General features: G+C 36.5%; 2 protein-coding genes across 5 annotated transcripts; one reads left to right on the top strand and one right to left on the bottom strand.

The window, feature by feature from the left end:
* Positions 1–22,925: 22,925 nt before the first annotated feature.
* Positions 22,926–153,488, top strand: LOC132702102 (aminopeptidase N-like). 4 transcript variants are annotated; one of them, XM_060670531.1, is made up of 15 exons: positions 67,050–67,163; positions 71,335–71,559; positions 71,611–71,947; positions 74,872–75,183; positions 83,483–83,654; positions 94,301–94,427; positions 94,481–94,562; positions 96,743–96,923; positions 104,950–105,139; positions 105,199–105,482; positions 111,198–111,385; positions 129,250–129,420; positions 132,072–132,221; positions 153,074–153,146; positions 153,224–153,488. In XM_060670531.1, the coding sequence occupies exons 1-15, from the start codon at positions 67,136–67,138 to the stop codon at positions 153,377–153,379; spliced, it is 2,676 nt and encodes an 891-aa protein (XP_060526514.1). In that variant the 5' UTR covers positions 67,050–67,135; the 3' UTR covers positions 153,380–153,488. The 4 variants fall into 4 exon arrangements, with proteins under 4 accessions (XP_060526513.1, XP_060526514.1, XP_060526512.1 ...); XM_060670530.1 differs by lacking the exon at positions 67,050–67,163 and adding an exon at positions 22,926–22,956 and having other exon boundaries at positions 71,335–71,947; XM_060670529.1 differs by having other exon boundaries at positions 71,335–71,947.
* A 66,768-nt stretch (positions 153,489–220,256) lies between these two features.
* Positions 220,257–221,622, bottom strand: LOC132702443 (uncharacterized). Its single transcript, XM_060671052.1, has 2 exons — positions 220,860–221,622; positions 220,257–220,799 (listed from the first exon to the last, which is right to left on the bottom strand). The coding sequence occupies exons 1-2, from the start codon at positions 220,897–220,899 to the stop codon at positions 220,429–220,431; spliced, it is 411 nt and encodes a 136-aa protein (XP_060527035.1). The 5' UTR covers positions 220,900–221,622; the 3' UTR covers positions 220,257–220,428.
* Positions 221,623–240,240: the final 18,618 nt, after the last annotated feature.

Below are 240,240 nucleotides of genomic sequence, written 5' to 3'. Positions count from 1 at the left end.
AATCCAATTTTTAACATTCCCTTTACAGAAAGAATATTGAATATTTATAAAAATCAAATAATTGTAACCGAAGGAGATATTAATCGAATCCAATGCCAATTTTCAAATATTTTCAATAACACTAGAATTTGAACTTGAGCCTATCCCACATATAATTAAATTCTTAAAGGAATTTATAGACTGCAAAAATCTTTACGCACTTTATTTTAGAACCGAAAAATTAGCTCAAACCTTTACTGTAACAGTACAAAAAATATTTCTAAATTCTTCCTACAGGTTTGTTCAATGTTCAAAATTCTTAGAGGATATTGAATCCCAGGACGAACAACAGGAAAAATTAAAAATTTACCACACCACAAAAACTTGCCATAGGGGCATCTCTGAAATGAAAATAGCCATAGACGATATCGAGCGGTTTGTAAATATTTGTGATACTTGCCAGAAAAACAAATACGACAGAAATCCCCCTGTCATTAAATTTAGTCTAACACCTATGACATCTAAACCATTCGAACAAATTCATATTGACTCTTTTAAAATCGACAACCAAATATTTTTAACCATTCTTGACGCCTTTTCTAGATACCGTCAAGCGTATTCTCTTAAAAGTCTGACAGGAACAGCTGTCATTGATTGCCTCCTAACTTTTGTATCACACCTTTAAAAATCACGTCAAACCGTGGAACGGAGTTTAAAAATAAATACATAGAGGACTGTTGCAAATTGAGTTGCGTTATACCACTTCAAAGAACAGTAACTCTAACTCCCCCGTGGAACGTTTTCATTCTTCTATAATTGAAGCATATCGATGTCTTAAAGAGGGACATAAACAATACAACCCGGAACAAATCGTAAAACGCGCTTTATTAGGATATAATAACTCCATACACAGTGTCACGAAATTTACGCCTTTTGAAATAATCAAAGGTCATATAAATGACACAAATCCTTTTGACATTAGTGACCACGTGATAATTTCGGACTATGTTCAAAAACACAAAGAGAGTTCGGAAAAGGTTTACCAATTAATTTCGGAAAATAATCAAAAAACAAAAGAACAAATAATTGATAAAAGAAACAAAGAACGCGAGGACCCCCTGAATTTCGATATTGACGAACCGGTCTACATTCGTACTAAGTTACGTAATAAAGCTTTACCTAAATTTAAGAAAACTACTCTAAACAATCAAACAACTTATAAAATTAAAACCAATTCGGGAACGTATCATAAAAATTCTGCCAAACGACCAAAATCTAAACAAAAATTAAATTCGCAGGAAAATGAACCTCCCGAGGATCCTAGTGGCATCAGCGTTCGACGAGTAAATAGTGAAGATATCAAACTAATTCCCTTGAAAACTTTCAACTCTCAAATATCTTTATCGAAACGGCTGATTGATAATTATAACTTAACGATTTCGACTCTACTCCGTAATCAAAACCAACTAGAGAAAGCAATGTATATATTAAAAGGATCTGTTGATAACACGATCAATAATCTTCAGTTATATGTAACCTTTCAAAGTGTTTTATCCCAAATTATACTTGACTGTCAAAACCTGATAAATTTCCTGTATAATTTAGAGAACGCAATTGTGTTTGCACACACTAATGCTTTACACAATTCAATAGTTTCTGTTTTGGAAATTCAGAAAATGATCGATTGTTTCAAATCAATTTATGATGTAAACGAATGACCAAAATTTAATAACACATTATCTTATTACCAATTTTTAGGGTCTCAAGTAACATTTACAGATAGTAAAATAATTTTTGCCATTCACTTCCCTATTTTAAGGCTTAAATATTTTTCTTTCCATCACCTGTTTCCTGTTATCCAAAATAACACGATAATTATTCCAAAATACCCCTCAGTCGCACGAGAAAAAGAAGATATGCATTTCAAAGAGTCCTGCTGTCCCGAAATCGAGCATACTTTCTACTGCCATGAAAACTACAACTCGAAGGATGAATGCACGATTCAATTGCTTGAAAATCAGCCTATAAGCAACTGTCGAAAACACCATATCGAATTATTACAACCTCTTGCAGAGCAAGTAACCCAAGAAAAAGTGCTTGTCTTACCTGTTAAAAATAAATTGGAATTTGCTAAGTGTAAAATTGATCGATAGCTTAATATCGATATTCCAACACTTATAGAAATTCCAGCTGCTTGCCGAATTACCTTGGGCAAGAAAAATTATTACAACAAAGTCAAAATTATGAAAAGAAAGCCTTTGCTTTTACCTGAAGTCTATATAGAGGAATTGAAACCAATTATGTCACACAGATTAGGGAAAATCAGTCAAATTAATTTGCAAGACAGATAACAAATCATTTACAACCGATTGAAGAAATTGGCCAGCCTATGTCTACAAGTTTAATAACTAATATTATTGTTATTATATTTTTTCTAGCGGTCATTGCAGCCCTAATGATCGTTTTTAGAAAGAAACTTTTACCGAAATGTCAACATAATCAATCCGAACCCAATAAATCCAATCAGCCGGTGCAAACTCATTCCATTATGTTTGCTTCTTGAGGAGGGAGGAGTTATGTACAATGATTTCTACGTAATAAGGATAGGACACCGTGAGATCTACGATGTCAGCATTTGGCCACGATGGTACTATGAAGAGACCGTGAGATTCACATTGTCAGCTTTTCGGATACGAACCTAGAAAGTCTTAGTTTTAACTAATATGATTATTCTTGTTGTAACTGGTGCTGCGGAAACTTTTAATTATCGATTGTATTTTGAAAATAAAGTTTTTAAAAAGTCACCTCGTCTTCGCTTGAACATAATTCGTTTATTCGACACGAACGGAGCGCAGCGGAGCGAGTGTTTAATAAACAAGTGACTTAAAAAGTTTACCGAACGTGTTGCATACTATAGTTTTTCTACGACCATTAATTTTTTGGCATATTTTTGCAGATGGACACGGATACTGATATGACCGTCTGAATTGGCAAACTTCAAAATTCAAAGCTTAGGAAATATCTCCGAAAATATCCGATTGCTCCCAAATGCCTGCGGTAAAATCCCGGAAATGTCCGAAGTGACTCGCATCCGTGGGAAACGAAACCGACGTGGTAAAGTGACACTTCCTACACGCTAGATCCGTGTGTAATTAGGTATTTTACAGACGGAAGTAGAAAAAATACTATTCCAGAGCTTCTAGGCGAATCTAAAACGATGGCATTAAAATATTTTTTTGCGATTGAGGAACGTCTAGAGAAAAATCCAATTTTAATAAAAAAAAATTAATAAAAAAAAAGATATCTATTGGTGTGTGTTCGTTTTCTATAGACAGTGTGTTCCAAGTGTCCACCTTCAGGCCTTGTGATGTGCACATCTAGAAAGGGCAGATTTTTAACATTTTCAAGTTCTATTGTGAAATGAATCCTTGGATGAATGGAATTCAGATGGTCCTCCTTACCAAAAGACCATACAACAAATACGTCATCAACGTATCTTGTTTATAGTTTTGGCTTCAGATTTGCCGCCTCTATTGCTTTCTTTTCGAAGAAAATCATGATGAGGTTGGCCATCACAGGTGAGAGATATGCTGCTCCATCTGTTTATCGATATATTTGCCCGTTGTACATAAAATACGCATTTTTCAGGCAATGTATTTGACAAATCCATTATATACAGCAGAAGATCTTCGTTTTCTTCTATAAGCAGGGTGCTTTCTCTACTGGATTGCTCAGGTATAGGGACATTGAAGCTTGTCCATCTTGGGAGAAACTAAAAACTGTGTCACAAATATATTGCAGTTTATTACAAAAAATTCCTATTGTGTCAAAAGGTTAAAAGGTTATAGCCATTCTCCTACGATAAGATATTTGTACGAACGTACTCCACTTAAAGGATACATTCGTACAGAGTAATTAAGTCATTATTACTTTATAAATTGTTACAAACATACTTATTTATCAAAGAATTACGTTAGTAATATTTTACTCGACTCATAGTCGATAAATCTTTGTTAAAAAAAATAACAAAAGATAAAATCTTTCATCCATCGTTCACTTATTGATAATTCTACACTTTATAACCAGTCTAATTGAGATATTTTGTATGAGATTGTTCTACAGTCTTTGACAATTTAAACTTAAAGTAAGTAATTATAGTAAATTTGGTTCCTGCATTCGAACTTATTGCTCATTATAATTATTTAAGTTTATTATCAGGGAAAAAGAATGTTCTTGATAATTCCGGTTTCTTCCGAAATTTTCAGCTCTGTAGCTGAATAATGACTAAGAACTTTTCCGACGTAATAAATAACAGAAGTCTTTTTTTCAAACTTTGCCAAAATAAAACAATTATCTTTGATTTTCTCTAGTGTCACATATAAATTATTATCAATACTAAGATCATCAATCTCCTCGTACATTTCTAAATCAACTGGAGACGTTGAAAACTTTCTGAAGGTTAATTGCAACCCTTCAGATTCATCTGAATCTTTATCACTTTCTATCTCCTTAGTTTTCTTTTTCTTTTTTCTTGAATAAAGTTCCTTTAAACTACGTTTTATTGCTTTGGCTCTGACTTTCCTTTCCTGTTCTATTTCTTTTGATGTACAAAACTTATTTCCCAGTATTCCACCTATGGATGTGATAGATTTAGTAGATTTTACCCTCACTCGGAAACAGGTTGACCCATTGGTGAAACAAGATTTATTAGATTGGTTAATAGTATCTTTAGAGCAAAATTATTTTGAATTTAGGGGACAGATTTACATCTCCAAGGAAGATTTTATTATGGGAAACCCACTCAGTCCTTTGTTAGACGTGATTTCTATGGATAATTTGGAAAATATCATATTAGAACCTCCTTTAAGTAAAAGTTTTCTATGGTGGTACAGATACGTGGATGATGTTTTTGCTATCAAGATTGAATAGGATAACTCTATTAATTTTTTAGACTTAACTATTACGAAAACGTAAAATAAATTAGATTTTTCCATTTACCATAAACCTTCACACATGGACACAATCATACATAACAGCTCAAATCACCCTTATACACAAAATGGTACACAGACTTCTTAATACGCCACTCTCAAAAGAAAATTACATAAAAAAAACTTAATATCATTAAACAAATTGTACTATACAACGGCTACAATCCGTCCATTATCGATAAAATTATAAATAAAAAATAAATCCAGACAACAGTAAACTAAATGGCTTTCAGAACTAACACAACAGGAAAATTTTTAAGACACAATAAAACGAAATGTCCAAAATCACAAAAATCAGGTGTCTACAGGTTGAAATACGGATCTTGTCCTAAAATTTATATTAGACAAATAGGTAGATCATTCAAGAAACGCATTAGCTAATATAAAAGAGCCTTTAAAAACAATAGTCTAGATTCTAATTAGGTTACACACTTAAACATGGAAAAACACATTTTTGACGATAATTTTGATATTTTACATAAAGTGACAAGAAGCAGAAAATTAAATTTATTGGAAGCCATGGAGATTAACAAAATGAGACATTTAAATACCTCTCCTTTATTAAACTTAAATTCTCACAACAACATTAGTGAAGATTTTAATTTTATTTTTCGGTATATATAGTCGCAGGTAGTTTGTAAATATTACATTTGATAAAGACGCGGTGTTGTCCAAACAATTGTCATGTGAAAATATATAATTTTTTGAATATCTAAACTTTTATTTCATATTTAAATAATATTACAGTAGTCTCTAGAAGTTTCTATGAAAAATTACGATGATACATGTTTTTGTTTTCCAGAAATTCTTTCCACTAATATGCAGAAGAGGATATTAGCAAAGTTCAATCTTTCAAAAATCTTCTAAGTGTATTGCCAGCATGTTTGTTTCAGTTAAATTTGAAATTTGTTACTTTCAAGTCGTTATTTTCATTGATACTACCGAAGTCATTAAAATAATTGGATCGTCTGAAACTGAAAACTTTTACAAAAAAATTTTTGTTTATAGAAATCATGACCTGCACTTACATCACAACCCCATTTATAAATAACGTTGGCTATTCTTTAATAACATATTTTTAAACTATGATTAGTCAAAAGAAGTGTGATTTAAAAGGCTTTTTAGCCTTCTGCCATTGTATTAAATATAATTAAATAATAGGGAGGAAATAAGTCAGCATTATGCTCGCGAGCATTATTTCTAAAAATGCAAATTGTTTTTTAGTCAATTAGAATTAGAATTTACTCCACTGTGTACATACCCATGATGCAGGCTTTACTCGCCTATAAGTAACATTTAAAGACAGCATGATATGACTTAAAATAAAAATTGAAAGAAATTAAAGGTTTACGTTTTACACTAATTTTCCTATAGTTTTAATTCAATTCAGGTTCAAAATTATGTTATGTTGGTACAAATATTATGCAGACTAGCCCAGTTCCTTAAACCGTATCCTAATAATTTGGATGCATTTGCCAAACACAATACCCACATCTCTGAACGTCAGAGTTCACAGTACACGGATATTATTGGGCGTATAGTTGAAAAGTGTGGTACTATTACATATTTGTAATAGTACTATTGAATTATGCTGTAAGGCAACTTTGTACTTTGTATACCTTTTTTTGAATCCCATAAAATAGTATAAAATTATAAAAAATGCTCTCGCACTGTGCAGCCAGCAGCTTGTGTATTTTTCCTCAGTGATAATTGAACTTTTGACAATAAATAAGGTTATTTCGCTAGCAGTCTGGAACTGTGTGCGGCCTTGATGTTAGCAGAACTTATGTGTTTTGTTTCCGACAACTTCAAGCCGATAAAAATCCATAGCATTTTTGCTTGGTCCGATTCCAAAGTAGCTCTTGCCTGGATAAAATCGTGTCCTTCCAAGAGAAAGATATTCGTAGCCAATCGTGTTACAACTATTCAAGAAAAAATACCACCAGATTGTTGGTACCACATTAATGGTTTTGAAAATCCTGCCGATTGTTTGTCCAGAAGTTTTCTTCCCAACCAATTCATTGATCATCCCTTGTGGTTTAAAGGTACACCCTGGTTATCCTCTCCCTCAGAGCCGTGGCCCGTTTTTAACAACTTGCCTCCAGACGAAATCGATACCCCTACAGAAGAGAACCGATTAGCGTTTGTCACCAACCTACCGCCTTTAAACGACGTACAAGTCTTACTCAACAGGTTTCCTTTGTTAGTCAAGATCCAGAGAATCATCGCCTACTGCCTAAGGTTTTATCGTAGAAAGCGCGACCCTGCCTTTTCATATTTTTCCAAATCCCCCTGTTTCGAAGAGTTATATTTTTCTCTTTGTATCATCGTTAGAGTTGTGCAACAAGAGGTTTTTTCTGAAGAATTGAGGAGGATTCTGAAGAACGAACCTTGTTCCAAACGTCTTCGTAAACTGGGCCCAGTCGTAGACACTCTGGGCGTTCTCAGAGTGGGGGGAAGGTTGCGTCACACAGACCTTGAATACGAAGTCAAGCATCCTATATTGTTACCCCGAGATCATAGAATCACCACATTAATAACAGAGAAATTCCCTAAAACCCACGGACACCCAGGTCCTCGCCTACTAGAACTTTTGCTAGGATATTTTCCGTTAAGCGTGCCATTCGCAGTTTAATAGCACATTGCGTCATTTGTTCCAGAACCAACCCCAAACCTTACAGTCCATACATGGGCGATCTGCCCAAGGCCAGGCTCTCGCAGCTCAAACCTTTTTCCCACGTCAGTGTGGACTTCATGGGACCTTTTCAAATTACCTTGGCGAAGCGCAGAGGCACTAAAAGCCAGAAAGCATACGCATGTATCTTCGTTTGTTTCCCCACCAAGGCGATCCACTTAGAAGCCGTATCTGACCTATCTGTCGAAGCTTTTCTAGCGGCCCTTCGTAGATTCATAGGTCGAAGAGGTCGGTGCTCTGCCATCTACAGCGACCAGGGAACAAATTTGACCGGTGCTAACAACCTTCTCTCTTCCTACTGCCGCCAGGCAGCGGAACAACTCGCCATCAAATGGTATTTCAACCCCCCAGCTGAGCCACACTTTGGCGGTCTCCATGAATCTGGGGTGAAGTCCACCAAAACCCACCTCCGTAGGATAGTCGGAACCCAAACCATGACCTTCGAGGAGCTGGCGACACTCTTAATCCAAATCGAGGCGATTCTTAACTCGCCACCTTTGTGTTGTGTCAGCCCAGACCCTAACGAACTTCTACCTCTAACGCCAGGCCATTTCCTTACTCTTGAACCCTTGACAGCCCCACCCGACCAAAGCCTCACAGACCAAAATATTAACTGCCTCAAGTCCTGATAAAATACCGCGAATAGTCCAAGTCAAAACCGCAAAGGGCCTGCTCGACAGACCACTGGTCAAAGTGTGCCCTTTACCAGCCAACTAGCCAACTAGATACTTGTATTCAAAAGAGACAATTGATTGCATTGAACCAATTGCCACTTGTTCCGCTCCGCTAGAGATACAGGAGTGTTTGCTGCGAAACCGTGCAAAGAGAATTTCGTTTAGTTTCTTCTTATTTGTTACATTTAGTTTTTTTTTATAAAACATTTTGTATAAAAATTAGTATTTTTATAGTGGGGGGAATGTTCAGAATCCATTGTTTCTATTTTCAAAAGTCGGGTTAGAGACCTTTTGGGATTGCTAATTTAAATTATTTGCGCGTTCGCCCAGTTTCTCAAACCCGGGTAACCCATGTGACGGCTTGTGCGCAACCGCACAGGAAAAGGAGGAAGATTTTGGACATTTGAGATTCGAAAAGATACTTCCGCAAGGTCCGGCGCAAGAAACAGAGCCCATTCCGCAAGTCCGCGAGTTTCAAGCGTTGTGTTGTGTTGTTAGTTCTGAAAGCTATTTTTAAACCACATTTTGATAAATGTTTTGAAACTTTTCTACAGGGTTCTCTTATGTATGTAATTGTTTTAAATTGTTCGTGTTCTGTATTAGGTTTCGGAAAAATAGAGTTTACTGTTATGTATGACTGTGTCCGAGTGTGAAGGTTTATGGTAAATGGAAAAATCTAATTTGTTTTGCATTTTCGTAATAGTTAAGTCTAAAAAATTAGTAAAGTGTTCAATATCGATAGTGAATTTTATACGATTATTTAATGAGTTAATGTAATTTAAAAAAGAATTCTCGGACTTATTTATATATATATATATATATATATATATATATATATATATATATATATATATATATATATATATATATATATTTATATTGGACAAACAGGTAGATCCTTCAAGAAATGCATTAACGATCATAAAAGAGCGTTTAAAACTATAGTCTAAATTCTAATTATGCTTCACACTTCAACACAGAAAACACATTTTTGACGACAATTTTGATATCTTGCACACAGCCACAAAAAGTAGAAACTTAAATTTATTGGAACCCATGGAGATTAACAAAATGAGGCAATCAATAATTTCGTGAAAATCTGAACTTTCATTTCTTATTTATTTTGTTAAATGGATTTTCATCAAGTAAAAGCCACCTCAGTTCAATTTTTGAAAGAAGTTGAAATTGGTTTCTTGGCTCTTTGGTATTTCAAATTGCTTCTACGTTGAATATGTTCCCAAAACATTTGTCTACAAAATAAGGTTTTTCCCAAATTTCTTAAATTAAAAACCAACAACAGAAGTCCCGCTGCAAGAAAAGCCCAGATCCAAAGCCAGACGAAATGGATGAAGGAAGAACGAAGATACGAGTGTAGAAAACGGGATGCAACTAACACTTATATAAAGGTAATACATTCTGAATTGTCTCTAGACTTAATCCCCTAGAATTTGACATGCTTGACTATAGAGTTTGAACATCTTCATTCATATAAAGTTTCTTAGACAGAAACTAAAATTAGACAAATTAGTTTCTAATACAAAAATATTTAACATCAAGCCAGTCATTACAAGTATACCGACCACCAATTTTACAATTTGAATTTTTGGAAAAGATTTCAAGTTTAACTTACAGCACTCGAACATTAACAGAAAATTAGATTCTTTAGGGATCGACTGTGAATTAGCAATTAAGGACATTAACAATTCTAATTTAAACAAACATGTATTAGTGGATGTAATAAACTCTCAATTAATAGATAACTACAAACACCACGAAATTTCTGAAATGTCACTATTAGAACTATCAAAAACAAAGCTTCTGAAAATAACATAATATTTAAACGTGCAGATAAAGGGAAGACAGTCATAGCTATCGATCTCAAAGAATATATTTCAAAAACCAACAATTTTCTTAAACCAGAACTTTTCGAATGTATCAAACACGATTCTACCGAGTTATATCAAAGACAAGTTAAGGAAGTAATTACTAACTCCACACTATTTAGTGACAAAGACAAGTATTTTCTAACAATTATGAATCCACAACCGCCGAAATTATATTCTTTAGTTAAATTACAATAACAAGATATGCCTATTAGACCACTCGTGTCTTATGTAACAGCTCCAGCAGTCCAACAAAATTAGTAAATATTTTAAAGTTCCAAATTCTTTTGAATTAATCAACAAAATTAAAGATATCAAAATCACTTCTAACGCAACAATATTTTTTTTTTATGTACAAAAGTTATTTCCCAGTATTGCACCTAGGGATGTGATAAATTTAGTAGATTTTACCCTCACTCGGAAACAGGTTAACCCATTGGTGAAACAAGATTTATTAGATTGCTTAATAGTATCTTTAGACCAAAATTATTTTGAATTTAGTGGACAGATTTACATCTCTAAGGAAGGTTTGATTATGGGAAACCCACTTAGTCCTTTGTTAGACGAGATTTTTATGGATAATTTGGAAAATATACGTGGATGATGTCTTTGCTATCGAGATTGAATAGAATAACTCTATTAATTTTTTAGAATGAACTATTACGAAAACGCAAAATAAATTAGATTTTTCCATTTACCAAAAACCTTCACACATGGACACAGTCATACATAACAGCTCAAATCACCCATACACACACACACACACACACATATATATATATATATATATATATATATATATATATATATATATATATATATATATATATATATATATATATATATATATATATATATATACACAGTGTTCGAAATGTTTTCGGAGCGCGATGCCAAGTGAGATTTTGGCGAAACGTCTGCAGGATTCCAGTCGGAGTTCAACGAGCGAACGGATGATATGATATAGTGTCATCATTATATATATATATATATATATATATATATATATATATATATATATATATATATATATATATATATATATATATATATATATATATATATATATATATATATATATATTTTATTTTAGAAATTTTTAGAAATCAAATAGTCACAAACCTTTTTTAATATTTTTTGAGTATTATTTTGGTTTATTTAAATTTTTATTATCTAAAACTAAATAAAAAGGATGAGTATAATTAAAAACTCTCTTTTTTAATGGTCGAGATATTAGTTACACACAGGAATAAACGCTTGCCCTGAAAACTCATTTTTATTTTATCGTTTACCTCGGTGTAACATGAAAACTATTTGGAATCTGTTACTTTTTCAAAAACCCCAATCGGATGGACCGTTTTTTTTTAATAATCAGAATGTAAAGCTATGTCGTCAATATCAAGGCCACCAGCGAAGCAGCTAGAAAGGGTCAGATTTGCGAGGACGGTCAGGCAATAAACGACTTAGCGGTTCCGGAGAGCGCTTAGGATCGTTTTTGCTTGTAGACCCTCTTTCGTAGCGAATATGACACACGTATTTTTCTCATAGTTGAATTTTTTGATTGATTACTTGTTGCATGGGGATGGTACCGTTTTATTATATTTGACATTAGTAATTATTTGTATTATATTTTATTGGCAACCCTTCATATTAAACTAATAATACATAAGTGTACATAGAAGCTAGAATAAAAACTAAAATTATATCTATGACAACACCTAAAATTAAGTAGAAGTAAAAAGTTAATCTTAAAAAAAATCTTTCTACCCATTCCAATCCAATATTAGCGTATATCTTCGGCAAAAATAATAGGTTTTTGATTTATAAAGAAAATTGTCATTACGTTTTTTACTCTTCATTCAGTCTGAATTTGTTTCAGTGTCCGATAAATTAGAGATATTTAGTGTTAGTCAGGGATCATTTTTGTCTCGCTTATTGCTACATATTGATTTCACACATTTACAGGAACCAATGCATTTCATTAATTTTCTTTTACAGGAACATAATGGTTCGTTACGCCTGAAATGTTTTGCCTAAATTAAAAAATCTTATTTAACAGAAAATTGAATGTCTCTGCCTTTTTTTACATCGACAGGTGTTTAGAACTGAGGTATTCTCTTGTAGTATTGGTTCGGTTATCAGTACATGTGAAATTTTCCAACTCATTAAGGATCGTCAATTGTCTAGAGACAGTTACGTAATCGCTTTCTAAATAAATTTGAATTTCTTCTTGAGCGACGCTTATCCGTATAAGATATTGAGTGACCACAAACGTGCATGGTTTCAACAAGCGTTTTATATATATAAATATTTTTTTCCATTTGAACTAGCAAAGATAATCGCTTGACAAATATTAAGTATTTCCGTTTCTTTGCTGGCATTACATGTTTCGCTGGAGACAAGAAGACTAGTTAAAAAATATAAATTATTTGCTTTTTGTAGTCCTTAATTTTTAAATTCTGCATTCTGTATGCCAATTATTTCCATTTTAATATTTTGGCAAATCTTCGTCATTCCTGGCGGACCAAAGGATAAATAGTTGGACGTTTCCGTTTTAGTGTGATGCACTATTGCTTCAATGGCTTGCTCCTTTATGTTAAGTTCCAGGGTTTATTAAATAAAGCAAACAACTCAGACTCTTTTAATCAATTCCACTAAACATTTTGCAAACTCTGTCCACAATCTTGAAAAACTTCATAAAGCATCAAATTCAGTCACATGTAGAAAAAAGTCTGTGGGCTTTCAGTAAATTGCTGTGAGTGTTTAAAGCAAACTAACTTTAACAGAGTTCAGCGATTACAGAACTATTGCCCAACACTAATATAAGGTATCCGAACATCTTACACGATATTTGCACTCTGCGACCTTATTTTTCATAATTATAAAAAACCATATTCCAAAGTATTTGCAGCAAAGACTGCATTTTAGCATAGATGTATATACGTCAAACCGTCGTTTTCGGGCTATATTATAACACTATTTTGAACTATTCAAAAATAGTTTATAAATTTCCGGCTAAAATACTACAATCAAAAAATGAATTTATTTTAAAAAAAAATATTTAATTAAATAAAAAAGCAGTAATATATTTAAACTCTAGTATAAATTAAGAACTGAAAATGAACCAATACCAATAACCTTTATCAGCATTTAATTATTTCATTTCAGGCTTCTTACTTTTTATTTTGTTTTCCTTTAAGTTAATGTGCCTAAGCAGCTTTTGTGTATAAATAAACTTGTCAAGGCGAACAAGCGGAAGAAAATTTTTCAAAAGTATATTTGTTTATTTTGTATAATAAAATTCCTTTATTATTATTAAAGACAGAAAAATAATTAAACTGCCAATATTCAAAATGTGATTATCATATCTTCGTCATAACTTTTTGAACATTTTCTCGTTTTTATCCAAAACCAGAGAAGGCATTAATTTAGTACTGCATTCATTTTTAAGGGAAGTCACAAAATTTCGTTCGTTGCCCGCAAATACGGTCGAAACGAATCCTTTTCAGTATATTGTGCGCCTAAAATAACGGCCTTGAAATACGCAAAAAATGCTACCTTGCCATTTTACTACCTCGTAGGAAGCCATAAAGTACTACAACTAAACATACTGTGAAGTCCTAAGGTATGGTTTACCGCGAAGATTCAAAGGGAAGTCAATACATGCGACAGACATACCAAGATTACATTGCGAATTACGATGCGAGCGCCAACGATCTACGCCTGCACTAAAATTGATAATGTAAGGATAAATGGTCGACCTTGGGACTTCATTAGAAAATTTTGCAGGAACGTTGCTAAGGCCCTTAAGGTCATACTGGCAATTTTTACATAGGAAAGTTTGTGACTTCCAAATCGGAAGTCTCCACGTTGTAGATGAAGTCACATCGTTAATTGAGTGTGTATTTTGGAAGTTGTTGAGTACGTTTATCAATATATATATATATATATATATATATATATATATATATATATATATATATATATATATATATATATATATATATATATATATATATATATATATATATATATATATATGATGACACGATATTCCGGGATATCATCCGTTCGCTCGTTGAACTCCGACTGGAATCCTGCATCCGACTGGAATCCTGCAAATCTTGCATCCGACTGGAATCCTGCAGACATTTCGCCAAAATCTCACTTGGCATCTTCAATGCTCGCGCTCCGAAAACACTTCGAACACTCGACCATTTATCCTTACATTATCAATTTTAGTGCAGGCGTAGATCGTTGGCGCTCGCATCGTAATTCGCAATGTCATCTTGGTATGTCTGTCGCATGTATTGACTTCCCTTTGAATCTTCGCGGTAAACCATACCTTAGGACTTCACAGTATGTTTAGTTGTAGTACTTTATGGCTTCCTACGAGGTAGTAAAATGGCAATGTAGCATTTTTTGCGTATTTCAAGGCCGTTATTTTAGGCGCACAATATACTGAAAAGGATTCGTTTCGACCGTATTTGCGGGCAACGAACGAAATTTTGTGACTTCCCTTAAAAATGAATGCAGTACTAAATTAATGCCTTCTCTGGTTTTGGATAAAAACAAGAAAATGTTCAAAAAGTTATGACGAAGATATGATAATCACAATTTGAATATTGGCAGTTTAATTATTTTTCTGTCTGTAATAATAATAAAGGACTTTTATTATACAAAATAAACAAATATAATTTAGAAAAATTTTCTTCCACTTGTTCGCCTTGACAAGTTTATTTATACACAAAAGCTGCTTAGGCACATTAACGTCAAGGAAATAAATGAATTAATAGGAAAACATAAAATAAAGAGTAAGAAGCCTGAAATATCGTAGATTTCGCGAGATCAATTAAATAATTAAATGCTGATAAAGGTTATTTTCAGACATTGTTTATTTGTATTGGTTCATTTTCAGTTCTTAATTTATACTAGAGTTTAAATATATTACTGCTCTTTATATTTAATTAAATATTTTTTTTTTAAATAAATTCATTTTTTGATTGTAGTATTTTAGCCGGAAATTTATGAACTATTTTTGAATAGTTCAAAATAGTGTTATAATATAGCCCGAAAACGACGGTTTAACGTATATACATCTATGCTAAAATGCAGTCTTTGCTGGAAATACTTTGGAATATGGTTTTTTATAATTTTGAAAAATAAGGTCGCAGACTGTAAATATCGTGTAAGATGTTGAGATACCTTATGTTAGTCTTAGTCAATAGTTCTGCAGTTCTGGATTTTCGTTTGCACTTTCTTGCTAAAATGTAATATCACTTTTTATCATTTCTTGTACACTAAGAATGCATCATCAATTGGTCGTATAAAAATCGTGCGGTGCAGGGGGAGGTGAGGGTGAATTTTCTAAAAATGGTCAAGAAGTTATTATTTTTTTGTTATCTACTGGTGTACAATTTAGCTCTTAAATTGACAAAACCGCTTTTCAATATTTTTATTAGAAATACTTTATTTATTCATTTTAAAAACACCCCATAATGCTTTTATATGGGAGTTTCTAATGAATAAAAGCTTGCTCTGAAAACTCATTTTTATGTTATCGTTTACCTCGCTGTAACTTGAAAAATATTTGATTTATCAAAAAAGTGTTTCCTATAATAGATATGCATTGAAGGTCAACGAATTCGTTATTTTTTTGAAACCCCCAATCTGATGGACAGTTTTTTTTTCATTAGCAAAATGGGAAACCATGTCGCGAATATCACTACCGCCAGCGAAGCAGCGAGGAAGGGTCAGATTTGCGAGGACGGCCAGGCAATAAACGACTTTGCGGTTCCGACTTGCGATTGCAATACTTCTGCGTCACACAATTTCGCTCTTAAATTGATCCAAACCAACATTATCCAAACACTTCATTTAATACTCTTTTCAAGAATTAATGCTTGGATTTTGCAATACTTCTGCAATCATATTCAATTCCCGGATTTTCTCTTCCTCATTTAAGTCGTTTTGATTTTGCCTTGCCTCCTTGTCTGGTTGTTGCTGCCCTGGATATTTATCGAAATAATGTTCATTAACTGCCCCTGCGTTCAGTTTTTCCATTAAAATTATGTGACACAAAATTCAATAGAGCATAAAATTTATGCCCTTTACTGACAGCGACACAATACACTAATACATAAAAAGAATGCCTTATATTTCAGGACTATGATTGGCATATAAAATAAGGAAGTTCAATTCATTAATGACAAAACGAAGATCTGTAAAAAAAATCTGAGTACGCTACTGCATTTGCCTTAAAATGCCGTAATAATGTTTTTATCTGAATCCAAAATTTTCATAAATAAAAATGCTATGGGCAATTTTCTAAAAGGCCGAAAATTTAAAAACGCTCTATAACTCGGTAGTGAAGATGTCGCCTTGCGGATTTAACAATTAAATTTTCTCAAGAATGGAACCCTTGACATGCAAGTTGGGTTGTGAAAAGTCGAGATGTAAAAATGTCCCGACTTCGTTTAAACTTTTGTAGTAGTAGAAATGCCTTTTTCCTTAGTAGATTTAATAAGTTCGCAAAATTCTATTAAACTGGATTTTCGTTTGTACGTTCTTGCTAAAATGTAATAATCACTTTTTATCATTTCTTGTACACTTAGAATGCATCATCAATTGGTCGTATAAAAATCGTGCGGTGTAGGGTGTGGTGGGGGTGAATTTCCTAAAAATTGTTAAGAGATTATTACTTTTTTGTTGTCTACACCATACTGCTCTTAAATTGACAAAACCGCTTTTCAATATTTTTATTAGTAATACTTTATTTTTTCATTTTAAAAACACCGTATAATGCTTTTATATGGGAGTATCTTATGAGTAAAAGCTTGCTCTGAAATATCATTTTTATGTTATCGTTTACCTCGCTGTAACTTGAAAACTATTTGGTTTATCTAAAAAGTGTTTCCAATAAACGATGCATTGAAGGTCAACGAATCCGTTATTTTTTTAAAAAGCCCAATCTGATGGATAGTTTTTGTTTTTAATTAGCAAAATGTGAAACCATGTCGTGAATATCACGGAAGACAGCGAAGCAGCGAGGAAGGGTCAGATTTGCGAGGACGGTCAGGCAATAGACTTTGCGGTTCCGACGTGCGCTTGGACAACCAATTTCTCAGCGAGGATGATTTTATTTGTTTTTTATGTCTACGTTTTAAGTGTGAGGGAGTGAAGTAGTTTTTAATGTGACTAAAATATATTTAATTTTGTGTGAGAATGATAAATAATAACGCATTAGTTATAATTTTCATCCAAATGGATATTAAAATCAGTACATGTTCTAATTGCGAACTTGATTCAACAATCAAATTAAAGCATTTAACGAAAAAAGCTGCTAACACTAAAGGAAAAGTTTTTAACTTCCAATTATGTGTACCTTGTCAATAAGGCGGAAAGCTCATAACGTCAAAACAAATATCCAAACAAAAATTAATTGAATGTGCAAAAATGAACATCTGTTAAGGCAAGGATCCTGATGCTCTACATATTTTTTTGAATTTTAATGACATAAGGGAACAAGTTTACAATGAAATAAAAACTGTTACAATACCTATACGAGTTTTAAATTGCGTATTTTGCCAGAGACGTTTAAAAAATCAAAAGCTCTGACAAGTCATGACTAATATGGAAAAACAAAATTAAATCTCGAAGAAATACGAAACTAAATGCTTCATGCTATTTGACAGAATCACGTAAAACAATAAATAAACTCGCACATTGGGATTTTTGGTTAAAAAAGTTAAAGGCAACTTTGTGGATCGAATTAGTGAATTCTCCAAGAAGAAATCTATACCTGGAAGAACCTAGAAACTATTTATCCTTTGCTTCGTCAGCACTGACGAAGATTTGCCAAAATATTAAAATGGAAATAAATGGCATAATTTAAATTTAAAAATTTGAAAATCAAGGATTACAAAACGCATATTCCAAATAATTTATATTTTTTAACAAGTCTTCTTGGCTCCAGCGAAACATGTAATGCCAGGAAAGAAACGGAAATACTTAATATTTGTCAAGATGATGAGTTTAAATGAATAAAGAATATACCCGTAAACTTATTGTTTTGGGACTCTTAACCTATTAGGAGACCAAGTCATAAAAAATGGTTGAAACCAGCCACGCTTGTTGTCACACAGTATCTTACACACAAATTTCAATAAATGAAACTATACCTGGAAACTTTAAACTTTTGTCATATAATGTAAAATTCAATGAAAAATTTCACATGTACTGATAGCCGAAGCAATATAATATAAAAAAAGGTATAGAGACATTCAATTTTCTGTGAAATAAGATTTTTTAATATAGACACAACATTTTAGGGGTAACGGGCCATTGTGTTCCTGTAAAAGAAAATTTATGAAATCTATTGGTTCCTGTAAATATGTAAAATCAATATGTAGCAATAAGCGAGACAAAAACGATCCCTGACCAACACGAAGGGTTTTTTTTAGATTAACTTTTTACTTCTACTTAATTTTTATGGATATAATTTTAATGTTGATTCTAGCTTCTATGTACACTTATGTACTATTGGTTTAATATGCAATGTTGCAATGTCAAAAATAACAAAACAGTATCATCCCTATCAAAAAATTCGACTATGAGAGCAAATACGTATCACATTCGCTACGAAAGAGGGTATACAAACAAAAACGATTTTAAGCGGCCGCCGCAACCGCAAGTCTTTTATTACCTGACCGTCTTTGCAAATTTGACCCTTTCTCTCTGCTTCGCGGGCGGCCGTGATGTTCACGACAGGGCTTCATATTTTGCTAATTAAAAATAAACGATCCATCCGATTATAGATTTGAAAAAGTAGCTAATTCGTTGATGCATATGATTTATAAAAAGCATTTTTTTGATTAACCAAATAGTTTTCAAGTTACAGCGAGGTAAACGTTAAAGATATAAAAGCATTATGCGGTGTGTTTTTAAAATGAAAAAAAAAAAAGATTTCTAATAAAAATATTGAAAAGCGGTTTTGTCAGTTTAATGACTGTATGTTGTAGATAACAACATAATAATATTTTTTTGTCATTTTTATTATAAAATTCACTCCCACCACCCCCTGCACCATACGATTTTTGTACGATCAGTTGGTTTTGCATTCTTAGGGACAGTGTAAAATTGCTACACATTTATGTTTTTAAAATAGGAAAATAATCACTCAGACCAGCCTGTAGAACTCCACAGTTTTTGATTAAAGTTACATCAAAAACACAAATGTAATCTAGCCATTTTAATGAGGTTTTTGTAGTTCTAGTAATTTTTGTAAGGTTTTTAATAATATACAGAGGGTTCAAATGAATTTTTTAGGGGTGAAACTATTATAAAATAATTTTTTAAAAATGTGTCCATATTGTTAGGCCTTTAAAATTTCTTAAACAGCAAATACCCCTTAGCCTACGAATTCATTATAAGACTCAAAAATACATATAAAAACAATTTCAGTGTAAATGTTTGTTTGCGTTCTGTTTACGTTGACGCAATCAAATGAATATCAATATTTTTGAACGCATTATTTAAAAGGAAGTTTGAATTAAGATTCTAAAATTTGTAAAATTTCTTTCTAAAATTTTTATCTCGACATCAGTTTACAGAAGTTTATGTATGTTTAAGTAATTTGATGATACTCAAACTTTGTATTTAGCTTACTAGCGGCTGCTATTTAATATAAGTAAGTTCTTTTTAGTTATGAAAAAATTAAATAAATCCGAAACAATACCATATGTTATAAAAGATTTGTTACTTTTTGGGTGCAACACATTCAGTGCACTTCAGTGCAGTAATAATTATTACTGTTATGTAGTGTTTTCATGAAGCATAAGTTTACATTTTTTTAAAAATATGCAGATCATCAAAAAGTGAGCCCTTGCGACGATGCGGCCACCAGAAAATTACGTTTAAACGCACCCGGAGCCATTCATGACATGCATAGGATTTAATTTTTTATGAACATGTTTCATATATTCAGCGAAATTTATATATACCAGAAACTCTTTGGTCATCGTGACTTCTCGATTATATAATCTAACTATAAAGCACACCTTGTCACTTAACTATTTTTCTGTCCTTAATAATAATAAAGGACTTTTATTATAGAAAATAAACAAATATAAGATGCTTAGGCACATTAACGTCGAGGAAATAAATGAATGAAACGGAAAACATAAAATAAAGAGTAAGAAGCCTGAAATATCTGAGAATTCGCGAGATCAATTAAATAGGTAAATGCTGAAAAAGGTTATTTTCAGGCATTGTTCATTTGTATTGGTTCATTTTCAAAAGCTCTGACAAGTCATGACTAATATGGAAAAACAAAATTAAAACTCGAAGAAATACGAAATTAAATGCTTCATGCTAATTGATAGAGTCACGTAAAACAATAAATAAACTCACACATGGGGATTTTTGGTTAAAAAAGTTAAAGGCAAGTTTGTGGATCGAATTAGTGAATTCTCCAAGAAGAAATCTATACCTAGAAGAACCTAGAAATTTTTTGAAACGGTTTTCCAAGGAGCAAGTCATTGAAGCAGTAGTGCATCACACTAAGACGGAAACGTCCAACTATTTATCCTTTGCTTCGTCAGCAATGACGAAGATTTGCCAAAATAATAAAATGGAAATAAATGGCATAATTTAAATTTAAAAATTTGAAAATCAAGGATTACAAAAAGCATATTCCAAATAATTTATTTTTTTTAACAAGTCTTCTTGTCTCCAGCGAAACATGTAATGCCAGGAAAGAAACGGAAATACTTAATATTTGTCAAGATGATGAGTTTAAATGAAACAAAATATATCCCTAAACTTATTGGTTTGGGACTGTTAGCCTATCAGGAGACTAAGTCAAAAAAACTGGTTGAAAGCAGCCACGCTTCTTGTCACACAGTATCTTACACGGATATTCTGAGCGTCGCTCAAGAAGAAATTCAACTTGATTTAGAAAGCGATTACGTAACTCTCTCTTGACAAATGGTATCCGATAGATTTGTACAGTTTGCTGCAGATAATATAGATATATTTTAGAAACTTTGGACAAAGTACCCACATTTCACGAAATACAAATTTCAATAAATGAAACTATACCTGGAAACTTTAAACTTTTACCATATAATGTAAAATTGACGATCCCTAATGTGTTCCGTTCAAATAAAAAAATTCAAATTCAATGAAAAATTTCACATGTACTGATAACCGAAGCAATATTACAAGAGCATACATCAGTTCTAAGCACCTGTCAATATAAAAAAAGGTATAGAGACATTCAATTTTCTGTCAAATAAGATTTTTTAATTTAGACACAACATTTTAGGCGTAACGGGCCATTGTGTTCCTGTAAAAGAAAATTTATGAAATGTTCCTGTGAATGTGTAAAATCAATATGTAGCAATAAGCGAGACAAAAATGATTCCTGACCAACACGAAGGATTTTTTTTTAGATTAACTTTTTACTTGTACTTAATTTTAGGTGTTATTGTAGATATAATTTTAATTTTTATTCTAGGTTCAATGCACACTTATGTATTATTGGTTTAATATGAAATGTTGCCAATAAAATTTAATACAAATAATTAGTAATGTCAAAAATAATAAAAGAGTATCATCCCTATCAAAAAATTCCACTATGAGGGCAAATACGTATCACATTCGCTATGAAAGAGGGTATACAAACAAAAATGATCTTAAGAGGCCGCCGCAACCGCCAAGTCTTTTATTACCTGACCTTTTTTGCAAATCTGACCCTTTCTCCCTGCTGCGCTGGCGGCCGGGATGTTCACGACATGGCTTCATATTTTGCTAATGAAAAATAAACGATCCATCCGATTATAGTTTTTAAAAAAGTAGCGAATTCGTTGATCTTCAATGCATATGATTTTTAAAAGGATTTTTTTATTTTTTTGATAAACCAAATAGTTTTCAAGTTACAGCGAGGTAAACGATACTCAACCCCAAATACAATCTAACATTCACGATAAATTCACATTTTTCAGTGAAGTTGGTGAAGGCATTAGACTATAATAGCGGCGAGTGGTGATAATCGACAACCCATACCTGTTCCTGATATTTATTCATAAATTTGAGCGTTACTAGAAAAACATTGTTCCAGAATTCCTAATTTATAATTTTCTTAATAATTTTCTAAAAATGTTCCATTATTATATGGTCAATTATGGCATACTCCGGTATACACTTTAAATTGGTCATAATTACAGAATTTTAGTGTTCGTTAGGAATTAGCACTTACCTAAGTGGTGGTAGTAATTTATGAAAATGCCATTAAAGAATCTTATCCAAGGATGGAATTTTGGCTGTGTTAGATAGTGTAGTTTTTGCTATGGTTGCCATACTTTATACTTTATTTGGCTAAGAAAATTTATTAAAATTCATTTGTGGATATATCAATATGCTAATTATTTATTTTAAACGTGGGACGCATAATTTTGAGCTTCTAAGGCTGGGAGGCGTAACTACATATGCGAAGCAGACTTGACGCATTCGAGTATACATAAGTAGTTTAAAATTAAAACTAATGCACTTTTATGCCTTCCATTAAAAGTTTATGTCTATGGCGTATAGGAATTGTAGTTTTATTTCATTGTTTATATCATTTTTTATGAATTTCAATTTAAAAAATAATAGCGTTTCGCATTAAATGTTATTTTATATACATTTTGGCATTGTAGTTTGCTTAGTTTCTAGTTGTTGTGACATGAAACCAGGTTAGTATATTTTATGCTTAATGTGCTCTTGACACTTTCCTTTAGCCATATAAAACCTTTATTCATAGTTCATTTTTGAAAAAAAAACTTTTATTGTACAGGTCTCACAATAACTCCAACCCATATTTTGCATGAAGTATTTTTTCCTATTTCATAAAGGTGTAGAGAAACAACGTGGGAAACTCCGTCAAATTTCGCTCTATTTTAGTGTCGGCCAAAGGCTATCGTGGATTAATCGGAACCAAACGTGATGCATTCGTTTTCCTATCACTGATAGTTTTTGAGTATTTATTTTTGCAAAACACCACGAATACATTTACATCCGATGGCTGTCAAACCCGTGCCGTAAACTGACTGATTTTTTTCTACTCCCTCCCTCTAAAATCCTCAATTATACACCGAACTGGTGTGCGAAAATTATCATTTTACCTCGTCAGTTTCCTTTCGGGCAATTTCGTCCATTTCCGGAATATTACCGACTTGAATTTGGACGTTTGTCAATTCTGACGGTCATCCCAGTGAATGTATCCGTGTTGTTTTGCAAAAATGTACCCAATAACAAAGGTCTTAGAAAAAGTGCAGTATGCAACACGTTTGGTAAACTTTTCAAGTCATTCAAATGCCGTTTACCACACTTGTTGGAAAGAATGTGATATTATTCGTTACCAGGAAATCAAAGTACGATGGTCTCAGTGTTGGAAAACTTTGTTGAAACATACACGGCGAACAGTTAAGCGCACCTGCACTACTACTACGACAAAAGAAAAAAAAATTATATTATTAAAAGGAAAAACTATCTAGCATTTTTCAATGTCCCTCTTCGAGTGGCCATTTAAAGCATACTAGTAACAAGTCTCATGGACAGGTATGAGTGTGAAATAGTCCGGAACAGGCATCGGTTGATTCTTGATGCGTGTTTCCGTAGAGGGTAATGTGTTACTTTCAGTGACTGACCGATTTTGTAATATTTTTGGTTGAAGGAAAAGATGAAATTACGTTTCAAAGGAAGGTGTTTTCCTTTTTTTCATCAAGTAAATAAAATATGCTTGTAGATTTGTAAAAATAGAGAACTTAATAATGAACTCTCTGTTTTGATTTGTGTTTTGTATGAAATACATAATGAATAAAAACTATACATTAATAAAGAAAAGTATACCCACATAACAAAAAAAAATTAATGCACACATTTTTAACGAAAATAATGAATTATCTTGTCTGAATTGGGAAAAATTTGAATATACATTCGAAAAAAGAGGTTGTTGCACTTTTTGTGCAGATATTCGTGTCTTTAAAAAGTTTCTTGCATGGTATCGACGTTCCTATTATACAACATTTGTGTTGAAAGTTTGGGAACCTGTAGGCCCTTTCCGTTACCAGTCGAAAGGATTCTCTTTCAAGAACATCATCTTCCATGTTCCTCCGAAGTTACATCAGGGTTCTTAAGTGGACATTTTTTGTTTTATCCCACGAAGACCGTATTGAAAGTTTTGTTTCTGGTTCTGGTGATGTTTGGATTTGGATTTTGTTCCTGTGGTTCGTCATTAGTTCGTATTGGAGACTCGTTAAGTATAGATGTCAACACATCAACAACGGTTTTCGTAGTTCTTTCCACCGCATCCGGGTTTTTCAAAGGATGAAAATGAAATATTCGCCAGTTATTACATGCCACTATTTTCAAATATTTTGATGGTGCCATTCTTGGCGTGTTAAAACTGTCAAGTCCACATCCACGATTCGATGATTCAACCTCGACAAACTATTCCAGCATGTCATAAGTTGAGTTCCATCTTGTAATGGCGTCGTGGATAATTTTGTTGGATTTTTAATTAAAACGTTTTTTTTTGAGTTACTGTAATTTAATTTTTGGCTTTTGTGCTACGTGTGAAGTGAATTACGAAGAAAAGTTCCGTGCCACTGTATTTCTCTTAATAAAAATTGTCTCCATACCTAATTTACCCGGTTGGTGTTTCTCATCACTTATGCTGTTAATAATGAACAATTGTTTGTTTTAATTTTGTTTAAATAATATGTACAGAAGTAAGTCGTATTTGAAGCAGGTTTTGCAACTGTATAATTAAAATTATAATTAAATTTTAGTGGCGCGGGTAGTACTTCTTGTGTTGTTTGTATGGTATTTCTTTTGATAATTGAGTAACTAAACAAGCAAACTCCAATTAATTACACACATTCATTTTAATGCTAACTAAAGACACTCTCTGAATGATGCATGGACCAAAAACAGGTGATATTTCTATTAACCCAATTCTGATAAACCACTTTTTGAATGTGATTAGAAATAAAACCGGATTAGTTTCTAAACACTTCTAAATCGAGTTTAAGTATTAAGTTTACAAATAATGATTTTACTCAAACGTGTTGGTTTGCTAAATAATATCGGGATGCTCTTTCTGATTTACATATTACGAGTTGAAGATGTAGTCTCAAAGTATTTATCGAAATCACCTACCTATGTGACGGCAGTAAAACACCTGACTAATTGGTATTAGAGGAAGCCGTCCAATACATTCTCCTCTGCTGATCCATTTCTGTGGGTAGCGATTATTTAAGAATTCTTGCACTTCTCGCTTGCAATGTGGAGAAGCTCCATTTTGCTGAAAGCAGATTGGTTGGATCTCAAAGTTTAACTGTTAAATAATGACGCATGTAATGACGATTAACTGCTCCGATATTGCGAAAAGTAGCTTCACCGGGAAATATTATTTTAGACCAAAAATTCGGATTAACGTTCTTGGTGTACTAAGGGAGATTGGGATGTATCAAATTATGACAATATCTGTTGATTATCTTGAATTTGAAGTAGCTTATTTCAGGACAGGTTTTTTTAAATTAAGAAATGATATAATTTTTTTTGTAAATCACATTAAGGTATACAAGTTTGCCAGATAACAGGTCTGTATAAGCAGTGACTGTCATCCTGGAACCTCGGCTAATACTGGCGATGCGGACTGCCCAACTGCATGGAGTAATTCAATTGAATTGAAAATGTCTTTATTAGTACTGGAATATACAATAATTAAATACACTTAGTGACAGGATCCAACTTTGCTGCTCATCTAACCACATTTAAGAAAACATTATAATTTAAGAATCATACAATATTAAAAAAAGAAACTCGATTGATTATTTATATACTTAATGAAGGACATTTCCTATACATTAACATTACATCCTTGAACTTATTTATAAATGGATTTAGTGGATAAACGGACATAATTATGAACTTTAATAGCGTATAAGTGAAGGATCTCTGAAACATGGCAGTATTGTGTTTGGCAATGTGGTGGTACAACCCGTGTAACAAGGTTTTAACAATTTGTTAAATAAATAAAAGGGCTCTGCAGTTTTTTCAATTTTATGTACTAGAGTGGCAAGGTGCAAGTAATACCTTTCAGAAAGATTCAATCACATAGACTTTTGGTTTTTACATGTAAATTCCCATAACGAAATTTAAAGTTCATATTAGCGAAATTTGGTCCCGCTCAAGACAATTCGATCCACCACAACTCTTAGCAACAACCGACCTACCCCCAACCCTCACCAACGCAAAGTCAAAAATAAAATAGTAGAATATCGAACCATCAAATCTTAGCTGTACAGAGCGGATAGAGTATGACGTAAAAACAGATTTTGCACATATATCGAATTTCATAAAAACACATGACATAATTAGGTAAAAAATACGCAACAAAACTATTGACCGCACAAACAAATATATTTTGCGCCTCAAAATCAAAGGCGATCCATCCGAAAACTAGGGTATCGCCGCACCGTAGTCTCTTATCTGCGGTTGAACATAATAAAAAATTGAGTCCAATAGCAATTTAATCTTTAACTAAATCCCTTTTAGATTGATAAACTCTTTTTCAAAATAGCCATGGAGTAATAATTTGTAAATCGGTCGTCGGTTCGCTGTTAATGGTAGACACGTACACAAAGGTATATGTATGGGTTACTTGCAAAAATTAAAAAACAAATTAGCACGAGTCAAACTATTTATTAATACATTAAACATCCTTTATTGGCAAGGGAAAAATATAAAAGAAGTAAAAATATTAAAGACTTCTGGTTATTTTTATTCTAAATATGCCCAAAATATAATGAAAAAGATCAAAATATTTTAAGTATTTTTAAAATAAAAAATTAACGAGGCTACCAGACGTGAACTGAGACCTTAATTTCAACACAAAACCAATAAAACACATTTACAATCAAGCGGAGACAGTTTCTGCTTCCATTATTGAATAGTGGCCACACGGCAAACTTTCTACTGATGACTGATATGCGACATTTATCATCGCAGGAACTTAATACCATCCTCTTTTGGGATACTGTGTGCAAATCCCGTTTGGTCTTTCTTATTAAATTGTTCGATATGTTTTTTTCAGGGAAATTTTGCAAACAATCAACGAAATCTCCAAAAGTTATCTTAGTTTTGGTGACGGATTTTTTAAATTCTTTGATCCTCTTCCTTACACCCAAGGTTTTAAATTTGCGTTCAAATACTTCATGATCTGTTTCAGCGGCCATCAATCCTTGCTTTGAGGTCTTTTCTTCCGCGGGTGTTTTATATAACTTTGTGGGGTATATCTTAGCTCTAAGACCGATAAAATAAGACATAATTCGTCCATTATTCTCATCCTTCATCAGACACAAAACCTTTTTATTGACTCTGGGTATTTCGTACTGATTATTCTCGGCATAGTCAAAAGTATCAAAATACCGGAAACAATCCTTTCTTGAAATATCTTACGGGTCTATGCATAAATTCTCGTATAAACGAGAATCCGTGTAGGCATATAAAACTCGGGCATTGGAAAATCTTTTTTGAATGTAGTTGTAGTGGGTCATAAATTGTTGTCTTGGCTATCTCCATAATTGACATCCAACGTAGATAGGCTTGTTAAAATATATTAAAAATTTTTATAATTCGATAAGAACGAGATTTTTATTAATTATACTTGCACCTCTAAATGGGAGTCGGGCAATCAGAGCTTCCGCACCGTGGCGACCTTCCCAGTTGGTCACTAGCTTAGCGTTGGAATGGTTGCGAATGTTTTCGATTGTTTTCCACATTGTTCATCAATTTAAACAATTTCTTTTCTAACTCGTTGGTTGAACGGGATGGCTCGATGTACCTTTCTTAACTTGGTTCCCAGTTGTAGTGCCTGTTTTAGGTGGTCATTAATTTTTAATTTTCGGATCTTGGAGTATAGTGATGTTCGGGACATTGGGGTAAATCCGCAAATTTCTCGTGCATTTACTCCGGTATTAATAAATCGACCACCAAGTTGTCGCCAACTTCCGATACGTTGGATATATTTAAAATGTCAAGATTTTCGATTTGTTGTTCATCCAATCAATTTAAACCTTCGTATATTAGATATTGAGACATTGTCCACCCGTATTGGTTATTGACGTCGAAATACATGAAACATTTATCATCTTTGGAGGGATCGTAGGTATGCATATATTTGTTGTTGGCTTCCACATATCGTTTGGCGCGCTGACTAAGGCCTCCTCGCATACATTTTTCGATAAACAAAATGATGTCGACGTCGGTGAGTAGAACGAGATTTTGCTTTAATTTTAGGTGCCACGTAAAGAAAATATACTTTTCCTTGTTTACGGGCAGCAAGTCGATCAATGCATCACATTCGGCTAGGGCTTTTATTATGTTTCCGTTATACGAGCAAAGGTTATGAAATACTATAGGAACGGTGTGGCTGTTCTTAAGTTGAAGATTACAATTTTCGTGTGCGGGTCCCCTGTATTTCCCAGTCAAGTGATTTCGAATTTTTGGACGTTTTTTTCAAACGGCTTCTTGCATATGTGTCATACTAAAGACTTGTAAAATTCCATTTTCTTTCCAGCTGTTAGTTCATCCATTGGTGCATCACACAAGAATACCGTCTCAATGTCCTCATCCATCCATCTCCTTGCAGAACCGTTCCGCACAATCCTCGCACGTCTACGAACGATAATATGAAAGGGAGTCGTCATATGAACATTTAAAATAATAGCCCAGAGAGTACGAAATATGGAGCTGATATTTCTGGGTGTTGGATGGTGATTTAGCACACTCGAGAACCAAAAAACATTCCGTGTCGGAATAAAGTTCTTGAATTTCACGAAATTCTTGCCTTCATCAGGAACCCTGGGAATTTCCCACTTTTTGTTTCTCTTCTCGCAATCCTGGGCGTGCTTTGCTAACTTGTAATCGGAATGAAAATAATGGAAGCAGAGCTCACAAAAATATTTTCTACCATCATGTTTCGACATTTGAGATCCAAGAAGCCGAGACATTCTTTTGATCCATACATAATGGTACGCAACGGGCGTAAAGTCGATTAGGTTTTTTCGGTTAAATACTGACTTTGTACCTGTAGTAGATTAACATGTTTGACTTTTTTATCGTTGGTCAGATAAGCAGGATCATTTAAGATTTAAAACAGACTGGAGAAGGGGCTAAGACGAAATCCTTTTAGCGAATTCTGATGGAACAGGAAACAGAGAAGAGGCCACGGCCCAGGCAAAGCACATTTCATTAGAATTTTGCAGATTAATACATGCGTGCTTTCTGGATATCGACTCCGATAACTTCAGGTAACTTTCGGCGGAAGCTCTGACTTTAATTAATAAAAATCTCGTTTTTATCGAATTAAAAAAATTTGAAATATAATTTAACAAACCTATCTACGTTGGGATTTCAATTATGGAGATAGCCCAGACATCAATTTATGACTCTCAATACAACTACATTCGAGAAAGATTTTCCAATGCCAGGGTTTTATATACCGGCACGGATTCTCTTGAATACGAGATTTTAAAAAACGATTGTTTCCGGTATTTTGATACTTCGGACTAGACGGAGGATAATCCGTACGATGTACCCAGAATCAATAAAAAGGTTTTGGGTCTGATGAAGGATGAGAATAATGGACGAATTAGGTCTTATTTTATCGGATTTAGAGCTCAGATGTACGCCACAAAGTTATATAATACATCCTAGGAAGAAAAGACCGGAAAGCAAAAATTGATGGCCGCAGAAACAGATGGCGAAGCATTTGAACGCGAATTTAAAAACTTTGGTGTATTATATTAAGAGGATCAAAGGAGTTAAAAAATCCGTCATCAAAACTAAAATATCTTTTGAAGATTTCGAACATTGTTTGCAAAATTTCTCAGAAAAAAACATATCGCGGAATTTCATAAGAGCGGCCAAACTGGATTTGCACACAGTATCCCAAAAGAAGATCGGATTAAGTCCATGCGATGATAAACGTCGCATACCAAAAGTAGAAAAGTTGCCGAGGGGACACTATTCAATTATGTAAGAAGAAACTCTCTCCGTGTGATTGTAAATGTGTTTTATTGGTTTTTCTTTGAAACTTCGTTTTTCCACAAAATCAAATGAGGGCTCAGTTCATGTCTGGCAGCCTCGTTAAGTTTTCATTTAAAAAATGCATAAAATATTTTGATCTTTTTCATTATATTTTGGGCATATTTTGAATAAAAATGACTGAAAGTCCTCAACAATTTTCGCTTATTACTTACTTACTTATTAAATAAGTACTAAACGTTCGGATTTTCACGAAATTATATATTTTTACAATACAATTGTTTCAACGTGTCTTTATCAAATGTAATATTTACAAACTACCTGCTACTATATATACCGAAAAATGACCATAAAACCTTAATTAATATTGTTGTGAGAATTTAAGTTCAATAGAGAGGTATTTAAATCTAACAATAAATTTAATTTTCTACCTTTTTGGACGTATGTAAAATATCAAATTGTCATCAAAAATGTGTTTTTCTGTGTTTAAGTGTGTAGCATAATTAGAATCTAGACTATTGTTTTTAAACGCTCTTTTATGTTCGTTAATGCGTTTCTTGAAGGATCCACCGGTTTATCCAAAATACATTTTAGGACAAGATCCGCATTTCAACCTGTAGACACCTGATTTTTGAGATTTTGGACATTTCGTTTTATTGTTTTTTAAAAATTTCCCTATTGTGTTGTTAGCTCCTCACTAACAATACCATGGTCATTTCTCGGTATACATAGTAGCAGGTAGTTTGTAAATATTACATTTGATAAAGACACGGTGTTATCGAAACAATTGTCGTGTAAAAATATATAATTTCGTTAAAATCAGAACTCTTAGTTCTTATTTATTTTTATAAACGGATTTTCATCAAGTAAAAGCTGCCTCAGTTCAATATTCGCTTATTAACTCCAACTACTCTTAATGTGTTTTTCCACTTGCTATTGAAGGGTGTTTAATGTATTTCGTGAAAATCTGAACTTTTAGTTCTTATTTATTTTGATAAACGGATTTTCATCAAGTAAAAGCCACCTCAGTTCAATATTCGCTTATTACATTACATACTATTGAAGAATGTTTAATGTATTAATAAATAGTTTGACTCCTGTTAATTTGGTTTTTAATTTTTGCAACTAACCGGTACCTATAGCTTTGTGTACGTGTCTACCGTTGACAGCGAACTGACAACCGATTGAAAAATTATTACTCCATGTCTATTTTCAAAAAGAGTTTATCAATTTAAAATGGATTTATTTAAAGATTAAATTTGCTATTGGACTCAAATTTTTTATCATATTCAACCGCAGATAAGAGACTACGGTGCGGCGATCGCGGATGGATCGCCTTTGATTTTAAGGCGCAAAATATATTTGCATGTGCGATCAATAATTTTGTTGCGTATTTTTTACCTTGTGTTTTTATGAAATTCGATATATGTCCGAAATATGTTTTGACGTCATACTCTATCCGCTCTGTACAGCTAAGATTTGATGCTTCGTATCTATCGAACATGGCGATCGAAGCAGCAGCACTTGTAAATCGTCTCGCGCGTTTGAATAAAAATGACTTATTATAGACATATTAGTTTATCCCAAATTACCAGAAAATCTTAGTGACTGTGACAACTTACAGCATATCAAACAAAGCTTGTGTGAAAAGTGCAAAGAATTGGACGAGGAAAAATTTCAGGACGCAAGTGAGGTTATATTAGTTTGTACATCTTCGGAATGTAAAGAACAAAAATGTGAGTTCAACTTTATTAAGAGAGAATTGGGAACAAGGAATAAATTAATAGGTCATCTAGAGGGAAGAATTTCCGACCAGTCTGATCTTATTAATTTATATAAGGCTACAAAAGAGATTAACAAAAATGTAAATTTCGCTAATGCAGTGAAGGGGCCGCCATCTAGTAACCCGAAGTCGCAGCAAGTGGAAAAATCTAAAAGTAATTCACAACCTTAGGGCAGTTTGCTGCACGCAAGTAGTATTACGGTAAATAGACAAACTTCCGGAGTGATTAATACGAGGGAGCGTGAAAATGTAGACCAGCGGTCACGCCCATGTAATACAATAAAGACAACCGATGGTGTTAAATCTATTGCTGAAGTTCAGCCAGAAATGAAACTAAATGAGATTGACGAGATAAGCGATAAAAATTTTATGGAAGTTGTACACAAAAAACGACGTTCTCAAATAAATGTTGTAGTTGGGAGCAATAGTGCAACTACTTGCTCTTTGAAAACATCAGATTCTCTAGCTTTTCTTCATGTATATAAGCTACACCAAGAGACAACTAAAATGCGAAAAACTAAATTCGCGGTACCCCAACTATTATTCGTCATTCAAAGTCACTATAGATAACCTTTTTTGTGACCGATGGGAACTTATGTAAATCGTTTTTTTCACAGAAGGAAGACTCAAACGTGACTCAGATAAGCCCGCATATAGATCTTGACAGGTGGGATGACGTAAATTCCCAGACGTTACAACATTTTTTAACGCAGAGGACAATTGATGTAAATGACTTTAATAACAGCTTTAGTGTGTTTCATATTAATATTCAAGGTGTGTCTGAAAAAATTGATCAGCAGTATATTACCTCTTATAGTGTTTTTATCTTTGTCTCTTTGTTCTTTTTTTATTTATATTTAAAATGTATTGTTATTTATATTTGTTGTTATATTGTAACGTAGTGTTTATATTTTGTTGTTTTACTTTTTATACTTAAACTGTATTTTTAATATTATATAATCTTATTACTCTGACTTGCTCTAATGTACGTTGTACAAAAATAGTTAACAATAAATCTATCTATCTATCGTTATATTACTATTTTATTTTTGACTTTGCGTCCCCCAAATGCAGATTCGCACCCTCCACAAATTAATTTGTGTAACCTTTAAACCAAGAATATTTCATTATAGTCCTTCATATCTAACACATCGTTACCTATTTCTTTCAATATGCTCGTTACCTCTCCGTTAAACTCGGTGTTCAGCACGGTCGTTGTTGCTAAGAGTTGTGGTGGATCAAATAGCCTTGAGCGGCACCAAATTCCGCTAATATGAAACTTAAATTTTCTTATGGGAATTTACATGTAAAAACGAGAAAATTTATTATTTATAACGCACATAGCCTATGTACTGGCCAATAAACAATGACTCCATACCCCATATTCGATAGTATTACACCAGCACACAGTTTTAGTCGAATGTTCGTCGCCAGAATGTTCTATGTACTGGATTTTCATTTTAAAAAATGATGTTCTAATAATGTTGCCACATGGTTTTCATTCTTAAATTAACATCCATCAGAATTCCTAAGCTTCTACACGTGCACAGGTACTAACTTAACACTATTTAATATTATTAATTATATTAAAATTATAATTATAGCAGACACTCTATTACCTATTAAGGCCAAAAGTTTAGTTTAGTCTTACATCTATTAAGAAGCAGACCGTTAGCCGAAGACAACCGCGATACTGTATTTAAATCTGCATTCATATAATGCCTTGCATCATCTACGATACCTTTATGCAATGGATAATAAATCTGCATGTCATCAGCATATTGATGAGACATGCAATATTTGAAGTGATTCGAAAAGTCTGCGGTATAGACTCTCTTCTTAGTAGTAACAAAACTAGAAACATTACCACTCAGCACTCTGGCATCGGCCCTCCAAACAACACTTCAAGAAATGTACAGCTGTGTATCGAACGCCTTGCTGAGATACAAAAGTACCAAACACATTTTTTTGTCAATGTCCTGTGCCTCAGCAAGATATCCGACACAAGTGAAACAGCAGTAATGGTGCTATGGCATGAACGAAAACCTATTTGATTGTGGGGATAATACCATTTATTAGCAAGTACTCAGTTGTTCACATATGCTGACCCTCTTTATTACTTTCGACAAAAAACACAATATGCTAATTGACCGAAAGTCAGAGAAAGTATTTGGACAGGGAAACTTGGATACTAGCACAACGTAAAACATTTTCCATAAGGAAGGAAAGTTTGATAAAAGAATACATTTATTAATAAGAAAATTTATATAAGGTGTCAGGAAGAACGAGAGAAACAAGTTTACTGTCATATATGTCAACCCCTTTGCATTAGTTTTTAAATGACTAACGACCTTCCCTACTATCTGATCAGTCACTTCAGAATAATAAAATTCATTTTTAAATTGTTTAAGTTATCTGTTGTCATAGCATTCATTGATAATATTGTTGTCTCCATGGAGCGCTTCAGAATCACTGTCTATGAAAAAATAATAGATGATTCAGCTGTACAGAAACCATCTGCTGCAGAACTGGGCTTAGAATTGACCTTAAGGTATTTTAGCGTTTGCCAGAAACCTTTTCAATGCTGTTTAAATTTGTGGTTTAAATAAGATCCCTTTTTATTACCTAAAGACTGGTTCACGAAGTCTTTAAGGGAATGTGTGTATTGAAAATTGTATACAGATTAGTATTAAGAAAATTTAGCATATCATCTACATCGGCCCAATCGTAGATTAAATACCAATTCACATTATAAAGGTCAATTAAAAAGTTCTGACAGTTGAAAGAACTATAACCACTGCAAGCATGAAATTTTGTTTTATTAGAGAGTTTATCCACTTGTCAACCACATGACACAACACCATGATCTGATACCCATGGTTAGCGTGATTGTTAAAATAAGATCAATCAGTTTGTTACTACTAAGCCTTGTTTCAGACACATATATTTGCATTTTAACATTATCCATATCTGCTCAACACCACTTTAAGACTGTGGTGTATCCAACAAACTGTGGCTTAAAAATCTCTTTAACATAAAATGCGACGCCATCACAATGAGAATCACGATTATTTCTAAATAAAATGTACCCAGGTATATGTATGACACGATTTGGAATATCTGTATGTAGCAATCTCTCAGAGAGTCCTACATTATCCAGTTGGTCCTCGGACACAAAATCTGCAAATGTAGTAAATGAGGGCAATAATGAACGTATACTGAAATGAGAAAAACTGGGCCCATTGGTGCCATCCACCATATCCGACACGATCACAACACGCTCCTAGCGAAAACAAAATATCTAACATCGACATTCTGATTAAAAAATTAACGAAAAGACGGTACACCCTATTTTATTACTCCCAATAAATATTTACCCAGATTCACAAAAAATAAGATTATCCTTGTGCGTAGAAAAAAAAACACAAAACATAAAGTGGCAAAAAAAAAGATTCACAATAAAGTTTCGGTGTGGTCCTATCCGACAATGTAGTCGCGACCATTACCTATTTAAATCTTGCTCCCATATGGCTGTTTCTTGCTTCCCAGTGTTATCGATAACATAAATTTTATCTCCAAGCTGCCAGGCCTTCGTTTTTGCGAAACTTCCTCGCCTTGGTAAATAACTCATATCTTATCGCAGTAAGATCGTCACATATTACTAACTATTGCCTTTCATCTGGTTTCTGGCAGCACACACTAAATTTCTGATGATTTGAAACTAAGTTAATCAAAACTGTACGAGGCTTCGCCTGATCACTCTTGCCAACCCCAAATTCGACGCGAATATCTGCTCCGGAACATGGAATTTTAATACGTTGACAATAAGGTCAGAAAGAGTTTCGAGCAGATTTTCATCCCTATCTTCTTTTAAACCACACAACCGTAAGTAAGAGGATGTCGAAATGAAACTGAAGCTAGTAGATATGTAACACCGGTTAAAGACCAAAAAACCGCACATAACCTCAATTTCCTCAAAATAAATAAGAACTAAAAGATCAGATTTTCAGGAAATTATATATTTTCACATGACAATTGTTTCGACAACACCGTGTCTTTATCACATTTGATAAAGACACGGTGTTGTCGAAACAATGTGTCACGTGAAAATATATAATTTCGTAAAAATATGAACTTTTAGTTCTTATCTATTTTGTTAAATAGATTTTCATCACCTCAGTTAATCAATCTCCTCAAATTCTCGCAGATGGCCCCCGGCGCGTTGCGCTCCGCTCTACCGGCGGCCACGTCACAGTGCGCCCCACTCTGTCGACCACCCTGCGGGATGCGGCAACATGATGTGCAACTTGTCAATTTTTTCTACACCAAATAAAACGTACAGACGCATACGAACATTCACATTTCTATTCCCTGCCGTTGAAAAGATATTAAAAAACACTATATACTTTAATTTAATTCTATTATTGTGTAAAGTAAAAAATGTGGATTAGGAAAACCACGATTTTTTCTAGAACAAACAAGAAACAAAATACGTATATGCTGCGTTGAATATAAAACACATTTTTTAAACAAAACTTTCAGTAAGTGACGTAAGTAAATTAATGTAATATTAAAAAAACGTTATATACTTCAATTTAGTTAGGTTATTAAAAATGTGGATTATTGTCAAAAGGACAAACCGCGACGTTTTCTTGAACAAACAAGAACCAAAAATGTATATCTTGCGTTTCCTATAAAACACATTTTTTAACCAAAATTTTTAGTAAGTGTCAACGTGGGTTCATCGAATAATTTTAAAAATCATCTTTTATTTGTTAAAAGTAACACACGCATACCAACATTTACATTTCTTCTTCATGACATTTAACAGATGTTAAAAACACAATATACTTCAATTTAATTTGATTATTTTGTAATGTAAAAAAGTGGATTGTGATATTATAAACACAGGTAGGAACTGACCGATAGGGTGATAATTGTATTCTGTGATTCACAGGTCACTGAGAAAATTAACCAAACCTGAAACCAACAAAAAAAAAAGAATCGCACTGTATAAAGCTAATTAAAATCATAAAACTTACCAGTTGTAGGGTCGAAGGGAACTCGACATCGCACTTCTGTATTCATTGCACTGAATATAGTGGACAATACACATAGAACGTATGTTCCATGGTTAAATTAAAAATAAAAAGTGACTTAAAAATCGAAAGGTCTTCTACCCACAAGCACCAACGCCGCAACGTATGTTGTCGCCAGAGAACCATGCAGGTGGGAATCTCAAGGTTGACGTACCTTCAGACGGGAGTTTAACGATGTTAAGGTGTCTTTGGAAATGAATAAATTCGATGAACGTATGTTGCCACCAGAGATCAAGGCCAACTTGCTTGCTCAGACGGAAACTTTGGATGTATCGTGTTCGATGTGGAATTTTAAAATGCGTCGAGTCCAAATGTCAATTTGTTTTGCTTGTTGAGAATAATAATTAATTAAATAATAATTAATTTTTGAAATAAAGAATTTGGATGTACAATTTATCTTCAAAAACAAGCACATAAATTTCCATGTCCAGGATTTTGGGATTTTTTGTACTCCATAGAGGACGGGGAAAATCATGTTCTGGAACGACATAAAGGTCTACATAGGGAACAGTATCGAGGTGAGCTATTCGAATGAAGAAGAGGGCTGCGAGTTGACATTGAGAAAGGAACATGGCGACGAAATTATCCTCGAACGCGATAAAGTAGGAAATTTCATGGACCAGAAACACCGCTTGTAAGACGCTTTACGTTGTCTACATTTGAACTAATAAGTATTTCTTATTGTATATAGTTTTCTTTAAATAAATATGGACACACCGTGTATATCTGATTATTGAGACACTCTGTATAAGTCACTCGACTTGCTTACTGTCGACCTTATCCTCCAATTAATTCATAAAGATTAATAACGTTTTAACGGAATTGTCATATCTGAAAGTAAACGCCACATTTTGCGGCCAATTTATTAAAGCTAAAAATGATGTCCAAAACGAAGTTAAAGTTAAATATCTAAGTACCGGAGGTGCTGTGGTTCAATTAGGAAATGAATCGAAATTTTGGTTTGCTGAAAATGTGCAAGATAAAATTTTAAATGACATTCCCTGTCATTTAAAAGATATAAAAACACTATATACTTCAATTTAATTTGATTATTATGCAACGTAAACTAGTGGATTATTATATTATAAAAACAGGTAGGAACTGACCAAAAAGGAGATAATTGTTTTCTGCAGCTTGCAGTAAATGTGCGTCATAATTTTAAAAATCGTTCATTTCTTTTAAAGTTTAAACGCATACCAAAATTCGCATTTATATTCCCTGCAATTTAAAAGATATTAAAACAGTACATACTTTAATTTAATTTGATTATTATGCAACTTGAAAATGTGGATTAGGACAAACCGCTAGCTTTGTAGAACAAACAAGAAACAAAATATGTATATATTTCGCGTTTCCTATAAAACACGTTTTTTAAACAAAACTGTAACTGTAAGTGACGGCGTGGGATCATTAAATAATTTTAAAAAATCATTTATTTTTAAAAAGTTACATAAGCATACCATAATTCTTTCAATTTAATTCAATGCAAATTAAAAATGTGGATCATTTTCAAACGGACAAACCGCGATTTTTTCTAGAACAAAACTTTCGCTAAGTGACGAAAGATAATAAAAACATTGTATACATCAATTTAAATCGATTATTATGCAAATAAAAATATTGTCAAACGGACAAACCGCGATTTTTTCTAGAACCCACAAAGAAAATATGTATATATTTCGCATTTCCTATAAAACAGGTTTTTTAAACAAAACTTTCAGTAAGCGACGGTGTGACGCATACCAAAATTCACATTTATGTTTCCTGTCATTTAAAATGTATTAAGAACATTATATACTTCAATTTAATTTGATTATTATTCAACGTAAAAATAGTGGATTATTACATAACACGAACAGGTAGAAACTGATCAAAAAGGTGATAATTGTTTTCTGATGTTCACAGATCACAGAGAAAATTAACTTAAAAAAAAAAACTTGCAGCATGCTAAAATTCACATTTATATTCTTTTATTTATTAAATGTTATGCATACCAAAATTCAGATTCAGAAGTGATGTAAGTAATTTCAAATTTTTTTCCCTGTAATTTAAAAGATATCAACAACACTATAAACTTCCAAACGCCTAGCGGCAACGATGTTTTGGCTAACAAAAAATATGTCGATGAGACAAGTAATTTGTTACAAATTGTATTGAGAAAGATTATTGGATAGATACTCAAACCATACACGAAAAGATTATAAATCGAAGGCAACTAAATTCACACGTCTAGAGGAACAACGGAAAATGGGTGGGCACGATACTCGAAGATGAATTTAGACAGATTCGCGACGTTTTCCAAAAGCTAAGCGAAAAGAGGGCAAAGGAAAATTTCGAAAGGCGCATGACAAAAGTTACCGTTTTGTCACAATTTCATGATAGCGCTACCAAAATGGATCGACTTAATAGAAACTTCAAATTCGTGCTGCTCATGATCGATTGTTTATCGAAATATGTATGCTGTCGTCCGTTGAAAACCAGAATCGGGGTCGAAATCACGAAGACGTTTGCCAAAATTCTCAGAGACGGATGGCAGCCTCAAAACTTGCAAACGCATCTCGCTAAATAATTTTACAACGACAAGTTTTTGAACCTTGTGGATAAGCACAAAATTAACCACTCTAGTACGTATAGCATAAAAAAGCCTCTATAGTCAAACCATCAAAGAGAAATGGTTTCAACATTTTTTCTTTATGCGGGACATACAAATGTGGTTGCCTCTATCGTTGAAGATTACAATAACACAAAACACAGAACGATCGATGTAAGTAAGAGAAAGTAAGAGAAACGAAAAGAGTCTTTTTAAAACCGCGTAATATTCATTCCCATACATCGTTAGAATCAGCAAGTGAAATACGTGTTTAACAAAGACTAACTGGACCACAGAATTGTTTAAAATTGATAAAGTGCGGGTTACTAACCCAGTAACTTATTTGCTTCAAGATATGCAAAGTAAACCCATATTGGTCGGAAGAAGATTTGCAGAAAACAGTTAACTTTGACATATCTCGTTGAAAAGATGTTGCACAAACGAGGCAATATGGTTCTTGTGCGCTGGTTGAAAATGGATAAGTAGCACGATTCGTGGTTAGAAAACGTAGACGTCTTAAAACAATTTTAGTATCGATTTAGAATTTCTGAGGTAAATACCAGAGTAAATTGTGAAATCCAACAAATTGCAACTTTCATCAATCCGAAGTACCCCGTCCAGCTTCGTTCCTGTAGAACAACAGCAACAAAAAATTAAAAAAGCTGCGACAAAACGAAAAACAAACTGCAAGTGGGAGTGAAACTGTTGAAAAAAATTTTCAGTCACCGACCGTATCTCTAAACATGGGCGAAGTGGAAAACTATCGAAAAAAATATTCAACGGGAACATGTCACCGACCGTATCTCTAAAGATGGGTGAAATGGAAAACTATTGAAAAAAATTGTTCAACGTGAACATGTCATCGACCGTATCTTTAAACATGGGCGAAGTGGAATAGTACTGAAAAAGCAAATGCTCGACATAAAATGTACATTTACGTTTAAAAACCGGGGAAGACGATCACGAAAAAGAGCACCACAACATTGCAGTTATCTTGATACAATTGCAACGGCAAGGGGATATTATTTTATGAAAATATCGATAAATTGTCGATAACCTGTCGATTCATCATTTTAACATGTGTCTAGCACCCACGGAAATAAAAATTGCTAAACCTCACTTTTATATACAATTTTGGCGATCTTATGGATCTTTTTGGAAACGGTGGGGGGTCTTCAGTCTACTTAACAAAATATAAACCCCTCCCTCGAAAATATTTAACAAATTTAAAATATTCTCAAAAATATCATTTTGATAGAACCTCCATCCAGGTTTTAGAGTTTTTCCGACAGTCAATTTTCTATGACAAAACATATGGTAAATCAAATTGCAACGTAATAAGTGGCCAGGAAGGTAAAAGGAATCGCGAAAGTCGCAATCGAAGCGATGCCAAGAAGTCTAGGTTTATGAAGATTTTGAAACAGCGACGGTTTTCTTCAGTGATAGCAGCTCGGTACTCATCGGTCCCCTGCAAACGAAGAAATTTAAAATGCACAAGAAACGCATACAATCGTCTTCGAACGACGATTCCCTTCAAAGCGAGACAGAAAGTAACATAGTATCGTTAGTTTTCACGGCAAGGGTGACTGAAGCAAGAAATAAGTACTACCCCTAATATTTTCGCAAACTGTTATAATACAAAGTATAGTGCGAGTTGTTTGTCCATAATCTGTAACAAGAGTTTTGCATGTATTCGTGAAAAGGGCTCAAGGCAACTTTTGTTTGTTCGATCGAGAATGTATGAACGAAAGGTTCGTTGAGTTGGGTGCTTTTCCCTCAATTTTTTTAGACATTCCACGTAGTCATCAAATGAAATTTTATTTTTTTACTATATTAAACTGAACCCTCATTCACTTTTGAACTAACTATCGGATCCGTTAAAAGTTTGAAAGTGTATATTTTTTTACCTAAATCCATCATAATGACTAATTATGATACCATTAGTCTCATTATCCTGCATCAACACCAGAACCTTTTTGTTGATTTGCGGTATATCTGCAAATCTGCCTTAATAACGTATTGAACGCATGTATTGAATTTTATATTTTTCAGGTCCCAAATTTGGGAGCATGTAATTATAATGAAACGTGTACATGGCCATTTTCAACAAAACAGCGACCATCGCACGTTTTCACAATTTTAACAATGCAATTCTTGCGGATGCGAATTTAGTGGAATTTTGGTATACGTTGGTAGGTACGCAGGGACTAATAAAACATATGCTCAACTACGATTCATCCAAAGTTGATTCCTAAATCAAGTGCTTTCACGTCAATAACCCTATGGGGAGGCTGGATGTATAACCAAGAGATTCATTCATTTATTATCATGAGTATTTCCAGATGGATATTCCCAAGGATATATCCTAGAGGTAGACTTGGAATACCCACCAGAAATTACATGATATACATAGAGATTTTCCATTTTATGCCGATCTTCGTGTACCTCCCAATTCAAAGTTATCAAAACTAAGGACTACTTTGTATAATACAGAAAATTACGCCATACACTATCGCAATTTAGAACAGGCTCTAAAAAATGGGCTCGTATTAAAGAAAATTATCAAAAATATTAAAATTTAACCATCTCGTTGGTTGAAATATATGGATATATGGATCATAATAAGAAATGAAGCACTCAAGCTAAGGCAAAATTTCGTACAAATTTGTATAAGTTGTTTACTAATGCCGTTTACTGTAAAACAATGGAAAAAATTCGGAAGTATCGTATTATTAAATTTGTGAAAACGTGGGATGATCGCTTCGCGAAAAATTTAAATCCTAGTCCTAGGTTTTACAGTAGAACAATATTTTATAAGAATTTGTTGCTTACAGAATTAAAAAAAAATTGATTTATATATTTTTTTAAATTTTTGTTATTTTATCTGGATAATTTAGTATCCAGTATGGATAAAAAATAAGCTACATATTTTATTCTTTTTGGTTGAAATATTATATCGATCAAAATAATAAATTAAGAACCCATGCTACAAAATTTGGTAGTGAAATACCGTGCCGGATCCAAAACATGTGTTGTCATACAAGTTTTTTAAAATTTTCAAATATTTTCTTAAGAATAACGTCGGTGTTTTAAACACAAATCTGAATACTCACCGAAATTTTCAAACCATTGCCAAACACTTTGCACGTGGAAACATTTTTCTGCACTAATATTGCTTTCACTTAATATATTATAGAATTCTTCAATCGGCTGTAAAGTTATTTCGTTTAATTTTCATGAATGATCTATATAATCCAAAATAAACCTTATTGGGGTAATAAATTTAATTTTGATTCGTTGAGATCAGAAAATTCTTTTCTTAAAATATGTAGCTCATTTTTTATCCATACTGGAAACAAAATTATCCACAGAAACTCTTAGAAAATCTAAATAAATCTATAAATCTAACTTTTATGCTCTAATCGAATTCTAAGACACAAAAATTAATGGAAATATCATTGTGGCTTTTCAAATTTTGAATATTTTATTGATTTCCATAGGTGTTCGTAAATTTTCGGTTTTCAAAATAGGTTTGTATTAGGGATGTCAGAAAAGAGTCCACATATAACCGATCAATAAAAACAGACACGTCCTTTTGATCGCAATTTCTTGAGGCAACTTCACGAAGATTGAAGCGTTACCAATTTCAAATTTATTACTGTTAATTACTAAATAAATAATGTTAATTAAATAAATTAATTATGACATCTGTCTGAATTCTTCCCTGGAAACATGCTACCGACCCCATACAACCATTTGATTTATATTTGTCTCCCTCTGCTGTTTTGTAATCCCAAACCAAAATCCTTATCATGGTAATTATGAATAATTTTTTATTAGCTTTAAGGCGTTGAATTGTTGTTTGTAATATTCTTTTTAATCCAATAAACCAAAATTTTTATTTAGTCTCCTAAGGCACAACTGAGTGAACTAGTCGGAAATACGTTTTTTTAATTTAGTAATGTTAAAATTAAAATTTACAATCTATGAATGATCTGCTTTACGCTCATCGTGGTTTACTATATATCTAACAGTAAATAAGACTTACCCTGTATAATACACAGATGAATTATTTTAAATTTTTGTAAAGGATTGGTATTTCCAATATGTTTGGCTCCCTCGCAGACCAGTAGTCTTGGACGGAGAGCTTCTATCAAGCGATTAGGAAGTAATACTACGGAATTTTCTAATTGCAGCAAAATGGAATGGAATCGAATTGTCAAATTTTGTCTTAATAATTTTGGTGCTCGTAATTTTGAACGGATATACATACATACATACATACATATAACCGGTCAATTAAAGCCGGCTTCACAAGATCTGACAGTTTTGTCTGTTCAAACTGAACAATCCGCCTAAAGACCAGTCGTTTGAACGTGTATATGTTCCGGTCTGTTAAGACTGTTCAGGCGGTTGCTCTTTTTTTTCCAAAACCAATTTATCTTTATACCATACAGTACTTTTTTTAAATAAATAAATACCTACTATACATGAGGTGAAGACCCACTAAGCCGAAAGCGGTGGACCCAGGTACTGCGCAGGTGATACAAGTATTGATTTTTGGCGAATTTTAAATATATTTGACCACGGCTGCCGTTTTGAAATCTTAAAATATAATATTATTAGTATCGAAAAATAATAGCGGCAGACCATTAGCATACGGTTAACATTATGGCAGACAGTTTTGGAAATGCTCAAAAAAATAGAATTATGAAAGTATTTCACCAGATCTGCCATTGAGATATATTATTCGTTTAGTCTTAAAAGCTTATATTAATAACGGCAGACGTTTTTATTGAGTAGACTCCTCAGTAGATAACAAACTATTACCCGGTCAGATGTATATGTATTACGATCGCTGTTTTACATAAATTTAACTCATTTAAAATTAATTTTATCACTATATGTATAGAAATTAATACTTTTTATGTACTTTATATACTAAACTTTATAAGATTGACGATAAATGAAGATATATTACGAAATAATCTAAAATCTTGTGGTATAATGCAAGTAACAAAAAATAATTCAAATCTGTATTTCATTTTTTTTTTAATCTATTTAAGATAAAATTTGAAAGGTGTCGGAGTCATGTTTGTCGTAGGTTAACTCTTCTTCATCTTCCATTCAATCGGACTCTGTAAAAATAAACCGTAAATTGTAAAATATAGATAATTAGTAAATTGATCCGAATATATTTGATAAAGAATTAATTTTTATCAACTTCCCAGGGTAATTAAGTCGATAACAAAAGATGGAAGTTGATATCTCCATCGAACCATTTAAACAGAAATGTGTTGCCCTGCTTAAGCCAACCATACTCCAATGAGTCCAAGGTTGAAGATTGCTTTTTGTAGGCGTTTTTCCAAATACTTGAAATGTAATGGGCCCTCAGAAGTTGTTGGTAGAGTTCACTCTTACATGTTGTATTTTTTTACTAAAATTTTCATTCACATCCGAAGCTTTGTAACAACTAACGGTACTACAGCCGGTCCATCCTCCAACGACGGATCTAAGTCAGCCCCAATATCTTTTTCTACTACTTCATCTGTCTCAGAAACGTTTACGTCTTTTATAAGATTATCAAGTACTATTGTAATATCAGTTATTGAGCTATCAGCTAATGTTGATGATTGCTCAGTTGCAGACGATGACGTAGTGGGTTTGTTATACAGCTTCTTTGTTGAGATCGGTTGCATTTTTTTTTTAAACCCGTAAATGCTTTGTAACAACTACTGTGATATACAGAATCAAAAATTTCGACCAGTAGAATTATTTCATTGTTTTTTTATTTATAATGTTTTCTTAACCTCAAAATTTGTCGACATTTTTCCATCTCTTTTGAAAATATCAATAATTTCTCAGTCTTTGCCGTGGCACAAAAAACACACTTCACTAGTTTAATTAAAGAAAAATAACATAAAGCAACACTCTGTATTTTATTTAATTCACTAAACACGAGGCATCTGTATAGCGATACTGAAAACATCTGACAAAAACCGTTAGGTTGGGATTATAACAGAGACATCTCAGGTATAAACCCTAAATTATTTAATTGGTAGCAGCTATCAAATAAAATAATATAAGCTGGAATGAGTAGAATAGTAATACACAGGAGAAAGAAAAAAGATAGCTATATGCAGTGCATGCATACATCTGTCCGGGTAGTAGTAAAGATTCTGTTATCTACTGAGTAGTGTACTCAATAAAAACGTCTGCCGTTATTAACATAAGTTTTTGAGACTATAAAAAATAATATATCTCAATAGCAGATCTGATCAAACACTTTCCAAATTTGAATTTTTTGAACTAAGCAAACTAACTAACAAGCTAAACTAACTAAACAAACTAACCAAAACTGTCTGCTATAATGTTAACCGCATGCTAATGGTCTGCCATTATTATTTTTCGATAATAATAAAAATATATTTTGAGATTTCAAAACGGCAGCCGTGGTCAAATATATTTAAAATTTGCCGAAAATCAATACCTGTCTCACCTGCGCATTACCTGGGTCCACCGCTTTGAGCTTAGTGGGTCCCCACATCAAGTATAGTAGGTATGTACAATGTACAAAAACCCAGGTCTGCTCAAATACATGCAGGTAGCCGCTCAGTGGCTGTTAGACTATCAAATTTATTCATATACAGAGATAACCTAAAATCGTTAAATTCGACACCCTTTAAAAATGTATGCACTTTTGTATTGTTGGCCTTCGCGTACCTACCAACACACACCGAAATTCCAGCTATAATTTGATCAATGTGGCGCAAAAGTTCTAAATGGCAATTTGGGAACCTAAGCATGCAATCCCATGTATACCTGGACATACTAAAATACCATTCCGAATCCAAAACATGCGCTGCCATATAAGTTTTTTGAAAATTTTAAAATATATCTGCTAGAATAATAACGTTGGTTTTTAAATACAAATCTGAATAGTCACCTAAATTTTTTAATTAAAACGACTGTTATGTGAGGACCCACACTTACAGCAAGTTTTGTTTAAAAAGGTAATTGAATAACAGAAAACAATTATCACCTTTCTCGCCAGTTCCTACCTGTTTTTATATTATAATAATCCACTATTTTACATTGCAAAATAATCAAATTAAATTAATGTAGTGCTTAAATGACGGGGGAATATAAATTCGAATTTTGCTATGCGTGTATAACTTGTAAAAATATAAAAGATTTTTAAAATTATTTAATGACCCACACTGCAAGTTTTGTATTATGTGAATTTCGTTATGCGCGACTTTTCTAACAGGAAACCGAAAGTCGCTTTTAAAAAAACTTTATTTTTCAAAACCACAAAATTAATAGTTTACCGCAAGAGCGTATTCAACTGACTAACAAATAAGCGCAACAACAGTTTTATATGATTAAAAGCTGACGCGGCAAAATCTGGCTGAGCATCTTCCTATGGATGTAGGAATGGGTCGTGACATAATTCGTGAATAACATTTAATAAATGAAAGATGATTTTTAAAATTATTCGATGTCCCGACTTACTGAAAGTTTTGTTTAAAACATGTGTTTTATAAGAAACACGACATAAACATAATTTGTGTCTTGTTTGTTCTAGAAAATAGCGGTTTGGTCTAATCAACATTTTTACGTTGCGTTATTATCAAATTAGATCGAACTATATAGTGTTTTAATATCTTTTAAATGGCAGGAATATAAATGCGAATTTTGGAATGTGTGTATAACAATAAACAAGTTTTAAAATTATTTATTTGATGACCCACACTTACTGCAAGTTATGTTTAAAAAGTTAATTTTCTTTGTGATCTCTGAAGATCAGAAAACAATTATCACCTTTTTGGTCAGTTTCTACCTGTCTTTATAATATAGCAACCCACTATTTTACGTTGCATAATAATGAAATTAAATTGAAGTATATAGTGTTTTTAGTAGCTTTTAAATGACGGGGAATAGAAATGTGAATTTTGGTGTGCATGTATAACACTTAGCATTTTTTAAACAAAACTTTCAGTAAGTTGGGACATCGAATAATTTGAAAAATCATGTTTTGTTTGTTAAACGCGACATATACATACTCTGTTTCTTGTTCTAGAAAAATAGCGGTTTGTCCTAATCCACCCTTTTACATTGCATAATAATGAAATTAAATTGAAGTATATAGTGTGTTAATATCTTTTAAATGCCAGGGAATATAAATGCAAATTTTGGTATGCGTGTATAAGTTTAAAAAAAAATAAACGATTTTTTTAAATTATTTAATGACCCATACTCACTGCAAGTTATTTTTAAAAAGTAAATTTTCTCCGTCATCTGTGAAGAACAGAAAATAATTATTACGTTTTTGGTTAGTTCCTGTCTGTAATAATCCACTATTTTACGTTGCATAATAATCAAATTAAATTGAAGTATATAGTGTTTTAATATCTTTTAAATGACAGGGAATGGAAATGTGAAATTTGAAATACGTATAGAACATTTAACAACAAACAACAAAACATAACAACAAAAAACAAAAGACACTTACTAAAAGCTTTTTTTAAAAAATATGTTTTATAAGAAATGCGACATATACATAATTTGTTTCTGGTTTGTTCTACAAAAATAGCGGTTTGTCTTAAGCCACATTTTTACGTTGCATAATATTCAAATTAAATTGAAGTATATAGTGTTTTAATTTCTTTTTAATATGTGTATAACTTTTTTTTTAAATTCTTTGGTGACTCACACTTATAGCAAGGTTTGTTTAAAAAGTTAATTTTCTCTGTGATCTGTCGATGGAAGTTCCTGGAACTGTGCCAGTGGGGGGGGGGGGGGGGGGGTTAAAACGGTAGCGCTGGAAACGGACGGGTAGTATGGGGTTACGTGGTTAGGAGGCCAGTTCATCGTCTATGTATCCGGACCCGGCAGGCCGCCTCAAAGAGTATTATTTTGTTTTGTTTGTCGTGGGACAGTATTGGGTTCCCAATACTGCTCCTCTCAAGTGTATAATTGGTTTTCGCAAATATACGCTGTTTATTACTCCAGAATTCCACGAGATTTTATTATGTGTTTTCACGTAACCGCAGAACAGTATGTGAAGACCGCAACAACAATTTTCAGCTTTTGGTCAGTTCCTACCCGTTTTTATATTATAATAATCCACTATTTTATGTTGCATAATATTCAAATTAAATTGAAGGATATAGTGTTTTTTAATATATTTTAAATGACAGGAGATAGAAATGTGAAATTTGGTATGCGTCTATAACTTTTAACAAATAAAAGATTTTTTAAAAGCACGGTGGATTCCACTCGAAAATAGTGCAGTTAGTAGTTTTTAAAAGTTAATAAACAAAGACACCTCTACATCTTTGAACCCGACACGGATTAAAATCATATGCGATATGCACAGAGTGGATGCGCCGCAACCAAATTTTTCGTTAATCCCACAGAATACATATAACTGGTAAGTAATTCTTATTCTCAACAAGCAAAAAACTTGACATTTAGACTCGTCTCGTTTTAAAATTCCACATCCCACGCGGATATTGGAAAAATTTAAATAAAAATGAAAGCAAGTTGGCTTTGATCTCTGGCGGTAACATACGTTCATCGCGTTTATTCAAATCGGCGTTGGTGCCGTTCGATTTTTAAGTCACTTTTTATTTTTAATTTAACCATGGAACATACGTTGCATGTGTATGGTCGAATATATTCAGTGCAATGAATACAGAAGTGCGATGTCCATTTTAATATCTTTTAAATGACAGGGAATAGAAATGTGACTGTTGGTATGTGTGTTAACAAATATAAGATAATTTTTAAAATTATTCGATGATCCCAAGTTGTCACTTACTAAAAATTTTGTTTAAAATATATATATATATATATATATATATATATATATATATATATATATATATATATATATATATATATATATATATATATATATATATATATATATAACACTTCGAAGTGTTTTCGGAGCGCGAGCATTGAAGATGCCAAGTGAGATTTTGGCGAAACGTCTGCAGGATTCCAGTCGGATGCAAGATTTGCAGGATTCCAGTCGGATGCAGGATTCCAGTCGGAGTTCAACGAGCGAACGGATGATATCCCGGAATATAGTGTCATCATATATATATATATATATATATATATATATATATATATATATATATATATATATATATATATATATATTCTCACGTATTGATTCACGGATGGAAAAATGTGATGACACTATATTCCGGGATATCATCCGTTCGCTCGTTGAACTCCGACTGGAATCCTGCATCCGACTGGAATCCTGCAAATCTTGCATCCGACTGGAATCCTGCAGACGTTTCGCCAAAATCTCACTTGGCATCTTCAATGCTCGCGCTCCGAAAACACTTCGAACACCCGTCGGAGTTCAACGAGCGAACGGATGATATCCCGGAATATAGTGTCATCATATATATATATATATATATATATATATATATATATATATATATATATATATATATATATATATATATATATATATATATATATATATATATATATATATATATTATATTGATACTTGTTAAGTTGTTTTGTTTAATATATATATATATATATATATATATATATATATATATATATATATATATATATATATATATATATATATATATATATATATATATATATATATATATATATATATATATATATATATATATTGATACTTGTTAAGTTGGGACTTCCGCTACGTGAAGCGGGCGGTCTAACATCCACTATTTTCGGGACGTATATTATAAAACTTTCGATGTATATATGATGAGGGGGGCTTAAATTTATGGTTTCGCATAAAAGGGGTAATTATTTTTCTTTTCAAAATTATTGGACATCAGATACTCTTTCTCACCTCTGCCATATACGACTCCGCGATGATGCTATATGATGCGATGATGATATATATATATATATATATATATATATATATATATATATATATATATATATATATATATATATATATATTCTCACGTATTGATTCACGGATGGAAAAATGTGATGACAATATATTCCGGGATATCATCCGTTCGCTCGTTGAACTCCGACTGGAATCCTGCAGACGTTTCGCCAAAATCTCACTTGGCATCTTCAATGCTCGCGCTCCGAAAACACTTATATATATATATATATATATATATATATATATATATATATATATATATATATATATATATATATATATATATATATATATATATATATATATATATATATATATATATATATATATATATATATATATATATATATATATATATATATATATATATATATATATATATATATATATATATTGATAAACGTACTCTACAACTTCCAAAATACATACTCAGTTAACGATGTGACTTCATCTACAACGTGGAGACTTCCGATTTCGGAAGTCACAACGTTTCCTATGTAAAACTTTGCCAGTATGACTTTGAGGGCCTTAGGAACGTTCCTGCAAAATTTTCTAATGAAGTCCCAAGGTCGACCATTTATCCGTACATTATCAATTTTAGTTCAGGCGTAGATCGTTGGCGCTCGTATCGCAATTCGCAGTGTAATCTTGGTATGTCTGTCGCATGTATTGACTTCCCTTCGAATCTCCGCGGTAAACCATACGTTAGGACTTCACAGTATGTTTAGTTGTAGTACTTTATGGCTTCCTACGAGGTAGTAAAATGGCAACGTAGCATTTTTTGCGTATTTCAAGGCCGTTATTTTAGGCGCACAATATACTGAAAAGGATTCATTTCGAAGGTATTTGCGGCGTATTTGCCCTTAAAAATGAATGAAGTACTAAATTAATGCCTTCTCTGGTTTTAGATAAAAACAAGAAAATGTTCAAAAAGATATGATGAAGATGTGATAAACACAATTTGAATATTGGCAGTTTAATTATTTTTCTGTCTTTAATAATAATAAAGGACTTTTATTATACAAAATAAATAAATATAATTTTGAAAAATTTTCTTCCGCTTGTTCGCCTTGACAAGTTTATTTATACACAAAAGCTGCTTAGGCACATTAACTTCAATAAAATAAATGAATTAAAAAGAAAACAAAATAAAAAGTAAGAAGCCTGAAATATCGTAGGTTTCGCGAGATCAATTAAATAGGTAAATGCTGATAAAGGTTATTTTCAGACATTGTTTATTTGTATTGGTTCATTTTCAGTTCTCAATTTATACTAGAGTTTAAATATATTACTGCTCTTTTTATTTAATTAAATATATTTTTTTAAAAATAAATTCATTTTTTGATTGTAGTATTTTAGCCGGAAATTTATGAATTATTTTTGAATAGTTCAAAATGGTGTTATAATATAGCCCGAAAACGACGGTTTGCCGTATATACATCTATGCTAAAATGCAGTCTTTGCTGGAAATACTTTGGAATATGTTTTTTTATAATAATGAAAAATAAGGTCGCAGACTGTAAATATCGTGTAAGATGTTGGGATACCTTATGTTAGTCTTAGTCAATAGTTCTGCAGTTCTGGATTTTCATTTGCACTTTCTTGCTATAATGTAATAATCACTTTTTATCATTTCTTGTACACTAAGAATACATCATCAATTGGTCGTATAAAAATCGTTGTTATCTTCGCCATACTGCTCTTAAATTGACAAAACCGCTTTTCAATATTTTTATTAGAAATACTTGATTTTTTCATTTTAAAAACACCGCATAATGCTTTTATGTGAGAGTATCTAATGAATAAAAGCTTGCCCTGAAATCTCATTTTTATGTTATCGTTTAACTCGCTGTAACTTGAAAACTATTTGGTTTATCAAAAAAGTGTTTCCTATAAACGATATGCATTGAAGGTCAACGAATTCGTTTTTTTTTTAAAACCCCAATCTGATGGATAGTTTTTGTTTTTAATTAGCAAAATATGAAACCATGTCGTGAATATCACGGAAGTCAGCGAAGCAGCGAGGAAGGGTCAGATTTGCGAGGACGGTCAGGCAATAGACTTTGCGGTTCCGACGTGCGCTTGTACAACCACTTTCGCAGCGAGGATGATTTTATTTATTTTTTATGTCTACGTTTTAAGTGTCAGAATAGTTTTCTTTGAGGGAGTGAAGTAGTTTTTAATGTGACTAAAATATATTTATTTTTGTGTGAGAATGATATCCAAATGGATATTAAAATCAGTACATGTTCTAGTTGCGAACTTGATTCAATAATCAAATTAAAGCATTTAACGAAAAGCTGCTAACACTAAAGGAAAAGTTTTTAACTTCCAATTATGTGTACCTTGTCAATAAGGCGGAAAGCTCATAACGTCAAAACAAATATCCAAACAAAAATTAATTGAATGTGCAAAAATCCGCATGAACATCTGTTAAGGCAAGGATCCTAATGCTCTACATATTTTTTTGAATTTTAATGACATAAGGGAACAAGTTTACAATGAAATAAAAACTGTTACAAAACCTATACTCGCACATTGGGATTTTTGGTTAAAAAAGTTAAAGGCAACTTTGTGGATCGAATTAGTGAATTCTCCAAGAAGAAATCTATACCTAGAAGAACTTAGAAATTTTTTGAAACGGTTTTCTAAGGAGCAAGTCTTTGAAGTAGTAGTGCATCACACTAAGACGGAAACATCCAACTATTTATCCTTTGCTTCGTCAGCACTGACGAAGATTTGCCAAAATATTAAAACGGAAATAAATGGCATAATTTAAATTTAAAAATTTGAAAATTAAGGATTACCAAACGCATATTCCAAATAATTTATATTTTTTAAGTCTTCTGGGCTCCAGCGAAACATGTAATGCCAGGAAAGAAACGGAAATACTTAATATTTGTCAAGATGATGAGTTTAAATGAAAAAAGAATATACCCCTAAACTTATTGGTTTGGGACTCAACCTATTAGGAGACCAAGTCATAAAAAATGGTTGAAACCAGCCACGCTTGTTGTCACTTTTACCATATAATGTAAAATTCAATGAAAAATTTCACATGTACTGATAACCGAAGCAATATTACAAGAGTATGCATCTGTTATAAATACCTATCAATATAAAAAAAGGTATAGAGACATTCAATTTTCTGTGAAATAAGATTTTTTAATTTAGGCACAACATTTTAGGGGTAACGGGCCATTGTGTTCCTGTAAAAGAAAATTTATGAAATGTATTGGTTCCTGTAAATATGTAAAATCAATATGTAGCAATAAGCGAGACAAAAATGATCCCTGACCAACACGAAGGGTTTTTTTTTAGATTAACTTTTTACTTCTACTTAATTTTTATGGATTTAATTTTAATTTTGATTCTAGCTTCTATGTACACTTATGTACTATTGGTTTAATATGCAATGTTGCAATGTCAAAAATAACTAAACAGTATCATCCCTATCAAAAAATTCGACTATGAGGGCAAATACGTATCACATTCGCTACGAAAGAGGGTATACAAACAAAAACGATTTTAAGCCGCCGCCGCAACCGCAAGTCTTTTATTACCTGACCGTCTTTGCAAATTTGACCCTTTCTCTCTGCTTCGCGGGCGGCCGGGATGTTCACGACATGGCTTCATATTTTGCTAATGAAAAATAAACGATCCATCCGATTATAGATTTGAAAAAGTAGCTGATTCGTTGATCTTCAATGCATATGATTTATAAAAAGCATTTTTTTGATAAACCAAATAGTTTTCAATTTACAGCGAGGTAAACGTTAAAGATATAAAAGCATTATGCGGTGTGTTTTTAAAATGAAAAAAAAAAGATTTCTAATAAAAATATTGAAAAGTTTTGTCAGTTTAATGGCTGTATGTTGTAGATAACAACAACATAATATTTTTTTGTCATTTTTATTATAAAATTCACTCCCACCACCCCCTGCACCATACGATTTTTGTACGACCAGTTGGTTTTGCATTCTTAGGGACAGTGTAAAATTGCTACACATTTATGTTTTTAAAATAGGAAAATAATCACTCAGACCAGCCTGTAGAACTCCAGAGTTTTTGATTTAAGTTACATCAAAAACGCAAATGTAATCTAGCCATTTTAATGAAGTTTTTGTAATTCTCGTAATTTTTGTAAGGTTTTTAATAATATACAGAGGGTTCAAATGAATTTTTTAGGGGTGGAACTATTATAAAATAATTTTTTAAAAATGTGTCCGGATTGTTAGGCCTTTAAAATTTCTTAATCAGCAAATACCCCTTAGCCTACGAATTCATTATAAGACTCAAAAATACATATAAAAACAATTTCAGTGTAAATGTTTGTTTGCGTTCTGTTTACGTTGACGCAATCAAATGAATATCAATATTTTTGAACGCATTATTTAAAAGGAAGTTTGAATTAAGATTCTAAAATTTGCAAAATTTCTTTCTAAAATTTTTATCTTGACATCAATTTACAGAAGTTTATGCCTCTTTCCAAAAAAAGTAATTTGATGATAGTCAAACTTTGTATTTAGCTTACTAGCGGCTACTATTTAATATAAGTAAGTTCTTTTTAGTTATGAAAAAATTAAATATATCCGAAACAATACCATATGTTATAAAAGATTTGTTACTTTTTGGCCACAACACACTCAGTGCACTTCAGTGCAGTAATAATTATTACTGTTATGTATTTTTTTCATGAAGCAAAAGTTTACATATTTTTAAAAAATATGCGGATCATCAAAAAGTGAGCCCTTTGCAAGTGACGATGCGGCTACAAGAAAATTACGTTTAAACGCACCCGAAACCATTCATGACATGCAACGGATTTAATTTTTTATGAACATGTTTCATATATTCAGCGAAATTTATATATACCAGAAGCACTTTGGTCATCGTGACTTCCCGAATATATAATCTCACTATAAGGCACACCTTGTCACTTAATTATTTTTCTGTCTTTAATAATAATAAAGGACTTCTATTATAGAAAATAATCAAATATAATTTTCCAAATTTTCTTCCGCTTGTTCGCCTTGACAAGTTTATTTATACACAAAATGTGCTTAGGCACATTAACGTCAAGGAAATAAATGAATTAAAAGGAAAACATAAAATAAAGAGTAAGAAGCCTGAAATATCGTAGAATTCGCGAGATCAATTAAATAGGTAAACGCTGATAAAGGTTATTTTCAGGCATTGTTTATTTGTATTGGTTCATTTTCAGTTCTTAATTTATACTAGAGTTTAATTAAATATATTACTGCTCTTTTATTAAAGAATGAAATAATTTTGTTTAAAGGTAAATTAATTTTTTCATTGTATTATTTTAGCCGGAAATTGATGAACTATGTTTACAATTATATAAGAGGAGGATCTTTTGAATAGTTCAAAATAGTGATATGATATAGCCCGAAAACGACGGTTTGACGTATATATATATCTATGCTAAAATGCAGTCTTTGCTGCAAATACTTTTTAATATGGTTTTTTATAACTATGAAAAATAATGTCGCAGAGTGCAAATATCGTGTAAGATGTTCGGATACCTTATGTTAGTCTTGGGCAATAGTTCTGTAATCGCTGAACTCTGTAAAAGTTAGTTTGCTTTAAACACTCACAGCAATTTACTTGTCACAGGACGACTGAAAGTCCACAAGACTTTTTTCTACATGTGCATGAATTTGATGCTTTATGAAGTTTTTCAAGATTGTCGACAGAGTTTGCAAAATGTTTAGTGGAGTTGATTAAAAGAGTCTGAGTTGTTTGCTTTATTTAATAAACCCTGGAACTTAACATAAAGGAGCAAGCCATTGAAGCAGTAGTGCATCACACTAAAACGGAAACGTCCAACTATTTATCCTTTGGTCCGCCAGGAATGACGAAGATTTGCCAAAATATTAAAATGGAAATAATTGGCATACAGAATGCAGAATTTAAAAATTAAGGATTACAAAAAGCAAATAATTTATATTTTTTAACTAGTCTTCTTGTCTCCAGCGAAACATGTAATGGCAGCAAAGAAACGGAAATACTTAATATTTGTCAAGCGATCATCTTTGCGAGTTCAAATGGAAAATTTTTTTTATATATATAAAAAACTTGTTGAAACCATGCACGTTTGTGGTCACTCAATATCTTACACGGATACGCGTCGCTCAAGAAGAAATTCAAATTTATTTAGAAAGCGATCACGTAACTGTCTCTAGACAATTGATGACGAGTTGGAAAATTTCACATGTACTGATAACCGAAGCAATATTACAAGAGGATACCTCAGTTCTAAACACCTGTCGATGTAAAAAAAGGCAGGGACATTCAATTTTCTGTTAAATAAGATTTTTTAATTTAGGCAAAACGTTTCAGGTGTAACGAACCATTATGTTCCTGTAAAAGAAAATTTATGAAATGTATTGGTTCCTGTAAATGTGTGAAATCAATATGTAGCAATAAGCGAGACAAAAATGATCCCTGACTAACAGTAAATATCTCTAATTTATCGGACATTGAAACAAATTCAGACTGAATGAAGAGTAAAAAACGTAATGACAATTTTCTTTATAAATCAAAAACCTATTATTTTTGCCGCAGATATACGCTAATATTGGATTGGAATTGGAAGAAGGATTTTTTTTAAGATTAACTTTTTACGTTTACTTAATTTTAGGTGTTATTATAGATATAATTTTAGTTTTTATTCTAGCTTCTATGTACACTTATGTATTATTAGTTTAATATGAAGTGTTGCCAATAAAATATAATACAAATAATTAATAATGTCAAATATAATAAAACGGTACCATCCCTATGTATCAAAAAATTCAACTATGAGAAAAATACGTGTATCTTATTCGCTACGTAAGAGGGTCTACAAGCAAAAACGATCCTAAGCGCTCTCCGGAACCGCTAAGTTGTTTATTGTCTGACCGTCCTCGCAAATCTGACCCTTTCTAGCTGCTTCGCTGGTGGCCTTGATATTGACGACATAGCTTACATTCTGATAATTAAAAAAAAAACGGTCCATCCGATTGGGGTTTTTGAAAAAGTAACAGATTCCAAATAGTTTTCATGTTACACCGAGGTAAACGATAAAATAAAAATGAGTTTTCAGGGCAAGCGTTTATTCGTGTGTGTAACTAATACCTCGACCAATAAAAAAGAGAGTTTTTAATTATACTCATCCTTTTTATTTAGTATTAGATAATAAAAATTTAAATAAACCAAAATAATATTCAAAAAATATTAAAAAAGTTTGTGACTATTTGATTTCTAAAATTCATTGCAAACTCAGTCAGTATTACTGTTTTGCCGTATTCTCATTAAATCTTAGCAAAAGTTGACATCTTTTTAAAAAATATGTAGCTAATCCAAAACTAAATCCGCGGAACGTCACAAAGCGACCGCCAGCAAATTAAATTTAAACGCACCCGGAGCCATTCGTGACGTGCAGACGTGCAACGGATTCAGTTTTTGTTTGAACCACGTTTGCAATATCGAGCGAATTCTATATACAGCTGAACCTCTTTACTCATTGTGACTTCCTTAATATACAGTCTAACAGTAAAACATACCTTGTCACTTCTTGTATATATGAGAAACTTGGCATCATCGCGGAGTCGTATATGGCAGAGGTGAGAGTGTCTGATGTCCAATAATTTTGAAAAGAAAAATAATTACCCCTCTTATGCGAAACCATAAATTTAAGCCCCCCTCATCATATATACATCGAAAGTTTTATAATATACGTCCCGAAAATAGTGGATGTTAGGCCGCCCGCTTCACGTAGCGGAAGTCCCAACTTAACAAGTATCAATATATATATATATATATATATATATATATATATATATATATATATATATATATATATATATATATATATATATATATTAAACAAAATTTTTAGTAAGCGACAACTTGGGATCATCGAATAATTTTAAAAATTATCTTATATTTGTTAACACACATACCAACAGTCACATTTCTATTCCCTGTCATTTAAAAGATATTAAAATGGACATCGCACTTCTGTATTCATTGCACTGAATATATTCGACCATACACACGCAACGTATGCTCCATGGTTAAATTAAAAATAAAAAGTGACTTAAAAATCGAACGGCACCAACGCCGATTTGAATAAACGCGATGAACGTATGTTACCGCCAGAGATCAAAGCCAACTTGCTTTCATTTTTATTTAAATTTTTCCAATATCCGCGTGGGATGTGGAATTTTAAAACGAGACGAGTCTAAATGTCAAGTTTTTTGCTTGTTGAGAATAAGAATTACTTACCAGTTATACGTATTCTGTGGGATTAACGAAAAATTTGGTTGCGGCGCATGCACTCTGTGCATATCGCATATGATTTTAATCCGTGTCGAGTTCAAAGATGTAGAGGTGTCTTTGTTTATTAACTTTTAAAAACTACTAACTGCACTATTTTCGAGTGGAATCCACCGTGCTTTTAAAAAATCTTTTATTTGTTAAAAGTTATAGACGCATACCAAATTTCACATTTCTATCTCCTGTCATTTAAAATATATTAAAAAACACTATATCCTTCAATTTAATTTGAATATTATGCAACATAAAATAGTGGATTATTATAATATAAAAACGGGTAGGAACTGACCAAAAGCTGAAAATTGTTGTTGCGGTCTTCACATACTGTTCTGCGGTTACGTGAAAACACATAATAAAATCTCGTGGAATTCTGGAGTAATAAACAGCGTATATTTGCGAAAACGAAGGATACACTTGAGAGGAGCAGTATTGGGAACCCAATACTGTCCCACGACAAACAAAACAAAATAATACTCTTTGAGGCGGCCTGCCGGGTCCGGATACATAGACGATGAACTGGCCTCCTAACCACGTAACCCCATACTACCCGTCCGTTTCCAGCGCTACCGTTTTAACCCCCCCCCCCCCGCCACTGGCACAGTTCCAGGAACTTCCATCGACAGATCACAGAGAAAATTAACTTTTTAAACAAACCTTGCTATAAGTGTGAGTCACCAAAGAATTTTAAAAAAAAGTTATACACATATTAAAAAGAAATTAAAACACTATATACTTCAATTTAATTTGAATATTATGCAACGTAAAAATGTGGCTTAAGACAAACCGCTATTTTTGTAGAACAAACAAGAAACAAATTATGTATATGTCGCATTTCTTATAAAACATATTTTTTAAAAAAAGCTTTTAGTAAGTGTCTTTTGTTTTTTGTTGTTATGTTTTGTTGTTTGTTGTTAAATGTTCTATACGTATTTCAAATTTCACATTTCCATTCCCTGTCATTTAAAAGATATTAAAACACTATATACTTCAATTTAATTTGATTATTATGCAACGTAAAATAGTGGATTATTACAGACAGGAACTAACCAAAAACGTAATAATTATTTTCTGTTCTTCACAGATGACGGAGAAAATTTACTTTTTAAAAATAACTTGCAGTAAGTATGGGTCATTAAATAATTAAAAAAAATCGTTTATTTTTTTTTAAACTTATACACGCATACCAAAATTTGCATTTATATTCCCTGGCATTTAAAAGATATTAACACACTATATACTTCAATTTAATTTCATTATTATGCAATGTAAAAGGGTGGATTAGGACAAACCGCTATTTTTCTAGAACAAGAAACAGAGTATGTATATGTCGCGTTTAACAAACAAAACATGATTTTTCAAATTATTCGATGTCCCAACTTACTGAAAGTTTTGTTTAAAAAATGCTAAGTGTTATACATGCACACCTAAATTCACATTTCTATTCCCCGTCATTTAAAAGCTACTAAAAACACTATATACTTCAATTTAATTTCATTATTATGCAACGTAAAATAGTGGGTTGCTATATTATAAAGACAGGTAGAAACTGATCAAAAAGGTGATAATTGTTTTCTGATCTTCAGAGATCACAAAGAAAATTAACTTTTTAAACATAACTTGCAGTAAGTGTGGGTCATCAAATAAATAATTTTAAAACTTGTTTATTGTTATACACACATTCCAAAATTCGCATTTATATTCCTGTCATTTAAAAGATATTAAAACACTATATAGTTCGATCTAATTTGATAATAACGCAACGTAAAAATGTTGATTAGACCAAACCGCTATTTTCTAGAACAAACAAGACACAAATTATGTTTATGTCGTGTTTCTTATAAAGCACATGTTTTAAACAAAACTTTCAGTAAGTCGGGACATCGAATAATTTTAAAAATCATCTTTCATTTATTAAATGTTATTCACGAATTATGTCACGACCCATTCCTACATCCATAGGAAGATGCTCAGCCAGATTTTGCCGCGTCAGCTTTTAATCATATAAAACTGTTGTTGCGCTTATTTGTTAGTCAGTTGAATACGCTCTTGCGGTAAACTATTAATTTTGTGGTTTTGAAAAATAAAGTTTTTTTAAATGCGACTTTCGGTTTCCTGTTAGAAAAGTCGCGCATAACGAAATTCACATAATACAAAACTTGCAGTGTGGGTCATTAAATAATTTTAAAAATCTTTTATATTTTTACAAGTTATACACGCATAGCAAAATTCGAATTTATATTCCCCTGTCATTTAAGCACTACATTAATTTAATTTGATTATTTTGCAATGTAAAATAGTGGATTATTATAATATAAAAACAGGTAGGAACTGGCGAGAAAGGTGATAATTGTTTTCTGTTATTCAATTACCTTTTTAAACAAAACTTGCTGTAAGTGTGGGTCCTCACATAACAGTCGTTTTAATTAAAAAATTTAGGTATAGTATTTAAAAACTTAGTATTTAAAACCAACGTTATTATTCTAGCAGATATATTTTAAAATTTTCAAAAAACTTATATGGCAACGCATGTTTTGGATTCGGAATGGTATTTTAGTATGTCCGGGTATACATGGGATTGCATGCTTAGCTTCCCAAATTGCCATTTAGAACTTTTGCGCCACATTGATCAAATTATATTTATGGAGCGGGCTATACGAGCTGGAATTTCGGTGTGTGTTGGTAGGTACGCCAACAATACAAAAGTGTATACATTTTTAAAGGGTGTCGAATTTAACGATATATATATATATATATATATATATATATATATATATATATCCGAAAACACTATATATATATATATATATATATATATATATATATATATATATATATATATATATATATATATATATATATATATATATATATATATATATATATATATATATATATATATATATATATATATATATATATATATATCCGAAAACACTATATATATATATATATATATATATATATATATATATATATATATATATATATATATATATATATATATCCGAAAACACTATATATATATATATATATATATATATATATATATATATATATATATATATATATATATATATATATATATATATATATATATATATATATATATATATATATATATATATATATATATATATATAGTAGATAACAAACTATTACCCGGTCAGATGTATATGTATTACGATCGCTGTTTTACATAAATTTAACTCATTTAAAATTAATTTTATCACTATATGTATAGAAATTAATACTTTTTATGTACTTTATATACTAAACTTTATAAGATTGACGATAAATGAAGATATATTACGAAATAATCTAAAATCTTGTGGTATAATGCAAGTAACAAAAAATAATTCAAATCTGTATTTCATTTTTTTTTTAATCTATTTAAGATAAAATTTGAAAGGTGTCGGAGTCATGTTTGTCGTAGGTTAACTCTTCTTCATCTCCATTCAATCGGACTCTGTAAAAATAAACCGTAAATTGTAAAATATAGATAATTAGTAAATTGATCCGAATATATTTGATAAAGAATTAATTTTTATCAACTTACCAGGGTAATTAAGTCGATAACAAAAGATGGAAGTTGATATCTCCATCGAACCATTTAAACAGAAATGTGTTGCCCTGCTTAAGCCAACCATACTCCAATGAGTCCAAGGTTGAAGATTGCTTTTTATAGGCGTTTTTCCAAATACTTGAAATGTAATGGGCCCTCAGAAGTTGTTGGTAGAGTTCACTCTTACATGTTGTATTTTTTTACTAAAATTTTCATTCACATCCGAATCTTTGTAACAACTAACGGTACTACAGCCGGTCCATCCTCCAACGACGGATCTAATTCAGCCCCAATATCTTTTTCTACTACTTCATCTGTCTCAGAAACGTTTACGTCTTTTATAAGATTATCAAGTACTATTGTAATATCAGTTATTGAGCTATCAGCTAATGTTGATGATTGCTCAGTTGCAGACGATGACGTAGTGGGTTTGTTATACAGCTTCTTTGTTGAGATCGGTTGCATTTTTTTTTTAAACCCGTAAATGCTTTGTAACAACTACTGTGATATACAGAATCAAAAATTTCGACCAGTAGAATTATTTCATTGTTTTTTTATTTATAATGTTTTCTTAACCTCAAAATTTGTCGACATTTTTCCATCTCTTTTGAAAATATCAATAATTTCTCAGTCTTTGCCGTGGCACAAAAAACACACTTCACTAGTTTAATTAAAGAAAAATAACATAAAGCAACACTCTGTATTTTATTTAATTCACTAAACACGAGGCATCTGTATAGCGATACTGAAAACATCTGACAAAAACCGTTAGGTTGGGATTATAACAGAGACATCTCAGGTATAAACCCTAAATTATTTAAGTGGTAGCAGCTATCAAATAAAATAATATAAGCTGGAATGAGTAGAATAGTAATACACAGGAGAAAGAAAAAAGATAGCTATATGCAGTGCATGCATACATCTGTCCGGGTAGTAGTAAAGATTCTGTTATCTACTGAGTAGTGTACTCAATAAAAACGTCTGCCGTTATTAACATAAGTTTTTGAGACTATAAAAAATAATATATCTCAATAGCAGATCTGATCAAACACTTTCCAAATTTGAATTTTTTGAACTAAGCAAACTAACTAACAAGCTAAACTAACTAAACGAACTAACCAAAACTGTCTGCTATAATGTTAACCGCATGCTAATGGTCTGCCATTATTATTTTTCGATAATAATAAAAATATATTTTGAGATTTCAAAACGGCAGCCGTGGTCAAATATATTTAAAATTTGCCGAAAATCAATACCTGTCTCACTTGCGCATTACCTGGGTCCACCGCTTTGAGCTTAGTGGGTCCCCACATCAAGTATAGTAGGTATGTACAATGTACAAAAACCCAGGTCTGCTCAAATACATGCAGGTAGCCGCTCAGTGGCTGTTAGACTATCAAATTTATTCATATACAGAGATAACCTAAAATCGTTAAATTCGACACCCTTTAAAAATGTATGCACTTTTGTATTGTTGGCCTTCGCGTACCTACCAACACACACCGAAATTCCAGCTCGTATAGCCCGCTCCATAAATATAATTTGATCAATGTGGCGCAAAAGTTCTAAATGGCAATTTGGGAACCTAAGCATGCAATCCCATGTATACCCGGACATACTAAAATACCATTCCGAATCCAAAACATGCGCTGCCATATAAGTTTTTTGAAAATTTTAAAATATATCTGCTAGAATAATAACGTTGGTTTTTAAATACAAATCTGAATAGTCACCTAAATTTTTTAATTAAAACGACTGTTATGTGAGGACCCACACTTACAGCAAGTTTTGTTTAAAAAGGTAATTGAATAACAGAAAACAATTATCACCTTTCTCGCCAGTTCCTACCTGTTTTTATATTATAATAATCCACTATTTTACATTGCAAAATAATCAAATTAAATTAATGTAGTGCTTAAATGACAGGGGAATATAAATTCGAATTTTGCTATGCGTGTATAACTTGTAAAAATATAAAAGATTTTTAAAATTATTTAATGACCCACACTGCAAGTTTTGTATTATGTGAATTTCGTTATGCGCGACTTTTCTAACAGGAAACCGAAAGTCGCTTTTAAAAAAACTTTATTTTTCAAAACCACAAAATTAATAGTTTACCGCAAGAGCGTATTCAACTGACTAACAAATAAGCGCAACAACAGTTTTATATGATTCAAAGCTGACGCGGCAAAATCTGGCTGAGCATCTTCCTATGGATGTAGGAATGGGTCGTGACATAATTCGTGAATAACATTTAATAAATGAAAGATGATTTTTAAAATTATTCGATGTCCCGACTTACTGAAAGTTTTGTTTAAAACATGTGTTTTATAAGAAACACGACATAAACATAATTTGTGTCTTGTTTGTTCTAGAAAATAGCGGTTTGGTCTAATCAACATTTTTACGTTGCGTTATTATCAAATTAGATCGAACTATATAGTGTTTTAATATCTTTTAAATGACAGGAATATAAATGCGAATTTTGGAATGTGTGTATAACAATAAACAAGTTTTAAAATTATTTATTTGATGACCCACACTTACTGCAAGTTATGTTTAAAAAGTTAATTTTCTTTGTGATCTCTGAAGATCAGAAAACAATTATCACCTTTTTGATCAGTTTCTACCTGTCTTTATAATATAGCAACCCACTATTTTACGTTGCATAATAATGAAATTAAATTGAAGTATATAGTGTTTTTAGTAGCTTTTAAATGACGGGGAATAGAAATGTGAATTTAGGTGTGCATGTATAACACTTAGCATTTTTTAAACAAAACTTTCAGTAAGTTGGGACATAGAATAATTTGAAAAATCATGTTTTGTTTGTTAAACGCGACATATACATACTCTGTTTCTTGTTCTAGAAAAATAGCGGTTTGTCCTAATCCACCCTTTTACATTGCATAATAATGAAATTAAATTGAAGTATATAGTGTGTTAATATCTTTTAAATGCCAGGGAATATAAATGCAAATTTTGGTATGCGTGTATAAGTTTAAAAAAAAATAAACGATTTTTTAAAATTATTTAATGACCCATACTTACTGCAAGTTGTTTTTAAAAAGTAAATTTTCTCCGTCATCTGTGAAGAACAGAAAATAATTATTACGTTTTTGGTTAGTTCCTGTCTGTAATAATCCACTATTTTACGTTGCATAATAATCAAATTAAATTGAAGTATATAGTGTTTTAATATCTTTTAAATGACAGGGAATGGAAATGTGAAATTTGAAATACGTATAGAACATTTAACAACAAACAACAAAACATAACAACAAAAAACAAAAGACACTTACTAAAAGCTTTTTTTAAAAAATATGTTTTATAAGAAATGCGACATATACATAATTTGTTTCTTGTTTGTTCTACAAAAATAGCGGTTTGTCTTAAGCCACATTTTTACGTTGCATAATATTCAAATTAAATTGAAGTATATAGTGTTTTAATTTCTTTTTAATATGTGTATAACTTTTTTTTTAAATTCTTTGGTGACTCACACTTATAGCAAGGTTTGTTTAAAAAGTTAATTTTCTCTGTGATCTGTCGATGGAAGTTCCTGGAACTGTGCCAGTGGCGGGGGGGGGGGGGGTTTAAAACGGTAGCGCTGGAAACGGACGGGTAGTATGGGGTTACGTGGTTAGGAGGCCAGTTCATCGTCTATGTATCCGGACCCGGCAGGCCGCCTCAAAGAGTATTATTTTGTTTTGTTTGTCGTGGGACAGTATTGGGTTCCCAATACTGCTCCTCTCAAGTGTATCCTTCGTTTTCGCAAATATACGCTGTTTATTACTCCAGAATTCCACGAGATTTTATTATGTGTTTTCACGTAACCGCAGAACAGTATGTGAAGACCGCAACAACAATTTTCAGCTTTTGGTCAGTTCCTACCCGTTTTTATATTATAATAATCCACTATTTTATGTTGCATAATATTCAAATTAAATTGAAGGATATAGTGTTTTTTAATATATTTTAAATGACAGGAGATATAAATGTGAAATTTGGTATGCGTCTATAACTTTTAACAAATAAAAGATTTTTTAAAAGCACGGTGGATTCCACTCGAAAATAGTGCAGTTAGTAGTTTTTAAAAGTTAATAAACAAAGACACCTCTACATCTTTGAACTCGACACGGATTAAAATCATATGCGATATGCACAGAGTGCATGCGCCGCAACCAAATTTTTCGTTAATCCCACAGAATACATATAACTGGTAAGTAATTCTTATTCTCAACAAGCAAAAACCTTGACATTTAGACTCGTCTCGTTTTAAAATTCCACATCCCACGCGGATATTGGAAAAATTTAAATAAAAATGAAAGCAAGTTGGCTTTGATCTCTGGCGGTAACATACGTTCATCGCGTTTATCGCATTTATCGCGTTGGTGCCGTTCGATTTTTAAGTCACTTTTTATTTTTAATTTAACCATGGAACATACGTTGCGTGTGTATGGTCGAATATATTCAGTGCAATGAATACAGAAGTGCGATGTCCATTTTAATATCTTTTAAATGACAGGGAATAGAATTGTGACTGTTGGTATGTGTGTTAACAAATATAAGATAATTTTTAAAATTATTCGATGATCCCAAGTTGTCACTTACTAAAAATTTTGTTTAAAATATATATATATATATATATATATATATATATATATATATATATATATATATATATATATATATATAACACTTCGAAGTGTTTTCGGAGCGCGAGCATTGAAGATGCCAAGTGAGATTTTGGCGAAATATATATATATATATATATATATATATATATATATATATATATATATATATATATATATATATATATATATATATATATATATATATACATATATATATTGATACTTGTTAAGTTGGGACTTCCGCTACGTGAAGCGGACGGCCTAACATCCACTATTTTCGGGACGTATATTATAAAACTTTCGATGTATATATGATGAGGGGGCGGAGCCACCTCCCCCCACGCACAAGCAGCACCGTTACCATCTCCGGCGCAGAGTATAAATACCGCACGCACCGCCGATAACCTCCCAGGTTTCGAAGTGTTTTCGGAGCGCGAGCATTGAAGGCAGTGTTCGAAGTGTTTTCGGAGCGCGAGCATTGAAGATGCCAAGTGAGATTTTGGCGAAACGTCTGCAGGATTCCAGTCGGATGCAAGATTTGCAGGATTCCAGTCGGATGCAGGATTCCAGTCGGAGTTCAACGAGCGAACGGATGATATCCCGGAATATAGTGTCATCACATTTTTGCATCCGTGAATCAATACGTGAGAATATATATATATATATATATATATATATATATATATATATATATATATATATATATATATATATATATATATATATATATATATATATATATATATATATATATATATATATATATATATATATATATATGATGACACTATATTCAGGGCCTTGCTAGCTTTGTCCAGGATAGCTTGTGTCTTTCTGGTGCGTGTATGATAAGACAACCTTGTAAATGTTGGCAGCAAGTTCTGGTTGCGGCAGTTTTTAAGAAAATTCAAGTTGCACAGCGAAATAACCCTCCTTTGTCTTAGTTTTTCATAACACTTGGTGGCTGTAAAGGTCTCCTTCCCGTAAAGGTGTATGATATTCTCACGGATGGAAAAATGTGATGACACTATATTCCGGGATATCATCCGTTCGCTCGTTGAACTCCGACTGGAATCCTGCATCCGACTGGAATCCTGCAGACGTTTCGCCGAAATCTCACTTGGCATCTTCAATGCTCGCTCTCTGAAAACCCTTCGAACACTGGGAGGTTATCGGCGGTGCGTGCGGTATTTATACTCTGCACCGGAGATGGTAACGGTGCTGCTTGTGCGTGGGGGGAGGTGGCTCCGCCCCCTGAATTGTCGCGTTGTTAATTTCGCCCGATCGTAGTTGCGATGTCCCCGTTGGCTGCTGCGCATCGCTCTGCTGTTTGATTATCGTTCTCCACGTGTTGGATAAATGCAGAGCGTCGTCTCTCGTATTGAGGTGTCCGGACTTTTCTATTTCGATGGCCTCTCGTATAATCCTAGTCCTAAAATCAGGAATATTAGCTATTTGTTTGCAAGTGCCGAAATCAATTTTATGGCCTGTCTGATGTTGGTGCTGAAACAAAGCAGATATTGTTTGTTTGTTTCTTATGGCTAAACGATGTTCCTCGAGCCTGGCTGAAATCCTTCTGTTGGTCTGTCCCACATACGTCAGGCTGCACGATCCGCATGCTACACTGTATACTCCTTGGTTTTCCAGAGTAATTTTTTGTTTTGGGTTTCTTAGTATTGCTCCGATGGTATGGTCAGGTTTGTATGCCGTTGATATGTCGTGTTTCCGTAATATTCGGCCGATTTTGTCAGTAACCCCCTTGATGTATGGCAGGACAGCGATCGATCTTCGTTGGGTCTCGTCCTGCACTCTCTGCTGCGGCTGTTGTTGTTTACTGATTGCCTTGCTGATGGTGCGCCTATGTATTTGCCACTGCCTGTATCTGTGATGGGTGGTGATGAGATTTAGCGTTCAGATATCTATTAGTGTGGGTTGGTTTTCTATAGACAGTGTGTTCCAAGTGTCCATCTTCGGTCCTTGTGATGTGCACATCTAAAAAGGGCAGACTGTTATCCTCTTCAAGTTCTATTGTAAATTGAATCCTTGGGTGAATGGAATTCAGATGATCTAGGAATTTCAAAAGCTCCTCCTTGCCAAAAGGCCATACAACAAATACGTCATCAACGTATCTTGTCCATAGTTTTGGCTTCAGATTTGCCTTCTCTATTGCTTTCTTTTCGAAGTAAATCATGAAGAGGTTGGCAATCACAGGTGAGAGAGATGATCCCATTGCTGCTCCATCTATTTGTCGGTAAATTTTCCCGTTGTGCATAAAGTAAGCGATTTTCAGGCAATGTCTTGACAGATCCATTATGTATGGCGGAAGATCTTCGTTTTCTTTTATAAGCAAGAGTGCCTCTTCTACTGGAATACTCGGGTAGAGGGATTTGACATCGAAACTTGCCATAATGTCGTCCTTGTCCATCCTGAGAGAACCTAAAATCTGAGTGAAATGTTCTGAGTTTTTAACATAGGAATCTGCCTTTTCCACTATAGGCTGAAGTGCACTGGCTAGATGTTTTTCCAGCTTATATATATATATATATATATATATATATATATATATATATATATATATATATATATATATATATATATATATTACTGAAAGTTTTGTTTAAAAAATGTGTTTTATAGGCAACGCAACATTGGTATTGGTATTAAAGGGGGGCGCCCTCGCGGGCATCCAAGAACTTAGGCCACCAGATGGGCCCGTTGTTCCTCCAGACCTCTCTAGAGGGCGTCCAGAATGCCACCCCTCCTATAGAGGGTTACCAACTCCTTTAGCCCAATACCGTGCACTGAGTCCGGATCGATCAGGGCCGTTCCGAAGGCTCCCAATCTGCATTCTGGGTCGTCTTCAATGCCTAGTAAGCAAAGATGCCTCCTAAGCCTGCAATGTCCTGTGTGGCCCCTGTTAGTGCTCTACACTCCGTTCTGGTCAGTCTAAGCAGCTCCATGGTCCGAGGGAGGGCGGGCCATCCATGATAAGCCTCTCCTGCCTCATTCCCGGAGCAACTCTCCGGTCCATCGCGGCCCGGTCTCTCGCTCAGGCTTTGATGGCTCGCCACCTCACACACGGGGCGATCCCCAAGCGGGGCTCTGGTCCCATAGGCCTATGCAAGGAGCCTTCCTTGGCTAAGGCGTCCGCTGCCTCTTTGCTCTGGATACCGGTGTGACCCGGAACCCAGACCAACGTCACCTTCTTCTCCTCAGTACCCCTTTGCACTCCTTTATCAATAAGGAGCGCGAACGCACTGACTTCAGCACCATAAGTGCAGCCCAACTTTTGTAATGAGATATAATATAATTACATTAATATTAAATATCGCAACACTAAATATATACAAATTGCACCTAATTATCTAAATAGGTACATTTTTATTCAAAAATTAACATTATTAGTTATATTTTTAATTAAATATATTACACTCGTACTTAAGTAGGAGTAACATTTCCTGCTCTCACATTTAATTTTACTTAGTGCTGAAATATTCTATCAAGTTGAATATACAATTATATAGAGGAAGACAGAAAACGGTATGTGCTCGAATATAGAGGTCACATATATCATTTAAATATATTTTTTTATATAACAAATAAATATAACACTCAAAAATCACTGGATTTAAAATAAATTTTATTTTGTAGCAAACATTCTTGAATTTCGATTTTTATACTTAACGAATTTGGTGCTTTTTATTCCCGATGGATATAATCGATTAGAATGACACTGTTATCGGGAATGTTTGTTAGTTTGCATGTTCGATGCTGGATTCTTCAAGATTCTTTGCAGACAACTACAAGTGCTTTGGAATTAATCGCTGTTCTGATTCGGCAGAAATTAATTGAACGTGTTTTTGTCTGGCAGGTTTTGCCGAAATCAATCCTTTGAATACTTCATTGAGTGTATCAAAGGTTCTATCTTTTGCTCAGTAGGGTGTGAAGGTATGAATGCCGTAATTACTTTTTAGGAGTGTTCCGTCAAAAGCCAAAACACTATCATTTGATTTAGTTTAAGGGTGTCGATAATTATATAATTATATAATTAATTTAATTAAATATTGCTTATTGTTTCAGATTCGGGCATTATGGACTTTTACTCGTACGTTGTTTTCCTAGCGCTCTTTTCGAAAAACTCCCTTTCAGATGACAACGTCCGAGCCCGGAATTACGATATTTGTATGACCATCGGAAAGGATGCGTTCGAGCCGCTGATGGGCAATAAATCTCCGTTTACTGGTAGCGTCGGGGTAATTTTCACAGTTGTTGAGGACGCTTCTTCGGTGGAACTAAGATCCGATGGTGAGCTAGTCACAATAAAAAATATCACACTCGACGGGGTATTACTTGAAGAGTCTCAGTACACGGTGGACGTGTCTGAAGAGAGTGTGACTATTCGACACGAATTCCTTAAAAATACCGATTATAACATTTCAATAATCTACAATAGTGTGATACCCGAACGGGATACCAGCTTCATTCTCCCCATCGCCATCCAACAAAATTCAGTTCGAGGCGAGGCCAATGGCACCACATATTTCGTTCAGGCAATTTTTATCGGTGCGCAGAAAATGTTGCCACATTTTCACAAGTTCGAAGCAAGGTCCATTTTTAATATGACCGTTGTTCATCCCCAAGGATACACAGCAATTGGTACCACGGCTGTGATATCCGAGACACCACTAGAGGGGCAAGTATATATTTTAGTATATTAAGGAATCCTGGGGCATTGGGTTGGGTTTCAGAAAAAAATGAAATTCTTACATTTATTGTCTTTTTCGGGACTCTAAAAAAACAGATCGCATATACGAGGTGGGTTCAAAAAGTAAGTAAAAGTAAAGTAAAGGGGCGAGTTACGTACATTCCATCATCAATATATTTCTTTGTTATGTCGGTACACATGTCCCTAACTTATGTTCACAGTTTCAGCCAGTTTGCACGTTTACTTTTTAATTGTTTAATTAAACGAAGGGAATTAAGTACGAAACTATCTAGATTTTTGAAAATAGTATTACAGTAGGCTGTAGAAGTTTCTTTCAAAAAGTTTCTTGATCGTTGAAATGTTTCCAAGTGATACAGCATGCGAAAATATCTACCGTTCTACAACAAATCGACCTTTTTCTTTCCACCACACGGTCAATCTTCTTTTCAACCTACCCGATCCTAAATTTCATGCTGAATCTCGCTCAGTCGCTCTCCGAAAGTTGCTGTCATTGGCACCTTTGCCCAGAACATAATCACTATTTTCCGGTCATGCAACACTACATTTGGACATATGTCTATTACATGAGCAGACTACCGATTTTGGTCACAGCTTTTACATTCCACACCAGTGCGTCACAAAACATGAGAGCTATTCTATTAGTGTTTCGAAACCTACTTACCGCGTGTTAGTGGTGAACAACTTTCGACTTACAAAGAATTTTCTAAAGGTATGGTACAAATAGAAGCCATTTTAAATTCCAGACCTTTGTGTGAATGCAGTTCCGATCAGCGCGCGATCTCTCCGGCCACTTTTTCACCGTAGAATCCACAACCTCTGTGTCTTCGACGACAAATCTTAAACTACATCATGATTTTTGGCGTCGCTTTCACACTGATTACTTACATAGCTGGTGATATCGTCGAAAGTGTAATCGAACTACTGAGCAAATTCGTTACGTTTGAAAGTTTCCCCGGATTTCACAAGGAGTTTTGCAGCGCAGTTAGACTCTGTCCACTACCCGATTGTAATCATTAAAAACCTTCGGACTTTTAAGATGGGCGGAATTGGTCCATTCCGCTTATTTTTATTTTCGTTTATTTTTTTTTGTAGCAATTAATTTGGCCGCGGAGTGTATTACGGTCGCGAATAGCCACAATAGGTTTTCACCATTCGACCAGTGTGTAGTCTGTCTCAATCTTTATCGTGTTGGTTTTTGCCCGTTCTTAAAGAAGTTACCCGGTAATAAAACTAGAGTGTAAGTATTAAAGGGCAGAACATTAGGGACGGATTCTCAAAGCTTTTGCCAAAAATATATATTTTTCTTGTTTAGTGAGTTGGGTATAAACTTATTAAATTACATTAAGGAAAAACAATGACATTAAATATATATAATAAGTTCATAGCTAGGAATATCCAAACATAATTGAATTTTTATTATAAATGTCTAAGTCTAATTCTGTTACACTTTCAGAGTCGTCATTGAGACCCTTATAATAGGATTTATGTTGTTTTTTACAAAAGTGTAAGCGCAATGTTATGGAAGAAGTAAAATAGTTTGACCAGCCTGTTCAGTCAAACTTTCAAAAGTTGCATTTCTTTGTAACTGAATTCAAAATAAATATCATTTTCTAACAAATATTCCTGGATTTCAGTTTTTGAACTTGATGAGGCGGGTGCTTTGCGTAGCAGACAGCTGTGGTAGCTTTCGTTATTGAGAATATTTCTTAAGAAATTGGTTTGAAAATAATTTTAAAAAAGTTCGGCACTTGCACAACAACTTCGCTTTGATGACAATATATTTTCCTTCTTATTCGATCCTGATCACTATTAATAAGATCCCTTAAAAACAATATTCGCGTTTTTGTAAGTAGACAGGTATCTTTTAAAACTTCTTGTTGAATAACTCCTCCACTGATTAAAGTTTCATACACATTTTTCACAACCCGCTTAGCATCAAGCGACAAATGATTTCGACGCGAGATTTTTATATTCTCGAAACACACAGTAAAAACGATTATTCAACCCAGTCACAAATTGTCAACACTCAAGAAATATATCAGAAAGAGAGAAATATACCTGGCTCACCCCGGCCTTGCCACTCTAGTAAGAATATTTTTTTAATGGCTTTACCCTGTAACAATAGGTAATAACATCGTTAAAGTTTTATTTCGTAGGGTTCGTTGAAACCCAACACGATTAAGATTGAGACAGATTTTACCATAAAATCCAAAGGCAATTCGAAATCTTTTATTTCTTTGTAAAAACATATAGCAGGTCATATGCCCCGAACAGCAGACGAAGCGCAAAGCTAAGCGAAGGTAACACCCCGCGGAAATCTCATCAAGAGCCTTATATATTCGATTGTCACATTGTAAAAATGCTCTCAATAATTCCAGCCTTTGTATCGGCTACTCCAAATAAAACTTTATTTCGCTTTTTGCGTAATAAATATTTTTAAAAACGCTCTCCCGAATTTTGAATAGCTAAGTATAAAATTTTTATATAACGTTAGACCACGAAGTGCGTGGCAATAATTTTTATTTTTTGGTAATTTTAACCTTCGATATTTTGCATTGAGAGCTACGAGATTCAGTAGATTATGTTAACAGACATTTTTTACATATTTGTTCTTCTATTTAAGTAATTTGCAAAGTTATTTTTTCTACATAAAATTAAACATTAATCAAAATCAAATTCACGAGAAGCTTCTCGAATATGTACCACTAGGGGATTCCAACTCCAAAGGTGTTTTAGTCCTAGTTTTGGTAAAAAACTTCCGCGATAATCAGAATACCAAGAAAGTTAGGTGAGTAACTGCAATTAATGATAATAATTAATTCCATTCATTTTTATTTCGCCGTCTCTCTTGCATTTAACATTAAATTTATTAAAAATCACTTTTGTTGCAGCAACATGGTGGAGAGCAAGTTTGCGCCGACGCCTCTCGTAAAACTTTCTTCGATATCTTTCATAATTTCCGACATTTTGGATTGTGAAGACGCACAACCTGTAAACGGGGTCCATATCAGAGTGTGCTCGAGCAAGAGGGTAGCGAACAATCGAGCCTGGGCAATAAAGTACACACCGACTATTGTTTCGTTGCTCGACCAATTTATGAACTATAGTGTTGGGATGCATACCAACCTCCACAAATTGGACGTAATCGCTGTACCCGGTCAATTCAACTTTGCTCTGAGCTTTTGGGGAGTGTTGACGTTCAGGTAATGTGGTTTTTCCTTTTTGGAATACTGAAATCCTGTGTCCGTTTAACACGTTGACTGCCACAGTAATTTTCAGATTTCTGGCCAAAAATGAAATTTTGATTTTATTACATTATATTATTAAAAAGTCTAAATCTAGGGCATAGTTATAAAATAAAAGAGTAAAAACGTATTTTCCTAAAAAAAAATGTTGAACGAATTATCTCATAGTTGGCGTCGGAAACAGTAATCTCTTCTCGGAAGCCAATTACGAGTTTATTCGTAGGCACACCTACACTGACTTGTCGCTTCGCTAATGCTGAATCATCCATTGCGTCATCATCGTCCGCGTCAGTTATATCTCATACATTGTTGAGTGCATTACTTACGTCTTTCTTGTGTGTTCTTTTTATAATTATTGAATTACTAAGAACCCAATATGGATAGAAAAAGACCATTGACTCAAAGTGAAATTGAGTACTACTTAAATCTAAGTGATTCAGAATTTGATGAGCTTTCTGGCGTGAATAATAACGACAGTAGCGATTATGAAGTGATAGTGAAGATGAAGTCGTCTCAAAATCTGAAGATGATCCGGAACCTGAAGATAACGCCGATGATTCTCAAGCAACAACATCAAATGCGAATGATAATTTGTGGACAGAAACTCAAACTCAGAGTCCTGAATTATTTATTTTCAAAGAAAAGGTTGGTGTGAAATTGGATACGACAAATTTTACAGTACAAACGCTAGTGAACTTATTTTTTTCGGACGATTTTCTTGCATTACTGGTGGAACAAAGTAATTTATATGCTGCGCAAGAAATTGAAAAACGCACAACAATAAAGAAAACCAACAGGTTATCAAATTGGCAAAACGCTAGTGTTGCTGAGATGAAATTTTTTATTGGACTTCTGCTGCAAATGGGACCTTGCTCTTTTCCATCAATTGAACATTACTGGAGCACAAACGAGCTATATAATGTTCACTTTTGGTGCTCACATATGAGTCGAAATCGATTCCAGTTGTTACTTCGTTATTTTCATTTGGTTGATAACTCAATACCATCTAAAGACAGATTATACAAGGTAAGACCAATTTTAAATCATTTCAACAATATTATGCGGGAAAACTATGTACCAGATAAAAATATTTGTATTGATGAGTCTATAATGCTGTGGCGGGGAAGATTGATTTTCCGCCAATACATAAAAAATAAGAAACACAAATATGGGATCAAACTGTATGAACTTTGTGAGTCCGATGGTCTCGTTATGAAAATAAAGATTTATAGTGGAAAATTTGAGAAAACTGACAATAACGTAGTCCACACTACTGATGTTGTTTTACATTTACTTGAGGACTATCTCGATAAAGGATACACGGTTTTCATGGATAATTTTTATAATTCTGTTACACTTACAAAACTGCTAAATACATGAAAAACGTATGTGTGTGGAACCCTACGAAATAACAGAAAAGGGAACCCTAGAGATTTGGTAAATCATAAATTGAAAAAAGGGGAGTGTATTTGGCAGCGAAATGGTCTTGTTACTGTTTGCAAATGGAAAGACAAGCAAGATGTCCTTTGCATTTCAAACATGCATGTTGTTGAAATGATAGAAGTGCCCAATCGCAATGGAAAAATTTCTATGAAACCGAATATAATTCGAGATTACAACAATGGAATGTCTGGCATTGACCGATCAGATCAAATGCTTTCGTATTATTCATCTCTAAGAAAGACTATTAGATGGCCCAAAAAGGTTGCATTGCACATTATAGAGATTTACATCCACAATGCTCACAAATTTTTAAAAAAAGTTACATCTTCTAACATAAAACTGATAAAGTTCAGAGAGGAATTCGTGCTCGCATTGATTGGACAAGAAATTCAACACGTTACGAAAAAGAGTAAATTGCAAAGTATCCATTATTTAGAGAGTTTACCGCCTACCGAAAAAAAAACAGCTTCCAACGAAACCATGTCGCATATGTAACCAAGGAAAAAAACGCCGAGAAACGCGTTATTACTGTCCAGTATGTAGTGAAAAGCCAGCTCTGTGTGTGGAAGATTGTTTTAAAAAGTTTCACAAACAGTAAATATTATTATACTTCTGTAATTTGACTTAATTCTTACACTTACATTTTTTATGTTCGTTTTCAAATAAATTGTCTTTTCATGCAATCCAACATTGATTTTTTGTTCTTTCCGAAGAAGCCATCTATCGATATTAGCACTGATATATTACGAGTTTAATCGTAGCAACACAAGAATGGCAAGTGAATACAGTACGAGATAACTCGTAGTTGACGTCCTTGACAAGATCGCTACCTACGAGTTATCTCGTAGCGTTTTTAGTTTTGAAAACAAAAGCAAACGGATACCCCGGAATATTTTTTCAACATTTTTCCATCCGTGAATCAATACATGAAGATATATATATATAACACAACACAGCGCGGGGTTCTCGCGAACCGGTCACAGAAGAGAGCTTGTTTTTTCGTGGATCGCACTACGGACGCTCACGTAAGTCTGTCTTTTCGCGCGGCTTAACCAAGGTTGGGTATGGTGGGGGAGTTGTATACACAGCGCGAAAATCAAAGGTCAACACAAAAATTATGAAGTTACCGAAAATGTTATTCAACCTTTAACATTCCGGCCTCCCAAAAATACCCAATTTTTCCCATGAACTTATCCGATATACTATATACACGGTTGCCCCTTGAACAGGTTAACAGTTAGGGATAAAAGATAATTTGACCAAAGGGCGATCGAAAGTGCCTTTGGCCGTGTGCACTTGCACAACGCGAATTTCCTTGTCGGAACTGGGGTACAAGCTCGTGATGCGGCCCAGAAGCCACTTTAACGGGGGAGGTTCTCGTCTTTAATTAAAACCAACTGACCGACTTTTGAGGGGCTAGTCGTGGTTTTCCACTTGCGTTGTTGCTGCAGCTAGTGGAGGTATTCCCGATGCCATCTTTCCCAGAAGTGCTGATGCAACTGCTGCACGAGCTGCCAACGAGTGAGTCTGTTAGTGTTCAGATTAGTTAAAGTGTCGTCGGGAGGTGCAGAGAGGGGCTCCAGGGTAAGAAAATGCCCAAGAGTAAGGCTATGCAAGCAAACTACATAAGGGACGGGAATTTAGTATCGATTCCACCTGAGTTAACACTGTCGACATTGTCAAGTAAAATTCTTTAACCCGTGGTATCGGGTGTAGAACTTTACCAAACGGAGTGCCTTTGGGCTGCTCAGATTGATAGCGGGAAGGGCGGGGTTCAGGTTATCTGTTTCCTTCTTTTTTTCTTTCTATTATTTTGTCGGGCGCCAGTCCTTTTTTATACAGCGGAACAAAATTGGAAGTTAGGAAAAGGACAAATCTAGCTTCCTACTGTTAAAAAAAAAATTTGGAGGCAAACAAGGTCTCAGAATCAGAAGATAATATAAAACAGTTAAAATTTTATTCTGCATGGATTCTACAACTTAATTAATTCCCACCTTTTTACAAGTACCCTGTTACTTGTCTGAGGTTTGACTGCTGATGCTTGACTGGCTGCAGATGTCACAGGACGGGGCAACTGGTTCCGTCAACCTGGTCGCTCGACTGGTTGGGTAACAAAATTCTAGGTTATGTCGGAGTAGAACGGCAGTTCCCCGAGATCCTGACACCAATGTTCCCAGCGTCCTTCGAACTATCGGTTCGGGATGATTTAACCTCAAATAAGACAAGGCAACAGCAGTAACTTGTAACAGAGGAATTTAAGAGTACAAAACCATCAGTTTTCTAAATTTAAAGTAGACTGAAGGTCTAACGGCTAATGATTAAAAATAATTAACAACAATGATGATGGTGCTCAGGCACAATGAAATGAAAATTACAACAGAACCTTAAAATTAATAAAATTTTCACAAAAATTGCCTTTTTTTTATCCCAAATACAAAAATTAAAACACTATTCGACGAAGCGTGTTAAGAATAGAATTTATGAAATTAATACAAAAAATAATTAAACAAATGACTGAAATGGATAATTCAAAATGAAGTTGTCTTTGGAGGGGCGGTATTTATAATGGTGTTATTCAAAATATAATTTCTTGTATTTTAGGTATCAAAACCAAAAACTGCAAAAATAATCAGTAAAAGAACATGAAGCTCATCGATCATTAAAACAGTACTGAAAATATAAATTTTAAGTGTTACCGAAAGGAGGTATCGAACACTATTCAAACGAAGGAGTCTCAAACCACAGATATCGAGAGTACGTGCAGGTGTTTAAGCAGTGGTAACTTATGATTTCTTACAACAGTAAAGTTAAAAAAACAACCACTCACCCGCAGGTATCCTCTCTGAAAATATTGGCAGAAACCTCCTCCTTTGTTTGGTGTCTCTTCGACTGGATTTTAAATGGAAATAAATCCGGAATTCCTTCGAGAAAATTGCAACCTGACACAATGTTCTTTCTACACTAAAAGAAACCGGCAGTATCAGCGTTCAATTTACCACAAGCAAAGGAGAGAAAGAGAGGCCCCCAATCTAGATACCAAGAAAAAAAACACGTGTTGCAGCATGAAGGCGATACAACACACAAGATACGTATCACAATTGGTAGGTAAGCAAAAATATATCGGGCACAATAAAGGGAGAAAGAGGCCTCCAACCTCGACACTAGAAAGATACCGCGTGTTGCAGCAGGAATGCAATACAACACACACAAGATATGTATCGCGATTGGTGGGTAAACAAAATAAAATATATCGTGCACCAGAAACTTCCTCAATATATAAATTCAAAATTTATACTTTTAACTGTCGATGGCTAACACATTTGAAAATAAAAAGAGATTATTATTTCACAAATAATCCAAAAATGACAATCAAAGAAAATGTGCCTTATGGCATAACCCGTAAAATAAAAGAAATTACTTGTCGCAAACTGAAAAATTGAACGTTTAAAGGAATTTTAACATTACCAAACCAAATTAAAAATATAAAATCACATACATCACCATTACAAAATACCAAGACCACGATGTGCCCTCTTCCATTCGCCAAAAATCTCTCCCGTCTCAATTTGAACCCGTTTCAAAAAGAAAAGAGAGCCCGGTTCGACCGCGCATCCGTTTTATATCCGTACCGTCAAAATAGGTTCAGTTCCGAGAGAACAATGTATCTCAGAATAGAGGTTGACCTACTTACTGTGTGTACGTCACAAGCGGTACGGAAACCGATAAATCTTGATGTCTAATTGAAATTATATTGTAACGAAATTTATTTCGGTACAACATTTCCTCGAAAGTCAGGATCTGAGAGCCTATCACACGAAACAAATGGGTCTTTACCGACTTGACGCCGGCCTCCCAAAGACCTCCAAAGTGAGGACTGGAGGGTGGGTTGAAGTGCCAGCGCACTTCACACTGGTTGGCGGACTGCTGGCAATACTGTACCAACAACCAGTTGGCACCGACAAAATTTCGCCCGCTGCGAGCGACAAAGCGCCGAAAAGCGGCCAAGAATGCGTCTGAACTGAGTTTAGAAGCCAAATCCAAATGTATGGCTTTGGTAGCCATGCAAACGAATAGGCAAATGTAAGCGTTCGGGGTCTTAGCGCCGCGCCTTCGCGCAAGGGTAATGGAAATTGGACCGGCGAAATCGACACCGGTATGCGAGAATGGCTTGCCCTGCGATACACGAACGGGGAGTAAATCAGCCATGAATGGCTGTACACAAGAAGGTTGGACACGGAAGCATCGGTAACGCTGCGATAGGGTGTGACGAATTGCTCTGCGGGCGGACAAAATCCAGAATTGTTGTGAAATCTGGTATAACAACGATTGGGGGATCGGGTGGCAATTTTCCTTATGGAACTTTTCGATCACGAGTTCGGTAAAGCGATGGGCTCGAGGTAGTAGAAGAGGATGTTTTGCGTCGAAAGACACCGCAGAACCTCGGAGTCTGCCACCGACTCGAATGAGACCGTGCTCGTCGATAAAGGGCGCTAGGGAGCGTAAAGGTTTGGGGCACAGTTTACCGTTTCGAAGACACTTCAGCAAACCGGCGAACACCTCACGTTGGACGTATCCTGTGAGCAACGTGCGACCGTGGTACGTGTCCGCAAAAGACAAATTATCAAGCGCTCGCTTGGGAACGGGGGTGCGACAGTTATTTAGAAACCTACAACAATAAGCAAGGATCCTCTCAATTTTTCGTAACGACGAGAAACGGTTTAACAATTCTCCAAACGAGTCGACTAAAAGGGTGGACACACAAGTTAACACTGGTTTACGTTCCAGTTCCAGATCGTCTCCAGGAGTGAAGTCGGAGGTGGGTCACTCTTCTACCGGAAGACGCAACCAAGGGAGACCACAGAACCACGCTACCCCACTGCAATCCCAACACCTTTAAGCTAGGATTGTCGTCTCCACAGAGGGAAACGGGTTGATGATGTGAAGCGGGGATTGAACTCAATAATTCGGGGGAGTTGCTCGCCCATTTGCGCAACTCGAAACCACCCAACTTTAGCAGCGATACTAATTGATCCCTCAACTCATGGGCTTCGTCCAACGAGTCTGCTCCTCCGATAATGTCGTCGATCTAGGTTTGGGAATCTAAGAGACGGGCTACGTCGTCCCGAGCAAGCTGACGCAACCTGCGAATAGCCAGGTATGGGCTACAACTACTCTCGCACTGCTTCGCGGGGATCAAAACGCCAAAGAATCCGCTGCAAGAGGTGGTCGACGTCACTCACTAGGATTTGACGGTATATCTTACGAATATCGGTGGTGAAAACCACACAGTACAGTCGAAAGATGAGCAAAATGGCTCCAATGTCAGGTTGGAGCTTCAGACCCGTAAATAAATGGGTATTTGGTCACATATTAGAGTATTTTTAACATTTGGTTAAATGTGTTTTTGCATTCCAAATTGAATACAAAGGGTGTGTCTTCTTGGAGAAGTCTAGTTAAAGGTTTTGAGATCATAGCGAATTTGGGGATAAAACGTTGGCAGTAACCGGTTAATCCCAGAAAAGATTTAACGTCTTTCGCCGATTTCTTTTCTGAAATTTTGTCTGGATTGAGTTTAACTCCGTTTTTCTTTCGAAGAAATTCACACTTGTCAGGTTGGAGTTTGAGGTTAGCACTACGAAGACGTTTGAAGGCACCTTTGTATATGTTCGTGTATCGTAGCGGAATAAACGATATCATCCATGTAAACGAGACAACGTTCGTTTTGAAGATCTAGGAGAATATTGTCCATGACGCGTTGGAAAGTGGATGGAGATTTTTTTTGTCGGAAGGGTAAACAAAGAAATTCAAAATAACCAGGCTAAATCCAGAGTTGTGAAATACTGACATCTGCCTAACTGGCCCAGCAGATCGGATATATTGGGGAGGGGTTATTTATCGTCGACAGAGACTTTGTTTATTTTGCGCTAGTCGATGACTACGCGCCATTTTTGTTTAACCATCCAATTTTTTTGCGACGACCCAAACAGGAGAAGACTATGGAGAAGTGGATGGTCGAATGATTCCTTGTTCGTGCTCTTTGTTGATTTGTGACTTTACCTTTGGTTTGTGGACATGTGGGTTATATTATTTTGTAAAAATCGGTCTGGTTAGTTTTGGTTAGTATGTTAAATTTCGTTAGTAAAATTTAAATAATCTCCTTCTAAATAGAATATATCAGAAAAACATAAACTAAAATATTTCTTATTGCGTTTATAAGGTAGTACGTAACTGCAGAGTAATCCTTAGATTCTAAGACACATGCTTTTATATCTTTTAAGTAATGCACGGTTATATTTAATATACCTTACCATAGAGTTGCATATTTAATACAAATTCAACTTCTTTCTGCCACCACCATATGTTTTCGTCATTTGAACTATATGCTGAGTGCAGCAAATATGCATTGTGCAGATGTTGCTAATTTTTTCTACCATTAAAATAAGTTATCAATTTTTCGACAATGTCATTATACTAATTCGGAAAATTTTTCTGTTAGACGCCATCGTTGGTTAACTATGAGTTAGCAGCAAAATTGATGGATTAAGTTGAGAGTACAAAATTCCCCTTATAACATGAAACAAACTTTTTTATTAATGTATTAAATAGTCCCCCTAAGTTGTTATATTTAGATTAAACTTGCAATTAATAGTGCACTAGTAGCAGAAGCTAAGTCAAGTTAAACTTATGGCAGGGTGGATGGTTCAAAAACAGTAACTGTTCGCATAAAAACTGAAAAATTTTCAGTGGAGATGGTCATGGATATCCTCGTCACAATGATATCAGTGGCACCTATTAAATTAATTTAATTTTACAGCGAGGACATGTTGCTGAATGATATAAAATACGGAACAAATAGACAATACAGTACCAGTACGATTACTCATGAAGCCTGTCTCCAATGGTTCGGAGAATTGGTGACCATAAGTTGGGCAGTCCGGGAAAGTTTTTGCAAATTCATGCAGTTCTATATTCCTTCGCAGATAAAGGTAAGTGCATGTAAGTTCCCTTTTTATGATATATTGAGTGTGTTCTGTTTCACATTACACTGTTGGATGATTTTTTTTGTTTGCTTTACACATAATCAATCACCCGCTTTTATAGGCTCTCGTTTATTAAGCTCGTTTCGTTGTGCACCGCTAGCGCCAAATGATGCGGTTTATCTCACTTGTTGCATAATATGAGGTGTGTTCGAAAAGTAAGGCGGCTTTTAATTTTTTCTTTTCTTCGCATTGCATCTCGCAAACGGCCCATAATTGCAAGGTAATACTCTTTATTTACAGTACGATGATTGTGATAAGAACTCTTGATGTACTGCGCCACGATGATCAACGAAAACAGTTAGCAAAACTTTGAAATATGCTCGAACTTGAAGTGCTTTTTTAGATCTTGGAGATTCTGGGTTCTTCTTGTCGTGGTTAAATTTTTTTAGAACAGAACGCTTCTGTTTCACAACAAAACAATAAACCTGCAGACATAATAAAAAAAACATATCGAAGATCGAAAAAGAGTTACAAAAGTCACCTTATTTTTTGAACACTTCTCCTATACTATTAATTTCAACTAGTGATATTTTTCGGACGTTAAACAACCTTTATATATTATCGAGCTATTAATTTTATTATTCTACAAATCTACCAGATCATTAAAGGTAGCCCATTAAATAATCAGTGAGTTGTAAAACCTAATTCGTCGGTCCATATCGTTTTTAATAAAAAGTCATCATCAGATTAAAGCTGATTTGGGGGAAAATCACAAAATTCTAGCCGTCTTATCATCAGCTCTAAGTGTGCCACGTGAATTACCATACAAATTAATGCTAAACTCTCCTCTTGTTGGAACTACAAAATTTCATCAAATTTCTTTCCAATTTTGCTAACAAATTTCGATGCCTCTGCACTCGCTGAGGATATTTACGCACCGTTCACTGGGTGTTGTGGTACATAATGCGTTTTCGCACTTTTCTCACTACAAAGTCAATAAATGCATGCAGCAGTGAAAAATAACTGGCTAAGTAAATGTTTTGCTTCATAACCACCTTATTTTTTGCACGTCTGCATTTTAAAAAATGGTGTTGATGATGAGCACATAAAACCATAACGTCATACTTAAGACTTAATGATGCCAACACGCAGGGGAGAAAAAGTTGCATTGAGAAAATATCTCTGAAACTAGTCATAATTTTCCCGAGTTCGAAAAGGTTTTAAATTAAGCAAAATTCGAAGTCGGCTTTTGTTTACCCAGCTTTGTATCTCTTACTGTTTCCACATGACTTCAAGTGCGTTTAAATGTAATTTCCTCTTCGCCGCATAGTAACATGCAAGGGACTTAGTTCTGGATGGGCTATATATTTTTTTAAAAAGGTATAAACTTTTATAGAAACAGTAATAATTATTACTTTACTGAACTCCACTGAATTTCAGAAATCACGAGGTTCCCTTATTATTAATTTGTATGTTAAGCAAGTTTAAAGGCTTAACAACCTAGCCGAATATTTTTTATTTTTTATTATTTTATAAAATCTCGATCTTATATCTCGGGAAGAACGCGTTTCTACGACTACAAGAAGGCGAAAATATTAACGAAGTATGGAGAAATTTAAAACATCCTAACTTTTCAAAACCCAACAAAATTTCATTGCTAAAAAAGATTAAAACTATGCTTTGTGAGTGAGTTGTCTTGTCACAGGTAAATTACTGTGGCGCAATGTTTAAATGAAACTTATTCTAACAGTTCAGCGACTGCAGAACTCTTGTCCGTGAGGAACATATGATGTCCGAAGGTTACATCTCTCACTTTATATTAACAAGAAATTTACACTCTGCCACCTTGCTTTTCAAATGCTTTGCCTTATTTAAAAGAAATAACTGATCAAATTGGAAGTATCCTAAAACAACACAAGTTTAGAACAAAGTACAAGGCACACAAAACACTGGGTCAACTAATACGAAACAACAAACAAAATCGACAATCTACCAGCATTATCTACAGTGGCGACACCGAATGGATTTGGTAGAGAGCAAGGTGATCGCAAATTTAACAAGATTAGAACGGACGACAGACAACAAGGAAGCAGTACAAATGCTAACACATCAATACATAAACTACCGAGATATTCCATACTCCATACAGCAATAGGAAAATAACACAATTTCCTCACTTCGAAAATAAGGAGGCAACGCTAGCAAGACTAACCGACAACGAATTAGCACCGGACACGTCCACCTCAGTTTAAGTGCGGACACGTATACTGACATGGACGCGCACCCTCTGAAGATGCCAGATTTAATTTTGGCGAAACGGATAAATATCCGGATCGATACCCTTACACATATAGCCAAAGGCCAACATTACTTACAATTTTTTGTAGAATCCGAGTTCATTTGAAATTATTGCCATGGTTTTTGAAAAACTATGGCCATAGCTGCCATAGGCCATAGGAGCGCTCAATCACCCTGAATACCCGATCTCTTTCAAAGTTGACTAAGATGAAAATGAAGCAGCAATATAAGTTATCCTGTGATTTATCCCATGCTCCTGCATTATATGAATTACTGGTATTGGTATTTAGAGGAGACAACCCCGCGGGCGTCCAAGCACTTAGGCCACCAGACGGGCCCGTTGTGCCCCCAGACCGCGCTAAAGGGCGCCCAGAATGCCGCCCCCGCTATAGAAGGTCAGCATCTTCTTTAGCCTAATACCGTGTACTAAGTCCGGATCGATCAGGGCCGTTCCTAAGACTTCAAATCTTGCCCATGGCAAAGCAGGGCACTCGATCAGCAGAAGATAAGGGGTCTGCTCCCCTTCCATGCACCACTTGCACTCCGGGTCGTCTACAATGCCTAGCAAACAAAGATGCCTCCTAAGCCTGCAATGTCCTGTGTAGGCCCCTGTTAGTGCTCTACACTCCCTTCTGGTCAGCAGCTCCTTGGTTCTAGGGAGGGTGAGCTGATTCATCATAAGCCTCGTCTGCCTCATTCCGGAGCAACCCTCCAGCCCACCACCGACTGTTCTCCCAACCAGGCTTCGAGAGCTTCCCGCCTCACGCACGGGGCGATCCCCAAGCGGGGCTCTGTGAGATGTGCTCGTGCAAGGAGCCTTCCCTGGCTAAGGCGTCTGCTGCATTATTGCCCCGAATCCCGGTGTGATCCAGGACCCAGAACAATGTGTCACTCCTCGCCTCGGTTACATTCCTTAGCAGCATTCCTTTGCACTCCTTTATTAACAAGAAACGCGTGCGCACTTACTTTAGTGCCATAGGTGCAGCCCTACTATCAGTGCAGAAAAATACTCTCCTGCTTCCGTGATTGAGCCGAATCACTTCTCTGGGCGCCATCAATATAGCGAAAATTTCCTCCTGAAACACGGTGCAGTACTGTACACTGGTGAGGCAAACGGGCCGGTATGACTTCGAGTTCGTGTAGTCGTTCTTCACTACCACCTCCACTACCCTGCTCTGTCTCCACAACTCGGGCACGTATCTCCTCGCAATGGAGACTTCGAACAGATCCATCAGCGGGCTGGTCAGGAGACCTCCGCTTTGCAGCAGAGCCGGAAATATTCAATCCCCGCTTGCTAACTTGAAAGGGCTGTGAATAGTCAACTTCAGCCTACTATGGGTAGCCACCCTCCTTGCCGTAGCGTAGTCGCATTTAGGACGACCCCCGGCTTCAGCATTCGCCCTGGTTCGATAGACCCTAGGAAGTACGTGGTCAGCAACTACTGTAGTGTGTCCTCTGGTACCACTGTGTAGCCACCGCCGGTTCTGCGGACCATTCCCAGTCTTCCCGCCTGGTCAGTTTTGAGTACAATAATGAACCTAGCCGCATCCGGGGTGTTAATTATGTCGTCGCAGTATCCCCACCAGGCCTTTCTCTGTAATGCATGTAGTTCTTTTTTGTACTGTCTACGGACATCCCTATAGAGATTCTAGTCAGCACCTAGGTCGCTGCTTTTCACTGTATTGAACAGCCTCCGCACTCTCTTCCTGAGACGCTCCATGGATAAGCTCCACCAAGGAGTCCTCCCCCCCCCAACCCTTACCGCCAAGCGAGGTCCACCATATATAGTTCTCAGTTTGTTGCCCGGGGGTTCCTAAATCTAGCGGGTTCTCGCATACCCATTTCCAACCCAAAGGTGATACATCTATGATCCGACATAGAGTCCTCCCCCAGACACACCGCCCAGTTATTTCCGGGAGCAGAGCGCTGGTACAAAGTGTCTATAACCGAGCTCCGACCCGTCGTGAAAACCGTGGATTCTGCCCCTCTGTTGGCTACGTGCAGCCATGCCGAGGTCATCAACTCCACTAGATCTCCCTCCCCTTCAATTGCTGCCCCGCAGAACGTGGTGAGCATTGCTATAGCAGCCAATCAAAAGAGGAAGATTCGCCTCCTCATAGTAGGAGACAAGTCACTGATTTCCCTCGGAGAACAGCTGCGGTCGAAGAGGCGACTACTAAATCCCTCACGCAGTCCCGAGTGGGGGATCTGATCAGACCCCAGGTTCCTGGACGCCTTATCCCTTGGGAAAAAGGACTCCAGCCCCATGGTTAGTATGTAGGCCCAGGGAACACCCCCTGAGGAGTCTACACTATGCAGCGTCGACCCTCCCAGAGATAAGCCCCTAACCTTTGATTTTACAACCAGGACTTTTGAATCCGTACAATGGATTTACCGTCCTCCGAAATTTTCCTGCATAAGTGAGCCGTTGCGGCCATGCTGTGTTGCAGGTTCCGCCTTTCTTTGACTGGTGGACCCACGAGCCCTCTTCGTGTGAGCCCCCCGCGGCTACCTCATCCCCCTGCGGTCTCGGCGGCGCCAGATTCACTTCAACCTGGGTCCTCAGGCAGAAGAGAAGTGAGCCCTTAGCCATGATGGCGCTTGCCGATTTCTCGTTCACGCCCACCACCCACCTTGTACCCCTTGCGTCCTCCGTCCTCTGGCAGACCCTCCAGGCACGGCAATCTAGACCATTCTGAGCTGATTAGTGCTAAGCCTTAATCCTTCTGGATTGACTTCCACCAGTCTCGCGAGCCCCCAGGGCCTGACATCGATCAGCTCCCCACGAACCCACCCTATGAACTGCAGTAGGTCTTCAGAATACAGGTGTGCCCCCTATGGAGCCCTCCGTTGACGGCGGGCGGGATTCCCGGGCGCTGGAAGAGAGCTCGTCCGCGGTTCCGGAACTGTCACCGCGAGTCTCTATCTGCCACCGCATTATATGAATACCAAGTTAAATCAGAGTTAAACAAAACAGAGTTAAACGGAGTATTTAATAAACGAGCAGCTAAATAAGTTTATCAGTTTTATTGTATTGAATTGCGCTGTATTCTGTTCCTTATTAACCACCATTAGTTTTTTGGAATATTTTTGCAAAAGGGAACAAACATATTTACCGATTGATGTGTGACGGGACCATCGGAACAGACAAACTAAGTCAACTTTCTTTTTCGATTCATTTCTTGTTACATCATATTAGGCCCACTATTATTTCTATTACAGAATAAAGCATGAAACATTGAAACCTCTATACGCGGATACAGAAAAGTAGTGCCTGAAAATGATTTTGTGTTATTGCAAGATGTTAATAATACATTAATCTAGTGAAAGGGTAATTTGTTACATTTTGATGTCAAAAAGTGTAATTTAGATATCAGTAGTTTTCGTCCCATTTCATTACTTTGCAATTTTTCTAAGATTTTTGAAAGATTAATCCGGCAAATATCACTCAAGTTATATGTTGGGTATACCGATTTTTCGAAGGCGTTTCACAAACTTAATCATGGAATACTTATTTCTAAGTTAAATGATTACGGCTTACCATTATCTCTAATCAATTTGTTTTCATCTTATCTAAAAGATCGGCGCCAGTTTGTTATATTTGGTGGACGCAACAGCCTGTGTTTTTCAAGGCAGCAATTTAGGCCCCCTTCTATTTAATATTTTTATTAATGACATTGTCAAAAGGGCTGATGTTAATTGCTTGTTATACGCTGACGATATAAAGTTGTTCTGCAAAATTGATATATAAAAGTGGTGTGTCCATAATAACATGACGCATTCACTTAAGAGTAATATTATCTGACATGATTACCAAATCAATGACATCGTACTTCAGCGTATAGCTACTTTTGTTGATCTAGGTGTCACTTTTGACTCTAAACTTTCTTTCATTCCATATATTGACTCCGCTGTGTCTGCCGCGAATAAAATGTACAGGTTTATAGCACGGAACTCTAGAGACTTAGCAGATTTAGACACTTTAGACTCTGTACTACGCATTTGTTACACCTCACCTGGTGTTCTGGCGGTCGAAGTAGTGTCGGGGTGGTGTCCTTGCCTATAGATCACCGACCGACTAAAACCTTTCCCCCTCATTCTCGCACCCTGTCTTTCATCCATCTCCTCCCGCAAGTTCGACACTCTTCGTGCTCATGATATCAATATTGCATTTGTTTATTGCTCCCCATTTCTCCGCCTTGTGAAGCAGGCCTTCCACTACGCTCGCCGGTGTCAGGGTTTCTGGCGCTCTCCCGAGGGTTTTGCATATCCGCAGCCTCTGCGTGGTCCAGCGTGCGCAGCTGATCAGCGTGTGCTCCGCACTGTCCTCTCTATCGCAGACATTTAGTGTAGATTTTGCATAGTCTATTTGTGTAGACTTTGAAGTCGCCATGCCCAGTCAGTACTTCTTTAAAGTGTTTGTCCGTTCCTTCGCCCTTTGTTTTGCACCTGGACCTCTGCCTTCTTGGGCAGCGTATCTCCTCTGCTCCACTATTAAATCCACGGGGGGAAACCCGTTATAACCTGGACTGCTGCGCTGGAGACCGTTCTGTAGCCGCACGCCACCCTCAACAGTGCTTTCCTTTGTACGTTTTCCAATATTTTACGGTAGGTCTTTATCCTCATTAAAGGACTTCATATAGGTGTGACATACATAATTGTGGACTGCACAACTCCAAACAGCACTCCCATCTTTTCCGTATTTGGACCTGTGTAATTTGCATTAGTCTTGCGACTGACGCTAACTTCTTGGTTGCCTTTTGCGAGACCACTCTGACATGCTCCCCGAAAGAGATCACCAATCAGTACACCCAAATATTTTATGGCCTTAGCTGGCTTGACTATTTGGTCCTTTACGTTAATCTGGATGTCCTGTCGGTTCCTGCATCCACTCAGAACGACCGCCTCCATCTTCTCCACGGCTAGTTCCAGGTTATTTGCATGCAGCCACTTTACAACCTCCTGGAGCGCATGGTTTGCATTTAGAGTCAGGTCTTGTTTGTTTCGACCTGATGCTACTATGGCTACATCGTCAGCATAGCCTACGACGCTGGCCCCTGGGCCAAACTCCAGTCTTAATATATCGTCATAGTATACATTCCATAGTAACGGGCCCAGATCCTTGGGGTATTTCTGCGGATATTCTTTTCTTCTGTTTTCCAAACAGTATGACTCTATCGTCTAAATAGTCTCTAACCAAGTTGATTAGGTATTGTGGGTTGCCACAATAGCTAATCAATTTATCAATCAATATTCTTAGTTTTTTAAGGAGTTTCGCCCACGATGCCGAATTAAAAGCGTTTTTCACGTCAATAGTATTAGCATACACTATCTTTCATCTTTGCCTTGGAAGTTTACTGCCTCTGCCAGCATCATCACATCGTTTATTGTGTCTAGGGTGGACACGCCTTTTTTAAATCCATACTGTTTTGCCGATATTCCCAAGTTTCCAGCCAGTTCTTCTTCCAGTCTATCTTTTATTATGTGTTCGTACAGTTTAGCGATCGAGTTTACCAGGCACAAGGGTCTATACGAATTTGCGGTCTCAAAAGGTTTACCGCTTTTGTGGATCAATACTACCTTTGTTAGTTTCCACGCAGTGGGGAGTTCCTGTCTCGTCATTAAGTTATTATAAAGATCCCGTAGTATTGTGGGCTCGTTTTTTGCAAGGATCTTGATTGTCTCCGGTGTACCGGAATACCGCCTGGGCCCGGTGCTTTCCTCACTTTCAATCTGTCTGCTGCTGTGGCTATTTCTTGCGTGCTATAGAGCGGTATCTCGCTTGTGTATATGGGGGCCAGCAGATTCTGCTGCAAAATTTCGTGTGGAAAAGGTAACATCTATATAAGATTTCTGCTGCCTTCTTTTGAATGTTGGTGTGCCTCCCTTATTGTGAGCTACTAGTCCAACTATGGCGCACGCTTGCGACAGTCCCCTCCTGTCCATAATCGGGGATCCCCATTCCGGAGACTTCGCGTTGTCCCACATTTATAGCAAAGTTCCCTCCTATCAGGTCTCGTACACTCATACGAGCGATGCTCGTATGACCAACACTTGAAACATCTCTCTATGTTTAAACGTCGTTCTAGTCTGCACCTTACTAGCCCTATTCGCAGTTCCTTATAGTTGCTGAGTAGCTCCTCCGCCTCTTTATCCTGTATCATAAGCGTGACCGCCTGTGTATCTCCAGCCCCTGGTCTCAGTTTAGATAGTCGGAGATCGCTTGTTTTAAGATTCCCGACTTTAGACTCGATGGCTTTAACAATCTTTTCCTCCGTTACAGTGGCGTCCAGTCCTCTTATGTGTAACGCTGTAAGTGATGATCTCTCCATTGCAATAATATTTGTCTTTATGCTCGTTGATAACTCTTGTATCTGCTTTTGAGCTTCTGACAACGCCACCTCGTCCTTTCCCATTACTATTAGCAGTTTGCCATCTTTTGTCTTAATTATATATTTTATTTTTTCACTAGCCTGTGTATTTATTAATTTCGCCTAGATTTCTCTCTACGTTTCTTTATAGACGTTGGCCGTTCTTTTTGATTATTTGTAGGCTTGTTTTCCTGAGTTTCTGCTACTCTGCCTTTGGTTTGGAATATTTTCGTGATGTATATTACTACGTTAGTTGACGTCCTCCTGTATACCACTTCGGTCATCTTCCTCATTTTGTCCAGGTGTAGATTATTTAGATGGTGAAGGGCAACCCATTCGTCGTGCTCTGTCCCTTTCCGTAGCTTCATCAGTACGTCCCAGAATTTTTCTTCTCCTGCCTCTATTTGGATCTTGATGACCTTTTGCCCAGCAGTTGGCTCCTCCCTATCCGATTTAATACTGGTTGTCTATTCCATCACTACAAATTCGCCTTTAACGTTTGCTAATTCTTGGTAGCGACTTTTGTATTGCGACTGTATACTTCTCTCCAACTTAGGGTCCGAAGGTTCGACGAAGACTACTTTGACCGTTGACGCTTTAGTAACGGATTTCCGACCTTTATTTCGGTGTGTTCAAAAACTTGTTTTTGGCCAGTTGTGCCCTTCGATTTCCTTGTATTCATTATAATTACTTAGCGAGTCGAGTTTTGAGGCCGTTATGTATTCAGGCTCTCGCCCTGTCTAGGTCCCTATGGTTCGGGTGTGTGGATTGACTCCTTCTCTTCGAACACTTGTCCTATCTAGGATTTTCCTCAGAGTTTCGGCGTCAGTTTGCAGCTCTTGCTCTCTTGACTCACACTGTACGGTTTGTATGTCGGCATCAAAAGTCATTTATATTATTTATTACTTATATATTTATATATATTTATTATTTATATTTATATTATTTATATTTTCTATCTTGGATCCATTCCCACAGGGTCTTTCTGCTGAGGATATCCCTCTGCTCTCCAAATTTTGACGTAGCCTTTTTTATTTCTTTTTTTGTGTGCGGGTTCTGCTCCACCGCTTTGGTCAGATTTCTAACCAAGCGGTCTACCTCTTTCAGGGCTGCTGTCAGTTCGAGTAGAGTGAAACTCTATATCTGGATCCAGAAAGAGCCCAGCTAGGGTGCCTCGAGGTTGCCACACCCGTACTCACAGTGTGAGGCCCTAAGGGTATTTGTTAGATCTAAATTAGAATACAAATCGATGCTTGACAGCTGGTGGTGAATTATTTTGAGTAGATAGATGCTTACGCTCCTCACTAAACTCTAGATCCCGGTAATGGTTAGTCCTAGGAGACCGCTATTCGTACAGAGCGAATCGGGGTCAAAAAAAAATTTTTTTTTGTCTGTTCTCGGATCTCTGTACACCGAACACATTTATGGCCATAACTTTCGAATGGATTAAGGTAGTAAGGTAGTAAGATATACCTTCCACAATCCGCACAATATACTTAAAAATATCCGCGATCGAACCTTTTGTGAGTAAATTATTGGGGATAAATAAAAAACTGCTAAAGATGCGATAAATTGATTTAAACAGTATCGTAAACTGTGTCGACAGAGACTTTTAGGTTTCGTCAATTATACAGGGCGCGCGAAATCTTTGAAAAAATATCATTACCATTACAAATTTACATATTCACCAAAGCCTGTCGTAACTTTGAAGTTCGGCGAGACGTGAAAGACACTTTATACAGGGTGCATACACAATTAAATTAGATCGATTTTGTGAAAGTTCCACAGTGGTCCGCAGGAGCACGATAGAAAAACAATGCTTCCCTCTAGTACAAGAAACCGCGAAGCGGCTTCTCTTTCAAATAAAAAGCTACTTCACGCTACGTACCACGAACATTCAAAGCAATCGTGTTACTAAAGCGGCGTCTATCAGACTTTTCATACTTCTTTATCGATAATGTTCATAAGATTTATCTACCACAGGACCTTTCTGACTGGAAGTACATCAGTTACATGATCCCTATCATACACGAGGCTTTAAATGAAGAGTCTGACAAAAATACTGAAGCTGTACTAGACACTTCAAGTTTAACAGCCACGTTTCAAAAAGGTAATCAGCATTATTAGCTAATGACGATATTTTAAAAAGTTTTTAACTAATAGGTGGTGCAATATTTCGCATGATACAGCACGTAATGGGACATGACAATTTTATCAAGTCAATCCAGGAATTCGTGATGAAATTGTAAGTATCCATCACTGCGACTGTGTCTCCCTCCATAGTTTCACATTAGTAACATAAATGAAAGTTTAAATCATTTTAACATTAAACATTTAACTGTTTGACATTGCTCCTGAATTATTAGAAACCCTAGAAAAAAACAATACCAATAAAATACACCATATGACATGAGTCATTTTGCTCGACAAATTAAAAATAAATATAGCAGTGGAGTAGACGAGATTCCAACTAGTGTAATTTCTGTTTCATATGTTAGTCAAGTGATGTGTCTATTGATTAATGACTCTTTTAAGGATGGCATTTTCCGAGACCAACTTAGAATAGCTTCAATAAAACTGCTCTATAAAAAGGGAGACCCAGAAATAATTGCCAATTACAGACCGAATAATATTGTGTTGGGATTTTCTCAAATATTTGAGTTAGCTATTTGCGATAGATTAGTAGACTTTTTTAATAAGTATAAACTGTTCGACAATGATTAGCATGGGTATATACCAAATAAATCTACAGAAACCGCTATATTTCAATTTTAAAACACTTGGAGGGAGGAAGAATAACTTTAGTCACGTGCCTAGGTCGTTCCGAAGCACCCGTCATATAGAAAATGATTTATTGCTTAAAAAATTAGATTTATACGTTGTAAAAGGTAATGCGCTAAAATTGTTTGAATTATACTTATTGAGAAGGAAACAACAAGTAGAAATAACCCAAAATGATAGTAGTTACCTTTCGGTTATTAAGAAAAATAATATGGGCATATTCTTGGTCCAATTTTATTCATTATTTTTGTAAATGACTTCTATTTTGTAACAAAGTCAGAAGAACAGAGCATAATATGCTATGCGGATGATACCAACATGCTTGTAAGTAGAAACAATCCTACCGAGGTTAGTGATAAAAGTAACGATATTTTTGCAAGGGCTAATGACTGGTTTCTTTTAAAAATAAATTGATATTAAACAAAGAAAAAAACAAATTTAATCATTTTTTTAAACTACATTCAGTATAATGAAGTATAATGAAATATTAATATTGTGAAGAGCACTAACTCCTTAACTTCTTGATTGGTCTGAAGGTTTTTATTATTTGCTAAATAAATTAAATTCACTTTGTTATGAAATTAGAGTTGTTGCAACCTATATGAAAATGGAAACTTTAAAAATGATGTATTTTGGAAACTTTCAATCACGCATGAGGTATGTAATTACTTTTTTCGGAAGGTCAACTGCAGAAAATTTTCGCGGTTCAAAAGAGAACCTTTCCTGGGGACACAATCCTTATACTAATACACTGCAAGGCTAAGAGTAATGCTTTAATGGATTATTAATAACATTTTGGAAATTTACAACAAGTATGTTACTTTCATTATAATTGGGCCACAGATTTCATTTGTCAAATTGGCACGTTACACCTTTTATTGGAAACTACTTTAGAAATATAAAGCAATACCGAAAGGAGTTGGATTCATGAAGGCTGGTACCAAAAATATAAGCAAACGTTTTATGAAATACATGTGCCACAAGCAAGATATTTAACAAGATAATACGGTATTCAAAATGAAAGACCTTACGCAAGTGTTTGATCAAAGGAGAAAATGTGCATCCTTCCTCCAGTTAATTATAACTTCGTTCTTAAATTTTGGGGAAGAATACCGGCCTTGGAATTGGGCTCATTTTAAAACGGTAAAGTATTCTTGAAAATTCTACGGTGAAATGAACGTTCTCAAGAATTCAGTTCTTTCCGTCTCATCCAAGAAAAAACGAGTGGCCCCTAAGATTCAAAGCTCGAAAATTGATGCAAAAATAACGAAAAATGTTCTGCCTCAGTAAGATCGTTTTGCTCTTTCCGTCCATAAATTATGCTTCAATCAAAATTGCTCACTCATTACATTACTGTTCAAACAGTAACACTAACAAAAAAGATTGTGTTTTTTAAAATAAGTGTAATTGCAACGACAAGTAAAATAAATGCGTTTAATTTGTAATAGGTATTTAAATTCGATAGACGTATTTTATAATTTCATTTATATGTTGTCAAAGAGTGAAAAGTATACGTTTCAAATAACTATTTAATTTCATCTCGTAAAAAATTTTCAATTTTGAAAACTGGTTCGTACTATCAATGAGCTTAATCGCCCCCGACATATAATCTACTAAAATTAAACTAAATTAAAATCGTTGCAGTGCTTTTGGTTCGCCCAAAATCAGTGACCTGTGGATGATATTGCAAGAGAATGTGGATAACGCAATATCGAAAGTTCCAGATGGCGTCGACTTTGCGTCCATAGTTTCGTCTTGGTTCGAGCAGCCTGGATATCCTGTGGTAAAAGCGACTCGCGTCGGCAACGATTTGGTGATCTCACAAGTAAGTGTGCTCCTTAATTCTTAAAAAATACAATACCAGATGAAATGCGTTTGAGAACAGGTCATTTTTCATTCACAACTAATTGAATTAGAAACAAAGTATCGTCGGTAATATATACCAAATTTTTACTAATCGTAATCATCAGAATTTTTCATCGGTATTGAACCGCGCAAGAATCCATTGGACCTTCCATTTGCTGACAGTGTTTTTGGACTCTCTACTCTTTTAAGCTTGCAGTGTTCTCTATGATAATAATGTTTGTCTGTAGTCCTCTACTCAAAGAAATGTGTAAGTAGTATCTTTCCCCAACTTCTCCATCCCCCGCCACCCAGGGAGAAATTTGAGACTGCAAGTTTAGAGATTCCCAACCAAACAAAAAAAAAATAGTTTAATGAGTGTACGAGAGATGTCGTGCATTAGTAGCTCAGGTTTTGTCACCCTTAATAGGGGTAGGTGGTAGTTTTTGTGTTTGTGCTTTTTTGCATTTTTTTTTGCTCCATATACTTAACGTCGCGAGCCCTGCCGACAGAAATGTGTATATAAATAAATTTTTTGTTAATAAATACAATTATTATTAAAATCCTTAGTATATAGAACAGTGTCCTAAAGAAGCCGTAGTATATTAGAAAGAGGAGATCTAAGGACGCCCGCCGAAACAAAACACAATACCAACGAATAGAGATTTAATGACGCCTATTAACTTCTGGGTAGACAAATATGAGCGAAATAAATACAGCAGAAATGTATACATAAATAAATGATTTCTTTATAAATACAATTATTATAAAAATTCTTAACCTACGCAGTGCTCTAAAGGAGTCGTACTATATTAGCTTGCTAAAAGAGATATTTAATGACCCTCGCCGAAATAAAACACAATACCAACGAATAGAGATTTAATGATGCTTATTAACAAAAAAAAATGCCCTTCTGGGTACCAGCGGAATAAAAACCCAAATAAATAATTTGTTTAAGGGTTTATAAATACAGTTATTATAAACATTCTCAATCTAAACAACAATGCCCTAAGGAAGTCGTATTATATTAGCTTGCCGAAAGAAGAGATTTAATGACGCTTATTAACTCCCGAAAAAATGCCCTTCTGGGTAGACAAATATCAGTGTAATAAATAATGGAGAAATTTATATTCAATAAATGATTTTGTTCGAGCGTAAAGCGAAGTTACGTGTGTGATTTGCTTTATTGACAAAAGGTTCCGTGTATGGACGCGCAGCTGAAGCAGATGGGGTAGGGATGCGTGTTACACCACACACCGACAAAAAGATGCGACTGAGACGCGTAAGGACGCATGTGTCCAAAATTATCACGCTGCCGCCAGGCACATTGTAACGATTTGTTCAAAAATAAGTAAAGTTTTTAAGTTTGGCAATTCCACGACTTTCATTCACGACCGAGTCCACTGCTTTCCTGAGCAAAAACAGGGTGGTCCTTCGACGCTCTAACAGATTTGTTTAAATGAAATACTCGTAAAACACAAATGAATGACGCTTGTTAACCCAAAAAAAGGCCATCTGGATAGACAAATATCAGAGTAATAAATACAGCAGAAACTTACACATAAATAAATTATTTGTTTAAAAGTTTAATTTTTTAACATGAACATAAAAGAATTGCACGGAATAATATAAGTATATAAATAAATACATAAATAAATAAATACAATTATAATAAAAATTCTTAATTTGTGTAATTTTGGTATAATACAACTAATTAAAGTGAAAATCGTGCACAAATGTTTTTGAAGTTTCTAAAATTCTAAAACCGGCCTACAATAATTTTTTTTACTTTCAATGAACTCACCAATTTTTCTCATTTTGATGAACATTTTTTCACTTAACTCGCTGATTTGAGACATGGTAACAAAATGCTTGCACAAATAACGATAATTTTTTTAGTAGAATTGTTTGTAGAATCAAACAACACACGTAAGTAGTTACTCGTTAAATTTGTTGTTTTGCAGATATTACCATTATGAATTTGAGCATACTTTGTTCACTTTTATCTCCATGACAGTGACCTTAAGGTCACACATGTATCACGGAGATACAGACGCAGCGCAAACATTTTGCCGTTAGCCAGAAACAAATGATGGATCGGTATGTTAAGGAAATTATCGAAAAAATATATAAAATATTTAGTCTGAACAAAGACCTTTTGGCATCTACAAATAGAAGTACAGATTATTAATGAAATTATTTATTCATTAAATATTGACATTTAACAACTTCTAGTCACAAAGCTCTTCTCGATGTCGAAAATCGAAATATAGAAAATCCTGAAATTCTTCCCAGTCGAAGTCGATTTAAGGGTTTTGGAATATATGCGAACAATTTATACGAATTCATTCTTACATGCGAAGATAAGCAGAGCACTGACTTTTTGCAACTTGTATAGGCACTTTGTTAATAAAAAGAAACAATTACCGGTCACTACATACAATACCTTTTGGAGGTATGTCCCAAAATTATACTTCTTGTCGTTGAGGCTATTATAATTATTAGGCTATTATAATTTTTGAAAGCAATCGATTGCCATTTGCATATGTAGATTATAGTGAATAAAGCAATGTAATTGAGTCTGCAGGTTCAATTTATTTTCTGTTTATTGGATAACTTAAGCTACATTGGCAGCAATTTTCACATATTTGATAAGGTATTTCACGGGAAGCTCATCGGTGTTGCTTGTCGGGCGATTCATCACTTAAGAAATGAGAATTAATTTTGATTTGCTGGTATTGCTGCGTTATTATGTTAGATTTCAAATGTTGAAAGCATACCTTTTTATTTTTATTTTTATATGAGAATAACCAATATAATAATAATTCAGAGATTCGTAATCTGCGTAATCTACAATTCTTATTAAAGGTGCACTGAGGTTGATCCAGTTCAAATTTGAGCTGTATCAATTGAATATTAACGACCAAAAGTCGGAGTAGCTATAGCTGTTGGATCATCGATATGAAAAAATTTGTTTTCACTTGCCGTCTCTATAGATAGTACTATATTCTATTTAGTGGCTTATCAACATGCGTCAACGTTAGAAACTCTCCCGGTGGCTTCATTATCTATTTGATTTCTACCTTGAATTGCAATTTCTTTAGCGACGAAACCTTCACTGTTCTTTATATATCTATGTAACGCCACTGCCAAAATGTACTGCATCGCCCAAAATTTAGTTTTTTTTTTAAATAATATTGCTGATTAAATTTGTCGAAAACATTTATTGGGAAATGCAATAAGCTATTTTTAAATTTTGCTTATCGTATTGTGGTGAAATTTATGCCAACTTGTTAGTTCGCGATACGAAATAAATATTCCTATTTACCGGCCCGTATCTGTTTTGGACCTGAGGTAACCTGTTCCGTAGCTTAAAATAAATACGAACTAAAAGTACGGATTTTCATGACATTTTATATTTTTGCATGACCTGCTATACTATACATACCGAAAAATGACAATAAAACTTTAATTAATGTTGTTGTGAGAATTTAAGTTCAATAAAGGAGAGGTATTTAAATCTATCATGGCTTCCAATAAATTTAATTTTCTACTTTCTGTGGCTGTATGGGTTTTTCTGTGTTTTTGTATTGCTTAATGTTCAATTAGACTCAAATACCTCTCCTTTATTGAACTTAAATTCTCATAGCAACATTAATTAAGGTTTTATTGTCATTTTCCGGTATATATAGTAGCAGGTAGTTTGTAAATATTACATACGGTGTTGTCGAAACAATTGTCACGTAAAAATATATAATTTCGTGAAAATCTGAACTTATAGTTCTTATTTATTTCGATAAATGGATTTTTATCAAGTAAAAGTCACCTCAGTTCAATGTTTAGTAGCTGTTTTGGACATGTTTAAACCTGTTACAAAGCTGTTCAGCAGCTATTTTGTTTCTGTTTAAATCTGATCTAGATCTGTTCGTTCGAGAGCTGTTCCGTAGCTGTTTGGGGCCTGTTTAACTCTGATCTTGATCTAGACCTATTTGAGAGCTGTTCCGGAGCTATTTTAAACCTAATTTAGATCTCACCAAAAGCGTTATCGCTAACATTAAATTACTTAAATTAAATTACTGGAAATATTTTGTTGCGATTTTATTTTTATATCGCATTACAGTTACTGAATATTTTTTTTCAATTTTATACAATATGTCCCGGAGTGAAATTATGAAAATATCCGTCCTTCTTTGAGGATTTGGGTAGACGCATTGGTAACTTCAACGCCGGTTTTAGTTCATAGTTCTGCGACGTGCGTGATTTCTGCATGCCGGATTGTGCAGCTTTGGGACGAGTTGCACTTTCTCACTGCTCATTGTTTTGTCGTTTGCCCGTCAATTTAAGTAAAGCACCATTTTAAATCATTACTTATTTGTTGTCGCTGACTGATTTATTTGGTCCAAACTCGTATTATATTTGTTGATCCGTTGTGTATATCACTTTTGTAGTGGCAAAAGTTTATTTATTAAGTTGGGAACTGATATCTGCCTGATAGCTCTAAAATTTCTTCTCAAAATCTTCTATTTTGGATAAATGTTTTTCCAACTCCTTCATTGAATTATCGCATTTCTCGTTAAGGTGGTGATTAATGTGTTGACCAAATTTATTAACGCTGATGACAGTGATTGTTGCTCAAATGATTTTCTAAGGAGGTATCAAAAAATCAGCGCAATTTGGAATGTAAGATTGGGGTCTTTCTGGTTCTTTTCTCCTTTATTTTGGTAGGCGTCGATGTTAGATCTTATTAATTTTAGAAACCAAACGTTAACAGTGAGGTTGCATTTAAAAAGCAATAATGGTTGCAGTACAATCACGAAAAAAGTACAAAAAGAGAAATATCGTTCGCAAATCCAGTGCCATTAGAAACGGCAAACATTTAACACGTGCAAACCGCACCTTTTTGAAATCATTGTTATTCCAAGTGCTCTTAAAAGACAATTTTAGATATTAACGAAAACTCTATATCGACAACTCCATCTTAAGTTCAGAGTTTCATATGTATCAACCATTCGTGTATTCAGGAACTAGATTCCTTCACTTTACCCTGTGAAGGTGTCCTCCTAAGGTGACAATTACAACGGAAAATCGAGGTTTCTTATAAATGGAATCGCTTTTTTCTTTAGGGAGATCCGTTACGAACCTAATGGCGTCACCTTGGACGCAGTGAGGAACGTTGGTTTGGTGTCAACACTAAAATCTTATCTTTCTTATAACACCAACGAAAGCTTAAAACTGGAGATGCAGGAATGTTTCGAAGATTATCATAAAATTGTATTAAATATAAAGCAAGTGTTGGTTTTAATACCAGCCAGCAACAATGTAGACGAGGTGGTATTTATGGAGGACAATGGACCAACAACCACAACTCCCGAAACATCTAAAGTTTCGCTTAAGAAGAAATATTAGGAAATCACAAAAAAATGATAAATATTGCCGAAGAACTTGCTCTAACTAAAACCATGGAGTCGAATAAAGAAATAACAATTGGTTTCAGATCTTGGGAAATTATTGAATATTAGTCTCTGCCAGAAACCACAACTCACACGTGGCCCGTAATTACAACAAATAAACTAGAGACTTCGCGTCATATCATTATCGCCTTTCACAAAAACAGGAAAGGTCAAGTAGAAAAGGATATGAGTCAATTTGATGATGTCAATTTAACTAATATAAAAGTAACTTTAAATTCTGAACAATATCCGTAACACGATTTAAACCTAAATTTGAAAGAAAAGAAGTATTCGACTCTGTAAGATATGTTTGTCAATTTTAGGCACTCTTATCACGGAACCTCGAACGAGGCACTTTTCACACCGCAGCATTTCAAAGAAAAGTGTCGCATTACAGACATCGATTGTTCTCATCAAAGAGAGTCTTTACAAACTGAATCCGTAGTAATGCGAATTGAATTTGAAACTAATGCTAATATCAAAAAAGATACGTCGGTGTACCGTATCATTTTACATGACAAAGTATTTAGTTATAATCTGCTCACTAATATACTAAAACAATTGTAACGGTTTTTAAAAACCAGATTTGCAAATAATATGTTCAAAAACTTTGCCATAAATATCGTTGGGAACAGTACATTTTTGGCAGTTGCCATCATGATTATCGTGGCGTTAGATATACAATGGTTTAATCTATAGGACCGTGAAGGTTTCATTGCTAAAGAAATTGCAATTTACGACGGAAATGCCCCAATATATAATGATGCTGATAAGGCAAGCGTACGATGGCTTGAGCATTTTCACCACGGATTAAAATATAATATATACCTTTGATTGTTAATAATGAAAAATTCGACGGCAGCTGATACTGCTCAAATTTCAATTGGATCGACCTCAGTGCACCTTTCATATGAATCGTAGATTAGGTATGTAGGTATGCGAATGGCAAAAGATTGCTTTCAATAGCAGCTACCGCAGCAATGTGGAAGAAAATTTTGGGACTGACCTCCAAAAGATATTGATTCTACTGTTTTAGTGACCGTTACATGCTTCCTTTTATTATGAAAGTGCTTATTCAAGTTGAGAAAAAAAAATTGTTCGCATATATTTCAAAACTCTTAAATCGACTGTAAGTCGAAAAGTGTACTTAACGCAGCAAAAAAATAAAATAAAATGTCCACTCTTTTTTGAAATATCAACACTGGCGTTCGTTTCACAAACAGGGACGAACATATGGATTTGCAACTAGAGGAATTCTTGGATTTTCTAAATTTCCTAAACGAAGAAGTAGGAGAACATCTAAAGTGGAACGACATTTTAGTACATATTGGTGACGACATCGAGGTGATGTATTGGAACGAAGAAGAGCTTTGTGATTTGTGATTAAAAAATGGACGGTCGCAAATTTTTCTCGAAAGAGAAGGTATTGAAAAAATTTTGTCAAAAAGGCGCCGACTTTTTAACGCTGTGAACATATATAATTAATAAATAATTTTATTAATAACCCGTATTTGGTTTATGTCTTTGATGTGGCTGTATATTTTATTATTTATTATTTTTAATTTATTTAATTACGCGCAATCTCGGCGACCCAATGGTCTCGCTCCGCAAAAAAAAAACAAACCGCGAGTCATTGCCATCGCAAAAAAATAACAGCGTCTGGGTGTATTATTTACATAGATTGTTCGCGACCTCGGTGACTTAATCATCTCGCTCCGCGATATAAATGTAACGCTGTCGGCCCGGCTCGCCTCCCGCGACGTACGGGAGCACAAAAAAAATGTCAAAAAAGCACAAACGCAAAAACTACCCCATACCTCCATTCAGTGTTACATCTGGCGATCAAAACCTCAGCTATTAATGTGCGACATCTCTCGTAGACGGGTCAAACTATTTTCTTTTAGTTTGGTTGGGAATCTGTAAATTTACAATCTCAACATCTCCCTCTTGGGACGGGGGATGCAGAAGTTAGCTATGAATGCTACCCGGGTTAACATCAGTAGACATGAAGTGAGTATACATAAACATGCACAACGCCCTAAAACTTAAAAATGTTTATCCCACGCGGTGGTCACTTTAGTTATCTCCATTATAAAATTATTTCTTACGGCCGTTCTAACAATTACAAAACAATATCCGGCCATTTCTATTTTGGTTGGTTTTAGTTTTATTTTTTTTACTCCAAGTCTTTACAAGGATTACAAGGAGATAGGGCCGACCGCGTTCTTATTTGGCCTCCATGTACACTAGTGTCATAAATCCGTTGACAGCTCAAAATTAATCTGACGATAAAGTTCAGACGCTTTGACCAATTGATGGCGACTAACTGAGAACCGTCAATATTTGTCAGAGGTTAGTGAATATTGACCTTAAACATAAATTATCGTTTATTATCTACGGATAATATGACAAAACGTACGATCTTATATAACACGGAATAAATTTGTTCAGCGAAAATAACCTTGGCGGGCTGCAACCAAAATCTCAGCTTCTATCTATTAGGAGCCTAAATTAATGTTTTGGTGTTGTAAACAAAAATAATTTAATCTGAAATGGTAGGAAAGGTTCGTCAGATACTCCGAGGATACTACTACAAAGTGGTATATACCCATATCCTACACAACATCGTCAAATCCTCAAAACTTTGAAAAAACCGAACCTATGCTTTGGTTATCGCCGTCCGAAGAAAGTGCAGTTGTACCTCTCGACAGTTCTGACTCGTGGGTAATTTTAAATAACCAGCAAACAGGTAACGGTATAACTTTTGGTACGATGGTGAAGCGATAATACGGTTCAGTGAACTCGCAGGGTTCTACAGGGTAATGTACGATGACATTTTGCTGGATAATATCTCGAAAGCGTTACTTCAGCCGAATTTCGATGGGATCACGGAGATCAACCGCGCGCAAATTGTCGATGATCTGTTCGCTTTTGCGGACAACAAAAAAACAAAATATGCCATGATTTTTGACGTACTTGACTATCTTAAATATGAAGTGGATTTTCTTCCCTGGACGACCGCACTCACCGACTTCACCGGCATACTTGATAGCTTTTCGAGGCACGAAACCAAGCTGAGACACAGAATCAGAGTAAGTTTTTTAAAATAAATAAAAGCATTTATTTGAAAAACGAACATACAATAAACAGGATGGTTCATAAAGAAAGGGAAATACCATACACCAAAGTTTTATAATTGAGCTCAACATGCCTCATACAAATGTTGCCGGTTTCATACAGGACATTCAATTTCAAATTTTTATTCTAAATCTTCAAATTACACGAAAAAGAATTGAATTTTAGCTTTCTGTAAAAAAAGATTTTTTTCCGAAAAATCAATATTTCAAGTTTAAGAGTGCGATTACTCATCCTGGCGGCCATTTCAAAGATTCAAAATTCTACGACAATTACCTTTCCAGATCCGAGTGCCTTTATTCATTGGCCACCCGGTACATATCTTTACCAGATTGCTAAGAGTTTTGCATGTATTAAACGTAAACAGAAGAAGAGTTCAAAAGATGTGTCTTAGAGACACTCAGAAAAATATTTGAAAAGCGGCCCAGCAACTCTTAAACTTAAAGATTTATGAGAAATTGGTGTCAGCTTCGTTCAATTAATTGATAATAACGTTTATATGATATGTCAAAATATGCTATAATGTAATTTTTATATTATATCATGACCAGTTGCAGAAGGTTTAATTTCAAACACAATTTATCAAAGGAGCATATATAGTTTTAGTTTCAACGCAAGGTAATACGAACTAAATAATTGGTAAACAGTTAACCTCCCTTTTTCTATTACGAATGCACCGACCCAGCGCCATATGTGTATAATTATTTTGCTGTGGTATAGCCAGGTTCTAATTCGGAGGTCCTCGAAGACTCATGATATGCAGCAGACGGCAACAGGACAAATAGGCTATGGATAACATCTTGGTGCTTCAGGTTGGTGGATGACGCAATTCATTTAGTAGTAGCAGCAGCCTGTTACTTAAAAAAAAAATCAATATAGATCAAGGAATCGAAAGTCAGCGTCGTAATATTGATCGCCTCAGTTTAAGACGAGGTTTGGGTGTAAAAAGAACGACGTGAGTTGGAGCATGGAATGTAAATAGTTTTAATAATTAAATTTCAGAATTCACATCTAAACTAACAGAACAAAATTTGATTTTCATAGTACCATCCGAGCCGATTGAACTGAGGTGGCTTTTATTTGATGAAAATCCATTTATGAAAATAAATAAAAACTAAAAGTTCAGATTTTCACGAAATTATAAGTTCTTTGACATGACAATTGTTTCGACAACATCGTATCTTTATCAAATGTAATATTTACAAATACACGGTGTTGTCGAAACAATTGTCATGTCAAAAAATATATAATTTAGTGAAAATCTGAACTGTATTTACAAATATTATATTTTATGAAGATACGGTGTTGTCGAAACATTGTCATGTCAAAAAATATATAATTTCGTGAAAATCTGAACTTTTAGTTCTTATTTATTTTGTAAAGGGGGTCAGCTACTGGATAATTTTCTCGATGTTCAGTCGGGGGTAGATAAATCGCAGAGAGCGCGAGATGGAATGTCTAATCTTATTAAATATCAAATGCTAAAACATGTTGAAGACAATAACCCAGAACGAATAATAACCCCCACCCTAAGGTTGTATGGTAAAGAAGCAGTCAATGAGGGTGTGTACGTTCAAAATAACGTCTCGATGGTGACTGTGAAAGACGCGTTCTATTCTCAGCTCTCTGACCTCCTAACGACAATCGAAACCAGCTCATGGCTCGCGATCTAAATGCAAGAGTGGGTAGTCAAGGTATCGGGAAGGTTTTGAAAGCAAAAGTGTAGTGGAATGGGAATCAGAATACAGAATACAGGCAGTTAACCCTGATGCGAACTTTCAGATTCTGATAAATGATGAGGTGGCTGTTAAACATGTGGCGAACTCCAAATATCTGAAGCTGCTTTTAGAAAACTACTTATAGAACAAGTTAGAAAAGAAATATAGAATGGCAAAGCAATTATAAGGCGTCTTAATAATCTTCGGCGGGCCAAACAAATATCCAATAAAACAGAAAACCGCTTGGACAAGCCCTTGTTGAATCGACCCGCTTCTATGGCTCTGAGCTATGGACAATCATTGCCAATATGTAACGTAGAGTCTTGTTGAATGTTGAGATGGATTATCTGCAGCCGAACGCTTGGATGGTTTAGTTTAGTATAGTTTATGAAACAACGCAAGATAGACTTGTTTTAGGACGTCCCTATAAACCTTCATAGTATGTTTTTCAACTCTCTAAGCACAAAAGCATAGATGCTAATTTGTTACATAAAACGTCAATATCAACAAAACATCAATATGAGCACTCCGATCAAGATTATTGTCTAAGGTCACCCTTAGTAAGAGACACATTGGTTGAAATTAAAAGTGTGTGTGTTTTATGCTTATGTATAAATAAATTGTTACACGAAATCCAAGATTGGGCGTTCAGCTCAACTCCATACGTTAGTTCTTCTAACTTTCAGCACATTTGATGGGATTAATGCAAGAAGGGAAATGGTTTATGAAAATAATGAAAAACAGTGGTCGTAGGACAGACAGATCCCTGTGGGACTTGATGTTTTAGATTTAAACTTGATGAATTGTTTCCGTTTGGGCTAACGTATTGTGTTCGATTTTTAAAATACGATTTAAAAAATAATGGTGTAGATTGAGACAAGCCAATAGTTGATACTTTCCGCATCAAAATTTAATAACTGACGCATTTACGATCTCACTCTCACTGTCCTCTATCTTTAGAATTGCTTGTATATTTTCCAGGCGCGAATCAACGCTGTTCCTCTCGAAAAAAAGGGTATAGTTAATAAATAATCTAATAATACAGAAATAGTCTAAATCCAACCTTCTACCTTTTTGAGCAGTGGACTCACTATTGCGTATTTAAACTGATCTGGAAATGTGGCAGTTGTTAAACAAACGTTGAATAAATATGACAATAAAAGCATTAAAGTGTGGTTTGAACCTTTTATTATCCTACTATTAATATTAAAAACTTCTTGACTTGTTGAATTTTTTAAACAGTGGAGTGTATTCATTACAATATCATCTGTAATAAATGAGAATTAAAAAAAGTTTCCTGATTATATCGTATCGTTAATTTCAAAGGAGTTGAAGGTAGATCAAGAATTTGATCAATATTATTTACATCTACCCTAGTAAAATGGAACGGCTCACATTCAATGAGAAGATTTCCAAACCTGCTCAGAAGTCTGCTAGGCAGGACCTATAACCTGCAACTAAAATAGTATTCAACTTTGCAATTGTCGTCGCATACAAATTCAAATTCAAATGCAAAACTGAGAGAGGGCCACAGGTTTCATTCAGGTGGACGTGAATAAAAACAGCTGAGAATATATCTATGAATGCTTACCAACTTCACAGTATTATAATCAAGCCAAAGTAAAAGAGACCCATATGGGAAACATTTCACGCCACTAACCAAAGTTAATTTGCATGTACAGCAACGCAAATGCGGATGCACACTTTGCACGTTAACATCAATCGACGTCATATTGATCACACTATATCGAGACTGGAAACAATATCGAACAACGAAATCAGACAAATTATGAGGGCAGACGAGACACAGTGATAGGCAGAATTGATTAGCGTGGTTTAAAGTGGTTTGGGCATGTGTTAAGAATCACGGACGAGCGATGACTAAGAAAAGTATTTCAGTGGACTTCTCCCGGCTAAAGAAAAAGACCCTTGAATGGCACCATAAGGGGGGAGCAATGGCAGCTCGTCATTTGGAAGAGTAGAATATTTTCGACATAGAGGTCTGATGACGGAAAACTGGAAGGCAAGCATATTGTAAAACTATTGAAAATTACTATTATTATAATTTATGCCTTTAATATATATGCAGGGTGTTGCAAAACGAATGGGCCATAGAATAATAGCATATTTTTTGTATCAAAATGTTTCGATTTGTGAAATAAATTTATATCCCAAACTCAAAACTTACGGAGATGCAGGGTGACAAAAGTAATTCGCACGTTTTGCAATTACATATAGATGGCCCACACACATGCTTTTTGATAAGCCGGGGTAATTTTCTGGTATTTTCTAAGTAAAAAAGTTGTTATTGTTTAATTGTTTAAATTGTATTTTAAGCCGCAATAGTCGACTATCAATTCTTTATTATAAATATCACTTCTAAATGTAATATTTGATTTGACTCATTAACAGTTCCTGAATTTTATGCCAAAGTTCTTCTCGACTTTTTATTGGGTCTTTGTAAATCACTGATTTAATGTAGCCCCAAAAATAAAAACCTATTTGATTAAAATGCGGACTACCTGCTATTCAACTACTAGACTTCTCCCGTTCATTGTGAAAGCTTAAATTGAGATAATCTATTACAATTAGTGTAAAATGCGATGGTGCTCCGTCATTTCTTATAGCCAAATGTAAGTCATCCATCAAATCCATGAAGGTGTGTTGTAAAAAATTTAATACACGGGAAAACACGAGAAAACATGAGATAAAACATATCAAGAACAAATAAGGTTACGGGTTGTTCTTTTGAGTTAAACCATTTTTTTTTAAGTAACGAAAATAACGGTTCAGATATTTTATCCCTTAGAGTAAAATAACTACTTATGGATCAACTTCGGGTAGTCAAAAACTGGGTAGTTCACGTTCAGAAGAGAAATATTTATTGAGCGACATGAAGAATGTCGCTGAGAAGATTTTCACGAATCTCTTAGAAAAAATTGTCAATATTGGAAGAGTATCGGATTTTTGAGTTTTTAAAGCTCAAGGTACTACCGGTTGCTACCACATTCAAAAATTCAGGTTTCAAAGGGGTCAGAAACTACTCTGCCACTCCTGACGAAACTCGAGAGGAGGTATATGACGCAGATTTTTTTAAGGGATTTATCCAAATTGAGGTCGGCTAATAGAGAGGGTTCTCTTTCCATTCAAAAATATATTTGACTGTAGGGTACTGTCCCTGTCGAAAGGTTGCAGTTTCCTTATGCGCGAATCCAGTAAACTTCCTTTTAAAAAATATTTATTTACGGAAAATGGGCACAAAACAACTTAAAAACTATTGAACAATTAACAAGAACAGCCTATGCCTTTAACACCTGGTTAATGTTAGCGATTACAATAGATTAGCGGTTTTTATAAATTACAAATAGCACGAGTAAGCGTTATTGCTATTGGGTCAGTCCGGACTGGTTTACAAATATTACTCGCGGCCCGGTTTTGATCAAAATTGGGGTTAGATTGTTATGTCTTGATAACGTGCTCTAGCTTGTACGACAGGCTACTACTCAAAGCAGGTGACGCTTTCCAAAACAAATATTCTGTATTGTTTTTATTTGAATATTTGAGAAGATAGAAAGAGGTCAATTTATGTATATCGGAAATTACAGTGCCGGTCAGCTTGCTTCATTCTTAATTTTTAAATTTTTAAGGCAAAGGAACGGCGGGCCTACCTCGCGATTTCGGAAAGCTCACAATAATATAAACACTTACCAGATGCGATATTTTATATACCTTGGAGCGGGGATTATGTATTTCCCGTTCCAAAGTTCTTGTTCCGAATTAATACTAAATAATAAAAGGACACTTGTATCAATACAAATATCATATAAACATGGTGCTATTAAACCGTGATGAAATGTCGGTTATCACTTACTGTTTCTGACGTATCTTGATTTTTAAATAAGAACATTTGGTACGGGAACATTTCATCTGCCAATTCCAATCGTCTGCTTGTAGTTACATTTAATATGCCTGCTTGAGAAGGTATACGCTACGACACCGTTAACTAATGAGCCAGTTAAAGACGACAACGAATATATCGCCAGAAATCAAGCCACGATAGTCAAATGGGCTTGCGAACTGGGTTACCCAGCTTGCATAGAGGATGCTCGCCTAATATTCGAACTTTGGAAAAATAAAATGAGGTGAGTTGTTAATATTGTAGATCGAAAAATCATCAATAAATAACGTGGCGTCTTAGTTGGCGAAATTGTGCGATAATATCTTTCCTTATTAGATTAAGTTCATTTACGCACCATCGGCGTGTCAGAAGAGTATTCAATATTCTACCAAATCAAACTTTCTCAATCCTTATACTCTAAATTTAGGACCCTTATTTATGATTTTTAAAATGACTGATGACTCTATAGAAGAAAAGGCCAATGTTTTGAGATGTACTTAGGAGATATAGGTAAGTGAGGCATAATTAGTCTTACTGCATCTCTAATAATCGAAGGATAACAGAAGAGGCTTTATTAATGATTTTCATTTGAAAACCCGTTTTCGTGGAATATTTTTAGTGATTTTTATTTGAATTGATTGAATTGATACAAATGATTTTAAACAAATATTTAATATTTCTGTTAAACTGTAGTATGATAATTTTTTCCAAAAATCATTAAGCGTGACGTAGTGATAATAGAGTTTAACATGAGGTTGTTACTGCTCGAAAAGTCAATTAGAATATGCAAATCACAATGTTAGCCTCAGCGCAGTCATCAGCACCAATGCAACAACACAATTGCATGCCATCGGTAAACGCTTCTACCTTACAGTACAGAACAGTGTTCAGAAAGTCAGACTTATAAACTAAAAGGAATACTGGCCCCAAAGCGGAATCCCGTGGTATTCCAAAGAGTAAAGTTACTAAAGGAGTAGCGTAGAGCAAGCGCATCTATCATAACCTAATATCGATAGAAATTATATGGAAAAATTATACGCTGACCACGTTTTTGTAACATGCGCTAATATCACCCATGACATTTGTTAGTGCCGCTGAAGTTCTAAAACGTTTTCAAAGCCCGTAGTAGGAATGATATTAATATTGACAATGTTATCGTTTATCTGAGTATAAAAAATTGAAAGATAGAAATCTTTCAATTTTCAACGTTGATTACGAATTAAGATTCGAGATTAATAAAAATATTATATAAAAAACATTAACTGTAATAGTTTACGTTCAAAGTGGGCAATATATATCATGACGCCCTGGATCTGCAGAATGTAACTTTATTCGAAAACACAGAGCAAAACCTAATACATATTTTTAAATTTACGTGACGATTGAGAATGAGAGAACGATAATAATAGAGAGCTAGTTCTTTACATGTCTTTCTTTGTTACACTTGATATCGGTTTGTCCGGACTTCCAGCTGTGAGCTGCACACTAGCGCCACCTATTTGCCTTACCATTAAACATAATTAAAAACAATTGCGCTACATGCAGCCAACCTTGAAAAACACAATTTCAGCATAAATTAACATAATCACGGCAGCACCATGCAATTTTCAATTCAATTTTTTGCACTTTTGTTATTAGCAAAGTTCACAGAAAACCACTCTGACGATGCAGTCGCCGCCGGGAAACAACTCCGAAACTCGTCCTAGTTTTCTCTAGCATGAAACTCCCAATTTGAATTTTATGCGCGCCTTCTTCCCTCGATTTTTGGCAACACTATAGTTCGGGCACGTATTGCTTGTGCCAGCGCTTCCAAAAGTTTTGAACAAGCTGCTGCAACGGCCGGTATTTAGTTAGACGATTTTCCTTGACATCGGTCAGGTCCAGTTCAGGCAATGACATTGTGCCTGTCCCAATCAGAAAATGACCTGGTGTTAACGGTGGCAGATCTTCTGCACTGACAGGCCTCGAGTTCAATATCGATGCAATTTAATTTAACACTGTAGTAAAATCTTCGTGGTCTAGATTCGTATTTCCGATAATGCGTTTCAAATGGTATTTAAAAGTCTTGGCGCTTGCCTCCCAACTTCCTCCAAAATGTGGCGCTCTTGGCGGGATAAAATGCCAGTTTTACTCCTTCACTCATGTTCATGTTTTATTTTTAACTTAGAATTTGTCACTGTAAAAGTTTTACTGTTGTCTGAAAAATTATTTAAAGCTCGCCCTCGTCTAGCGAGGAATCGTTTTAAGACAGTAAAAAATGCAAATAATTAGTTTAAATCCACGACCTTTTTTGTCCTTTGTTAAGAAATATCCTACATAATCGGAACCGGCGTTTGTAAAAGGACTGCATTGACTTAACTTTGGTAGCTACCGCAACAAATTCGGTGTTAAATATATTTAACAGCAATTGTTATCTGCTTAAAATACATATAGAAATTACATTGTGTCCACCGAGCTTTAGATACTAGTACTAATTCACACAATAATTTAGCTATATTTTATTGCAATCTGGGTTCAAATGTAAATTGTAAAATGTAACTAAAAAATACTTTTCCAGAAATGCTTTTTTGCAAATGCACAGCCCGAACTGGTTTTGTAGACAAGATTGTGATTTATGCCATAAATATGATTTACCTTTAATTATAATAGCATTTTATGTAGTATTTTATTAACTCGTTTTGAAGTTCACAAAAGATATAGGCACCTTAGACAACGAACACAATGTAAAAATGTAAATGAATAAACATATAAATTATTTAATAAGGCCTTTATTGTAAAGAATAAAATACATCAGACGTCCGACATAAGAAGCTTCAGTGTTACTTTTTTCAAGAACTTTTATATTAGTTGATTTGAGAGGATCGTCACCTTTAAAAATTGCAAAAAACATTATGAAAGCAATAAAAAAAAATGTTCATTTATAATACATTAAACTATTGTTAATTATCAGTAGAATAATTAAAGCAAAAAATCCATTAATTGTAAATTCGAAACAAAATTTAAATCAGAAGCACTTTACCTGTTGACAATATATTACTCTTAACAATATGTTCTTTTAAAAACTGATGACCGCTGGTTGTTCTATGCCAGAATCCTCTATAACTTGTAATGTTGTTTTGACTACCACTGAAGATTAAAGATCTGCTGGTGTCTGCTCTAGTTTTACCTAGGAAAGAAATTATTATTTTGAATTGTTGGAAATGAAGTCCCAAAACACCCCCCTGTCAACAAAAATTTCTCTTATTTTCAAGATGGAAAATTTTCAGTCACAAATTCACAAATCAATATTTCATACCGAAAAAAGTTGGGAATAAGTTTAAAAAAATGTTAAAAAAAAGGTACCATTCGGCACTCTAAATATGGGCTGTTAAGTACCATCGATAAATAGAATGACAAGAAAACAAGTAACTGATCGCAATATCTACCTAAAATACACTGCATTGCCTACTTTATCAAGACTTTACCACCTCGTCTATAGCTTAAAGCAGCGATGTGATCGCCATATATGGGTGCTCTTCTATAGTTATCACCCTTCCTGGCAGTCCCATTTTGGACAAGTAATGTTATCCATTGTTTCCTTACAATTTTATCTTTTGGTAAACTAAAAAATAAAAGGTAAATTGAATGACACTACCTGGATAAGTGATTATTATACCAAAACAAGGAAACAGACATATATGAAAGCTCACAAAAAAATTGCTTAAAGAACATGGATCAGTCCCATAACTTGCCCAAAAACTTGTAATAAATGTTATTCACACAAGGCAGGTAGGTGATACTAACAAGTCAAGAACATAGCTTATTCTCGAGTCAAGCAAGCGTTGGGAAAATGGTCGGATACTAATCAGGATCTCTCCTTCACAAGTTGTGCATATAATATTTTTCCTACTTAAGCAGTTTTACAAAATCAGTCTTTATTGATGGGACTGTTTCTATTTGATCAGCGTCATATTGTGTGTATACGTTCTGCAGTAATCACTTACCTTTCTAAGAAGTTAGGTGACCTACAAATGAAGTTGAACAGTTGCCTAGAATTCCTGGTAATTCTCAAAAATTTCCTGTAATGCCTTCCAAAACTTCCCAAAAATATCCTGCAGATTTATAGTTTAAATTTTTCCTGTTGCAGCTGAACTGATTCTGGTAATTGCCCACTTTCTGCGGTAATAATTTCTGTAATTTTTAACCAATTCGTTTTTACTAAGATCGATGACAAACGAAATCATTCCCACATTGAGTGTTACAAGGATTTGTAATTGTCAAAGGGTAGTTCTTGTGGTTGTTCTGGTGAAACTTGCAGCTTAATTGTTTTCTTAAAGTTTCTAAAATTCTTGTACACTAAAACATATTACCCAAACATCTTTCCTATGTGGCTGTTTAAGTGTACCACCAGTTTGTTAAACCACTTGCACATAACGCAACACTTACCCGTATATAGGCACATTCTATTCCTTACAGTTTTGACCACAAACACAACAAGCTTTTCACAAAAACACGAAAAAGGTAAGGAGAGAATCACACAATGGAACAGACTGTTGGTATTCTCTTCAAATAGCAATTCCTAGCTCGGCGTTACCTCGGATTTCGGAGATTGATTTTGCGTTCTTATGAAAACACCTTCCCTATGAAAATATCATAGCCACTTGCGGCGGATCACTCTTTACCGTATTTACCGTAGTAGGGCCACTATATTATCTTATAGCTATATGGAGATTTTACATGATGATGCTCCACGCTTCTTTTCTCTTGAATTAGACCTGCTCCATTTGTTACGAATTTTTTCCACCTATCACTATCGATCCAACATAATCTAAATAATAATACTTATCAATTTCTACCTTTATTGACGCCTTAACTTTCTCCATCAATCTACATGCTAAAACGGCCGCAGTTAATTCTAATCTAGGTAAAGTTAAAGGACATGTGGGTGCTACTTTACTTGTGGCAGTGATTAAATTGCATGAATATTCACTTTCGTTTAATTTATCATGGATATAATCGCATCGGCAAACGAGTAAATTTTAATGAACACTGAATTTTTGGCAAAAACATGCTTAGGAATTTTTAATTCATTTAATATGCGCAAATCTTAACAAAATTAAATCCAATCTTCCCGCAAGTTACCTACAACCTCTTGACCACAATAAAGATTTTGTTTCCAAATTGTTTGCAGTAATATTTTTGAGCCTATGATTATATTATCTACTAATTCTAAAATATTAAAAATCTGACTTTTTATGGAAAGTATTGATCGTTCTCTCACGACATAAAAATTATTGAATTTTCTAATACGGTAATGTCTCGTTTTACTTTTTGCATTCCAATAAATAGCTAAAGTTTTGCTATACTCATTTTCCCCGAATTCTAAAATAGTCGTGCTGAGTGACTGGTTAATGATAAGTTTGTCAAATAATTCAAGTTTACGTGATAAATATTTACGAAGTTCGATCCTGTTAATAAATCATCAACATAAAAATTATTCTCAATAACTTGACCAGCTGGTGTGTATTTTATTCGATTATATATTGCAATTGCAATAAACACTTGGTTATAATCTATCCCCATTTTTCATGATCTGATATGATCTATCGGATTTATCAACAATAACTTGCCTGTTCATTTACGAAATGTCAGCGTTCAAAACATAAGTGCGTGTTTTGTACCGTTGGCCGAAATATTGGACATCGTTATGCGAGAGTCCACAGTCGGTTGGCATAAATCCGTTAAATACAACTATTAATTTAGTTTTAACAATTTCTGTTTTTATACCAGCAGGATGACTTAAATAATATGCTTTGGAAACGAAAAGTTCACTAACATCTTCGCTTAATGCGGTTATGTGTCCCAAACGCTCATATTTGGCCAAGAAATCAGAATATTTTCTTACCATCTTTTGATCAACTTTTATTAACACTCTGTCTTTTGAATTGCCTAGATCGTTTAAATTGTCTTTAAATGGAATTTTATCAATAAAACGCCCCGCGTCCTGACGCTTCGAGTGTTTATTAAAATGTGACTCACAAAAAACATTGACTTGGGTGCTGACACACCCAAGGTCAATGATTTACCTCGATCTCCTAAAATTTCACTAATTTATAATTAATTTCCGAGTTTATTTCATCACCAATCGACAAACAAGAGCTAACTGGAATATTAGAATCTATGGTAGTAATTATGTCTTACATCTGGTGAATGATGACCAATTTTTTTTCGCTACCGACTATCGAATCCGGGATCCGTCCGGTGTTGAGCGCCGCCTTAAACGCCGAGCTAACAGTCATATTAAAATCAATGAGTAATGGGTGGTAATGGGTAATTATGACTCACCTTTTTTTTTCGTTACCGAGGATCGAACCCGGGACCCGTCCGATGGTGAACGCCGACTTTAACGCCAAGCTAACGGCCTTATTAAAAGCGATGGGTAATTGTGTGTTAGATATTCAGAATAATGACGTCACCGCGCTGATATTGATGACTCACCTTTTTTTTGCTACCGAGGATCGAATCCGGGACCCGTCCAGTGGTAAGCGCCGACTTTAACGCCTAACGGGCATATTAAAATTAATGGGTAATTGTGTGTTAGGTATTCAGAATGATTACTCATCTTTTTTTTCGCTACCGAGGATTGGAACCTGGGACCCGTCCAATCTTAGCCGTACACAGCGAATAACAGATCTCACAGACACTCCGAATTTCATAAAACACATGACATAATTAGGTAAAAAATACACAACCAAAATTACTGATCGCACACGCAAATATATTTTGCGCATTAAAATCAAAGGCGATCCATCCGCGCACTAGGATATCGCTACACCGTAGTCTCATCTGCGGTTACGATGCATTGACATCGCAAATTAGTTCGAGATAAAGTTGAATATATACAAAATTGAATCCAATAGCACATTTAATCTATAAATCAATCCCTTTTAGATTGATAAACACTTTTCAAAATAGGCATTTGTAGATCGATCGTCGGTTTGCTATTAACGGTAGACACGCACACAAAGCTATAGGTACTGGTAAGTTGCAAAATTGAAAACCAAATTAACAGGAGTCCAACTATTTATTAATACATTAAACATCCTTTATTGACAGTGGAAAATATAATAAAAGTAGTTGGAGGTAATAAGCGAAAAATATTAAGGACTTCCGGTCATTTTTATTCTAAAATATGCCCAAAATATAATGAAAAAGATCAAAACATTTCATGCATTTTTAAAATAAAAACTTAACGAGGCTGCCAGACGTAAACTGAGCCCTTAAGCGCACCTCATTAGATTTTTAGGAAAAACAAAATTTCAAAGCAAAACCAATAAAACACATTTACACATTTATTTTTTAACTCCTTTGATCCTCTTCGTTACACCTAAGTTTTTAAATTCGCGCTCAAATGTTTCGCGATTTGTCTCTGCGGCCATCAATTCTTGCTTTGCGGCCTCTTCTTCCTTGGGTGTTTTATATAACTTCGTGGCGTACATTTTAGCTCTAAGTCCGATAAAATGAGACATAATTCGCCCATTATGCTCATCCTTCATCAGACCCAAAACCTTTTTATTGACTCTGGGTATATCGTACGGATTATCCTCCGCATAGTCAGAAGTATCAAAATACCGGAAACAATCCTTTTTTAAAATCTCGTACGGGTCTATGGACAATATCTCGTATACAAGAGAATCCGTGTCGGTATATAAAACTCGAGCATTGGAAAATCTTTCTTGAATGTAGTTGTAATGGAAGTCATAAATTGTTGTCTTGGCAATCTCCATAATTGACATCCCAACATAGATAGGCTTGTTAAAATATATTTCAGATTTATTTTTAATTCGATAAGAACGAGATTTTTATTAATTATAGTTGCACTTTTAAATTCGGGTCGGGCAATCAGAGCTTCCGCACCGTAGCGACCATCCCGGTTGGTCACTAGCTTAACGTTGGAATGGTTCCGTATGTTTTCCATTGTTTTCCCAAGCACAGCATTGATAATCAATTTAAACAAGTTCTTTTCAAACTCGTTTTTAGCAGCCTGGCGAAGTGCAATGTTTAGGTCGATATAGGCTTGTAACCAAGGCGATTGGTTAAACGAGATGGCTCGATGTACTTTTCTTAACTTGGCTCCCAGTTGTAGCCCCTGTTTTAGGTTACGATAATGAATGACATAATCCTGCTTATCATATAAGGTGGTCATTAATTTTTGATTTTCGGATCCTGGAGGGCAGCGATGTTCGGGACATGGAGGTAAATCCGCAAATATTTATCATCTTTGGAGGTATCGTAGGTATGCATATATTTGTTGTTGGCTTCTGCGTATCGTTTGGAGCACTGACTAAGGCCTCCTCGCATAACTTTTTCGATAAACAAAATCATGTCGACGTCGGTGAGTAGATCGAGTTTTTTCTTCAATTTATACAACATGCAGATCCACGCGTATCCCGGCAGTGTGTATGCATGTGCAGGATCAAGTCCGTAGGTCTTATGTGAAGTTTCTCGAAACCTCTCAAAAACGTCTGCCAAGAGCAGAATGTCCGTCTTCATATAAAGTTCCGAATAATCCTGCAAATTTCGACACCCAGGCTTCTCCCAAACTTCCTAAACAAGTTTGTAATCTTTTGTGGTCAACGGTTTATCCTCCAATATGTTATAGAATGCAGAAATAGGGGGTAAAGCAGTTTCTTCCACAATATTCCATCCATTCATATAATCGTAGGGGAAGACACCTTTTCGTTTCAACATATTTGCTTGCTCCTCCGACAATTCACTAAATTCGCGTTCCAGTATCGCATATTCCGTCAAATTGGTAGCCAACTTATCCAGGCCGCTGGCCATAAATCGAAAGCTGTCAATGAATCGGAATTTCACCAGGTTCTCATTAAGGTGCCACGTAAAGGAAACATACTTTTCCTTGTTTACGGGCAGCAAGTCGATCGATCAATCACATTCGGCTAGAGCTTTTATAATTATGTTTCCGTCATACGAGGAAAGGTTATGAAACACTACAGGAACGGTGTGGTTGTTCCTAAGTTGAAGATTACAATATTCGTGTGCGGGTCCTCTGTATTTCCCAATTAAGTGACAATGATCTCGACCTTTTTTGTCGTCTTTTTCAAAGGGCTTCTCGCATATGTGACACAGGGAAGACTTGTAAAATTCCATTTTCTGTCCAGCTGTTAGTTCATCAATTGGTAAATCACACAAGGATACCGTCTCAATGTTCTCAGCTAATTGCTCCATCTCCTAACAGAACCATTCCGCACAATCCTTGCCCGTGTACGAACGATAGTATGAAAGGGAGTCGTTATATGAACATTTAAAATAATAGCTCAGAGAGTACGGAACATGGCGCTGATATTTCGTGGTGTTGGACGTTGAATTATCACACTCGGGAACGAAAAAACATTCCGTGCCGGCATAAATAATAAAGGGAACCTTCTCTTTATAATTAAAGTCCTTGAATTGCACAAAATTCTTCCCTTCTTCAGGAACCTTGGGAATTTCCAAATTTTTGTTTCTCTTCTCGCAATCCTTGGCGTGCTTCGCTAACTTGTCCTCGGAATCAAAATAATGCAAGCAACGCTCACAAAAATATTTTCTATAATGAACTTTTGAAAGTTGGGATGACAAAAGTTGAGACATACTTTTGATCCATACATACGTAACGGGCGTAAAATCGACGTGGTCCTTTTCCGTAAAATACTGACTTTGTACCTGTAGTGGGTTCACGTGTTTGACTTTTTTATCTTTGGTCAGATAAGCAGAAACAACTTGGAACCTATTTGATGATTTTTTCCGCAGCGTGTGGACATTCACCCACGCATTATTTTGACCTTCGAATCTGGCAATTTGCCGCAATGTCATTGGAAACTGGACGCCTTTGAGATTTAAAACAGACTGAGGACGTGGATAAGACGAAGTCTTTCCACAGTTCGATCCGACAGGAAACAGAGCAGAAACCACGGCCCAGGCAAAGCAAATTTCATCAGAATTTGGCATATTAATGCAGGCGTACTTTCTTGCTATCGAATCCGGTAACTTCAGATAACTTCCGGCGCGAAATGGATTAAACGTGTTGATATTAACTATTAAATTTAGGATTTTCTTCAAAGCCAATCCGGAATCTTTTTCTTGGAACTCCTCCAATTGGGTTTTAATTGGCAATACAACATTTTCATCAAACCATCGTTGTAAATTAGTATCTTGGTAGATTGCTGCGTTCGAAGTTGTAAAATATTTAATTTCCGTCTGTATTTGATCGGCCTTATGAATTTGGAATACTCCCCCAAAGACAGCGTTTATCTTAACGGCCTGGTTTGTTTTCAGCGCGTTATTGACACGTTGTCAAAATAGAGCGAAACAGTCTTGCAGAAAACTCTGCAGGTCCTTGTGGTGAAGGTTAGTCATGGCGCCAGTCCTGATGCGCGATTCAAATGTTGAATTAACGTCATCCCAGTGAACGCGATCTCTCGCAGTCACTGGTCAACTTCCGGAACCTCTCTTCGACATTCCTTTAAATTGACTCCGAAATGATTTAACTTGGGCCATCTGGGCTATCAGATGTTGTTTTTCTCCCACCGTTTTAGTAGCCCGCATTTCCTTTTGGATTCTTGTTATCGCTCGGGTACATTCTTTCATACCCTCAGCGACATTATCATCTTTGGGGGCAGCCAGTACAACAGCCATCAAGGCTCTAATGGTTCCAATAAACGCTTCGACCAAAGACATTTTTTTCATCTTGCCACGCACGTCCTATAACTCCTCTAAAAGCTAGAGCACATCTGAAGATTCCGATTTATGTCACCTATAAGGTAAACTTCGGACGGACGTAGCACTGAACGGTATTATGTTGTCGAGTCAAGTGACACGAAGCTAAAGGCGGATTCCTTAAAGTAAATCAGCCCAAAGACAGTTGCACAATATTCATTTACGGTTATTTAAATTAGCACAAACTTTAGCTTTGACAAACAAAATAAAACGTTGAGACTACACGTTAATCTACTAGCAGCCGGGTCCAAAATATGCGCCACCAAACAATTTTTTCGATAATTTTCAGATATGTCGGCCAAAAGAATAACGTCCGCTTTCAAATATAAATCCGAATATTCGCTCAAGTTTTTAATTTCAAACGCCGACCAGACTTTTTGCGCATGAGCATACTTTTCTTCACTAATGTCGGTTTCAGTTAATTGATTGTAAAAAGTTCGTTTAATTTGTCGTAGTCGTCTATGTGATCGTAACAAAACACGCCCTATTGCGACAATAAATTTAATTTTAATTCATCTTGAAGGTGAGAAAATTACTTTTCCAATATGTAAAGTTCATTTTTGTCTACGCTGTTTACCAAATTGTCTAGAGAGACCCCCAAAAATCTAAACGAATCTATAAATCGAAACTTTAGCTTATATACGGGCTCATAATAGGCAAAAAATTTTTCCTTGTTGACCGGAACCAAACTTAAAGACCCTTTATTGTCCAAGGCGCTAAGGATAAAATGAGAGATTCTGGAATACTACAGGCACTATGAACAATTTTCTAAAATTTAAATTACAAGCCTGATGGGCGAAATTTCTGAATTTCCCGGTAAAATTTTTTGCAAGTCAAATCCCGAATCGCGTTCTTGAAATTCACATAATTTATTTAAAATTTGACTTTTAACTTTTTCAACGAACCATTCGTTCAAATCCGTTCCCGAGTCGATAACGGCATTTTTGGTAGAAACATATTTTACTTCGGTCACGTCTTGGCCGTGTGTGCGGCAGCGGCGTTAAAAATGAAATTACCAACGCGATGAGTAACGCGTTTCCATGGGCTCGTTTAAACAAAGCGTTGGGAAGCGCGGTCGAATAACAAAATCACGCCGTGTTTTGCTTTGCTTGCTTGCTCTGACTTATCGAATTTTGTCCAATCAAAATTTATTGATATCGTACCGATGGAAGGGCAAATTACTTTCTCTCAAGTTTCGACGCATTGTCATATTTGCGAAGAGCGAAGAGACATCATTGTCCGCGATCACGACCATTTTACCGGGAAATTCAGAAATTTCGCCCATCAGGCTTGTAATTTAAATTTTAGAAAATTGTTCATAGTGCCTGTAGTATTCCAGAATCTCTCATTTTATCCTTAGGGCCTTGGACAATAAAGGGTCTTTATGTTTGGTTCCGGTCAACAAGGAAAAATTTTTTGCCTATTACGAGCCCGTATATAAGCTAAAGTTTCGATTTATAGATTCGTTTAGATTTTTGGGGGTCTCTCTAGACAATTTGATAAACAGCCTAGACAAAAATGAACTTTACATATTGGAAAAGTAATTTTCTCACCTTCAAGACGAATCAAAATTAAATTTATTGTCGCAATAGAGCGTGTTTTGTTACGATTACATAGACGACTACGACAAATTAAACGAACTTTTTACAATCAATTAAATGAAACCGACATTAGTGAAGAAAAGTATGCTCATGCGCAAAAAGTCTGGTTGGCGTTTGAACTTAAAAACTTGAGCGAATATTCGGATTTATATTTGAAAGCGGACGTTATTCTTTTGGCCGACAAAAATTGTTTGGTGACGCATATTTTGGACCCGGCTGCTAGTATATTAACGTGTAGTCTCAACGTTTTATTTTGTTTGTCAAAGCTAAAGTTTGTGCTAATTTAAATAACCGTAAATGAATATTGTGCAACTGTCTTTGGGCTGATTTACTTTAAGGAATCCGCTTTTAGCTTCGTGTCACTTGACTCGACAACACAATACCGTTCAGTGCTACGTCCGTCCGAAGTTTACCTTATAGGTGACATAAATCGGAATCTTCAGATGTGTGATTCATAAGGCCGATCAAATACAGACGGAAATTAAATATTTTCCAACTTCGAACGCAGCAATCTACCAAGATACTAATTTACAACGATGGTTTGATAAAAATGTTGTATTGCCAATTAAAACCCAATTGGAGGAGTTCCAAAAAAAAGATTCCGGATGGGCTTTGAAGAAAATCCTAAATTTAATAGTTAATATCAACACTTTTAATACCAAGAAAGCACACCTGCATTAATATGCAAAATTCTGATGAAATGTGCTTTGCCTGGGCCGTGGTTTCTGCTCTGTTTCCTGTTTCAAACTGTGGAAAGACTTCGTCTTATCCGCCTCCTCAGTCTGTTTTAAATCTCAAAGGCGTCAAGTTTCCAATGACATTGCGGCAAATTGCCAGATTCGAAGGTCAAAATAATGTGTCGGTGAATGTCTACACGCTGCGGAAAAAATCATCAAATAGATTCCAAGTTGTTCCTGCTTATCTGACCAAAGATAAAAAAGTCAAACACGTGAACCCACTACAGGTACAAAGTGAGTATTTTACGGAAAAGGACCACATCGATTTTACGCGCGTTACGTACCATTATGTATGGATCAAAAGTATTTCTCGACTTTTGCCATTCCAACTTTCAAAAGCTCATTATAGAAAATATTTTTGTGAGCGTTGCTTGCATTATTTTTATTCCGAGGACAAGTTAGCGAAGCACGCCAAGGATTGCGAGAAGAGAAACAAAAATTTGGAAATTCCTAGGGATCCTGAAGAATTTTGTGCAATTCAAGGACTTTAATTATAAAGAGAAGGTTCCCTTTATTATTTATGCCGACACGGAATGTTTTTTGGTTCCCGAGTGTGATAATTCCAAGTCCAACACCTAGAAATATCAGCGCCATGTTCCGTACTCTCTGGGCTATTATTTTAAATGTTCATATGACGACTCCCTTTCATATTATCGTTCGTACACGGTCGAGGATTGTGCGGAATGGTTCTGTAAGAAGATGGAGCAATTAGCTGAGAACATTAAGACGGTATTCTTGTATGATTTACCAATGGATGAACTAACAGCTGGCCAGAAAATGGAATTTTACAAGTCTTCCCTGTGTCACATATGCGAGAAGCCCTTTGAAAAAGACGACAAAAAAGTTCGTCACTTGACTGGGAAATACAGACCACCCGCACACGAATATTGTAATCTTCAACTTAGGAACAAACACACCGATCCTGTAGTGTTTCATAACCTTTCCTCGTATGACGGAAACATAATTTTAAAAGCTCTTGCCGAATGTGATGGATCGATCGACTTGCTGCCCGTAAATAAGGAAAAGTATGTTTCCTTTACGTGGCACCTTAATGAGAACCTGGTGAAATTCCGATTTATGGCCAGCGGCCTGGATAAGTTGGCTGCCAATTTGACGGAATATCGGATACTGGGACGCGAATTTAGTGAATTGCCGGAGGAGCAATCCAATATGTTGAAACGAAAAGGTGTCTTCCCCTACGATTATATGAATGGATGGAATATTTTGGAAGAAACTGCTTTACCCCCTATTTCTGCATTCTATAACATATTGGATGATAATCCGTTGACCACAAAAGATCACAAACGAGCTCAGGAAGTTTGGGAGAAGCCTGGATGTCGAAATTTGCAGGATTATTCGGAACTTTATATGAAGACGAACATTCTGCTCTTGGCAGACGTTTTTGAGAAACTTCACATAAGACCTACGGACTTGATCCTGCATATGCATACACACTGCCGGGATACGCGTGGACCTGCATGTTGTATAAATTGAAGAAAAAACTCAATCTACCCGCAGACGTCGGCATGATTTTGTTTATCGAAAAAGGTATGCGAGGAGGCCTTAGTCAGTGCTCCAAACGATACGCAGAAGCCAACAACAAATATATGCATACCTACGATCCCTCCAAAGTTGATAAATATTTGATGTATTTCGACATCAATAACCAATACGGGTGGGCAATGTCTCAATATTTACAGCACGGAGGTTTTAATTGGTTGGATGAACAACAAATCGAAAATCCTGACATTTTAAATATATCCGACGAATCGGAAGTCGGCTACATCTTGGAGGTCAATTTGGAAATACTGGAGGAGTTGCACGACCAATTTGCGGATTTACCTCCATATCCCGAACATCGCTGCCCTCCAGGATCCGAAAATCAAAAATTAATGACCACCTTATATGATAAGCAGGATTATGTCATTCATTATCGTAACCTAAAACAGGCGCTACAACTGGGAGCCAAGTTAAGAAAAGTACATCGAGCCATCTCGTTTAACCAGTCGCCTTGGTTACAAGCCTATATCGACCTAAACATTGCACTACGCCCGGCTGCTAAAAACGAGTTTGAAAAGAACTTGTTTAAATTGATGATCAATGCTGCGTTTGCGAAAACAATGGAAAACATACGGAACTATTCCAACGTTAAGCTAGTGACCAACTGGGAAGGTCGCTATGGTGCGGAAACTCTGATTGCCCGACCAGAATTTAAAGGTGTAACTATAATTAATAAAAATATCGTTCTTATCGAATTAAAAAAATCTTAAATATATTTTAACAAGCCTGTCTATGTTGGGATGTCAATTATGGAGATTGCCAAGACAACAATTTATGACTTCCATTACAACTACATTCAAGAAAGATTTTCCAATGCTCGAGTTTTATATACCGACACGTATACGAGATATTATCCATAGACCCATACGAGATTTTAAAAAAGGTTTGTTTCCGGTATTTTGATACTTCTGACTATCGTAGGATAATCCGTACGATATACCCAGAGTCAATAAAAAGGTTTTGGGTCTGATGAAGGATGAGAATAATGGGCGAATTATGCCTCATTTTATCGGACTTAGAGCTAAGATGTACGCCACGAAGTTATATAAAACACCCAAGGAAGAAGAGGCCGCAAAGCAAGAATTGATGGCCGCAGAAACAAATCGCGAAACATTTGAACGCGAATTTAAAGACTTGGGTGTAACGAAGAGGATCAAAGGATTAAAAAAATCCGTCATCAAAACTAAGATAACTTTTGAAGATTTCGTCGATTGTTTGCAAAATTTCTCTGAAAAAAAAATATCGCAGAATTTAATAAGAGCGACTAAACTGAATTTGCACACAGTATCCCAAAAGAAGATCGGATTAAGTCTCTGCGATGATAAACGTCGTATATCAAAGTCATCAGTAGGAAACGTTGCCGTGCGGCCACTATTCAATTATGGAAGAAAAAAATGTCTCCGCCTGTTTGTAAATGTGTTTTATTAGTTTTGCTTTGAAATTTCGTTTTTTCATAAAAATCGAATGATGTGCGCTGAAGGGCTCAGTTCACGTCTGGCAGCCTCGTTAAGTTTTTATTTTAAAAATGCATGAAATATTTTGATCTTTTTCATTATATTTTGGGCATATTTTAGAATAAAAATGACCGGAAGTCCTTAATATTTTTCGCTTATTACCTCCCACTACTTTTATTATATTTTCCACTGTCAATAAAGGATGTTTAATGTATTAATAAATATTTGGACTCCTGTTAATTTGGTTTTCAATTTTGCAACTTACCAGTACCTATAGTTTTGTGTGCGTGTCTACCGTTAATAGCAAACCGACGATCGATTTACAAATGCTATTGGATTCAATTTTTTATATATTCAGCTTTATCTCAAACTAATTTGCGATGTCAATGCCTCGTAACCGCAGATAAGCGACTACGGTGCGGCGATATTCTAGTGCGCGGATGGATAGCCTTTGATTTTAAGGCGCAAAATATATTTGCGTGTGCGATCAGTAATTTTGGTTGTGTATTTTTTACCTAATTATGTCATGTGTTTTATGAAATTCTACGGGTCTGCGAGATCTGTTTTTAGGTCATACTCTGTCCGCTGTGTACTGCTAAGATTGGACGGGTCCCAGGTTCCAATCCTCGGTAGCGAAAAAAAAGATGAGTAATCATTCTGACTACCTAACGCACAATTACCCATTAATTTTAATATGCGTGTTAGGCGTTAAAGTCGGCGCTTACCACTGGACGGGTCCCGGATTCGATCCTCGGTAGCAAAAAAAAAAAGGTGAGTCATCAATATCAGCCCGGTGACGTCATTATTCTGAATATCTAACACACAATTACCCATCGGTTTTAATAAGGCCGTTTGAGGCCGTTGGTGGTGAGTTTTGAGGGTTGGGGGTTCGGGGTGAGGGTGGGGGTTGGGGTAGGGGTGGGGGTTGGGGTGAGGGTGGGGGTTGGGGGTGAGGGTATGAATCGAAGGACCTTGAGCGGATCAATTTCCGCTAATAAATAATTTTTCTTATGGGAATTTACATGTAAAAATGAGAAAATTTATTCTAGAACGCACATAGCCTATCTACTATTTTGCTTTCAATGCTTCAATGTCATCTAGGGTAGGAAGTTTATCTTGACATTTATAAGCCTCCCACTCCTTATACGGCTATCAAATTTACTAAAAAACAAATAGATTAACAGAATTGACCATTGCCAGGTTGACTTAATGCTTCGAAACTAAATGCTTCTGTTAAATGTATCGAGAAATTGCACCGAAATATTCGGCTTCAAATAGTATATTCGGCAATATCATTCTGATATTGTAAAAATTCATCAAATAGTGGCTGCGCCTTTTCTAATCTCGAATTTATTTCATTTAATTTGTGTTTGTCAATAGCTTGGTGATCTACAACGTCAAGAAATTTTGTGAATCCTGTCAAGCTAGACTTTACTTGCCTGCACGTAATTCTCGATTTATTTAACTCCTCCGTAGTTCAACTTGGTTATTTTAAATTGTGACTACCGTGTTAGGATTTTAATTGAAGATAATATTTAGAACAATCTCCGGATACTTGGTAGTCACTCTTAAATTATGAAGCATTGGTTCAGCAGAATGTAACTTCGTTCGAAAAAAAAAGAGAAAAGCATAGTACATATTCTTCGACGCCGGTCATTCAGTTTCCTTTAAAATTTACATGACGATTGAGAACGAGAGAACTATAATAATGAGGAGAGAGTTCTTTAGATGTATTTTTTGTTGCGCTTTATATCAGACTGTCCGGGCCTCAAGCGGTGAGCTATTTAAATTATCACGCGCTTGGAAACAAAATACAATGAGACTCACTATGCTTCACTATTATACTGACATGTTTTCTAGGTCCGCACTCTAAATTCTGAATGATATTATTATCAAAGTAATCGTACATCTGAGTAAACAATACATTACAAAAACGAGGTCCAATCCTCTAACTTTTGTAGTTGAATAATTTTTAAATAGATATCGTTTCGACACTTTTAGTTTGAACTCGCACACGGGGTGGATAGCACTGTGCAGTACCGTGCGTTTCTCAGCAAATGATTCTTACTTTAAGTACATTTTGGATGAGTATGTGAATTCTGACGACGACCATTGGCAAGAGGTCTTAATATCGAAAATGACCTGCACGGAAGACACCACCACTGTTAAACTGTAAGGAACAATTATACTGTAATTCTATGAACTTACGTCTAATCGAGGCAATTACGAAAGAGTCATTGTTACCGCACCTTCCCTTGTAAAGAGAACTCGAACAGACAAGGTTTCCGGTGAACGCGCATCAAAACCGAAATTTTCTTTCAAAAATCAAATTTTCCAATGACTAGTACAAAAATTACCACATCCAGCTACATTTATTATTTTATTTATTTGTTAGAGGAATTCAAATCTTTTTTGTGTAATGCTGTTTGCTGCATCTCTTCAGGAAAAGTGATTGGGAGTGTTCGAACATTTTCTTAAATTAATGTGTTCAAAAATGCTTTACTCATTTTAATGAACATTGAGTGGTTAAATACGGCTTTTTCTAGGCAAAACCATATCAAAAAAAGAATAAATGCGATTTATTTAAGTTATTAGATCATCCAATAAGGACGTAGCAACCTAGTGAAAACCACATAACTTAATTTTGAGATAAAATTCTAATTTATGGGTTGTTATTAATGTCTGATCATAGCCAATTTCCTAGATAAAACCCTAATTTAATGTTTAGGATGCCCAATGTTATTTAAATTCGAAATAAAACGTTACTATAAATGTTTATTACTTTTTTCTCCGTAACTGTCATTTAGTGTTACCACTTATTTTTTCACATTTTGATGCTTGACATTTCTTGAATCGACGGGTTAGAAATGAGAATAATTTTTTCAATAATTTCAATACCTGACCTTACCATTTAAAAAGTTTAATAACAAGTAAAATTGGTTATTCCTCAACAAATGATTAGTTTTGGTTGGTTTACTAAAGCTAATTCTTAATGGAACAATAAGTGATACTAGAAAATATTTTAAAACTGTTAAGCAACTCAATATGTAGGTGGGGGTGTGTAAAATAGAAATAAAAATATATTATATTAGGACGAAACAAATGTTTATTAAAAATTAATATTAAAATCCACTCTATTTGAAATATTGTCCACCATTTTCCACGTCGCAGAATGCTGCTCTTTAGATGCGATCTATGAATTCACCCATTTTTCGCAATCTTCATAACCAGTGAACTTTTGCTCAGACCTTTCATGAGCCATTGATATCAACAAATAGTAATCACTGGGTGCAGCATCTGGAGCGTACGGCGGGTAGCGTAGGACGTCCGATTTCAGCGTTTTAAGGTATGTTTTGACTGGTTTCGAGACTTGCAGACGAGCATTGCCATGTAAAAAAAATATTTGTCATGTCGTTTGTCATATTCTGGCCGTTTTATTTTTAATTCAGGCGCATCATTTGTGGTCAATAATTTGCTCCTGTATTGGTTTTCTTTGGTTCTAACAGCTCGTAATAAATCACAGTCACTTGATGCCACTAAATTCATCGCAGGTGCTGAGATCCGTGGATATTTGTCTCGCCACTGATCTTGGTAGACACCAGGCTTTACCCAAGGCTTTCTTTCTTCAGGATTATCATAATAAATCCACTCTTCGTCTCCTTTGACGACCTGTTGCAAAAATCTTTTTCTTTTTTCCCACTGCAGCAGTAATATGGGACACAATATCCCTTCTTGTGAATAATTCCTAATTTTTTTGAATGTTTTTTTTCGACGTTTGAAAGGTCAACTTCTAGTGAAGTTGACAATTCTTGATGACATGAATCTTAATTTTTTTCGTTTTATTTCTTCTATATCAAAATTACCATTTTTATATCTACCATAATATGACGACTTTTCAAGGACTTCTAATTCTCGGCAAAAACACTTTCCGACACAAATTCCGGCATATTAAAAAAAAAACAACATTGTTGTCGTTTATGTTTTGAAAAACAATTACGTACAAAAAATGATGTCAAATAGCAGTTATTTTCAAGTGAAATTACTTGTGATCTTTATTTTGCTATCAATTAACATAAAAAAACATATCGTTGCGTTCATTCTTTTCTCATAATTTTTTTGCGATTATATCAGAGACCTCCACCTGATGGCAAGGTAAGAAATCACAATCACGTCACTCCAAGTTGCATTATTTTTGCAGAAAGTTCAATTTCCTATAAAAATTATTAATAAAATTTGTTTAATGATCTTTTTATATATACTGACTAAATCGTAAATGCAAAATTATAATGAGGATAATCTTTCCATTTCTAGAGGTAACAACAAACTAGTTTTTGTGTGTCAGATCCAAAAAAAGGATTCGTTGTTTTTATCCATCCTACTGACCACTTTCTTTGCCGTGAGAGAGCAAATAGCGTTAAACAAAAATATTTGATTTTTTTTCAGCTTTAAGATAGTACCCACTCTTAACATTAGAAGTTTTTACAAAAACAGAGTATTAAAATGCAGAGTGATTTATTTAAAATTACTTTAAATAGGATATTTTCTTTAACATGTCACTTACGAAAAATAAATGGCTGAAAACCCTGAAACCCTGAAAAAATGTTTGTCATTGAAAACATTATCAAGATAGATTGAACCTTGCGTTACACTTATAAGATGCCTTCCTGGTTCGGTTTTCTAACACCCTGTATACATGCTTGATCTGAGCTTTTAAGAAATATGTTTATTCCCGTTTACATTTTTTAAAAGTTTGTTGAAGCCAACCATCTCAAAATCGCCACTTGAACTTGGAATTAACACAGTAAAATGATTTTGCTTTCTAGTATGCTGAACTGGACACTGAGTGGCTCATCGATGTTAAAATCTACAAATCATGGCCTCCAAATTTACAGAAATCTAATACTATATTCAGCAGAGAACTATGCACAGACGCAACACTTTTTCTTGGAGAACATTGAAGAGATTCTCAAAATGTAAGTCATAAATATTGTTGGCTAACTAAAAATATTATACAGTGCTCAAATAATGCAGTATTCCCTACCTTAGAAACACGAATTTCTAGCTTTAATAATGTTGAATTATTTTTTATGAAGAATTGAATGTTGCAACTGCTTTGGTATCAGATAAAACCGTACCTCCATAGTCTGTCTCTTGACGAGCACAATTTTTTTCAACCATTTTATTTGTATTAAGTGTTGCATCTAAGAAAAGCTTTTAAATTGATTTGCTTTTAGCAATGCAGTAACGATTACCCCATTAAAAAAGATGTTTGTTGAGGTTTCAACTCTAAAACCGTAGCCCTAAAATAATTCACAAAAACATTTAACAGAAGCCGATCTAATTTTTTGGTATGTTAAAAAGCTGGAGAAGTTGAACAGTGTGTGCCAATAATGTTTTAAAGGAGTCTTTGCTCACTTAAATCACAATTATTGACTTCAAAAAAATTAAAAAATTGAGCTAAATAACCCTGGTTACTTTTTACAGGTTATTTAAAGTAGATTTGATGTGGTAATTACTCAATGTTGTCGATCATAGAAGTAGGTTTTTTCCGTGATCACAGGGCTGAATGGATATTGTATAAATTTATACACGCCGATAAGACTGCGAGTATAAATTTTCCCAGTATCCGAGATTTTTATTTTTTATTTTTATTTTATTAACTACATTGACAATATTGTTCCCTCTGGCTAGAACCGCAAGTATGTGTCATTTGTGACAACTGACTAAGAATGCACCTATCAAAAAAAAACTTCTCCTCTTGTTTGTATTGAAAAAAAAAAAAAGATGACATATCTAAAATTGTTTCTTAAAATTGTTTCTAAAAAGTTTCTTATTTAGGGTCTCTGTCTTCAAAGAAAAATTTAGTTGTATGTGGACGCTAATTATGACTTTTTCCCTAGTCTCGCCTTAAAAATGAGTAGGAATAGGGTGAAAACTTTAACATTCATCGAAAATAAAAATTTAAAGTCTGTTGGAAAACGACCATCTCCTTCCTTTTCATTCTATTTAAGAATAACTGACCTTTGGTGGTTAGTCTATTTGGATATAAGGATGTCGTCCGCCAGCAATTCTTCTTCTTTTTTTCAATAAACTAGCTATTATTAAAAATGAGTAACTAGTTACTCTTACACGGTCTGACACGTCTATCTGGTTTACGTTTTGCACGTAAAATTATAATTGATCATAAACCTCAAAATATCCCAATGTATATAAAACGTAGGTGATTTCAAAACTTCGCTGTCTTTAAAGATACACGACGCACATCGGCTGCTAAATCCGCACAGAACACATGAATTCCTATGCATACGATCAATTAATGCTTACAAAAAAATATAGGTTAATTTTATCGAAGGGTGCTGCAACCCGCATTCAAAAGAATATTTTTTGTTAACCCGTGAGTTTTATCGAAGGGTGCTGCAACCCGAATTCAAAAGAATATTTTTTTATTAATCCGTGAGTATCTTTTGAATATTTTGTTGTCATTATCGCCTCCTATTTATTACAGCCACCGGCTAAGGTAAAAGTTGACGTCTTTCAAATCAAATTTATGAATGACAACGTTCAAAACAAAATTCATTTTTTAGCAAAATAGGCAAGGTTTACCCCTGATGATGGGAATAAAACTGATTATAAGTTGACTGAATTCACTGTGCAATTTGTGCTAACCAGTTGCGAGTGAGCCTTGGGGTAACACACAATTATGGGCCCCTACCCCTAGCCTACTTTACAGATAAGATGGGATATTTTTCATAGCCACATGAGAATCATATAAAAATGTACTTATGGTGATACAAAAATACTTTAAATCTACAGCATCGTGGACCTGGCTTCTGAATTCACGGCCTCAGAGCGGCCCAGAAATGTCCCTAATGGCCCCACCAAATCTTTTTTTGTTGCATTGGTGTAGCAGAAAATATTTGTACTGATTGTTCTCTTTTATGATGTAAAACTTTTCAAAAGGTTGAAATGAAACAAAAATTTTAAGCACAAACATTTTAATAATTATTTCCAAAACAGTATAATATTTTTTCCCTCCACATTTCCTTGTATTTGACATACAATCGACCGTACCCTAGCTGAGCCTCATTCTGTTTCAACTTGTCTTGTTTGGGACTCTCTCTCCCTTTCATCTTTCCTATCGGCCCCCCTGGGTCAACTCTTGGTATTTTCCGACCCCGACGCTATTAGGTTGCGAGGGCTAGGGGTCTCTCCTTTTCACCTATTTATACTTCTATGGCAGATAGGTATAAAATGCGCAAAAAACGGAAATGTCCAACGGAAGGCAGAAGAGTACAGTGCAAGGTTTTGGATGCCTAAGTACTGGTCCAGAACAGGGGTGGTGAAGCAGGCCCCACTGGACCGTCAGCCAGCGACTGCGGCTCACCCTCAGTGGTATTCCAGGCTGAGGAGTGTATTTTGGCTACTGGATACGAAGAGACAAACCCAAAGAAGAGACTCTATTCAAAGAACACCACCGAGACGGAGAACCTTCTCGCTCCCAGACGCTAGTAATCTATTGGCCCACCAAACAGAACACCCTATCACGGAAAATGCAGCTGAAAGAAAGAGACTGGAGGGAACCCCCGATAACCCAACAAGCAAAAATGTGAACAACAAACAAAAGGACCTTATCCACACCTTAGACAAAGTATTCGCACAGGTAAGAACTATGGAGAGATGGAGAGAATAATTAAAGAAGCATATAAACCAAAAAAGGAATACTGTGAAATCAGTGGCAAAATATCCTACTTAACAGAGAAGCTCCGCGCGATGGATCCAGAAAAATGGTTGCATGAAGTGAGTACAAATACCGAGGCAGAAAAGAAACATCGTCTAGAAAATGAGGAACTGCGAATGGAGGTCAACGCTATGAAAACGGAACAGAATGGCAAACTACAAGAAAGATCAGAGACTATAAAATGTGATGCGTGTGCACGGGCGGAAAAAAGAGCCTTGAGATAACAGCAGCTCCAAAAAGAGGAGACTTTCGAGTAGTACCAGTCCATCAGTGAAGAGGACTGGGAAGAAAACGTATTCTACGATTTGGAAAGTATCCAGGGACCAGCGCACGACACCGCAACGGAGTGGGACCTAATTCTGCAGTGTAATACTAAATTGGCGTCACGCAACAAAGAGATCAATAGAACAATCGACAAATTTGGGGCCAAACCTGGTCTTGTGTCTCAAAACAAGAGAGAAGGTGAGGTTGCCATCATGGTGCACTCCGTGGGCTTTCCTGACGTTAGTGGAAGATTAACGCAGTCCACTAGATGGATATTCTACCCTATCTTGAGCGAAAAATCCACTCAGTCAGAAGTGGGCGACTCGGAGATGTTCGAGGCCCTACGCAGGATCAAAATCCAAGTCATAAAGCAGGATAGAACTAATATAGCGATTTCCGATAACGATGAAATCACCGGAACCATAATGACGCGAATGCTGCAGTTCTTATTTTGCGATACGCCAGTCGACGAGAACAGTACCAGCTAAGCCAGCATATAAAACGCAACAAAGAGACGAACCTGAGGAAACCCAAGGAAGACGCGCTGCTGATAGAAATGAAAGACACCAGCTTTGCGGACCTCCTTAAGACCGTAAAAACGGCTGTAGATCCTAGCTCCATAGGCGTCGACGTTGGTCAACTTAGGAAAACAAGAAACGACCAAGTCTTGTTTACCGTCAATAATGGATCCGATCGAGCTGAACTCCTAAAAAGGGAAATTGGTGAAAAGGTACCCGGTACCACTGCACATTTGCTAAAAAGCAAAAATGTTATCCACGTTAAAGACCTGGACGAAGTTACAACAATTGACGAGATCAAAGAGGCTGTTTCTAAGGCAACAGGCACCAACCCCAGTGATGTAGACGTAAGAGCTCTCAGACCAGCTTACGGAGGCAGGCAAAATGCCACCCTAATTGTAAGCGAGGCGGAAGCAGAAAAACTTATCAATCTTAAGACTATAAAAATTGGCTGGACTAGTTGCCGAATTTACGAAATGCAGAGAGAAGATCAATGCTTCAGATGCTGGGGATTAGGGCATGTCAAGTCGCAATGTAAAGGGCCGGATAGAGCAAAACTATGTCGGAAATGTGGAGACGAGGGTCACAAACCATTCTGCCTCCAATTTAAAGCAGAGGGCCATCAAACCGGCTCCCCTAGATGCCCATCAAAAGTGCAGGCGGTGGCAGCGCCAAAGAAGGCAACCGCACCCAGACAATCATCAGATTCCTCCAAATAAACACCAACAGAAGTCGCGCAGCCCAAGATCTGGCCCTGGCAACCGCGATAGACATGCAAGCAGAAGTGTTGATAGTAAGCGAACCCAACAGAATCGCCGTTCAGAATAGAAAGGACTGGACTAAGGACAACGGTTGCCATAAAAGTCATTGGAAATAACATAGCAATTAAAAGGCAGGGTAGCGGTTCCGGATATTGCTTTATAGAAACGGCAGACGTTACTATCTATAGTTGCTATTTCTCCGAGCAACTGGACGAGGCCCTATTTGAAATCGGCAGGATGGTGCAAGGCAACAACGAAAAGGCTATCATTGCTTGGGACTGTAATGCCAAATCTACGGAGTGGGGTATGACGCATACTGACGCGAGGGGCGAAATGGTCACAAAGTGGATGGCTGCCAACGGCTTGATCACTGTAAACCAGGGAAACACGCCAACGTTTCAAAGTCACGGCTACGGCTCTATTCCTGATCTCACCATAATGACTGAAGGCATCAGGATGAAAATCTTCGAACACTGTTTTCGGAGCGCGAGCATTGAAGATGCCAAGTGAGATTTTGGCGAAACGTCTGCAGGATTCCAGTCGGATGCAAGATTTGCAGGATTCCTGTCGAATGCAGGATTCCAGTCGGAGTTCAACCAGCGAACGGATGATATCCCGGAATATAGTGTCATCATATATATATATATATATATATATATATATATATATATATATATATATATATATATATATATATATATATATATATATATATATATATATATATATATATATATATATATATATATATATATATATATATATATATATATATATATATATATATATATATATATATATATATATATATATAAAGCTTTTGTGGCAAACTGTATAACCAGACTAATATCTAGGTCACTCGCTTGCTCTCACATCTCTAGTCAAGTCTTTCAGTTCTACAAGTACATTCATACATATATAGATGGTAGCAAATGAACGAATGTTCAAATGATCGAAAATCCCGAACGGCGTTCGGGTTCGGGCGGGAGGGTGGTTTTTAACAACCAATCCGCCAACAACTGAGTCGTGACATATACGTGATCAAGTGACAGAATGTTTAGGTTAGAACCAGCGATTTTTATAAGGATATCAAGTTTGAAACTTATTTAAAATGATTTATCTTACTAAGTTAACATTTTATTACTTTTCTTAATTCAGTTAATTGTGGGTAGTACATTCATAGGGTAATGCAGAACAGGAACATAACCCCTTAACAAATAGTTTTTCACGACGACTTTGTGTATTATTCAGGCAGAAGGTGTAATGAAACGAGGTAAAATTGATTTAATATTTTATAGTTGCTCACAAAAAAGGCATTTTGCATGTTTAGTGCAGAAACGTCGTATTTTATAATATTATTCAATTTATAGCATTAAAGGTTAATAAATATATGTATGTTCGAGTTATTGCAAAAAGATATCTCAGAAGCACAGAAACAAAATATCAAGCATTAGGAAAAATTGAAGGGAACGGTGTATTTATCTTAAGGAAGGGACAACATAATCATCAACACTTAAAGCACCAAATACAAGACAGGAATTGCAAGCATGTGCAAGAAAGGAGACCAAAAGAATATATGCAATAGACTTGCGACAAATAAAGAAGTTATTAGTAATAAAAATGTTTGTAGAAATGTATAGTACAATACACTGTACGACTGAAACTATATAAGTATTAGTAAATTTCAATTATGTTAACGTAATTTTAGAAATGCCGAAGGTGCCTTACTTCCTTCAACTCAGTATGTACCTCCAGGCAGAGGTGGAGTCAATAGAATGTATTACTTTGGTTATACAGTTTGGTAAAAAAGTTTGGCATGAGCCATTTTTGCAACAAGGTCCTGTATGAAAGGATATTAACCAATTTGTTGGACCTACCCTTCATCAAATATGGACATACATTTTCATTTTTCCGCGGTTCTCAAACGCACCCTGGACATTTCGTGAAAGCACCGTGTAAGGACAACAAAAATTCAGTATTGTGGCAGGGACTAAGAACTGTTTGTTACGAGATTTGGCATAGCAGGTGTTTGTCGCCTGGTAACCAAGGATCGAAGTTAGTAAAAAAAAACTCTTATTAACCACTAGAGTTTGTCGGTGAGTGAGTTTTTTGAATCAATTATCGTTAAAAGTTCGCTTTGTCGTCGAAAGAGGATCATTCTTATTAGCTTAGAAGCTCTTCGCGGGAAGCCCCGATCGTGGCAGAGAACAGCGTAACACTTTCCAAAGAACAGTTTGATTTCTAGGAAACGCTAATCTACAACCCGGGACAGCTTCGCGTCGTGTCTGTCGCGATTCGATGGGTGAAATGAAAATAGTGTTGAGGCATTTATAGATGCCGTAGAGACTTATAAACAATGTGCAAACGTATCCGATGCCAATGCGTTATGCGGGTTTTCTATGTTGTTAGATGGTTTTGCAGCTATCTGGTAGCAAGGTGTGAAGGACAGTATCCATACTTGGGACGAAGTTATCGATTTGTCACGAACCACCTTCGATCCTAAGAAACCTCCATATAAAATATACAGAGAACTCTTTGCTTGCGAACAAGATGTTAAGACAAACAGTGATGTTTTTATTTGCAACGCACGCGCAGTACTGGCACAATTACCAGCAAACACATTAAAAGTTGATATAACATACGGACTTCTTCATAGACGAATGAGAGAGAAGGTGCCAAGAGATAAAATTAAATCATTTAACGACCTGCTTAAAGAATACCGGTTCGAACGAGATTTTTCGAAAAACACCGATTCAATCAAAGAGCATGTAAAGTGTACTTTCTGCAGATACCAGGGTCACACTGAAGCACAGTGCCGTCGAAAAGAAAACCAGAACTCGAAATCTGCGCCGCCAGATTCCAATGCTTCGGTTTCACCTAACGCGACGACCAAGGGAACAACTCCTCCAGTGCGAGCAAATACTCCACTAGTTAATACACAAATTTCTTGCTATGGTTGCAAGCGACCTGGATACATAAAATCCAATTGCCCTTCCTGCTCTAATGCAGCTATTTCAATAGATTTTTGCTCCCTCGATGGACCTAGTGATCGTCCCGAGTCTCCAAAAATCTTTCCAATGCCACGCCGCATACTAGACATTAAGATTTTGGAACTAAACAGACATGGAATCATAGACACTGCTGCCAAGCAAAGCGTGGCTAGTAGCAGTTTGTATAATGCATTAATTTTACAGGGTGTCGATTTCACATCAAGTACTACGTCTATAAAACTGGCTGATGGATGCGTACACAACCCTGAAGTGAAGATCACCAGAGTTGACGTACTGTTGAGAGATCGACGTATCCCCACTACTTTCACAGCGTTACTCAACGCTGATAAAACGCTGCTGGGTGTTGATTTTCTTACAGATGCTAGCGTCAGTCTCAATATAAGCCAACAAATTTGGAATTTTACCGATGAACCGCAAGTCACGTACCCATTACACTTTGAAACATCAGTTACTCGTTCTGAAGGTGTTCCTTCAATTATCGAACTATCCTCACTAAATGTTTTAAGGCCAGACGAAGGTTCAATGCTCACCTCAGCAAAAGCAGACCTTGTCAGCCCTAATATCGGATAACCAGGATATTTTTGCCGCAGGGGGAGATCCAACTCCATATGCAGAGCATCAAATCGACACTGGAACACATGCACCCATTTCAGTACCACTTTATAGAATGACACCGGCAAATAAGGAAAGACTGAGACTGGGACTCAATAAGCTTCTGGAAGATGGGGTAATCGAAGAGTGTGAATCCGCCTGGACTGCACCAGTCGTGCTTGTGCCTAAGAAGGACGGAGGTACCCGTCTATGTATAGATTATCGCGCTCTGAATGCTCGAACCAACCCTGTCTCTTATCCGTTGCCGCGAATAAAGATTTGCTACACGCAACCAAAAGGACGATATTCTAGACCCTAGACTTACGTGCGGGTTATCACCAAGTTAGAGTTCGCCCGGAAGATCGTGACAAAACTGCGTTTGTCGCCCCGTTTGGAACATACTGTTATATAGTGATGCCATTCGGACTACGAAACGCGCCGGCCACGTTTCAAGAACTTATAGACCGTTTTCGTAGTGGACTACAGTACAGTACTTCTTCTAGCGTATTTTGGAGGATTTGTTCATTTTATCTGAGACATTCGAAAGTCACTTGTCGGACTTAAAAAGTGTATTCGACCGGTTAAGGCTGTTCAAGCTTCGCCTTAACTGCGATAAATGTACATTCGCTAGCGCGCGAGTCAAGTACTTAGGACATATTATCACAGTCGACGGAATTCAAGTGGACAGTGAAAAGACTGCAGCTATCGCCCAAATGAATATTACTACCACTGTCAAACAGGTCTAGTCTTTTATTCAAAGTTGTTCCTGGTACAGAAAATTCATCGATAAGTTTGCAGACATATCGCGACCACTAACGAATTTGTTGAAGAAGAACGCCACCTGGGTCTGGAACGCCGCACAAGAGAATGCGTTCGAGCTACTGAAGGCTGCACTTACCAGCGCCCCTACCCTGCAACTAAACGACGAAACGAAGCCCTACATCTTACGCACTGACGCCTCAGCATATGCCCTGGGAGTCATTCGCCTGCAAGGAGAAGGAGAGAACGAACACCCGATAGAATATGCTAGCAGATTGTTGACTCCCGCCGAGAGAAACTACACTACCACTGAGTGAGAGGCTCTAGCAGTCGTATGGAGTTTGAGCAAATTTCGTGGATACCTGGATAGTTCTTCGGTAATCGTAGCTACCGACCACGAACCCCTAAGGGGTTGCTCAGCCTGAAAACACTAACACGGCGACTTGCTCGTTGGACACTACTAATCCAAAGCTATAATATAAAAATTGAGTATCTACGCGGAAAACAGAATAATCTGGCTGATATGCTGTCCAGACCAAACTGCTCCCATGGTAACACAACGGCCACATGTGACATTTGCTACGTAAGCACAGATATGCCCAGAAGATCATCAGATGGCATCCGTTATGAACAGTTGAATAACCCCGAACTGAAAAAGAGCATAGAAAGTTTCGAGAACAGCGAAAACGATGGTTATGCTAAATGGACAGCGCGTGGCTATATCATGACCAACGGTGTAATTTACAGATACTCAGATCAAGATGAGTGTGAAGAGCAACTAGTCCTGCCTGCCCATGAACGTGTCAAAATACTACAGGAACATCATGACGCTCCCACAGCCGGACACTATGGAGTAGAGCGAACATATCACAAAATTGCAAAGTTGTACTATTTCACTGGGATGAGGCAATATATTCATGAATATCTCAAACCTACTCAGAGTGCCAAAGGTACAAAGCCACTAATCAGAAGCCTGCTGGTTTGGTGCAGACTACTGTGTACAATCAAAGATTCGAAGTCCTGGCAATAGATCTATTCGGTCCCCTTTCAGAGACCAGCATGGGACAACAATGGGTCTTCATAGTAGAAGACACAGCCACCAAATGGGTCGAGCTATTCCCACTAACCAAAGCTACAGCAGCAGAATGCGCGACAACCCTCGTAAACGAAGTTTTCTTAAGATATGGTTGTCCCTGACGAATAATATCGGACAACAGAGTTCAATTTATATCCCATATCATGCAAAAAGTGTGCCACTGCTTAGGTATCAAACAGAATCTGACACCATTGTTTCATTCACAAGCGAATATGGTGGAACGAAAGAATCGGGATCTTAAATCCCGCTTGGCTGTCCTAGTAGGCGACAATCACACTAAATGGGCTGAGAAATTGCCTGCGATAAGATTCACCATGAGCCCTGGAAGTACCACTAGGAGTTTCAGATTTGACGTCATACAACGGACAATTAGACGCAGTACCCGATGTCCTCATTAGGAAAAGGGGGCGGCCCAAGAAAAATAACGCATACCTAACGAGTGCTGGTTCCTCGACTTCTCAGCCTCGCAACCAGAGGGGGAGACTGTAACGAACACGCATAGTAGGCCGACCTGGACGTACCATCGTAGGCCTAGACCGCTGTGTCAGTACTGACGCGGGTGTCAGTCGGCAACGAGTTGATACAGAGATTTTACCGCGATAACCCTTTAAATTCTGTTTTCATCCCAACAAACTGTTCCTACCCACTTTTATAATAATAAATACCGTTTGCTTGAGTGCGGGTTGTTACTCTATGTAAGCGAGTGTAACACTACCTATTTTGCAAAAAAAAAATGAATTTTGTTGTGGACATTGTCATTCATCAAATTTTTATAAATTTGATTTGATAGACGTCAACTTTTACCTTAGCCGGTGGCTGTAATAAATAGGGGACGATAATGACAAGAAAATATTCAAAACATACTCACGGGATAATAAAAAATATTGCTTTGAATGTGGGTTGCACCTTTCGATAAAATTAACCTATATTTTTATGGAAACAATAATTGACTGGATGCATAGGAATTCATGTGTCCTGTGCGGAATTAGCAACCGATGTATGCCTATATCTTTAAAACAAGCACCGTTTTCCTAATTCGTATTCTGATTATACCTATCTAGTATCGACTATCAAATTGCAAAGTCTGCCATTTGACCGTCGGCTACATCGAGATCCCTCGCGAGGCGAGACTCACCGAGACATTCCGAAACGGGACCGAACGTCATTCGTTATTTTCGATCATTTGTGGTTTTCCCCCATCTCGAAACCACTCGCGCTCGGCCGTGCCCGATGTTACACGAACTTTTCGACACTCTGAACATTCGAGACTTTGCCACCATCTAACGAAGCTGACGTAGAGACGTAAATTATACTTTCCATATGCTAGATCGGTGTATAATTGGATATTTTACAGGACAGAAATATGCCGTTTACCAATGTTGTAGCTTAAGTGAACAGTTTTTTTTTGCAGTTTCGATAAACGAATCATATGGTTTGAATCTACAATGAGAATGTCTTAATGAGATAATGACAAACCTGTACCGAGGCATATCTACCTCTAATTTTACAAAAGTCCATCTCGCTAAGTCGAAAATGTAGTAGCAGTGTTGCAATATAGTGTGGGTCAGCATGATCTTAAAATATTTAGAGGAAAGCGTGTATAATTTTGGATTTGTCTAGAGCACCAAAATCGGCCAAATAGTTGAACTCATATACTATAAATATCATACGAATGATCTGTCGTGTTAGTGTCTCTGTGAGGTTTTAATTGAAAGTGCCGCAAAGGGACTAAGCATTTTATTGTTATTTTATTGTTATGTGCCGGAGCCGCCATGTATATCTGAGTCCCCTTCCGCGGCCGCGCCCTTCGTATCTATGATTTCATAGTAGCGCTAACCGCAAACGATTCATCATAAAAATAGATTTCTATAAAGTTCTAATACCCTCGTCAAATAGCGAAAGGTGAAGACAATGAACAGCACAGTTGATTCAATAAGGTACTTATAAAATTAATATTAATAAACAGTCAATTCTCTAATTATTCTGTTTTTTACGTTTCCTTTACCTTCTCACGAATATTTCTTCCCTTTCCCCTCTTCTTCCCCAGTATAGGTAGGTAGATTTTTGTTTTTCTAAATCTATTTGTTGAACCTAAGTCAGATACATCTTAAAAATTGTTTAACAAGTTATAAAAATTCAATAAGTAAGGATTTTTTACAACATCAAGGTTAATATTAGTTTCTTTCAATATAAGAGACCATACATGATTCATTTCGGGCAAGGAAGAGGCTTGATTATGAAAAAAAGAGTTTTTCAAACTAATGTTGGTAATATTGAGAAAATCCTGGGATTTTGCAAATGACTGTGGAAGGAGGTTGTATAACATTTTCATCCAATGCTACTATACAACTACTACCAATGTTCTATAGTGACCTCAATATTATCCAAAGAGGTATCCACCAAATAAAGTTGTGATTCCATAGAGAAATAATTAAATTAAAAATTTACAGCTTCCATTCCTTTAGGAAAAATTATTTAGACTCCAAGAGCCTTAATGAGCCTTAATTGCAATACTGGAAAATTTCGATTTTAATTTTAATTTTTTAATTATAGTATCGTCGCCCACGTTTACCTAATTCTAATATCTATGTAACCGTTGCATAAAACATTTAGATGGACATCAACAAGTTACATTTATGATGTTTAGTGATGTTGAGACTCTACTCTCTCACTCTACTGTACTCTCACTTACAGTGACCAAAATATTATCCGAAATTGCTAAATCTAATAACTTTTTATTATTATTTTTTATATGATTGTGGTGTGGCCTTTAACCAACTTGTCGCAATTAAATTTTAATTTGGACTTACCCGGACTGTCTGCCATCGTATACACGGTGAAGAAAAGAAAATAGGAAAAATTATTTAGACTCCAAGAGCCTTAATGACCCTTAATTGCAATACTGGAAAATTTCGATTTTAATTTTAATTTTTTAATTATAGTATCGTCGCCCACGTTTACCTAATTCTAATATCTATGTAACCGTTGCATAAAACATTTAGATGGACATCAACAAGTTACATTTATGATGTTTAGTGATGTTGAGACTCTACTCTCTCACTCTACTGTACTCTCACTTACAGTGACCAAAATATTATCCGAAATTGCTAAATCTAATAACTTTTTATTATTATTTTTTATATGATTGTGGTGTGGCCTTTAACTTTAACTTTAACTCACCGAAGTCTGTTTTTCCTAAAACTTCGTGGGTTTACCGACCGATGCTGATTTTCGACTGACCTAGATGAGTTTGTAAAGCGGTGTTGCCGAGCGTTTTGCCTAAAATATAAAAATGCAAATAAAACAAAATAAATTCATACTGGCGCCAACATATCCCCCGCCCTGAAAACCTGTTTTTCATCTAAATCTGTAGATAATTTCTGCCAAAATCAAAATAACTCGAAGGACCATGCATTAAATAAATAAACATATGCCAAACTTTCTGTCACCAGAATTTAATTTGACCAGCAATTTTCCCAAAAGAAATAAAATATTAATCAAACAAAACTTACATATCTGGTGTTACTGTAAATTTATTGGTGTAGAAGAGGGCACAATTTTAAAACCGAACGCACAAAACTCGCTCTCGCAGTCTTCACGGTAAAGTTTCTAACAACTCCATCTTTTCCCGGATGGAGCCCAGTAACCACTGCCAGTGGCCAATAAAGAGGCGGGGCGTTATCTACCTTAACAACCACCACTGTTCCCAGTTTAATATTTGAGATGCCATTATTCCATTTTTCTCTGACTTTCAAACTTGTGAGATATTCTAAACGCCAACGTCTGCAGAAATCCTGCACCATTCTATCTATTAATTGAAACCTATCCAGCCGATCTATATTCAAATCTACAACATTATGGGCAGGTAAGCTTCCCAGCGGAGTGAATGTTAAAAAATGTGATGGATATAAAGCGGAGAGAGATGATGAATCCGCCGATAAACGACACAAAGGTCTTGAGTATAATACTGCCTCTATTTGCACTAAAAGAGTGTTAAGTTCCTCATATGTTAATAGCTGATCGAGGAGTACCTTGTACAAGTGAGACTTAGCACTTTTGACATTTCTTTCCTGTATGCAAATAAATGACATGGTAAAGATCAATTATTCTATCAACTAATGGTTCGCTTCCAGGAAGAATCAAAGGGTGCTTTTCCAGAAAATTAAGGGAAGAATTGTTTAGTCTACCTCTGATAATTAGCAAACCGTCTTGCAAAAATGGATGTAACCTTTTTAGATGAGTTTCGCAGGGTTTACCTTGCTTAAGCCGTTCCATTTCCGATTCAAAATGCTTAATTTGAATTATTATTATTATTAATTGAAAAATTCTGCTTTTCTAAGGACCAACGCAGTAACCATTTTTTGTGTAGGACATGTTTTTATAAACATTGAAACTCGTAATGTAAATGGTAAAATTTTTTGCTAATTCGAAGTGGTTTCCACCAACCTCACGAGAGGGTGAGTTACATCCCTATTCTCAGCCGAATCGTTAACAATAAAGATTCGTCTTTCCAAAGTATCTGCTTCTATTATTGATACAGGCCATTCCGATTCCGAAGATTTCAACCAAGCCGAATTCATCCAACTAATAACCGTCGAAGAGCCTGAAAATGCTGCTATTTTGGAGACGTGAACACATTTTGTATAATTTTCAACAATTAACTTAAGTAAGAAGGACAGTAACAAAGCTGCACACAGATCGAGCCGTGAAATAGTTCAAAGGAGCAAATCTCGATTTGGCAGCGACAAGGTTTACTGACACCTCACCTCTTGAGTTAACAACCCTTATATAAACCGCTCCTCCGTATCTGTCCTGACTTGCCTCCGAGAATCCTAAAATCATTAGCGGAGTATCTTTAATCCCCTTAATGTGTCTAGGGCGCTTCGTCCCAATCTTTTACTCTCTTTGCTCTCTGCTCTTTTACCATTAATTTCAAATGCAAAATTAACGGGTCTATCAAAATTTTTCTTTTTCTACAATGTTCGTCAGGAGCAGTCAGTCTAAAATTTAATATATCCCTTAAAGGGTCCCACTGTATTCCTAAAACTTTTGTTTCCGATTTAAACGTAGCACATTCTTGCAGCCGTTTTTCCATATTCGATAATAATTCTTTAGAATTGGTTGACCATTTTACCAAGTCAAAGCCTCCTCCTTTAAAGAGTTTTACGGCCTGGCTATATAACTCCGTAGCTTCATTTTCATCAGGAACACTTATTAAAAAATCATCCATGCAAAGCCCTGACGACAAGTATAGCTTGGCGAGCGGGTAACGATCACCGTCTTCTCGTATTAATTATTGAATCGTTCGAAATGCGAAGAATGGCGATGACCTTAAGCCGAACGCTACAACCGTAAATTCATAGGTTTCAATATCATGACTGGGATCGAAACTCCACAATATTCTTTGAAAACGCCAGTGATCCTCAATGACTTTTATTTGCAAAAACATTTTTTTCAAATCTGAACTGATCGCTATTGGAAGCAGTCGAAAGTTAATTAGTAAAGTACATATGTCCGCTTGCAGCTTAGAGCCGCTATGCAACAAGTCGTTCAGAGATACATCACGGTCTGAGGGACACGACGCGTCAAGTACTATGCGAATAGGCGTGCTCGAATTCCCTAATTTTATTACCGGATGACGACTTATGTAGTAGCACAGATTGTTGTCATCCTTCTCTAATAATTGTAAAAAACCTTGGTCTAAAAAATCTTGCATTAGTTTATTATAGTCCGCACGTAATGTTTCAGATTTTGATAACCGCTTTTCCAATGTTTTTAACGGCTTTTCCGCCGAAAATTTGCAGCTTCCCACGTTTTTTGGAGAGCTTCTAAAGGGTAAGGCAACCGTAAATCGTATCTCTAATAACCGTTTCCGCTTACATTTTCTTGAATTCCATAGAATCCAAATCGGGGATTTCACGTTCAGGAACTTGCTCTAACTTACAAAACCTTGCAATCATTTGCTCGATCGGTGCCTCTTCCTGTAGGGTAAGTAAATTTATAGGGGAATCTCCTTGACCCCTAATTACATAACCTAAGCTTGTTTCTAATGCGGTCATTAAACCAACCGAAGTAAAAACTTGACTGCTCCCGAAAATCATTGGAAAAAGCTGGGCACCGAGTATACCGTCAATTGGAGCCGGTTCAAAAAATTTATCATCCGCTAACTGTAATTTCCAAAATTCCGATAAGCCACGAATATCAATCGTCGATCTTGGTAATTTTCCCTTGAAGTGATCAATAATTAAAGCTTGCATATCGTAAGGCTTATTCTGATCAAAGGGTTTTTTTAACATCGGTACTCCCTCTAACCAATTGAGTATTTTTTCCTAAACCTTGGATTGAAGAATGTACTTTAAAATATTTCAGCCCGATTTTTTTACAGCACTCTGTAGTAATAAGATTACACTGGCTACCGCTATCCAGTATAAATCGTGCCGTTGCCGTTCTCAAAGGGACTGTTCAATACAAATACCGTGGCTGTCGCCAATAAAACCATTTTTTTGTTATTGCTATTTAAAAGATTGGATTTGTGAAATGCACAATTTACCGCAATTCAATTAACGTTGTTTTGAGAACTCGATTTTTGAGAGCTGGTACTCTCAGATTGATGGATGGTGGCTTTGACTACATTATCCCTACTAGTATGTAGTAAAAAATGATGGTTTCTACCACACTGTTCACATGAGCTCTTGGAGCATTGGCGTACTCCGTGAAACTGCTAGAGGCACAAGAAAAATAAATTGTTGATTTGATTGAGTTGACTTTTACTTGATGATAATCCATTACATACGTAATTTAATAAAAACAAACACTTACTTTAAGATTACGATACACATGTTTATTGCTTTGACAATTGTTTCGGTACACTGTACCTTCTTCAGAAATAATCTCTAAACTAAAACACAGGGTTGATTACAGACTATCCGTACAGTAGGTAGAATCTTTATCTAAGGGTTTAAGAGAGGCGAATTATTTAAGTCGGTTTGATCGCTTAGTAGCAAACTTGTATATTTATGTTTATTAATTTCTGTTGTTTCTAATAAGTTAAGTTTTTTGCCTTGACTATATAATATTTTAACATCGTTATTGAAGGAATGTCCTGTTTCTATTAAATGATTACTATAATTAGAGTCATTTTTAGAATTCAAGAATAAACTTTTGAGTTCTTGAATCCGTTTCTTGAAACTTCTGCCTATCTGACCTATGTATATTTTTGGACAAGATCCACATGTTAATTTGTATACTCCCGACTTACATAACTTATGTATTTTCGTATTAATATTTTTAATTACAGATCCTAATGTCCTATTATATTTAAAAGCAATATTCCGATTTAGCTTTCTAAGTTTTTTAGCTATTATTTCACTTGGTTGTCCAAAATACGTTAATGTGTTAAAATGTTTGTTTGTTTTATTGGAGTATTGTTTAGGAAAGACTAGATTCATGGCCTCGTTATATAGTTTCTTTTTTAATATATATTCTCACGTATTGATTCACGGATGGAAAAATGTGATGACACTATATTCCGGGATATCATCCGTTCGCTCGTTGAACTCCGACTGCTATCCTGCATACGACTGGAATCGTGCAAATCCTGCATCCGACTGGAATCCTGCAGGCGTTTCGCCAAAATCTCACTTGGCATCTTCAATGCTCGCGCTCCGAAAACACTTCGAACACTCGAAAAAACTAACAAAAAAAAGAAACATATAAATTTCTCCATTTATCATAAACCCTCACATACAGACACAGTAATTCACAATAGTTCTAACCATCCAGACCAATATAAAATTGCCGCTTTTAATAGCTATTTACATAGATTACTTCAGGTCCCTCTCAATCAAGAAGATTACGACAAGGAATTAAATACAATTAAACAAATTGCATTGAACAACAGTTACGAACCCAATTTAATTGACTCACTGTTAAAAAAGAAACTATATAACAAGGCCATGAATCTAGTCTTTCCTAAACAATACTCTAATAAAACAAACAAAAATTTTAACACATTAACTTATTTTGGACAACCAAGTGAAATAATACCTAAAAAACAAGGCAAAAGCAAAAAAATCAACTTATTAGAAACAATAGAAATTAATAAACAGAAATATACAATTTTGCTACTAAATGATCAAACCGATTTAAATAATTCTCCCTTCTTAAACCCTTAGATAAAGATTCTGCCTACTGTATGGATAGTCTGCAATCAACCCTGTGATAGTTAGTTAAGAGATTCTTGAAGAAAACAATTGTCAAATCAATAAATATGTGTGTGGTAATCTTAAAGCAAGTGTTTGTTTTTAATAAATTACGTATAAACATGAATTATTGGTTTTGATCAGCTCGTACCGTTGATTGAAAGTCATTCCTTTAAAATTTTCACATTTGCTCAAAATATGACCTACTGTCCTACATAATACACAAAAGGGAGGTTTATTGCCTTTATTATCGTTATCGCAAAACAACAAATGTTCGTGAATTTTTATTTTTACTGAAACCGCTAGTGCTAGCTCCCGTTGTTTCATTATTATGTAAAATTTTGGTTTGCTCTTTAACAAATTGTATTAAATTCGAGTATGTAGGTATTTCCGTGGCTCTCTTATGATTTTCGAATGATTTAACCGTCTCCTTGTCAAGCTTTGAGAGCGCATGATAAAGCAAAATAAAATCCAATAAATCCGGAATGTCGATTTTTTTTTAGTGTATTTACCGAAGTAACAAAATTTTCCAAAAAATAGTTCATTTTTTTCCGATTCCTTTTGTAATTGTTTAAAATTAACAATTTGGTGTAAGTAAGTGCTTGCTGATAATATTTTTCTAAAAGAGACTTCCAAATAGTATCTTAATTATCACCCGATGCTGCCATACCTGCACAAACACTGAGGGCCGGTCCCTTTAAATGCTTCACGAGCAGTCCCACCTTATTCGCGTCAGTTAAATGAAAATTGTCATGAATTAAATGATATAAATAGAATAAAACATTTCAGCATATTTTGTCTCACCGTAAAAATCCGGAATTTCGATTTTTGGTAAAAGACTCATCATATTACTCTGCTGTTGTGTAGATTGTTGCAAACTTAAATTGACAACGTTTTCATTTGGTTTTATTTTGGTATATGGCGCCCTTATTCTACAGCACATCTCATTGATTACGCTAACAACTTGATATTTCGGTTTAAAATTTTCATTAATATCAAAACCTACTTCGTTTATGTGATCTAAAATTTGTAAAATAGGAAAATTAATTTTATTTTACGTTGAACGATCTTTCGATAAGTCATAAAGGTTTTGAATGATTGATTATGGCACCTCCTGTTTGGCTGTTAACATTTTAAATTTTCTATCATTTAAGATCGTACGACAATCAAAATTTATCTTATTATGATTGTATTTACTAAAGGCGTCTAATATTCAACCGTTTTATTATTCCGCTGCTGTGGATATACCGTGATCTATATCTCTTGTAGACATATGTACTGCTACTAATTTGATAATTTTAATGAGTCGAAGGTCAATGAAATGAAAGAAAACCCGCAAGTCACAAAAAACCCAGGTACGCGAGTCAGAATCAAAGGCAATACAAAAAACGCGCAACCGAAAAAACTGCAAATATCTTCTCCCTTAAAGTTTTACTATCTTTTGAACTTAGTCACCTCAAAAATCGAAACTTGTATTACGATGTCTTATGTATGAACTGGTATCCGGCTCGAAGTGATCAAAATATGGTGTGACCTTTAGTCAACTTGTTGCAATTAAATTTTAATTTGGACTTACCCGGACTGTCTGCGATCGTATACACTAAACTCTCGGTGAAGAAAGGAAAATAGAGGGAAGGAATAACCAAGGCAAAGAAAACTCACCGAAGTCCCCAAAACCCGTTAACTTTGAACTCGCGTATACCGGACTTTAATTTCGTGGGTTTACCGACCGATGCTGATTTTCGACTGACCTAGAAGGGTTTTTAAGACGGTGCCACGACGATAGGATAAAATTGTCTCAAGTTCGTTAAGTTAAAATTCCCAATTATTAAGAATTTACCGATTCTAGTGCAAATACTGGTAGGAAAAGCAACATAATTTTTTAAAGTAGCGTATGTGATACTCGGAGATAAGGTATCATTTAATTTTGTTCGTAGTCCTCTGGTACTCTGATAGTATACACTAAAAAAGTCGTTTGGAGCCATTTTTAAAAATATTGTAACAAGTATAATTTCCAAATGAGTAAATGTGAGTTTAAATTAGAAAACTAATTCAAGTGCGCTAAATCATTTTCGTTTTTAACATAGATAACACTTTTTTTTTTAAGAATATTTTCGTATTTTGGTTGTATTTTTTTCCGTGGCTAACATTACTGCCTTATGAATGCACTTGCAGAAAGGAGAAAGATGTTAATGAAGATCTTGTGTTTTCTCTGTAATCAAATATTGAGGTATGAAGTAGTGGTTGTAAATCGCGCTTCTTTGCTGCTCTGCGATTTCAGATTACTTAGAAATTACCTAAAATTTAACCACAGTGTTCTTAGAGGTGTATTCGAATGTAACACTCGGAAATTGGCTGACTCTGTGACTGAAAATAATGTCATTATTCTCAAGTTGAATTTGAAGAGTTTCTGAAATTTTTTTACCAATGTCTCAACGTTTTCACCCTTTACCTCTAAAACCCCACATATTTTAAAGTTAACATTTCTATCCTGTTGCTTCATCTACTCCGGTTCTGATCTCATAGAGCTGCATTCAGCTTTAAATTACACAAGTTGATTCGCTTCTTAAAAAATTATAGTTTTCAAGTAATATTGAACACTTTGGAAAATTTCATAAAACTTATCTTGGTGCCTTGTAGTGAAAAATCCTAAGGTGATTTTGGAATTTTACAATTTACCGTATGCGAATTAGTGTGACCCTGATTAAGGAACGATTCGAGGTGTGTGGGTCTGAAATAACAAATTTATCAGCAACTATCATCGTGCTGAGTTCTTTAGCAAAAATATAATGGTTCTAAATTATCAATTCCCAATTCTCTCTACAGGGGATTCGAATTTGGGCACTGTACTATATATGCAAATTATTGGTTGTAATATTGTTCTAGGTATGGTTCAAATGTTTATTCGATTATATTAAATATTATAGAGAGATTCCCAGATCAAAACAATATTGACCAGGTAAAATCGAAAACATTTTTCCTTTCAATCAATTCTTTTCCAATTATATTGTTTGATCTGTATTATCTTTCTTGTAGATAGAGACGTGGAAGATGATTCCAACTGACGATTCACTATTTACATATATTGTGGAGCAATCTCTCGACGTAGCTCGTCCTCGGCTCGAATGGTTCAAATGGCATAAGGAGGATTTTTTCAACTACTACGATATAATTCCCGATTCCCGCAATTAATTTTAATTCGGTCAATAATCAATTTATTGTTAATTCGAAAAACGTGGAATTTTCGACTGCATACATTTCCAATAATGTGAGGGAATGTTTGCACAACGCTGACGAGTGTCAATAAAAATTAACCTTTTTTTGTTTTTATTTTAATTATTTAGCGCTACGACTAGAACAATAGCAAGTTATCAAATTTTTGTTAGTTTTCCCAGATCAGATCGACGAAGTTTCCGCTAGGACAACCTGTATATAATATTTGTAAGATGCACCCTCTGTAAAATGATGAGTCAAATGAAAAAGATTGAAGCATAATTTAAAAAATACCGAGGGTCCCAGTAAGAACAACATTAGGGATACGAAAATGAAGTAGATACGAAAAATAAAAAGCTCGAAATTATTTTATTTTCGAGTTTATCATATGGACACTAGGGGGTGCATTGCTATCTGGATTCTTAAAAACTCGATTTCCACAAAATCTTCTCATCGTCATCATGGTTCGAGTGACTGCTGTTTTATTGCTGAGACAAATTTTAAGCTTTTTTATTTAATGCTCTTTGCTGTATCTTTCAAAAGAAGGTGGTGGGGGATGTTCGAACATTTTCTAACATAAATGTGAAAAACTTATTGCTATAAAGTTGTAGTCGTGAAATAGAGCCACTAGGTGGAGTTTTATGGCATAAAAGTAAAAAAAAATATTTTATGATAGTCAAGTAAGGGCCCGAAATATTTATAAAAGACAGGAAACATTTTAAGTTAACTTAGTAAAACTCTAATTTAATATTTAGGATGCCAAAAATAAAAAACCTAAACAAAGTTGTTATTTTTACAATATCTTTAAAAGACACTAAACTAGATGGTAGGTACATTATATTTATAACATCCTCTGTCGTTTTCAACTACATTTTTATTTACCACTGATGTATTTAAGTACTATAGGTGGGAAATATTTTAAGAAATAAATAAAGCATCTTCTGCGACAGAAATATTAATGACAAATTTTGTTTATATCTTATATATAATTATTTAATGTTGAAACAAAGATAAAGAAAATATTTTGACTTGAAAACACCCTCAAATTCTCACAAAATTAATTTTCTTTTATTCGTATTGCTGGTTAGGATAAAACTTATGGTATGGGTTTTTCAATGGGTTCTTGGTCCCTTATTTGACTATCTGCTGATATAAAAAAGTGATATCCTTAAATTTTTTCTTCTCCTTCTGTTCCGCTCTGAGCTTATACAACTACTGCAATCGGCAGGGTTTAGTTTGCATAAATGTCATTACAATAATCTCGATTTTCACGATCAAACCGCAAATGAATTGCAAAACATTATCATAAAGGATGGGACAAGTAAAGTTCTTGGCACGGCATGGAACCCTCTCGAAGAACATCAATATGGCTGGTCTTTCGTCTTTAAAATTATTAGCAATAACAAAAAGGCAGGTGCCATTCCAGTTGGCTCAAATGTTTGATCCTCTCCTTATGCAGAAAATTTGTTTGAAAAGGCTAAATTGGGAAGATTAGCTAACCCCTGATTTAAAAATTGCTTGGGAATCATTCTCACAAAACCTTAACCAAATTCCTAGATGGTTTCATAATTCACTCCAAGACAAGAACGTAGAAATTAATGGATTTTCAGACGCCTCTCTTGCTGCTTACAATGCAGTACTGTATTTACGTACGATCTATCACAACCAAACTGTCTCTTCGAATATTATTTGTTCCAAGTCTCGGGTAGTACCTTTAAAAACTATCTCTTGATTAGTCTTTATTAGTCAAACTTGCCAATAGAGTTGAGTCGAAAGGTTTCGATGTGTTTCTTTGGACGGACTCACAGATTGTATTCTCATGGCTGAAAGATTCCCCTTCCCGATGGACAATATTTGTTGCAAACAGAATCTGCGAAATCCAGGATTTATTCTCCGCCTCATATTGGCAGTACGTAGATTTCAAAAATAATCCAACGGACTTAGTGTACACAGGAGCTGATGCATACTCATTATTGTCAAATTCGCAGTGGTGGCACGGTCCGACTTATTTAATAGATCCAGATTTCGAAATAAGAACTATTCCGCGAATCTTAAAGCTAGACGCTTTGCCGGGACAAACGCATGGGTCAGCTCATAGTGACGCATTTCCACAATTTACAGACAACTTTTCTAGTTTTTCAAATTTATTCTGGAAAAAGTTTTCTGTCGAATACCTTAAGAGACTTAAACATAAACCCAAATGGATTAAGCCCATTAAGAATCAATAACCCAATATGTTAGTCTTGGTAAAAGAGGACAACACTTCCCCGCTTTACTGGTCTTTAGCAAGAATACTAAAAGTAATGCCTGGTTCTGATAATAAGATCAGAGTAGCGGAAATTAAAACGAGATATGGAGTCTTCGTGCAACCTATTACAAAGCTCGCACCTTTGCCTCTAGACTAGGTTGAAAACTATCCTACGCGTGGGGGGGGGGGGGGATGTTTCGGTTAAAAAAAAACGCGCGATTGATGCTAACAGAAGCTAAAAGAAGAACGCAGAAACTATTTCGAAAACCTCCAGAATAAAGACGCATAATTTGTTAGCGTTTGTATAAGTGTGCACATAAAGGTGCAGTGTATTGACAGTGCATTAACATTTTCTCTAGAGTATATTAGTGCAGCGAAATTATTGATAATGATTAGAAATTTTGCAAATCGGGAGTTGGCTATAGCATTGGAAGAGGAAGATTACGAAAACACAAGGAGAAGAAAAAGAAAAATATGGATACACAGCACCTGACAAAGCAGATGCAGAGAAGGCGAATTTATCACAATTTTTTTAATATTTCCGAATGAACCAAACCACATTTCATGAACTTTTTGAAACACTACAAAGCCATATAAGTAAAAAAGAAGACACGTTTTGGACATCTTCAATTCAAAGATAATGGAAATTTTACTTGTTCAACAATCTATATAACATGTAAAAAATGCATTTATTTTCCACAAAAGATACAAATTAAAATTTATTTACTTAACCTAAAAAAATACAAAAATAAAAATTCTGCTAACTTAACTATTTATGTTGAGATAGAACTGGAAAGGTTTGTTCTAAAAAAACAGTCAAACCAATACACGCGTTAACCTGTGCTCAGTTGGGTTGTGTCTGGTTACTATAATTATTGCTGCGAATATGGTAGTGAAGGGGATTGAGGCTGAAGAGGTGTGAGACAATATCCTTCTGAAGGTGCCGCTAAATTATCTCGATCACAAGGCTGGGGTGATTGCGAAGATGGCGCTAAATGGAATTGAGGAGAATGGAGAGGTTTGAAAGAATACTTTCGAGGTGAGTCCAAGTTGTCGCGAGGATGAACCTGATCCAGATAGTACAATTTCTCTTTGGCTTGCCATTAACTGCCTAATTTCTATATCTTGAACAATACTAAATATTTTTGTTTTACCTTCATTCATTCAACCTTTTGAGAGTATGCGATATAGTCTGTAAGAAATCATCAACATGATGAGGCGATTCAGATGGAGGTAGACGTTGGTTAGCATTCTCAGATTTTTTTTCTTGTAAAATGTATTGCATTAGCTGTGATGATGGACTCTGTGCAACAGTACGTTTCTTTTCCATCTTTTTCCTTTTTGGTTGGGTTGGATGAACGAATGGTTCTTTAGAGCAACTGACATTACTATGGGACACGTTGACTTCTTGATTTGAAGTGTTTGGGACAGTTCTCTCATCTTCCACAATATTTTCAATTTATTGGGAGTCTTCTTCTTCAAAAATAGGAAAGTTCGAGGAAAAATACCAGGCATTAAGAAATAAAAAATTATGCTGGAAGTAACACAATTATTGAATTCGGCAACAGCTAAACTTAAAAGTAACAAAAAAAAAACAAACAAAAAAAGAATGTTTAGTACCTGGCATTTTTTTCTTTGTTACTGCTATTTTTGGAAAAAAGAGGTGGGGAAGAAGATGGTTGCTTTTTCTCGGGTTTGAGTGATTTTTGAATCGTCGCGTCGCAGTAACCAAAATTATCTGATTCTAGTGTTTTGGTTTTTGGGGCGATTTGCATATGCGTCTTGGGAACTTAATTCAGAATCCTACAGAGAAAATAAAACGAAACTTTTATTGATGTATTTTGGGGCACGAGACAGTTTGTCATATTTTTAATAAATTTAATATAAGAAATATGACGTAGTTCCTCTATGTTTTGAACACCGTGTATATATTTATTATTATTATTATTTATTATTATTAACTAAATAATAAGCATAAAATATTTCTAGGTGTTAAGTATGGAGTGTTATTTAGCTTTGAATTAGAAATAAAATAGTATTTGTAATGTACTACAACTTACCGATAAAACATTTGGTTTATAATATTCCGAGTTATATAGCCACTTATGATGAGTATGTCTAACATAGAGTAGTATCTCGAGATGTATGCTTATTCAGCAACTGCAATTATATAAATACGCCGACCATTCATAGGATAACCCGGTCTTTAAGTTGCTTTGCATCAGTAATTATTGTGTGAACTTGTATTATAAATAAAAATCGTTTTTAAACATACAAGTTTCATATTTTAACACAAAATTGGCCCAGTAGTGTACCGAATTGCAGTCGCGAATTGATCGTGATTTGTGGGCTGGATTATCATTGTGGATTGTCAGTGGATCGACGGTATGACACGCTTCCGTTTTAACGGTTAAGAAAAGGACTCCAGATCTACTACATAGACTACTTGGGACTTCTGGCATGATCGACCATCGGTACGCCGTTCGCATGCTGGACGAATTGATCTAACCTAGCGTCCACAATAACCAGGACCTCTCCGAAGAACGTGTTGGTTGATACAGGAACGAAACTAGGAACGTAGTCTAAGTTTTTATCGAATTGTTCCTTATAGTTGTCACTTCTATTAGTTAAAAAGTGAAAATTTTAAATTTTTTGGTGAAAAGAAATTTAGAAATAGATTATCGGATATCACTTATCTTCGAAGAAATAATCAACAACGCGTAATAGACTAACATTATTCTATTATGTTGTATAGCCGAAAATAATTCTACTTCTACAAATACTACTTTAGAAACTGAAACTATTAGTGCAATGGTACACCATCCCGTTTGAATTCTTTTACAAAACTACTAGGAACAGCCGAAGATTTTTAATTAACTCGACCAGACCTTACAACTTTGGCCGAGATAAGATTAGCTAGCTTTAACGCAAAAATTCAATGATCCAATCACTCGTGCAACTCTTGAGCAACAATTAATAATTTTATCTAAGAAAAACTAGTCTACTCAAGATTATATCCAAAAACTCAAAGCCTTAGTCACCAAAATGAATACCAAAATATGTTCTGAAATTCAAAATGCCGAAGCGAAAGCAATATTAATTTCTCAAATCGAATTAACAGCAACATAAAATCTTTTGGCGAATATTTCCAATGAATTGAGAACGCTACTTATAGTTCAAAATCTTCAAAATCTAGATAACACTATTGACGTTTTTAATATCACATGTGATATTCACTTGAATTATTTTTTTTTAAAATAAACGATATTTTATTATTTATAGTTTTCTTTTATTTCATTTCTTTTTTTCATAATTGATGAATGATATTCTTCATAACTAAGTTGTCGGTAGTGATTTATTGTCCACCTAGAAATATATAATAATTTTTAAATTTTCATTGAGAGAAATAAATGGAAAATTTTACATTCAAAAAGAAATACTAGGAAATTAGAATTTCGATTGTTCTAGAAGGAACGACAGTCTGAAATCCACCACGGTCGACGCTAAGTTAGATATCGAGGCTAAAAACGGATTTCCTGCAAATACGCGCGCCTATTACGTCATCATTCACGATTGCATCGTGGAACACAGGGCGCTTAGCGAAATTGTCCGAACGTTGTCGTAATAACTACGAGGCAAATTTAATCGAGCGGCGCAGTTCGTGGTACAAAGTTTGTGCAGTCAAAACATTTTGTGGTAAACATGCGGTTCGTGGTGGTCGACATGCAGAGATTCCAGCTGCAAGACGGCGGCGAGGACTTCGTCGTCAAGGAGTTGGCGGCATATAATGGCAGTCAAAGCTACCATTTAATTTTCAAGCCGCCAAAGGAATATGGGCGGTTGTCCTCCGCCGACAAGCGGGTGGTGCCAACCGAAAAAAAAGTGAAACAAGATGTTTCGGAAAACTCCAAAGTCTACTATCACGGTACCAAGTACTGTAATAGCTGTAACAAATCTTTTTGCTTTTGTGAAGAATCCATTAAAAATCATCCAAAATATAATATAAAATATTGTTTGGAATTAACAAATCGTTCGAACAATATAAGTTTATATTGCGACGAAGTTATTCCATCACCGTCATCGTCATCACCACCAGCGGTCAAAAAAACAAGGATTTAGAACATACACTGCCTCCGTTATAGAAGAAATACGTTGTGGTGTTTGTCCGAACCTTGTCGTAATAAATACGAGGCAAATTTGATCGAGCGGCGCAGTTCGTGGTACAAAGTTTGTGCAGTTAAAACATTTTGTGGTAAACATGCGGTTCGTGGTGGTCGACATGCAGGGATTCCAGCTGCAGAGGGCTTCGTCGTCAAGGAGTTGGCGGCATGTACTGGCAGTCAAAGCTGCCATTTCATTTTCAAGCCTCCAAAGGAATATGGGCGGCTGTCCTCCTCCGACAAGCGGGGGGTGCAGTGGTTGGAGGATCGCCTCCATGGATTGATGTGCAGCGGAGGATTTGTCGACTATACGAGGGTGGACGACGTGATAAATCATATTAGCGTACAGGCCGACGTCATTTACGTGAGGGGACAGGTAAAGGCGGACTTTCTGGCCAAGAGGCTGGAGTCGTCGTCGGCGTGGAAGCCCACCATCATTAACGTGGAACAGTTTGATGACGGCGGACGGCGAGACAGCCACGTCGCCACCAGCACCAGCCCCCAGCCCGCCGCACCTGTACCTCACCAAAGTTTGAGAAGAAGGGGAGGCCTAACTGCATGTTCCACAATGGTGGACGGCGACGGATGTGCGCCCTAAATAATATTTTCGAATTATATTCATTCATTATTGTATAAAAAAAAATAAAATAAAATAAAAAAAAAACTTTGTCGTTTTATTTTGATCTGCGCAACATGTATTATTAAAAAAAAACATACAATTAAAAAATATGAATTTAAAAAAAAATCATCTCTCACGTCCCTCTATAAAAAAGCTAGTTATGATCGGTGAATATTTAGTACTGCGGTTACTTTTGATTGAGAGAGAGATGAGGGTTGTGGGTTTTTGTTCACTTCTTCTTCTTCTCTACGCTATCCTTGCTATGTGCTCGACAGCTGAAGACAACACGACGGTAACCGACCAGGAACTCTCTGATTATTTATAAAAATATGGGTTTCTGCCGGTGAATAGCGGGGGCGACTACGACGACGACGTGTCTCTCACTTAGGTCGATCCGGTCAGTTTAGAGCAAGCGTTAATGGATTTTCAGGAATTGTACAATCTACCAATGGACGGTACTCTAAACAATGAGACCATAGCGCTAATAAAAAGGCCCCCGCTGCGGAATAGAAGAAAATGCTTTCACAACCGCCAATGCGGTATGGAATAAAACGACCTTAAATTAGTATGTTCAAGCCTCGGCACCCTGGCAAAGGATTCGATTACGGACGATTGCCAACCAAGTTTTCAAAATTTGGAGTTCCGTTTCCAATTTAGAATTCGCTTACAATTACATGAAGCCCGATATTCTGATTCTAATCACCGATAAATCGTACGAACATAAACAAAGCGTAAGATGTCAAGGCAACGGATCATGTAGTTATAAATTTGACGGAAAAGGTCAAGTTTTGGGTCACGCATTTTTTCCTAATACAAATCAAAAGTGTGTGGAAATCCATTTGGATAAAGACGAAAACTGGTATTTTGGGAACGATGTGCCTGCGCCCGCACCACAAACGAGTTTGTATACCGTGCTATTACACGAAATCGGGCATACCCTCGGCTTAGGGCATAGTAATGATCCCACGTCCATATGTATCCATTTTATGGGAGCGTAAATACATTGGGACTCGATGACATTGCGGAAATTCACCGTTTGTATGGAGACAAAACGACTATATCAGTGTCGCCATCGACGACAACTACATCGAAAAGCGACACAAAAACAATAACAAAAGTTACTTTGTCACCACCACCACCAGACTTGTGTAATGTACTTCCGCATAATTTTCTAATCACTTTGAACCATCATATGTACGTGTTTTACGATAAATGGTGCTGGATATTACGCCTAGGTGATAGAACCTACACCGAACCAAAACGAATAGCCGAGTACGTTCCCATGGACAAAATTTCCCACATCTATCAAAGACCCACCGGACAACTCGTGGCCATTGCGGACAATTTACTTTATGTGGTGGACTTTCCTAGTTTTAGGATAGAACGTAAAGCGGACATTGAGAACCTGGGCGTTCCGCAAGATAAAAAAATTAACGCAATTTTCAACACATACTCCGGCAGAACTTTCATCCTTTACGATGATAATTATTTCAACGAATTGGACGAGTGACGAAAGGTCGCGGCTTTGTAAACGAATTGTTTGGCACGATTCCGCAGAACGTGAACAGCGTGTTTCGCTACACCAACGGAGATTTGTATTTTTTCAAAAACCAATCCTATTACGAGTACAACGAATTTTTAAATAAATTGATCAACGCAGGACCCGTGGATTTCAGTCTATTCGGCATCAATTGTCCACGCGAGAGCGTGTTTCAACAGATTAAAAATTTGTTAATGAATCTGACGACTAGGGGGTGACCACGATGGATAAAATACTGTTGAGCCATCCGACGAACTTGAACAGCGAAGACCTGAAAGTGCTCCCGGCACAATACCTCATACGAATTGTAAATTAAAGATTATGGAAATTAATATCACATAAAAATTAAGATTGTTATATTAAATACCTTTTTTTGTAAAATGTATGTTTCTTTATGAAATATATTCCCGTAATACGTTCTTCAATGCGATCATCAACGATATTTTAGAACCTTGAAATTTATAGACATATTTGACTGTAGTTGGGTCTATCATAATTTCTAATACTTTGGATGGTGATTTAAACATTCATTGTATGTTTCTATAATGTAAAAATAACTAAATGTCATTACATTAGATAACAATTTTTAATTAATATAACTTTATGAGATACATTTTATTTATCTTTGATCCAAACCATCCCAGTTGAAATGTAACGATTTTTCATGATGATAGTTCCTTGTTTGTATTAATTTTGGAGTTTCTTATTTACTGAAAATAAATAACAATAAATTAAAAGACATGAAAAACAACAGTATATTCAAAGTTATTATTTATGAAATTCATTGTAAAATGTATCTTTAATACCTAATCAACAATAAATTAAAATACATGAAAAACAACAGTATATTCAAAGTTATTATTTATGAAATTCATTGTAAAATGTATCTTTAATAACTAATCAATTGTAATCCTTATATATTCATTGAGAAATTAAAACAATGTTCAATTTTCTTTCTTTATTATAAATTATTAACAATTAAATTTCAGTCAAATAATAATCTTAATATGACAATCAATAATTATTATTTTCATCAGCAAAAAGTATAATCGAAATTTTCATAAATAATATTAAATTCTTAACAGTAAATGAAATTTAAAATTGTAAAACTCTACTTTTAAACATGATTTAATCATTAACCTGATATTTCCTTGATATAAAAGTAACTACAATTCTTTCAATGAAACAGTAATTTTCAGTCGACAAAATTTTATAAATTATCTTTACCCATATCCGATTGCATAAAAAGGGAGAAAGCCTCGTATATTCTGCTTACCGAGTGCTCTGCTTTAACATGAGCAAGATTGGGAGTCTTCGGAACGGCCCTGATCGATCAGGATTCAGTGCATGGTATTACTAGACTAAAGAAGTTGCTAACCTTTTATAGAAAGGGTCGCATTTTGGACGTTCTCTAGAGCGGTCTGGGGGCACAGCCGGTCTATCTGGTGGTCTTATTATTAGACTAAAGAAGTTGCTAATCTTCTATAGAAAGGGTGGCATTTTGGACGTTCTCTAGAGCGGTCTGGGGGCACAACTGGTCTATCTGGTGGCCTTCACGAATTATAATGATACTTGACAATGAAACTTTTAAAAAAGTTGTGTAATATTAATATATACTTTATTATTTATCTTGTTCATATTCTATATAATTCCATTTTAGAGTAAATTGTGGAATCTTTCTATAACTGAAAACAAATAGAGGTTAGAAACAGTAATAAAAACAATAAGTTTAAACATTACATACCTTTCATTTATTATAGAATATATTAGTTTCTATTTAAAAACAATCTTCGAGATATATTCTTTATACGATAGAAGATATCTTTGCTGAAATGTATCAACATGTTTCCAAAATTTTCTATAGTTAATGTTTGCAAATTGACGTTTTACCATAGATGTATCTCTTACAGATTCTTTATGTATTCTAAGGTTATAAGAATGCATTGAATAATCTCTCAACTATTAATGACATCACAAATCCACAACATACCTCAAGAGTAATAGAACCACCTTCAAAATCTAATTCTAACGTATTATTATTATAAAATTAGTTTATTAGTAAAACGTAATGTTAGACAGAATTTTAAATTATCGCATTATCTTCAGCGCATCTAAAGACTTTGAAAATCTTTAGCATTTTGTTTTCGTTGGTATTGATGACGTTTAACAAAATTCCGTAATGACATGAGTCTCCGACGACATGCAGAGCTTGCTATTTATAGACCAATAGGATTAAAGCTTGAGCAAATTGCACGTATAATTGTCGAACCAATCAAAATAAAGGATTCATATAAATCTCCCAGCCTACTCTTGAATTACAAACATTATTCTCAGAATATTTACATTTCTAATAATTTTTAAAATACTTACATTGCTTCGAGAGGGTTGAATTTTTTTTTTCAAGAAGCCGATTAATAAGGTCCATTCGCAAATACTATAAAATCTCCCTCAACCCCCCAATTTTCGATTTATTGATTTGATGTTAGTCATAATTTTCCTACCAAATGTATGTTTCTTATTTTTTAAAACACTTACGTTGCTTCGAGAATGTTCAAATTTTTATCGAAGATGGAGGTCAATGGGGGTCTATTCACAGATACATTAAAATTCCCCCCAGCTCCTCTCCATTTAAATATTATTAATTATTTGTTAAAAATTTGCAGTCTCACGTATAAACCGCTCCCGATGGTAAACGGTGTAACTTGTGGGAATTTTTTTGCTATCATTGGACAGAGGAAAGTCCAAAGTATTTAACGCATAAATTTCAATTTTTCAAAATTATAAGTAAATATGATATAAAATTTTAAAAATTGATCATTGATTTTTAAGCCGATTTTTCCATTTAAAATGATATTTCAAGGTTATTTCTTAACCTTAACTCATATTAAGCCGAGAAAGTGGAAATTTTTGTGGAAAATACACACCAATGAGATCTATCTGCAGATACTATAATGTCCCCACCAATCCCCTATTTTTGGTTAATAGTTGCAATTTATTATTTTCATATTTATCATGATTTTGTTCAGGAATTTTTAATTTTTATTTTTTTTCTCCAAGGAAATTCAAATTTTTACCGAAGTTAAAGGTCAATGAGGTCTATTCGCCAATACCATAAAATCTGCCTCCAGCCCCCTCCATCATTAGTTAATATTCTCAATTTATAATTTTCATGGGTATCATGACGCTCCTAAAAAATTTTAGTTTTCGTTTGTAATCTTTTTTGGTCAACGGTTTGTCATCCAATATGTTACAAAATGCCGAAATAGGAGGCAAAACAGTTTCTTTCAACGTATTCCATCCATCCATATAATCGTAGGGGAAAACGCCTTTTTGTTTCAATATATTGGCTTGCTCCTCTGACAATTCACTAAATTCGCGTTCCAGTATCGCATATTCCGTCAAATTGGTAGCCAACTTATCCAGGCCACTCGACATAAATCGAAAACTGTCGATGAATCGGATTTCACCAGGTTGTCATTTAGGTGCCACGTAAAGGAAATACACTTTTCCTTGTTTACAGGTAGCAGGTGTCGAGGTGACAGGGACGGGCGGATAATGGATAAACTTGAACCTTAATATACTTTCTTTTTTGATCCGATCCAAGGTGGAGGTTATGTGCGGTGGAACTCTTAATTAGTAAATATAGATCTCTTTTGGTTACATTGCGGAGTCACTGGATCCATTGAACTCATTCGTTTACATTTTATGTTATGCCTATCAATGACTCCATATTGAGAAACATCTATTAGTATGCCCATTATATTTCTTGAACGGGTTGACATATTAAATACTAAATATATGAATGTTTTCTTTTGTATGAACAGGAATTGCTTGTAAGTTATTTGCTAATTTACAGTTGGGTGCGTGGCTCTTGCAATCTACAAGATATGGTCAACGAAAAGTCCCGTCAACAAAAATGGAATATAAACTGCCACGCGAATCAGCTTTCGATATATTTTTTCATATTTTTGTTGGTTCAGTAGTCTTGACGAATTGATGCGTTATATTTTTAACTGCTTATATTCAAATAAAATCCATTTTATTTTTCGGAAGAAAGACAGGCGTGTTTACTCGAACGTCAGACGGCGGTCACTATGGTTTCTGTCGGCAATGCAGCTTGGGTAAGAATTTTTTTTCGACTAAGTAGCTGTCCATTCCATACAAGCCCACATTCATTCCGCTCTTAATTTGTTAACTAAGAAACCGACTTTTTTTGGAAATGAATAACCGAAATATTTCAAAAACTGTAAACATTTTCCTTCTTATCCTGTAATATCATATTCATGTTTGTTTTTTCTTTTGCTGTTCTTGGATCCAATTCTCATTGTCGCCATGTCGATATAATCCAGAATGCAAGGCGCACCTCAATCTCGTTACGGCCAAAGCGATGTGTTAAGGCATGCACGCGCGTCCCCACCATAAAGAAATTTTCCGTGCGCGGACAGGCATAGATGCGTTATCAGAGTCTTCGTATTGCCACTGTTGTTATTGGACGTGTGTATCAAGTCGCAAGTAATTTCAATCTCCGTTTTTTCTACTGTAAATCTGGTGTTATTATAGCAAGTGGTAAGTACCTACAGTTTCATTATGGTTTCATATTTTCACAACGATTAAATAAAAAATACCACAGGTATGAATACTGAGAATATTAAATATTTTCAAAATATCGAGGACTTTGCTATGCGTAGAATCATCCGATATGCGATTTCACATTAAACAAAGCATCACCATTCTGACCCAGTCACTAAATTTAGAATACAATATTTCGTTGGAATTATGAACGTTCAATTATATTCTACAAATTTTAATTTGACGTTTTGATCTTAAGTTTTGACTTAATTTGGGTATTAAGAGTTCTGATGAAAAAAAACAAGATTGATTTATTTACCATTTTTTGAGTTTAGCAATAATGATCTATAAAAATTATTGTGGTTTCTTTATAGGATGCTGCTATATTAACGTTTGATGCCAACGAAACTTTTACTTTTGTTTAGTTTGCCAAAGTTAAATTTTGTGATACTTTAAATAAACGATTTGACGTAAATAAATTTTATGCACGTGTCGCTGGACCGATTCATTTTAAAGAATCCGTGTTACTACTCAACAGTTCACAAAAATCTTCTATCAAAGGCCCGGACCACACACAATAGCGTTCAGTGCTACGTCCTTCCAAATTTTACCTTACAGGACACTCAAATTGGGATTTTCAGTTGTGCTCTAGCTTTAGAGTTGTAGTACGTGTGCGGCACAGTGAAAAAAATGTCTGTGGTCGAAGCGCTTATTGGAGCCATTAGAGCTTTGTTGGCTCTTTTACTGACTTCTCCTAAAAATGATGGTGTCGCTCAGGGTATGAAAGAATGTACTCAAGCGATAAGAAGAATCCAAAAGGAAATGCGGACTACGAAAACGGTGGGAGAAAAACAACGTCTCGTAGCTCAAATGGTCCAAGTTAAATCATTTCCGAGTCAATTTAAAGGAATGCTGAAGAGAAGTTCCGGAAGTAGACCCGTAACTGCAAGAGATCGCGTTCACTGGGATGATGTTAATTCAACATTTGAATCGCTCATCAGGACTGGCGGCGGACCAGGCCGTTAAGATAAACGCTGTCTTCGGGGGAGAATTTCAAATTCAAAAGGCTGATCAAATCCAGACGGAAATTAAATATTTTACAACTTCGAACGCAGCAATCTATAAAGATACTAATTTACAACGATGGTTTGACAGAAATGTTGTATTACCAATTAAAACTCAATTAGAGGAGTTCCAAGAAAAAGATTCCGGATGGGCTTTGAAGAAAATCCTAAATTTAATGGTTAATATCAACAAGCTTAATCCACTTCACGCCGGAAGTTACCTGAAGTTACCGGAGTCGATAGCAAGAAAACACGCTTGTATTAACGTGCAAAATTCTGATGAAATGTGCTTTGCCTGGGCCGTGGTTTCTGCTCTGTTTCCTGCTGGATCAAACTGTGGAAAGACTTCGTCTTATCCCTCCCCCCAGTCTGTTTTAAATCTTAAAGGTGTCCAGTTTCCAATGACATTGCGGCAAATTCCAAGATTCGAAGGTCAAAATAATGTTTCTGTGAATGTTTATAGGCTGCTGAAAAAATCGTCAAGTAGGTTTCAAGTTGTTCCTGCTTATGTGACCAAAGATAAAAAGGTCAAACACGTTAACCTACTACAGATACAAAGTCAGTATTTTACCGAAAAAGGCCCCATCGATTTTACGCCCGTTACGTACCATTATGTATGGATCAAAAGTATGTCTCGGCTTTTATCATCCCAACTTTCGAAACATAATGGTAGAAAATATTTTTGTGAGCGTTGCTTGCATTATTTTCATTCCGAGGACAAGCTAGCGAAGCACGCCAATGATTGTGAGAAGAGAAACAAAAATTTGGAAATTCCGAGGGTTCCCGAAGAAGGCAAGAATTTTCTGCAATTCAAGGACTTTAAGTACAAAGAGAAGGTTCCTTTTATTGTTTATGCCGACACGGAATGTTTTTTGGTTCCCGAATGTGATAAATCAGCGTCCGACACCGAGAAGTATCAGCGCCATGTTCCGTACTCTTCCGTATTTTAAATGTTCATATGACGACTCCCTTTCATATTATCGGTCGTACACGGGAGAGGATTGTGCGGAATGGTTCTGCAATGAGATGGAGCAATTAGCTGAGAACATTGAGACGGTATTCTTGGGTGATATATCAATGGATGAACTAACAGCTGGACAAAAAATGGAATTTTACAAGTCTAAATTGTGTCACATATGCGAGAAGGCGTTTGAAAAAGACGACAAAAAAGTTCGAGACCATTGTCACCTGACTGGGAAATACAGGGGACCCGCACACGAAAATTGTAATCTCCAATTTAGGGATGGCCACACCGTTCCCGTAGTATTTCATAATATAATCTTTCGTTGTATGACGGAAATATAATAATAAAAGCTCTAGCCAAATGTGATGGGTCGATCGACTTGCTACCTGTAAACAAGGAAAAGTATATTTCCTTTACGTGGCACCTAAATGACAACCTGGTGAAATTCCGATTCATCGACAGTTTTCGATTTATGTCGAGTGGCCTGGACAAGCTGGAGGCTAATTTAACGGAATATCCAATACTAGAACTCGAATTTAGTGAATTGTCGGAGGAGCAAGCCAATATATGCGAGGAGGCCTTAGTCAGTGCTCCAAACGATACGCGGAAGCCAACAACAAATATATGCACAGCTACGATCCCTCCAAAGTTGATAAATACTTGATGTATTTCGACGTCAATAACCAATACGGGTGGGCAATGTCTCAATACCTACCGTACGGAGGTTTTAATTGGTTGGATGAACAGCAAATCGAAAATCTTGACATTTTAAATATATCCAACGAGTCGGACGTCGGCTACATCTTGGAGGTCGATTTAGAAATACCCAAGGAGTTGCACGACAAATTTGCAGATTTTCCTCCATGTCCCGAACACCGCTGCCCTCCAGGATCCGAAAATCAAAAATTACGGACCACCTTATACGACAAGCAGGAGTATGTCATTCACTATCGTAATCTGAAACAGGCGCTGCAACTGGGAGCTAAGTTAAGAAAGGTACATCGAGCCATCTCGTTCAGCCAGTCGCCTTGGTTAAAAGCCTATATCGACCTACACATTGCACTACGTCAGGCTGCCAAAAACGAGTTTGAAAAGAACTTGTTTAAATTGACGATCACTGCTGTGTTTGGAAAAACAATGGAAAACATACGAAACCATTCCAACGTTAAGCTTGTGAAAAACTGGGAAGATCGCTACGGTGCGGAAGCTCTGATTGCCCGACCCGAATTTAAAAGTGCAACTATAATTAGTAAAAATCTCGTTCATATTGAATTAAAAAAATCTGAAATATATTTTAACAAACCTATCTACGTTGGGATGTCAATTATGGAGATAGCCAGGACAACAATTTATGACTTTCACTACAACTACATTCAAGAAAGATTTTCCAATTCCGGAGTTTTATATACCGACACGGATTCTCTTGTATACGAGATATTATCCATAGACCCGTACGAGATTTTAAAAAAGGATTGTTTCCGGTATTTTGATACATCGGACTATGCGGAGGATAATCCGTACGGTATACCCACAGTCAATAAAAAGGTTCTGGGTATGATGAAGGATGAGAATAATGGGCGAATTATGTCTCATGTTATCGGACTTAGAGCTAAAATGTACGCCACAAAGCTATATAAGACACCGGAAGAAGAGGAGTCCGCAAAACAAGAATTGATGGCTTCAGAAACAGATCGAGAAGCATTTGAACGTGAATTTAAAAACTTCGGTGTTACGAAGAGGATCAAAGGAGTTAATAAATCCTTCATCAAAACTAAGATAACTTTTGAAGATTTCGTCGATTGTTTGCAAAATTTCGTTGAAAAAAACATATCGCAGAATTTAATAAGAGCGAGCAAACTGGAGTTGCACACAGTATCCCAAAGGAAGATCGGGTTAAGTCCTTGCGATGATAAACGTCGCATATCAAAGTAGTCTGTAGAAACGTTACCGTGGGGTCGCTATTCGATTATGGAAGAAGAAACTGTCTCCGCTTGATTATAAATGTGTTTTATCGGTTTTTGCTTTGAAATTTCGTTTTTTTTTCCTAAAAAAATCGAATGAGGTGCGTTTAAGGGTTCAGTTCACGTCTGGCAGCCTCGTTAAATTTTTATTTTAAAAATGCATGAAATATTTTGATCTTTTTCATTATATTTTGGGCATATTTAGAATAAAAATGACCGGAAGTCCTTAATATTTTTTCGCTTATTACCTCCAACTACTTTTATTATATTTTCCACTGTCAATAAACAGTTTGACTCCTGTAAATTTGTTTTTTTTTTAATTTTGCAGCTAACCAGTACCTATAGTACGTGTCTACCGTTAACAGCAAACAGACGATCGATTTGCAAATGCCTATTTTGAAAAAAGTGTTTATCAATCTAGAAGACGTGTATTTAAAGATTAAATGTGCTATTGGATTCAATTTTCAATATATTTAACTTTATCTCGAACCAATTTTGCGATGTCAATGCCTCGCAACCGTAGATAAGAGACTACGGTGCGGCGATATCCTAGTGGGGGGCGGATGGATCGCCTTTGCTTTTAAGGCGCAAAAATATATTTTGCGTGTGAGATGAATAATTTTTGTTGTGTATTTTTTTTTACCTAATTATGTCATGTGTTTTTATGAAATTCGACATATCTGCGAGATCTGTTTTTACTCTATCTTGTGTACGACTAAGATTGGACGGGTCCGGGGTTCGATCCTCGGTAGCGAAAAAAAAAAAGAGTCATCATTCTCAATACCTAACACACAATTACTCAATAATTTTAATATGCCCGTTAGGCGTTAAAGTCCTAGGCCCAGGGTTCGATCCTCGGTAGCGAAAAAAAAAAGAGTCATCATTCTCAACTGGTTACCACACAATTACCCAATAATTTTAAGATGCCCGTTAGGCGTTAAAGTCGGCGCTCACCACTGGACGGGCCCAGAGTTCGATCCTCGGTAGCGAAAAAAAAGGTGAGTCATCAAAATCAGCGCCGGTGACGTCATTATTCTCAATACCTAACACACACACACCTTCCTGCATCGGTTGTTTATAGATCAAATTTCGTGACGTTTGCAAATAGTATTCTAGCGGCCTGTATCTTTGCAAAACCAAAGCAAGTTTGATTGATTGAAGATTTGTAAATAGTATGAGATTTGATGTCCGGTTTCACGGTAATGTTCGGCAACTCCTGATTAGTTTATTTGTCGCAGTCTTAACACCTTTTCATATTCTGTTAGCGTAGTTGCTATTTTTCGCCATGTAATATTGTGATGTAACAACGCAAAAAGGTATCGGTCTATGTGCGTATATCTAAGGACGGGAGATAGTTAGTCTACAAAATATCAAATGACAAGTCAATTAATTCGCTAAGTATTGTTACCATGTCATCATAAACAAATATCAATAATACAGAATATGTAGCAATAGACAGCAACTCAAAATAAAAAGACAGTATACAAAGTAATTGTTAATAATGACACTAAAAATACCATTAACAATGTTCATTACTTGGAAGAGTGCACTTCCTGCCAACAATTTTGTGGATGGAAATGGTAAGTGGATATGGAAATGGACTGAAGATGTTCTGATTGTCTCCGAAGGAGCAGTTTACAGAGATCTACATAATTTGAGGAAGAATTTAATTAATGCATGGTTCCTACGGTTAATTAAAACAATCTCGCATTGCCTTAACAGGACATTATGATGAAAGATATCATAACACTTGAAATATACCAATTTTTAACTTTTCATTTGAACTTTTCCTACTTGAATAAAATATCTATTGAAAATAGGCTGCCATGTAAGGATGCTGTATTCCAGCTTAGATCTAACGCAACTAAAGCAGAGTGCTCTTAATGCCTCTTCGCTTGAAAGCTCACCAGCGTACCAAAAATTTGAGTCCTAACTTTTTCAATGCACTGTTACAAGTTTGATTGATACGGTTAGCCAAAGAAAGCTTAGTATAAAAAAAATCCTAAATCTTTGGAGACATTACTTCGTTTTTGTTTTATATTGCAAAATTAACCGAATATATTCAATATTGAAGTTGATTTCACACCAGAAATCACCGATTTGAAGATATCTCTGAGGAATGCGGACAACTATAAATATTTTCACATAATCCGCTAATAGTAATAATTTACTCGATATACCGAACTTGTGGCAGTGAATTAATACTACTTGTGTCTTCGCATCTCGACGTACTGAACTCTCTCTATCAAGTACGACTTGACTATTTCCACTAGTTTGTGGTGAAAAATATGAACAAACCCTGTTGAAAGCATTCGAGAAGTTAGTGTATAATGCAACTTGTAGTAGGTTATCTAATTGTTGGGGGGTAAATTGTATTCTGCGTCCCAAATTAGTAACCAAATTCTTAACCCGACTAAACTAAGTCAACCCTGGTGTCAGGAATTGAGTATTAGATAATTAAGTAAAGATAATCAATCGAAAAGCAAGGTATTGAACTGAACACAGGACAATTTACTTTTCGAGCTTTTAAATGCGTCAAAAAGACTGCTCATGAACTACTCTGCCCAGGAGCCGCAGGTTGATTTACACCAGATAGCGCAAAAAATAAGCTAAATGGGTTACCGTGACAAGTATCGACATAGAGGATTTTTTTTTAATTGATGCCTATAGGAAATGTTAATTATTGTCTTAACATTTGTCTTTTGTAAAATTAATATAGATCTTAATACCATTTCAAAAACTCTATGCTTCCGTTTTACAAGTTTAACTAACTAAAACTATATTAGTTGGAAATCAAGGAAGGAATGCTCTGCTGCGATTTATAGACTTAGATACATACAAATCGATAAAGCCCTGTGAAAAATAATAAAATCTGTCACATGCTATATAGATATCATCGATAGCATAAAATTCAAATCTCGTTCAAATAAACAATTATATACATTCGGAAAACCCACTCACCTGAAGATATATTTGTTTTTTAGTATCTATTAATAGGTGGGATCTGTTTTTTAGTTCTGAGCATGCCAGTGTAACGTGGTGATTATCCTCATACACCAATCTTTCCATCTATCTGGAAACTTGACCTATTAAAACAGACCAAATACTGAATCATACCAATGTAATTAAACTTCTTCAAGTCAAATAAATTACAAAAGTTATTGAGTATTTCCTGCTTTTGTTCATTTGTGCACTCTAAATTTGGAGTGCAATTAGCATACAACCAGAACAATGCAATTAGAAGAGATTGGTACGTAGTTAAAATTCAAATTGAAGTCAACCAAATATACCTCAGTCATTCACCATACCCGTAAAGAAATAGACCAAATCAATAAGGCTCTTTTGTCTCTACACCTTGAAATTGCTTCCATCTTGTCCACATCCGAGTTCGATACCCTTTTAAACATTCCCAACCATTCATGACAAAGTTTTAAATCACCATTTATCTTCTACCCAAAATCACGTTCATAAATTTGAAAAACCTAAGGAAAAATACTAGGAAAACCATCAAACTCTTCTCAACTACCAAACATTGTAATGAATATATCACTGTATAAATGTAACTTTCGGAAACGGAAAAATTAGTACTTTCAAAAGATTCCAACTTTGTTCTTGCCCCATTTATTATCCAAAAAAAGAGGAAATCATTTCAAATGTGGAATCTATCCTAAACAAACAGCCATCTCAAACAGCTAATAAAATTCGATTTGAAACAGCAAAAATCCTTAAAAAATCAAAACCTTCTAAATCTGATATTGTAAAACCTGAGCGCATTGCCCTAAAACATCAAAAATCTAATCCAGACATCGTAATCCTAAAAGCAGATAAAGGAAATGCTATGGTGGTCATGAAAACAAATGAATATCAGGAAAACGTTCAAGATATTCTTACAGACGAATCATATCGTCAACTTAAAAAAGATCCTCCGTCATCCCTCGATCGCAACATTAAATCTGTTATTAAGGTTTCTTCTCGATCAGACTCCGTGAAAAAATCGGTCACCCCCATGACTCTAAAATTCCTCATCTGTACGGACTTCCAAATATCCACAAACAACGACCTATTGTGAGTATCATTGGTTCTCCAGCATATTCTCTAGCAAAATATCTAGCTACCTTATTAAAACGCCTGACAGGGAAAACTGGAAGTTTCTTAATTAATTTATTTCATTTCATTGAACATATAAAAAGCATTACATTAGATACACATCAGATTCTAGTTAGTTTCGAGGCAGATTCCCTCTTTACCAAAAAAAAACATCATTTCAGATATAAGAAAATCCGAAAATTGGAACCAAACCTTCTCACTTAAATCGAAAAATGCTTGTCTGGAACATATTTTTTTTATAACGGTCAACTTTTTGAACAAACATCCGAATATATTTAGCTTTTGAGACACCTTTCACCTAAAACCAAAATTATGGGAACGCTACGTCGATGATACTTTTGTTATTTGGCCTCATGGTCAAGAAACCCTAGTAGATTTTCCTTTCCTAGACATTTAAACTCTATACACCCTAACATACGTCACATCACCATCCGGATCAAAAATCATGGGTTATCAACTCTCTTGTTTACAGAGCCGTAAAAGCTCTTCTTACTAGTAATTTCCACATTAAAGATATTAAGTGTTCCATAAAAAAATACACTTCACAACCTTCCAAGAGCAATGAGGCCGAAAGCAATCCTACACTTGCCACTGGGGCCCTTTCTTACATTTAAAACATCACCAAACACACATCATCAAAACACATATCAAATTTCTAAAGAAGTATAAAGTCAAAACCAGATTTACCACTTGTCCAAAAATCTCTCAACATCTTTGGGTAGTCAAAGACAAAATTCAATTTGGGAGTTTACAGCATTCCATGCATATGAGGCAAAGAATACATTGAAGAGACCGGACGAAAAATATCAACTAGGCTCAAAGAATACGAAAGAGCCTTACGACTAAGACAAATGAACTCATCAGCTGTCGCCGACCACAATCACGGAACTGGACATAAAATTTTATTCGATAAAACTAAAAGTCCTGCATTTAATCAAGACTTCTACCAAAATAAATAAGAACTAAAAGTTCAGATTTTCACGAAATTATATATTTTGACATGACAATTATTTCAACAACACCGTATCTTTATCAAATGTAATATTTACAAACTACCTGCTACTGTATATACCGAAAAATGACCATAAAACCTTAATTAATGTTGTTGGGAGAATTTAAGTTTTTTTGGAAAACTATTAGCACAGTTTATTTTCAGGTCAAAGTGGCTTATAAAATAAATTATTGTCGCCCTAAATCAGACAAAAGCACCATTTATGAGAACAGAAACCGAAAAAAAAATTTTTTTTGTTGACCGATGTAATTTGTGGCAGAGCGTCAATGTTAAAGATTACGCTACGGAGCGACCAAGATACTAGGCAGTGTTCCAATAAATCGACAAAATAAATTTGCATTCTTAAAAATGTCAAAACGGAATATAACCAACGGCGAGAAAAGGTGTGAGTTGAAACCGCCTTAAAAAAAAACAAAAAATCCAGACAATGCTGCAATGCTTGGGATCCAGCAATTCGAGTGCACTCTCATCTAGTGAGACATCAAGCAACGTACCTAATACAAAATAGCACTTACTTTTAGGAATCCGTAAATTATTAGTTATTGCCTGCCTCAGGCTCATACAGAAGAGTAAAATCAGTCGATTTCAACAATACTCCTCGGGATCATGTGATCCAGGAATACGGTAGCACGCGTTACCCTTTTCTATCGGCGATATCAACAAAGCAAGGTCACTGAGGAGGAAGCAGACACCAACAATAATATAAATAATTTGCTTAAAGAAGGTAAACAAATATGCAGCTGATTTAGTAAATCTATAGGTGCATGGGATAACCAGTGACCAAATTGTTCTGAACTGAGTCAAAGCGATACATCTACCCTTTCAAAGAAAGCCGAAACAAATGTATTCACCTAAAGCAGCCAATGCATTGCAATGATCATGGCAATCCAAAAACCAAGCGGAGAAAATAGATTCACTTTGAACTTAAAAAAACTGATACAATGATACAATAAACAGCTAATACCAAATATTGGCAAATATTCACAATTCCCTCTTTGTACACAGGAAGTACAAACAAAAGTGTTTTAAAGCTCCAACAATCTATAACATTCCCGTGCTTCTCATTAAACTCCTTAAATATGAAAATCTCATTACCAAAAGAAAAAATTCTCAATATGTTGCAAGAAATTCAACAATTTAAGAGGAAAAAGTACTGTATAGTTAGAAACATTGCACAAGTACTTCGGAAATCAGTAACTTCATGTCCTGCTATCAAAAATCCCGTCGCTCACTTGAAAGATTTTGAAAGCGTTAAACAATTAATAATTCACAACAAATTTCAAAATTATAATCTCAAAATGAAGATTTTTTTAAAATGTGAATTGGATATCAGGGCATCTTCTTCCGTTATCAACCTCTACAGATCGGTTATGAACTTAACTTAAAACGTCCAGGGCGTAAATACGCTGTTACGTGGAATCCGGATTCGCTGCCGGACGTTATGAAAACTTGGTATTCATTGGATTCTCTAACTTTAAACAGTGACCGTACAAACTAGTATAATTAATACATATAGGTAAATAAAACAAAAAATAATTTTGGATAGCATTTCCAAAGCACCTTATTTCGATTTTGACCAATCACTTATACAGAGTTAATTGCAGTGAGTGTCCTATTAGACGTTTGTAACGTAACGTACATCAGCTTTCTGGAACCTTTTTATGTGACATGGACCCTACCTATCGTGAACATCATCGGAGATTAAAAAGACTTTTAAGAAATTTGGCAACAAACAACCTGTTAGAAAATTTATAGTATTACGTCATATTAAAATTGTTGTTTAATTGTAAAATGTATCGGCGTCTCAGGCAAAAAAGACGGAGAGGGCAAGTTGCGGTGAGATATAATTAGGGTCTTATTATGCTATGCTTTTTGGGTTTAAGATAAGTTAGTCAAGACGTAGTTGTCGAACTGAGAGGATTAAATTCGATTCTGCTTCATTACGTTTTTTTTTCGGAGAAGTTAAAATTATTGTATGGGAAAATTTAAATCGAAAACAGTTACAAGTGAAAAGCGAAATAAACGGAAAGAACGTTCATCCTGTAAGGATAATCAAATAAAACAACGTAATGAAGCAGAATCGGATTTGATCCTCTCGGCTCGACAACTACGTCTTGACTAACTTATCTTAAAACCAAAAACATTCCATAATAAACTTATAATTATATCTCCTCACCCCAGGCGCCGATACATTTTACAATCGGCAAAAGAACAAAGCGGCGCCTTTTTGTTACGGGGTCTTGCCGGATATGACGAAATACTATACAAATTCTAACACTTGGCCATCCTGGCTATTGGTCTGTCCTCAGACCCGATGGTAAAATTTGATAATAATTTGACCATTCTAGCTTGGTTCCTAGTCTTAATCATTACGTTATAAAAAAAAAACATAATTAATAGTAGGTGCTAGACTATCTAAAATATAAAAGACATTATTTTATAAACAATAAAATAAGCAACGTTTGCTTATAGGTAACGTTTGCCAAAATACAAGCGACTCTGTTGGATTATCAAGTCCCAAAAAATGTTAAAGATGTACGACGTTTCAGTGGTACGTGGTATCGGCGTTTCATAGAACATTTCGCCACGAGTGTTGCTCCGCTCACTAAATTAACGAGAAAGAATCAGCAATTTGTTTGGTCGTCAGACTGTCAAAAAGCCTTCGAAGATATAAAGAAGTATCTAGTTTCCAAGCCCATTTCAACATGTCCGACTTCGACCGTGAATTTATTTTACAATGCGACGCTTCACAAGTCGGGCTGGGGTGTGTACTAACCCAGAATTCCGAGGACGGGGAGAAGGTAATTTCTTACGTCAGCAGAAACTTAACACCCCAAGAGTCTAAACTTTCTACCACCGAACTAGAATGTCTCGCATGCTTGTTTGGCATAGAACGGTTTCGGTCATATATTGAAGGTACCAGATTTAAATTGATTACCGACCATTACTCATTATTATGGCTTTTTAAGTTACAAAATACTTCAGGTAGGCTTTCGTGATGGAGCTTACGTCTCCGCGTGTACGCTGCAAGTCGTCCCAGAAAATTGTGGGAAATGGTATCTGGAGCTAAAAGAAAAAGTCTCTAAATATCTCAAATTTAAAATCTGCGAGAACATGATTTGTAGAAAAGCACTTCGTAAACGTGTTATATTCGAGTGTCATGATGTCGCAACCACCGGCCTCCTCGGAATTTTCAAAACAATACAGAGGGTTAAGAGTCGCTTTTACTGGCCCGGTATGGGCAAGGATATTGCAGGTTATGTGCGCGCCTGTGACATTTGTAAGGCTCAAAAACCCGAGCACCGTGTTCCTGCGGCAAGAATGAGTATTAAGACCGTTTCTCATCCGTGGGAGCTCGTGGCCACTGATTTTATTGGGCCTTTACCTAGATCGCTCTCCGGGAATCGCTACGTTTTTGTTGTTACAGACTATTTTATTAAATATGTCCTATTGTTTCCTCTTAGAAAGGCCACCAGCCAACAGGTTGTTAAGCATATCGAGAAAGACGTGTTCCTCATTTACGGTGTCCCGGAAAGACTTATTTGCGACAATGGTAAGCAGTACTTGTCCAAAGACTTCAGAAAAATGACCATGTCTTACTATTGCAAAATCGTTTTTAACGCACCTTATAGTCCTCACGTAAACACGACGAAACGCGTAAACAAGGTCTTAAAAACGATGATCTGCTCGTACATCTCAGATAATCACAGGCGCTGGGACGAAAAGCTCCAAAAAATCGGTTATGCGTTGCGTACCGCGGTCCACGAGGTAACAGATCATAGTCCAGCATATCTAAACTTTGGGAGAGAACCCCTAATTTCAGGACACCTACATAAAGTGTTCGATCCAGAGAGCGAGATACATTTCTCGGATAGAACTCGACATTCTGAACACGTGAGTGTGGGTACAGAAACTGGTTGAAAATGTCGACATCTGATTACGCAAGTCTTATGAAAATAGCGCCGGGAGATATAACCTTAGAAGACGACCATTAGAATTGCTTGTGGGCCAGATCATCTGGAGAAGGAACTACATGCTTTCCGAAGCCTCAGACTACTATGCTTCAAAATTGGCACCCAAATTGGTCAAGTACAAGGTGCGGAAAAAAAATTCTTATAACCTTTACGAGTTGGAAGATTTTGATACTGGACGTTCTTGTGGTGCATGCCATATTAAAGACATTAAACTGGAGTAACGCGGCGCACAACGGGCTCATCTGGTGATCTAAGTGCTTGGACGCCCGCGAGGGCGCTCCCCTTTTTTTTCTTTCTTTATTTAAGTTAGGGTGGTGTTACGATTTTTTTTTTATATACTTCGAATAGGATTAGGTTTACCACGTAGTGGTTATGCTATTACTATCGGATTTACCGGGTTACTGCTCATCATTTAGCCAACACTGGTCTAGCGCGATAACTATGGTTGCATCCACTAGTGATAATAATTTGTGCTATTCGGATCCTCTTGTATTTATTTATTTATTTACTGTTTGCCCAGCGCTGGTGCCTACTATTTAGCGTTATTGTTTTTTTGTTGCCGTACTACCGCCTTCCATTCTCTATTTTTCATTTACATATTTCCAGCAAATAAACTTGTAGTGGTCTAAACGATTTTGCGGGTAGTAACTGTTGATTAATAAACATAAGTGATAACCATTAGAGTTTGGTAGTTTGATTTTGGGGATAGCTTAATTTGTAGTATCATCGGGCCTTAGCAGACTACCTGGCGCCCACAAAAGAAAAGTCAACGAAGTGTTGGTATAAAAATAATAATAATAATAATAATAACGCAATTTCAACGAACCACGGCCCTCAATTCGAGCCGTTCTTCAACCAAAAAAAAAAAATTAAAAGATCCGAACCAGGCTAAAACAATCCACTAGAAGGTAACAAATCAAATAAAACAACGTAATGAAGCAGAATCGAATTTGATCCCCTCGGTTCGATAACTAGGTCTTGACTAACTTATCCTAAACCCAAAAACATCCCATAATAAAACCGTAATTATATCTCCTCAGCGCAACTTGCCCTCTCTGTCTTTTTTGCCTGAGACGCCGATACATTTTACAAGCGCAAAAGAACAAAGCGGCGCCTCTTTGTTACGGGGTCTTGTCGGATATGACGTAATAATATAAATATTCTAATAGTCCTCGTCTTCGAGAAGTGATAGTGACAGTTCGAATTCGATAATAGGTCAAGGAGAAAACGGACAATAAAACGTTTTAGAAACGAATTAAACTATTTAAGAAGGCCCAAACTTTGACACAAGTCGGGATAACGTGATGGTGGATAATTGGTTGAGTGAAGTAGATAGTTTGGCAGAACGCTATCAGTGGGACGATGATACTATTCTTCGGATAATTTCCAGACGATTACGAGGTAATGCGAGTAGTGTATAAGTATAGGATAGCGAAAATAAAGAAGAAAAGTGTTGGATTTATTTTTTCGGAACTGGAAGCTGGCTGGGACCACCAATAATATCTGCAAAACAAAAACCTGGTTAAAATTTTCATTAATAAAGTAGGATATCAGAAACCATATACATTTTTTTAAATTTACTAAGCCATCTACCGTGCGTTAACTTTATACATATTTCCGCATTCTTCTGTTTTAAGGTATCGTGAAATATTTGACTATTTATCTGGGAAAAGTTCATATGTCGAAAATATTATGTGTATGTGGCCGTGGTAGGTTTTCTTTGCTATTATAATTTTATTTTTATTATTTAATATTTACAAAATTAATTTATCTATCTTATTGATGATTTTAAGATATCGCAGTCAACTTTACTATTTCATCAATTTCTTTTATTTATTGCTGATCTTTGAGGATAGTGTACATATTTTTTTTTCGTAACTTATCTGTATCTACCCTTTAATCTCCTATCAACCCATGAAGCAAACTCGAAAGGCATCTTAACTAAAAAGTCATATATTTTAAAGTTGCTGCTACTACTACATGAAAGTGTGTTTCTATGGCAATCTCAACAACAATGAAATCTGGACGCTTATACTAAATACTGTAATACTCTTCTCTGCTAACGCTCTAGGAGACGCTATTTGAACCCCGTTCAAAGAAAAACTGTTACAGCCCAAATAACCTCTCTGAACCACACTTAAGCGCATCAGTCTTTCACTGTCTTGCAGCCTTCAGATTAATATTCCGTACTAACTAGGTATGCCATACACGAAACGTTCTCTTTTCTAATTTTTTTCTATGCGCTACATTAACGAACAATATATAAACTTTTCTGTCTGTGTATTTTGTTAGCCACCTTAAAAAAATTAAAAAAAGGTATGCGAACCTAGAGGATATTTTCCATATTTTTCACAAATCGTGACAACAATTAATGCAAGTATTATTTTTAATGACATGAAAACATCGATTTTTTTAATTCTAACTTTTCTCTTTAGTCTATATCTGTTCTTTAACTAAATCCCCACCTTTTTGAAAAACCAACCTCTAAAAATAGTTAATTTTCTCTAATATAAAGTTATACGTTTTCCGCAATGTGTGTGAATATTTTTGCTAGAGCATTTAGTTACTCAGTACATGTCCTAATCAATATTTTAAAAATATAATTCTAATGATACGTGTTTACGATTTGAAGATATCTAAACTTTTCACAGTTTTATAAATGAGAGCTCACTACCAAACTACCAAACATCACAGTACAAACTACCGTACTACGCCCCCCGGACAAAATCAGGTTAGTCAGTGTCATTAATTCTACCTGCGGTAACGAATAGCGTATTGTTAAGTAAGGTTTAATACGCAGAAAATTTAAGTAACAAATAATTGAAATGAAACTCACTAACATCATAAATTATTTTTAAAAAATTAGAACAGTTGTAACTTACTGGAGTAACCAATTTGGCACTAAAAATGGAAATTTTCGAGACTCTACTAGGTGCCTACAATGAATTTTACTATTATTTTTAATGCAGTGACACAACGATTTTCTAGTTCTGAATTTGATCAGGGGTATATGACCATAGTTTACTTCCACTCTAAAAGCCATGCAGTCTAAGCAATCAGAGTTATTGAACGCCCATTTTGTGTATGATGTTCAAAACAGACACCCTCTGGGCCTACGAATTCAGCTACCACCTGCTACTTTCACTACTATTAACAAAAAAAAAAGGTGCCATTTCTATAATACGTTCAAAGTTTATGTGAAACTGAGTGGAAGACAGAGTAATGCAACAATATGTTCCTAAACATATTTCCATAGCATTTCGTAAGAGCTTACCTCCAAGTTTTCTCATAGTCAGTCAAACCATCAAATGGGAAATTCCAATCCAACTTATGTAGTGGTGGAAATATATCAATCGCCTACGATACCGATGGTACCCGACTGAAGCTTCTCCGTCTTCTTTACCCCCTATGCCGACTTAAAAAGATACTGGTCTACGTCTCAATATTCCTGTTAAAAAAAAGAGAGGTTCTATATTGTCATAAATATGTTTTTTCAAAATTTTACCAGATTGGTTCATGATTCCTTATATATATGCCGTGTTGGCAGCAATGTGGCGACGACTACGCTTAAACTTTCCATATCTCGTGTCCCGTGTCTCGTGTCTCTGTTTCATATATGAAAAGTCACCTCGCACCGCTTTGAACCTCCTTAAAAAACGAGGCAAGTCTTGTACTTATCATATCAAGTAATATGAGAAACTTATATTTTATGAAAAAACTTATTTCATCACCTCCAAAGGGGAGTAGGGGTTCCTAAAGTATAGTAGGTACATCTCTTTCATTTTTTAATTTAATGAAAAAATGTGACATAATTACTCGACGTAACTCTATCCGGATCGTTAACGCGTCTCAAGATGGGGGTTTAGAGATGCTGTGGTCATTAAATTGATTCACTAATCCCAGTACATACTGAAACCCCTTATTTCCAAAATAAAATAATTGTTAACTGCTAACACACAAAAAAAATTATTTTCTCACCAATTATATTTCTGGGGTCGTTTTCAGAATTTGTCGAACGTAGACTCCCAAGAGGATAGGTCCGCAATTTCGAAAAATGTTCATGTCTCGCCAGTATGCATTTGTACACGAAGCAGGGCCGGATTAACAGCAATTATATTCTTGTGTTTTACTAGTTGCCATGGTCTGTCAAATATTTTACTTAAAAAATTGTCTATTTTTGTACAAATAATATACCTTTTCTAAAATAATTTCGCCTTTATCAAATTGAACAAGGGCACGTCTGTCCGCTTTGAAAAGCGCGGCCTATGTATCTTCCAAAATGATCCAAATCGTTAACCTTTAGAGGTTCGACGAATACAATGTTCATTCAACCAGGCCATTCGCGATGGCAGTTTCGAAAATTTTTGATTCCTGTTATGCAAATCTAAACGGAGCAGGCTCGGATTGTCAGCAAATACACAACTCGCCGATTCAATTCTGAGATGTTGCTTCACTAATTACCATGATCTGTCAAATATTTTAATTAAAAAAAAATCTATTATTTAGCAACAATATACCTTTTTAAAATTAATTTCGTCTTTTTTAAGTTCAACAAGACACGTGTGTTCGTTTCGAAAGGTTTCGTAGTCTGTAGCTCTGTCGAATTCTCCAAAATTCGTTAAACCTTCAGATATTTTCAAAATTTGTCCAACGCAGACTTCCACTCACGCAGTTTCGAAAACTTGCAGGTCTCCCCGCCATGCATTTGTACACGAAGCAGGGTTGGACTATCAGCAAACAGCACATCCGTCATTTTTCTTCTCGGATTCTGCTTGACGAGTTACATCGATCTGCCAAATATTTAGCGTAAAACAAAATTATCTATTACTTTTACCAAATATCAAGTACCTTTTTTCTTTAAAATAGTTCGTCCTTTTCGAGTTCGGAAGGTTTAGTAGTATATATCGTCTGCCAATTGTCCAAAATCGTTGAACTTTCAGAGATTTTCAAAATTCGCCCCAACGCAGCCTTCCACGCACGCACGCAGTTTCGAAATCTTTCAGGTCTTCCCGCTATGCAATTGTACACGAAGCAGGGTCGGATTGTCAGCAAACAGCACCCCCCGTCACTTTTCTTCTCAGATTCTGCTTGACAAATTACATCGATCTGTCAAATATTTAATGTAAAACAATCTTATCTATTACTTTTACCCCAATATTAAGTACCTATTCAAAATAGTAGCGCCTTTTCGAGTTCGAAAGGTTTCGTAGCCTATAGCCCTGCCGAAATGTCATTGCATTTGTACACGAAGCAGGGTCGGATTGTCAGCAAACAGCACAAGCGTCACTTTTCTTCTCGGTTTCTGCTTGACGAATTACATCCATCTGTCAAATATTTAATATAAAAAATATCAATTTTACCAAAAATACGTGCTCTTCTAAGATAAATTAGCTCCTTTCGTATTTAAGAGGACACGTATCGTCAACTGTAGGATATTTTATTATTATATTTTCCAGTGTCTATAAATTAATAAACAACAGAAGCTTCCCAATACAAAAATTTCAACATGAGTTTTTTTTTCTTGAAACTTAAAAAGTTCTAACCCCTAAAACCATATTTTTAATACGCTGGCGGACGTATGACAATCCCCAAAAATTACCATATATAAATTGTTACTATTGATATATTTCTATTCCGAACTTCACTCAATACATGCAAAAAAAAAACTAGCGAATGTTATTTATTATCTCCGATGGGTGGATGATTGAGAAACGTTTAAATAAATCTACCTTTCTGACTCTCTTATTCTATATAGGTAATTCATTCTCTCTATCTGTTACTTTCCACAATCCGAATATACACTTTGTCCCCAAAAATCTTGTAAAATTTAATCTGCTTAACTTCTTCGCGTTGTTCATATGGCTAAATTTTTTGGGAGATATATCATGCATTATTTCTATTAAAATACTGTTTCCTTTTTGCCTACTTCAAAAACGTAAGCGAGCATTTTTGGTTGTTTTATTAAACAAAAATGGATACTAAACAAGATCTGGATCTCCGACCTCAGCCTCCTTTGATCACTACCCTCATTTTATTTTAAAAACGGAGTTAAAACAGACGAGGAGAAAAGGGAAGAACCCTTATTTCTCCGACACTGACCTTCGATTTTTATAAAAATTGACGCCTTGACACACTGCCCGTGAATATTTTGCAAAAGATTTTTAAAATTTGACTTCCAAATAACGCATACTCTCGCCTAGTGTCACAGTTTTGGGCACCATTTTGCTATGGTTAGACAGGTTTATTCTTGTACATTGTCGGGACAAAAGAAGCATCTCCTTCATCCAAATGGACTTTTTCATACCTAATACAACAGCTCCCGGGCATCATCTCGCCTTTAAATGCAATTAATTTAATTTTTCAAAAAAATTCTAGGCTAAGCTAAATACCTGGTGCAACAAAATATTGAAGGATCTTCATGATCCTACCTGTGAGCGAGTAGAAAATTATTTGCACAGAGGATAAAGGTATATCTTAAGATATCGTTTATAAATTATTTCACTATTGATAATATGTCCCCTTTTAAAACGGCGCATTATTTGATACGTACTTTTTTCTTGTCAGAGCTTGTCTAAAAAATAAGCGGGATGGATGGAGGTACTCCGTCAGGTTTTTTCCTGTCAAAACAAGTATGTGAGGCGTTTGCTTTGGATCTGAAGAACGGGTGGCGGTTATACGTATATAAGCTATAAGAAATTTAAATTTTTATTCAGTTTCCACTCATACAATTTTGTATAAGTGCAGAGTGAGAAAAATGTCTGAAGTCGAAAATTATCCAACGCAAGCATTGGATTCGTGCGGAAGATTTGTGGTCAATGCGGAAATAATCCGCGAACAAAAATACATTTACGAGGCAGCAATTACGCTGTCGGAAGAAATTACCTCAGGTCTTAGCCCAGCAAGAATCTTCGCTCCAGCAGTGAAAGTGAGCTTTCTCCCCTACGCTTTGATGGAGAAAAGAAGCATTTCGTTCGACGAGATAGACTTCACAGAATTAATACAGCTTCCACTGATATTGTCAGCAGGCCCGACTGGTATTGGTATTAAAGGGGGGCGCCCTCGCGGGCGTCCAAGCACTTAGGCCACCAGATGGGCCCGTTGTGCCCCCAGGCCGCTCTACAGTGCGTCCAGAATGCCGCCCCTCCTGTAGAAGGTCAGCAACTCCTTTAGCCCAATACCGTGCACTGAGTCCGGATCGATCAGGGCCGTTCCGAAGACTCCCAATCTTGCCCATGTCAAGGCAGGGCACTCGGTGAGCAGATGATACGGGGTCTCCTCCCCTTCCATGCACCACCTACACTCCGGGTCGTCTCCAATGCCTAGCAAGCAGAGATGCCTCCTAAACCTGCAATGTCCTGTGTAGGCCCCTGTTAGTACTCTACACTCCCTCCTGGTCAGTCTAAGCACCTCCCTGGTCCGAGGAAGGGCGGGCCCATCCATCATAAGCCTCGTCTGCCTCATTCCCGGAGCATCTCTCCAGCCCCCCGCGGCCCGGTCTCTCGCCCAGGCTTCGAGAGCTCCCCGCCTCACACACGGGGCGATCCCCAAGCGGGGCTCTGGCCCTATATGCCTATGCGAGGAGCCCTCCCTGGCTAAGGCGTCCGCTGCCTCATTGCCCCGGACACCGATGTGACCCGGGACCCAGACCAACGTGACCTTTCTCTCCTCAGCCACCCTCCTCAGTACCCCTTTGCACTCCTTTATCAACAAGGAGCGCGTACGCACTGACTTCAGCGCCATGAGTGCAGCCCTGCTATCCGAACAGAAGAAGACTCTCCTGCTTCCGTAGTTGAGCCGAAGCACCTCTCTGGCCGCCATCAATAAAGCGAAAATTTCCGCCTGAAACACAGTGCAGTACTGACCCAGAGGGACCGACAAGCTTGATCCCGTTGTCTCGCAGTACGCTCCAGCTCCGGCCAGATCTCCCATTCTGGACCCGTCCGTGTACCAGACAAGTCCATCCCAGGAGCCGACTCTGCCCTCTCTCCAATCTTCCCTTGATGGAAAGAGAAAGGTCAATTTATCAAAGAAGGTCATCTCGGGGATCATGACGTCACTCGGCATGCCCATGACTCCGCGATCCCCGCGACAGCCCTTCCAAAATGTCGTACGGACCCCGATTGAAGGTTCCCTCCCTCCAGAGCCCGCAGCTCGCCAGCCTCACAGCTGTCCTGGCCGCCTCCATCTGCGATCCGCCAGAGAGGGCAGCCCCACCAGAGCCTCCAGGGCCCTCGTGGGCGCCGTTCTCATGGCGCCCGTTATGCAGAGGCAAGCCAATCTCTGCAGTCTGTCAAGAACTAGCCTTGCTCTCGCTCTTTTGGTCCCCGGCCACCATGCCACTGCCCCATGCGTGAGCATAGGCACCACCATGGTACCGTAGATCCACTGCATGATCTTCGGCCCCAGGCCCCAAGTGTTCCCTACCGCTCTCCGGCACGCCCACAGAGCTCCAAAGGCCGACCTGGTCCTTGATCTTATATGTTCCTGGAAGGTCAACTTAGAGTCCAACCATACGCCCAAGTACTTGACACTTCCGCTTGCAGAAAGAGGCACCCCATCCATCGAAATGTTGAGGTTGCACTCCATCTTCCTTTTCCTAGTGAAGATGACCATCTCCACCTTGCTAGGATTGACAGCCAACTTGCTGTCCAGGCACCATTGTGAGAATCTTGCCAATGCCCCGTTCAGGAGCCCCTGCATCCTCCTCACGTCCGTCCCCTGCGTCATTATCACAAGGTCGTCTGCATATGCCTGAGCATAGACCCCGTGTTCTTCTCTCAGAATATGCAATATCTCGTTCACCACCAGGCACCACAGGAACGGGGACAAGACCCCGCCCTGTGGACAACCCCGTGATGAACCGATGGAGACCTGCTCCCCACCCAGTCTTGCCTCGATCCTCCTGTCGGTTAGCATGGAGCGGATCCACCTTACAATGGCCGTCCCCACTCCAGTACTCTCCACCGCCCTGCAGATCGAGTACAGGGCCGTGTTATTGAAAGCCCCTTCGATGTCAGCGAACACGCACACCGACAGCCGTCCCGAGCCCATACCCTCCTCCAACCTGGAAGTCAGATGGTGAAAAGCTGAGCCCACAGACCCGCCACTTCGGTACGCATGCTGAGCTGGCTCTAAAGGGGCCTCCAGCTCCACCCAGTCCCTCAGATACCGGTCCACCAGCCTCTCCAGAGTCTTCATAATGAAGCTGGCGAGGCAAACAGGCCGGTACGACTTCGGGTCTGTCTTCCCTACCTTGGGAATGAACACTACCCTGCTGTGTCTCCACAGCTCGGGCACGTACCCCCTCGCAATGGAGGCCCTGAACAGGTCCATCAGCGGGCTGGTCAGGAGACCTCCGTCCCTTTGCAGCAGAGCCGGAAATACTCCATCCCCGCCCGCCGACTTGAAGGGGCCAAAGCTGTCAATAGCCCACCTCAGCCTACCACCACCCTCCTTGCCGTGGCGTAGTCGCCTCCAAGACGACCTCCGGCTTCAATATTCCCCCCTGTGTCCGGATCAGCGGACCCTGGGAAGTGCGTGTTCAGCAACTGTTGTAGTGTGTCCGCTGGTCCCGCTGTGTAACCACCGCCGGTCCTGCGGACCACCCCCTTCCCGCAGGGTCACTTCTGAGTACCCTAAGGAGCCTAGCCGCGTCCGGGGTATTCATTACTCCGTCGCAGTAGCCCCTCCAGGCCCTCCTCTGTGATGCCCATAGTTCTTTTTTGTACTGTCTGCGGACCTCCCTATAGAGATCCCAGTCCGCACCTTGGCTGCTGCTCCTCGCTGTATTGAACAGTCTCCGCACTTTCCTCCTAAAACGCTCCAGGGAAGAGCTCCACCAAGGAGTTCTACCCGCCCTATGCTCCTCTGTCTCAGGGCAACTATTCTCGAACGCCCGCATCATAGCGGAGCTGACTCGGTCGGCGACCTCGTCAATCTCCTCCATTGTGCGGTGTTTCCTTGGTAAGCCCCCTAGGCGCCAAGCGAGCTCCTCTCTATAGAGTTCCCAGTATGTTGCCAGGGGGTTCCTAAATCTAACGGGTTCCCGAACACCCATCTCCAACCCAAAGGTGATGTATCTATGGTCCGACATAGAGTCTTTCCCACAGACACACCACCCAGTTATTTCCGGGAGCAGAGCCCTGGTACAAAGTGTTAAATCTATGACCAAGCTCCGACCCGTCGTGAAAAACATATGTTCTACCCCTCTGTTGGTGCATGGAAGGGGAGGAGATCCCGTATCATCTGCTCACCGAGTGCCCTGCCTTGACATGGGCAAGATTGGGAGTGCACGGTATTGGGCTAAAGGAGTTGCTGACCTTCTACAGGAAGGGCGGCATTCTGGACGCCCTCTAGAGCGGCCTGGGGGCACAACGGGCCCATCTGGTGGCCTAAGTGCTTGGACGCCCGCGAGGGCGCCCCCCTTTAATACCAATACCAATACCAATACCCCTCTGTTGGCCACCTGCAGCCCTGCAGAGGCCATGAACTCCACGAGGTCTCCCCCCCTTCTATTCGTTGCCGCGCTGCCGCACAAAACGTGGTGAGCATTGCTGTCACAGCCAATCAAAAGAGGAAGATTCGCCTCCTCGCAGTAGGAGACCAAGTCACTGATCTCCTGCGGAGGACAGCTGCGGTGGCCTGGAAAGTACTCAGAGGCGACCACTACCTCCCTCACGCCGTCTTGAGTGGGGGATCTGACCAGAATTGGAACCAGGTCCCTGGACGCCTTATCCCTTAGGAAAAAGGCCTCCAGCCCCATGGTTAGAATAAAGGCCCTGGGACCGCCCTCTAAGGAGTCGACACTATGCAGCATCGATCCTCCCAGAGATAAGCCCCTAACCCTTGATTTTACAATCCAGGGCTCTTGGATCAGTACAATAGATGTACCGCCCTCCGAAATTTTCCTGCATAAGTGGGCCGTTGCAGCCCTGCTGTGTTGCAGGTTAATCTGTAATATCCCCGTGAAGATGTTATTGCGGGAATACCACCTGCGGGTCACGATGCTAGCCTCAGCCCGAATCCGAGCCCTAGGTAGCACCTCCCTCCGCTTCCGCTTCCTGACTGGTGGACCCTGATGGGATTCCCCGGTCTTCCATCTGAGATACCTCCTCGGTTCTCGCTTCCTCGGAGGGCCCTCCGGAGGTCTCCTCCACAGAAGCCGCCTCTCCGACAGGCCCGCCAACCTCCATGGACGAGCCCTCCTCGCGTGAGCCCCCCGCGGCCACCTCATCCCCCTGCGGCCTCGGCGCCGCCAGGTTCACTTTTACCTGTGTCGCCAGGCAGAAGAGAAGTGAGCCCTTAGCCGTGATGGCGCTTGCCGATTTCTCGTCCATGCCCACCACCAACCTTGTGCCCCTTACATCCTCCGTCCTCTGCCAGACCCTCCAGGCACGGCAATCTAGGCCATTCTGAGCTGCCAGGCAGCGGACTAGTGCCTCATTCGAGACACCCGCCCCCAGGCCCGGAATCCATATCGCCGCCCTTCTCAGTCTCAATCCTTCCGGATCGACCTCCATCAGGTTTGCGAGCCCCCAGGGCTTGACGTTAATCAGCTCCCTGCGAACCCACTCCCTGGTTTCTTCATCCATCATCTCGATCAGGATGTGGCTCCTCCACAGCCTAACCGAGCGTATCCGGGGAGGGGTGTATTGCCCCCCCTGCATGATATACATGCTTATGCGGAGGTTAAGAGACCCTATGAACCGCAGCAGGTCCTCGGAAGACAGGTCAGTTTCCAGTCCTCTGAGGCCCACCACCAGTTCAGGCCCCCCCCGCCGCCGCTTGTGCATAGGACCGAGCCCCCCTCTCAGAGCCCCCCCGGGACGGCCCGCCTTTCCCGGGCCTAGCTTTCGGCGGGCCACATGTCGGCCGCCGACCCCCGGCAGGTGCCCCAACCTGGGTGGTCTCTCCCATTTTTCTTTTCTGCTTCCCGCCTGCCGTTTCCGGTGTGCCCCCTATGGAGCCCTCCGTTGACGGCGTGGCAGGATTCCTGGGCGCCGGAAGAGAGCCCGTCTGCGGTTCCGAAACCGTCACCGCGAGTCTCTTCTTCTTCGCCCTCCTTTTTTCCGCCCCACTCCTATGTCTGGGGCGGTGTGTCATCGAGGTGGTGTTCCCGGTTTGTACCGAGCCCTCCACCCCGCTGGCGACCTGGGGATCCTGTTCGGATCGCCCTTGGAGGGGGCCTTCCTGAGGACGCCCCTGCTTGCTGGAGCCCCCCTGGGTCCCCTCCTCCTTCTTCATTACTTCGCATTTCATTTTTGGTTCCATAAAGGTCCCACGAGTAGCTAGGGAAACATAACGGTCCACCTCTGCAGAGCCCCGCATGCAGAGGTAAGGCTTCCTTCCCCGAGGTGCGCCCGGTGCCTCGGGGTTGGGATCGGTAGAGACTGATCTTCTATTCAGCCATGCATCCCCTAGGCCCGACCCCCCACCGTAGGATTTAGGATTTTTATTGAAGTTTACTCCTCTGGCCCGACTGGTAAAGTTATGTATTTAACCTGCTTCAAACTCAGCTGTCTACAATGTGATGGTGAACTCTTGGTCAAGATTGAAAATGGCGAGGGTATACTCTATATTTCCAAAGACTGGGTACAGGAATTAATTACCATAAGCAAATTGGTATTTAAAAGAATACGAGTACTATTTCGTTTGAACTTTTACGAGTACTACGATAGAATATTGTATTTAACTATACATGAAAATTTGCTGGAAGACGCCAAAATCTTTCCTCATATAGAATATTTATGTTCTACAGAAGAGAGTGTGCAGAGCTACTGCATGGAGGACTACATAATAAACAAGATATCAACAAAAGGATAGCATGGGATATGCAGCAGCAGTTTTAATAGAAATTTACCTGTAAACTAATAATAATAAATGTTTTATAACATTCAGTGTGTGTGTATGTTTTATCCTTACCCCCCATAAAAAAGTAAAAAAACAAGTAATTGCGTAAAATAACTTTATTAAAGAAAAAAAAATAACAACAAAATATAATCAAACAAAACATAGTAACACCGGACTGAAACCTTCAGAAATTACCCCTATAACGAAGATTCTCGTATATAATTTACCAAAAATTTGCACTGAAAAAGTTCATAGTTGGCGATGCAGTGCGCATAAGTCGCACAAAATCGGTTTTTGTCAAAAGCGAAGAAATTACACCCCCGAAAATTTCAAGATTGTTAAAGTAAGTGGTTCCTTCCCTCTTACATATATTTTGGAAAATATGGAGGGGCGTTAAATCAAAGGTTCGTTTTATGAAGTCGAATTACAAAAACCGTACTACCAAACTTCTATTTGGTAGTACGTAGTATTAAGAGACAGGTATGTCCCATGCTACGCTTTTGTTGATATCTTGTTTTATCTGCATTTTTCCAAAACGCATGTAGTCCTCCATGCAGTAGCTCTGCTCACTCTCTTCTGTAGAACATAAATATTCTATATGCGCAAAGATTTTGGCGTCTTCCAGCAAATTTTCATGTATAGTCAAATACAATATTCTATCGTAGTACTCGTAAAAGTTCAAACGAGACAGTACTCGTATTCTTTTATATACCAATTTGCTTATGGTAATTAATTCCTGTACCCAGTCTTTCGAAATATAGAGTATACCCTCGCCATTTTCAATCTTGACCAAGACTTCAGCATCACATTGTAGACAGCTGGGTTTGAAGCAGGTTAAATACATAACTTTACCAGTCGGGCCTGCTGACAATATCAGTGGAAGCTGTTGTATTAATTCTGTGAAGTTTATCTCGTCGAACGAAATGCTTCTTTTCTCCGACAAAGCGTAGGGGAGAAAGCTCACTTTCACTGCTGAAGCAAAGATTCTTGCTGGGCTAAGACCTGAGGTAATTTCTAGTCCGAATTCCGACAGCGTAATTGCTGCCTCGGAAAAGTATTTTTGTTCGCGGTTTATTTTCGCATTGACCACAAATCTTCCTCACGAATCCAATGCTTGCGTTGGATAATTTTCGACTTCAGACATTTTTCTCACTCTGCACTTATCACAAAATTGTATGAGTGGAAACTGAATAAAAAATATAAATTTCTTACACACTTGTTTCGACAGGAAAAAACCTGATGGAGTACCTCCATTCCGCTTTTTTTTTAGACAAGCTCTGACAAGAAAAAAGTACGTATCAAATAATGCGCCATTTTAAAAGGGGACATATTATCAATAGTGAAATAATTTATAAACGATTTATATTAAGATATACCTTTATCCTCTTTGCAAATAATTTTCTACTCGCTCACAGGTGGGATCATGAAGATCCTTCAATATTTTGTTGCACCAGGTATTTAGCTTAGCCTAGAATTTTTTTGAATAATTATTAGTATTTTTAAAAAAGGCGCGCGCTAGATCAGTTCCCGTTTTAGCGATATTTATTGTTTCCAGTGTCGGAGTTTATCTCTTTTCTTTTATGCATATTCTTGTTTAATTAAATCTTGATTATCTTTTTATGCCAGTTTTGACGATCATCTAATTTTTTGTAACTAAAATTAATTCAATAGAAACATTTAAAGGCGAGATGATGCCCGGGAGCTGTTGTATTAGGTATGAAAAAGTCCATTTGGATGAAGGAGATGCTTCTTTTGTCCCGACAATGTACAAGAATAAACCTGTCTAACCATAGCAAAATGGGGCCCAAAACTGTGACACTAGGCGAGAGTATGCGTTATTTGGAAGTTAAATTTTAAAAATCTTTTGCAAAATATTCACGGGCAGGGTGTCAAGGCGTCAATTTTTATAAAAATCGAAGGTCAGTGTCGGAGAAATAAGGATTCTTCCCTTTTCTCCTCGTCTGTTTTTAACTCCGTTTTGAGTAATTTGTAATAATTTGAGAAAAAAAATCAGTACCCGAAAATGGACACACATTTGCAAGCAAAACAAAAAATAGGATACAAAAAAAACTATAAAATATAGGCGCCAATGCAGGCAATAGTTTAAATAAGGTAAGTTACATTTTTAAACATTTTGGATCATTTTGGAAGATACATAGGCCTCGCTTTTAAAGCGGACAGACGTGCCCTTGTTCAATTTGATAAAGACGGAATTATTTTACAAAAGGTATATTATTTGTACAAAAATAGACAAATTTTTAAGTAAAATATTTGACAGACCATGGCAACTAGTAAAGCACAAGAATATAATTGCTGTTAATCCGGCTCTGCTTCGTGTACAAATGCATAGCGGCGAGACATGAACATTTTTCGAAATTGCGGACCTATCCTCTTGGGAGTCTACGTTCGACAAATTCTGAAAACGACCCCAGAAATATAATTGGTGAGAAAATATTTTTTTTGTGTGTTAGCAGTTAACAATTATTTTATTTTGGAAATAAGGGGTTTCAGTATGTACTGGGATTAGTGAATCAATTTAATGACCACAGCATCTCTAAACCCCCATCTTGAGATGCGTTAACGATCCGGATCGAGTTACGTCGAGTAATTATGACACTTTTTTTCATTAAATTAAAAAATGAAAGAAATGTACCTACCATACTTTAGAAACCCCTACTCTCCTTTGGAGGTGATGAAATAAGTTTTTTCATAAAATATAAGTTTCTCATATTACTTGATATGATAAGTACAAGACTTGCCTCGTTTTTTTAAGGAGGTTCAAAGCGGTACGAGGTGACCTTTCATATATGAAACAGACCAGTCATGGGGACACGAGATATGGAAAGTTTAAGCGTAGTCGTCGCCACATTGCTGCCAACACGGCATATATAAGGAATCATGAACCAATCTGGTAAAATTTTGAAAAAACATATTTATGACAATATAGAACCTCTCTTTTTTTTAACAGGAATATTGAGACGTAGACCAGTATCTTTTTAAGTCGGCATATGGGGTAAAGAAGACGGAGAAGCTTCAGCCGGGTACCATCGGTAACGTAGGCGATTGATATATTTCCACCACTACATAAGTTGGATTGGAATTTCCCATTTGATGGTTTGACTGACTATGAGAAAACTTGGAGGTAAGCTCTTACGAAGTGCTATGGAAATATGTTTAGGAACATATTGTTGCATTACTCTGTCTTCCACTCAGTTTCACATAAACTTTGAACGTATTATAGAAATGGCACCTTTTTTTTTTTGTTAATAGTAGTGAAAGTAGCAGGTGGTAGCTGAATTCGTAGGCCCAGAGGGTGTCTGTTTTGAACATCATACACAAAATGGGCGTTCAATAACTCTGATTGCTTAGACTGCATGGCTTTTAGAGTGGAAGTAAACTATGGTCATATACCCCTGATCAAATTCAGAACTAGAAAATCGTTGTGTCACTGCATTAAAAATAATAGTAAAATTCATTGTAGGCACCTAGTAGAGTCTCGAAAATTTCCATTTTTAGTGCCAAATTGGTTACTCCAGTAAGTTCCAACTATTCTTTTTGAAAAATAATTTATGATGTTAGTGAGTTTCATTTCAATTATTTGTTACTTAAATTTTCTACGTATTAAACCTTACTTAACAATACGCTATTCGTTATCGCAGGTAGAATTAATGACACTGACTAACCTGATTTTGTCCAGGGGGGCGTAATACGGTAGTTTGTACTGTGATGTTTGGTAGTTTGGTAGTGAGCTCTCATTTATAAAAGTGGGAAAAGTTTAGATATCTTCAAATCGTAAACACGTATCACTAGAATTATATTTTTAAAATATTGATTAGGACATGTACTGAGTAACTAAATGCTCTATCAAAAATATTCACACACATTGCGGAAAACGTATAACTTTATATTAGAGAAAATTAACTATTTTTAGAGGTTGGTTTTTCAAAAAGGTGGGGATTTAGTTAAGGAACAAATGTAGAACATGTCATAGTGAAAGATGAATTATTATTAAAAATAATACTTGCATTAATTGTTGTCACCATTTGTGAAAAATATTATATTTAATATTTAAGGTGGCTTACAAAATACACAGACAGAAATGTTCAGATACTGCTTGTTAATGTAGCGCATAGAAAAAAATTAGAAAAGAGAACGTTTCGTGTATGGCATACGTAGTTAGTACGGAATATTAATCTGAGGGCTGCAAGACAGTGAAAGACTGATGCGCTTAAGTGTGGTTCAGAGAGGTTATTTGAGCTGTAGAAGTTTTTCTTTGAACGGGGTTCAAATAGCGTCTCCTAGAGCATTAGCAGAGAAGAGTATTACAGTATTTAGTATAAGCGTCCAGATTTCACTGTTGTTGAGATTGCCATAGAAACACACTTTCATGTAGTAGTAGCAGCAACAGATAAGTTACGAAAAAGAAGTATGTACACTATCTTCAAAGATCAGCAATAAATAAAAGAAATTGATGAAATAGTAAAGTTGACTGCGATATCTTAAAATCATCAATAAGATAGATAAATTAATTTTGTAAATATTAAATAATAAAAATAAAATTATAATAGCAAAGAAAACCTACCACGGCCACATACACATAATATTTTCGACATGTGAACTTTTCCCAGATAAATAGTCAAATATTTCACGATACCTTAAAACAGAAGAATGCGGAAATATGTATGAAGTAAACGCACGGTAGATGGCTTAGTAAATTTAAAAAAATGTACCTATATGGTTTCTGATATCCTACTTTATTAATGAAAATTTTAACCAGGTTTTTGTTTTGCAGAATTTATTGGTGGTGCCAGCCAGCTTCCAGTTCCGAAAAAATAAATGCAACACTTTTCGTCTTTTTTTTCCCTGTCCTTTGTGCGCAATAGTAAAAAGTACAGTTTGTACCCGCGAAGGTAAGATTCGCAGAACTATATGTTTTTAAAATAAATGTTTTGGTCAATATTCACTAGGTGGGGCTACCTTATTAAAAAAAATCTTATTCCAAGAGGGGACACTAGTTTACATTCGAACCGCTAGAGAGTGCAGATGGTCACGCGAAGAATATGATCAAGTCTCATCGACGCCATTGTACATAGGAAGGATGTTTGGGTAATACAGGGTGCGGCAGCATAACTTCCTTTTTTCAAAACTCAATAAAAACTATTGTGTGCATCGGAAAATCTTTATTTATTTTTTATAATGTAGGTACATGTCTAAAGTTTTTATTTACATTGTTTTGAAGATCAAATCTGTTAGGTGACGTCCCTCATTCTCCATACATTGCGTAAACCGATATCTGGCGTTTGTCATGATTCTTGTTAGCATAGCTGGTGTTATGTTGGCAATTTCTTCTTCGATGTTGGTCTTCAAATCTTGTAGGGTTCTTGGACGGTTCACATAAACCAGGGATTTCAAAAAACCCCATAGAAAAAAATCACAAGGGGACAGATCGGGAGAGCGTGCCGGCCATTCCAAATCGCCTCTAATTGAGATAAGGCGCTCTGGAAAGTGTTCCCTCAAAACAGCCATCGATGCTCTTGAAGTGTGTGCTGTTGCACCGTCTTGTTGGAACCAAGTGTCCCCCAAATCCAACTCTTCTAGCCATGGGAAAAAAAAATTCTGTAGCATGTTTACATACCGGTCCCAATTCACTGTCACTGTAACCTCATTTTCCTCAAAAAACCAGGGACCAATAATTCCAGCTGAGGAAATTGCACACCACACTGTGACTTTGGGTGAATGCAAAGGCCTTTGATGCAATTGTCGAGGGTTGGTGTCAGCCCAGTAGCGCATGTTTTGTTTGTTAACCGACCCACATAAATGAAAATGGGCTTCATCGCTAAAAAAAACAATAGCACCCTCGGGAACGACATCAAGAAGCTCACACGCGTTCATCCGAGAATTGAAGTCACGTTCTGTAAGTTCCTGCACTATCGCCATCTTATAGGGATGAAAATAAAGATCATCACGAAGAATTCTTCTCACAGAACGATCGGATAGTCCAAGGGCAGATGCGTGTTTGCGCGCAGAACGCCGTGGTGATCGCAACATTGAAGCTCTCACTGCTTCAATGTTCTCAGGTGATCTAACGGGCCGAGGGACTCCAGTTCTTCGTTTTGTCGCACTTGCAGTTTGTCTGAATGCAGTGACCCATGTAACAATTGATTTGCGGTATGGGACGGGAGCCAACGGGGCTAAATTAAAGCGATTCCGAAATGCACGCTGTGTTGCAACAACCGAACAACCGCTTGAAAAGTAGGCCTCAACGGCAAAGGCACGCTCCTCACTATTCCAACGCATGATGGCGACTGAACCGTGTCGGGACAAAACTTTACAGTACCCCCTCTTGAACGAGACCACTAGCGCCCCACTATGACATCAACTAACCGAATGGCGCGCATTTAAAAAAAGGAAGTTATGCTGCCGCACCCTGTATGTTTTAGTGTACAAGAATTTATGGAAATATAAGAAAACAATTAACCTGCAAGTTTTACTAGAACAAGCAAGGAAGGAAGAATTTAAACAATATATCTGCAGGATATTTTTGTTAAGTCTGAGGGCATTATAGAAAAATTTTGAGAATTACCAGGAATTCTAGGCAACTATTCAAAATTTTGTGTTATTTCATTGGTAGGTCACCTACCTCTTTAGTGAATACTGCAGTACATAAACAAACAATTTGATATTGATTAAATCGAAACAATTCTATCAATAAATACTGATTTTGTAAATCTGCTTGTTGGGTTCGGGACAACTTGAGTAGGAAAAATATTATATTCACAACTTGGGAGGAAGAGATATTAATTAGTCTCTGACTATTTTAACAACCCTTGCTTAGCTCGACAGTAAGTTCTGTCCTTGATTCGTAACTATCACCTACCTCCCTTGTGTGAATAATTATTTAATACAAGAATTAAACTGAGGTAGCTTTTACTTGATGAAAATCCATTTATCAAAATAAATAAGAACTAAAAGTTCAGATTTTCACGAAATTATATATTATGACATGACAATTGTTTCGACAACACCGTGTCTTTATCAAATGTATCAAGTTGTAGGACTGATCCATGTTCTCTATCCCATTTTTTTTGTAGACTTCCAAATATGTCCCTTTGTTAGTTTTGATATAATGATTAGATAGTATCAGTATTAGATATTATCAGATAGTACTATTCAATTTACATTTCATTTTGTAGTTTACCAAAAGATGAAATTATAAGGAAACAATTGATAACACTGCTTGTTAAGGAGGTGCCAGGAAGGCTGATAGCGTTAGAAGATCATCAGTACATGGGGGTCACACTTGTAAAAAATCCAGAGCATTTCTGGAAAAGTAATTTTTGCTTATTTACATTTGAATCAAAATTGCAGTAAAATATAGCTAAATTATTGTGTGAATTGAAACTAGTATCTACAGCCCGGTAGGCGCAATGCAATTTCTAAATTTTTGCTAGCAAAATGTTCTTTAAATTTTGAGACAATAAACTACACTTTTTAGGGTTTGGTAATGTTAGTTCTGTTACATTTAGGGTCAATTGTTTATTGGCTTGTTATACTAGTTTTTAATTTTCATGGTTACATTTCCTAATACCTACAGTTATTTAACGAAATTGTCCATTGGTATTTTTCATAATTATATATTTGGGAGGTGAAACTTTCTGCAATTACTAGACTTGTGCTGAAAGAATGAGCATACGGTCTATATGAGTTGCTTGTTGAACTTTTTTTCTACTTAGATGGTTCGAGTGCGATACTTAGTACCTCAAGTTATATTTACACTTTTAGAGTCACATTCCGTGAATTCGCCTTTCTTAGCATTTTCAATGGAGGTAAAAACCAATTAGTTTATAAAAACAAACTGTTTGCGCCGATAGCTGGTATCGTGTCTATAGGACTAAAAGAACCGAAACGTCAAACTATTTACAGAATTATATTTAATACGCCGATCCATGTGCTGTAATTCAGCATAATATTTACCCTGCACTTTAATTTAATTTAATTTTTTTTAACAACGCTTTTCACACCTTAGTTCCTTTTTGGCTTGACACTTTAAAGGGATTTCGACATATTTTGGAAAAATGCTGCCCCAAAAATGCAGCGTCCAAACACTGACGACCTGCTAAAGGCCATGTTGATTGTTGGAAGCCGCAAGGTCTTATGGGTCGAACGTCAGAATTTGCAATTAGAGCTGAAACTGGCTAAAAACGAAATTTTAAAGCTAGCGCATGCGCATATTGAACAGACCTAAAAATTTTGTTGCATAGTTGCTTCACGAGTTCCTATTAGCATAGGCAGGGCCTCTATATGTCTGGTAGCTATATGGGAATATCCCATATTTTATATTCCAACTAAATGAGGAATTAATTTATATACTTTTAATGGTTTACGAGTTATAAGCATAAAAACGAAAAATTGCAATTAAAGTTAATTAAAGTAATCACATTTCATCCGGGTAGAAAGCTCTGGAAGGCCATGGAGGCGAATTTTGTAGACAAATTTGTCTTTGACATAAATAAACAATATTCCGATATGAGCGTGTTCAAATGCCAACAAAAGTTTAATATTCATATACACTTTTATACACAATGTTAGAGACTAATAAACTTAAATTGTTTTAAATTATATACAACTAGTTATTAGGTTTGAAATAACCTCCATTTGCACTAAGACATTCACAGATGGACTTTGGATCAACACGACTTTCCAAATGTTCTGTTGTTCCAACTAGAATTTTATACACTGTTTTTTAATAGCGTCCCAAAGTTGGGCATCAACCGGGGAAATATCTGGCTAACGCGGTGGCCAATTCCATTCCCTATCCATCGGTTTTCAAAGATGATTGCAGGTTCTTGACTTACTATTTGTGCAATGACCCAGAGCTCCATCAAGTTGGTACCAACATTTGCGATGTAACACTAGTGGCAAATTAAAGAAAATCCGTAGCTACTGTTCGTAAAATATCCAGAAATTTTTCGTCTTACAAATTCTCGTTGTAGATACAAAAAACTGGTTTATTATTCATCTTCAAGCAAAACACGTTGAAACTGCTTTTCTCGTACAAATTTTGGATTTTCTGAAGATCAAAAATGATTATTCCTTCTGTCAAAAATAGACTCTCGTGAAAATTCGTCGGTACAAGATTGTAATGTAATTATTTTGTAATTATGCATATTTTGTGTCTTTAGTATCCGTTAAATGGACGAATAAGATATGCCTAAATCATCTTTAGCGCTCGGAATAGACGCAAGTGGAGATGCTTGAAAATATTCTAAAATGTTGGCTTCATTTTCTTGAGTTTTAACAGTTTTTTTAACTTCCGTTCTTAGTAGGTTTCGAAAATTTGCTTCAATTTTTTAAAACTTTTTCTCATACGTTCGTGGCAAATTCTGATATTGTTCATTAAATCTTTGACACTCAGCATAAATGTAAAACAAATTCAAACTATCTGTGTTTACATAATTATGGACCTTGCTTTCTCAAATAAATGCAACTTTTAATCAAGATATGTCAGTTATTTTTCAAAGGAAATGTCGCCATGTCCCGAAAGAGCCTGCTACCCGTTTTTTGCTTATAACACGAAAACCAGTAAAAATAGATATACCATAGTTTGGTACTTTTAGATGGCAAATTAATTGCTCCTTAACATGGCAATATAAAATACGAGGTGTTCCATTTGAAACTCCCACGTTACACAGATTTTTACATCTTGCTAACTGGGCCGTATCTTATGAATTTGCTGTATACGATAAGTTAATTCTCATACTACATTATGATAAAGCAATTTAATAAGGAACCGCAACCAAAAATGAAAATGTTTTGTACGCGTTGCGAAATAAATTATTATTTTATTATGGGTAGTTTTTTTCCAAATTCCGTAAAAAGTATTTTTTTTCTACGAAAATGCTCAAGATAGGTATGGCACATGTTACATAAAAAACTTACAAAATTTTACACGGAATCTAAAAATATAATCATATACAGAGTGTTTCCCTTAAAAACGAAAGTTAATATGCGTTACGAGTATATCTGACAACACCGTATGCCCAAAAATAGTAGCGAACATTTCAGGTTTTTACCGTAAGTTATTCTCCAAAAACGTCTAATAGGACACTCGCCGTGAAAACCCCTGTATACTTTGATATATCAGATGTATTGTGCCTATTATATTAAACGCAATATCAAATAACCACCAAAAAATTGGACCAAATTAATAAATATCAAGAGGTTTTTCTTTTATTTCATATTAAGCAAAACAGCCAGAATCCGAAGAAAAAAATAGCAAAAACTGTAGATATTAAAAAACCTTTTTAAATTTAGTGAGCTTATTTTTAATGAATTAATAGTTGTATGTGACTTATAGAGCCACATCAGTTTGGTAGAACTGTGCTATAACTATAAAATACGTTGCAACCACGCCTAACAATGATAACATCGTAGATCGATCAATCTCAAAGAAATCTGCTGCTTTAAAGGCGGTTCTTTGTTGTCTTATCAGATTGATGAAATACTGGAGTTCCTGATGAGTTTCCGAATAAACAGAATACTGCTTTTGTAGATTGTAGCAGACAGGAATCATGCTGTGAGACTCTCGTGTCACAAGATCACAGCAGAGGGAAGTTATAAACACTGGCAGCTGAAAATTAAGAAATACATGTCATCATCATATAATCGTTAGTGGCGATATTGAAAATTTTAATTATATTCGTAACAAAAACGCTTGCTGGCGATATTAAGTAATTGAGAACACATAATAAATATTTATTACATAGTCTTTCTCTCTCTAGTGCAGCATTGTCGCGTCCCTTCTAAATCGATGCAGCAACGTTTACAATTATAAAAACAATGCAAAGCAATGTTTCTCTACCAATTATTCCTCATTATAAATACAAATCCAATGACCAAACTATACGCAATTTGCATCTTTAAAAAAATATCGGTAGTTATTTAATTTAATAAAATACTATACTGGTAATTCATGGAAAACTTGAGACAAATGAACTTATCGTTATACCTTAGACACCTACTTAAACCTAACCGGTTATTTTAAGTAAAAATTTTTTCTACTCGGTCACTTCCAAGTTTCCCAATTACGAGCCGATCAGCATCGTTAAGTACTGTCGCCAGCCACCACGGAGTGGTTCCTGTATTTTAGTCACAGGTTGGGAGCAGTAAGTGTATTTATGAGGTTTTGACGATCGCAGAGTGATGCTAAACAGTTTCAGAAAAACCAATAGCCGCAGAAAAGTTAGTGTGCCAATTTTGCAGGAATTATAAACCAAAATATAGCATTACAACATAAAAAAGTCCTTTTATCATTCCATACAATCCAACTTTTGGAACCAAGGCCAGGAGTGAATTCAAATATTTTGACCTGGTTTTTCAAATGTCGATTCTATCCTAAACAAACTGCCATCTCAAGCAGCTAAAGAAATTTTATTTGAAACCTGAAATCCATCACCCCTGGTGGCTCTAAAATACTCGACATTATTTAAGATATAACGAAATCCGGATAATCTGGAACAAAACCTTTTAATGTTGTCTGGAACATAACTGTCAAATTTTTGAACAAACTTCGGGAATAGCTATGGGTCGTCCATTATCAACAGTTATCGCAAATATACAAGGTATTTTATAATTAAATGTCAATAATTAAAGGGGGATTTTTGGGTCTATTTTAAAAGAAAACTTAATGTGAACATATATTCTAAACGTCTCAACTTTTGAGATACAGGGTGGTAAAGTTTTCAACAATAAAATATATTGTTTTAATACCTCTAATACCACTAGATATTTTCATGAAATTTGAGAGAGGCATTATTTAGTGTACCAGATTCTTTTTTAAAAAAGTGGAGGGCGTACCGAATTATAACTGTCTATTTGACATCTATGGTACGTCACTGATTTCTCTGAAAATTATTCCTACAACCTACAAGCATTTATAAAGAAATCTAATTTCATGATTTTTTTAAATCCGATGTACATCTTTCATTTAAAAAAATAAATACCTCTACCCTACATACTTATAACACTATCTTGGAAAGAGACTTCCATAGGCTACTGTTATACTTTTTACAAAACTTCTCCATTTCTTCTGCGTAGATTTTTGTTGAATCGAACAGGAGGAATCCAGAAGTTTTGTAAAAAGCATAACAATATCGTTAATATGACAACATGCAACGGACAAAACATAATTAATATGAACAAATAATATTTTTCCTAATTAGATCGCTACTGCACTGCTAAATCGAGAACTTCCTTTGCGAAATATAAAATATCTTTCAGTTATCAAGACACCAAGATAAATAATAAACAATATTAAACAAACACGCTACGTACTATTAATTATTTTTAACAAAATCGTCTGTTAATAAATCAATAACAAACACAGAAACTAGATAAGTTGTTGAAAGTGCCCTTCACCTTAAAGGATACACGTTTCAGCTATTTTCACATATTGCCGCGCCTTCTTACTGCAACACTAAAGCGAGTAGGCGCGCAGTCATACATGAACCACACACTCTTCTAAAAGAGGTCCAATCAAGTAATTTACAACAATTCCAGCCCAAACATTTACCGGAAACTGTTCTTAATGTCCAAATTCTACAACTGGATAGGGGTTTTTATCTGGCCAAATATGGTTAATGTGGAAATTTGTGGAAAACTATGGTTCATCTACACGAGATAATGCGGAATTTTATCCAAAAACCGTTGACAAAAACTGACACACGATTCAAAGTCTCTGGGAAATAACGCTTGGACTCCTTGACTCGTTGAATATGATATGGCCACAATAGAAAATCGTGTCAACTTTTCCAAATCAAGACGTGCGAGATATTGACATTATTTCCAATTTTTTTAGTATTAACTTCAGAATTTTAATCAATAGAATTTAAAACTGGTTCTTTAATTTCTGTTCTTGCAGTCCTATGGGCCCCTTTTTAAATGATTGTTTTCCGTCAATGTACCTATTTCATTTAACCTTCTATGTACATTTCAATATGTTCGCCTGTCTGGTATGACTCTATTAGGAAAGCGTTCTTCCGGTGAAGTGCCTAGCTTCCAGTGCACTGCCATCATCCAAACTGGAATATTCTTTTTTTAAATAAAATGCTCGTATAGTATTTTAAACACCGAATTAAAAATTAATATCAAACAACTGTCAAACAGTCGCCTTGATAACAGAATATTAATAAAACGGATAGACAATTACTTAAGTAAGACATAATAAGTACGAATTAATCCGGAAACTTTACCAAAACTAAACACTCTTTATTCATATATTATTTTAAAAGTTCACACAAACAAGACAAGTTGGTTAAGGCTTTCGCGGCCCGTTGATAAGCTATTATCTTCATTCGGGTTTAAAGGCCGTCGTCGATTGGACTTACTTCCTAACGTTTCGCTAGCACGAGTGGCGAGCTTCTTCAGAGGTCCTCCATCTCCGATGTTGGACGTAGACTGAGTTTATTTTTCAAAGGAAAACCGTACATTGGATTAAAAAAACACAAGGAATAGAGAAATCAGTGGCGTACCATCAATGTCTACCAAAATGGACACGTGAAATTCCGCACGCCCGCCACTGGTGTGCTTAAAAAAAATATGACACACTAAATAATGCCTCTTTATACTTAGTATATGTGTTCCAAATTTCATTAAAATATCTAAAGACATAAAAAAATATTTTTGAAAATGTCATCACCCTGTATCTCAAAAGTTAAGATGTTTTTATTATTATGGAAACGCTATGTACAGCTACTCTAAATATAAAAACTATCATATACTCTTTTATTTGGGCTCATGGTGAAGAATCGCTAAGAGATTTTCTTAGCCCTGTATGCTTGATTCACCCTAACCAAAACTAACGTACGTTTTGCCATAAAATGGGAAACTAATATTCTTAGACATTCTTATTAATGGAAAATCAGGCCTACCATTGGGATTGATATCATAATGCATTGTCATATCACCATCCGGCCCAAAAATGATCGGTTATCAACTCTTTTGTGCCGCAAAACTATCTCAGCCCGAGCAACTGAACCCAGAATTAAAATACTTTACTTCTGCTTTTCTCTGTAATAATTTTTACACTGGAGATGATAAGCGTTCCATCGCAAAATACACTTCACCTTTACCTTCCAAACAAAATGAGTCCGAAAGCAATCCCACACTGGCCACTATTCTCTTTCCTTACATTCAAAATATCGCTGACCACATATCAAAATCTTTCAACAACTTCGATCCGTCAAGAACAAAAATCCGTTTCAGACATCAGCAGGTTACAGCATTCCATGCATATGCGGTAAACAACATATTGGAGGGACCAGACGAAAAATATCAACTAGATTGAAACAATATACAAGCAGATACAGAGTAGAATGCGAACCAGTTTTCGTTAAGCTCTAAAGAAGCGAACAGGGTGATTGGGGAATCTTCAGCGAATTCGAGCCACCAAAAACGACGCAGAAGGGATCTAGAAGATTTGTAAATATTATTAAAACCTAGCAGCAGAGCAATGCCACAGTTGAACAAAATTGCCACCTGGTATGGTTTTAAAACTTGGTTAAACAATTTGATTATATTGCTGAGGGTGAGGATAAAGGTTTTTCACGGCCGCAAATTTTAATTGAATGACACTACAGACATCTTACGTGATCACGCATGTTAAAAAAGCGTGGTAACTATTGTATACACAGTTAATAAAAAGAACATCTTTCGAGTCATATTCGGAATCGTAGAATACAAACGTCTAGTCAATTACACTATCAGACAAAAGTAGAGCAACATCCTCAAAACCAAGATATATTTAACACAAGTATCAACATTATGATTATACATGCAAGGTATTGTTCAAATTTGTTCAAAAAAACGCTTTTTGTAAAAGTAAAAGCAAAAATAATTCGTGTTGGGTTTATTTTGTGCTAAGTTAACCATTTGTGTGCAGGACTAGTTATGCCAAGAGGAATTCCAATTTCAAAAGACCTAAAGCAATGAGTAGTAAAATGCATTTATGGAAGGTACCAATCAAGCTGATATTTTAAGACCGTTTATGTTACCTCGGTGCGGCGAATCTAGAATAATTTCATCGTATAATGACAGAGGACACTTAGAAAAATTGCCGAAATCGGGAAGACCCAAAAAAACAACGGTTTTGACTGACAGGCGCATTAAAAGAATTGCACAACAAGATCCTTGGAAGTCCGCACCTCGAATAATTGCAGAAATTCCAGAAATTAAGGTTGGTATACGAACTGTGCAAAGATTAGTAGCTTCAAAGTTGTTCAGTAGACGGCCAGCAAAAAAACCGCTAGTTTCAGCAAGAAACAGAGCAGCAAGGTTGGCCTTTGCACGCCGGCATTTAAACTGGACTGGACTGGAAAAAAGTTCTATTCAGCGATGAAACGCGATATAAAATATTCAATTCTGATAGAATGCGACGTGTGAGGCGACCACTTAATACAAAGTTTAACCCTAAGTACGTAACACCTACAATTAAACATGGTAAGTGTTTTTTTATGGGGATGTTTCTCATGGAATGGAGGAGGTCCTATACACTTCATTAATGAGACAATGAATCGATTTGTTTATAGGGAGATTATCCAAAATGTTATGCTCCCTTTTGCAGAGTGGGAAATGCTGTTACGTTTTATTTTCCGACAGGACAATGATCCAAAACACTCTTCACAACTCGTTCAACAGTGGTTTGCAGAAAACAATTGTAGAGTTTTGCAGTGGCCGGCACAGTCGCCAGACCTCAATCCAATTGAAAATCTCTGGGAAGAAGTAGAACGTCGCATTCGTATACAAGTGTTTCCAAATAAACAATCGTTGATAGATAAAATTAATGAAGTTTGGACAAATCTTCCAGAAAATGTAACTCAAAAGTTGATAGGGTCAATGCCGCGCCGTTGCCAGCAGGTTATTCTCAATAATGGATATTCTATAAATTATTAAGGCATAATTTTAATTATTATTATTGTACTAAATTGTGTGTTTAATGTTTTTTTAAATAGAATACAATAATGTTAAATACAACTTTTTGAAATAAAATAAAACAAAACACTGTTAAATACCATTTGTTGCTTTAATTTTGTCGCCTTCATTTTCGTCAAATTTTATATTAATTATTATTATTAGCTTTCACCAACTAACTTAAGGTACACCCAAAATCTTGTGAAAAATTACTTGCTATGGAAGGAAAGTATTTTATCATAACTAACAAAAAACATGAACCAATTTTTTTTTATTTAAAAAATTAAAAAAATTAATCCATTTTGAAAACGCGAATGTGAGCCTCGGGTTGTTGGGCTATTTATTCTTCGTTTGAAATTATTATTATAACTAGGTAAAACGTAATTGTGTATATTTGTCTGTTAGGTAAATTAAAATCGATTTTACATACATCAGAAAGCAATGTCGTTTAATTTAAAAACATCATTCGCCGCCATCTCGAAAACGTTTTTCGAGAGTACTCCGATGAAGTTTGATAGAAATAATTAAGAATTTGCCGAAGATATTTTCCGACACCAATTTGACATAAATGATCCAAGAAATTAACGGTAGTAGTTGTTTTTATAATATTGTTGCATTCTTGCCAATTTAATATAGAATTTACTAAAACTTACTTAACCAACTATCCAAGCAAATTTTCTTATCGGAAAATGTCATCCATCATATATTGGTAATTACAAAATTTTTGTTTTCAAAGAAACTTCCACGGGCTGCTGTAGTTCTATTTACAAAATTTCTGGATTACTCTTGCGTCGGTTATTGCTGAGTTGAACTTGCTGACGTTTCATACTTTTTATGAAACTTCTGGCTTCCTCCTGCGTCAGTTTTTGTTTAGCCGAATTTGCTTAAGGAATCTAGAAGTTTTATAAAAAGTATAACAATAGCCTGTTTAAGTTTCTTTGAAAAATTTAATAGAGATGACATCAAGTGCAAAAGCAGAAAGTTAGAAGATCACCGACTAAAACTGGTAATATTGCTTTGTGCAGTGACCTTTTTATTACGTTGTAAAGACCATTACGTTATCCTTAATTTTATTAAACTATCCTATCATGACAGTTTTGCTTTACTTCGAGAAAGAATTCATCATAGCCGTAAAGAAACTAATCTGTCTCTACATCTTGAAAGTTCTTTCATCTTGTCCCCATCCGAGTTCAATACTCTTTCAAACCTGTTTCGTGGAAAAGCTGAAAATCTTCGTTTATCTTCACCCAGAATCACGTTCAAAAATTTTGAAAACTAACGTCAACACTAGTGAAACCATCAAACTCTTCTCAACTGCTAAACACTATGGTAAATATATCATCTGAAAATGTATCACACTGAAAAATCAGTTCTTGTAAAAGGATCCGCTTCGTCCTTGCCCCTAATGAAATTAGATTTCAATCTGCAAAATTTAAACCTCCTAAATTTAATATTCCAAAATCTAATCCCGATATCGCAATGCTAGAAGCAAATAAAGGAAATGCTTCGGTGGTTATGAAAGAATATGAGGAAAAGATTCAAGACATTGCAGATTGATCATATCGTCAACTTAAACATGTTCCTACGTCATCCTTGGAACGCAACCTTAAATCTGTTATTAAGGCTTCTTCTCTATCAGACTCCATGAAAAAGTCTGTCACCTCTCATGACTCGAAAAGCTCTAATGAATGCCTAAGATTCACAAAGCAGGAATATCCCTTCTACCTATCGTGTGTTCGCCAGCATATTCTCTAGCAGCATATCTAAGAAATTTAAATTTTAATTTAATTAAAATTTAAAGAAATATAGAATACTTTAAAATAATTTTGAATTGAGCATCCCAAAATTCTTTACATCTTTCGAATTTATCATTTTCCCATAACTTTTGAAACCAATACGATAATGACCAATCTAGCAATGTACCCTGTACTCTTACACAAACAAATGTTAGAAAAAATTATATTTTTGAGAATAAATTCATTTGTAAATGCAATAAGAAATTGTATTGAATAAATAATTAAAAAGTACTCTTCTTAGTAAGTTCAAAAATATGATCTACTTTTTACGGTCGCAAGCCATAAGTCTGGAAGCGATCACTAAAAAAAATTATCAACCTATTTGGGTATTTTAGAGTAGACGGAGAACAAATATATTTGAAGGTTTTCAACTAGAAAAACCAACTTGGTTGTCTCAGAGGCCAAATTGACTTGTCGTGGTAAAGGTGTTTTAATTTCATCATTATAGAGCCAATATTAATTCTAGAATCGAGCAAAATACTCACCGTTCCGTAGAATCCTCTTGAGCAGATTCTAAGATAAAAGTAGGGGTCCAAGCTGTTTCTCCATCTTGACATACGAGATTCAAAAACGGCATTACAACCCGTCAGAATGTTTAGGCCGGCTTGAAGGAACACTATCAATGTTAAATCTCCCAAAATGATATTGATTAGATTTACGGCTTCCACCAACTTATGGTAAATTACATGAAGAATCCTTAGCGTTGATGAGTGTAAAACTGTTTTATGGTAACCCTCTAATATTTTTTTCATTTTTAGGAATTTGATTCTGATTGCTAAACAGAGATTGATATGCACGATAACTATGAGGCTCGCGTAATACAAACAAAAATCCGTGCTTAATAAACAATAAAAACAATTACCCCGCGGCAAGTTTTTCAAAAAATATTTATGAAATGATATCACCAAAGCACAGAGGTTGACTAGGCAGAATTGAATAGTTGAAGAACTTGCGTATGATTTGATTAGGGTTCCCTTGGTGTTCAGGTAGGGGATGCTTTCTACTTCAGACAGAATTCGAAACAAACGCAACCAAATCCATCGCTTTTTGTAAGAATCGGTTACCGTCTTTAATGCCAATACCATACCCAGTAAGTCCATAAATATACTTAGAGAAATAGACGGATAATTAAAAAAAAATACATAATACTGAATTTTTGTTTTTAAAATTATTGCGGTAAATGACAATATAAACAAAACACGGGCAAAAGTGAACGTCAAATACAGACTTGAGTTACCCCGATTTTCAGTCTGTAAGTTTACATGCGGTGTAATTCCAAATATCGAACAGTATCTTAATAAAGTGTTTAAATGTCGAACGTCACTTCGGCTAAAGTAGTTGATAATTCTCATCTTGTGAACAAATTTGTCACACTGCCGTGGTATGGCGGCAAAGTAAATGGTTTCATCTATAGAAACTTTTAATTTGCTGCGATCCAATTAGTAACCATGGAGTCATACTACAAACAATTTATGGAACAATTATCTAATTGATTTCCCAGATACATGCTTCTTTCCTGTTTTGTATCTTTTATTACTTTATTCTGCAAACGATAAATACTTTTTGGACTATATCCAAGAATAAAATTATATGGTTTCTCAGGCAATAGATTTCAATGTAATAAATCGATGAATGAAGTGACTGCGGTCGGGCTGTCTAATTATAATATTAAATTTGCTAATCTTTTCAAATGATAATAATAATAATAATAATAATAATAATAATAATAGTAATAATAATAATGTCAAATGATAATAATAAATAACAGGTAGCAGCGCTACTCCACCAAAAAACAATCTAATACAATGTAGTAGAATATTTAGAATTTAACAACAAAAAAGTCCACCTAAATTTACAATATGACAATTTTGAAAAAATCCAAAAGGGAACAATGTAAAAACCATATATTCCTAAGAAAAAGAAAAAAAAATGACACTGTAAGAAAGCAATGATAAGAATTAAAAACGACTAAAAAGAAAAATCATAAGAAAAAAAAAAAGAAATGAAGCGAATCAGCTTCTCCATAATCTTGTCAGCTTTTTCAATATCTTGTTAAATGCAGCAGATGACTCTGAAATGTAGCCGTATATGCTTTTGAACATAGAAATGTTTTTTATATACCCCTGACCAGTCTTTCATAAAGATAAGATACCGGTTCTTTTCGTACGTAGACAGATGCACAAAATACCTTTCAGACAGATTTAATTAATGAGAATCCTTGAGAACCGGCGTTATATGATCTAATTTACCCAAAACACAGCTGCGTCTCAGGCAGGCATTTTGCAATTTTTGCGAGCTTGGTCTTTCCGTCTTAGAGAAAGCCAGTCATATAATTTAAGTCTAAGCTCAGTAGATAAGTAGTCTTTATACGTGTAAAGTACTTTCAGTTGATCGTAACCCTTCTGCAGTAAATAAGACAAGCAAGAATCAAAAAGCAGGTTACCATCGAGAAAGACTTCTAAGTTTTTACATTTGTCGGAGTACCAGTCAAGGAAAGTTTCAGAACATTACACTGTATAATTTACTCTTTTTTATATCCAAAAAGAACAACCTTGGTCAAGGAATAATTTAATATCCGACCATAGGCTTTGGATATTCTATAAATCACTTCGAGTTCCTCATATATGCCATTGAAAGACAAAGCTACAAGCATGATAAGTATATTGCTGAGAATAATATTTATTTAGGTGCCTAGAGAAGTCAGACTTTTAAATCGAGAACAATAAAGTTCCTTGACGAAATGGTAGAAAGTCAGACACCACTGATCCCAATGTAACCCTCTACCGGCGACCTCCCAAGTAACTTTTCATTAAAGTAATAGCAGTGTCGTTTAAACTAAAGAACTTTAACTTTTAAATAAGGAGATTATAATTTAAGGTATAATACAACATCCTGAGCCCTAAAAAGATCACTACTGACATTAAGCAGTGCTGTAGTCGCACTGTGCCCGGGCTTGAACCCAGATTGGGAGACAATGGTGTCATATTATGAGTAATTATAGAAAGTAATTTCAGATCGATACCGTCCACACCTTTGGCGTTTGATTTAATTCTGGATATTATTCTCTCCACATCCTCCTCAGTTACTGTTTTAAAATTAGGTCGACTAAGAATTCCGACATAAACACGACCCAAATACAACTTCGAAATCATATCTTTATTAGCCTGATCATCATAATCATGAGGCGAAACACTTTCTTTAAAAAAAACTGATAAAATCGGGACATAGAAATATCTACAATTTAGATAAGTTTTTTTTTTTAATTTCTGACAGCCATAGTAAAAAGGTTACACAATTTATATTCATTTTTTGCTGAGTCAGTCTTTAGTATTTTCTACTTAGACAGGGCCTTATTTCTCAGTCGGTTCCTTATTCTCGAATTATCAGTAAACCAGGGAGCTGGAGCTGTGGTTATCTTTGATGTTTTGAGCATGAATATTGGTTAAATTATCTAGATCAACAGCAGTCATAATATAAACAATATTCCAAGGAAAACAAACAAATTAGAGAGAAAGTAGTTATGATCAAAATTAGTATAATCGTAGCACTACAGCATAAGTTCAATACGACGCTTGAAGCTTGCTCCTAACTAGGATTGGACTGATTTTATTCAAGTGATTTTAATCATGAATTAAACAAACAACTAGTTTGTGATATCTTTTTTCATTGACACCACCACAAAAAGCACAACGTAAAAATATTATCACAGGAAACAAAACTTTTAAACAAAAATAAGACAAATAACAATAATATATACTTCATGCTTCTGCATTTTCGCTGTATAGTTTCAACAAAAATACTAATTTTTCCCCTTTTTCTATCCCCGTCATGTTCTTTACATCTGAGTGTAAAAAATCAAAAGTGCTGAAAGGTTGTTCTACTGGCGCTGACGAAGCAGTTGCACACAGAAACTGTTTTATTATTGACAGCTGTTTCGCAATTTCTGGCTTATCCTTTTGTGATATCCACCACTGTTTTCCATTTACTTTTTATAATTTTATCCAAAAATATTTTTTTCAATGGACAACTGCGGGCATTCATCTTTATTACTAATGGAAAATTGTTTCTAAAGCTAGATTCTTTTCACCGTTAACTCATATTTTTCTTTTTGCGTGAGTGCCTGCTTAACTGCAACTGATATTGCTTTTACAATGCTTAAATATTCTTGTGTTGCATGTTTAACCCAATTAAAGAATTAGTAGATGGATAAAGGGACTTCCAGGGACTCCTAACCTCACTTTTTGGCCACTCGGCCACGGGCCCCCCGCCCACGGGCCGCTCGGCCATCTTTTGCGGGTCCCTCGGCCACGCGTCTTCTTCTTTTCGCCCTTGGGCCATTCGCCCATAGGACATTCGCCCATGGGCCACTCGCCCATGGGCCACTCGCCCATGGGCCACTCGCCCATTGGTTCAAGGTCGTTCGCCCATTGGCCGTTCGGCCTAACCAAACCGTCGTCCGTGGTACCGACCTAACCAAATTGTGGTCCGTGGTTCCAACCAAACCGTTGTCCGTGGTGCCAACCGTTCGCCCGCGGGGGGCCCCTGGGCGTAGCCTCCGCTGGTAGAGGTGGGGGGCGTAGCCCCCGCTGGTAGAGGTGGGGGGCGTAGCCCCCGCTGGTAGAGTCCCCGCCCCCCCCCGCCCTAACCAAACCGTCGTCCGTGGTGCCGCTAACCTAACCGTCGTCCGTGGTGCCAACCAAATCGTTGTCCGTGGTGCCCCGCCGTCGTCCGTGGTGGTGGTGGTGCCGACCAAATCGTTGTCCGTGGTGGTGCCCCGCCGTCGTCCGTGGTGGTGATGGTGGTGCCCCCCGGGGGCTGCCGCTGGTGCTCGCCCCCCCGTGCCCCCGCCCCCCCGCCCCCGCCCCCCGCCCCCCGCCCCTTCGGCCTAACCAAACCGTCGTCCGTGGTGCCAACCAAATCGTTGTCCGTGGTGCCAAGCCGTCGTCCGTGGTGCCAGCCGTCGTCCGTGGTGCCAACCAAACTGTGGTCCGTGGTGCGCCCCGCGTGCCGGTCGGGGGGCCCGCGCGGGGCTGCCGCTGGTAGAGTCCCCCGCGGCGTAGCCCCCGCTGGTAGAGTGCCCGCCCCCCATCTCGGGGGGCGGGGCACTCTGTCGTTGAACGGTCACTTTAATGCCGAGCTAATTATGTACCGTTTGTTCCGTCCCGTTGCCGCTAGATGTCGCACGCGCGCGCTCTCGACAGAAAACCCGTCCGTCGTTGAACGGTCACTTTAATGCCGAGCTAATTATGTACCGTCGGTTTCGTCCCGTTGCTGCTAGATGTCGCGCGCGCTCTCTCGACATTATTCCTATCAGCGGCTGCGTCACCGCGAGGCGCCCCCCACGTGTCCAAGTTTAATTAAAGAAAACTATATATACCATATCAAATATTTATCGAGGAGGGTCTTCTTCTTCTTCTTTTTGCGTCCAGTTAGTCGAACATCCCGGTGTTCCTGTTGATGACGTTCTTGTTCCCGCCAAAAAAAAAAATCTTTAAACGAAACCAGAATCTAACTTTTCGATGAGGGGGAGTGCGGCATTACTTCAACCACCTCCACCCCCTTGTATATATATATAGACACTCCGTAATTTTATTTTGTCAGTATGTTATACTTTGCGTCCGGAAGCGGCCTCGTTAACACGCTGATAAATAAGTTACCTTTCGAACTACACCTTCCCGGTTATCAATTTTGCGGACCGGGGACGAAATTGAAAAAACGGCTTAGTCGCGGCGATAGCGGCGTGAATCCTTTGGACGCGGCGTGTAGAGAACACGATATTGCTTATTCGCAACACCAATCGCTCGAGGAGCGCCACAAAGCGGATAAAGAGTTGGAAAAGCGTGCGTGGGAGCGAGTAAAAGCGAAAGACGCGAAGTTTGGTGAAAAAGCGGGAGCGTTCCTTGTCACTGCCACAGTTAAGGCCAAACGCAAGCTCGGTATGGGCCAACCAAAGCAGCGGAAGCAGCAGCAGCAGCAGAAACGTCGTCGCTCGGGGCTAAAAAAAAAAGAAGGCGGGTGGTCGCAAGAAAATTAAAGTATCCCGCAAGCAGCGTAGCCCCGTTTCCTTTCGACAGGGGATCGTTAAAAAAATTCGCAACGCATTGAAGAAAAAACAATTGTTGCACCACGATAATCCGACAACTTTAAAGCGCGGTGCGTCGGAGGCGCTTCGGGCGGGCAGAGACGCCGTCAAAAAGGCGGGCGGGCGTAAAAAAATTAAGGTGCCCCGCATTATACCGTTCGAATCGAAGAAGAAGAAGGGGGGAATTTTACCCCTTTTACCGTTATTGGGTGCCCTGGGGGCTTTGGGTTCGCTCTCGGGCGGTGCCGCTGCCATTGCCAAAACAGTCATCGATGTGCAAAACGCACGAAAGAAACTAGAGGAGGACATTCGACACGACCGCGCAATGGAAGAGACCGGGAAGACCGGTTCGGGGTTATTTTTGAAAAAGAGTCCGAGCGGCGGATTCGGTCTCTACCTGAAGAAGCAAAAAAACTTCCTATAAAGCTGCCCAGAAGAGCCCTATACGATATCGATTTAGTGGCGGCGGCACGCAAGTTAAAAATACCTTATTTTAGGGGTGTCTTTATGCGAGACACCTTACCCGAACGAATCAGATCGAAAGAGTGTGGTATAGTTAATTTGGACTTGAGTCGAAATCGAGGAACTCACTGGGTAGCCTACAAGAAAATGGGGACGGATGTCGACTATTTCGACAGTTTCGGTAACCTAAAACCGCCCGTCGAATTGGTTAAATACTTCGGCGGTAATGGCGTCAACATCTACTACAATCACGACCGATATCAAAAATTTATACAGTACAATTGCGGCCATTTATGCTTGCAATTTCTCTATAAAAGCGAGGGAGCGCGCGCCTCCCCCCAAAAGAGAACATGTCCGTCATCTTTACGTTGAAGGGACACAGTTCGGTTTTGTCCATCGACTTTGTCAATCCGCTGCATTTGGACGAAGGCGTAGAGTACGGTTTGGCTCTGATCGGATTTCACTCGTACAATAACATCCCCAACATTGAGAACGGCTCGAATAAGTTGTATTATTTCGACGAGGACAACCACGAGAACGTAATAAACATTCCGACCGGGTCGTACGAAATTAGTGACATTGAAAACTACATTAACGAGCATCTACCGAAAAAACATCCGGTCGACAAGAATGCAAAGTTAAAAGAAGAGATCTCGATCAAGCCCAACAACAATACGATAAAATGTGAAATCTATAGCGACACGTACGGGATAAACTTTAAAGATCACGACGACAGTATCGGAAAACTGTTGGGTTTTTCGCGGAAAATTCTGGAACCCCGCAGCGTGCACTGTTCCGATTTGCCTGTGGACATAATAAAAGTGAGAACCATACATATAGATAGCAACATAACGTCCGGAGCGTTCTACAACGACAGACCTTCGCACACAATTTACGAGTTTGCCTTGTCCGTGGATCCGGGGTACGCGATCGACGAAACCCCGAAATACCTAACTTACTTGCCGGTAAACAAGCGAGAAATCTACAACATTACGCTACACGTTCTGGATCAAAATTTCGAGCCGGTCAATTTCCGAGGCGAGGAAATCATCGTCAGATTGGAGTTGAAAAAGCTATCATAAATGTTGATTTTTAACGAGGCCGTCGAATATAAAGGTCTTAACAAACCGTCGGTAGAGTCAGTCACGAGACCGAGGGGTACCTGTAAAGGACGCCTTACACCGACGAACAAGCAATTTCTTCGTTCGCTGGGCTACGATGTTATCCAATCAAATTTTCGACATACACAGAAAACCAAAATATGACGAGTCGATTCAGCGCGTGGAAAGTCGCACCTATCACCCGTTTGTGAAATCATTTCTCAACAATGACACAATCGAGATAACGATCAATCAAGGAGACGCGTGGTTGCTTATGCACGACGCCGCCATTTGTGTTAAAGGAACGCTAAAAAGGCTCACCGGGACCGACGATTTGGAGTTTGTAAACAATGCCGGAGCATTTTTTTTCGAAACTGTGACTTACGAGCTGAACGGAAAGGAAGTGGACAGCGTGCGCGATCCCGGTATAGTCAGTACGCTCCGCGGCTATCTATGTTACGACGAGAAGGATTCGAAGCATTTAGACGTCGCCGGCTGGAATTTCCCGCAACGAGCTATTCTCGACAAGGACGGATCTTTCAGCATGCGGATCCCATTGCGTCATTTTTTGAACATTTTCAACGATTATAATATGATAACGTGCGGAAAACAAACCGTAAGATTGGTACGGGCGAGACACGACAAAAATTGTATGGTTATTACTCCGAAGCCCGGCACCGCCGCCATTATTTCCAGCGAGGCGACCACGGCGGAATTAAAAATTGATAGCGTCGATCTCAGGGTCAAACATATATTTCCAAATGACGAAATCAAATTGCAATTGTTGCAATCGATTCGAGCGGATCAACCCATTCTGATACCGTACCGAAGATGGGAACTGCACGAACATCCAGCCCTGACCGCGGGCGCTGTCAAAGAAATTTGGTCAGTAAAAACGTGTGCGGCGGTTGAGAGTCCCCGCTATGTGATCGTCGCGTTTCAAACAAATCGTAAAGATAATGAAAATAAAGACGCCACTTATTTCGATCACATCGATATAACGGATATACGACTAACGCTAAACGGAGAATATTACCCTCACGAACGCTCGCGCCTCGACTTTGACAAGAACGATTTTGTGGAGGCGCATCACAATTACACGGATTTCTATCCTAGTTATAAGGGATGCGAGGAGAGACGCGCCCTGCTCAACTACGAAACGTTCAAAAGTCGAGCCGTATTCGTCATCGATTGTTCTAGAAGAAACGACAGTCTGAAATCCAGCACGGTCGACGTTAAGTTAGATATCGAGGCTAAAAACGGATTTCCTGCAAATACGCGCGCCTATTGCGTCATCATTCACGATTGCATCGTGGAACACCGGCCGCTTAGCGAAATTGTCCGAACGTTGTCGTAATAATAAATACGAGGCAAATTTGATCGAGCGGCGCCAGTTCGTGGTACGAAGTTTGTGAAGTCAAAACATTTTGTGGTAAACATGCGGTTCGTGGTGGTCGACATGCAGGGATTCCAGCTGCAAGACGGCGGCGAGGGCTTCGTCGTCAAGGAGTTGGCGGCATGTAATGGCAGTCAAAGCTGCCATTTCATTTTCAAGCCGCCAAAGGAATATGGGCCGCTGTCCTCCGCCGACAAGCGGGGGGTGCAGTGGTTGGAGGATCGCCTCCATGGATTGATATACAGCGGGGGATTTGTCGACTATGCGAGGGTGGACGACGTGATAAATCATATTAGCGCACAGGCCGACGTCATTTACGTGAGGGGACAGGTAAAGGCGGACTTTCTGGCCAAGAGGCTGGAGTCGTCGGCGTGGAAGCCCACCATCATTAACGTGGAACAGTTTGACGACGGCGAGCCACGACGACGAGACGGCCACGCCGCAACTGTACCTCCGCCGCCGCCGCCGCCAAAGTTTGAGAAAAAACAGAGACCGAACTGTATGTTTCACAAGGGCGGAGGACGACGGATGTGCGCCCTAAATAATATTTTCGAATTATATTCATGGGTATACGCCAGTATACCCATTATTGTATAAAAAAAATTAAATAAAATTTTTTTCAAAAAAAACTTTGTCGTTTTATTTTGATCTGCGCAACATGTATTATTAAAAAAAACACGTAAATATGAATAAAAAAAAAATCATCTCCCACGTCCCCTCTATAAAAACGCTAGTTATGATCCGCGTAGCAACATGTATTATTAAAAAAAACACGTAAATATGAATAAAAAAAAATCATCTCCCACGCCCCCTCTATAAAAACGCTAGTTATGATCCGCGTATATTTAGTACTGCAGTTACTTTGTTCGAGAGCGGGGGGGAGACTTAAATTTACTTTTTTTTTCCGATATTTTTTGATTAAAAAAAGTGTATCCATTTTCGATAGGCATTTTTTTTTTTTTTAATTAACTTACCAACTTCGTTAATTTTGACTAGCATTTTGTCACTCAACTCGCCCGATTTGTGCGGTGACTCCCCCCTAGGTTAAAGTTATAGATTTTTTTTTTTTTTTTACAGATAACTATTCTAATAATTCCCGACGAATTTTATGATTAACGAGGATTGGATCTGTGTGAAATGCAAAACATTTTTTTCTATACTATGTTTTTTTATTTTTTAAAAAATCTAAATATGAACTACAACTGTTGGTATCCCAATCATCATCTGCTGTTGTTGTGACTGGTCCCGTCCAATCTGTTGTCGTTTTGTTGGTATCCCAATCATCATCTGCTGTTGTTGTTGTGACTGGTCCCGCCGTCCAATTCTGTTGCTGTTTTTTTTGTTGCCTTTGAGTTTGCAAGGCGTACCACTGCCGGTCCTCTTCAATTTTTTCATTCAATCTTGCTACCTGTTGATTTAGTTGCTCCTCCTTCCACGCCGGCCACTCTTGTGGGTGTTTCTTCCATACGTGATTTGTGAGGCGCCGCTTAAGCAACAGGTGTGATTCATCGATGGGACAGAGAGTTAAATCTTTTGAAAAGAAGAAAAAAAAAATTAAAAAAATTAAAAAAAAAATCTTCAAAATCTTACCAGCAGCGGAGTAGCAGCAATAAGGACCTTCTTTATTCATTGTCAAGTGTTTTCGGAGCACGAGTACACACACACACACGATGTATCGCCACGAATAGCGCCGCTCGATCAAATTTGCCTCGTATTTATTACGACAACGTTCGGACAACTTCGCTAAGCGGCCGGTGTTCCACGATGCAATCGCATGACGCAATAGGCACGCGTAATTGCAGGAAATATGTGGCACAAATTACGAGTACAACGAATTTTTTAAATAAATAGATCAACGCAGGACCCGTGGATTTCAGTCTATTAGGCATTAGCGAGAAATTTTTTAAATAAATTGATCAACGCAGGACCCGTGGATTTCAGTCTATTAGGCATCAATTGTCCACGCGAGAGCGTGTTTCAACAGATTAAAAATTTGTTAATGAAACTGACGACTAGGCGGTGACCACGATGGATAAAATACTGTTGAGCCATCCAACGAACTTGAACAGCGAAGACCTGAAAGTGCTGCCGGCACAATACCTCATAGAACGGGTGAGACCCTACGAATTGTTGAATATGTGGCACAAATTACCGGGAAAACATCAATGTAATTTTGAACTACAAACTCATCTGCCGTGTTTTGTGCATTACAACCGGCCTGACAGCAGAACCCATATCGACGGACCGGCTCCCTCGCAAAATCGGTGTTTTCATTGTTTGAGCGCTATAAAAAAGCGCTGACGACGTGGTGATCAGTGTCATTCGAGAACGCGATGGCTACGCTAAACGCCAAGTTTATTTTGTTGTCCACATTAGTTCAAAATATGTTTTATATTCACAAACCCAGCGGGGTAATTGAAGCATATGTGTGTTTCAAAAACGTCGATAATCGTAATTTTTCCTGTTCATGGCCGGACACCTGGACGCTGATGCATCTGGCGGCGACGGACGGCAACCTGTTTGAGACTAAACTGCCAATGAGTGCGGTGCACCAAAATTATAAAGTTCGTTTGGTTTTCTCCGATCGCAGTTACGGAGATCAGGGAGAATGGCAAAGCATTGTAAGCAGTAGCAGCAGCAGCAGCAGCAGTAGCAATGACCCTTTAAACAAAAACAACTCCAGAAGCCTCCAAGACAGTGGTGACGACGACGACGACGACAAGCATTTTTCCCCGAATCAAAAACAAACTATTTTCATTTTGTTATACCTGATCGCGTCCAGTTCGCTACTTTTGTTATCAAAGTGTTTGGTCAAGATAACTAAAACTCAATGTGCAGTCCAATTTCGACGATAGGAGGGGGATGAAATGTATAAATACTGTGTAGGAGTTATAAAAACAATGTAAGTTTTGTGTGTGTGTTAGTTGACTGAACAACAAGAACAACAACGATGGGTGGTGATTGGGATGCAACATTTAATAATCACAGAAGAATTACGCCTACGCGTATTCCGGATACTACAGTAACGATCGATGAACATATATATGTCGAGATGGATTGCGCCCAAGTACGCCTGTATGTTAATGGCCAGCAGCGACTAGACTTTACCCACGAGGCATTTTTGGAGTTTTTATATTTTATTGACGAGGAAATTGGAAATCTAAAATGGAACGACGTCATCTTCCCCCTAGGAGATTGCATGCAAGCGACTTATTGGCACGAAGAAGAACGGTGTGACTTAACGCTGAAAAAATTCAATCCGTTAATCGAAATATACCTTGAGCGCGAGGAAATGCTTTAGAGTCTTTCCACTATATACGTCTCGGTCAATAAAATATACATATTCTACTTATTGTTTTTTTTAATTTCTAATCAGTTTCTGACGGAAACACGCGCGCGCGCGGATGTACGCATCCGGCCACGTTATGTGTGGAAAATTAAAAATAAAATGCAATTTCCGGCAGCGAAGGAAACACATGCGGCAATAATATCAACGTTTCGTATTTCCTGTGTCGCAGGATGTGTGGATTACTAATCGGACCGAGTGGCTCATTAATTTGTTTTAAGCATTTTTTGCATTTTTTGGCATCGTCACCCGCTGCCCCGCGGCGGACGATGATGTCACCCAGCCGACGAGTTTCAACTATTTCTGCGAATAAGCAATGTCGTGGGCCTTACACGCCGCGTCCAAAAGATTCACGAAATATGTTGTATATATATAAAAGGGGGTGGTCGAATAAGGGTTGTAGTCATGCGGGTGGTGCAACAGAAACTCGCACTCCCCATCGAAAATTTAGATTTTGTTTGCGGCGAGGGCGGGAACAATAAAAGCAAACACGGAAAACTGTTACCCAACTCGTTTAGGGCGGTGTTTTGTGGACCGAGCGGGTGCGGTAAAACTAACGCCATGTTGACGCTACTCTTCAGCCCCAATGGAGCGCGTTTCGAGAACGTTTACGTCTACTCAAAGTCGCTGTATCAACCCAAATACCAACTACTGTCTCGCGTAATGAAGCAAACCAAAGGACTTGGATACTTTCCTTACAGGGATAGCGACGAGATAATCGACCCCAGTGAAGCGAAAGAGAATTCCGTGTTCATTTTCGACGACGTGTCATGTGACAAACAAAATAAAATTCGCGAATATTTCTCAATGTGTCGACACAAGTCCATCGACGCGGCCTATCTCTGCCAGACGTACTCCAAAATACCCAAGCAACTGATAAGGGACAATTGCAACATTATAGTACTGTTTAAACAGGATGACGTGAATTTACACCACGTTTACGACGAGCACGTCTCCCCCGACGTTTCGTACGACGCGTTCAAAAATATCTGTTCCGCCTGTTGGCAGGACAAGTACGGAAGCCTCGTAATTGTCAAAGATTTTGAATTGAAAAACGGCCGTTACCGCAAGGGTTTTGATAAGTATATAAAAGTGGATGACAAGTGATCGTCGGAAACACACAGTGTCATGAAGGCGGCGCCCGTTGACATCGCCGACGCGGCGCTTAAACGGAAAGTAAACGACCTGTCCAAGTCAATTAGGAAAAAGTACTTGGCTCTAAAGTTGGGCAAGAGCGAGGAGGACGCGTCCATTCGGAAACTTTTTAAACCCGTCAGCGAGCCGCTCGAGCGTATTGCGAAAATAAAACCCCTCCAACCGGCGTTGTTAAAAGCAAAAAGCGAACATACCGGCCTCAAGCAAGAACCGAAAGCGGAAATCAAAAAGAACGACAACGTGTCGTTTTTGCCGTTGGAGGAGATTCGGGAAACGGCGACATCCTCGGCTGCCGATCGTAGTGTAGAGATGCAGGAGGAAGGGGAGGAGGATGAAGTGTTTGATACCTCGAATGTGGCTAACGAGTCCTTTCGATCATATCTGGATCAATATCCCGAGATTTCCCATCCTTATATTCAAAATTTATGGGCGAAATCGGCCGACACGGACATCGTTTATGGTCCCGTTTATGACTCGATCTCTTCGAAATGGGTTCTCGGCAATAAGTGGATGGATTTTCATCGAAGATCCGGCGACATTATTGTGGACGGCACGCGTTACCCCGGCACTCTCGGCCTATATAATTTGGTGCTTTTGAAAAACCCCCAGACATACACCGAAAACGATTTGGCAGAATATAAAAAAATTATGGATGTCACGGGGGTACATAGGGACTCGCGCGGGCGTCTAAAAGGCGCGTCGACGGTACCCAACTACGTTCAGGTCATTCGACCGTTAGTAAAACCGCGTCCTTATTCGTACAGTGGACAAGGTTATAGTATGCGTTATAATAACGCGCCTATGGAATACGTGTACTGGGACGACGTCAACGAACTCGTTGAGCGCCTAAAATTACTGGTCGCGTCGAAACACGCAGGGAACACGTCTGCGGACAACGAAATTCTCTCTATCGTCGAAGAGTTAAAAGAAGCCGGTATAATACGTTAGTTTAATAATGAGTCTGGACAAGTTTGGACGATCCAGCGGTGTCCGCTCCAAGCGAACTACCGTGATAAAGAGCTCCGCCTTCGATTATACCGCGGAGGGAAACGTCGATATGAACCATTTAAGAATTTGCAATGTCCAAATGCCTAGTGAAAACTACGACGCGGCCACCAAAAAGTACGTGGACGATGAAGTGGACGAGGCGCTTACGAAAAGACTACGATCCAAGGACGTCATCGCACCACCGCTGCTAGCCCCAGAAGAACAAGCGTTCGAAAAACACGCTTTAGCGGTGGAGCGACTCTCGCGGCAAAACAGGGACATTACCCTGACGTTGGAAACAAACAAGAGTAGATTCGCACGTTTAGAACAACAAGTCGGAACGTTTCGAGGTGAATTTCTAAAGTTTCGCCGCGACCTTGATCGCAAACTAGGCGAGATATGCACAAAGCAAGAGTTGGAAAATCACGCGTTAGTGACGGAACGGAGATTCGACGAGATTGTTCCCGAGGTGAATCGACTCTCCCGGGAAAATAAAGATATAACGAGGGCGTTGGAATTAAAGATTCTCAATCACCCGCCGCAGCAACAGTCGTATCGGCCCAAAAAAAGAGCAGCGGACCAAATTGACGAATGAGTAGTAAAGAAAAGATACAACTCGTGCGGGAACTGCACAGGCCGGCACGTAGAAATTATGCGCGTCGCAGAACTATAATACGAGGGTTGGATGATTTGTGGCAGGCCGATTTGGCCCAGCTCGATCGATATGCGAAACAAAATAAAAACTTTAAATTTATATTGGTTGTTATCGATTGTTTTTCAAAATACGTGTGGTGCGAACCGTTAAAAAGAAAAACGGGTAGTGATGTGACCAAGGCCTTCGCCAAAATTCTAAAAGAGGCACGGGATCGACACCCAAAAAACCTGCAAACGGATCTGGGCAAGGAATTTTATAATGGCAATTTTGAGAAGCTCATGACCAAGCACGAAATAAATCATTATAGTACGTACAGTAAGAAAAAGGCCGCGATAGTCGAACGGGTAATAAGGACGCTCAAAGAAAAATTGCATCGGTATTTCTCGTTAAACGGAACGTACCGCTAGACAGACGTGCTGCCCTCTGTCGTTCAACAATACAACAACAAGAAACACAGAACGACGGGAATGAAACCTAATGCGGTGAATAAAAGTAACGCCGATTCACTTTTGAAGAGCGCTTTCAGTCACCTGAAAATATTCGGAGCTAGGAAATTGAAAGTGGGTGACGTGGTTAGAATTAGTAAAGCCAAACACGTGTTTAACAAAGGATACACGCCGAATTGGACCACCGAACTATTTAAAGTGGTCAAAGTGCAGATCACGAACCCGGTGACGTATCTTCTCGAAGATATGAACGGTAAACCTATAATGGGAGGATTTTACGAAGAAGAATTGCAAAAAACGGCCAATCCTGACGTCTATCTCGTTGAAAAGGTTCTGCGCAGGCGCGGTAAAAAAGTTTTGGTACGCTGGTTGGGATTGGACAAGTCGCACGATTCGTGGATTGACGACGCGAATGTATTATAAGTCTCAGTGTCGATGTAACAGTTGTGTCGGGGCGCGCATCATGGAGCAGCAGCAAATATCGCTCCCCCCCGAAGAGTTGTACGAATTTTTAACGAGCTACGACATACATTATACGCCGCCGCCGCCGCCACCACCACCACCGGAAGTGCAACAACAACAACAACAAGTAAGAAAACCGTCAAAACGGCGTCGTAGTACGACGACGCCCCCAAAGTCTCACAAAAAAAAAAAAGGGAAGAAACGGTTCAGCAGCAGCAGCAGCATACCGGCTCATCCTCCTCCTCCTCCGGTTGGTTCGATACGTTTATCGACGACGAAGAAAGAAGGGTGGTATGCGAAGCGTTCCAGTTGAAAATGTTTTTAGAGTCGCAGCTGGTGCGAAACGAGGACCGGATCAAAGAGACTGAAACTAAAATTGCCCTGCTGCAGAGCGAGTTACAAGTGGCGCGCCTTCACTCCGACGAATGCAGAAAAAAACTTAAACATTTTGCAAATTTAGCGTCCTCTCTGCCCGCATCAATCCCATAGCTTTTTTTATTTTAAAAATATTGTCGATGTTGATGTAAATAAAAAAAAAAATCTTTAGTGTTTTTTTATTTAGACACACACACACACACACACACCCACACACACACACACACACACACTCCTCCAAACAACAACAACAAGTGAAAAAAAAGTTACATATACATTTTACATTAGAATAAAAAAAACCAACATAAGCCTAATTTTTTTACAAATATTTTTTATTATTAGGTTGCAATGAATATGTTAAAAACAAAATCAATTATCGTCATTAAATTATTATGTATTCTGGTAAAAGACTAACATAAGCTTAATTTTTACAAATATTTTTATTATTATTAGGTCGCAATGAATATGTTAAAACAAATCAATTATCGCCATTAAATTATTATATATTCTGGTGTGAGCTTCGCTTCGAATCTCGACCGTTGATCGCGGTATGAATGTAAATTGCAGCGCGATTGTGTGCGATGGCGTACCGCCGCCGTCGCGTTTGACGACTGGATGATATCATCGCCCGCCGGTGTGCGGCAGCGGATGCATGACATCATCGCTTTGCGAAATGTTTCAACGAAACCTTGGCGGGTGAGATCATCGCGTCGCCTGCCTTCGCAACGAGACTTTCATATTAGTCCGCTGTCGGAATTCAGTATATAAAAGGTTTCGATTATTTGTCACATCATTTAAATACCGCTTGAGTTGTGTGTGTGATCAAGTCGCTTAATTGATCAAACGATCCGTGTTATCTCAGTGTTAGCCGCCCCCACCGCACCCATCCCAAACCAACGCCAAAGTAAGTACTATTTTTTGTTTTTTGAAAAAATTGTCAATATTGAACTGAAGGATTCTACTTTCGTTATAGATGGACTTAAAAGCATTAAATGAAAAAATTGCAGCGAATAAAGAGAATCAAAAACCAATAGTTAAGTTGGGGCAGTTAGACGTTGGTCGACCATACAAGATAGACAAGGCCAGAATAGTAAAGACCCAGTTTGGGGAGGCGGTTCTATTGGAGTTAGAATTATCGGTGGTGTTCCTGCCGAACCGGGTGACGGACAGCTTCCGGCCGATTATAGACCAATTTTCGACGGGCCGCTACAGTCTGGTGTATCGGGGCGTTAAAGAAGTCGGCAGTTGGCCCGCTCAACAATTTGAAATTGTTCAAAATTAAAAATTACGGGAGAGAGAGAGAGAGAGAGAGAGAGAGAGAGAGAGAGAGAGAGAGAGACGGTAAGTCTTATTTTTTCAAATATTATTATTAATTGGTCGCAATGAATTTTACGCGAACTATTGAGGACGCTCAAAATTTAATTTTGGCTTTTCGTCAAGTGAACAAATACGTGTTCGATAATTTAACGGAAGAAGATAAAAATGTTTGGTTGGGACGTTTACGCAGAAACATCATTCGGTGCAACAAGATTGTTCGTACTAGTCCAAAAAAAAATATATCCATGGGGTTACAAAGAAAAATACAGACAACAATTCAACATCTTAAGACTATTAAACAAATGATTTTGAATCATCGCCACCATTTTGGAATGGGGTTGCAAAACAACAGTCCTGCAAATATAAAACAAAGGGTTTTGTGGGAGCAGATCGTGTCTTGTTTCCAGGGAAGAGTTTTAACGGGTGTAATAATCAATTTGAAACACAAAGACGAACAACAGTTTTTAAACGACTGTCTTGTCATATTTAAGAAAAAAATTTCAAAAATTTTAAAACAAGCGTCGCCAATGCTAAAAGTAAATGCCACGTTTTGCGGGGAATTTATAAAGAGAAAAAGCGACGACCAAGACGTGACCGACGTGAAATATATTTCTACCAAAAATGCTGTCATCGACTTGGGGACGGATTTAAACGAATGGTTCGTTGAAAATGTTAAAATTCAAATTCTAAATAAATTGTCTGAATTTCAAGAACGCGATTCGGGATTTGCCTTGCAAAAAATTCTTTATTTGGAAATTAATATTAACAAATTTGAAGTGGGTAACGGCTCTTCCTACATTGAATTGCCCCCAGAAATTAAGAGAAAAAATGCATGCATTAATATTCAAAATAATGACGAAGCCTGTTTTTATTGGTCAGTGGTCTGTGCTTGTTTTCCTGTACATCTCAAACAACACTTACCAACTTCATATCCTTATTATAAGGGCGTTTTAAGAACTGAAAATTGCCCAACACCGATGGGTCTAAATCAAATTCATATATTTGAAAAATTCAACGAAATTTCCGTAAATGTGTACGTTTTAGAGTTAATTCAAAATAACAGTAAAAGTTTTTATTCAGTGTTACCGGCCCGTTTGACTAAAGAAAAACGCGAAAAACATGTCAATTTACTATTAATTCAAAATAAGTATTATCCAAAAATTAATGATTTTGATACGGAACCGACGACGGCAGAGGACCATAAATATGAAAAAGAAGAAGAAATTAAATATCATTATTGTTATATTAAAAATTTATCTCGACTAGTGTCGCGCCAGCTTAGTAGACATAACGGTAAAAAATATATTTGCGATAGGTGTTTGAATTACTTCAGTAGCGAAACGCTCTTAAAGGATCATGAAAGGTTGTGTGTCAGTTTGAACGATTATAAAGTGTCTTTTCCCAAATACGACTATGTTGAATTTCGAAACCATATATACAAACAAACCACGCCATTTGTAATCTACGCCGATTTCGAAAGTCAACTTAAAGATGTAAATTTGGTAATTTCAGACAAAACGCGAAAATATCAAAAGCATGAGGCATATAGTGCCGCATATTATTTTAAATGTTCTTATGACGATTCTTTGTCCTTTTTCGAATCCTATCGCGGTCCAGATTGTATGGATTGGTTCGTCCGACAAATATCTGACTTATCGAAGTTTGTCCAATCGAAATTTATTGATATCGTACCCATGGAAGGGTCAATTACTTTCTCTCAAGTTTCGACACATTGTCATATTTGCGAAGAGCCTTTCTCACCGACAGACGTCATTGTCCGCGACCACGACCATTTTACCGGGAAATTCAGAAATTTCGCCCATCAGGCTTGTAATTTAAATTTTAGAAAATTGTTCATAGTGCCCGTAGTATTCCAGAATCTCTCAGGGTACGACGCCCATTTTATCCTTAGGGCCTTGGGCAATAAAGGGTCTTTAAGTTTGGTTCCGGTCAACAAGGAAAAATACATATCTTTTACCTATTACGAGCCCGTATATAAGCTAAAGTTTCGATTTATAGATTCGTTTAGATTTTTGGGGGCGTCTCTAGACAATTTGGTAAACAGCGTCGACAAAAATGAACTTTACATATTAAAAAAAGAATTTTCTCATCTTCAAGACGAATCAAAACTAAATTTATTGTCGCAAAAGGGTGTATTTTGTTATGATTACATAGACGACTACGACAAATTAAACGAAACGAGTTTACCGCCCATCGATGCTTTTTACAATAAATTATATGAGTCCGACATTAGTGAAGAAAAGTATGCTCATGCGCAAAAAGTCTGGTCCGCGTTTGAAATTAAAAACTTGGGCGAATATTCGGATTTATATTTGAAAACGGACGTTATCCTTTTGGCCGACGTATTTGAAAATTTTCGAAAAAATTGAATGGTGACGCATATTTTGGACCCGGCATGGTATTTTAGTATACGTGGGACTGTATGCTTAGATTCACAAAATGTCGTTTAGAACTGATGCGTGACATTGATCAGATTATGTTTATCGAACAGGGTATACGGGGTGGGATTTCGGTGTGCGTTGGCAGGTACGTTGAGGCAAACAACAAGTACATCTCCAATTACGATCCATCAAAGCAATCGAATTATCTCACATTTTTTGACGTTAACAATCTTTACGGCAAGGCTATGTCGGAGCCTCTTCCCTACGGCGGATTCACATGGTTGACTCGGGAAGAAATTGCCTCCCTTAGCATTAATAATATTCCAGACACGGGCGGGGTAGGCTATATTTTGGAGGTAGATTTGCAATACCCTCAGAGTTTACACGATCTACATAAAGATTTCCCATTTTGTGCCGAGCATCGCGTGCCTCCCAATTCAAAATTACCAAAATTGATGACAACCCTTTTTAATAAAACCAATTACGTTATACACTATCGAAATTTAAAGCAAGCTTTAAAACACGGACTCGTTCTTACTAAAATACACAGAGTATTAAAATTTAGGCAATCTTCTTGGCTAAAAGAATATATCGATCTAAATAATCACTTACGGACGCAAGCCACTACCACTTTTGGTAAAAATCTTTTTAAATTATTTAACAACGCGGTGTTCGGAAAAACTATGGAAAACATACGTAAGCATCGGGTCGTAAAATTTGTTAGAAAGTGGGAGGGTCGTTACGGTGCTAAAAATTTAATTGCTAGTCCCCGATTTCACAATAGAACTGTACTAGATGATAATCTAATGTTGGTGGAACTGAAAAAATCGGAACTTATTTTTAACAAACCCCTTTACATTGGAATGTCAATTCTGGATCCATCTAAAATTATCATGTATTCGTTTCATTACGATTACATGCTACCCAAGTTAGGTCCGGAGAAATGTAAAATTCAGTATATGGACACGGACAGTTTCATTTACAACATCCATTGTGATGATGTATACGAAGAGGTTATTAAGTCCAATTTAAGCAAATTCGACACGTCCGACTATCCCATTGATAATCCATACAATATGCCTCGCGTCAATAAGAAAGTACTGGGTCTAATGAAGGACGAGGCCAACGGTTCAATAATTTCACACTATGCCGGGCTAAGATCGAAAATGTACACTTATAAAATCTTAAACGGAAAAACTGTAAAAAAATCAAAGGGTGTAAACTACCAGATTGTTAAAAATAAAATAACTTTTGAAGATTTTGTTGATTGCTTGAAAAATTTAAAAGAAAAACATGCTACTCAACGAACCATTCGTTCTTATACGCACGAGGTGTTTAGTATCGAACAAATTAAAGTGGCGCTAAGTCCGTATGACGACAAAAGATATCTTATAGCAAACACGTTTGATACTCTTCCGTGGGGACATTACAAGGCACTGTAATTTTTTTTTTCTCTGTTGTAGACAATGGCCGAATTGTTGTCGTTGAAAGATCTATGTATAAAGTCAATTAGTGAAAACGTTCATTCTGTTGCACATTTTCTGCTTGAAACGACCTTACCGAGGACGCTAACGCTACAGATAATGGAAAAATATCCCGAATATAGGTGGAAATATATTAATGCACTCGCTGTCAAATGTGAACGACCACCTCCACCAGATTTGAGTTTGATAACCCGTCAAAAGAAAGTATCGTTGGCACATCGAAATGCCATTTTAGTATGGCCAAGGTATACAGACCATCCTTTTGAGCATTATAGCTATTATTTATGGGAAAAACACTATATAGTGATGACCCGAACATTTCTGTTGATGGTTTGTGAATCTTGCAAAGACGCTTTTATAACTTTTGAAAAAAAATCAAAAATCAAATTTGACAAATTTGATTTTTGCGATTATCGGCACATACCTACAGTCGAAGCCTGTGCATTAATATATATGGTATACCAGAGTCAGAGGAGTTGGTGTGAAAGTTGCTATTCCGAAATACACTTTGAATTAGAACCCGAAGAAGAAATCGATGATCGCACCAGAATATATAATAATTTAATGGCGATAATTGATTTGTTTTAACATATTCATTGCGACCTAATAATAATATTTGTAAAAAATTAGGCTTATGATAGTCTTTTTAGAATCCCCCTCAGAAAAAACGACGATCACACCGGAATATATAATAATTTAATGACGATTCATTGCGACCTAATAATAAAAAATATTTGTAAAAAAAATTAGGCTTATGTTGGTCTTTTTTTTTATTGTAATGTAAAAAAAAAATGTGTATGATTGTTTGTGTGTCTAAATAAAAAAAACACTAAAATTTTTGTTTTTTTTACATCAACATATGGCGGGGGGGCGGGGGGACGGGGGGACGGGGGGACGGGGAGACGGGGGGATGGGGGGGCGAGCACCAGCGGCAGCCCCCGGGGGGCACCACCATCACCACCACGGACGACGGCGGGGCACCACCACGGACAACGATTTGGTCGGCACCACCACCACCACGGACGACGGCGGGGCACCACGGACAACGATTTGGTTGGCACCACGGACGACGGTTAGGTTGGCGGCACCACGGACGACGGTTTGGTTAGAGCGGGGGGGGGCGGGGACTCTACCAGCGGGGGCTACGCCCCCCACCTCTACCAGCGGAGGCTACGCCCAGGGGCCCCCCGCGGGCGAACGGTTGGCACCACGGACAACGGTTTGGTTGGAACCACGGACCACAATTTGGTTAGGTCGGTATCACGGACGACGGTTTGGTTAGGCCGAACGGCCAATGGGCGAACGACCTTGAACCAATGTCCCATGGGCGAGTGGCCCATGGGCGAATGGCCTATGGGCGAATGGCCCAAGGGCGAAAAGAAGAAGACACGTGGCCGAGGGGCCCGCAAAAGATGGCCGAGCGGCCCGTGGGCGGGGGCCCGTGGCCGAGTGGCCAAAAAGTGAGGTTAGGAGTCCCTGGAAGTCCCTTTATCCATCTACTAGAATTCAAATTTCAAAACTTAAAGGATTCCTTAGAGAAGTAGTTACAAAATTAAAATGTCTTATTTTTATTTATTCCATTTTTCTGTATTCTGGTTTTCAGGTGTGGTTTTTGAGAAGCCAAAATCTATTAAATTAGCTTTAAAATTATAAGCTTATTTGGCTGCTTTTTTAAGCATAAAAGATAAGCTTTAAAAACTCTACATGCACAACATAGATTCACAAATAAATTCCTTGTATTGTATTTTTTCCAGGGACCTTATGGAACGGCACAGTTGATAATTATTTCGCCGAAACGAAACGTCAAAAATATAAAAAAAGATAATAAAATAAATAAGAACTAACAGTTCAGATTTTCACGAAATTAAATAATAATAACAACTGCTACTTATATACCCAAAAATGACATTAAAACCTTAATTAATGTTGGTGTGAGAATTTAAGTTTAATAATGGAGAGGTATTTAAATCTAATTGGTCGTTAAGCAATACATTTGAATTGAATACATATCTCAGCTCAATTTATTTGGCAATGGCAACGATGCTACTTGTCTCTATTTATTGATAACAAAATGAGATTTAGGCCTCACGTGTCTGATCTAGTCCAACAGAGTTATTGTTATGTCTGTTTGAAATTTTTCTTAGCCATCCGGTGAAACTGAAACTAGGTGACACTATTACTTTATGTACAGCGGCATGCTATAGTATGTTATACCGACCCGTTCTCCTTCATGAACACAAGAGAAAGCTTATAAAAATTAGAAACAAGTTGTATAAGGTTTTTGCTATGGATTAAGATGGTTTGATGGTGTCTCTTTCTTCAAATTCAAATTCCAATTGGCTTAAACTGGAAACTTGATTTTGGTTGCATTTATGTACGCTTGTTCGTATTTACTTGTTAAGCTAGTCTGAGGCTCTGATATTCGTTATAGGACCACGAGGTATAGCCATTTTCTGATTGTTCGAAGGAAATTAACAATAATAGTAATTAATACTTTTTACAAAACTTCTGGATTCCTCCTGTGTCGGTTTTTGCTGAGTCGAAATTGCTGACGTTTCGCCAATCATCCTGTTGACTTCTTCAGAACTTGGCTGAAACTGACTCGTATTTTACCCTGTGCTTGCTTATATATTGTTTGAGGGGGGCGGAGCTAAATGAGGTGCATAATCACCGGCTCGGATGACTGATTCCTAAATTGGTGACAGGTAGAGACCTGAGTCGCCGTTAAGATTGTTAGGTTGATTATAGATTTCTATAGACTCTCGGATTTTTCGATGGTAGAACAACTGATTACATTCAAGAATTTTAGTTTTTTCGAATAAAATTTTATGTCCGGTTTCATGAGCGTGTTCGGCAACAGCTGATGAGTTTATTTGTCTTAGTCGTAAGGCTCTTTCGTGTTCTTTGAGCCTAGTTGATATTTTTCGTCTGGTCTTTCCAATGCATGGAATGCTGTGAATTCCTCGCATCTAAAATGGAATTTTGTCTTTGAAGGACCGAAGATGTTGAGACATTTTTCGACAAGTGATAAATCTGGTTTTCACGTTATACTTCTTTAGAACTTTTGATATGTGGCCAATGATGTTTTGAATGTAAGGAAGGACCACAGTGGCAAGTGTAGGATTGCTTTCGGCCTCATTGCTATTGGAAGGTTGTGGTGAAGTATATATTTTGATCTAACGCTTAATATATTTAATGTGAAAATTATTAGAGAGAAGGTAATTATTAGAGAGAAGAGAGAGGTAAGGTGTTTTAATTCTGTTTTCAGTGACTCGTGCTGAGATAGTTTTACGGCTCTGTAAACAAGAGAGTTGATAACCGATGATTTTTGGGCCGGATGGTGATGTGACCAAGCAATCAGGTATAGGTCTGTGTGCGTAGGTTTTCTGTAAACACAATAACATAATGTTAGGTCTGATTTTCTATTGATATCTATTGATATCTAAGAATGGAAGGTTATTATTAGTTTTCAACTCAATGGTAAAACATATTTTAGGGTGTATAGAGTTTAAATTTCTAAGAAAATCTACTAGGGTTTCTTCACCATGAGGCCAAATAACATAATATCATCGACGTAGCGTTTCCATAATTTTGGTTTTAAATGAAGTTGTCGAGAGCTTTCTTCTCAAAGCCTTCCATAAATATATTCGCGATGACTGGTGATAGTGGAGAACCCAACTGTTCCCAACGTTTGTTCAAAAATTTGTCCGTTATATGAAAAAAATGTTCCCGATAAGCATTTTTCAATTAAGGTGAGAAGTTTTGATTCGAGATTCTCGGATTTTAATATATCTGAAATGATTTCGAGAGTTTCAGGAAAAGGAACTTTGGTAAAGAGCGATTCTACGTCGAAACTAACTAGAATATCTTGTATATCTAATGTAATGCTTTTTAATTGTTCAATGAAGTGAAAGAAATTAAGTACGAAACTTGTCAGTTTTCCCTGTAAGGGGTTTGGATAAGGAAGCTATATATTTTGCTAGAGAATATGTTGGAGAGCCAATGGTGCTGTCAATAGGTCGAAGGGGTAATCCTGGTTTGTGAATCTTTGGGAGTGCGTAGAGACGAGGAATTTTAAAGTCATGATGAATAACAGATTTTTTCACGGAATCTGATAGTGCGGAAGCCTTAATAACAGATTTATGGTTGCGATCCATAGATGACGTAGGATCTTTTTTAAGTTGACGATATGATCCGCCTGTAAGAATATCTTGAATCTTTTCCTGATATTCATTTGTGTCCACGACTGCCCTAGCATTTCCTTTATCTGCTTTTTGGATTACGATGTCTGGATTCGATTTTAGAGATTTTAGGGCTATGCGTTCAGACTTTGCAATATTAGATTTAGGAGGGTTTGTTTTTAAGGATTTTTGCGGTTTCAAATCGAATTTCATTAGCTGTTTGAGATGGCAGTTTGTTCAGGATAGACTGAAATGATTTCCTCTTTTGGGATAATACGTGGTTCAAGGACGAAGTTGAAACCTATTGAAAGAACTAATTTTTCCGTTTCTGAAAGTTGCTGCGATGATACATTTATTAGAGAGTTTTATGGTTCAGAAGAGTTTGACAGTTTTCCTAGTGTTGACGTTAGTGTTTCAAATTTCTCAATGTAATTTTGGGTAGTAGATAAATGAAGATTTAAAGCTTTGTCATGAATCATATTTGATGGGGTATCGAACTCGGATAGGGATAAAATAGAAGAAATTTCAAGGTGTCGAGACAGAAGAGATTATTGAGTTGGTCTATTACTTTACGGGTATGAAGAATTCTTTCGATTTTCGAAAAATTTTATAATCAGATGAGGTTGTGACGTGATGGGATATTTTAAGAAAATTGGGGATAACGTTATGGTCTCTAGAACGTCACAAAAAGGTCAGTGTACAGAGTACAGAGTTTATGCTCCTCATTTAGCTCCGCCCCCCTCAAACAATATATAAACAGCCACAGAGTAAAATACGAGCCAGTTTCAGTCAAGCCCTGAAGAAGGCAACAGGATGATTTGCGAAACATCAGCAATTTCGACTAAGCAAAAACCAAAGCAGGAGAAATCCAGAAGTTTTGTAAAAAGTATTACAATAGCCTGTGGAAGATTCTTTGAAAAAAAAATCGCAACTGAATCATTATATTGGTGTATACATGTCTTAAGTCTTACCTGGGAATATATCGCATTCAGAGACCACATAACACCTTACCTAAAAAAATCTGGTTGCCTCTCTATGTTTAACAAATATGGGCTCCATGCCGCAACATTTTTCTACAAAATTATTAAGTATAACACACCACATCAAAATCGTTTAGAGGTTTTTAAAAAATTCGTTGCCTTATAGCTTTTATTCTGAATAAGTTCAATATACACGACTTTTCGCAATCACATTTGAAATTTAGGAACAGAATAATAATAATAATATTAATAATATTATTAATTAGAATAATAATAATAATAATAAACCCCGTGGGTGGCGCTTGTTACAAAGAATACCACCTTGGTAGGTCCTGCCTGGCGTAAAAGGCCCCTAAAAGGACAACCGCTTTACGGGTTAGCACCTCGGATAGTGAGACAAAGGCGCTATAAAGACTCGTCAAAATGGCTACACGGGTGTGGAGGAGGCTCAGGCTGACTCCGTTCGGAACCGCCCTCATGCCTAGCCTGTTGCAGGACCCAGCAGGAGTGGTGCTGCTGACCTGCAAACGGCAAACATCGACGCAATGAACAGGAACCAGAAAACATCACCCAGAAGAGATGCTTTGGAAGGTCAAAGACACCCAATTACTCTACAGGGCAGGATATTAATGAATTTATATATCGCAGCTATCTTGTCATAACTAGAATGCAGACGAACACTAAAGGGTACAGCAAAGAACTACACGCACAAGTAACTAGACAATTCCTGGAACTACGACAGAAAACCATACAAAATATCCTTGATCGAAAACGAGTAATTCTCTCCACAAATAAAATGCCCCCAAAGAAATGAAACCTTAACCATTAACTAACAAAGTGAAGAACTCACAAAAGAAGAACAACGCCTACAAAACTGCTTCGAAGAAACATACATGAAATACTAAGGAACCGCGCTAAACCTAAGACCAAAGCTTCCGAAACTTGAAACAAAAATTACACAAAAAGCTAATGCAATTATCAAGAAAATAAACAACTTTATTGTAAGTAAAATAAAAGACAATGATGGCATAACAATAATCCATAACCAATATATATATTTATTGTCAAAAGAACAGCAGAAAGACAACAAACTCACCAAACTCAAGAAGAAAAAGCGACACCACCATGGGAACGGCGAATCAATAAACAGATAGATGAATTACGGGCTAAAATAGGCAGATCAATAAAATCAGGTGATCCAAACGGAAGTAGAAAACTAAAAAACAAAGCACAACAAATAATATTTGAACACCAAAATGAAGAAAATAAAAATATAAGTGAAATCATAGACCTACTCCAACAGAAACTTGCAGCCAAGTTAAAAAGATTGAGAAGGCTTAAAGATATCAGCGCAGACAACAAAAAAAACAATTCAAATAAGACGAATGACGATTTTACAGAGAATTAAGTCGACAAACAAGCAACATAGAACGAAATGAGGAGACAAATAAAGAGGAAACGAAAACCTACTGGAGCAATATATGGTCACAGGAAAAAGAACACAAACAAACTGCAAAATGGATCAAGGATGAAAAGAAAAAAACGCACAATGGAAGACAGATGAACAACCATAACATAACAACTGAAGAAGTACGGGAAGCCATCAGAAAAACACACAACTTTAAATAACCAGGAAAAGACGGGGTACATAACTTTTGGTGGGTACGGTTTATAGGAACACATAACAAAATAGCAGAACTTCCCTCTGGAATTCTACAAGGACGAACTCAAATACCAGACTTCATGACCGAAGGCATAACACACCTGCTCCCCAAAACAACACCTTCAATTGCGCACCCAGATAAATACAGACCAATCACATGTCTCTCGACTATATACAAAATATTAACGTCAATCATTATAGATAAAATATATGCCCATTTAATACAAAACAACCTATTAGGAATGGAACAGAAAGGCTGCAGGAGAAAAACCAAAGGCTACAAAGAACAATTAATCGTAGACACATTCAAACATTCAAAACACCCTAAAACAAACAATGAAAAAATGGAAAACAACATTAAGCTAAAATAAGAGGAAGACGAAATTCACAATAGACAACATAGAAATCAAACGCGGAATCTTTCAGGGCGATGCACTCAGCGCATTATGGTTCTGCATGGCAATAAACCCCCTCTCGCACATGCTTAATAAAACAATGGTACAACAATAGAAAATATTAAAATTAGTCACCTCCTCTATATGGATGATCTTAAAATATACGCGGATAATAAAGAAAACATTGAAAAATTAATACAAACTACAAGAACCTTTAGCGATGACATTCATATGGAATTTGGGTTAGACAAGTGCCGAATAAATGCGATGGAAAAAGGAAAATGGAAGAGGCATGAAGGATATGACATGGGTGCAGACGAAGGACAGATAGTTGGCATGGAAATCGAAGAACTGTATAAATATTTAGGATATCAACAATCTAGAGCAATAGATTAGAAAAACAGCAAAGAAATACTGAAAAGGAAATTCAGAGAAAGACTACGTTCAGTTCTTAAAACGAGACTAAACGCCAAAAACAACAAAAGCAGTAAACACATATGCCATATCCATCCTGACGTACAGTTTTGGAGTGATTGCATGGACAAGTTCGTACCATGAGCACTAAATTCCGTAAACATTACCCGCGCAGCTCAGTTGAGAGAGTAAACATCCCACGTGAAAAAGGAGGCCAAGGTATCGTGCACATACCGACACACCACCAAAAACAAATCAGTGCTCTCAAAAAATACTTCAACGACGACATCACAAACAGCCAAATATACAAAACTCTAAGGAAAATTTATAGAAAATTGACACCACTAAACCTAGCACAAGGCACCAGAGATGAAGCATGTGAAGACAACCTCGAAGAGAAGTGGAAACCAAAGGAACTCCATGTCCGCTATCCGGCATCACTGATGCAACCGCATATCAACAAAAACGCGTCCCTAAATTGGCTAAAACAAGGATACTTGTTCTCCGAAACCGAAGCATTTGTAATAGCAATACAAGACCAGGTCATTGCAACAGGAAATTATAAAAAATATATAATGAAGCAAAATATTCCAACAGACAAATGTAGAACGTGCGGAGGACAAACTGAATCGATCGACCGCATACACCAAAAGACATGACAATATCGGCAAAGTAATACACCAAGAACTCTTGAAACTACACGACACAG

The sequence above is a fragment of the Cylas formicarius genome, unplaced genomic scaffold (assembly GCF_029955315.1).
Source record: "Cylas formicarius isolate icCylForm1 unplaced genomic scaffold, icCylForm1.1 PGA_scaffold_5__7_contigs__length_24384050, whole genome shotgun sequence".
NCBI classification, from domain to species: Eukaryota; Metazoa; Arthropoda; class Insecta; order Coleoptera; family Brentidae; genus Cylas; species Cylas formicarius.
This window is presented reverse-complemented; position numbering and strand designations above follow the sequence as displayed.

Coding starts and splice junctions, on each gene's coding strand:
- LOC132702102 (XM_060670529.1), top strand. CDS start 67,136: ATGACAGGGAATAGAATTGTGACTGTTG. Junction 111,386..129,249: donor CTTTGGAAAAATAAAATGAG/GTGAGTTGTTAA, acceptor CGACACTTTTAG/TTTGAACTCGCACACGGGGT. Junction 129,421..132,071: donor GACACCACCACTGTTAAACT/GTAAGGAACAAT, acceptor TTTGCTTTCTAG/TATGCTGAACTGGACACTGA.
- LOC132702443 (XM_060671052.1), bottom strand. CDS start 220,899: ATGAATAAAGAAGGTCCTTATTGCTGCTACTCCGCTGCTG. Junction 220,800..220,859: donor TTGCTGCTACTCCGCTGCTG/GTAAGATTTTGA, acceptor TCTTTTCAAAAG/ATTTAACTCTCTGTCCCATC.